Source organism: Pantherophis guttatus, chromosome 3, assembly GCF_059756535.1.
Source record: "Pantherophis guttatus breed Tessera chromosome 3, ASM5975653v1, whole genome shotgun sequence".
Classification (NCBI taxonomy): domain Eukaryota; kingdom Metazoa; phylum Chordata; class Lepidosauria; order Squamata; family Colubridae; genus Pantherophis; species Pantherophis guttatus.
The window spans coordinates 42,630,891-42,919,248 of NC_142065.1; the positions used below are offsets into that span (position 1 = coordinate 42,630,891).

The 288,358-nt window shown below is 35.8% G+C and overlaps 3 long non-coding RNA genes and 1 pseudogene across 4 annotated transcripts; 2 read left to right on the forward strand and 2 right to left on the reverse strand.

Moving 5' to 3' along the window:
- Window positions 1-51,412: 51,412 nt before the first annotated feature.
- Window positions 51,413-52,578, reverse strand: LOC148114560 (uncharacterized; annotated as a pseudogene).
- A 471-nt stretch (window positions 52,579-53,049) lies between these two features.
- LOC117663842 (uncharacterized) lies at window positions 53,050-56,652 on the forward strand. The gene is made up of 3 exons (XR_004590829.2): window positions 53,050-53,140; window positions 55,618-55,669; window positions 56,546-56,652. It is a non-coding gene; the product is annotated as an uncharacterized LOC117663842 (long non-coding RNA).
- A 20,073-nt stretch (window positions 56,653-76,725) lies between these two features.
- LOC117663844 (uncharacterized) lies at window positions 76,726-162,273 on the forward strand. Of its 2 annotated transcripts, XR_015733031.1 has the most exons (6): window positions 76,726-77,269; window positions 78,879-78,974; window positions 90,518-90,562; window positions 152,045-152,151; window positions 154,148-154,225; window positions 159,882-162,273. It is a non-coding gene; the product is annotated as an uncharacterized LOC117663844 (long non-coding RNA). The 2 variants fall into 2 exon arrangements; XR_004590832.3 differs by lacking the exons at window positions 76,726-77,269; window positions 78,879-78,974; window positions 90,518-90,562 and adding an exon at window positions 104,110-104,293.
- LOC148114561 (uncharacterized) lies at window positions 119,554-190,197 on the reverse strand. Its single transcript, XR_015733032.1, has 4 exons — window positions 190,091-190,197; window positions 170,596-170,661; window positions 120,760-120,848; window positions 119,554-119,761 (listed from the first exon to the last, which is right to left on the reverse strand). It is a non-coding gene; the product is annotated as an uncharacterized LOC148114561 (long non-coding RNA).
- Window positions 190,198-288,358: the final 98,161 nt, after the last annotated feature.

Here is a 288,358-nt window from a genome sequence, read left to right on the forward strand (position 1 = left end):
GCAACTAGATTTTCTTGTTTTTTTTTCTTTGAAAACATTTTGCTTCTCAACCAAAAAGCTTCTTCAGTTCTTTTTGACAGTCAGTTAGAACTGAAGAAGCTTTTTGGATGAGAAGCAAAATGTTTTCAAAGAATAATAAAAAAAAGAAAATCCAATTGAGTCTTGGAAAAAGCACCTTTGAGATAATCTGGGAGAAATGAAGCACTGAAGTTTAACGGTAGGTGGATAAATAATGAGTCTCAGAAAATAAAGTTACCATATTTTTCGGAGTATAAGACACACCGGAGTATAAGACCACCTTAGTTTTTGGGGAGAAAAATAAGAAAAAAGCTGATGGCAGGTGAATCAGCCTCCCGGAATACCCCCAATCAGTTGTTCCCAGAGATGAATATGAGCAAAAGGTTTCTGAGCTGAGCTGTGAGCTCTGTGCCTTGCTCTTTTTTTTTTTGTTTGCTTTTTTTTTCTGCCTCTGAAACTTCTGAAACTCGGTTTCAGAAAAAACTTTTTTTCCTGCCTCTGTAAGGTTCAGAAACAGAGCTTCAGAAAAAAAGCCTCTGAAGCTCTGTTTGGGGCTTCTTTTCTGAAGCTTCTTTTCTGATGCTTTTTTTGAGCCTCTGAAACCTCCGTTTGAGAAGCTGGGAGGGGCTACATTCGGAGTATAAGATGCATCCAGATTTTCACTCTCTTTTTTGAGGGAAAAAGGTGCGTCTTATACTCTGAAAAATATGGTACTTATAGTTTTCCTTTTGCTTCCTTGCCAACAGTACTTATTACACATTCCTTCCATGTCACCTCAGCTTTGCACTGAACACTAAGGCAGTTCTTTAGTAGCTCTAACATCATTTGGTCTTGATGGATTGTTTCCTTGTCACCTTCTGGCAATTCTTATCTCTGGTGGGGCATCTAGGCCTGCTCCGGTGGCTTCCTTATTTTTCATCATCCTCTCTGTGTCCAGATTTTTCCTTGGTTTCAATTTCTATTCTGTTCCTCTATATCTTGCAGTATTTGGTTTCTTGTAACAGTTCAAGATATCATTCTGCTGTAAGAGTATATTCATGAAGGGTTCAGTTTATTGAGGATGAAGTAAGTTCTAGGTCTCTATTTATTTAATTATTGAATTTGCTTATATTTATTTCATGTTTTCATTGTGAAAGCAGATAATCTATCCTGACACTTAACTTTGCAAATTGCTACAAATCACGTCCACCTTATGATTCATATTATGGTAATATTCCAATCTGGAGAACAGGAAAGTACAACAGTAATGGATGCACTGTTTGATGATCCCAAGTTGTGGATAGCTCATCCTGGAGAAAGTCAATAGCAATGTAACAACATTGGCTGGGAAACTATCACTGAACATTGGAAATGAAGATCATGTGACTGCAGCGACAACCAGTAGCATTGAAGCAGCCACAACTTCTCCAAATTTCATTCTCCTGGCAGTCATAAATCCCAGATTTTGGATCCATTATGTAAATTAGCCTATTCGAGGTACCTTGGTTCAAAAAATGTTGTCCTGTGATGTATTGTTTCACCCAGTTACAGGTCATGACAATGAAAGTTTTAGCAGCATGTAGTAGGAATTCTATATTATATTGAATAATCCCTTAAGAAAAGAACTAGTATAAACTCAGGTAGATCCTGATGCTCTCAGATTGTTTTAGGTGTTGCCATTAGATATGTTCAGAGTTTAAATTATAATGCATGCATAAAGAGATCATTGTGCAAATGATGAAATTTTCTTTAGACAGCATGATGCACATGTCATTTTGACACCACTGTAGCAGATGTCTATGTTCCCTTAATACCCTGTTACCTGCTCCTGTTTCCTCTCATGAAGCCCCTAATGGGGCCATAAGGTTAATCTTTCTTATCCATTCCTGTGGTGCTGGATCCTGTTTTTAAAATGTTGCCTTTCCTCTCACTGGTTTAATAGTACACTGATTCACTAAGTTTGTAGATGGGAGTCCTTCTTAAGTGGTGAAGGCATTTTCTTCAAGGTTTTGAATTAAGATAACCAATATAAATTGTAACAATGAATATTTAGTTAACCTTGGAATTTTTTTCTTTATAGAATTACTAAATTATTTTACATATTCCATAGCTTAGAAAATGTGGTAATGGTTTTGTGCATATTCAATATTATATTTCAAGGACCATATATTTAAAGCGAAAAGTAGTATATAGGAAAATATTTCAGTCATCTGATATCCTTAGGAAACACTGGAAGGCAAGTTAAATGTATTATCACTGTTCAGAATTTCAAAAAGCAGGTATTTCTATCTCTGGCTGTCATTTATATACGTTGGTCTTATAATATGGGATAGATCCCTAAAATGCCAAACAGCTTGATATTAGAAAGTTGTAGACAGGTACAAGATCAGCATAGGTGGTTTATAATAAACAGTGTTTCTTGTTGATGGTAACTGTAAATTTAGCCCAGTGTTATCCTGACAGCTGCCATCTTGGCTGATACATTTCTAAGTGATGGATGGCCAAGCCTTTATGGATTGATGGCATAAGAAAATTCATTTTATATGTATTCTCTAGAATACTTGCATAGCTCATTCTTCATGTAGGCTTTACCTGTAAAGTGTTGCATGCTTCATTTTTCTTTTCAGAAGTAGACTTGTCTTTGGGGATATTGGACACACACAGTTTTTCCAGGCACATCAGTTAGCACACATGCTTTTTTTTCTTTAATAGCTTTTAATAATTAAGTCTAACAGAGAAGCTTTGATTGCATTATACACTCAGTGGGTTAATTAGAAGCCTCTAAATAAGTTACAAACAGGTTCCTCTGGACTCAGTTCCTTGCTGACTCCCCCGGTGAAAATGTTTCATTCTCAAGAGAGTTCGTGTTTGAGAATTGAGTGGAGGTAATTATTCCTGATAATTAAGACCACTAAGTTAAGTAATTTAATTTTCTCCCTTCCCTTTTCTCAAACTCCCACGAAGCAGGAATGGCTGTATTATACTATCAATAAAAGCCCTTTTAAAAGGTTAAGTTGGCGTAATATTGAAAGTGCTTAGAATCAAGTGAAATCCACTAAAGATGTTTAGTAAAGTAATGAGGTTTCTTGGTGAATGAATACTCCCTCTTTTTCAAAAGTTCTCCCTTTTTTCCCCTTCTGTATAGCATTCATGCAATATTAGTCAATGCATCTAATTTTCTCCTTCTCCAAGAGTTAAACTGATTGCAAGGATGGTTGGAGCTAATTCATTGACAAGACAAAACTTCCTGAATCCATTTAATTACTGAAATCAACGAGGCTCTAGAAAACCTTTTGGTTTGTTCTCTTTAAGAACTAAATATGAGGAAGGTAAGAATCTTAAAACCACTCATAGTTTTCCTGGGCTGCAGATGCTCCAAGATGCATTTCTATTGACCAGCTAAGACAGAGGTCTTCAAACTTGGCAACTTTAAGACTTGTGGATTTCAACTCCCAGAATTGTCCAGCCAGCATAGCTCCAGCATAGCTGGCTGGAGAATTCTGGGAGTTGAAGTCCACAAATCTTAAAGCTGCCAAGTTTGAAGACCTCTGAGCTAAGAGGTGATTGCAGTAGGATTATAAAAAAAATAGTCAAGTTTGTGGACATGGCTACATTATTGAAGGTCTGCACCTTTTCACATGAAAATACATAAAAAGGAGTGGGCTTTCAATCACATGGTGATGTTCACCATCTTGATTATTTTACTTCCCTTTCTCTCAGTAACTCTTACACGGGCTCCTTGCTAGGGCTTGCTTTGGGCCCTGCTGAGATAAGGAAGGGAGTAATTTGGTACCATTATCTGTCAAGTACAGCAGCTTACATACTAGCAACTATTTGTCAAGTTCTCCTATCCAACATGAAACCTGTGAGTTTTAGCCAGTTAACTTGCTGAGAAATTTGAACTGCATGCAAGGCAGTGGTGGTATTCAGCCGATTCTATCCCATTCAGGCAAACCGGTAGTGGTGGCTGCAGGAGGCTTCGCCCACCTGCCCAGACATCATCACGTCCCATTTTTGATACTATGTGCATGCACACGCTCACATTTGCGAACTGGTAGTGAAGGCAAGTGAATACCAACCCTGACGCAAGGCCATGCTTTTCAAAAACCAAGAATGAATATTTTATATCAGCAATCCTTCCACATCCCCATGGAGTTATCAATGGTGCTTTAACATCTTATTAAGCTAGGTAGGCTATAGGGCAGTGATTTGTCCCATTGAGTTCTAAAATGTAATGGTAATGTGAACCTGAGGTGCTAATTTTTGCCAACTGTGAAGGTGCTCTTCATTTGACCTATGTAACTGCTTGCCACTTTGCTGGGTGAAGGAACAAAGAACAAAAGGGAGCCATGGATTATGGAAGAGTGTTCCCCTGTTGATTGTCAATATCATCCACACCATTCTACTTTGCCAGTAGACATCTGAGTTCACTCCTTCATTCTTCCTCTCTGGTCACTGCCATTAACAGAATAAAAGAGTTGGGAGGTCTTGGAAATCTTCTAGTCCAACCCCTGAACAAGCAGAAGACCCTATACCAGGGGTGTCAAATTCATGACGTCATGGCGGTGTCACGGGACGTATCGGGACTTTTTTCCCCTTCGCTAAACCAACGGTGGGCATGGCCAGTACGTGACACATCTGGCCAGGAGGCTGGGAGTTTGAAAGCCCTGCCCTATACCATTCCAGACAAGTGGCTGTCCAATCTTTTCTTAAAAACCCTCCGGTGTTGGAACACCTACAACTTCTGAAGGCAAGGCATTCTACTGGTTAATTGTTCTCACTGTTAGGAAATTTCTCCTTAGTTCTAGGACATTTTAAGAGATTTAAAATTTATTACAAAGTAGCCAATGGTGCTTGCCCAGACAGTATTTGCTACCAATCAATTGGGTGTAGGGGCTAGAAGGAAGTGGGACACACCCATTTCGTCTTCTCTGGTACCTCACAACCTATGGGAGGTTTAGTCAGAAGGTATGGTGGCACTAAAGCAGCCAAACTTTGCCAAATTTCAATCTCACAGGAGTTATGAGTCCTGGATTTTGGATACATTCTATAAATTAGCCTGCCGTTATGCATTGTTTCACCCAATTGAAGATTACAAAGCATCAATCAGATAGAAGAGTTTTAGTAATATATAAATTGCTATCATACATAAACCTTCAATTTTGTTCCTAAAGGTAACTAGTAGTGGAAAGTTTAAATCTTTAAATCAATTTAAATCTTTAAATCAATTACCTAAACATTATTTGGAACCATTTCTCTTCCAACTCACCCAAATTTGCTTTTTTTTTTTTGTATCAACTTTTTAAGCATAACTTTTTGGGGTGGGATAGGGATATGGCATTTTAACCAACAAAAACTTAAAATTGGAAAAGAATATCAAAACTGTTAATCTGTTCATTTTAGAGTTATATGAAATGTTTGGAAGCAAGGTGAGTTAATTTTTTTAAAAATGAAATGCTCCTCTGATGCTTTAATGTTGGGCAGATTTGCATGTCTTTTCCTGTTAAAGAAAAACTGCTTCCAGCTCATGTAACTGAATTTCTAGTTGAGGAAGAGATTGCTTGGAGTGAGAATTATATCATTTTCTGCACAAATGAAGCTTGGATATTGCTGTGTCCTTGGGCATGCCTTGTATAGGCAGATTTCCACATGACTTGTTTAAATTTATAATAGTATAGTTCATGTTCCAGTAAATAACAATTAGACAACTGGTGATCTACATCCTGTTTTGGGATGGAGGAGGAAGAGGAGGAGGAGGAGGAGGAGGAGGAGGAAGGGGGAGGAGGAGGAGGGGGAAGGGGAAGGGGAAGGGGAAGGAGGAGTGGGATGGGAAGGGGGGAGGGGAAGGGGAAGGAGGAGGAGAAAGGGGAAGGAGGAGGAGGAGGAAAGGGAAGGGGAGGGGAGGGGAAGGAGAGGAGAGGAGGGGGAGGAGGGAAGGGGAAGGGAAAGGAGAAGGAGAAGGAGAAGGAGAAGGAGAAGGAGAAGGAGAAGGAGAAGGAAACATGCCACACTTGTATCTAAATTTTAAATCTATTTATGGATGAGGAACCTGTAACCCATGAGCCAGATGTTCATGCAAAAAGATGGAAAGAGTGGCCTCTCCTTTTATCTATTTCTCTCCTTCCCCCCGGTGTTTGGATAGATAAGAAGGATGTTCTTTTTCTGTTGAGATGAAGGCTGGGAATAATCATTCTCAGCCTATGAGCAGAAAAATGACTGGAGGAAAGGGTGAGATTTATGAAATACCACCATTTTAATAAGATACAGATTATGCATATGATTGGCATTTTGTTGAATAAAAGGAGACTAATATTTCTGTGAGAATCCAATTAGTGTCTCTGTGAATCAGCAGTCATTTGAATGTGTCTCCTTACAAGGACTGTTAACATAGCATTTTTAATGCCACAGTGGAGAATCTGAATTTGCTCTAGTTTGTGTGATGTTAATGTTAGAAAAAATATTTTGGCCAAAATCAATATTTCCCTGGCTTGGTAAATATCACCATTAAACCCCTGCTTACATTTGATAAAATCTTCTGAAGTCAGTTTTACTTAGACTGATAAGATCACGGTTCATCCTTTGTTGCATAATAGATCAGAATGAGATGAGGTATTGCCTTATAACTTCACATCTCTGGAACAAAAACATAAGATTCCAAAACTGACTGATCAATCATTGAAATATAACACAGTAAAATCTAATCAGACAATTTAGAGTATGAGTTTGATTAAATATTGCTGGATAGTGGAAATATAATACCCGACATAGGATAATTATTAGTAGGGGCTAAGATAATGCAAATGTGTGTGTGGGCATGATTAGAATGGTGATGAGTTAATATATAGCATGTGTGCCTCAGCAGGGCAGGTGGGGGCTGGAGGTCAGACAGACTAGGGGGAAGGAGAGGGCAAGTATTATCTTCGGTGCTGTGATGGGCAGGGAAAATGTTGGAATCTGAGGGTCTGCTTTACTTGAGGGTGCTGGGGACACCATTTGAGAACATTCCTGCTGTCTGTCCTCAGCATTTACTTCAGTGGTGAAATCCTCCTTGGATTGCCACCTGTTCGCTGTCTGTACATGCACAGTGCATGCCAAAAGCATGCTGTACATGTACGCATGTGCACTGTGCACCAAAAGCATGCTGCACACGCATGCACAATGCATGCCAAATGTGCGCTTCACATGGAAAAATGAGGCTTAACAAGTAGAACAGTGAAGGATGGAACAGCTGTGCCCAGGTGATTTAGATTCACTAGAAAGCAGGAATTCCTGCTTTCTAGCAAATATAAATAGCGCGGCACAGCTGATCGTCGGAAATACCAGTTCGAATGAACCAGTAGCTTTTTTTTACTACCGGTTTGCCTGAACCGGTAGCATTTAACCCCTGATTTACCATTAATCAGATCCTCAGTGGCTATGTATCCTGTTTTCTACTTTTGAATTCAAGTTGGTTTTCAATAAACGTGTCTTCATCCATGATCTTATTGTGGTTGAGGGTGCTGATTTGGCATGCATAACCAAGACTGGAGAAGGGAATGTTTCCTTTTCAGAAGTTGCCCAACCAGGTTTCTGGTTTAGCATCAGCCAGAAACCAATAGGGAAAGGGAGAGGTAGTTCTGCAAATCTACTTATGGAGTCCAATCTCACACTACCCATGCTGGTGTCATCAATACTTGAACTTGATGGTTTTGTCAACATTATGCCCATTCAAAACTTATATCTATGTAAAATCTTTCAATAAAAATATTTAACCTTGTTGTTCCAAAGGCTGCTATAGGGAAATATGTAGTGACTCCATTTCTATTGAAAATGATGTGGAATTTGCGGTAAGGAGCCGAGGATAAATATGTGAGTCTTATAGCAAACCAGAAATAATTAGCCACTTCTAACTTTCTTTGTCTTTGTTTTCTCAAAAGAGAAAACAGTAAATAGTAACAGAATTCTTACTGAAGGTGATTTCTTATAATATGAAGGCAAATTCTGTTTCTTTGTTTTATTTGATCCTAGGCATATTCTGAGAATCATGCCTATATCTTTGAGATGATATATTGATGATTGATATATGTGCCACATTTTTCCCAGTGGACATTTTTCAGGGCCATCATTACTAATGAGACTAGGCTTCCCATTCTCTCCAACTCCAGATGGTGATATGAGCATGACTTATTTTGAAATTAAGTTACTTATTTTGTAAAAAAAATAATAAAACAAAGCAACTCTGGCTGTTCTGTTAATACCAATGTTTCTTCCTTTAAAATATTTTTATTAAAACAGTTTATATAGATAATAAGAAATACATTTAGAGAAAGAGAAATAAATGTGAGAAAAAAGTTTCATCATAATTCCTTCTGCTATCATTTATTCCTTCTAATCATTAAAACCATAAGTCACAAAATCATTTTTTTCCATTTGCAAAAAAAGCCCATAAGATGTTTCCAGTCATTGATGTATCAAAAATGACCTTTCTCTAATCAGTCCATTTGTCCACCTCAGCAAGTTCTGTCAATTTCAGTAATCATTCCTCCATAGAAGGTTACTGTAATGCTGAATCTTTCCCTCTTTGTACACATAGTAATCTCGCTTCAGTAATCATATATTGAAATCATCTTCCACTGTTCTTTTGTAACTGTTTATCCATCAACCACAAAAGGAAAAGTTCTGGCTTTAATTGAATATTTTAGGATAAAAAATATTTAGTTGTTAGTAATATGGAGGCCCAGTAAGATCGACTTTAACTCTACTCTGACTTGGAACAACAACAACAAAAGGATTTATCATATTGCAATGAACATATTATGTATAACATGACATGGGTATGTTCAATTGTTGATAAATATTACTTTTCTCACACTTACATGGGCAAACCTCACTACCTTAAAACAATATCTCCGGTGCTTCCAGCCATCATGTTTATACAGTGAAGAAACAGGTTCTTGGATTTTCCTGGGAACTTGCTGTCATTATTGGATGAAGTAAAAATTCTGAAATCACTCACACCTTTAGCTTAAATGGATTAATACAGTGTTATTGGACTAACACAAAAGAAAACAAATATGAAATGAAGACATCTCCTCTATCGCCTTCAGGAAGCAAAGTGATGCATTTTCCAATAGCTCCCACTGGAGGTCAGTGGAGCATTGTTTACTATTGTTAACAAGAACAAAGGAATTGCAAAACAGTGTCACTTCTAAGATGAATGTTTATCTTTTTCAATGTCTTTGTTACTGCATGTCTATAGATAAGTATCTAAATGCCCAGAATACTTTGTTTTAATGGTCACCAATCAGTGCTTCTTTTGATATTAAATCAATATTGTTTTATTTCCCTAAATATTAGATGCACAAAAATGATGCAAAAGGTGCCTTACTGTAGCTTTTAGATGCCCAAGACATAACTTAATGAAGTGCATGATGATTATATATCATGATTCGGCTGTCTTCTCTCATAGGTAATACCTTCCTGGCTTTTAAGATTAGCACTCTAGAAAATATACAGTACCACTCTAGATTTCACTAAGAGCAGCAAAATAGTTGGAAATTCCTCTCACGAGCATCAAACTAACATTCCACCAAAAATGACTCTAACAAATCGATCAAATTATCATTGTTACATTTTGCTGAGTTGGAATTTTTGGGTGGGGATTGGGTGTATTAAACTCCATTATACACAGTCATAATAGATTCTGTATGTGGAGTTAACTATTTCTGTTAGTATGCCAGCTATCATGGTTATGATGAGGCTATATCCCATGGTTTTATATTCTGATGTGAGCAAGAAAGGATTAGTATTCAATACTGAAGGGCAATCACCATAATTTCTTGGTGGTCACTGGATTTTGCATTATTAGACTCTAGTTCATAGCCAGACAAATCATATTAACAAGATGTTGCATTTTGTGAGGAAAAGATAACGGAACAGCAGAGCTGTTCTCTCTCTAAAGGAGAGCTTCTAAGCTTATAATTCTTGGTTTGTTGCAACTGTTATTAGATTGGCTGGGCTAATAGATATCCACTCCTAACTGTAATGATGCAAAGATAACGAAAGGTGACATCACCCCAAGTACTGAGAAGTAAAGTTTGCATCATGGTGTACATCATGGTGGTATCATGACACATGTTTTATCACTGGCTCCATCACAGAGAGACTGTGGCTGGGCTTCTCCTTCTCACAAAGACTACCAAGGCCAAATGACTCCATGGGAAATAATTTAACAGTGAGGAACTGCCATTTCTGCTTGTTGTTATTATAACAAATCAAACACTCTCTGGTACTATCTCTTTGTTATAGAGACTACCTGCCATGTGAAAAATCACAACAAGCCCATCAACTCAAACAATAATGGTGTTATCTGAGTAGCCTATTTTATCCCTGAGTAGCCTAATTTATTACTAGTAGTTATTACAGGAATGCTAAAATGTTAAGATCTATTCCCTTCCTTTTTTTCCTGTGTCACTTCTTCTAACATTGTGAAGCAGAGCCTCTCATGCAAATGAATCTGGGAGTTCTTCAATGGAAGAGCAATGTATAAGTGCTCCAAGCAACAAGCAAGCAAACAAGCAAATCTTCCTTTCTGGAAGATTATTTATTCCACTGTAGCTTTTCTTCTCTTTCTGATATTTTCTGCAGAGGTAGTTTTATATGCGAAAAAAAATTAAATGGGATCAAGGCATCAAATCCTAGCTGCAATCTCTTGCTAGGAGAGCTAACTTTGAAAGAGCTTGCTGTAGTGGTTAAAGTTATACTAGGATTCTAGCCCACTATGAGCCATAGAAGCTCAGTGGGTGACTTTGGACCAGTTACTCTCTCAGCCTAACCTATGTCATAGGGTTGCTGTTGCAAGGAAATTGTGAGTAGGGAGTTCTTGTAGAAAAAACATGGACTATAAATAAATAAAAGACACCTAATGCAGTGGTGGGTTGCTCCCGGTTCTGTCTGGTTCTATAGAACCGGTAGTAAAACCGGTGGGAGGCTCCGCCCACCCGCCACAACATCATCATGGGTGATCTGCGCATGTGCAGAAGCGTGTGTGCGAGCGATGCGAGTGCGCACCTGCACTCCAGTTCTGAACCGGCAGTAAAGGTAAGTAGAACCCACCCGTGACCTAATGGATCTAGAAAGCTTCCTATGAATGGTAGGAAAAGGCATGGTATAATCTCTTTTTAGTTGCTGAGATGATTTCTTGAATTTTGTAAGTTCTACTCATAACGGCTTGTCCTGTCAATATTACCCATCAGCTCTCACTGGATTCAGGTTCTGCAATGCAAAAAGAGCTATTAACCCAGCTATTACTTTTGGAGAATATTTTTTCAAAGCCTGGAGAAAATGTTGAAGGACATAAACTTACCAGTCTAGCAAACCATCAAAACTTGTTTGGTCCCCATCCCCTATTGAGAGTAACTGGTGGAAGTTTAGTTGCAAGAGAGGGTAACACAGTCAGGGTAATCCCTCAATCTGCATCCTTATTACATCCTCTACAACAGGGGTGTCAAACTCCTGTTTGAAAGCGGCATCACCGTGACATATCAGGACTTTCCCCCCCTTCACTAAACCGGGCATGGGTGTGGCCAGAGTATGACGCATCTGGCCCGTGAGCCGGGAGTTTGACAGCTCTGCTGTACAACATTATTTGATGACATTTGTTTCTGTCATAAAATAGGCTACAGCAATGAAGGCAGCAATTTTATGCTGATATCTGCTGGCTCAGGGATGGGGATAGCAATTTCAATGAACTGTAAGGAAAGCCTTTGGATTTCTCTGTAAGATGCCACAACGCAAAATGTTGTAAAATAAAATGTACTAAATACACAGTCCCCATTCTGTTTCTATATAGGCACTAAAAAGTAAGCAATTTCATGTATGTTAATGAAATGATTTCAAGCTTACATCAGCGTTATCAAGAAAAGCAGATATAATTTTTCAGAAAACGGGTTGAAGGACTTTCTTGTATATGGAATGAGTACCTACTGCATTTTAAAAGAATGCAGACCTTGGGTGTATATTATGGTTGCTGATATGATCTACTGAAGCTTTCTATTATACCCGCTCATTAATTCTCAGCAGAAATTTATCTATGACTCTGAATTATGAGTTCAGATGACTTAGTATTTTTATCAAGTAAAACAAGTTTATTGATGTGAAACAAAGTTTTAATTCTCATTAGATTGTATGTACATACATCGTGGATCATGCTCAGAACTTTCCTTAGCTAGCTTAAGGACATCTGACAGGTCGTCCTAGATAATTATAGCTAATGTATAATACAAGACACTACTCTTCCAATACAAAGTGGCAGAATTAACCGCTATATAGGAATACACATAGTAGACTGTACTAATAAAATTTGCTAGCTGGTCAGGGATCAACCAGTTTCAGTAAAACTGAATAATAACTGGGCGTGTCCAGTCCTTTTAAGTCCTTAAAAGAGATTAGTGATAGGAGATAAGTTGAAAGTAAGGTGAACTTCTTTTGCTGTTGCTTTCTGAAAGGAGAAAAATGCACATTAAAAAAGAAAATCACACAGCCTTTAATTATGTCTAGTATGAATAATTTGGGATCCTTAATGTAGTGAAATACATACAGTTCTAAACTAGAATATACTTTATCTTGATACATTAAGTACATTTTCATTGATGAGAGACTCATCTAAGATATGTTGGGCCGTCTTCTCTAACATGGTTTCTTCCAGAAATATTGGATAACAAACCCCATAATGCTCAGTCGTAGGCCATATAATTTCTTTAAAAAGAGAGTCATAGGCTTACCATCTCTGTCAACAAGTGAAACCCAAAGAGTCTATTGTTAGATAAAAATACAATTTGTTTTAATGTAGCTTTACTTTGTCATGGGAACCATAGGTATACATAAAATAGTTATTTAAAATAATCAAGAATACAATATAATTTTAACTGTGACTTTAAGAATATTCATTAAACTCTTCTGCCATTTGACCAATGAATGTCCATGAGAGAACGCACAATTATAGTTATCTGATCATTTCTATAGAGAAGAAATTTAATTCATCTCTTTCTTTAGCTGCTTTTAAAGTGGGTCATTCTTTCTTTTCTAGCTAGACCTTTTTTATTTCTCTAGTTCTGTTTAAACTACTTTCTGTCCTATAACTACTTCCATTTGAAAATATAAAGAAAAAAAGGAAAAAAAATATAAAATGGATTCTAATTTGATATGCATTTTTCTTTTCAGTATTATGAAGCCATTTGTAATTTGATGTTAAACTGGCATGAAGGTCATTTTGTAACATCTCTGATTTTCTTATGAAAGGCATAGAATGTCATTAAGAATCTAGTTATTCTTCAAATTACTACTGAATATGTGAATATAATATAATATGGATTTTCAGGAATGAACTTTGTATTAACTTGGAAGCTTGAATGGATTAAGTTATTGTTACATATGCTAAACTGTGAACTTCTCTGAACAGAGGTATATTAGAGCCAAGTTACATGATGGACCTGGACATGAGTTGATGCTATAATTGATGAATGCTGGGAGAATCAGAAGTGGGCTCTGGCACCCAACCCATGCTTTCTTACTGATATAAGAAACTTTTATCATTTACATCAGTGGTGGATTGCTACAGGTTTGCACCGGATCGGGCAAACTAGTAGTGGCAGTGGTAGGAGGCAACCCAACCGGAAGCTTCTGGGCATGTGCAGAAGTGCCGCATGCCCGCATGAGCACACGCACACATGCATGAGCAAACCAGTAGCCACAGGATTTGGAACCCGCCTCTGATTTACATGCAATCACCTATAAAACAAGACAAATTCTAAATGGGGGAAAGTTATGATCAGAAGTACAATCCAGAAAATCCCTCCAAGCACAATCAAGTAATTTGCAAGACAAGCTTGGCAAGAGCCTGGTGGCGCAGCAGACTAAAGCACTGTTATTAACAGTTATTAACATCAGCTGCCTGCAATTACTACAAGTTCAAATCTCACCAGGCTCAAGCTTGACTCAGCCTTCCATCCTTTCTAAGGTAGGTAAAATGAGGACCCAGATTGTGGGGACAATAAGCTGACTTTGTATAAAAATATACAAAAGTATGAAGGCTATTGCTTAACGCATTGTAAGCTACCCTGAGTCTCCGGAGAAGGGCGGCATATAAATCAAATTAAAAAAAAAAAGCTGTGATGGGTAGAATTGCAAGCAGTTATCTATGCAGCTAAAAAGATAGGTAATCAATATGCATAGAGAAGTTGAAAAGAGAGAACAGAACTAAAAGAACAGAATGGAGATGCTTTGGATTAAGTCAAGAATAACAGCAAAACAAAATGAAAAGGGTTGTTAAAATCAGTTTGAACCAATCTTCAAACATTTATATATACTCAAAAAATATTGTAGCTCTGTTGAGTAAAATTCTCAAGCCTGACTAAAGTTCTAAGAACAGTTTTAGAATATGCATTTCAGAAAGGACAAATCCAGCCTTGAATTAGAAACAGTATGAGAGAAAATAAACCAATATATGACCAATTTTCTACTAAGCTAAACCTTAAATGTCAATCTTATTCAGTTTAAGTATATTCCTGGGAAAATCTTGAATGTATTACAAGTTTGGTGGCAGTGATTGAAATGTTGGACAATTGTAGATAGGCTGCAAAGTTAGCTTGATTGCAATATTTATTTATACTCTCCTGTAATCAATTCAAATCTGGGTGATTTATTTGGTAGAAAACAAATATAAAACATCCTTGATAAGAAAAAAAGATTAAAAGACAAAATTTCATGACAGTGAAATAAAAACAAAACATAGAATAGAATAGAATAGAATAGAATAGAATAGAATAGAATAGAATAGAATAGAATAGAATAGAATAGAATAGAATAGAATAGAATAGAATAGAATAGAATAGAATTCTTTATTGGCCAAGTGTGAAGGAATTTGTCTTTGGTGTAAATGCTCTCAGTGTATATAAAAAGACAAGATACATTTGTCAAGAATCACAAGGCACAACACCCAGTGACAGTCATACGCTACAATAAGCAATCAAATCATACTAGGAAACAATCAATATAAATATAAATCGCAAGGATACAAGCAAGAAAGTTACAGTCATGCCATCACAAGTGGGAGGAGATGGGTGACAGGAACGATGAGAAGATCAATAGCAATAGTAATGCAGTGTAATGTGAATAGTTTGACAGTGTTGAGGAAATTATTTGTTTAGCAGAGTGATGGCATTCAAGAAAAAACTGTTCTTGTATCCAGTTATCTTGATGTGCAGTGCTCTATAGTGTCGTTTTGAGGGTAGGAGTTGGAACAATTTATGTCCAGGATGCGAGGGGTCTGTAAATATTTTCACAGCCCTCTTTTTGACTCATGCAGTATACAGATCCTCAATGGAAGGCAGGTTGGTAGTAATTGTTTTTTCTGCAGTTCTAATTATCCTCTGAAGTCTGTGTCTGTCTTGTTGGGTTGCAGAACCAAACCAGACAGTTATAGAGGTGCAGATGATATATAACAAAAGATGCCCCAAAAGAGATTGAAATGCAACAGGTTGAATAGCTTTATCCTCCTGAATGCACTCAGGAATGGTGCTAGCCTGATTTCTGTAGGAAATTCTGTACTGCTGCCATCCCAAACCAGCACCTCTTTGCTATACCTTCTTTTATTGCCCATTGGTGAGGCATTAGGAGTATTATTTCTCTAGATGATCCACAATCCAGGCTGTGGTCTATTCAGAATTGGGCTTTACGAATGGCTGGCCAGAGTGTGCACGTACACACAGCTCAACCTGCATGAGCAGTGGGCCGATGGCCACTCTCACATGTGCATGCTGGCCTGCCGCTTACACAAGTCAAACTTCACGCATTCACATCAGCCCACCACTTGTGCAAGGGCTGTATGTGCACACAGATGTATGCCAGCCCACCACTCATGCAGTTTCCCTCTCCCCCCCTCAGCTGGGTTGCCAAGCCGCAAAGATTGGGGACTGCTGATCTAATACACTGATTCAGAATGGAGGAGCTATGTAGGACTTTATAGATTGAAAGTAACATTTTAAATTGCAACTGGTAGCTAGTTAATTAAAGAGTTGTGATCTAAAAATGGTACAAGTGGCAAGAGATAGAAGCAGGAATTTTCAGAAGCAGGAATTCCTAAATTAGGGTTTCCAACCCTATATTCCAATCCTATGCCATGTAGTGGGGAAACACAAGCAAGGGGTTATTGCTACAGTACAGTAGCTGCAAATGGTAGTATCAACCTCTCTCTCTTTTAAGCTCATCTATACATACAATACTACTTTTTCTTTGACTACTTTCTCCCTCTCACTATCTTCCGCCATAGCTAGGCATTCCATGTACATTCCATCTCATATAGAGAATATTTCACATGTATGCTACAGTAGGCATTTCTATGTGTAAATTATAGTTAACTTATTAACCAATAGTTTAAGCATTGTTGTCAAGAGGAAATAAATAGGAACTGGTAATTAACACAAAGTAGCTGAAGGAACAAACTATTTTATACTACTTCTTTGGTAAAGAAAAATGTTGCAGCACTTCCGGCAGCTCCGTAGGACGTTGAGGACGCTCCTTGGGTGAGCGCTAGCCCCACGACTTTGTTAGCCGCTAGAACAGCAAAAAATCAGCTGTCTAGCGGCGAAGAACCTTCCCCCCCGGGAGAAGAGGGGGAAGCGAGCAGCCAGGTGCAGGGTAGAGCTCCATAAGAGCCCTAGAATTAATTCTGGGGCTCAAAAGGTGTGAGCTCCCCAAGAACCTGGGAAAGCTCCAAAGCTGGGATGCCTCTGCCAGAAGGCAGAGCAAAACGCCACGTCCGCCCCTGCTACCAATTGATACAAAGTAAAAATTAAAGCAGGCAGAACAAAGACAGGAGACTACATAATTGCAAGTATTTATACTTTAATTCCTTTGAACATCATTTCTTTTTGAGCCTCTAAGAGAGGAGCTGGAGTGGAAAGAGAGGGGAAGATGGCGCTGGCTCGTTAAGACAAAGAGACGAAAGTGAAAGTTAAGAAGAAAGTTTTTACAGATTTGTTAACTCATTAATGCCTATCAGCTAACAACTCCGCTTAAAACTTTTTGGATTTAACCTTATATCTTGGACTTTGGGAATCAAAATTTAAAGATTTTAAAGATTTTCTGATTTTTCCTCGCTGGCTATAAGAACTTTAAGAACTGTTTCTGAGACTGTGTGATTTTAAAATGGCTTCAAAGCAGACAAAATTGGTGCTGCCTAAAGCAGGGAGTGCGGGAAGCTCCCCAGCTCAAACTAGCAGGTTGCAAACTTTATTGCCTCCAGCAGATACACAAGCTCAATTACAACCACAATCACAACCACAAGCACAAATGTTAACACTTGAGATGTTTCTGGAAGCCATGAAAGAAATTAAAGAAGGTTTTAAAGAGGACATTGCATTTGCATTTAAAGGAGTCTCAGAACAAATGGAAGAAATGAAGGACATAATTAAGACAAGAAATCAACATATAAGGGAAGATATAGTTCTTGTACTCCAGGGACTGGCAAAACATGTTAGTCATGTAGAAGATAGAATTGATGAGGTTGTTCAAGCCAATGAGATTTTAGATGGTAAAGTTGAGGAATCACAAACTAAGATTGACAAAACAGAAGCTGAAATGTTGTTGACACAATACAAGATGATGGAATTTGCTGTGAGAATAAGAGGCTTGAAAGAAAATTCTAAGGAAAATTTGAAAGAGATTTTTGAAGATGCTCTGGCACAGTTTATAGGAGAGCCCAGAGGTGAACTTGAATGGCAAATTGACCGGATCTATCGTGTTAATTCATGGGTAGCTAAACAAAGGAAACTACCAAGAGATGTTGTGATCTACTTTGTCACCAGAAGGATTAGAAATGAGATTTTACAAGCTGCTTATAAAAATAAGTTGCAAGTGGCAGGACAAGAAGTTGCAGTATTTAAAGAAATACCACCCAAAATGCTGAAATCCAAGAAAGAGTATGCTTTTCTGGCAGATGAGCTGAGGAATCGACAGATACAATACAGATGGGAAGTGCCAGTGGGATTATCGGTGGACTATGCAGGAGAGCGATATCGTCTCAATACAACATGCAAAGCAAGAGATTTTTATAGTAACATACTAAAGGCTGGACAACCACCAGTGCCGGGAGTTAAAAAAGCAAGAGAGGCGACAGAGGGAAGGAAAGAGGACCTGCAGAAGCAATTGGAAGGCGGAGCTATGAGTATGCAGGAGGAGGTACTGCAACTTTCAAGTGCTGTCCAAGCATGGGATATAGTTGAAAAACAAGAAGAAGGCAAAGATCAAAGACAAACCAGAGCAGCTACTAAACGTAAAGTTGAAGAGTTAAAAAAGTTACAAGAGCAGGCTTTATCACAAGAAGTGAATACTGGCGCAGAAGCTGTGGGAGGGGCGAGACCCAAAAGAAAATTCCAAGAGGATTATCAAGCGGTTCTCGCCAAGCTTCGAGAGTCTGAGGATGGCTTCTAGGTTTTTAACCTGGAATGTTAATGGTTTAAACTCACCACAAAAAAGGAAGAAAATATTTCACCACTTGAGACAATTTAAAAATGAAATAATATGCCTGCAGGAAACACATATAAGGACAACTGATCAAAAATATTTAATAAATACAAAATTGGGAACACATTTTGTTGCATTAGCCCCAGAAAAAAAGAATGGAATAGTGATCTACTTGAAAAGAGATTTGATGGCTAAATTAGTTGAGGCAGATCAACAAGGAAGATTTCTGGCAATTGAGATGATGATAGAAGGAAAGAAAACACTCTTATTGGGGATATATGCTCCTAACCAACAACAAGAGAAATTTTATAAGTTGATACATACAAAATTACTACATTGGGATTATAATTCATGTATATTGATGGGAGATTGGAATGGAGTGATAGACCCTAGTATTGATAAGAAAAGAATAGTACAATCTACTAAATTGCGATCCAGACTGCCTAAGACTTTTTTTGACATGATGGAGGATATGGAATTAAGAGACATTTGGCATGAACGGAATTATAGAGAACAAGATTTTACATTTTTTTCAGATAGACATCAATCCTTTTCAAGAATCGATTTTATATTAATTACAAATGATTTTTTTCCCAAGGTAAAGAAGATAAAGATTTGTCCCAGAATTTTAACTGATCATAGTCCAGTTTGGATGGAACTGGAGTGTGGGAAAAGATCTAGGAGATCTTGGCGGTTAAATGAAAACCTTTTCAGATATGAGAAAAACGTAATAGAATGTAAAAAACTAATGAAGGAATTTTTTGTTTTTAATATGAACAAGGGAACATCTATGGATATGGTATGGGATGCTAGTAAAGCATACATGAGAGGAGTTTTGATAAATATGAATAATGCATATAGGCATAGACAGGTGGAAAAAACGAGGGAATTAGAAGAAGAGATCAAGAAAAAAGAAAGGGTGTTAATTGATAACCCAGGGGATAAGAAAATCAAAGAAGAGATCAGTCTATTACGTGGGCAATTTAATATGATGCTTTCAGACCAAGTGGCAACCAATCTACAATATGCTAAACATAATACTTTTTGTAATGCAAATAAACTAGGTAGATGGTTGGCATACATGCTGAGGAAAAAACAAAAATCTCATACCATAGAGAAAATAGAGTACAAAGGGAAAGAGGTGTATCACCAAAATATGATTAAAAAGGCATTTTTAGAATTTTATGCAAGACTGTATACTGCAGATAAAATACAAGGTGCAGAGATAGAGACATATCTGGATAGACAGAATATTCCTATAGTTACAGAGGAACAAAGAGAACGGTTAAACCAATTAATAACAGAGGAGGAGATCCTCTCAGCAATTAAACAGTTAAAAACTGGTAAGGCTCCTGACATGGATGGATTAACAGCTGTGTATTATAAATATTTACAATTGGAGATGGTTGTACCTCTTAAAGAATTATTTAATAGAATTCAGTTGGGTGAAGGGGTACCACATTCATGGAAAACAGCTTTTATTTCGTTAATTCCAAAAGAAGATCAAGATTTGACACATCCCAAAAACTATAGACCCATATCATTATTGAATACAGATTATAAAATATTTGCTAAGATATTGGCAAATAGGTTAATGCTAGTAATGCAAAAAATGATTCATGCTGACCAAACTGGTTTTATACAAGGTAGACAAATGAAAAATAATGTAAGACAAACTGTTGACATATTGGAATATTTGGAAAGGAATAACCAAATCCCTACAGTGCTTATATTTTTGGATGCGGAAAAAGCTTTTGATCGATTAGATTGGCAATTTTTATTGAGAGTGGTTAATAGGATGCAATTTGGGAATTGCTTTATGCAGTCCATAAAAGCAATATATCAGGAACAGACAGCTCAGATAATTATTAATGGCAGTTTGACAGAAACTTTTAAAATTGAAAAAGGTACGAGGCAGGGATGTCCCTTATCGCCATTATTATTTATATTAACTTTGGAATTGTTGCTAAACAAAATATGTAATATAGATGAGATAAAGGGAATCAAAGTTAGAGACTATGAATACAAGGTACGGGCATTTGCAGATGATTTGGTTATGACCTTAACTCATCCAGTGGAATCAGCAAAGGTTTTGATGGATATAATAAAACAGTATGGTCAAGTATCTGGGTTTAAGATAAACATTGGAAAAACAAAGATGATAGTTAAAAATATGACAACAAATCAAAAAGAGGAGTTACAAAGGGTAACGGGATGTGAAATAGTTAAAAAAGTTAAATACCTAGGAGTTTATATTGCATCTTCTAATGGTAAATTGTATAAGCATAATTATGAACTGATATGGCATAAAATACAAGCTGAAATGGATAAATGGAAAAAATTACAACTGTCCTTGTTGGGTAGAATAGCAGTTATAAAAATGAATGTTTTACCTAGGTTTTTATTCCTCTTTCAAATGATACCAATACTAAAAAAGGATGCCAACCTGGAAGAATGGCAGAAAGGTATTAATAAGTTCGTATGGCAAGGTAAGAAACCAAGGATAAAACTGAAAATAATGCAGGACATACGAGAAACAGGAGGATTGAAAATGCCAAATTTAAAATTGTACTATGAAGCAGCTGTTTTATCAGCAATTAGTGATTGGATTAATCTAACAAATGGAAGGATATTGAATATTGAAGGGCATGACCTGGTCTATGGTTGGCATGCTTATTTAGTGTATGAAAAAAGGGTGGATAGAGCATTTAAGAGTCATATATTGAGAAATGCTTTATTGCGTGTCTGGAAGAATATCAATACAAGTTAAATGAAAAGATACCTATATGGACAGCACCCAGGCACGCAATAGAGAATACGAGTATAGAAAGTAGACAGGATGTAATTACATATAAAGATATTCTCATTATGGAGGGAGGTATATTAAAATTAAAACCTGTGAATGTGTTGAAAGAGGAGAAAATAATTCAAACTTGGTTTCAATATGTACAATTACAAGCCAGATGGAGAAAAGACCAGAAAACTGGTGTTATACAAAGTGATGAAAATTTAATTAAACAAATTAGAGACCAAAGCCCAATGCACATAAAAAGATTGTATAGTATATTGATAGAGATGGACTCGGAAACAGAGTTAGTTAAGGACTGTATGATAAAATGGGCGCAGAAGTTTGAATAGCCAATAATGATGGAAACTTGGGAAAAAATATGGGTGACAAATGTGAAATTTACTAAAGCGCAAAATTTAAGGGAGAACTTTTATAAAATGTTTTATAGATGGCATCTAGACCCAAAAAAGTTATCTCGTATGTATCCGAATGTACAACCAAAATGTTGGAGATGTAATTGTGAGGATGCCACTTATTTTCACATTTGGTGGACATGTAAAAAGGTTATTTTTACAATGGAAATGGATTTTACAAAATATTCTTAAAAAGAGGTTGAAATTTACACCACAGCTGTTTCTGCTGGGTATAGTTACGGATTGTACAGTTATAGAGACTAAATTGATTTTGAATTTAATAACTGCAGCAAGACTGTTGGTGGCACAATATTGGAAGAAGCAAGATTTACCTACAATCCAAGAGTGGACAATGAAAGTTACAAACCTAGCAGAAATGGCAAAAATTTCAGCGTACTTGAAGAATCATTCAAATGAAAGATATTTAAGAGACTGGAGAAGATGGATAGATTATATTCAAAACAAGTACCAGAATAAGAAATTGCAGATAGGTTATGAATGACTATATAGATATTTGGTGTGTCTTTAAGTAATCAAGTTAGGCGGGTAATTAGGGAATTGAAGGAACAAGAGATGTGAATGTTATAATTATTTAGACTAGGATTGATCATGATTGTTGAAGGTTATACCCTGTAATTTGTTCTGGGAAGAGGAGGGGGAGGGGGGAGGCTGGGGTAGGGAAGGGGGGGATAAATAAACTTTTTGTAAAACTTTTTAATAAAAAAAAAAAAGAAAAATGTTGCAGCAAAGGAACTAGGGAGTAGCTACAAGAGTGCTGATTCAAAAGGAGGCAGAAAAACAATATGACTATTGGAAGTTATAATATTGTAACAGTCCATTCTATTCATGTTTATCAGTTATCCTATAACTTTATGAACATAATTTTTCTTTGTTCTGCTGCAAGAAAGAGCTTGGTGGTGATTCAGCATTCATTGCACTCAACATATACTTAATTTCTCATTTTTATCAATACATTTTCCTATAAGTATTAAGTAATCTTTTTAAAAAGGATCTTTTGAAATATGATACTGAGGAAAGACATACCTGACTCCAGGGATGAATTAACCAGAAGCATCTGCATTTGCTCAGGGGATTGTCAAAAAAACCAAGATAATCACCATAACTGCAAGGTTGTAGCTCTGAATATACAGCCTTTATGGGGTGGTGTTTTATGTACCACCTTGAGTTTTTCACTCCTTTCTTCTCCCTCTCAGCATTTCGACAAACAATTGTATGATAACCTCCATGGGTATTTCTCTGAAGTGGAACTCTAGTCTTAAAAATGCCTTTGAAACTATAAGAAGTATTTTGTGGCAAGAAAACTCATGTTGGGTTTGTAGACCTGAAATAATGATTTATCCCCATATATAGGTGGAACAATAAAAAAAAAAAAATTCAACACTTTCAGATGTCCCCAATGCATATGGCTTCCAGCTGCTCTCCTCCCAATTCTCTCTCTCACCCTCCCCTTTAATTGCTCATATTAATGCCCTGAAGTTGTGGGAGAGAGGATATAGAAACCTTGATTATATTTTCCCAAGGAAGCAATTACAAAACTGGGTTAATATGAAATCAAGTTGTTTGTAAATGCAACTGTTTAAAGTTTGCCTCTGGGGAAATCATGCTAAAATAGGGCATTCTCTACCAGTTGGCTCTTTGCCTGCCAGCCAACCAGTTCCTCCTAGGTTATAAATCAGCTCATCTATTACAAGCTATCTAGAGAACATGGCACATGCATTTAATTAAATACATTTAGCCAGAGAGTTTTTAATAATAAGATATTTCTTGCTTTCAGGGAAAACAATACTGTAGTTTATTTCTGCTGTAAAAAGGAGGATGCAGCAGGGTGTATCTTTTTGTTACAGATGAAGTAGTAACATACATCAAGCAGAACTAAACAAATTCTGAAGGAACTGGATGGATGGATGGTTGGATGCCTGGGACAAAAAGACTGAATAGGCTGTTCTGTTTTATGGACAGAATACATTTCTCAATGGTCTCTACAAGAAACCAGCCCATTGGAAGCCCTCTGTCATATTGGAAGAATATGAGACTCCTTTTTCTATAAATCTTCAAGAAATGACTTTGAAAATAACTCAGATTTAGTATTGCATCCTTTTTGAACTACAAGGTTGTCATTAAAATCTTTCTAGCCTGTTCGAAGGATTTGTAATGAAAATAGCATTTATACTATTACCTTTAATGACAACATCTATTTAGTTATTTCTCTTAATCAAAAACTTTGAGGAAATTAGAAAAATTAAACAACATGCTTCAGTAATTACTCGTGCTATAGATTAGAATTATAGAATGCATGAATTGGAAGAGAATTTATGGATCACCTGGCCTAAGTTTCTGCTTGGTGCAGGAATTAATCCATCTGGCCATTAATCCCCATCAAATGAGACAGATGTTTTATATGCTTAATATGAAAATTTGTCAAGAAATTCCTCCTTAAATTTCCTTTCTACTATAACCTGCTGTTTCTTGTCCTGTCCTCAGTATTATCAGATAATAAGCTTAACTCCCCTTTCGTATAGATAAGAACTTTCCTATCATAAGTGAGTAATTTAATAATAGGACATAATTGTGCATTGTCCCATGGGAATAAAAATTGAAAACTAAAAAGTAAATAGCTTAGTTGGAATATTTTAAATTTTGTCTGAATATGGATGGTATTCCTCACTTATTGAGAGTGGTGATTTTGTGATATCTGTATGATTATGATATTCACTGGTGTGGTGGTGGCACAGAATGATGTATTGCAGGCTAATTTTTGCTGATTGCCAGCAGTTCGATTCTCACCGGTTCAAGGTTGATTCAGGCTTCCATCCTTCTGAGATCAATAAAATGAGGATCCAGATTGTTGGGGACAATATGTTGACTCTGTAAATTGCTTAGACAGGGCTGTAAAGCACTGTGAAGTGGTATATAAATCTAAGTGATATTGCTATTGCTACACACTGGATAATATAAATGAATTGGCTTGAGTATGAGGGATTGTAATATTGCAATCTTCCCCTCTTTTCCAGTGCTATATATGTACCATCAATGACTTCTTCCATTAAATTATGCAGCTACATTTTTGCAACATTAGTAAGTTAAACACATCACAAAAACTCTGAATATAGCAGAACTGTCATTATTCTTTAACTTATTTACAAAAGCCCTTTCATAATGTTTTAAAAAACAGGGACAAAAATGCTTGCAAGTATTAATATATTAATATCTTTAATATAGTAATATAAGCCTGCTGGATGATAACAAATATGCAAACAGAGCAAATAAAATTGATTTAGAATAAGATTTTCTGCACCACATTCCCCTCAGTTTGAATTAGCATTACTTGTCTTCAGTGATCTCATCACATTATCAAATGCGATTATCTACACAGCATTCTGTATTCTGATAGACTGCTTATTTATTCAGTCTATTTTTATGCGCCTTCCTCTGTCCAAGGCGTCTAAAAGTAGTACACATGTTCTTCAATAAAAATAGAAATCATTCATATTTTTGAGAATTAAATGTATGTAAAAATACAATAATTAAATATTTGTTATAAAATATTTAAGTATTTTTGCTTTGACCTATTCTCTCTACTCCTTCTATCTTAGAAAACAATTTTATTTGTTCTTTCTTTAAAAAAAAAAGGCCTTTTAAATTCCATAGAAAAGATTAAAGCAAAATTAGGGATGCAAATTAGGAAACTCAATCAACATTTGTATTTATGTTGGTGCCACAAAATTATAGACTGCTAAATGACATGATTTTCATGTTCATTACATTGTACAAATGTTTTAAGTTCACTGCAATCAATGTGTATATTTAATTCATGAAATACAAAGACTAGAAATGACCAGTCAATTCAAGGATGTTCCTTATGACATTTTAAAACCAAAAGCCTATCATCAAAAGTTGCTTAAATTCAAGTAAATATTTTTAGTAGCAATCAGTTCAGTCTCACTGAAGTGTTAAGCTCTATTCTCAGTGGGTAACAATATATTTCAAAGCTAAGTAGTATGTCAGATCTAGTTAGACTTTTTTCCAGAAATATATTGAAGAAAATTTCATAGCTGCATATAAAGAAATATTGATTGATAGATAGTATTACAAGAGTGAGTAAGGAGAATCTTCAATCTGAACAATATGTAAATAGAATACTTTAAAAGAGAATTTAAAGAATGACTAACATAAATTCAGATATATTGTAAATAATGAAATCATAACCAATTCGATACTTAGTGAATCATCTACAAGACAAAAATATTTTTTGCACAGTGGTGAAATATAACAGGATGAGTTTTTCAAAGAAAGTCATTCTAGCCAGTTCAGGTTAGTTATTCAATCTGTTTAAGTGAAAACTGGTTTCAAGTATAAATAAAAATCACGAAGGACCTGTTAGAAATATCTAATTTAAGAAGTTGGCTTGCAAGAACCAGTCACTAGTCTGTTTCATTGGTGTGTCAGTACTTAGAAGTTAATCAGTGAGTGAACTTTGATATTGTATGAAGACGTATTGCAGAATACAAAGTTCAGTAATAGTTAAGTTGGAAGGCAGAGAGAAAAATCAATATACTGAGGATGGTCAATCTGCAAAATATCCTTCCCCCAGGAGTGGGGAGGGAATGGGGATTTTGCAGTATCCTTCCCCTGGATTGGGGTGGGAATGGAGATTTTGCAGTATCCTTTCCCTGCCATGTCCACCAAGCCACACCTAACAAGCCACATCACGCCCACAGAACCAGTAGTAAAAAAAATTGGATTTCACCACTGCTCTGTACCTCTTTTCTATGAGTGCTTAGGAGAAGGTGGAATATATATGCTTTTACAATAGTTCTTAGAGAAATTGATGTAAACAATAAGATATTTATTCTCGATTTTGTACTTTTGATGCCATCCTCAGCAGAGAAAATTGTTTTTTCACTAAACTACTGAACCTGTTACTCACTCTCCATTTTCTTGCTCCAGATGAGTCTTTGGGGAAGGGAGGATAAGAGAAGTGAGTAGAGGCAAGTGTAAACAGAGTTTAACAAGACATTTTCTTTTATAAGCGTTTCTGTTTCAATTGTTCACAACATCTCTACCAGTGGTGGGTTCCCCCCGGTTCGGACCAGTTCTATAGAACCGGCAGTAAAACTGGCGGGAGGCTCCGCCCACTGACCCTGACGTCATTAGAAGCAATCTGTGTATGCGTAGAAGCTTCTGCGCATGCACAGAAGCAAGGCGCGTGCGTGAGCAAAGTGAGCGCGCGCGTGCAATCCCATTGCAAACCGGTAGTAAAGGTAAGTAAAACCCACCCCTGATCCCTACTATCTGTTCTACCAATAGTAACCAGTTCTACTTATCTGTAGCAAAGCTTTCAGATTGCCTACAATGCAAGGAATATTATTCATTCCTAATACTACAGTTACTTCATAGTTTTCTCTCACACCAAAGTTTAAAAGGATCAGTATCTTTCCGAAACTCTTGAAAGACTAACTTTCACTTTCATAGAGTGCAACAGGAAAAACCATTGCCTGAACAATTTTGATCTTTGTGGGTATATATATATCATGACATCCAAATATATTTTAAGCACTTCATTGTTACCCTATATTGTGCTAGTCTGCAGCGTATTTCTTTAGTAGGTTTTGCACTGAAGTTATATTATCTTGGTAATGTGCCACCTTGGTAACTTTGCTGAAGGAAAGTATAAACATCTTTTTATTCATTTTAAAATGAAACAGGGCCTCTGGAGGGTTTTTTTTTTAAAAAAATTCTGTTTAATAACAGAATTCTAAGAGTATGTTTTTCCTCCATGGCATTCTCATTTCAGTTCATATGATTTAGGCTTTCAGCAAGCTACATCCAGTTTAGCTGAGAATAATAGGATTAGCAAATTGAAAATATTAATCAATATTATGAATTTACCAAGATTTACCAAAGGAAGATGGAAAATAAAAAAGGTAATATTATAGAAGGGCCACAAAGAACTATTACGTGTTGGTATTATATATATTTGAGTTCCAACTTCAGCCAAGAAGCTTTTAGCAAGGAAAAAAAAAGATTTAATCTGGGAAGGAGCAGTTTAATTTTTAATGTTCGCATTACTGGAGATGAAACAAACCTCATTTGTATCTCATTTTCATCACTGTGAACAAGTACTACAAAGCTGGAAAAGGAAGCTGCACAGATATGGCTGTGCCACACTCATCAACAGTATCCATTTATCTAAATAAAGCCCAAAATTCATCGTTTGTTTGTTTGTTAAATTTATTTACGCCCATCTCACCATGGAACTACTCTAGGTGGCTAACAACAATAAAATGAAAAAAAAATGGTAGAAATGGTAAGAAATAACAATAGCAAAGGAGAGAAATAATAAAAATAAACAATGGAAGTACAGTAATATGAAATTAAAAAGATGAGCAGAGGGGGAACAGGAAGCATAAAGGGGAGGTGAGGTCAGCTAGTTAGTCCAGCAACCATCACCAATGAAGTACTTCCCTATTGAATCCCCAGCCCAACTGGCAGAACCAGGTCTTCAGGCTCTTGTGGAAGGAGAGGAGGGTGGGGGCAAGTCTCACTCCTAGGGGTAAAATGTTCCAAAAGGCCAGTGCTACAGCCCAGAAAAGTCTCTTCTCCTGGATCCCATCAGTAAGAGTTCCTTGCCTGATAGCATCAGGAGGCCTCCTCTGCCAGCATGAGTCAGTTGGGATTGTCTTAATGGAATGAAACTGATCACCAAGTAGTCTGGACCTACTGTATTTTTCAGAGTATAAGACACACCTTTTCCCCCCAAAAAAGAGGGTGAAAATCTGGGTACATCTTATACTCCGAATGTAGCCCCGCCCAGTTTCTCAAATGGAGGTTTCAGAAGCTGAAAAAAGCATTAGAAACGAAGCTTCAGAAAAGAAGCCCTCAAACAGAGCCTCAGAAAAACAGCGCTCAAACAGAGTTTCAGAGGCTTTTTTTCTGAAGCTCTGTTTCGGAGCCTTTCAGAGGCAGGAAAAAGTTTTTTCTGAAATGGAGTTTCAGAAGTTTCAGAGACAGCAAAAAAAAAAAAAAAAAAAAAAAAAAAAAAAAAAAAAACAAGGCACAGAGTTCACAACCAAGGAAGCTGTTGCTAAAATTCACCTCTGGGAACAGCTGATTGGGGATATTACGGGAGGCCGATCCACCTGCCAATCAGCTTTTTTCTTATTTTCCTCCCCAAAAACTAAGGTGTGTCTTATACTCCGGTGCGTCTTATACTCCGAAAAATACGGTATGTCATGGAAGGCTTGAAAGGTCATAACCAACACCTTGAACTGCACACCCAGAAGCAAACTGGCAGCCAGTGCAGCTCGTGAAGCAGTGGGCCAACATGGGTAATATTAGCCAAATTTGGCTAATCTTCCATTTTTCCTTAAATAAACATTTCCCTCATTTATGCTTAAGGTTCATGAGCATTATTTTTTTTTATTTACTTATTTATTACCATTTTGATAACTTTATAGTACAATGAGACTCTAAGGAAGACAAACCCCTTCCCCCCATTCATCCAGACCGTCTCTGAAAGATATGCGTTTAGAGTAAAATGACTATAAGAAGCATAATAAATCAAACCAAATGGTCTGACAATTTTGATCAATGGAAACATTACAAGATCATGAATAAATGCCTGCCTTGCCTAGGTTATAATTTGAGATGATGGTGATGATGATGGAACTGAAAGTGAGAAAAACAAAGCAAAATCTGTAGCTGAATCAGAGTAATTTAAAAAAAATTAAAAACTAGGAAAATTGAAATACTGAAACTGGATCTGAAAAAATCATATCCAAACTAAAACCATAGCTAAAGTTCAAGAACTAAAACAGATGACTGTAACATTATATGTTGCATAGACCAATATAAACAAAACATCATTTATAACAAGTCATCCTCAGTTTTATAGAATATAGAGATGGATTCATTTATTGATTAGATGAATAGTCTCCCCAGAAACAATAAAATACAGAATTATATAATCAAAAGAGAATGTGTGGGGAAGAAATCAATAGACATTTAAAAGACCAGAACACACAAGGGATCCATCACCCACTCTGACCCAAGACCTGAGGTCAGAGGCAGGTTTGAAGGGTTCATTTAAATAGGGCCAGGGTGATGTTCCAGACGGTAAATTGGCTCCAAGTACCATCAAAGTGAAATTAATATATTGAAACCTGACAATGAAGAAGTCTTGAACCTTAGAGAATATTGTGATATTACCCAATTGAATCTAACAAGAGGGCAGAATGGATTTATCATACAGAAAATGAATTGAAAAAAGAAAACGATGTGAAGATTAACTACAAGAAAATGGTTCAGAAGCATTTATAGAAAATCAAGAATTAAAATGTATCTCGTACTGAGCTGAATAGATTTTTGATTCAATATCTAACCATACATGGTTGACTGATCAGTTTACTTTTGCACTAAAGTACAAAGACTGTATGACAACTAAAAAATCTTTTTAATAAAGAAAAATGAAAAGGGAGCCATATCATGTTCAAAATGCCTACAAGTATAATAGCAAATTCAATCTGAAGGATAATTCTCTCTATTCAATTCAGCAAAAGGGAAACTGCAAAAATTCACAAAAGAACTAAAGCTTAGTTGATATGGTAAAGCAATGCTAAAAAGTTCAAAATGAGCTAAAGTAATTTTTAAAAGTAACTTGTACTAGCGACGAGAAAACACGTGATTCCCTTCCACATATTGTAGATGGATCATAAAAAATGTGGAAATTTGGGGATCAGTTAAAATATCTGAAGTTTGGTAGAAACATTTAAATCGCCTTTATATACCTCATGATGAGTTATTTTGTTATTTCTCTTAGTATTTGGTGGAATTAATTCAGATTAATTCCTTTCTGAATGTATGAAGCTGAAGCTTCCACCTTATCAGTTTGTGGGAATTGAAGCAGTTTGTGGAATGTAAAAAATGCAAAAATAAGCAGATCAAGCTTATGGAGACCAATAGGCGATTTCAATAGAACAATTAATTTTGAAATACTCTGGTAAGGGAATGAAAGTTCCAAACTTTCCCTTATGAACGTTGTTCTTTCTGAGAACTTTATTTAATGGATTTCTTCTATAGTGTTTCCTCTTGACCTAAAAATTTAGACCGTGCAGCCTCACAGATTTCCATCCTTTACTTGAGCAATACCAAGCATACATCTAGCTATTTAAAATCTATTTTGCTTTCTTTTGAGCAGATGGAACACAGGAGTGTGAGCAAGGATTTGAACATCACAAGGCATTTTATAACAGCTTCTACCAACTCCCAGAGGACAAATCCTACCGCTTCCACAAATCTTCCAGCAGACAGAATTTCATGATGGGAATTCAGAAGAGGAAAGCTATTTAGGTATCCTTATGTAACCTGGCTGAGAGAAAAACCATATTAAATACTTTCCACCCTCAACTACTGTGGGGCTGATAGTTGAATATTTCAAATATTGCATTTTTTTATATGCAGGTTTAGACCCCACTGTGCTTATTCTAAGTCTCTTAAATGCTTATTCTTTAGGAACAGATAGAATCAAAATAGAGCTGGAGCGGACCTTGAAGGTTTTCTACCCAACCCCGTTCTCAAGTAGCAGACTCTATATCATTTCAGATAGATGGCTTAAGTTAAAACCCATCTTAAAAACCTCCAGTGATGAAGCACCCACAACTTCTGAAGGCAAGCTGTTCCACTGGTTAATTGCCTTCACTATTAGGAAGTGTCTCCTTAATTCCTGGTTGCTTCTCTCCTTGATTAGTTTCCATCCATTGTTTCTTGCCTTGCCTTCTGGTGCTTTGGAAAATATGTTGACCCCCTCTTCTTTGTGGCAGTCCCTCAAATAGCGAAATACTGTTATCATGTCACCCCCTTTTTTTTCTCTAGACCGGACATATCCAATTTCTGCAATCATATGTTCTTCTTATGTTTTTGTCTCTAGGCCCTTAATCATCTTAGTTGTTCTTTGCAGTTTTTCCAAACTCTCAATGTCTTTTTTGTAATGTGGTGACCAAAACTGGTTGCAGTATTACAGGTGTGGTCTTACTAAGGATTTATAAAGCGGTACTAATACTTCACATGATTTTGAATCTATGCCTCTATTTATACAACCAAGGATTGTATTAGCTTTTTTGGCTGTTGCCGCACACTATTGGCTCAAGTTTAAGTGACTATCCACTGGGATTCTGAGACATTAAATATGCATGATTCCCAATAATAGAGTTGCATATGCACAAATGATATGATTGGAGAGGATGAACTGGAATATATGGACACATTTTTACTTTTCACACATTCAACAGATATCACTGAAAACAAGAAAACAACAAAATTTCATTTGTAGTTGAAGTGAAATCACTTCAAGTTGAAAATTCACTGGAAAAGAGGATTTCAACAGTGCTGAATGTACTAATGAGTACTGAATACAGTACTTTGGACTGAATCCTTCTCTCCTCCCTTCCTTTCAAGAAAGTACCTGTTTGATTTTTTTAGTTAGCTTAGATAAGGATAGCTGCTGTTCAATTTTTCCTAAATATAATTTGTTGAGGCTGTAGTTACGCATTTAAAGCTAATTCATTTCCATTGTATTTATTCTAACTGAATAAAACCCTTATGACATTGAGATGAAGGATCTGGTTGCAGAACAAACTAATCTTCGCATTTGTGTTCTAAGCAGCTGGAACGAGGAAGGGCATTTGTACAAAAATTGGTTAACAATGCTTTCTCTTTCATATTTGCTTCTAACAAGCAGCTCCAAGTTCCACTACATTATTGGTGTTTCTAGCCAGCAATATTTCTCAAGGGAAGCTGGTGTGTGTTGCTACATTTCAATTCTTAGTCGTTGAAGTAACAATGATACTTAAAACATGCGGGGTGACATCCAGCTTTGCTATCAGTTCTGCAGAGTATAACAAGGTCTAACTTCACAAATGAGGTTAATTAAATAGTCTCTTTTGTTTTAAAATTCATTGAATACAAATCCCATATTTAGCATTCCTATTCAATTTATTCAGATATTCTTGTTAATCCTTGGCAAGGACTTTGTCCAGTAATCTGAATATTTGAAAAAACATAGTTCATATGTAAATTGGAGAAGCTATATTACTGAATGGAAACACTGCTGATTAGATATTTTTTCCCAATCGTGTTTTTTCCAACCAGTGCTTATTCTTGCAAGTCACTCAATAACATCAACAAGCTTCCAGAACTTGATTAAATTGTAACTACAAAATATTTAAGAGAAAAGACAGAAATAATTTGTTCATAACATCTTTATTGAACTCCACTGTCAATTGCTTAACTGATATCAAACTGAAATGAATTTCCATCATATGATAACAAATGAATGGGATAAAATGGAGGTGTCACCATGTGAATTGATCATTGAACATTTTTGGGAGGAGAGATTATTTCATGTTGTGAAATTATTTCCTACTTATTGGACAATTGAAGTCTTTTGGGGAAAATAAATATTTATCTTGGAGAGTAAAATATTGACTAATAACAAACAGAAAAAGATAGGATCACTCTCTATAATACACTCAAGTTACAACGTTAGTTGAAAAGAAAACTTGCGAAGCAGCAATAATAAGCATGGAATCAATGCAAATGATTTTGATGGTTAATAACCTTTCACCATTTCTTCCTCACCAATTCAACAGATAGAGCTAAAGTAAAGCTAAAGATTTCCTCTAGTTTTGTTCTATTATTCTTCCACTACTTAGTCTTCCATTCTATCTTCCAATTTCTTAGCTAATGTTTGAAATCTGGAACATCTCCCATTTGCTTCCAGTTGTTCATCCAATTTATCTGTGAACAATTATGCGTACTATGCATAAATTGCAACAAATGGAATTTATTTTAATTTTTTAAAAATGAATTCTCATGTACAATTTTTTTAAAAAATGGAACAGTATACATTCCAATACCTTAATACTAATTAAATATGGGAAAGGATGAGGAGTAGAATGTATTTCTATCTGTGTTTTCCATTATTCAAATAAAAAAAATTCACCCATCAGAAAATTCTACAGTTGCACTGCATTTAGGGACTTGTGGGCTACCTGATAACTCATGTGTCTTAAAGCCAAAGTCATTGGCATATCCCAGGAGTCTGCAACCTTAAGCACTCAGAGCCATTTGGACCTGTTACCCACAGAAAACATTGGGAGCCACAAAACCTGGGTGGGAGTGGCCAAGTTGATGTCACTGACTTCCACCAGACACATGACCCCCTAGCAACGCCTACCCAGCTGATCATTAGGGGAGAGAACCAGTTGTTAAAAAACACTGGGAACCACAAAACGCTTTTGACATCTCTGTCTCTCCCCTCCTGTCAGCCCCTCTGGAACCACCTGTGCTTCGCCGGACAAACACCACACACACGCACATTCATGTCGAGGGGTTGTCTGACACTTGACACCTCCTCCCTCCCTCCTCTCTCTCTCTCCCTCTCTCTCTGTATCTCTCTATGTCTTTCTCACCCTCTCTCTGTATCTCTCTGTCTCTGCCCCAACCATTTCTCCATCCCCTGCTGTTGCCCTTACTTTTTCAGGCCAGGCGAGGAGTGACTGGGAGGGGAGGGCAAGGGGCGGGATCAGCCAGTGGTGGGATCACCCAACAGGGAGCCACAGCAGAGGGCCCAAAGAGCCACATGTGGCTCCGGAGCCACAGGTTGCTGACCCCTGGCGTATCCTAATGAAACCCTGGAGGAAACGAGTGGATTTAGGGGCCAATTGAATTAGAAGATTTTTTTATTGTTGTAGGCTAGACAATGTTAGCTGCAGGTCTTCAGAGAAGTAAGAATGTTAATAAACAGATTGTTTGATTGGACTACTAGATCCTCTGCCCCAAAGCCCTGGATGAAGTGAAGCTAGAAAAGTAATGATAAAATTATTAAGCACTTACATCAGGGTTTGCTATTTCTTCTTCTTTTGCTCAAGGTCTCTATAGTTCAATCTTTAGCTACAGGTATTCTCTTATATTGGTAAAACTACTTAAGTCTGATGACCATGTACTGTATAAAAGGAAAATTGGATCCATCTATTTAAAAGGTTTTTTTCCTCTTTCAAATAGAGTAGTGTAGAGGAATCTTGTGTTTTGGCATCCAGATTCCAAATTAATGGGAGTGACAGAAATCCAAGTAAGACATTGGACACAGGTGAGCTCATGGAAGAATCTACCAGGCTTATGTTGGTATTCATGAAAAGTAGACAGAATCACCCTCTTGCTATGGATGTAGAAAAAGATGTTCAATTTTGAAATTCCAACCACATAATTAATTGCTGACAATGAAAATAGAAAAGAAAGCTTCAAAAGAAACCTACCTCTTCATTAAGAAAAAAAAGAAAAGTAATTTTTATTTTGGCAATTAGATAATCAGAGAGGAATAACTAAAGTTGAAAATCTGTCCTCCTTCTTTCTTGAGGAGATGGTAATGTTAGAAGTATTTCTAGTAGTAAAATTTTAAGATTTTAAGAACGTCATTGGATATATAGTTTTAAGGTTAATAGTTTGGTTTTTTTAAAAATGAATTCTCATGTACTAAAAGACTTACTATAAGATTTCAAAATATGTAAAAGAAACATGGGAATCTTAAGCATGTGTACCTACAAAACAAAAGAAAGAAAGAAAAAGGAGCAATATTTTATGCCATTACAGAAGTTAAAATGTAAAAAGATTGGATAATTAATTCCAATAATGTAGAAATGTATGCACAATAGTTTTACAAAGTTTGGAAATATAATTCAAAATAATGTTAATAGATGCATTGGAGGTATTCCATGTTTTTCAATAGAAAAGCTGTGTGTGTGTGTGTGTGTGTGTGTGTGTATTTGTGTATAAAATTTACAAAAGGAAAGGTATGGATAATAGCAGGATGAAATGTTCTAGGGGGATGAAAAGGAAATTATTGGTTGGATTTATTTAGCTACCATATACCCAAAGTATTATTAAGAAATTTCCAATCATTTGATCCATTAATATTAAGCCAAGCAACTAAATTCTATGGCTTCTGTATTTGCTTTCCATAGTTTGCAATTTAAAAATGTTGTGAAGGGTTTTTTTCTTTTTAAATTTCATTTGTTTCTGTACCCACCTTTTTCTTTAAAAGAAAGAGGGAGGACATGTAGTTGCAAATTCTCTTTCAATGCAAATCTGTTGTTGTAATTGCAGTTTAGCAATTGTCTCAGCCTTCAGTTCTGCAGTGATGAAAGACTAATGGGTGTGAATTATTAGCTGTGTCATTTACCTTGAAAATGCTTCTAACATTGTTGTGAGAGTTGAATGTGTTTATTTTTGGAAATCTCCTTTTGTTCTGTTGTGAATCTCATTATTCTGAATTGTTGAGAATGTTACAGTTAATAGGAGAGAGTATAAATATCTACCTTTTATGAGCAGAGAAGTTTAAATTTCTAAAGGTTTGCTTCTCTGCTTTATTTCACACTACCGTTTCATTGCTTTTTTTGATGGGATTCCTCAGTTTAGTGATTCCAATAGCTCTGTGTTCTAGAAACATATCTCTAAATGTCCTAAAGCAATTCAGATGTGGAAGAGATAACAAGTCTATTGCATATTTTCTCTCATAATAGGTTTGAGTGTAAATTTATCAAAGGTATTAGAGATGTTATCAAAACCAACAATTAATTAATTGCTAATCCAAATATAATGTAGATACTTTTCAACATTTTGTAGTTTAGCTCTCCAATTAAAATGTGTACAATATGTATTTGGGAAATATGTGCACCAAGAGTACAGAGAATTGCTTGAAGAAACATTTGTATTAAGCAAATTTGTCTGCTTAGAAGATGAAGAACATAAAGCTATTAGAACGTGATAGTGTGCCATCAAGTCAGTGTCAGCTCTTAGTGACCACATAGATTTTTTCCCCCATGAAAATCTGTCCCTGACTATTCTTCCAATGGTATACATTACTACTGTACAGGTAGTGCTCGACTTATAATTCATGTAGTGACTATCCAGTTACAATGGCACAGATAAAAATGATTTATGACGGTTTTCCACACTTACAACCATTGCAGCATCCTCATAGCACATGATCAAAATGTAGATATTCTGTAACTGTCATTTATTTATGATGGTTACATAATCATGGGGTCATGTGATTCCCTTTTGTGACCTTCTGACAAGCAAAGTCAATGGGAAAGGCAGATCCATCTTTTGGCATAGCAATTTGAGGTTGGAACCACCATCTGAGTTCAGATTCAGATGTGGAAGAGATAACAAGTCTATTACATATTTTCCTCTCATGATAGGTTTGAGTGTAAATGTATCAAGAGTATTAGAGATGTTATCAAAACCTACAACCAAATTGTTAATTCTAATTTCAATGTAAATACTTTTCAACATTTCAAAGTTGAAAGACTGTCCTAGTTTTCCATGTCTGTTTCCATCTTCAGTGTCTTTAGAGATGTTGTTGTAATACTGTAGGTAGTCCTCCACTTACGACCACAATTGAGTCCAAAATTTCTGTTAAGTGAGACATTTGTTAAATGAGTTTTGCCCCATTTTACGACCTTTATTGCTACAGTTGTTAAGCGAGTCACTGCAGTTGATAAATTAGTAACCTAGATGTTAAGTGAATTTGGCTTCCACATTGACTTTGCTTGTAAGAAGGTCACAAAAGCTGATCACATGATCTTGGGACACAGCAACAGTCATAAATATGAGTCAGTTGCCAAGCATCTGAATTTTGATCATGGGGATCATGGGGATGCTGCAAAGGTCGTAACTATGAAACATGTTCATAAGTCACTTTTTTTCAGTGCCATTGCAATTTTGAACAATTGCTAAGTGAACTATTATAAGTCAAGGACTATCTGTACTTCTTATTTCTTCTAATAAGTCTCTGGAACTCTGTTAAGTTCCTTTTTTATTTTTTGTCTTTGTTTTCTTTTCTTGGTAATTTCTACAGTTTGTTCCGACATCCAGTTTGCTTTCTTCCGTCAGTCAGTTTTTGGCAGTCTTTTTTTCACACTAACCATTAACAACTTCAATTATCTCATTAATTTCTCTGGTTTCCTATTATTGAGGTTCCTGCCTTTAACATATTCCTTATGTTCTCCTTGAAAATGGTGGGTATTTGTTTGTTTGTTTGCTTGTCATATTTATGTAGTGTGTACTGGAGGGGTTGACCCTTTGAAAGCTGTATGCAATGAAATTTCATTTTAATGTATGCCAATTAGTCTACATTTAAAGTGACAATAAAGTTATTCTATTGTTCTATTAACAGGGACATGGTGGCTCAGTGGCTAAGACGCTGAGCTTGTCGATCGAAAGATCGGCAGTTCAGCAGTTCGAATCCCTAGTGCCGTGTAATGGGGTAAGCTCCCGTTACTTGTCCCAGCTTCTGCCAACCTAGCAGTTCGAAAGCATGTAAAAAATGCAAGTAGAAAAATAGGGACCCCCTTTGGTGGGAAGGTAACAGTGTTCCGTGTGCCTTTGGCATTTAGTTATGCCGGCCACATGACCATGGAGACGTCTTCGGACAGTGCTGGCTCTTCGGCTTTGAAACAGAGATGACCATCACCCCCTAGAGTCAGGAATGACTAGCACATATGTGCAAGGGGAACCTTTACCTATTGTTCTGTTCTGTTCACACAAAAAATAAATATTCATTGTTTCTACATGGATAAAATTCATCCAAAGGGCCTATGGTATGTCCTTTAATCGGTAGGAATCAAATGAGTTTCCCAGAGCTGAACTCAGTTTTGCCTATTCATCCAACAAGATAGTGCACAAAGAAGTAAGTTCACCACATGACCAGAAGTTCAACAAAAATGACCAAGTTATCTGAGAGTACAGTGTAATACATAGTTCCTGGAAATGATTTCATTTGAATTCAGACAGGCTGTGTTTCCACATTGCACTAAATTATGGTTTATATTTATTGAGTAGACTATAGTTCAGTGGGTTCACATAACATGCCGAGCCATTAAGTGTGATTTACCACTGCCCAGGCTTGGGCCACTAACCAAATCTTCTGGCTTAGTGTAGTGTATGAAACCGGACATGCAATTAGTGGTAGCTTTATTGTCTCAGCTGGATTTCTACCTGGAACCCACTTTTATTGAAAGAAAATCTCAGTAAAGTAGTATCTCTGGTATAAGCCAGTGCAGAGCTGACAATCATAGAACAGAGAATTTAAAGGAAAACAATCTGAAAAGGATAAAGCCTGAATGCTAATATGAACAACATCAGACATGGGAACCCTTAGTATTCTCCTTACAGAGATAGATTACAGAAAAATATGTTAAGGTGCTACCTGTAGCAAAGAGAAACACAACAGAATTAAACCTTGATTTATGGACACATGGGGCTGGTTAATAGAGGGTCCTGGGCTTTAAACAATATTAATGAGTTTAAATTGCTCAAAAGAAAAGTATTATGGATCTTGACAAGGAACAATATCCATCGTATACTATGGTTTAAACCACCACCATTCTCACAAAGGAGTCTTTCAGGGTTCTATTGAAATTAACATGGGATTTATAGCAAAACAGTTTGGGAGATAGACTTTGGGATGCAAGTATAGGAAACCAATGTGATACGATATGTAACAGTGTTAATTTTAAGTTCTTGCAAAGTTCCTTATGTGGTATGGTTTACAGATAGTATAATCGATGGCTGTGTTTATCTGCCAAAATTAAGATACAGCAACTCAAGATGACTACATTTCCACTCTTTTTAGCGGGTAATTTATCACCCTACTTCCTAATGGATCAGGCATCTGCTAACAGTGGATAATTGCTCAAATGTGGAGCCTAGTTTCCTTGATGAGTGGGATTTATGACATGTCAGGCTCCAGATATAAACAATATCATCATATTATGCTAATTCTCATCATGTGCATATGTATGATGTGACTCAACATAATACAAAATGACTGCCTAGCATTTAGAAGAAAAAATGAAGGGTTGCCCTCACCACTAATTTTTAGTGGCAACATCAGCTACATCTTTAAAGGTTAATAACTGGGTGATTAGGGAAGTGGCCAGATTGCAGATACCAGGAATTCAGCACAAATATTCATTTTGGACTAATATATTCTCTTGCAATGTGCTCCCTTTATTCCATTAAGTGATTTCTATTTCGGGTTCTGATCATTTTTGTCATGAGCCCTATTCAGTTTAATGGGGCTTATTTTAATTAAAGAACTAGTTGGTGAAGGAAAAGTGTGCTGGAAACAAAGGATCAAAAATATGGTTTCACTTCCTGCTCCTAAGGAGCACAATGGCTCGCATGGTTAGAACACTGGATTAACAAGCAGCAAGTTCATGTTGAAGACCCAATTACTGCTGTGAAGTGGGGTGAGCTCCTATCCTTCATTCCAGCTTCCATGCCAGAGGCATGAAAGGAGTCCCCAATAGGCATCTCCGGGGCAATGGTGATGTCACTGGCTAATCCTTTTGATTCGGAAGTGCCTTGGTGCTTCTGACACAAGCCCCTCCCTCCCTCCCTTCTGATTTTAGTAGTAGTCAGGGATATATACATAGGATGTAGTAAAAAAGACTTTTTGACCACCTATTGATTAAAAGCATCAAAACCAAAATATTTCATGTTGTCAAGGAATGTCATTACAAAATTTTGCTGATATTCTCTGTCTGATTTCATACCCCAGTTGTCCCACACAGGTATCTACATTTTTGAATCCTTAGTGTATGACAAAACAGCTGCCAGAAATAATCCCTTCTAAAATGATTCTCTTGGAAGGAGGTGACATGCATGACACCCTTGTAAATCACCTCAGAACCATGGAGACCCATGTCCTATAAAAACATGTATATGACAATTGGTGATCTCTTAAGTTTCCTTGCATATGAATCCAACTCTTTAGTAGTGCATATCATCTATGCCACTTTATGACTGGACACGAATGCCTTTATTGTTTGCCTTTCAGATTAAGAATTTCTCAACTTCAAGAAAATGGCAACATTCATATTTTCAGATGTGAAACAAGCCACAGATTAGGACAAGTACTGAAGTATTAAGGATTGGTATTTTTAATACAAGAATCTTATGTCTGAAAAAAAAAAAAAGAAGAGACCCAAGACTCTATAATAGCAAAGCAGAAATAACACAATGAGTGAAGACTGATGATAAGAAACCAATGGGGGCAGTTTACTAAAGTTATTCTTTATTTACACTGTAGAAGGAAGCTCTCTTAGTCTATGTTACTGTAATAAAAAAAATAAGGAGTCTAGTAGATCTTTTTAGACCAACAAAATGCATTAAAAATGGAAGCTTTCCATGCACCTGAAGATGTGAGCTGCATCTCTTGAAAGCTTGTGCATTTTAATAAAATGTGTTAGTCTGAGAAGGAGCCTATCAGACTCCTTTTCCTTGCTTATTAGCTTACAAAATGAGGGCTGATCTTGATTAGTCACAGGCTGACCGTGGAAATCAAGATTTCAAGATGTTACTAGGTGTACCCTGCAGTAATCCAGATGAGAACTAGATGGCAGGCAAGAAAGATATTCTCAAAAGTCTTTTAACATTTTTTCTGCCATCTATTAGCTGTCCAGATCTGGTCACAAAATGAATGATAAAGAAAAAGGTTGGGAGAATCATCTCCATACCAGACCTTGAGTTCAATAGTCTAGGCTTGTTAATAGTATCATTAAAAAATAGAAATATGTTGTGCAAGTTATAAAGGCAGAGGCATTAAACTTTATACAATAAAAAATAATAGGCCACATCTTTCATGGGTTACAACAACTGGCTCCTCTGATTCATCGGAGATGAATATGCTTCTAATTCAGCAAAAGGACAAACATGCAACTAACAAGGACTTGTTCTTCTTAGCTCAAGGAGCATTTTCAGGTCTTCCTCTTTTTGATACTGCATCAATTAGATCTTCAAAAACAAACCAAATCAAATCAAACCAAATGTTCTTGAAAGAGGAAATGCTGCATTGGATTCTTGGGAAGGTTCAAAAGCTCATTTTGGGTTGAAGCATGATGTTTTCCACAAGGGAACTACCAGTCACAATAATTACATTGCTGCCTACTCATAATATGATTTATTTAGATGTTGCCTTATGAATTAATTCCCTCTAATTGCCATGCCTCTTGCTGTAAATCAAGACCTCCTGCTTTCGGTGGAGCAATGAACATGATCCTACACTGCCATAATTAGTCCAATTAGAAAGGAAGGCAGATGTGGCAAGCCAATTACTTGCAGGAGTATGTCTGCTTCAATGTATTCTGAGTGCTATTCGATTGAAAGTTATTAGCAACTTAATAAAACATTGTTTTATTCATAAATCCAAACTCCCTTTGGGTGATTAATTTCTGCAAAGACACTTGTGATGAGTTTTTATATAGCACTCCTTAAAGAGGTAAATCAGGAGTAGCCGATTCATTGAAATAGACAGTCACCATGTTTCTTTTTCTGGCAGAGAAAACAAAGTGTGCTGGGACTAAAGCTCCCAGAAGTCCATATGGCCATCATCCGGGAGCCTGGAATTCTGGGAAATGCACTCCCATTATAACTACAGGACATCAGATTGGGAAAGTCTATTTCAGCTTCTTTAGTCAGTGCAGTTGAGGGAAGCCTTTTCAAATTGTTTATTGCTGCCAGATCTTTTCTAAATATGCCTTCCTCACCAACAGTCTTGTCCTAGGCAAACCCTTACTAAACAAAATATGAAAGTCAATAAACAATCATATCCAATCTGCTAGTAAGTGCTTCTTGAACTTTATGTCATCACACTTATTTTTGATGTCTTTCATTTGCCTACACCAGGAGCTGCGAACCCATCAAAAGCAACATCAGAGATACAGGAACAAAGCAGCCAAAAATTATTCTTCGTACAAGAATTGAGAGATGTAATATATAATAAATAAGACAGTGGTGAAACAGGAAGCACAGATTGTCATTTTGTAGTTAAAGCTATGCCCATAAGACCAATTGGTACCTTGGGTGTTACTGGCAAGTTGGCTTCTTATATTTACTGAATCCAGGCAGCTGATACAGACAGTCCCTCAATGAAATCTAAGCAAGCAAAAAGACTAATATTTCCAAATGGGAATAAGGCAGGGAATTGTTTTACAGGGGACAAGGCACAAATTATTTAAATTCTGCAAATGCATAATAAAGCTTGTGGTGAAGGTTGTGGTGTAAATATATATATATATATATATATATATATATATATATATATATATATATATATATATATATATATATATATTCATGCAAAATTTATGCTGCTTAGATTATTTATTAGATTAATTTATTAAATCACTGTTTACAAATTTCTCTCATGAAACAGGAAGTGCAGCATGCTGGTAATGGGTATAACTTAACATTATTCCTATATTTAATATTAATTAAGCTCTTTGTTTATCATCTTTTCTGCTACCTTATCTCACCCGGCACTCTGGAAATGTGTTGGGGTATCAACTTCTATAATTTCTACAGAGAATTCTGAGTGTTACAGTTATGAAACATCTGCAAACCCCTGTATTCAGAAATGTCATCATTAATCCTATAGAAAATGAAAAGTGGAACAGAGTTTGCTGTCATTTTAGTTGCGGTACCTTTTATAACTCAACTCCATCACTTCCATTTCAGTAAATTGGATTGCCAATACTGAAGTAAATAACTTGAAAGCTTTCTCTTCTACTTTTTTTATATTGCTGGCAGATTGATCAAGGTTATCAGATACAAAAATAAAACTTTTTTAAAAAAATAATATATTTGCAGGAAGACTACTGCTCCAAGATTGTTGTTATTTTAAAATGAAATTTAATACTTTGCTTTTTGTTTTAGTGTCTTGTGCTAAGATAGATGATTTAATTATTCATTGTCTTATTCATTGTTTTATTTAACCGTTTTATTGAAGATTATTTGTTATTTTTGTAGATGTTTCTCAATTCCTCCAGATGGAAGAGCAACATGAAAAGAAAAACCAGTTGTTGTGATTAACACAATCATGTTAATTGTGGTGAGGGTGGTCTAAAAGCACATTTCTCCTTCTTGCCTTTACATTCAAGAAAATTAGAAAGAGTAAAATCTGATGTGTTTTCTCAGATTACATCCTCCTTTGGATTCAGATTTCTCTTATCTGACTGTAATCTTGGTTGCAGCTCTTCTTTCTGTTCCTCAAGGTCATACTCACAGCCCATTACACAAAACTCTATTGTGAAAATACTTAGCAAACTTAAAATTATCCAGATTCCTGAACTAAATAGACCTAAGTAACAAAACTATGCAAAGAGACTTGGAAACTGATATTTGGGGTAATCTTTTCTTCTCAACCAAAATTATCATCCATAAGCAAATATGTTGTGGTAAGTTTTCATACTAGAAAGAGAGAGTCAGAAAGAGTTGCTATATCATGCATGCAAGGAGAATCTCTTCTGAGACAGATCCTTATAAGCACAACAACATGCCTATGGCAAGAATACAGATGAGGTCCACCTGATGAGATAGATGATAGCTAGATGGAGAGTTAGCTAGATGATGTTATCCATTCAGTTGGGTCCAACTCTTGATGTTTCTATGGGCCAGGTGACTCCACATCTTCCAATCTTACACTACTTCTTGGAGTTGTTCTATGTCCTGACTGGTGTCAGCTTTGATGGTCTCCAACTATCCTGTTTTCTTTTTACCATTAATTCTCCCAAACATAATTCTTTCATTTTTTTTTAAAAAAAATTGATTTATATGCCGCCCTTCTCCGAAGACTCAGGGTGGCTTACAATGTGTTAAGCAATAGCCTTCATCCTTTTGTATATTTATACAAAGTCAGCTTATTGCCCCCACAATCTGGGTCCTCATTTTACCTACCTTAGAAAGGATGAAAGGCTGAGTCAACCTGGTGAGAATTGAACTTGCAGTAATTGCAGGCAGCTGATGTTAATAACAGTGCTTTAGTCTGCTGCGCCACCAGGGCTCAGACAGCTTTCAGACAGACAGTCAGACAGACAGACAGACATTCACAAATATATACATAGATACAAACTTCTCAATCTAGTTTCTTAGCATCTGATAATGCTTGGAAGTCTTTCGTGCAAGTGTTAATCAGGTCTGACATCCTCTAGCTCTAGTTTTTTCAAGATCTGGCAGGATTTACTAGGTATAGCTAAATTTGGCCTTTTAAGAGGCCTTTTGGTTTTATTTATATATTTATTTAAAAGCCATTATATCCTAGTTTTAGTTGGAAATATTCCCACAGTTAAAATAATATAAATGAAAATAAATGTCGCCCTTAGGTGTATAATCCAATGACAAGTTGACATTGGATGGGGAGGGAAACTATTATTAATATCATTAATTTTAAAAATGACTCCTGGAAATTTCAAGAAACTTAATCAATAACTTCATGACAGTTTTGAAATGGATGGCCATAATTTTCAGTCTAGGTTCTTCGTGTGTGCATGTTTATCTGTGCTTAAATTTTAGGATTAGGGATGCCTGCCTGACTCTATAAGGCTTCTTTATGTGTATTATATGTGTGTGTGTGTCTTTACTGATATATTTTTCCTTCTTCCAGTAAAACAAGATTGTCCAAACAATTAAAAGAGAAACAAGGGGGAGAAAAGCCCAATTCCCTAAAGGTCACCAGAAGTGGCACACAATTGATATGGAATTGATTTTCCTAAACTGAGTAAAATGCGAACCATAGACCTTCCTGTGTCTGTGGAATATCATGACATGACTTATAGATACTCCAAGTACTTTTCTGGCTGAATTAGCTAGCCTGGAATTAAGAAAGATAAAAGAGAAGAACAGAGATTACTACCTGTAAGTGAGCTAACATAAGTATAGCGTTTGCTTTAAATCTAATGTCTCTGTTTTTTGTCCATGAACAATGGGCAATAAAGTATGTAATAAAATGATAAGGACAACAGACCACAGCTCAGAAATTTAATGGCCTTAGCCAGCAAGCTATAAATAAATGAAGTTGAGCTGCATAGCCTGATTCATGCTAGATGGACATCAACTGTTCATTAAGCATAAAACCACAATTTATCAACACATTTCTCTTTGTTACTGCTGGCAAGAACATCAGCAGATAAAGTGTACTTGAACACATTTTATCCATGTTTTATCAAAGACGAAATATGCACATATATCTTCGTGTGGATTTTTTCCTGTTTTTCATTCACAAAGTGATGTGGCTAACAACCAGAATAAATCCCTCCCTAAATCAAAATAATTCTATCTAAAATAGAACAATTGACTGTGGTCATTTATGAATGCTAGGAAGGGAATTTCATTTTATAAAAAAGCTTGAAGTGGATACTGTAGGATAACTACCTAATATCCTACAGTATCCTACAGTATCCAAAATATTGTTTGTGTCAAATATGCAAGTAGATAATCAAATCACAAATTTAGATGAGCTGACCTAGGCCAAAAGGTACCACTTTTTTGCTCATTGTTAGAATCCACAGTGAAAGTATCCACAATAATGGCTATTCAGTCCTTGCTTCAACATCCAATTCAAAGAAGGCCCCTATCTCATGGTAACTGGTTTTATTGCTGAACTGCTCTTGCTGTTAGAACATTTGTATCAATGTTATTTTAGAATATGATTGTGGAATCCTTGATGCTCTCTGAGTTGAACTTTCATTACCTGAGTAAGTAACATCAACAGTACATGTCTGCAAGCAAACAACCAAACCCAGAGAGCACCAAGGTCTCCACAGTTCAACCCTGAGCTTCAAATATTTTCTTCTATTAGAATCTGCCTTACTGAAATTTAAACACTTAGTTACCATGTAATGCATTACAGCATGATAGGAAACAAGTCATAGTTTCCTTTTACATATCATTCCTTCAGTTATCTGAAAAATACATTCAAGGCCATTTTGAATTTTGTTCAGTTATTTCATGCATTTACTTATATATAATAACTACACAAGAACTAATAGTTAAGCAAAAAAAGTTCATATTATCCAAATTAATCCCAAAATAATAGAAACCTCTTAATATCAGCTAACAATATTTTATTTTAAGCCACTACATAGTCATTACTGGTTTTAATTATAACATATTAGGAGATAGCAATGTAGGGTCTAGAAGCATAGATTCCACTTCATCTGGTGTCTGCAGGATCACAAAATTAAATAATCCCATTCATATATCCAAAATCTTATAATGCTGCCACATCACACATTTTGGTCCTTCAGATCAAAATTTTGTGTGTTTTAGGGGAAAAATGGCAAAATATTGTGAAATTTCAAGTGATAGTACCAACATATGACAATATGGCCTGATTTTGTTATTTTTGTTATGTACAGTACCACCATCGTTCCTGGATCCTGTTTTGATCTTGGGAAATCCATCCTAGGATTAGAAGTATTTAGATTATATGTAAAGGACCAGAGCTTTGCAGTCTCTGCATGTTTGTGGATGCAGGATTGCAGAACTGTGAAGATTCAGGCTTAAATATTTTTTTGAAAAGGCCCTTACAGTATAGATAACCAGTTCAGTGTCTTGAGTACAAGAGAATCATCTGTTCTTGCTAGATACAGATAGTGTTGCTTTTACTGTAATTACTACATCCTCAATATTGGCATCTGTCTTTTTCTCACTGAGCATAAATCAAACTGCATCCAAAACTACATTCTGACCTTGACCAAGACTATCTAGAAATTATGTTTTCCATCTTCAGAAACATTTCTGTTATATAGTCAATAGCTTGCAGCTTGGCAAAAAACAGTCCTTTCCTTCCTTTAAAGTCCCATCAGGGCCCCAGCTTGGAAAAGGAATTTATTCAACATCACATTGTTTGTTTACTTTACAAAGTGATCGATAATACATTAAGTGGACAGAAGCAAAAACTCAGCACTTTCTCCTATAATCAATTAAGGCATTCTCAACACAGGGTTTTGCAGGAGAAAGGCATGTCTATGGGAAGAAACAGGGAGAGCTTTCCACTTAGCTTTAATTTGACTAAAGTAGAACTGAAGTGGCCTGTGTTTCATGCTCGATTTCCTTTTCCTATACAAAACCTATATAAGAGGCTTTGTTAAGGACTGGGTGCCTTACTAACCATTTATTATTATGTTTTCCTATTTACTGCCCAGAAGACAAGCACGATCCTAATTGGGCCATTAGGGAAAGTGTTGAAATGTTACTAATTGTCAAAGGCAATTAAATGTAGCAACATGTCACAGGTAAATTAATGAAATCCCAAGTGTTATATGAACAAATTGCATTTATTTGAATGGGAAATAAATACGACCTCCTCTACATATTGACCTCTTTTTTTTTTCTTTTCTTGCAGGAAATTGTATATTAGGCGTAATGCAGGTATTGCTTCCTTCAGCAACAGGACCTAAATTCTGAAAAAGACTAACATTTGCCCTAAACACCTATGTTAGGATAGCTTTGATAAGCACTGATTTAGAAAGTGATCAGGAACTAGTTATGCAGTAGAGAGCTTACTGGGCATGGCACCCAGTTGAGCTATTTTTGTAAATTCTTTGTGAATTGCTATTCATGATGGAAGGGTTGGAATAGAAGCACTAAATTTCATGGGTAGGGTAGGGTAAGGTATGATAGGATAGGATAGAATAGGATAGGACAGGACAGGACAGGACAGGACAACAGAACAGAACAGAACAGAACAGAACAGAACAGAACAGAACAGAACAGAATAGAATAACAGAGTTAGAAGGGACCTTGGAGATCTTCTAATCCAACATCCTACTTAGGCAGGAAACCTATATACCATTTCAGACAAATGTTATCCAATCTCTTATTAAAAACTTAGAGCATTTACATCTTCTGCAGGCAAGTTGTTTCACTGATAAATGTTAATATTTTATTCTATAATCTCCAATTTACCTAACATCCTATTGGATGTTATTTGCGAAATGGGAAGCATATACATTTAATAAATAAATTAAATTAAAAATTGTTCCATTGGAAAACCAGCAATATTTAAAAGTCCCCAGGTTTTCCATGTTATGTTTCTATTACTTTTTTAGAACAGAGAAATATAGTGAAAATGAATACTTACTAGATGTAAAAAACCAGGACACCTGGCTATAAAATTAGAATTGTGTTTCTAAGTCATTGCTAATCAGGTATTAGCAGCTAGTCTTCCATTAGGTTAGGAGATTAAAATATTTGAGGAAGAATGTTGGGGAAAGATAAATATTTTTGAGCATAATATTAATATGTATTGTCAGTTGAATTGCTGAACTTTAAAACATTATCAATTCAAAAATGTTGGGCAAGAGTTTAAAAATGTATATATTTGAACTTATTTGAACCATCATTTTTTCTTGTTTAATGTTTTGCTGATACAAAATATTTGCTAATGCCCAGAAATCTATGACAGGAATTTTAACTTCATTTTCAATAGACAGGTTAAAATACAGTACAATACTGCAATGATGTTTCAGGTATTACCAGCAAAAGCTTGATTCTGAAAAGCTTCAGATTCTGCACTAATTCACCAGCTTATTTGTGCTTGAAAAAAATTCTACGAATCTGACATTATGCTATCTGCTTCTCCTGTATGTTGCTGAGAATATCTTTAAATGTGGTGCCTTTTTTAAAGAGGAAAAAAAAATATATCCCGTACCAAATGGTCAGAATAAGTTAGAATTAAGTTTGTATATACTTTAATTATAAATAATTTACAGAGCAGAGAGGGTATCTGAGCCTATGAGGGAAGATTGTGCAGGTGCTGTGAATGGATTGCTTCTCTTCAAAGGCCCTTATTTCCCATACTTATGAGTCTTGAAGCTATTTTAGAGTCTTTCAGGCTAAAAATTGTCCTGTGTAAACAGGTTATACAGACATCCTACCAGGGGTGGGTTCTACTTACCTTTACTACTAGTTCACAATGGGGTCGTGCACATACACAGAAGCTTCTGTGCAGGAGCAAAAGCATTTTGGTGATGTTGGGGTCGGTGGGCGGGGCCTCCTGCCAGTTTTACTACCGGTTCTATAGAACAGGTGTGAACCGGGGGCAACCCACCATTGCATCCTACCCACAATGTAGTTATGTTTTGGAAGTGCCAGAATTGTTAATAATGGCTAACACAAATTTGGCCTTTTACTGGTTAATGCTCTGTAGCTTCCTAAGAACATAAACTGTTTATGTTGCAAAGATGATATTCAGAGGAATGTTGCAAAGAAAATATTATGATAACTTCTTACCTGACCTTGAATGTCAACAGAAATTTGTACAGAAATGATTCCATTTTCTCTTATGAGCTATTAGCAGGGAGAAAAAATAATTTCATGATGTCTGTGGAGATTCTCAGTTGTCCAGGTCATTGTTGTAATTAGCTGGTTGGAAAAGCACCTTTGGGACAATAACTTCAAGAGTAATCAGAAATATTACAAGTATATTACTAGCTATAATATACCACCACAATTGTGATCAGAATTTCTGTTATAAGCAAGGTGGTTGTTAAGTGAGTCACATCCAATTGTACAATCTTTTTTGCTGTGGTTGCTAAGTGAATCACTAAAGTTAAGTGAATCATTGCTTATCAGGCACCAGCTGGGAAAGGAGCCTGAGTGGCACAGCAGACTAATGCTACTGTTAAAAGTAGTAGTTAGTTTCCAGCTGATGTCCCACCTTGCATCTTTAATTGGCTTTGCATGAATCAGGCTCAATGAAGCCAGTGTTTCTTGGGGTGACAATTAGATGGCCACAATCAACAATTAAAATATCAATAAGAAGAATTTGCAATATGCAGGCTAAATGTCTCACTGAAATTCAAAGATTTTCAAGTTAATGTTTACATTTGTAAAAACTTGGTGCAGAAACTGCTTAATTAGATAGTAGTAGTAACTTCAAAATCATCTACCAGTGGGTGCCATTTCTTATGCTTCTAACCATTGTTCATATTTTAAACCAATTTATTTGATTTTTAGTCCACTATTATGTTTGATAAATTTATGGTGGTTTACCTAGTTAAAGCTTCCCTTCTTATTTCTCCCACAATAACAACCCTGTGTGGTAGGTTGGGTTGAAAGAGAATGTTGTGGCCCTATTCAAATACTATAAAGAAGGTCCCCACAGAAGCAATGAAGATGAGCTCCTCAACTTGCAAATCATGGTGTGACTCTAAAATCCAAAACTGTGCATACAGTACTTTCAGTATTTTTCAGATCCAATGTTATGAAAAAGTGGCAACTGTGCAAAAAGGAATTAGAGGATATCTATTCATTGATTCTCCAAGACTTTTGACAACTAGGCAGGGGTGAAATCTAAAAATTTTCCCAACCGGGTCTGTGGGCGTGGCTTAATTGATGGGCATGGCTTGGTGGTCAGGTGATCTGGTGGGCGTGGTTTGATGGTCAGGTGACCAGATGGGCATGGCCAATAATAATAAAGAATAAAAATAATAAACAAAGTACACAAAACAATAAGAGGTACCAAAAACCAACTTTTACACTTTACACAGACACAACACAACACAACACAACACAACTGACTCACACACAATGTAAAAGCAGCTGCACTTGACCCAAAATGACCCCTGCAACAAGCAGGAACCTCACACAGCCACAAAAAGCTCAAAAACCAGTTTTCACACTTTTTCCACACAAAATGCCACATACAGCTTTGTTAGATTTTGTGTTTGTGTGGTTAGAGTGAAACACTACAGAAACACACCAAATCTCAGAAAGTTGCACAAATATTTTATTTTAGATAAAATATTTTTTTATTTTTATTTTATTATTCATTATTTATTTATTATTCATTTATTATTTATTATTTATTTATTATTTATTATTATTTTTATTTATTTACTAGCTGTACCCGGCCACGCGTTGCTGTGGCCCAGTCTGGTGGTTCCGCTGGGCTAAAAGAGTGAGGCTGAAGTCTCAAACTCTTCAAGGACATTTGGTGGGCGTGGGCAACTCAATGTCACTGACTTTCATCACATGATACCCCCCCAGCCACGCCTATCCAGCTGGTGATGGAGAAAAAATGGTCCTTTTCTGGAGACTGGGGTTGGTGATGTTTATAGGCTGCTTCCCCCCCGCCCCCGAAAGCATATCCAGGGGGTGGGGAGGGTAGTCTAGCTGGTGAATTGCTGGTGAATTGCTGTGGCTCAGTCTGGTTAAATGGAAAAGGAAAGAGAAAGTGCACGTTTCTAATATGTTTAATTGTGGGTATACAATATTTTTTGTTGTTCCATTGTGTGTGTAGATATAGAGATTGTCTGGTTTTCCAACTCTAGAACATGCGACATATAATTGTCCATGTGAGAAACAATCCGTGTGTAGATCTAAACCGCAGACTTCTAAAGATTGGCCCTGAGCTTTGTTGATGGTGATTGCAAAGGCCAATTGAATTGGGAATTGCAATCTCTTAAATTGAAATGGCATATCTGTTGGAATCATAGGAATGTGAGGAATGAGGACATCCTCAACTTTGAAAGGTCCTGTCAAGATTGTTGCTTCTACGATGTTGTTCATTAATTTTTTTACTGCAAGCCGCGTGCCATTGCAAAGCTTTGGCTGGTTGATATTTCGCAACATGATAATTGGCACGCTGATTTTCAATTGCAGTACATGTGGTGGCATCCCTGGGAGATCGAGTGAATTCAAAAATTCTGTCGGATAATTAACTGCTTCATCTGCTTCTACGACACTGTCGACGGACTTGTATGTGACTGCCTCGCTTTGAATGTTAGACTGAATAATATTGTTAATTTCGTAGATGTCTTTGTTCTTGGCCACAAGAATAGCTCGTTCACTCAGTCAACTGTGATTGGTATAATTGGTTTGAATATTGGGAAATACTTTTTCAACCGATTCTTGTTTTGTCGTCACTAAATTGCAGAAGTTATGAGGGAATGATATTCATCCTGAGGTCAGATCAACTGGCACCTTTCCGTTCCCAATTTCCAGCAATTGATGTGAGAATATTGATCATTTTGCAGCTGGACACACATATTTGTAGTTAATTTTAATGTCTTTACGTGTTGCCACAAAGTAGAGTATTTCAGGGAAGCATTTATTTCATCAGCTGGTGTCGGTCGAGGAATTACAGGTAATGTTTGTCTGAAATCTCCTGCAAGCAATATTAATGCATTTCCAAATGGTGTGAGGTTTCCACGCAAATCTTGCAATGATCAATCAAGAGCCTCGAGCGATTTTTTTGTGCACCATTGTGCATTCATCCCAAACAATAAGTTTGCATTTCTGCAATACTTTTCCCATGACGGATGCTTTGGAAATGTTGCATGTGGGAGTTTCAATGAATTGCATGTTCAATGCAATTTCAAAGCGGAATGAGCAGTTCTTCCACCTGGTAGCAATGTTGCAGCAATTCCGGACGACGCAAGAGCTAAGGCTATGTGCTTTTGGGATCGAATTGCTGCTAGAATCAATCTAATTAGGAAAGTTTTACCAGTTCCTCCTGGCGCATCGAAGAAGAAGATTTCTCCAACCCGTTATTGACAGTTTGCAGTATTTGATGGTAAATGCCTTTTTGCTCAAGTGTTAGCATAGGAATATTTGATGCAGATATGACAAAAGATCACCCGTGTTGTAATTTTGTTCACAACGCAATTCTACATCGAATGAAGCATCAGCAGATCGATTTGGTGATGGCATTCCCAATTGATTGAGAACTTTGTTTGCAATTTCTAAGCACAAATCTTCACTCATTAGCAATGCTTCATTGTAGATTTCTGCTGTGAAATCCATGTTCATATTTGAATTCTCCTTGCGTATTTGATGTAAAATATCTTCAGCCGTGTGTGACTTATATTTGTTCCATAACTCTGTTGGAGATGAAGGAGAGCAGGCGGTCAATATGATTGCAAACAATGCACAAATTTGATTAGGATGTGATGTGTTGCACGCATCATTAATGCATACATCCCAGTGTTGGTCTTTCTCCAATAAATTCATAAATCTCAGTAAAAACACAACTGCAGCTGTGGTGTAGTATGTTTCCTCAGAGAACAGAGCAACAATTTTTATAGCATTTTTAAACATGCAAATGTATGTGCTACCTGAGTCTTCTGTATCTGGACTGCTGATATTTTTTTGTTGATATATTTTGGAATTATACCTAGTGAAAAATTTGTGATTTAATTTTCAAAATTCGTGTGGTAAAATGTTGATGTGTTGGTTTTACGTCCAGCAGATGGCGCTGTCTTTCAATGTTTTCCAATGTTTTTCATGTTTTTACCTGTCACAGGTGTGACATGTATATAATATAGGTATATAAAAACACGCCCGTAGTCGAATGCAACGTTGTGTCAAAATTTGAAAGCAATCGGTGAAGAACTTTTGGAGATGTGCGGTTATGTACAAACGGACATTTACATTTTTATTTATATAGACTTATTTTTAGATAAAAGTAGCTAAATTTAAAACTTCCTTAACTTTAAATTGCTATGTCTAAAAAAAAAACCTCCTAAAAAAAATCCCCAATTGACTTTTTTTTTAAAGCTCCCCCCCAAAAAACCCCAGTTTTTGAAATTGAAGTCACAAAGCAGGCAGGCAGGCAGATTGAGTTGCTCACCAATTGGATTGATTGTAGGCAGGCAGATTGAGTTGCTTACTGATGCAATTGATTGCAGCAGCCGAAGCAAGGCAGGAAAAGCAAGTGAGCCTGAAAGAAGCAGCAAGCTGTCAAGTGGGCAAGTGGAGATGGGGCGATTGGGTAGGCATGGGCGGGGGGGGGGGGGGCAGGGATTTTTGCTACCGGTTCTCCGAACTACCTGTCAGCATCGCTACCAGATTGTCCAATCTGGTCCAAACCGGGAGCATTTCCCCCCTGCAACTGGTGAACATTTCTAATTCAAATCAAGTATTTTTTTTATTGTGGTCAAAGTCTTGGGGGGGGTGTATCTGTATAAAATTATCTATATGTGCATAGTTTGCAACTTTCTTTCTACATAGACCTATATTTGGAAAGAAGGTGGGAGGTACTGATGGGTGTATTCAGATAACATTTATTTATTAAATTTATATATTGCTCATCTTGCAGTCTGAGGTAACTCTAGGGAGATCTGGTTAAAATTTGTGAGATTCTGTCAGTGTAACAAGGTTGATGGTGATGAGGAAAAATTTCAGGACAGGATAAAATGGTTTCTGTGGATATGAACACTGAAAATACTAGCAATGAAGATTAGTCTTCAGAAGACTGATGCTGGTCATAGAAGGGCATAATGAATAGGTAGATCCATGCTTTAACATCATACTGTATACTGCAAGTGTACTCAGATATATTTCTACCTGATCTCTAGGTTTGAGAGGGGGAAAAGGTCTTGGAATTACATTGGTTGCTGTTTCCTGGAAGATGTCTTAAAACAAAGAGCAACAGAGAGAGGCATCAAAGCCTTTACGAATCCTTCAGAAAGATTCCCATATAAAATAATGTTACTTTAGTTCTATTTCTGTTTTGAGGCAGGCTGGCAGTCATTTATTTCAATGGCACTTTTTGCTCTTTTTTTCACAAGGCACTTAATGAGATAGTCAAACAGCTGCTCCAAGTTCCCCTAAATGTGAAGAGACAGGAAACTACTTCATAAACACCATGACAATTGCTGTGGTGTGTTTTGTTAATGGAACTTTTCATCTTGTTTCTCAAACCAATCTCATCGTATTTTCTGTCATTTGGTTTTCCTTTGATCGTGGTATTTTATACATTGCAGCTTTTCATTGGAAACATTGGAGGCAGCTTTTCTTCACTGCACCCTGCTTCTTAAAAAGCAAAAACAAAAAACAAAAAAACAACAAAAAAAACCCCCTTTGTTTTCAGGATATGGCCTATTTCTAAAACATGTGTTATAAAATCTGCATTCCTGATGCAGTAGCTAGCTGCCACAGAATTATTTTTGGATTTGAGGGCTATAATAGGAATGAGTTGGTAACCAATTTATAGACAATATATGTGACCTATGCAATGCACTAATATTTCTTCCCCTTGCCTGTTCTTAGATGAGACTACTGGGCCTCCAGAACAGGATAAAAAGAGCTGGGAATATTTTTTGTAAGCATAATTATTTATTCCATGATTTTCCAAGGATTGGTAATTTCTTTACAGAATGATTACTGCAACAAAGCAAGTTATATGAAGAAGTAGCATTGATTTTTCCAGTGTTATTCTTTGGGAGAAAATGGTTTGCTGTACCTTGAAACAGCAATATAATGTTAGAAAATAGAATAAAGTTTTTAATTTATAAAGTCAGTGCTGAAGTTTGAAATTTATTGAATAATGCAGGACTTTCTGGGCTCACAAAACCTCTGAAATTCAGCTCAGTTGAAACCACTGAGAAGCTTGGAAAACAGTTGTTCCAGCCCCCAAACTCAGAATAAAGACTAGAAACAACTGCTAGGAAGAGGGTGTGACAGAGTTCTGGAAGATAGTGTAAAAGTGGGAGTTCAAATATAATGTTAGAAAGTATTGCTTCACAAAAAGAGCTTGGAACTAACTTCCAGTGGATATAGTGGGTCAATCATTAGTAATTTATATTAAACATGCTTGGGATTAACACATGTCCATCATCTGACAAAAATGTTAAAAATAAAATAATTTTAAAAAATCTCTAAGGACTTGAAACTTGCCTGCTTGTAATGGCACCTTCCATAATTAAAAGGAGGCTTTCCATTGATGAAAAGTAGGCCTAAGCAAGTGAAGAAAGATTGTGTATCCACGATGGTACTAATTTTGTGAATTGAATTTATGGTAATATATTTAAACTACTGCTATTTATCCAGAAATGGCTTGTAGCCTTCTGAATCAGTTTAGGTTGCTCCTTCCCCTTTTGCCAAACAAAATGATTTAAAAACAATCCACAGAAAGACTTCATGTCATATGGAGCTATAATTAACACTTTTTGTCTCTTCTCTACTTTTGATCTGTTAGATCCTGTCCCTGCAATGAGAACTGGGATTGTCTGCTTTTGGAGGATGGCAACGGTGAACTCTAATTGTATATTATTAAAATAATATGATTTCCCCCTTTAACAAGCTGCGGGCGATGCACCATGCTTCCTTGAAATTTGGTGCAGCTGGCTTTGACTAGAGCTGTGCAGTGTCTCCTGCAGGTGCTGCCACATAATCTTTTGACACATAGTATCAGTAATTAAGTGCACAATTAAGAGAATTCCTGCAATTAATTCAATCAGACTGTCAATCAGCTGTACATTTTTAAAAGGCTTTTCATCCTTGCCTTTTCCAGAACATTATAAAGTTTCAAATATACTTAAATATTTTTTTTTAAATTTGAGGCTTGAATCAAAGGAACTTTAATCAATTCATTGTGGACAAAAGAAAATGATCTAAGCATTTACAAGAGAGACACAGTACAGAACAGATCTGAGCTGACTTTTAACAGTGAAAATTTGGAAGAATGTGAGCTGTGTTATTGATATTAAAGTTTGATGTTATCCTCTTATGGCTGTCTAGCCTGGAAAATTTTTATAAGATTCTTCCCTTGTTTCCATTAGTTAATCTGTTATTCATGACATTTTATGGATATTGCAGGGACATATATCACTCGCCTCTGAGAGTAAGAACCATGCCCTATGCAGGCACTCAAATAATTACTAAAAGGCAAGAATTTTTTTTTAGAATGAAGGCATGAAAGAAAATTCTGGTCCCAGTTATTCCTCCAACTAATTTAGCCAGTCTTTCTACATGGAATGGAAATATTTAAAAATATTTATAAAATAAGGTTTTTTTAAATTGTTTAAAATCTCCTAATCACTTTTAAATGAATGCAAATACAAGCTGTCTCCAGATTTTATAATTCATAGGAAGTCAGCAAGATAATCCTGGATGGCAGATCTACTTCCTTTAACTCACCTAGCATTTAACAGTAGGTTCTCAAAACCTAGGACTGCCACCAATATAATCAGTGATCCATTTGTTGACAAGTGATTCCAAAGAAAAATTTAATAAAGATATGTCAGAATGACATCTGTAATGATCTGGCTATTGTGCCCCAACATTTCTCCCTCTGCCTGCCTTTCTCCAGCTCTATCATTTCTTGGTGTAGGGTATAATCTCTATCCTTTCTTTGTGTGTGTGTGCCTTTGTCTCCTGAATACTGCCTAGACAAGTCTTTTTGGGATTTTTTGCAAGATCTCAGAAGTGATTTTTCACTGCCTCCTTCCTAGGACTGAGAGAAAGTAGCTGGCCCATGGTCTTTGTACATAAGACAGAATTAGAATTCATAGTCTCCTAGTTTCTAGCCAGATGCCTTAACCAATCTGGTTCTCATATGGATAATCATAAATTTTACAGCCTATTCATAAGGTCCCATGAACCTGTATCCATGAATTATTGAAAAACTTGTGACATTTACAAATGTAAAACATTCTATTCCTATGTTTATTTGAAGATGGAAGCTATCAGCAAATAGTGAAATGGGGTTACTTTATAGGGAACTGCATTTTAACTACTTTTTCAGTTCCTGAGCTGTCTTCATTGGGGGAATAATAAACCAGAGACCAAAGAAACCTACATTAGCGCGCACACACACACACACACACACACACACACACACACACTCCAAGGAATTATGTAACAAGTCTATATTTCAGCAATTATAATAGGATTCCATGAACTATGAAAACATATAGAATCACATTGACCTATTGGCTGGAAGTTTCCTGTCATTATAGGAAGAAATCTCTCTCTCCCCCCACCACTCTCTCTCTGTCCCTCCCTCCCTCTCTCACTCATCCTGTCCCCTTTGTGTGTGTGTGTGTGTGTGTCCATGCATGCGTAAGGAATTCTTATTTAAATATGCAGGTAGGTGCTGATAAAAGAGGTTTGTATCTGCACCCGGCACATGCTGAGTTTCCGATGTGACGTCTTGTTTCTAAAGAATCATACCTTGCTGCAATTTTTATAATAACCATGCTTCAAAAATGACTTGAAAGAAGTACTTCAAAGTGGCCAGCTCTCATTAAAGCAGCCTGGCTTTTTTTTATTTTATTTATGTTTAAAAAAGAAGAGGTGTCTGCTCTGATGATTGCAGAATTTAAATCAGATGAATAGGAAAGAGATAGATGATAGATGATAGATGATAGATAGATAGATAGATAGATAGATAGATAGATAGATAGATAGATAGATAGTCTAGTGCTGATGTAGGCTGCAAACATATGAATAACCAATAATGGGTAACAAAGAGTTACAATTTTCAGTATTTGCGGCTGTTATTGATATTTTTAAAACCCAGATCTGATCACTTTAAAAAAAAGTCTATTATAAAATCTTTAATTGAATGACCTCTGAAAGGACTATCCATTCAAGTTTCCCATCCTTCTGTTTGCACGGTTAATATTCACTCCCTGAAATTAGATGGAAGAATGTTATTAAGCCCCAGAGAGTCAGCAAGCTTTAATAAGTGACTTCTGAGCTCAGCCAGTTCCAAGTATCCAATCTCCTTAGATTGGAATGACAAATTCTGTTTAGTAGCAGGATCTTCTAAAGTAACATTGAGCAGCAGTAGGGACTAATGCTAGATTGCTGTTCCCTGTAATTTTAAGGTTTTCTATGTCCATAATTAAAATAAATGTGGCATTACTAATGAATCTGAAAATGCCAGTATGTTGATTCCCTACACAAAGGAGGGAAGGGAAATTTCATTGAAGCATTCTGGAGTTTAAAATATAGCTCTTTGGAGATTTAACCATAGAAAGAAATAAGTAACAAAGAAATACATAATGCTATGTTAGCTAAGGAGTTTCTTAAGAACTGCATTGAGCTCAGGTGGTCAGTATTTACTTGGATCCCAACTCTTAGATAATCTTGTTTATGAAATCTTTCTTTACCAGATCAGTGGGAGCCAATGCACTTTTGCAATTATTAGAACAATTGCACTAACAGCACAGTGTTTATACTATTCTGTTTTCCAGCCAGATGGCAAATGCCATAGAAGATGCCAAAGCAAAGTAAGGTAAAAAAATATTCCCAGCTGTTTGTTACTTCTCTTCTTGGGTCTATATTAATAAGTCAGCACCTCATGCATCAAAAGTAGTTTCCAATATTGATTAAATCAATGTAAGCTAAAATAAATGAAAAAGACCATTAATTAGGGCAACCACAAATGTGAGATAAATAACAGTAACAGAGTTGGAAGGGACCTTGAAGATCATCTAATCCAACCCCCTGCTCATGCAGAAGACCAATGGATTCAAACTACTGACCTTTCTGATCGACAAGCTCAGTGTCTTAGCTACTGAGCCACCTAGCCAGGCAAACATCCCCTGCAAGAGAACTGCACAAAAACTTCGAACAATGATGTGCATCAGTGCCTCAAGGTAGGCCAGATCAAGAAACAATAACAACTGGGATCCCAGTTATTTATTGTTTTAAGGTATATTCACAAAATTGTGAATGCCACCCCAGAACCTTCATTGACTCTTTTTAAGGGCAACACAATGAAGGCATGACTGTTTTGAATGTCTGTCTTTTACACACTTACTATTTTTCCAGACTGAGAAATCTCTCTCATTTTCTTCTCAAGGTATGGAGAGAAGAATAGCAATAAGATGGCATTCAAATAATGAAACTCATAACTAAATTGGAATATGTGGGTAGGAAGCTGATTTGGAAAAAAATGAAGTTTTTGCCTATCTTTCTATGGTAATATTACCAGATTTATTATGTAAAAATTCTACAGTAAATGGCAGGAGCAAAATGATACAGAAATTATCTTTTTGATTCCATCTAAACCCCATACAGGTGTTTACATTTCTGATAAGGTAATCTTATGCTATAATGATCATAATTTTTACAAAATCTCTCCAATTTCAATATACTTTCAGAGTAATGTGATAAATGTGCTGTCTTATTGGGGGTTTAGGTTGCTGAGAGAGTTGAGCAAGGAATGTTGGAATTGTTTGAATTTATGTGAAAAGTATAAGAGTCATCCAAGGTGTTCAGGCCATCTCAACTGCCTAGATAAAGTAAGCAAGTCTACATTGGGGAACAGGAATATACGTAGGAAGATGCTGAAGGCAATCACTTTAATGCTAATGGCAAAGGCTTAATTTATTCTGCACAGAGAGAGGAAATGGTAAACCATTTGGGAATGTTACCAAAAACCTACAAGGATAGACAATGAAAAATGATTGATGTGCTGGGCGACGGGCCTGTTAGGTCAAAAGGGACCCAACAGTCTATTGCGGAAGAGCTGAGGAAATGGCTCATATAACAAATCAATTCAGAATTCTTGTAAATGACACAAATGGCCAGGATCAAATTATCATATTTTGGCTATATTATTCAATAGCTTGAGAAGTCTATAATGCTGGAAAAGGTAGAGGAAAGAGAAGAAGACAGCAATCATCAGCAAACAGTGGACTTGATTATTAGAAGTGATAGGTACACAAATGGAAGACTTGAAGGACCAGGTTGGGGACATATCATGCTGGAAAATATTTACTAAGAGTTGATTCCAATATAATAGTATTTAACTAGTTGTCAAAAATTAAATGCCTAATCCAGATCATGTCTGCAGTGGGGACTAAAGATATGTAAGATCTGGCACAAAAGTTTATAAAAAATATCAGATGAGGGTTAAATTGTGGCTTTCTTGGTATATCCTGTTCCTCCAGAACTGAGCTGTTGAAAATCCATCACATTTACTAGCCTTTTTTGAAGATGGACCTACAGGAAGGATAGGTCAGGAAAACAAAAGAGAAAACAACAAGAAGTTAGTCAAGCAATGATCAGAGTCTGGAGCTAATGTCTTTTGAAGACCTTTAGTGTAGAAAAAAGTGATAGACATTATAGAAGTATATCTATGTGTGCACTGTGCAGATGTAATAGATAAAATCACTTTCCCCCCTTCTGTTATTATAATATTGGAACAGAAGATTGTCCAATTAAGTTGAATTGTGGAGATTCAGGAAAACTAAAAAAAAAAAAAAAAAAAAAAGGAGCACTGCTTCAAATTATGTTTAGTGACAATATGGAATCTTGTAACATGATATAATAAATTTGGGGATTAGAAAATCATGGAAAATAAAGTATAGATAACTATTATTCATGAATATTGCATTATATCATTATACACCATTATATCCAATATCAATGGTACTGCATTCCTTGAACATCAGTTCTTGGGAAACATGATCCACAAGGGTAATATCGATTTGGTTTGCATATTGCCATAAGTAATGGTTTTGGTTTAAGATTAAAATGTTGTAGAAACCCAGGCAATCCTAGTTTAATCACTAAATCATGATTAATATATGACTACGTGCAATTTGTAAAGCTGGCCATGTTCTGCTTGTGAAATTCCTATTTGGCTATTATCTGAATAGAATGTTATATAGTCTCCTTATGCCAAGTAAAGTGCCAGATAAGTGTTTTAAATTCAGACTCTTTGGGGAAATATTTATTGCAAACTTTGTCTGGAGGAAACATTGATCAAGCTAAATCATTGTTGAGTGGTGTAACATATAGGTTTTACCAATGCAAAACATTACTAAATGAGCTGATTTATTGCCTTTGTCAGCTTTAAAATGAGTCTGGATTCTGAACTGACAACAAATTTAATTTCCCCTCTTTTCTGGTTTTGGAATGTGGAAAGAAAAGATGTTATCTTTAATGTGTCTTAATATTTATATTCTGTGCACAAATTCTTACTTAAATGCTATCTGGTGCTAACTGATGGGAATAGAGATCCAAGACAGAATTACTGGACAGTAATGATAGAATTTGTTATGCTGTACCATTTCTCTGTTTTTGCTTAATTCTCATCTCTTTGTTATTTCAGTAAAATGCATATCAAAAGCCAACACATTGCTATATTATTTTGATTAAACTTTTCATTAATCCTTAACAAAAATCAATTACAAGGTCAATTTGATATAGTTCTATTGCCTGCTTTGTGATGGCATGAAGGAAAACCATGTCCTATGAAATATGTATGTAAAACATAAAAAGGAATATTTGCTTTTGAATGTATTTATGTTTAATTTCTGTGACCTTGGCTGACCTTTAAAAAATCTAAGCAGGGTTGTGGACTATGCTAGGGGGGAGGAGGAGGAGGAGATATTCACTACAATGTTTTTATCGCAAAAAACTAAAGACATGTTCATGTCATCACCAGAATCAAGCTCGATGTGATGGAATACCTTTACATTTTAAAATTCTAAATGTTGGACGAATTTTAATATTAGCTGAGAACTTTAGCCATGTCCTTTTGAAGAACCATGGCATTGAGAAAGTGAATGACATTTAAGACAGACGTATAATTGTTCTCCTATGGCTATATACATGAGATGCAAATTCAATAATGTAGCAATTCATTCAATAAAATAACCAAAATATTTTGATTATCCTAAAACTTGTGTCTGCCAAATGACCAAGTTTTCACAGTTGTTTAGATCCTGAGGAAAGCTGCAGACCTGGAATCATTTGAAATATAAAATCAAGACTTGGCAGGGAGTGAGAGAAAATAAGGTAGGTCTATAACTTTTGGGGATATGGTAGTAAATCTATCACAGCAAATAATTCACACTGACATTGGAAAGGTATTATCTGGAGCAGTTTGAAGTTTCTCAGCCCATGTCTCAGAGAGATGAAAGATATAAAAAGGTAATTACATCTGTCAAATGATTAGAGAATGATGCAACAATTTTAATTGTTAAATATATTTAACTGCATTAACCTCTACTGAATTCACACTGACACCTGGAATGATATGCTTTGAATGTCACCTGAAAACTGTGAGGCATCCTTTAATGTAAAACATATTTAGCTTTTGCTTTATTACAGAATAAATGGGCCTCACATTTGAATGGAGTTTTGCCAGGCAGATGAAGGCACCAAAGCAAGGAGTGAAACAGGTGCCTACTTGCTTGTGGATTGAAAACATGAAGCTGCTTATACAAACTCAGGGTGTGGTGAGAACATGAAAAGAAGCTCAATTATCATGGACAATTTAAAAGAAAATAACTTCAAAATTCAAACTTCCAAAAAACAAAAAACAAAAAACCCCACGATGTAATTTTCTCCTAATAAGGTATTTTAAAGTCTCAGGGAAATAGCTTATACTCTTATATCGATGTTTAAATTGATTTTTTTTACAATAGATTTTTCATATTAGTATATAAGCCAGCTTCTGAAATGGTTCTTTCCAAATAATTTCTATGCACAAGTAGGATATTGAAATGTTCACTGTCATTCTTTTGTCCAGGTTTCTTCTATAAAGTGCTTTTTATTTTTTCCCTCACTGGAATCAGAATGAAGGCTTAGCTGATTCAACTCCATGTCTCATGTACTTCATGCCACTGAAATCTGATTAGGTATGAGACAGACTCCGGTGGAATGAAGGACAACAGAATGCATGGAACATTCTTTAAGCGCGTGGAAAAACTTGTCAACTAGAACATGTCAGGACTATGGAAAAGAAAGCAGATAACAGATGAGAAGTTCAGATGAAAAACATTTAAAAATTTTAAGGAACAATTTTCTAAGAACCTTTCTGAAGGTGCTCAGTATACTTTGGAGTTAGATTTAAAAAAACAACAACAGTGTAAGGTACTCTATTGCTATCTTCTTTATTCAAATCCAAGGTAATCGAGTCTGAATTCCTCCTTTTTCCATAGTTTTATCCTTGCATCACACTGCCATCAGGAACAAGAAATTCTAAAAATACTAACCACGTAATTCTGTATTCAGAAGTCAGTCAGAAATTCACTCTTAAGTAATCTTTTTTTAGGATTGCAGCTGCAAAATGATTTATACACTATTGTTTGTACACTATTTCTATAGTTGAAACTTATAAAGTTATATTTGAGAAATCAAATTAATTTCTTACTCACTGCAACATAATTTTTCTGGACCTTATCCACCAATCCAGGTACCTTCATGATAATTAAAAAATCACAAATGGATTTAAATATTTTTGATATAAAGGTGCTCTACCCCAAATGAATTGGTTCTTTTCAATTGTGCTGGAAATTTTCTTCACAATGAATTCAGATTTTTCTATTTTTCACATTTTATTGTGGCACCTAGAGACCCATATGGCCACTGGTTCATAAAATGATCCAAAGAATAATTAGTACTGTTGCTGTGTTTGAAAAAGCTGCCAAAATATGGGATACAGATATAATTGCACTATTCACACTGTCCCCAAACAATTCAAAACAACTAAAATAGTTTGAACAAAGTTCTGAAGGATATATTGGAAAAAAATTTCAACAAATACCTTATTGTTGTTGGAAGACTAATTTAGTATAACTTGTGGCAGGAAGCTTATTACTTTGAGACATTGGTTGGTTTTATTCTGTGGATTTGTCCAAAGAATGCAATAATGACAGAGTAGCCATTATGCTGAAACAGTTGTCTCCAGTCTTGTGTTTGCCATATGTTTAAATTACAATTCTTATAATTCAGAGAGAGAGCATTGTCATAGGTTGACAAAGGATGTATTAGAGCCTGTAGGAATACAGTTACAAATATGACTATCATCCCCTTAGAAGGAAAAAAAAAATCAGTGACTAGAAATGAGCAGAGGCTTTCAAATAGTTATCACAGGCAGAAATGAAGCATTCATAGTGTAAAGTTGACATAATAATTTCAAAGAAAGCACATCATAATTTTCACCCTTTGTGGAAAAATGAGCTTGCTTTATTTCACAGTGATGACTGGATCGTGGAAACTTTTATTTAACATTCATTCTCAAGTGCTATTCAACATCTCCATCAAGTGACATTGATTTTCTGAGTATCACAAAGCAAAGAATGGGACAAAAGTGCATGAAAAATGAGTTAAGAAAACATCCTACTGAAAAAAATCACAGTGAAAAAGAAAGAATCATTTCTACTTCACATAGCAAGAATGATGTGTATGGATGCTTTAAGTCATCTTTTCAAACTCCCAGTCATTCACTTGTGTGTGCATTTATTTTTACCTCTAAGAAGGTATATCAGTGATTGTATAGAAACATTTATCTGTAGTATGGCTGCAAGTATTGAAGTCTTTTTAAAAAGACCACTTATGGATGGGAAACTGCTGTACAGTTAAGTAAAATATTTCTTCAGGTCGTTATAATTTGATCCAGAACACATATTCTTTCCCCTAAATTTTAAGCAAACTTGTCTTCTTTTTTCATGCTATGCATGCTTCATAGAATCTAATGAGCTTTACTTCCAATTACACAGACAGGACTTTGGAAGAAAGCAATCTTTTTGCACTTCCAAAGAAAGTTCCTTGGAAAGTTAGTATAGTGGCAGCCACAGATTTGAGGCCTTTGAAATACATTCAAATCCAAATTTCTTCTTAAAAGGTGAAATTGCTGCACAAAACAATCCTTAAGGAATCAGTACCTAAACCCTTTTTGAGGAAAAAACAGGATGAAGCATGGATAGAGCTTGATTTAATTTTTTTTAAAAAAAATCACTGCATTTAAATTAATTGGATTGAGAAATTCCTCCACCCTCCCATAGAGCTAGTGAGAGCTTATGTCAAAGCCCGAGTTACTAAACCACACAGATGTAGCTGATACAGGACTTCAAATTGCCGGGAGCCTTTTTCTTTGAATACAAACCTGCTTTTGGGAGGCCTCTCCCTTGGGGATGTCAAGACTTGTCAGGACATTTTTAGGAGCTGCTTGAGAACAAAAGGACTAAGCAGAGAGCTGCCTGTTGAAATTCTTCACTGCTAACATGAATTCTTTGTAATACCTTTTCATTAGACATGTCCTTACTGGTTTTGGGTGCGCTCCTTCCCTTGATTTTCAGTTTTCTTCCCAGGTTATTAACTCTTTCTAAACCCAGATCTCTTAGATGCATGGATCTTGCATATAAAACCACAAGGATGATTTTAAATCTCTCTATTCCAGGCAGAGTCTAGGTGTCATGGGTCAAAAAACAGTACTGCGATAAGGAGCTGAGTCCTTAGGGAGAAGGGCGGCATATAAATTTTTGTAAATAAATAAATAAATAAATATTTAAAAAGTTTTCTTTGAGGGATTACTGAAAACTATACTTAAATATTCGCCACACAGAGTTGCCTCATCTGCAAAATGGGTGATAAAGTTTGATAAGTGAATAAAATGAAATAAATTAACTGACTAACTAGAGTAACTAACTAACTAACTAACTAACTAACTAACTAACTAACTAACTAACTAACTAACCAGCTATTGCTTACAACCAGGTGTTTGTTAAGTTGGCAACTCATTTTCTGGACTAAGTGTATTTTGTAAAGGGAGATTCCAGAACAATTATTTGACAAGCTTTTAACCAATTTTCAAATTCTACGGGATAGGAATTTGTGACTTTAAAAATGTCATTAGAATAAATCACTATATTCTATATAGTGTCTATATTCTATATATAAGTCACAGAATATAAGGATTGAAAGAAATGTTAGAGTTCATCTAATCCTACCTACTGCTTAGTGCAGAAAGCTGCTAGCTCACCATCTCTGATATATGAACACTGATTCAGAGAGAGAGAGAGAGAGAGAGAGAATAAACTGAACATGTAATTAAAGAATTGTTTGATGCCTTATGCTGGCCTAATTTTAGATATTCAATAAGCTCAATACTTCATAAACAGAATATTTTATGGAGAAAGAAACAACTTTTAAAAACATGTTAAAATTTTCAAACAGCATAGCTGGACATTAGTGGAATTGTGTAGAAATGGATTCATAAAAAGGAGTCAAAGCTCCCTGTATTCATTCCATCTCCAGTTTTGAAATGATTAAGTTGGTATCAAAAGTTATCCTATTTTCATAAGCTCAAACATGCATGAACTCTGATGTGCAAATATATTTTTTGCATTTCTAAATCTAGAGATATAGGCCTCTAAGTTAAAAAAAAACTACTTAAAAATATCGAAGTCTGATATTGGGACAGCAGGTAAAGCTACCATGACCTCCTTCCCCTTCATGTCCCCAAATACCAAATACATAAGCTATTAGAATAAAAATGTTCTAATCAACCTGTGACTTAGTTGCTCATGGTTTTTTTTTTGTTGTTGATTTATTTTAATTGTTAAGATGCTTGAGTCAAGTAATGCTCAATATTTGAAATATTTGCTAGTTTGTTTGTTTTTTAAGCAATTAAATGAAAGATCAAGTTCCTAACCTTTTAAATATTTTTCATGGATTTGGGGCAGGTCTCTGTTTTTCTTTTTCATAACAGGTATGGGAATAACGTAGGTGTTACTGTCCCAATATTTCCCATTTATCTGCCCCTGGATTTATCCAAATCCACAACTTGTTTCAATATTCACTTAAAGTAATATCTTTGCAGTATCGAAATTCAAAATACTTTGCAAATCAAATCAAACTGTTATAGGTTCTTTTTAAGGAAGGAACATCAGTAAGTCATCTAATTTGATTTAGGTTTATCACAGTCAATATTATTCTACAGAATCCTTAGTATTAAACAAACAACTTGATTTTAATGTGGTTCTTCAAACAACAGAATTTGCAGAAATCTCCCCCCCCCCCGATAAGATCCTAAATAAACAGAAAGGCTTTACAGAAACTATTTTGTAAGTGCTAATAAAGAAAAATAGAAACTCAACATTGCAGAAATATGATTAATTAGTACTCTATGTTATCTTGATTTTTAGAAACTGATCATCGAATTGCATATCTAGATAGTCACAATAACATTAAACATAAACAACTGTGCAATTTTTCTCCTGAAATATTTTCCCTGTATGTGTTTACTTGGCAAATATCCTTTTAAGATGGATTTCTTTCTAATTAAGTATGTGCTGTAACATAACTCTCAACCCTTTCCTCACTGCTATTAGCAAACTTTGATATCATAGGATAAAAGGCAAGATAACAATGCTATTTACTTACCTGTCTTTCAATCAGTTATACAGAATTCCAGTTTGAAGTACATCAGTTTACTAATAATCAGTTTACCAACAAACACACACATGTATACTGGCACTCATTCATAAAAAAGATAGACATAACATTTTTAAAACTTCAAAATTAAGAACAGAACAAAGAAAAAAAATATTATTCAAGAACTCTTGGTAGAACTGAAGAAAATGAAGAATGAAAATGAAGTATTGAGCTAAAAAAACCTATAAAATTTAAAGGATTATAAACGAATATAACAAGCACAAAGAACTAAATATCTGTCCATTTAAGGTGGTGTCCATCAGTTTCAGTCTTTATTTGTATTATGCATCAGGAAGTTTCCAGTTACCTAAATAAGCCAGCCAATAGGGAATGAAAATGTGCTACTTGGTTCCACCCATCCAAAACCTCACCCTCCAGGTATTAGTGTATCTCTGCAGATGTGTTACCCAGTCTCACTTTTTTCTCTATACTTTATTTCATTCTAAGTAAAATCAAACATACAGAAGAATAGCTCCTGAAGAAAATCCTTTTAAAAATCTGCAAAGGAAGTTTGCAGGTTCCCATCTAATTACAGGAAGGTGCCTTTTCATTAATTCAGATTGAGTTTATGGCTTTATGGGATGAGGTGGGAGAAAATGAATATATCCTAAATTTGTAGTGTTGATGGTTCTTCATTAACTAATCTATGGTGGTATTTATTTTGGACCTGATCTTCTTAATTCAAATACAAAACTGTATATTCATTATCATATAAAATATAATCTTACAAATCTATTACTTGGGTGCACTACTTGAGACTTAGTGGAAGAGTACCAAAGAAGGCACTTAGAGAAAATAGGATGGGATATCAGTGAAAGTAAAGTGAAAGGTCAAATAAAAAATCTGGTTTGGTCACAAACCAATCATCTGGCCTAGGTATGGATGTTTATTGCTGTGATTTGTACTTTGGAGTTAGAAATATTATTTTACCTTTATGTAAGCATACTGAATACATCCTCGTAGCAGCTTCAGTTGATGGAGCAATATTCAAATTACAAAGGGGTGGCAGGAAAGATGAAACATATGAATGGGATGGGCTTGGATAAAACTTGCTGTGTTTAATCCTGAGTGCAATTTTCTGTCTCCTGGGAACCATAGTCATTGATGAGTCACAAAAACGGTCTCTTCTCCAACTTGGAGACTAAATTTCTTTTCTTGGTAATCATCTCCTTTGAAGTATCTTTGATAAATTTTGAGGTGGTGGCGTAGGACAAATTTTACATTGCTATGATGTCTTGTCCAGAGGCTCCATATTGGGATTGATTTGAAGGCCAGGCATCATGGCTTCATACATCTAGCATTTGTTTTATGAGTTCTTGGTTTTCCTGAGCTCCAATTTTTGGTAACATTGCTTGTGATGGAGAATTCTGGAAAGTTCATAACCTGTGCACTCTTTTGTATCACATTGTCTAATGAAGATATTAGCTAGTTATGGATTTTGAATAAAATATCTATAAATAATAAACACAGGTAAATATATCAATACATGGGTGGATTTTTGATTGAACCACTTGACCGCTTAGATCTTAACTGTTTTAAGATTATTTATTTAGGTGCTTATTTATTTATGTATCAACACTTGTCTGTCACCAACTCCTGTGACACTGGAAGACTAGCTAAACAGACACTTTTTACTGTTATAGGGCATCAGGTAAGCCAGACAGCAAACATTCTGCTAAAAGCTGACAAACAAGCTCCTTGAAAGCTTGAGGAGATGAAGGGACCTGATATCACAACACTGTTATTGCAAATTCTACAGTCTTTGCTGATAGAAAGAAGTCAAGAAGGGAACGCTCTTATCCTGCCATCTATCATAAGTACATCCAACAGTTTATCTTTGGCAGAAGTTGACAGGGCCCTGAAGCTTCAGCTCTTATGTGCAGTGAGTGAGGTAACTGTCTATCACTTGAAGGCCATGATGACCAGTAAAAAAATGACCTTTCAACTTGGTATAAAAAGATAATGGTAAAAAGGAGCAGGGAGTACAAAGAAGATACCTTCATTTGCACTTCACTTTTGCTAACTCAAACTTTTGAAAATTAGGCTTTGAGTTAATAATTGATTTTTTTAAAAAATTTGATTTATATGCCGCCCTTCTCCGAAGACTCAGGGCAGCTTACAATGTGCTCAGCAATAGCCTCCATCCTTTTGTATATTTATACAAAGTCAGCTTATTGCCCCCACAAACTGGGTCTTCATTTCACCTACCTTAGAAAGGATGGAAGGCTGAGTCAACCTTGAGCCTTGGCGAGATTCGAACCCTGCAGTAATTGCAGGCAGCTGGTCTTAATAAGCTTAATAACAGGATGCCTTAAACCCCTGTACTACCAAGGCTCTGCCTACTTAATATAGCATCTTTAATCTGCTGTGGACATTGACATACAATACGGGATTCATCAGTATTGCCATCAAAAGTCTCAAATAAGGAAATGGAGTATATTTCTCCAGTACTTTAGGCTGTAGATAAAAAGGCAGGGTCTTCCAAATTCACAGAACAGCCTGATGCTATCAGATGAGAAAAGCTGTAGATGCGTAGTTTCCAGTTTAAATCTAACCTCAGAAATGAGCTCAGTAGTTGGCTTGAGGTAAGTCGTCTGGCTTGAGGTAATTCTGTCAACCTCTATCTTTCATTGTCAATTTAAAAAAAGTAATATGGAGGGCCTTGTAAAATCACAAATATAATATCTATACACTGTTTTGTATATACTAACATATATTATTCATCTTGCCATAGAAAATCAAACATATTTAATGAAACTGCTTCTTCCACAATTTCACTTCAACTGCTAGGTATTTTTGATTTTTTTTCATGATGAGGTATGCTTTAGAGTATGGAAAAATGTAATTAGTTGTATTATTATTGTTATTGTTAATAACATTGAACCTAAACAGTCATGCACAATGGGTATTGCATCCAAGCCTCTGCCCAGTGGATAAATCTTTATACCGTTCTATTGTCAATCTTAATGGTATTAACGGTAGATACTTCTAGACTCAGGCAGCGACATAGGAATAGCATATTTTTCACAATATAAGATGCACTCCCCCCCACAAAAAAAGTGGGTGGAAATGTCTACGTGTCTTATAGAGTGAATATTGTGGTGGGGGAGGGGATTTGGTCACTGCCGCTGCCTGTCACTGCTGCAGCCGTTCTTCACTGGGGAACGCTGAAGCCTTTGCTGCCGAGCAGCTGATTGGCAGTTGGATCTGCCGATCAGCTGTTCTAGGTGGTGGGGATCAACACCAATTGCCATCATTCGCCACCATTCGCTGTCGCCAATCACTGCCAATTGCTGCTGGCGAATGGCGGTTATAGTGGTAGTGGCAATAGGCAGTGGCAAATGGCGAACAGCGCCAGCAGTACTGAACAGTGGCAATAGACAGTGGCAGTGGTGATCCCTGCCACCTAGAACAGCTGATCGGCAGTATTCTGGGAGGCTGATCCAACCACCAATCAGCTGCTCGGCAGTGAAGGCTTCAGTGTTCCCCGGCGGTAGCAGGAGCTCAGCTCACTTGACCGGTGGTGAGAGCAACAGAGCGGAGCCCTGACAAGCCATGCTGTTTGCTGCAAGGACGCTAGCCAGATGAATACCAGATGTATGCTGGAAGGCAGGGGCAGATTTTTTTTCTCTTATTTTCCTCCTCTAAAGCTAATGTGTGTCTTATGGTCCGGTGCATCTTATAGTGTGAAAAATACGTTAGTTTTGCTTAATGGAAAAGGATGAAATTTATCAACAGATAATTCCATATTCAGAAAAGGATTATACAGTACTCTTCATTCTGGATTACACTGTAAATAGTAACCAACAGATAAAACCAACCACAAGGCTGAAATTACAGATTTGTGGCTTGTACTTAAAAATCAGTGGTTTTTAAGGTGAACATATTTTGTTTATCAAATGTTTTGGAATGTAGCACATCAAAGAATATTCCTACAAAGATTTCCTACAAAGGGCTACAGATAGTGGAATCCTACCACTATGAACAAAAGTCAAGTCCTGTAACTTGTATGTTTCATCCCACTGTCCTTTGGTTTCAATATGATTTTGCTTCAATTTGGTCTTCTGAGTAATTATTATGTACCCTCAAGTCATTGTTAACTGTTAATGACCACATAGATTTTCTTCATGACAATCTGTTCCTAAACTGGTATTTCATGTCTTCCAATGATAGAGGCAAAGGTCTTCCAATGGTCTTCTAGATGAGTCGATTCACAGGGTAAAGCATCGAAGAATTTTACCAGCTTACCTGAAGTGCCTCAAGATGCAGTGGATGGTTCTAATAAGCTACCAAATGGAACATTTGAAATATTTGAAGTATCTCATCCCATTGCTACATGTTGCAAAAATCTATGGTTCCTCAAGTGCTAGCTGTTTGGTTAAGCAACAATAACTGAAGTTCCCTTTGCCTGATAGTTTTGTTCAGTAGCAATAAATGAAGTGTCCTTTAAGTTCTGTTATCAAAGGCCTATTTTAAGAACTTTTTGTGTTGTAAAAATACAGCAAGTAAAGAGAAATATGTATTTGTTAGTTGTTTAATTGTTCAATGCAATATACTAAGCCATCCCATATACCTCTAAGGTAATAGAGCATTTGAGCTGATAGTTGTGGTGACTGCATTAAGGGACTCCAAAGGATTCTCAGATGGAGGGAAGATAAATAATTTCCAAGTGAAACAATTAAGGATGGATTGTAATATAATTGTAGAACAATATCCCCAGGCATTAAAGGTGCTTGAATTTTATTCAGTCATTAATTAAAGATAAGGCAAAATGGTCATGTTTAATTATTTAAAGATTCTTTCACCATATATCAGATTCCCACACACCAAAAATGATATTGTTTAAATTTAAAACAAACACATCTCATCTATTCAGGTTACGTTTTTCTGTCTTCTGTAATTTGCTGTGTACTAGCTTTTCTTTCATTATATGGATAAATGTAAAGATAATAGAAATGATAGTAGAGCAGTTTAAAAGTTGCAATTTTATCACACTGTCTCTCCATTCAAGAAGGAAAAAGGGGGAAAGAAATAAACAAAGAGAGTGATGCCATTTTATGTCCTGGTTCTGTCTTTCCCAACCTGCTGACCTCCTTAAGTGTTAGCTTTCAGTATTCATGCATTGCCAGTGTGCTTAACAGTTATGGCAACTGAAATCCAAGCATCTGGAAGACAACAAAACAGGAAAGGCTGCTCCAGGAGCAAAGCTGAAATTTTATGTTGTGTTTTATCATTGTCAACTAAGTGTAATGTACTTTTGGGTAGACATGTTTAGGATTTTGCGGTTTCTGTGGTCTTAGGGAGGTGGTTAATTTGGTTAATTTAAATCAAAGCTAGGAATATTTCTAACTTTGCTGCTTATTTTTCCAGCTTGAAATTGGCCAGTTTGATTTCTTTGTCACTTTGAAGTTGTTTCGGAAAAAAAATGTACACATTCTGTGGCATCTAATAAAGTAGTAAGGAAATAGCCAAAGAGTGAAAGAATGGATACTGATTTAGCATAATGGGTTAGGGTTAGAAAAAGAAGCTTCCTAAATGTAAATCCATTCACTAGTCACTAGACATTTACTTAATAACAGGAGAGTTTGTAGGCTGAACACAACAAGACAACATAATACTTGTGTTTCATTCACGGTCTATATATGACATTTTAATTCTTGACACTTGCCCTGCCCATGTGGCACCTGAAAAATGTATAGCTCTCTAATGATAGTACAATGCAATTATTTAGTTTTTAGGAAGAGGACAAAATCCAGCTTTACTATGGCTACTGATTGCCTGAGGATATAATGGCACTTTTCCTTCACAGTTCCCTTTTCTCCATCATTTGTATAATGCAAATGATGAATAATGTGAATCACAAAGATTGTTCTGAGATGATCAAATGCATATTGTGTTAATGTTTAAAATGGCACCTGTATTAATGCTTTCTCTGTTGCATCTAAGTACCAATTTATCATTCTGACCATGGAAACTAAAGAAAGCTTTTATTTTTCCTTGCATTTTACTGTCTCTCTATAGTAGTCATTTCTTGATTTGCAGCTATTTTGGTTCCTAATCCCCAAACCAGTTGGCGAATATCCAACTATATACAGATCATATTGGAACTATGATGATGTAGTGCTAAGAGAGAATGACTTATATGATTATTTAACTGAGAGCATATGATATTCCTCTACTCTACTCCAAGTAATGGATAAATATAATTTCCTCTTGTTTTCATTTATTTTGCTCTTTTTAAAAGCTTTACTGCAGTTTAAAGATTTCTTTAAAAAAGCTTCTGAAATTTATGTTTTGTTAATTTTTTTATAAGCTCTTTTCCCTAATATAATTTCTTATTAATTTGCTTACATTTTGTATGCATTTTGTATGCATTTTCCACTAATACCCTCCCCATGTGTCCTTGGTTTTAATATCTGATTTAACTTTTTATATTTTAACTGTATATGTAACTGTAAGCCACCCAGAGATGCTCTTTCTCTTTGGCAAAAAATGCTTACACCCTTTAATAAAGGGCAGGAAAAAAATTACAAGGGCCTATATCAAATTCATCATGGTGTAATTATGTCCCTTGTTTTATAATAGATAATTATAGCGAGGGTCAAACATTTAACATTTGACACATTGGAAAGTAAAGTTATCTACTCAGTTTGAAAAAGTGACAGGTTTTTTTTTTTTTTTTTTTGAACCAGGCTGTTTGGTTCTTTTTTAAATGTCTTTCATTTGTTGCCAGAATTTTTAAAAGGTACAGCCATATCTATATGCATATCCCAACACACCTAGTAACTGAGTCATGGAAGAAGGCACTCCCTCTTTCTCCTTGGGCATTCAGGAATCTGCAGTGTTTGCATGTAATATAAACTGCAAGAGTTTGCCCCCTAGCAAATAAACACCTTGCCCCGCCTTTCTCTTACAGAGCCTGCTTTTCTTAGGTGCCATCATGATACACGTTGTAGATAATTAGGAGGAATCTTCAGAAACTTCAAGTCTCCATACCTTCATGACATTTTAAAAGAACAAAACACCAACAACTACGCTGTTTCCAGCAATCGATCAATAAAAGTTTGGATGAGCGTAGAAAACTTACAATTTCCAATCCTTTTCTTACTTCAATGTTTTTAAGCATTTGTTTCTGAATCTTTCTTGAAATAACTTTTGGGGAAAAAAAGTTAAAATATGCATCTTTACCCATGCAGTTCCACTGAAGTTCTTTTGAGTTTAGTGAGACTTAACTTCTGTAAGTACATAAAGGAATACAATCTCTCCAACCCCCAAAATGAGTATTTGTCTTCTCTTCAAGTGATTGATGAAATAAGAAATTAAAACACATCTTAAAGGCTTAGCTTGCTTTCTGGATAAATCACCGTTGTAAAGAAATATTGCTGAAAACATATAGCATACATTTGGCAATTCTCCACTTTCATTACTGATCCAGTTTACACATCTAAGCAATTAGGATTTGCCATGGATAAATACACTTGTATCCAATGATTAGCATACCATTTTTCCAAGATGGCAATTCTAATATATAACATTATTTTTACTAGAGGCATAGAAGATGGGGAAAGAAATATATGCTTTATTGCAAACCCTATTTCATTTTTAAACTCCTCCTTTCTTTCCCCCTTGTCATTCTGAGCAGGACTTGGACAGAAGCCAACATTCCATTAGTCATTTCTTGTATTTCCCACAGTGGTGAATCTTCCTATAACTTTACTTCCTATAATATTTTTAAACATGCTTTGCCATGAATTTTCAGAATTATTCTGAAGAATAATTGGAGAAATATGGATAAACCAAGCCCTTTGCTTTAGAGGCATGAAGAGACATGTTTGGATATCCAAGCTCTAATTCCAATGCCAGCTGAAGCCACACCTTTGGGAATATGCTCTCTCTGAGCTTCTTTCAGCACCGTTTTGTCCCAACATGTTTGGTGAAGCTTCTTGAACAATAACACATATTTGAGCAGAAAGCAAATTCATACATTCATTACATGATAATATACTATGACATACCAAAAGATCTAAAGCTCACAATGGCTTGCAGATTACTTTTACTGAGTTGTAGCTATCTGGGTTTGAAAAGAAATATTGATGCTTCTATTTTGTATACTCTGTTCAAAGGGACTTGCATTCAAGTAGAAGTAGAGTAACTATCTGAAAACAACCAGAGTTGATAATATTGTTTCTTTTTTCAGGACTCTTGTATGTGTTGAGGAAATCTGATAGGACTCAGAAGCTCCACTTGGAATCCAAATGACCTAATGTCCTTTTTGTAGGAAAACACTATTATTTCCTGTATTGGGAGCTACTTCTATTCAAATATATTTTAGCCAATGAGAGATTCTTCACTATGTTTTAGCTTTTTCTCAGAAAAGAATCTGAGCCTTTCCCATGTGATTAGGTTAGATTCAAATTTATGAATTTAGTATTTATTGATTAAAGCTGGATATATATATTTTTTAACAAACTGAAAGGAATATAATGAAGACATTTTTCTGCTTTTTCACCTATCACCTATCACATTCAGAAACGTCAAATTTGCTCCGCTACAATTGCCACAAGCATGCAATTTCTTGACATCTAGTTTTCATTTCATTTCATTCATAATACACTGCATCAGGCCTTCAGACAACAATGCTCCTGGACATTCAAGATAATTTTGCTCCATTGCTTTATTTTTAGGATTTCTCTCTATTAGAAATAACTGGATGGAACTAGTCTGCAAACACTGAAAGGTAAAACCCTCACTTTGCCTCTGTTCACTGTACTAGTTTTCTCCAGCATATTGCACTTCAGTTGTATTATAGGACAACTTCTGAAACTCCCATATGGCAAAAGAATAGGAGAAGGTTTAATGAATGCTTTTCTGCTCTGTTTTCTTCATGCATCTACTTATGAATAGAACATTTGGATTCTTGTCAGGAATGTAAAGACAGCTCACTGCTTATTCTGATACAGATAAAGCTTTTCCTAATGTTGGACTAAGCAGTGCAGATTCCAGAATCTCAGGAATTGTGAATTCTTTTTTTATTTCAACATGACCATTTTATTAAAAAGCCATTCACAAAGTGTTCTTTGCTGCCTCAAATTTGCTCCATGGCTTAATATGGTGTAGAAGAGGGCACTGTTGATTGTGACAGAGGAAGTAGGCACTTCCTTGACTCTAGCAAAGTGTCTTTTTCTGCCAGAGAGTGGAATTATTAGACCATTGTCTTGGTAAAAACAAAAATGATAACAATAACAACAAGTTTGTGTACAACAGAACTATTGAGAACTTTAGGAATTTCTTATATGATTCTTGGAGTGATAATCTGAATCTCACTGACTGATGGCAAAAGAATTTTTTTCAGAGCTTAGTTTTTCCCATGGTCCCTGCCCTTCATCACATGTTCCTGGGATTTAGATTAGAGAAAGAAAGATAGGTGAGCTCATGAAATTGAGAAGAACTCAAGACCTTCAAGGCACACAAACTTTTCAAAGCACAAAATATGTAAACGTACCTGATACCATATATTCTTACTGTTGCTTTTTCTAATAGTGATAGTTTTTATTCACTGACAGTACAAAATGGCAGCAATGTACTCTTAGCAATTAAATGCAGGCAAATGATATTTTAAATTAATTGTAGTACGTTACTTAGGCTTTATATTTGTTTGGCATTGCACAATCTTAGTAACAAGAATGGTAGTTGCAATATAAAGGATGAAATGAGGCTTAAGTTGATGTGCACATCCCTGTATATTTTAAAATGTAAAGAATTTCACTACATGGTTCTCTGCTTTGTGAAAACTTATTTTGCATTCTGTTCATCTGCAATCTTCCTCGGCTTTCTCTTCATAATCAGATTGTTCTTTACAAATTCTTATTGGGTATTCTTCAAAAAATTGAAAACGGTGGCCTATCTTGCCCTTCATGATAGATAAATATATTTCAAGTCATAATGACGCTGATTCCTGGATATGAGGGATTAAAAGCAAAAATAACTATATTCATAACAACAATAGGTTTTCTTAGAACTGATGCTTGAGAGTGCAATTATACGTTCATTGCGATTACTTTTGAGTAAGGTCTATTGAACTCATTTGGCTTTACTTCAGACAGAATGTTTTTAGAATAGGTATGCCTTGAGATCAAGTCTTTGAGGAGACTTCCTTCTGAGTTTTACAAGCAGCAATATGTGTATTAATTCTCATTTCAAAGTTTGACCATTGACGCTTCTTTCCCATTAAATTGCTCAGTTTTTGTCCAGTTGAAAAGTGTTTGTGGTTTACAGTGGCAGACCATCCCTCAATCTTCAAAAAGGAAGAAGGAAAGAAAAACCACTAAATCCCCTTCTTTGTCTAGGTAGCAGACATGAATTAACATGTTTTGCTCAAGTACTGCTATGGAGGAAGCACCAAAGAGAGCCTGGGGTAGCTGACATCACTCACTGTCTCAAAGGTATATTTCATTTCACCATCTCACGCAATCTCTTCTATGTCTGGACTTGCAGAAGCCAGCGGAGTCATAATATTTAAAAGTTTGCATTCCCTCTTATAACAGTTTGACAATGTTCTGTTTCTACCTCTGTCAAAATATTATATATTTAATAGAAATCCATTTCCTTCCTAGAAAAATCATGTGAGAATGTATGGCAAAGAAGAAATCAGACTCATATCTGATTTTGCTAGCATAAAGAAATATTTAGAATTTTTCTGACTTGATTGTTCCTTGCCTCTCTCAATGCTGCTGTTTATTCAGAACAAAACTTTCACAGCCTGCTCCAAACTGATGAAATATAAGGAGGAAAATAAATTTCATTCCAGTATAGTAGAACTAGATTTAGGTTGAAATCCTGAATAGCCATGAAGTTTTTTGGTCTTGATCTATCTCCTAGTTTAAGGTACTGTTGGAAGCCTTCTCCTCCTAGAGAATGAAATATTTTTAAGAATATTAAAAGAGGCAGAATATTATATTTCCCCAAAGGAGAAATGGAGAAACATGCTCTTAAAGGCAGAAAGCAGCCCGCTTCCCACTATAGGAAAACTCAAGCTGCCTCAAGCAGAACCCTGAAGTCTTTAGAGATAGATATTTTATTTCCATTAAGAAATCCAGGCCAGCATATTCATAAACAAAATGCCTTCAGCCCAGCTCCTCCAGACTGGAGTTGATGAGATTAAGAATTTACATCCCTTCCAAAATTCTAAGGACAGGACAGGACCTTTAGGATGTAACAGGATTAACCCACCACCATTGAAATAGTAAAAGACACAAGGCTCATTATGTTGCATCTCAATCACCAAACCCCAGAATCCTATAAAAATTCATCCACTCAATCAACCATTTTGTCAGCCACACCAGAAACATGTTGCTGTCACTGAAGTTTCTGAATACCAAATAAAAAGAGACTTTCTTTCCAACTAGTCAGCCTCCATTTTATTTTCAGTGTCTTTCTTCCTGCTTGGAATCAGAACAGATTTTTCTTCCCACAGTAGTTTCTTGAACAGTCATAGAATAGAGATGAAGATCATACTTGCAAATAACTTTGGAAATTTAATTCTTTATATCAGTTTTCCTTCTTGTGTGATTTGCTAAAACTAATCAGAAGAAAAAATGGAATATCATATGCTGGCTCACATTGTCTTCTAGAGCAGAGGTGAGTGTGATTGTGCAGTTACAATAGTTCTGTAGTTTTGGGAAGCAGAGTGCTCTATAATCCCCTAGTTAGCATATTGAGCAAGAAATATTAGCCCCAGAGGTTTTTCTTTGCATATGTAGGAATGAGATGAGCAAAGCACCAGCCAGGCTTCAGAAGGTTTTTCACATTACTATTCTGCAACAAAGCTAATAAAGTGCTTTATGTGCTATCTTAAACTCTAAACAATATGGGTTTTAGCTGAAACTGATTTCATGGAATGCAGAATTTATGATGCTTAGGTGTGGCATCAAACAGATTTATTTATTTTATACAATTAATAAGCTACCTGACTCCCAACAACTCTATTTAAAAATTTAAGCACAAAGGAATAACAAGTGACCTAAAGACAAATGTGCAAAATGAACCAAAAAATAAATCACCATCTAATAGGAGGTCAGCTATCATAACTGCCCCAGAATCTGAGAGGGTGGCAAAGTTTTTAATGTTTTCCTGAACAACATCAGTGTGTGAGACAACTGGATCTCTTGTATGAGGGGCATCATTCCAGAGGGCAAGAACTATGACAGATCCCTATTTGGTTAAATGTGGCACTATTAATTATTATAATTTCTAGAAAGAATAGTGGAGAAAAAGAGGTAGACAGACAGACAAATAGTCAATATTCATCTTGCTTCAGAGTAAAAAAAAAGTTTCTCCCTAGCTGTTAAATGTTCTTCCTGAAACCAGATGGAGATGGCTGGTCTTTATCTATATTCAGTCTATGTTATTTTCACATATGTTTGTTTCCTTTGTTTGTTTGTTTATTTATGTCCCGTCTTTATTATTTTTACAAATAACTCAAGTTGGCAAACATATCCAACACAACTTTCTGCTGCTATTCAGATCTTATTCAGATGTAAATATGTTCCGTGCCATTACTTATTCAATTTATACTGGGTTTCTCACTCAGCATTTTCAAAACTGGCTAATCCGTTTTTGTTTAAGAACAGAAGGTTAAATATGTGCATTCAAATTAACATTAAAATTAATGAACAATTAGAAACCTAGTGAAAGACATGCTTCTAGCCTTTCCATAGAAGATAGAGAACACATGCAGTTCCCAAGAGAGTGCATTCCCTAGCCTATGGGCTGTGCAGAAGAAGGCTTTCCATCTTGAATGTACGATGAAAGAGCTTCTGACACAGGAATGTCTGCAAATGATATGTTGCTCTTTTCTTTCTAACAAATCATTTCAGTCCATATCTGTTTCAGTATTGAATCTGCCCCCCCAAAAGTGCAAAAAATATGGTCATAGATTGTGCATTTTTCTCCTACTACATCAGTTTATTTTTGTAAGTGGTTTCCCTTGTCCCATAGATATATAGTTGTAGATATTATGCCTGATAAATCTTTGTGCATTTTAATAAAGCTATTGTTGCAAGTGGATTCTAGTTTGCACAGAGATGAGAATGTTGATCAAGTTCATCTAAAGGAACATTTCCCTTCATTTCAAACCCATCTCTATTACTTTTCAAAAATGAGCTAATAATAATGCACTTTGTTTTGACAATAGAGGATTCAGTAAAAAAAACAAAAAAAAAACCTCCATAGAGCTTTTGATTAACAGTTCCTCTATGAAATGGGTGTCAAACTCAATCATGTCACGTGATGTATCATGACATATCGTAACATTTTTTGCCTTTGTGGAGCTGGGGTGGGCGTGGACTGCACATAACACATTCAGTTTGACAGGCCTGCTCTATGAAGTCTTGCAGTTTATTGTAGTTTTCAAACTTGAGTGAGTGACCAGAGGAGAGCAAATGCAGTTTGCTCAGCCTGAGATGTACCATCAAGATTTTAATGCCTTTATATGAGAACCAGTATAGTATAGTATTTAAGTTATTGAGCTAGAACTATAAGGCAAAGGTTCAAGTCCTCCACACAGCTACAGAAGTTTACTGGGTGATTTTCTATCAGTCACCCAAGCTACCTCACACAATCCTTATGGGGGGGAAAATGGAGGAGGGAGGGCCACCGTGAGTTCCTGGAGGAAAGGGTAGTCATAAATCTAATGAATAAACAAATATAAAGAAGGGGAACAGAGAACTGCTATTTTTATAAGTTTCACTGCAGAAATCCAGTCCTTGAAGCAGTAGTCCTTTTGGTTTAGAAGAGCAAAGAAAAAAAAAAACAACTAAGCTTCATATTCATGTGTGCACCTCACTGCTTTTCATTCCAGCATCTTTTCTTGCCAGTGGCTATTCTCTGACAATCACATCATATTCCTGATTAAAAATGTAAAAATCAGTTGTAGTTCCCACCCTGCCTACTTTATTAAAAGGCTCTGTTCTTTCAAGGTGTGATGCTGATAAGATCCAAGTAATGTACTAATGCAACTTCACTTCCTGAGTTTTTTGGGAATTGTTCTTCAAGCAAGGGTGGGTTGGACCACGTAATAATGTGGTGAAAAAGCAAGTTGATTCTATAGAGCTATTAGCAAATTTGTGGAAGATTTATGATGACTGGATAGATGTTGGAGCCAGAAATACACATAGTGTTCATTTTAAAAGTGTGCAAAACTAATAATTTCTAACATGCTTTAAAAAAGTGTTGCAAACAGTACTTTTCAAAAAGGATAACCAATTGTATGTCTTTCTATATTGATAGTCTTCATTGAAGAGGTCTTTCTTTTCTGATATAATTGCCAATCATCCTTTAGACAAGAAGACTCACAGGCACACTTACTGATCACTAATCTTATTATAAACAATGAATTGCATTTCTCTTTCTTTTGTATGAAAACTTTCTATATTTAACTCTATACATCTAAAATTAGCAAGTGTATATTTTATGCACATTCATATGGTATTTTTGATGATAGAAATGTGAGTGGTTAATATTCTATTTGGTTTTTAATTTTCTCAAGAAGTTCACATTAGACATGTTTAAGCAACTCAGTCTTTGCATATATGAAGAGCAAATTATCTGTTTTTGTGCCTTCAAAACTTTACAAAATAATGCACATAAAAATGCAGCACTTTTCTGAATATTCTGATGCAGTGTTTGGCGCAAGAATAAAGTATGTTTAAGTATCAATACTTTGTCATAAAATATGCTTGGACATATATTTCTATATAAGCTATTTGACATTCTTACTTTCATATAATATACCGTGTTTCCCCGAAAATAAAACCCTGTCTTATATTTTTTTGAACCCTGAAATAAGCGCTTGGCCTTATTGCCATGCACTCAAAAGCCCCATTGGGCTTATTATCAGGGAATGTCTTATTTTGAGGGAAATGGTAACAAAACACATTAATGTGGAAACAGGATAGAATGGTCTTACAAATGACACAAACTAGAAATTGCTTGATAGGTACAATATCAGAAAAAGTCTGGTATCATCTTTTCTAATGCTTTTCATTAAAAGGCATAACTTTTCATGGACTGCAGATGATGTCATCCAAATTTAAATCACTTAGCCACTCTATGCATCTGATGAAGTTATTTTTTTATAGCTCATTGTGCCATTTAATAAAATTTGTTACCAGGAAAGGTGTACCAGAGTCCTTCTGATTTTTGGGTATCATAGACTACTTTCTTCCTACAACATGTACAAGAAGAACATCTTTGTATTTCAATCCTATGTTCCAATAGATCAAAAATTCACCTTCTGTAAAAATATTTTTCTGTTGACAGAAAACCCAAATACCTGAGCTGATCAGTGCTCTGCAGAATCAAACATGAAACCAAGGAAGGCAACTTGTATGAATGCACACTGGGATAATAAAATCAAAACTCTTCTTTTGTGTTCACTTTACATTCTATCTTACATTTTTTTTTTTCAGAAAAGGGAGGGATAAGAGTGAGAGCAACTCTTTGTTTGATTATGAGTTTGACAGGTAGGGAGTGGGGAAGAGAGGGAATGTACTGTCTTCTTAAATTACTTACTAAACCAACTCCTGCACTCTTTTGATTTACCATGCATTCCAAAGTTAAGCTAGTCTAGCCTCAGGCAAGATAAAATCTGCTAGCATGCTGCAGAGTCCTGAAATCTTTTACTAGCTTTCATATTTGATGGAGTCAGAGCAATGGTCTTCTAAATCTGTGGAGAGTTGTGACAACAGAAGTAACCTGAGCTCTACACTCAGCATTTATTATTTTCTTTCACAAACTCATTATGATGTGGTTTTTAGATGTCTGGCCCTTTCGCCAATAGCTTTTCTTTGAGCTTTTACAACTGAGATGAAAAGTCCCATTTAGGAAAGTTGAACCAAACTCAGGAAATTGTCTACTGGCTCCTTGAATCCTCTCCTTATCATTATACTCCCCACTCAGACTGGCTCAAAGTGTTATGAGCTGTTGAAAGTTTGTATGTTTTCAGTGGATGCCATAATTACTCTTGTGTTCATGGCTAGTCATGTAGCACCACTATCAACTTGGGTGGAAAGTTCTGTCATGAGGGTGACAGTTATAATAGGCAAGTGGGCTTCTATGTGTCTGGATATGTTGAATTTTTAGACAGAACATGCTATTTTAACAGGTTGAAATTTCTTGCATAAAATAGTTGAATTGAAATAAGAACTTGAACTCTCTCTCTCTCTCTCTCTCCCTCCCTCCCTCCCTCCCTCCCTCCCCCCCTCTCTCTCTCCTTGTGTATATATGCTGCACATTTATTGATTGTCCATTACCCATTATATAGGAAATATTGCAAAGTCTGTACATTGTATTATGTACAGAATACAAACTATATTGATAATAGTAGCATCCTCTTCTTCATCACCCTAGTGTTTTCCTTCAGATGCAGCTCTGCTTTTCAGCTCAACAATCAACTGGATGATTATCTAACTGGATGATCTTCATGTTCACATTAATTGTGTCCAGCCATGTAATTGGTTTTTCATGGAAACATGCATAGGTTAAAAAGAAAGCTGGTAGTGAAAATAAAGAGCCAAGGTAGATAAAATTTAAATGAGAAAAAGCAATGTGGTCAATATGAGAGCACAAGAACTACTAAATGGAGTGGAGAGAGCCATGGTTTTAAATTATGCATTGGTTGCGTTCCATGTTGGCCATTGTGGAAGATGATGCCACATTAAAATAATCAATGAAGCAATACCCAAAACATGTTTAATGAGTTTTCATGCTTAAAAGAGATTTAAATCATTCAGCTGGATTTATGCATGGCAGCATAAACAATGTTCCAATGGCTGTTTAAAAGGGTCACATGTGGGTACTTGGCCATGAATTGCCCATTCCTGAATGAAAGTGAGCTTGGCACATTAATAAATATGAGATCTGACTGGCTGAGGCTTATAATAATGGTTTCATTTATCCTGAGGCTGTTCCCTGCAGTTTATGGGATCATCAGTCCTCCTCATTCATATGAAAGCAGGAAGAGTGTTCTATCAATCAACTGAACACTGGCAGATCCGTTATTCTGTTTATAGGCAGATGGGGTTTACTGATGCTGATGCTACTACCAAAACTGTCAGTAAAAAGTTTCATGCCCAATACAAAACAGTTGCTCCTGGTCACTATCAAAACTAGAATCCTAAACTGGCTGTAAATTAAAGAAGAGGCAAAATAGTTCTGTTTTTCATTGTGGAGTTAATTTTTTTATTGGAATTATTTCAAATATGGAAACAATATAGGCTGAAATAATATATGTAACAAATGAAGTCCAAGCAACTCAGTACCCTGCTTCCATAGAACTTGAATAGTAAGGGTGGGAATCACTCTTTATTTTATATGCAAAAAATTGCATTTGTTTGATTTCTTTTACAAAAAGACGTATAGAAATATGTTCTTTTGAGTCACTTTTTGACTTCTGTTAACTGCCTGAACAAGTCCTTGAAGTTTTCTTGGGAAGGTTTTTTTGGAAATGGTTTGTCATTGTTTCCTTTCTAGGACTGGAGAAAATGACTGGCCCAAGGTCACCTTGAGTAAACTTCATGTCTTACATGAAACTAGAATTCATGATCTTCTGGTTTGTAGCCTGAAACTTAACTACTGTACTAAATTGATTCTCTTGATTCAAAGATAGTTACTGGTGACATTTCCATGTTGGCTTCTTGGCAATAACCTAAAAGTAGTTTGCCATTATTTTCATTCAGGATGTTTTTTTTTTTTTTAAATTCACACTCTAACCCACCCAGGGGGATTTTCTGGTGATTTCCTGCTCATATATTAACCAGGTTCCCTTCTCGTCCCCCCAAAAATCTATTTTTTATATTTCAGATGATCTAGTAGCCCACATTATAATTTTTATGTGGGCTGGGATGACCTTCCTTTGTATTGATGCTATAACCCTGGAGAAAAACTAATTTTGTGTTCTAATGTATCTAACTAAATAAACAATTGCTTCTACTGCATCTTTTCTCTATTCCTTTTTGAATAAAATACTTAGAAGTGAAATACACACTGAAGTATACTTTTTCAGATTTACTTTTGGCTGATTAGGTGATAATAATGCTTGAGTATCTTTTATTTTTAAAAGTTAAAAAATCAGTTTGTACTTCTGTTTCGCAAGCTGCAATCCTAGATAAGGATTTGGTTTACAAATTCCTCTTGAAATTCCCACAATGCCTTGGTTTTAAAACTTTGCAATTGCATCACTTCTGATGACATTTATTTGACCCTTCAGCTGGAGGATTCTTTGACATCTTTAGTATCTGACTGAAGAAAGCTACTCTTTTGCTCTTCAAGGCTTGGTTTATCTTCAATGCACACTATTTTATACTGGAGGGCCATTTGTGCAACTTTTATGAAAAAAATAAGCCTTTTCCACAGGCGGAAATAACAGGACTGTTTTTGAATTTTCTCTCACCTAATAACAATGTTTATGTTTTCAAATTGTCTCTTATAGATAAAGGTAAGGTAATGTATTTCCTCACTTAATGATATTCATTTAGTAATGTTTGAAGTTATGGTGCTCAAAAAAGTGACTTATGACTTGGTCCTTACCCTTGCAGGGTAATTCACATGAACAGAGCTTGGCAACTGCTGCTCATTTACTTCCTCACATTCACACAATCATCATTTGCAATCTATTCAGCCAGCTTCTGACAAGCAAAATCAATGGGCAAGCTGGCAGGAGGGCACAAGTCACAGTCACATGATGTTTGACTTAATGACCACAGGCAAGTCACTTAATGACCACAACTGGGACTGCTGGAATTGCCATTGCTAAGTGGGGCAGTCATGTGATGTTTTGCTTAATGACTGCTTCACTTAGTGATGGAGTTGCCAATCTCAAGTAGGGTTATTAAAGAAGGACGATCTGTATAGAATGTGTATGTACTCCAGCTGCATGAATGACAGTGTTCCTTGCTTAATGATATTGGTGCCTGCCTTTGCATGGCCTCAGCCTATGGCACATTGGGTGGGGGGAATACCAGTGGCAAGAGAAATGAAGAAGATAAATAAAACCCACATTTCTTTACCACCTGCCGTCTAATGATCACTTCCCCTGATAATTCTGTCTTAAGGTGCATTCCAGACATGAAGGGCTTGCCCAGACACCACAAATAGCAGAGGGGAATTTGAAGAAAGCCCAGAGATACTAAAGAAGAGAATAAAATAAGAAGGGAAGCAAATATTTCATTTCTCACCAAATCTTTTCTTAGCGATTTGATTTTAGACAAAAACAACCTTAACTGACAGCTTGCTCTGAAGGGTTAAATTAACAGGAGCTAATGTAAGATAAATCAGATATTGTCAGCCATAAGAAAATTTGAAAGGCATGGTCTTTTCTTTTACAGCAGACCAGACTGTGGAAACCTGATCTGATGGTGAAAGTAATAGAACATTTTTCAGGGGGAGGCAGGAATTTTTGTTCACACTTACTTTCTCCCTTTCCTGAGCCCTAATTAAGAAGCAAAGGAAAAGTAAATTTCAACTGTTGTTAAAAATGGATGGTGTTTATCTGGGAATAACATAATTATTCCTGAGTTTAGTGTACCTATTTCTACTTGTTAGTAAAGAGAAGTTTATAATATATAAAAATTATAATTGGAATCAGAGCCAGAGTTAAAGAAGATGTATGGGTTCGGCTTATTTATGATGCTGGAAGTTGGAGGGAAGTCCAAGGTTCAAGATGAAATGTACTGTTTGATCCCAACATACATTACTTTTCAAGCTAGAAGAGCAGTTCTGCTCTATGGTACCAGAGTCAGAGAGATGGTACTTTTTTCTCCAGTCAATTTGATTAATAGAATAGACTGTGAATACTTGGCAGCCTTGTCCATACATATGGCATTTTTTCCCACTGATATATTGATGCTACATGTGTACATACGATAATTGAAGAGCACTCGGAGGCTCCAACTGGTCTAGAATGCGGCCGTGCGGGTGATTATGGGACCAACACAGCGCACCAATATAACACCTTTCCTGAGCGAGCTGCACTGGCTCCTGGTGGTCTTCCGGGTGCGATTCAAGGTGCTGGTTACCATCTTTAAAGCGCTCCATGGCTTAGGACCTGGGTACCTATGAGATTGCCTTCTGCCACCGATAGCCTCCCACCAGCCAACACGCTCCCACAGAGAGGGACTTCTCAGGGTGCCGTCGGTTAAACAATGTTGACTGGTGACCCCCAGGGGGAGAGCCTTCTCTGTGGGGGCACCTGCCCTCTGGAATGAATTGCCCCCGGAGGTATGTATGATCCCCAACCTACATACCTTTCACCGTGCCCGTAAGACTTTACTGCTCCAACAGGCTGGGCTGGCTTAAATAACGAATTTTAATGGGTGTCTAGTTTTTTAGTTTTTTAATATAAGGGCCAAATTATTTAATATGTTTTAAACTGTTTTTAAATTTTATGGATATATGTTGTTTTATTGTGGCTGTGCACCACCCTGAGTCCCTCCGGAGAAGGGCGGTATAAAAATTTAAATAATAATAAATAATTTAAACAAATAAATAAATAATTCATGTGCGCACAAAGGCAGCCTATATGCGGTGAATTTAAGTAGATTACTTTTCTCCATGCTATAGGTACAAGTAATACAAATAGCACCTACTTATTTAGTTTTGTGAGATTTACTCTCACATAAGTGTGCATAGGATTATATTATTTAATTTATAGCTATTTTAGTGACCCAGGACACTAAATATAGGGATCCTTGGTAGGACCCCTTATTTCAACCCTCAGCTACAAATATTTATTGACACTAATTATTGGTTTGGAAAATGTAGGACTGCCTAATTAAATAGAAATCCTCTCATAAAAGCGTTCACCTTCTTGAATTAATGATAACAATTGCAATTGTGTAGACCTTTTTGTTTGTCCCATTTTAAAAACAAAAGGGTCACCAAAACGTTTATTCAAAAGGAAGTACTTATTTACCATTTGAATTATTTTATGTACCCCATGTCATAAAACACCAACAATTTGAACTTATTCATCAAGAATGTTGAGTAGAAATCTCTGTGCAATCAACCTTTCATATCAATGAGGGAGATGGGGCTGTTTGTATTCTTGCATCAGGAGACTGATACCTGTTTTATAAAATTGTTTGTGCCATAAAGTCAGGATGTTGTCATGCAGAAAGAAATGCCCTAACTCACTGATGTTCAGTGAAAAGATTTCTCAAATACGTAGTAAGATTAGGGGTTTTGGCAGTGGTTTGCTCTCCGAGCTTCTTTCAATTTAGTTTCTCAATGTTTCATTACTAGACTAGGTAACATCATCAGCACAATTTTATTGTCCTATTCCTCTTTAACTTATACATGTCTTGTGTGCCCATGTGGTCAGTTAGTTGTGTGATTGGTTCTTCGTTTGGAGCTATATTTAAATTCTGAGCAGCTGATTGGTTTTCTTTTTGATAGGTCATTCGAATGGTTTGGTTTCTTATGTATTCATATCCTGGATCTAAATCAATATGCTTGTTAATTGCTCCCTTGATAGAATAATAGGCATCAATAAATTCATGTGTATAGTGGGTGTTGGCATGGCCAATGATTTTTGTTCCTTCCCAATCAAACTAGTATTGTTCATTGTCAATGTGGCTCAAGATCAGGGATTTCAAACTGTATTCAGAGGAACCTAGGGAGAAAAATCACTCAGATGCAGCCAGGGACATCCACAGCAACATGTTAAAGGTACAGCAGAAACAATGGGACTTGTCAGATGCCCTATGCCTCCTGGGGTGTTTGTACTCATGATATTCATTCCATGATAGGCAGAATGGGTTCAGTTGAACCTGTGATGCAAATGCACTGGGAATAAAGACTTTCAAAAGCATTTCTGGACTGCTGAACCTAAATAAGAACTTTCAAAGCATATAGAGTAGACTAATATTTGAGAGGACAAAGCAACGAGAGCAGCAGGAGATTACCATTTTTGTCTTTCCTCCTTTTACAGGTAGTCCTTGATTTATGGCCACAATTCAGCCCAAAATTGACGTTGGTAAGTGGAACATTTGTTAAATGAGTTTTGCCCCTTTCTTGCTGCAATTATTAAGTAATCACTACGGTTGTTGAGTTAGTAACATGTTGAATTAGTAACATGGTTGAGTGAATCTGGATTCCCCATTGACTTTGCTTGTCAGAAGGTCACAAAAGCTGATCACATGACCCCAGGACACTGCAACCATCATAAATATGAGCCAGTTGCAAAGCATCTGAATTTTGATCATATGACCGGGGGATGCTGCAATGGTCGTAAGTGCAAAAAATGGTCATAAGTCATATTTTTCAGTACCATTCTAACTTTGAACGGTTACTAAATGAACTGTTGTAAGTCGAGGACTACCTGTATTGGTTTTATTGTAATTTGTTTTGATTATTCTGATTCATCCAGATTTGTTGGAAGTAGGACAGCAACCAACTTTAATACATCATCATCATTATCATTTCAGTAACGGGCAGGCTCATATAGAAGGAAATCATCTTTCAGATATTTTGTTGTTGAGCCATTGTCAAAACCAGGAGCTCAGCTGAAGACATTGCAAACAGATGGAACTGATACATAACATAAATAGAAAAGGAGACACCAAATAGTATCCTGGACATTTTATTTTATATCAGTTGAAACTTACAACACTGATGGGCTGCACACTTTTGTAATTTATGTGACATTATACAATAAAAATGACATAAAAGTGTTATGTGCATTTCATAACTCTGTTTAGCATAGATTATTTCCAGCCTTTCTGGACTGAGGGCATAACCCATAACTTGCAAAGGGTTAATTGTATGTTCAGAACAACACATTTGGGGTTTTAAGTCCTGTGGATCATTGTCAGTGAGAATGGATGCTAAAGATTTTTTTTTTTCACAATGACACAATAAAACATCTTTTAGAAGAATACAAGGTAGGCCTCTCTTTTTGACAGCTACAATATAAAGGATCTAATTTATCTAGATTTGTCCCAGTGAAACAGAAAGCTAGAACAGTCTGTGACTGCTATTACAAAAAATGTTGCAGTGATAAAAAAATAAAATTAGCCCATAAAAACTGTTATAAAGCTCCTAAATTTCAGTTTCTGCTTGCCATGCAAATTCTAGGCAAATGTGATGTTGTCTATGTGATAAAAATTAAGTAGCAGGCAGAGAAGCTCCTTCTTCTTCTGTGACAGCCAGAGCATATCATTCCCAGACTGAATGTTACCTGGAGCCTTAGTCATTTTTATTTCTTCCAAAAGGCAGTTAATTTCAATAAGCACTTTGCTAGAGGTTTCTGCTTTCTTCCTTGCCTTCCCAACTTTTTAAAATACTATCGCTGAGACTATTAACAAGTTCAATTAAAAAAACAAACGTGGAAAGTCATGCAGAATGTCTGCCTACATGAAAAAACTAAACCAGAGGAAAGATTTTCTTTCTTTCTTTCTTTCTTAGTTAGTTTCTGTAGAAGTTTAAATCCTTTTTCTCCCTGTATTCTCTGTGAATGTAAATTTTACAACATCTCTATTTTTAATAACAATAAAAAAAAATCTTATTCCTAAGGACCTAGTTAAGGTTTTGCTACATTGCAGATAGCTGTTAAATATCAATGAACAACAACATAAATATGCAATGTGGTAATAAAAATTGTCAGATTGGAATTGTGAGGCTTTTTCCAGCAGAGCCACTCCTCATAGAATCTAATAATGCATGTTAGGAGAATTGACTATATTCCCAATGCTTCAAGGTTCTTTCAAAAACCATTCCATTCCTTTTAAACTACAAATCATTTCCCCTTTTGTCTACACTGATATTATACATTACATGATTCAGAATCCATCATGATCAGCTGATTCCTTCCCTTCTTAGGGTCTATTTCCAGTTAAGGTTGTATTGCTCAGTTTTTGCCCCAAGAAAGCCAGTATGTTCTCAAAACAGTTGATCAGAATCTATTAACTGGTTCAGTATTTAGGAAAAGTATTCCAATAACTTCTAGTATTTTGTGTGTTTTGTAGGGATGTTCAGTGGAGTCACGTCAGAGATGAATAAATAGAATTTATTGAAATAGAGTTAACTTTCTATTTAAGGCAGAGGTGAAGCAATAAACTACAAGGTGAGCATAATGTGATGAATTCAACTAATTGAGGGCCAACAGAAATCTTGGCCAGTGGCTTTAATGGACTGCTGTACAATATCTACCCTTGGCAGAGCCAAAGCAATTTAGTGAGAGAACCCTGGCATTTGCTTTGGCCTGTTCTTAGCAGATGACTAAAAGATGACTCACATATGTGCTATGAAGATTCATTATTGTCAGTGCCTGAAGACATGGGGAAAATTCAGGAAGAGAAATTTATATTTCTCCTGGGGACTGTACAACACATCTCAATATCCTTGCCTTTAATCAGGTCCAGAATGAGATACTAACAGGAGAAAAGTCTTCTATATCATCAGTCATTCTAGCCAAGGAGGTTAAAGTTATATACAAATAAATCAAGACATCTTAAAACATAATTTAATTCATTATCTTTATGTTTAACACTGTTTTGTTTTCTCCAGCTGAGCTGTCAAATTGAGGACCTAACAATAGAAATTACCATCACAAGGAGAACTTTTGTGGCAAAAGCTCCATGATGTGTGACACTTTAATTTAAAAGAGCAATGTTGTTTTTTTATTAATAGCTAAATCTATGTCTTGCATCTAAATCCCCACAGAGGTCACATCATATTCTCATGAACAAACCTTTCAACCCAACAACAAATCCATCTGCTTCCCTGACTAATCAATTTCTTTACTAGCAACATGTAACTGAATTAAGACCAGGTGTTTACCTCATGTGAACTTCAGATGCCAGTTTGATGCATGTTGAATCTGCATCCCTTTACATTTCTATATAATAGCAATAGCACTTAAACTTATATACTGCTTCATAGTGCTTTTACAACCCTCTCTAAGCAGTTTACAGAATCAGCATATTGTCCCCAACAATCTGGGTCCTCATTTTACCGACCTCATTTTGAATGATAGAAAATGTGTCTTATAATGCTAATGATACCTTGTGAACACAAATGAAAGTAAATTTACATTCGTTTAATATAAATTGTAATATTTATTTAGCATCCACTTAACATTTCTGAAGTCCCAAGCTTATATACATTTTAAAAGAAAACAGCAGCAGTAAAGCACAGAACAAAAAGAATGGAAGCAATTACCAAAGTGAACAGAACACTTAAAAAGCAAATGCATATATACAATTAAAATGTCCTTGTATTAAAAATCTCATTTTTTTCTTATTATTTTTGATAACAAGGTGCCACTGAAAATGGCATAACATTGTACAACATGGTAACACTAATTTGGGAAGGTTGTTGTTGGACTGGAATGTCAATGCTTTTGGCCTTATAGATCTGCTCACTATCTGACTCCTTAAGAGCCATTGATGCTGTAGTTTGCCCACCTCTGAGATCAATAAATATAGGGAACTTCATGAATGAAGTTGCTAGTTGAGAAAATTTTGACCATCATTGCAGGGGTGGGTTCTAAAATATTTAACTACTGGTTCTGAGGATGTGGCTTATTTTGTGGGCATGGCTTGGAGGGTAATATGACTAGGTGGGCGTGGCCAATTTTTTTTTTACTTTTAAAAGCATTTTTTCTACAATTTAAGAGGTTGCAGAAAAAAATGTTTTTAGAAGCCTCTGACAATCAGGCAACTCAGGTGGGATCACCAGAGGCTTTTAAAGGCATTTTTTTTACTACAACCTCTTCGGCTGAAGAGGTTGCAGAAAAAAATGCTTTTAAAAGCCTCTGACGATCCCAGCTAAGCTGCACGATCATCAGAGGCTTTTTTAAAAAAACTTTTAAAAACATTTTTTTGGCCGAAGAGGCTGTAGAAAAAATGCTTTTAAAAGTTAAAAAAAAAAGCCTCTGATGAGGTGGGCAGGGTAAGAGAGCAGCGACCAGGCCAGGGACCGGTTCCGGGACGTGGCCAGCCAATGTTATTACCGGTTCTCTGAACTACTACAAATTTTTAATACCAGTTCTTGAGAACCGGTGCGAACCGGGAACAACCAACCATTGCATCATTGCCATCCAAAAAGAGATGCTATAGGCAAGGCCTTTGAAGAAGATCTCAATAGACATCTTTGAGCATGAAGTAATGGTAACAAAATATTTAAAAACTGAGCACTGTGGGATAGAATGTTCATTTATACCTCCTTTTTCCTCTATTGTGTATTAGTATCATTTTGGGGCCATTGCATCAATAAGGAAAAAGAAATGTGAGGGAAAAAACATTTTTTTAAAAATAATTGGCTAATTATTCAAGTAAATTAATTTTGTTTCCTTGAATGTAAGCTATTTGAGTCACATTCTGAACCATATTGTGTCTCAAATGGTCAGATTTTTAGTTTTAAGTAATTTAGGTTGAGAGAGCCAATCTAGTTGAGTAAGGAATCAGACTAGAAAATGGGGGACCCATTGAGCATGAAACCAGCTGGGTGACTGTGGTCAGCTACTTTCCCTCAGCCTTAAGAAGGAGACAATGGCAAACTACTTCTGGAAATCCTTGCCAAGAAACTGCAGGTATTGCCCAGGCAGTCCCTAAAAGTTAGATATGATTGAATGTGGGGAGGGATTGTTGAAGCAAAAGCTGACTACAAATGATCCAATGTTGACATAGCATGGAAAATTTCTCAGTAAATACCAGGCAAGATCCAGAAGGAAACATAAGGCACAGGATGCAGGAAATTTTCACACTTCTATAAAAACATTCAATAAAAGAGATCTTAATGGAGTATAGGAGTATGGAAAATCATAATGCTCCTACATAATAGTAAGCCAGTGGTGGGTCGCTCTCGGTTCACCCCGGTTTGGACAAACTGGTAGCGGCAGCAACAGGAGGCTCCGCCACCCACCAAGGAATCATCAAAAACTCTCTGTGCTTGCGTGCTACCGATAGCGAACCGGTAGTGCCGGGATTTGAAACCCACTACTGTAGTAAACAATGCTCAAAGAATAACCAGGCTCAATCAATTCATGATGTTGCTATCTACAAAAGTTGCTAAAACTAAGCTTTACAAACTGGTTCATTAGAGGAAAATTTTTGGTAACACTAAACTAGCTCAATTCCCAAGCACTTTGAGTCTGCTAGTTTGTCAATTGGCCTGTAAGTTATCTTACAGTAATAATTGGGAAGCCTGTAGATGAAGCTACTAATGCGGCTTTGTTACATAAATATTCAATGAGGAAAGTAATGAAATTGCAGGATTTGCAACGAGTTAAAATCTCTGTAACCATCTTTCCTCCTGGCACTTCACCTTCAATAATAGATGATCTCTCCATCCAAATAATTTAGTTTAAAATTAAATTCTTCTAAGTTTTCTCCTGCCCCCAAGTGAAAGAACTTTATTTCTGCAATTGACTATAAAATGAAGCAAAATAGCCATCATTCTCAATAATGGCTCTGAATAACTTTTAAGTACATAATTCAGACTCAGTTTACTTCTACATAAATGGCTCCATATAATGCAAATTCCCTTTGAAAACTTTTGTTCCTAAACTTTGGCAAGTTTCTGCCTGTCTCTCATGACAAGCCATCACAAAATCTTATTATCTCAGATTGGATAATTGCCTGGGATGGAAAAAGGCAAAATTAAATGAAAGTAAGTTCCATGGCATTCTTTTAACCACTTTTTTGGGGTGGGTGGAGAGGGGAGAATGCTTTGTGTATACTTATTATATCCATCTATACACGTGCACGTCTATTTCCTATAAAGAATCTCTCCATCTACCACCCCCAGCCAAAGCAGCCATTGCACCAGTTCTCTCCCTCCTTTCTGTGCCATATTTGGACTTTTTAAAGGCCACTGTCTGATGTGTCACACTCCAGCTGCACAATGCAATTCTCAGACTGTATAATAAAGATTTTGAAAGGCTGATGCCCCATAGAAGAATTTCTGAGTCATATTATTGCCCTGCACTGAGAAACTTGTTTAAGGCTAATTTGAAAGTTAAAACAGCTTTTTTCCAGTGGTGGGATTCAATTTTTTTTTTTACTACTGGTGGGCATAGCTTGGTGGGCATGGCATAGCTTGGAAGGCATGGCAGGGGAAGGATATTGTAAAATCTCCATTCCCACCCCACTCCAGGGGAAGGTTACTACAAAATAACCATTTCCTCCCAATCAGCTGGGACACAGGAGGCAGAGAATAGATGGGGATGGGGCCAGTCAGAGGTGGTATTTACCAGTTCTCCGAACTATTCAGAATTTCCACTATCGCTTCTCCAGAATTGGTCAGAACCTGCTGAATACCACCTCTGCTTTTCTCCCTTTATAGATCCCGAACATAGCATCAAAAGAGAATGAAAAAAAGGTTAAATCACAACACTCCTGTGGCTACCTGTCACATTTCACATGGAAAATGCTTGGTGGTTACATTGACCCTACTATTTGGTGGAATGAAGCAGCTCCTTTAGGCAGTAATTGAGACAGACAGCAAATTGGAGCCAAATTCCAGTTATTGTAACCTTGTGATAAATTATCACCCTGAGTATTTCCTATTTGTGAAATTGTTATGTCTTTTTGTTGATTTGAAAAATAAAAAAAAATACATAATGTCATTGTTTTGTTTTTTAATAGAATGAGATGCAAATTGCATTGCTGATTGACCCTTTACAGGACATTAATTTTCTTTATTCAACAGGGTATCTTCAAGTGTTGCACCACACTTTTTCCCCAGCATCTTTTAATGTAGAGCAACCAAGATTTTTTTTAAAAAAAGCCAAGCTATTTCCAAATTATCCAAAAAGAATCCCCCAATGCAAAAAGTGTCCTCCATAATTGAAAAATAAAAAAAAATAATATATTTTCCTACATATTTTTTCAGGAGAATCAAACTTGGCATGAGGCTAAAAAATTACCAGTGACTTTTATTTTTCCTGCATTTTGTTGCTTCTTATTACATCATTGGAGTTGGCAAAATTTCCACCCCTAGAAAGGACCCTCTTTATCAGTGTTTGGACTGAATTGTGACATATGGGCAAGTTACTTTTGGCCTTAATTAATGGGGAAAAGGGGCAGAAACAGGCTAGCACAGTTATATAACATGCCACACATATAGGCAAGATCTAGAACAGGATTGCTAACCTTTTTGCCATCACGTGCCAAAACCATGGGGATAGCGTGGTGGGGGGTGTCATACACAAGTGCCCACAGCCATAATTCTATGCGCTGTCCTCCCACGCATGCATGTGAGACCCCTCCACGCTCCCCCTGCTTTTGGCACGCAATGGCAAAGTGGGCCAGGTAGGCCTGTTTTTGGGAGGGCAAAAATGGCCTCACCCCCTGCCCGAGGCACTCTGGAGGCCGGAAACCACCCATTTGCCGACTTCCAGTGGGCCCAGAAGGCTGGAAAATCAGCTGGCCAGCATGCACATGCGCGTCGGAGCTGAGCTCGTGTGCCCACCGATATGGCTCCGCGTGCCACCTGTGGCACACGTGCCATAGGCTCGCCATCACGGATTCAGAGGCTATAAAGAGGATGACACAGAACAGTTAACATTTGTATCTTATACCCTCTATTCTTAAAAACATTAAATGGTTAGGCCAGCACTTGTAAGAGTTAGCCTAAGCTTCATTCACTATTTGTTCCAATTATGCAGAATAAGAGCTTATGTAAAAATACACACCAGTTTGATCCAAGAATGCATTCCTGTCTGGGATTGGGGACCCAATGGGGGAGTCCTATACTGGAAGTGCCTACCTGGATTAATTAGCCTACCCCATCTACCCCCTGCACTTCCTGACTCCTACACCCATCTTTTAATTCATGGTGCTGTCATTATTTGTTTTTCTTGTTTCATTGTTTTATATTGTTCCATTTATATTTTTATCATTTCTTCCCCATTTTTATTGCTGTAAACTTCCCAGAGTAGCCCCTTGGTGAGATGGGTGGCAAATAAATTTATCAAACAAAACAAATAAAATATTATTCAGCTATCCTTGAGTTAATACAGTGCTAAGAACTGAGCTGAATGCCCTGCTACATTGGAAGATTATTGTGGATTCATAAACACAAGGGATTGCAAAGTTAAGGCTTGTGGCTGGCTGTGTTAAAGAACTGGACACCTGAGAAAAGGAATGAAGTTCACAGTAATATTAGCCTTACCACTTCAAAAGAAGCAGATAATTTAATGAAGCTTGAACACACATTGGCTAGTTGCTCTTGGCCATTGTCAGAGGCTATTGCACAACTTGTTCCCATTAGTATTCTCCACATATAGAACTGAAGGTCCCTTATTGTAGATTATCTATAACAGGTCTACAAGCAGCAACAACAACAAGAAAAAGCCATCAAATCTGCAAAGTGCTTCAAAAGGCAATGCTGTTCTTTTAAGCCCTCTGATTTGATTCTCTTTTTCCAAGCAGGACCCCGTCTTCACACATCTGTTTAGAAGGGATAATCAATTGAAACTTCATTGAGGCATTCCTTTGAGGCTTTACACAGCCTTTTAATACAAAGAAATTCTTCCTATAATTGCTCGATCCAGTTTCCCTTCAATTATATCACCATCCTGCTTTTGGCCTATTTATTCTCTTAGAGAAGAGAAGTAGTATAATTTCAATTTAGTTATTTATCCTCTAATTTCAGAGCATCAGGTTCCTTCCACACTACTGCTGGTTTCACTTTAACCCAAATATGCCTATATAAAAGACATAATCAACTGCAGGGAAATTCAAATAAGGATCAAATAGGAAAAGCTATGTCTACAAATCCTTGAATTGCTGAAGAGAGGGTTTCCCTTCCCCTTTCACTCTTTAGCATTCAACAACAACCAAAAGGAATCAAAGAAGTCAGTTCTTTAGAGCTGACAGTTTAAAACATAATCTATAAAGGTTATATATATTCAAATAAATTCAAAAGAACCTGCAGAACTGATAAAGGCCAGGCAATCTCTTTTAAGCCATTCTTCTAATTCTGTTTTTCTTATCTCCATACATTGTATTGCTTTCTGCCCATTGAGTCAATCTCAACTCAACTCTTGGATGCATCCTATTAATTATCTTGCCCAAAGTAATTCCCTTAGGTGTCCAAATGCAAAGTAATTCTTTGCAAGATAGAAATTGCTTCTTACAAACAAAAATAAGAAAAGCCACTGCAGTGATGTGATCAGATAGAACTTTCAGGCATAGTTTATTCCACAGTATAATTATTTGGTGTATAAATTACATGCTGCAAATAATAGTAACTTTGTTGCTCTTACGATGACCACGTATTCCTTTTATTTGGGACACACTGTCCACACACATTTAAAATACAACATATTTTATTTTGTCTTTTGAATAGTATGACATATTATTCTTTTTATTAGGCTTTGTAGACACCATACTGAAACACACAATTTTGTATGTATTTCTGGTTTCTTCTTTCTATAATTATATGCTTATTTATTTGAAATGAGTATGTGTTGAGGACTAACTTTTAAGTGACAATGTGTAGGGCTTACTAATAAGCATATATTTTATATCAACATGCTTGTTCTATCTTGTTTTTATCTAAAGGGTATTTTATTAACATCTTGTGCCAAAAACAACTTAGTACTAAATGTATCTGCATTATAAAATCATAGAATGTAAGGGCTGTAATAGATTTTGGAAATCATCTAGACAACCACAAAATGGCATTAAAGAGTGCTTTTGTATCTACCTAGTAAGTTGTTCAGAATATATATGATAGACTTATGCTAGCCATTATAAACATCACAATATAACGAATTGGCCTCATGAGAGTGTTGGAAAGAATTGTGCAAATTGGTGGAAGACCACAACTTGTCCCACAAAGGAAAGCAGGGTAGGCTGATATCAACCATACTTCTATTCAAGTTGCAGTCTAACCAAAAAAAAAATGTAAGTGATGGTGATAGTGGGCACTCCAATCCAGATGTTCTTTTTTTTTAATGTCATTGCTGGTAAAAAAGTTTTTCCAGGATTTAACCCTGAATGAAGATGATGAAATGTTATATATTCCAGAGATCTGGCTAAAAAGAGGACAGCTTTTTCAGTTTGATCTGCCAGGGTACTCTATGATCCAGCAGGCTAGTGTTGGAGAGTTGGGAAGTGGTGTGGCTCCATCTAATGGTCTGTCAAAACTCTATGAACATTTGTAGCTACATTTGGGTGGCAGAGACCCTTTCTTTGAGACACCTATAACACCTACTCTGCTCCCCAATTGTCTCTTCATGAGCAAGCTGGGATAATATGTGATGTCGCACTAGATTGTCTTTGATTTCTTTTTGGGTTTTTTTAATGCTCATGCTGAGGTTGCCAATCAGGAGTGACTCAGGATTTCACATCCTATGGGTCTGTCCTAATTACTATCTGGCACCATGCATATAGCATTCACAGTATGCTTCGTTTTTTACTACTAGATGTTCTTACTGAAGGCCTGAAAAGTGGTACTGCTCTCAGGCTAATTAACATTCTGTGGACCCTCATGGTGATTTGAATTTGAAATCAATGATCTACATGGAACCATTAGGGGAGATAATATGCAGCTTTGGAGGGGAATACAATCATTAAGCTGAATACCCCCAGCAATACTGCTTGCTACTATCTAATTCCAAGGAAGGGAATATTGTTTAACCTTCATATGGTTAGGTAAGGCAGAATACACTAAAATTAAATCCAGACGAAATAGGTGAAAGTCAGACTCTAGGACTGAGGTGGTATTTGTTCTGAATGTGTTTGCATTATCTCAGACAGATCAGGTTTACAATATGGGAGCTATCACTAGATTTCCAGGCATGTGGCAAGATGAACATTTGTACAATTAGAAATGATGTACCCAATATGTTCCTTCCAGAGTCAGTCTGACTTTCAACTCTTTGGTTATATTCATCTTAACTACTGTGGTGTACTTTAATGAGTCAATTTTTGAAAAGTGTTGGGAAATTACTGTTGGTGCAAAATGCAGCATCCATGCTGTTGACTGATACAAATAATTTGGATTGTATTATGTCTGTACAGTACAGTACTAAACATTTCCTTCCAGATATAATTTAATGTTTAGGCTTTAAAGTCCTAAATGGTTTAGGTTTAATTATCTGTTTGTCCAACTCTGAATGTGCCCAGTTACTTCTGCTGCAGGAGACAGCTTTCTGAAGATGTCCTTTCTGCCAGAAGCTTGATTATCAGATATGCAAAAATCAAACCTTCTCCCAAATTGCCCCCAGGCTATGGATACATTCCACCAAGAAATATTTGGCTCCTACTTTTCCAGGATTTAGGATTTTTCTTTCAGCAAGCTTTTGTCAATTATTCCAATGACTGGTTTAATTTCATTGTTGATTATATTAAGTTTGCAATCTTTTCTACTTTGTATGTTTTATTGTAAGCCACCTTCAGTGTTGGAACTGACAGAAAGTTGGGATATATACTCTATTAAAAAAATTAAGTACAATAGGCAGGCATGTAAATAACTTTCAGTGCTTGTTGTGTGAGATGAGCTTTAAATATAAGTATTGCTAAGATAACTAGCAGGATTTGTAGATCTCACTCACCAACTTGCTCAGACACTACAAATCTTACTACTGAAAGGAATTAACTAGCTTAAAACAATCATTATTATGTGAGACGGTAATAACACACAGCTAGTTCTAAAAGTATATCTTATTATCTCTGGTGCCAGTTGAGTGGGCATCTGTCTTGAAAATAAAATAATGTTCCATAAATCTGTTCCTATGTTTTGCTTATAGTTACCTGGGGGACCCAGTTATTAGAGAGCTTGGAATGAAGTTTCCTTAACAACAAATGAATACAAAGCGTTTTGCACAAGGAACAGTATTAGTCATACCTACAGATTATTGCTTTGATTTGTATCTTTGGGAAGGTTTGGGTCATCCTCTAGAAGAAAACTTACAAACTCTGTCACTTTTTGTTCTTTGTGTTTTAAAAACATCTTTTCATGTTTGGAAGTGCTAAGGGAGATGTGATTTATTTTTCCAGAAATTTTGCCTGGATTTTGGAAGCCACTGCAAAGTGAACTGAAACTCTTACCAGAAAAGTTTTATAAACTAATATAAGAACAGGCAACAGGAAGAAAACTTGCATAAACTACTTTCTGGTTGTTACCATGCTAGGCTGAAAACAGTGATTCATTGAACTATTATTAGTTTTCTGTCCTGATTTTCTTCTGCAGGCTTGGAGCATTTCATTAATACTAGTTTCCACTTTCTTACCTCATTGAAATGCAGGTATTTTAGCAATACTATGGCCTATGCAGTTTGTTTATTATTTTTTATCTATAATACAAATTGACATTTTGCGGCGATATTTCTAATTCTTTTGTTTATTTAATGAGGGATAGGTAACACAGGATCCTTCTTATGTTGCTGAGCTTCAATTCCTATCAGTTTCTATAAGAGTAGCCATGGATGAAACATGAGATCAGCAAATCAGAAAACTACATTTTCTACACCTTTATCATGAAGACTACAATGGCAAAGAGTTTATAGTTATTCCTCTGTATATATTTATAATCATTAGATCTTGATAGAAAGGTCCACGCTCCCTAGAAACTGTTCTTATGGGATGGAGATAAATTGACACAAGCTCATATCTACAATGAGAAGAATAGATAGGTATGTGCATGACTGTGGCAGACATGTTAACTCTTGTGACAAATATTAATTGTGAGTGGGACCAGTTGATACATGGAAGGTTATATTAACATAAGTCTCTGGACACATTGGCAGTGAGGATGGGTAAACTAGTAATAGAAGTATATGTTGGGACAATAATAGATGGGCAGCTGGAGGGAAGTGTCAATAGGGACAGGCAGCTACATTGACCCGTCAGATGGCATAGATAATTTACCAACTACCTTGGTTAGTGACCAATTGCAAATACAATGATAATAAAAATAATCATCTGATTAATGTCATGTTTATGACCAAATTTCATGCACCTCACAGCAATGCAAGCTAGAGTGAAAATACTGCAGGAGTAACTGTATGAGAGAATTTTATCACAATGAGACAGCTGGAACCAGTAAAATTTGTGCTCACACTCTGTTAGTCACACATTCACTTAGTGACCATCTGATACTATATAGAAATATAGAGAAAATGTAACATTCTTGCCTGTTATTCATGTCTCTGTCTCTCTGTCTCTCCTTTTATCCCATTTTTCTAGTTAATATTTTTCTTTCTTTGCAATGTTTCATAAACAATAATCAAGCTTTTTTTTTTTTTTTGGCTATCTTACATGAATGGCCTGTGTGCTTGTTTTGAATTGGATATAGGGGATTGTGCTTGGTGCAAACTAAACTGAAAATTATCTAATTTTCCATTCCAAGGATATAAACTGGAACTATGATAGATGGAATAAGTATGGAAGTAATACTGCAATTGGTATACAATTAGATTTGATCAAGCATACCTCAAAATTTTGAGGGCAAAGAAATAATAATTCTATCCCACAACTGCATCAGCAAAGTTATATCTCACTGAGTTCCTACAGTTTATGAAATGACTATTGCGCCCAAGGGAGAATCTGAAGGGTGAGGCAACTACAACTTGCTGTAATGGTGGTTTTGCTCAATTTCTTGGCTGGCAAAGTTGCTTAATTCTAGTTAGACTTGCTTACAATATTTTTAACAGAATATGGCCTAGGGATGTCAGGAGACCTCCCTGTTGTAATTTGTTTGGATCAGTTCAGCTGTGGCCTTCTTTTCATCAAAATGTCAAAAGAACTTGGAGGTATGTTTGTATTTTTAGATCTGCTTCCATTCTGGTAGAGGATATTAGTTAAATGGAGGATAGAAACTTTCTAGATGAAAAACAAAGGTTCCTCTTTTATTAAAAGAGACAGTTATTAGGCTGCTTTGGTAAAAATTATATTTAGATAGTCATTATTTATCAGCTTTAGGCACATTCCAAACTTTCCTTTTGTAGGGAAAACAACTAATTGTGTATTAGCAGAGCAAATACACTATATCATTTCTCAAAATTAGCTGGACATACATGGCTTTGTTTTGGGACTAAGTTTTGTTGATCTTGACAAATGATACTTCTTTTGGAAGGAGTGTGTGTGTGAGACAGATGTAAATATGAGACAATGCATAATTATGATAACTCTCCTTGAACACCTGCTGAATCTAGTCCTTCAATGGGTCTGCTGAAGTTTATCAAAGACTATTAAATGGCAATGTTAGTTTGTTGCCTTTGGAAATAGCACTAGATATAATGTTCAATAATCCTTGGCTTTGTCTCTCTCTTATGACATCCATATGAAGCTACTAGGAGATTATCCAGTGTTTTATACGAATAAGCATTTAATTCTATATTCATAGATTAACCATCAGGGGGGAGCTCTCTTGATACTAAATGACTAAGTGGAGATTTAACAGGGTGTAATTTAATTTAATCCAATCCAAACCATATGGAAATAATCTCACAATACTGAATATAAGTCAAATAAGAGCTAAAGGATGTTCCCTGCTTTTTTATTTTTTATTTGTTCTAAATAAAATGTCTATGGAAAGCAGGAGCAGCTCTTACTGACCGATAAAATATTCCCTTTGAGGTGATAAGGAATTTGCAATGAGCTGTACTTTGTGTAATCTGTAATGAGAAATTGCAAGTGAAGACAAATTGGGAGTCTCATGTTGCATCTGAAAATGACTCAGAAGTTCCTGCAAGAAGCTTGCTGCTTTTTTAAATCTGTGGAGACAAAAATATATTATATCTATTTTGTAGGAATTGTATCATTTGGCTATAAGCTTATCTTTAATTACTGTTCTATTGTTTGTTCTTTATTCTCTTCTCAACATTTAGTATTTTACTTTTCATGCATGTTTTACAAATGCTAATATATTTCAAATGTTAAATATATTTGAAACCTAGAGCCTGACATTTTGTCATGTAAAGCTAATCACAAATTTCTGATTTGAAAGTTAAATATTGTTCCATATGATTATACTTTCCTAGATGAGTCCATAACAGCAAAGAACATATTTTGCCATAATTAAATGACATTTGAAATGAGCATCATGGTGATATTGAACTGAGGTATTTTTGAGGATTTCAGATACAATACAACATCCCCTTTCACAAAATTAAAGAATGAATATAGTAGTTTAACAGACTTACTCCTAAGCATAGATTTCTTTGTAATGACTATTATTTATAACATGCATTTTCAACTGAGTCAGGTGGCTATTAGTAATTATTGTTATTTGATAAAAGCTATCTCAGGCCTTAGAGTTACACTAGAATATTTCTCAGTAGATTTGGTTTTCTTCTCCCTTGAAAAATATTTCTGGAAGTAAATTTTTGTCTTACAAGTAGAAAAAAAGTGCTACTATTAAGAATTTTCTCTGAACATTCTACACTGTTTTGGTCATGAATCAAAGAGGCCATCTCTGTCAAAACTGAACAGTCCTCTCTTTACAGAGGGGGAAGGTTCCGACATCATCTCTCTCCAATCTACAACCACAGTCCTTTCAACAGTTCCAAGAAGGCTCCACATTCAATCACACTACTTAGGTGACCCTGACGACACAGATACCTCTAGGTGGCCTCAATAACACTCTAAAACAACAGTCACCAACTGGTGGTCCATGGACCATTGGTGGTCTGTGAGAAAATTTTGGTGGTCCGCAGAAAAATTATTTGCATTTTTTATACTGCACTAAATCAGAGGTCCTCAAACTACGGCCCCTGGGCTGGATACGTGCAATGAATGTTTGTGTTGCTTCAAAGAGTCTTTCCCTTCGGGGTCTTTTTGTGCAGGTTGGAGAAGAGGAAGAAATTCTGACTTGGGTCTGCTTTGGCCACGTGGTACGGGGCTTTGGGAGAAGGCTGGAGGGAAGTGCCTCTGATGGTGAAGAGCCGGAGGATCTTGTTCCAGTGGGACTGCATCATGGCCTGGAACTGGCTGACCATTTCAGCCTGCTAAGCCTCCAGGCACCTGTACCTGGTCTTGCACTCCCACAGGTCTTCCCTCTGCTAGGAAAGCCTATGCTGATAGTCCTCAGTGAGGTGCTTCTACTGAGCCTCCTTCTTGGTCAGATCCAATTTGAACTGAGCAGCTGTTTTGCCAACTCTTTCTCGTGGTGGCTGCTTAGCTCCAACAACTGCTTTCTGTTGGGGCCCTAAGGAGCCCGGGTGGGCAGACGAGGAATGGCTGGGAGGGGAGGGGTGAGTGACGCTAGCGAGGTGCCCCTTGACATGAGTGACATTGAGTTGGCCATGCCCACGCAGTCACATGCCCACCTACCCACACCCACCCAGCTGGTCATTAGACAGATCACATTAGTGATCCACAGGATTTAAAATTATGAATTTTAAATCCCTGAGATCTGAAAGGTTGGTGATCCCTGCTCTAAAAGAAGGCAAATGAGTAGCTATCTGCAAGGAGTATAAATCTTTCCTTTCCCCACCATCCAGTCAGAGCCGAAGAAGCTTCCTGGATGAGAAGTGAAATGTTTTCAAAGAAAAAAAAAACCAGAAAGTCTAGTTGCCTCTTGAAAAAGCACCTTTGGGATGAGTCTCTCCATTGTTCAGGAAATAAACTGTATGGAACATTGTGGAAGATGCAAATCTATAGGGTTAGCAAATTCTCCTTTCCCTTGTGTCTTCCTGCTATTGCAAGTAGCAGCAAGAAAAACAGACTATTTTTCTGCCCCTGGGTAATTGCAAATCTTCTCTTCCATTTCTCTACACTAAAGTAGGGTCAAAAATTTCAAAATGACTTTTGTATTGTGCTCTCAGCAAGATAAATTTCCCTGAAAATTACAGTTACTGAAGTGAGAAAGGTTGTGATGGTTCTATTGTCATATATTAGCTGCTGTGACATTTGGACTACTTTCAAAACCTTCTCCATGGTAAAAGTAGACTCACTCAGTGTTGGGAATAAAAGTTAACAACTGAGATCCCACAGATCTGAAATGCATGTAGATGAAAGCTTGTCAATGTTATACTTCAGTTTATATTTTCTTATTTTATATAGGGAATAGTCTGATGTAGCATATCCACAGTTACATCTAATTGCTATCCAAAATAATTCATGTCCTTGTGATTATTTTTCAGATTTTGCATGGCATGTAATAAAATATCAATATTTACTAGCATAATCTTCAATAATTTAGGCCAAACACTATTTTCTCCAAAAGGCTTGCCTTTGAATAATTTAGTTGAACAGTTTCATATTTCTAAATCAGCCATCTTGGTTGAGCACAGCATATTATAGATCAAAAAGACTATCAAAATATTGACCCGAATAATTGTGACAGTAGCAAAAATTAGGTCTGTCCAATTGTTTCAGCCTGAGATAATTCAGTGGAATGATCCTAGGAATGAGCCTTGAGTTTGAAGCTTTTCAAACTCAGGCCTTTTTTCATGCTCTCTTCTAATGTTTAAGCCTTGGGCAGTTGCAAAAACTATGAACCATTTTTGGGACTTAACAGTTTTATATCTTAAGTTTGATCTTATCTGTCATATTTACAACATATTTAGTACAGCACCAATGAACATTTACAAATATTCTTTTTCCCTTCCCTGATTTGCATTGCCCAGCCCTGTAGGCTTAGGAGGAGTAAGGAGCAAGCCCTTACTCATACACTTTGCTTTGACTTTGATAGTTGGACACAACTAGACAAAAAGGATTATTCACACAACTAGGAGTGTATATAAGTGGGTCTTGACTTGTTCTGAAGATTTGGCTTCAATTCTGAAACATTCATAATTTAATAGTTTCCCACTAGCATAGTTTAAGTCCATTTGAAGATTTTTTTTTTCTCCCAGAGAAAGAAAAACCTGTAGGGCAACAAGGACAAACATCAAAAGAAAAAAGAAATACATTTTAATTACAATTATTGTTTAGGTGATTATTAATTGACTTACCAAAAGGATCTAGAATCTTTTCAGTTACAACTCTTCTCAAAATGGAACTCATAAAAATATATTTTTTCATATTCTATAATCGAGCTTATAACAAAAACAACAACAACCAGAGGGTTGATTGCTTGCCATTTCCTTTTGATTTATCTACATGAATGGAGGAATAGTAAAACAATACTATGATAGAGGCAGCGGATTATTTATGTTGCAATTTCACTTAAAAAATTATGGTCATTGCTTCCTATCAGCACTATTAAACAAAAATCAATATTATAATTATAACAATTGAATACAATAAAAAAAATACTGGTTTTCCTGATGGCCAGGCAAACAACAAAAATAGTGACATAAAGTGTTGGATTCATTTATTAATATTTCTATTGGCCAGCTCAATTGACAGATTGTACAGAATAGCTGATTCAGGAGCAAAAAGCAACTAGTTGTAATAAAAAATTAGCATCCTTTTTCTACTCAGACAAAAATTCCTTCATTGGAAATATTATAAATTATCAGAAAGAAATAATCTACAAATTTGCATATGGTTAATTAAAACTTGCTCTGTTCTTCTTGGAGATGCGTAGATAACTGTGCCAAACTGAAGCTTACATAACCGATAGGGAGGACATATAAGAGCCGTGGTTAGAGTACAGTACTGCAGGGCAAGGGTGGGCTTCAAAAATTTTAGCAAGGGGTTCTCTGCCCGGTTGATGGGTGGGCGTGCCCATGGTGGGCATGGCCTAGTTGGCCTTCTGCACCACAGCAGGAGGTTTGCCCTTCCTGGGCTCCAGAGGCTTTCCTTCTGGAGACCCTCTGGAGGCCTGTTTCCAGCCTTTTCAAACTTCAGGTAGGCCGGTTTTTTGCCCTCCCAAGCCTCCGTGTACACCCTGCACTTACCTGCATCCAAAATGGGCCACGTGGGGACTCCTGGGATGGGGTGGGTGAGGGCAGCCAGGAGTGGGATTTGGGGGTTCTTGAAACTGCACAGAATCTTAGCTAGAGGTTCTCCCAAACTCCTGCGAAACCCCAGCACCCCACCCCTGCTGCAGGCTACTGCTGACTGCTGGCTGACTGCAATTTGGCAGTTCGAATCTCACCCGGCTCAAAGTTGACTCAGCCTTCATCCTTCTGAGGTCTGTAAATTGAGGACCCAGATTGTTGGGGGCACTTGTTTTTTTATGTTGGGAACATAGGAGTCTGCTACACAACATGTTTGTTTGTCTGCGTAATCAATTCATATATACAGTTCACTCAATACTGTTGGCAACAGAATTTTTTCAGTCCTATTTTTCAGAGTTGGAGAATTGAACCAGAATTATTTTTTTTTGGGGGGGGGGAGGAGAAATGCAAGATATGTCTTGTCTCAATGAACTGTAATTCTTCCCTTAAGTTGTATGAACTCAAATTCCAGTGTGAGAAAGTCATAAATATAATTCACTGTAGATTAGCCAATCCAGCAATCATTATTTTTACTACTCTGATATACAGAGTAACATCATTTTTTTTGTTTTCAATTAAAAATAAACCAAATCTGTTACAGTGATCATATTTGCACCATCAAAGATTTATAGAAAATCCTCTATTATGATCTAATGGTGATCTAGACTTTTGAAGCCCAGGTATAGGAGTCTTAGGATACTGCCATGCAACCCTTGGCTTCTAATAGAAACATTTCTTATTCAAGAGAGTTTATCACACAGCAATTGTTCCCTGTTCCAAGCTCTAATAAGCTAACCCACCAATCTGGCACTTAGCCAGTGCTGGTTGGGGATTTGGAGTTCCAGCCCCAACACACCAGTAATGGTGAGAAAGGCTCTTATGATGACTCTATCCAATCACATTCAGATTGTTTTACCCTCTTTTTGGTACAACTGCTCTCTTCTTTTTAAGAACTAAAACTTTTTCTTTAAAATGTCTTCAATAATAGCTGAATTATAAGTGAAGAAGTTTATTTAGAAGATATTAGTTGGAGTAGTTAGAAAGTTTTAACTCAACCAAACTTCTTGACTTGTAAGGCCAGAAGAACACAAAGAACTTTGAGTTTAGCGTTTATTTTCTTTGAGGCTGTGTTATTCTCTTCTATCAGCAATACAAATTTCAACATTTTCTCCCATCATTTTGTTACATGAACATTCAATTTGATAAATCATAATTTCCCCAAAGAATTGGAGAATCTCTGCATGCTTCAATAATAACATTTTAAAGTGTCTTTAGGCCCTAATCATTGCAGTACAAAAGGGCTGTTGCTATAAATGAACAGAAAGTCTACAAGAATCACAGGTAAAGAGGCAAGTTCTGTGGGCGGAAGGAATTTTCTTATGGTTGTACAGGCTTGTCACAGCCACAGGAATGCTAGCAAGATATTACATGCTACTTGTTGCTATTGTCTCCCCTCCTTCCCAAAGCTGAGGCAGCTGCCACTGTAGCTCTGAAACTTTAATGTGACATTTTCTCATTATTATTACTTCTTCCCAGTCAGCCTTTCTACTTGGTACTTTTCACCTCATGTCTTTCCTTGCCATTTCCCCAGAACTCCCTGCCTGTGCAACATATGAATAAACTGCTTTTGTCGCTGAAAAGATAGATAGAAAGAAGAAAAAAAATGTTTCTCAAGGCAAAAGAGTAATAGTGAGCTAAAGTAATTGTGCCTCTGACCCCTTCTTTCCTTTCTTTCTTTTCATCCTAAACATAAGGTACTTGAAAGATTTGGATTTAGCAACAGTCTATGTCTCTAATTTATTTTAATATGTGAAATGTCATGCTGGATTTTCTCTTTTATTACATTAATTGGATATGAGAGTGAACTTGGCTGATCTCTGTGGTGTTACATTCATTGTGACTAGCATAGCAAAGCACCAAATCAGGGATAATGAGCACTATTTTAGAAAATCAATTATTGCTGACAACTCCGCCCCTTACTCTCTAACCTTCCTTCTGTTCATTCTACATGGAAGGTTAAAGAGAGGAACTATAACTTTGCTCTGGGACCTGAAAAAAGTAAACCCCAAACAATGTTAGCAGACTACCTGTTCATGCTAATGCTGAAAGAATTCTTGAAATCATTATCCTTGGTGGTACCTCTTAGATGAACATGTTCCTAACTGCAGAAAATCAAGTTATCTCAGGGTGCATTAGCTCTTTTTGTCCCCTTCGACACTACTATGCTACAACAGAAGAAATGCAACACTTCATTCAGTAGTAATATCAACTTGAATAGGCATCCAATAGAAACCAGGATGATATCACTTTCATAATGACATTTCAAATGGCATCTTCATGTCATTTCTGCAATGTTGTTATGATGTGCAGAACATCATTTGCCCACACCACCGGAGAGGTGCATTTTACAGATATTTAGGATTCAGGAGAAATGTCAGGAAAGAGCTGATAGGATTCCAATCTACAAAGAGAGGACAAAATGGATCCAGGAAATTATAGACTAATCAGCTTGATGTCAATAGTTGAGAAAATCCTGGAAAAGATAATCAAGCAGAGGATTAGTGAAAACCTAGAAATAAACAATGTGAGTCTTAAAAGCCAGCATGGGTTTATTAAAAGTGATTACATTAATGTTGACTCTTCTTTGCTTCGCATAGCATGCTAAAGTATCTACTCTTAGCCTTATTGAACCTATTCCTATTAACTTCCAGTCCCCCAAGAGCCTTACCACAATGCTAAATTATGGATGGCCCTACTCCATCCAATGAGATAATCACAGTTACTAAATTACCACTCATGCCCACTCTCCCCAGGAAATAGATGGATGGATGTATGGATGGATACAAAGAAGGAAGGAAGGAAGGAAGGAAGGAAGGAAGGAAGGAAGGAAGGAAGGAAGGAAGGAAGGAAGGAAGGAAGGAAGATGATCATCCAAATAAAAGAAGTTGAATATCCTGCTTTAATGAATGAAGACAAAATCTGAAGTGGACAGAGTTCACAAGACTGAAGGATTTCATACATTGTGTTACCACACTTTTCTTCTCTCTGCTTTTTCATGTGAAATTTGGTTATGGGCTACATGCAACTGGAATATTCTCTATCCCTAGTCTAGATTTGAATTGATTTGTAACTAATTAGAATATTTTAATAAAACAAGTTAATTTGTAACCTACTAAACTATTGAAAGAGTAGGAAACACCACAGTATCTCTAGAATGCTGAACAGTGCATTACATTATTGTTGACTTTTCCATGGTTCACATAGCATGCTAAAGTATCTATTAGTAAGGAAAAAGATTGCTTTAGAAATATAATGCTGAAAGGCCAAACAGATATTGGTAAATATATTCTCCACTCATTTAGTGACCAAGTCCATTCCAATGACCAAAGGAGTTCTCATTATTCTGGACTTTTTTGCCTTTTGCTTATTAAAGAGTTTTTGCATATTCCTTTCAAAGTCATCTTTACTCTCTACAGTTTGGGAATGCACTACTTTTGTTACCAGCAATTCAAACCAGTTTTTGATATAGAAAATAATACCTTGTCTATTAGTAAATATTAAGCAATATAAGTATTATTGCTTAATAAACCAAGATGTACACAAACTTTCTATTACTTCATGAGCTCTTTTCCCCTACACTACATAGAGAGCAAAATTAAATCCAGAAGTCTAAAATTAACCATAGTTTTCTGGTTTTCTAGGCTGGAAACATTTTTATACATATATAGGAATGGTGACATAGTCAGCTTCCATGGGATATAGTGAGGATTTATAGATCCATCATAAAATTGGGAAATATATTGGGATATATTAATATCACCAAACCCAAGAACTGGAGGGGAGATGAGAACAATGTAGGTGTTCTCAATCATCTGGTATTCATATTTATACTGATCAGACCTAGCTATTGATAGCTTTCTCAATCCTTTTTAAAAGGTAATTTAAATTGGAAGTTTTCACTATATCGTATGGAAGCTGACTATATTTCCATTCCTACATGTGCATCAAAATGCAAACTGACCACAATTGCCTTCTGCAGTATAAACCCTATACAATGCATATAACTGATGAACAGAATGAATGAGAACCAAAGTATTTGTTATAAGAGCCAATGTATTATTTTTACAAAGTTTATTCTATTGTAAAACAATATTCTATTGTAAACTTTTATCTTCTAGCCAAACCCTTTGTTTCTTCCTAAAATGCTAAATGTCTTTTGGATTCAATTATTTGCAATTAGATTGTTTTTAAAAAGGCAACATATAATTAGAATGGAACCTTTTGTGAGGAAGCATAAATCTAGTAATTAAGTTGTTTCTGAAGTTTTAATTCCATTGGGCAATTAAAAAGAAAAATGCCAGGTGCAGTAAAAGAGAACAATACCAGTGAGTGTTGAAGGCCTTAAGTTATCAATGGAGACTTTAGCCAAAAAGATTTTTTTCATCGATTCCCATAGTTTTAAGTGGTAATTCTTTTAGCCAAAAATCATTACTAATAGTTAATGACTTCCCTCATAAGGTAGGATCAATAATAACAGATGACCAGAGGACTTTAATGAGACCTGTCTCATTGCAAGAGGTATTAATATCTCCTGCATGGGTTAATGACTTGCTCTAATTTCCAAAGACAATTATTCCCATTTTCTGATATTAGTTGCTGGTTAAATCATCCTTTTAAAAAAAAAAAAACTTGAGAAGTATCTAGCACTGTTTAGTGAAAGTGCTTTGTGCAACTACACATATGGACTAGGATGCATTCATTTCTTTTCCATATACTTATATCAGGCACATCCAATCCACATATGAAGTGGTCGTTAAGGTATTGTAAATGTTATACATAGTTTGCAAAAACAATTAAATGCCATAAAAGCTTAATATGTGTCAGCTTTAAAATGCAATATGGTTACCAAGGCCTACTAACTTCCCAAGCCAGAAAAGCATGTATATGAAGACACTAGCTGAATACCTGTGCTCCGCTACAAAACTATGTGATCAAGCTTGATAAATCAACACTTAGAATTTGAAAATTAATGAGTAGTTATGATCGGCCTCTCCTCTCCCCTTCTCTCCCTCAGGCTGGCCCCATAGAAGTCTCTCCTCTCTCCTTCCCTCCCTCAGCCTTGCCCACAGAAACATCTCCTATCCTATCCCCTTCTCTCCCTCAGGCTTTCTAGCCCCTTCTCTCCATGAGGCTTATCCCACAGAAGCCTGTCCTATGCTATCCCATTTTCTCCAGTTATTTTCAATTTGGGAGGGGGAATAGAACGTCTAACTAATTAGCATCAGAACGTGTTATAATAATATAGGACATATTAATGCTCTAATAGTCATTTTGAAAAATCCTTTCTTAGTAAGCACCTAGAAGCCAAGAGGAACACACGTGGCAAGTTTCAAGTTTGTAGGCTTTACAGTTCTGGAGATTTTGTGATTAATGCATGCGTGGTTTTCACTTTTATATCTATAGATATATGATGGGAAAAATAAAATATAATTTCATCAATATTGTCTCTCTGAGTGAGCTTTCAAACAGTGAAAAGTAAAAGACTGCCCCCTTTTCAGCACATAATGCCTCTGTGAGTGTGTGGGTGTTATTCCAGATCAGCGTTTCTCAAACTTGATTGTTAAGATATGTAGACTTTAGCTTCCAGAATGGCTGGGCAATTCTGTAGTTGAAGTTTATATATCTTAAAGTTGTAAGGTTGAGAAATATTGATCTAGAGCAGAGTTTCCGGCTTTGTGGGCTGGTGGTGGGGCAGAGGGGATGGTTCCATGCAAATGGCCAGCAAGTGTGTCTACACGCAGCTCCCTTTGTGCGAGTGGCATGCACATGTATCTGCCACTCACACAAATGGAGCACACATGCACATGCTCGCCCGGTGTTTGTGCAAGTGACGGTGTGCACGTGCGTTCGATGGCAGTTTCTGAGGCCCTGTTACAATCCCCTCACAGCCCACTAGTGGGCTACAACCCACAGGTTGGGGATCTCCTAATTTAGATTAAGATAAGAATGGATTTGCTTGGATGTCCAGATTGCTGGAACAAGATATCAATATAGAATACTAATTGATGCAAAAGAAAGTTATCCATTTTACCACCATATTTCTATCATTTTTCAAGATCCACATATTATAACCTGGTAATTACATGTCAGTATTTCTCATAAACTTTTAAAATGTGTGGATTTAAGTTTTGGCATGCAGGCTTGGGTCCAGATATTTTAAAGTTGCTGAAATTAATTCAGAAACATGTTATTGATGATGAGAAACTGCAGGTAGATACCAAATTCATACCCTGAAAAGGGGTAGATGGGCTAATCTCTTGTCACTTGTCCTCAGCTTAGAAATATAAAGAGTGGCTGCCGAAAAGTTAGCGCTCTCAGATGTGTCTGCCTAACCCTAGAAGGTTGATGTTTTTTCTTATTAGCCTAGTAAATGTTACAAATAAATAAATAAATAAATGTTATTTATTAAGTAATAAAGGCTACCATGCAACTGCAATGATTACAAAGTGGCTTCACCAAGGTATTTCCCTCCTTTCTCTAAAGAATTTTCATTCATATCTTGGTGCAACATACTCAACAACATCTTGAAATTCCCTTCATACCGCTGTAGCCCCCCAAAGCAAGGAAATAAATGACCTGGAAAATATAGTCAAGTTGATTCCCTTTTGAAAAGAAGCATATAGGCAATATTTACTGCAGATGATTAGGGAAAATATTTAGTTATTGTTGAATCATGTGCATCTAAGCAATTTACAAATTGTAATGAAGTCAGAGCACATTTTATGAACTCAATTAAGGTAGCTCACCATGAAGTGTGTTTGATGTTATTTAGCATCACACTATAAATATAGTTTAGTAGTTGTATCACTTGGTTAAATCAAGTGCATTAATAAAGCCTTATTATAAAACAAAACAGGTAGAAATCACAATTCATTCTAAGCATTTGAAAAATTCTTTTGCTGTATCAATGACTTTCAGTATAATGTATGGAATTTAAATGAGGTGGTCCAAGCAATAGTTGAAGAGAATTTATATGTTTCTCTCTCTCTCTCTCTCTCTCTCTCTTTTTTTTGTCAGAAGATTCTCAGAACAGAGAAGTTTTGCATTATGATTGTTTATGATTGAATATGATCTGCAGGTGATTAAATTGCAATAATTATAGGTGATACACACACACAAATATATAAAGGTGTGTGTGTGTGTGTGTGTGTGTGTGTGTGTGTGTGTTAAATTTATATTTACTGACAAAGAAATAAAGGGAGACTAGTATAGATCTTTTTCAAGCTATTTAGCTCTCACCAGCTAGCTATTTCACAAAATAGTTTGTTGTGAAAGCGACTGCCTGAGGGGTCCTGGATTGGAGCTGAAAGACAAAAAGGAAGCAGTATGCTCCTTCCCATATTTGGGTAGACCAGGTTGCTTTGATAGAAAACATGTGTGTGTGTGTGTGTGTGTGTGTGTGTGTGTGTGTGTGTGTGTACCACATCACTTGAGTAACCCATTTAATAATCAATGCACAGGTATTAATCCTGGGTTACAAGAATTATAGGCTGTTAGTACTATCATCCATTTATCCCATTACCAAGAGTAAAATAAAGCTTGCAACATGTCTTGAACATGTAGCAGAGAAGGAAATAATTTTTAGCACATATGGATAAAATGATAATATGACCAGTAACAACAAATCAGAGATGTCCAAAAGCTTCAGAATCTTCCAGTCTCAAAATGGCTGTTGTGAACATTTGGAATACAAATCATACTTGGGTTTTTTTGGGAAACACAAGTTTTGTTTCATCTTTGTGAAATGAGTGAAATAAAACCTGGCTGTTTGTTTTGAATATTCCAAACATTTCAAGCTCTGCACTTTGCTTGTAATTTTGTAGCTCTTGATCGAGCGTCAGGGTTTTTCAGCCCTACCCAGTACAACACCAGGGAACAATTAGATCCCTGCTGTTAACTGATTTAGACTGGATCGGCTGATGCAGGAGTGGTGTTGAGAGGAAAGAAACAATTAAGCATATGGTTAGAAAGAAAAGGATGCCTTGCAGCTATAACTATTTCTGCTATAAAAAAACGAACACGACCACAACAATGAGAAAGGCAGAGCATTTAGTTGAATAAATTGGTTGCACTAAGCTCAGACAGCACCAAGGACTCCACTGTGTTTGGTTTTGCAAGCAATTCATAAAAAGATATATAAATATATGTACTCCATACATGTCACCAATGCTCCTCAGATTGTATAATGCAGCTACTAATATAATATTGGTTTAGTTGATTGGCAAACATCAGAATACATGTGATATAACTTGCTTTTTGTTTTGTTTTTTGCACCAGTGGCCACCCTTCTGTACAAACAAAGATACAGGTTGCTTTTGATTAATGTTCACCTTTGTACTGCAGACAGACTTTCAAAGAAAAGAACAAATAATGCCAATAAAAAGTGTTCCCAAGGATAATTTTGTTAGGTTAGTCAAAACATTAAGAAAATCCCACAAGGGAGAGATTCTAAATCTATGAAATGTTAATGAGTTCAGCTGCTTACTCTGTTTTATCTGTTAATTGAGTGACCCAGAGAGGTTATTTAAAGATTATTGTACTACCTGTTTTTTTCTGTTGAGAAGGAGAAATTTTGGTAACAGATTGCTATCTAAACCATTTTATTTCAGTCAGTAAGACTGAAGAGAGATCTGTTCCCAATGTTTTCTATGGGAATTTATTTTTTTAAAAAATTATGATTTGAGCCAAAAATCCTTCCATATGGGTGAAAGGTTGCACTCAGAATGAGCTGTCAAACCACCTAGCCTATTATTTCCATGCAGAACTCTAAAGGGTTCCTTCACCATTCCCATACTTCCATTTCACCCCCATATAATAGCATCACTTTTATTTTTGTAACTATATTCATTCTGCTGGACTTTGTTTGTTTAGCTTTCTTCATCCATCACAAATACATACATACAGTACATACATACAGTACATACATACATACATACATACATACATACATACATACATACATATTCCAGCTCCTGAAGTCAGAAATGTTTAAGGCAGGGGATTTTAATTTCACCTACCCTTGCATCAATGATCCAGACAAAGGTATTAATATTGGAGGCCAGAGTTTGCTCCAATTGGCTAAATATCTGTAGAGATTATCAGTCATCCAGGTCATGGTTGTCTGAAAGGTGCTTTAAAAAAAAAAAAGGCAACTGGACTATATTTTTTCCTTGAAGAAGAAGACATTTTACTTCTCATCCAAGAAGCTTCATGAGATAAACCAGATGTCCAATTGCCTTTTGAAAAAAAAACACCTTTGAAACTCCAACTGGTAATTAAATTTGAGCTTTGGATATTAAACAGATCATCTCTAGGAGACCTTGGTGGATAAATCACTATTTGAGAAGATAGAGGTTCAACAATCCTACGTTTTATACTAATATCATGCAACTACTGGAAAGACTTTAATATAGCCCTCACCTTAATATAGTGATCTTTTTTTAAAATAGTAATAGTATTTTCATTTTATCCTAATAGATGACAATCATGCTTTATAAATTGTGGCTGAACCCTCATCTGAGATGTATCTTTGATCTACACATGAACAAACAAATCCCTATGTGTTGCCATTAATTTTTTAAATGCCTCCAAAGCCCACCATTTAAACGATAGTTAAATGCTGCAAAGGACACACAGGAAATTGTAAATATTTCCAAGAAATTACACAAATTAAGTTTAGTTTCAGTGCTGTCTACAATAATTGTAATAGAATCTTCAAATTCTGGTTTGGCAGAAAAGTAGCAGAGGCAGGGATAGCTATTGCCTCCAGAGTTGTGAGGCTTATGGTAACCAACATTCCTAAGAAACTCCTTGTTCTTGGAAAAAAGTACAAGTCTCTCCTAAAAAGAAGAAAAAAAGGAAATAGATTTACCTCTTAGCAGGCTGGGAATGGCTTCAACATATAGATTACCTTGATTACTGTGCAATCCAACATTTTATTGTCCTCATTCAACCAATTAGGAATATCAATGAATTGACATATACTCAGAATGTTATTTCAACAGATTTTACAGTCCCACATACCCCATTCATCAAAACTCTTTGAACATCAAAGAATCATTCTCTTTATCAACAAGATGTTGAAAAAAATCTAATATATGTTGAAAGTCTCTCTGCAATCATCAATTTTGAACCTGTATTCCCATCAATCTTCCAATATGAAACACCTTCTGCTCAGGTAACAGACGCTTCTAGGTCACTCTGGTCTTCAAGCCATTTAGATGCCATCACTTGAAAAAAAGCAATAACTCAAAATCCTATAAGAGCACAGCTGACTTTTGGAGGTGTGATGGGCTGGGGTCTGGCTGATGCAGAAACAATTTAGCAAATCTGTCAACAAAAGTGAATACTGGAATCACTTTATTTGGAAGTAACTGCAAACAGCACTCCTAAGCACTTTCTATCTTTAATAACCGTGTGAGTCATCTGAACTTTCCAAGGATATGAATTTGTGTAGTTTATGTGTGTAAATGTTAATTTTACATTCAACATATAATGATGAAGTCCACTATTTAGTGGATTCACCCACAATCTAAATGGTACCAATAGAAATCACTAAAAGGGTCTAGAATAGAGAGAACCATAATAATCTATAGACATTGTAATGTTATAATAATCTAGATCTTAATCTAGGGTTTTTTCATACAACTATTTTGCATTGGGAGACCAGACTAATAAATGCTACTTTTAGCAGAACAGCTATAATAACAGAATCTTGCAAATTTGAATGTACTTTCCTCCCCTCCCTTCTATTATCATGTGAATTAGGGAGGGGTCTGAAGCATTCTCTAAAGTTAATTTTGAGGAATGGAATTGAGCAGTGCTTGTCTGATCATTTCTTAAAGTCCGATCTTCCCATTGTCCTTCAAGACCCTTCTTTATGCCCTCTAAATCTTCTTTGTGATTGGTTCTGGATTTGACTGCTCTCATGGTGGGTGGCCTGAAGAGTTGATTCATTTTTAATTATCTCTAGTTTCCTCAAACCCACAACACAATTAGTGCTTGCTGTGACTCTGCAGGAGAATGTGGACCATTACTATATCTCAGTTGCCCCAGTCACAGTTCAGTATTCTGTGTAATGCAACAGAGGAAGGATGACATCTTTTGGTACCTGGAGTTTTGTATTTTTGTTACGATTTTGAAAAAAACCAACAGATACCTACAAGGCATATATACACAAATACATGCACTGAAAAACACGAACAAGGTAGTACAATGAAGATTTGCTTCCTATCTGTGTAGTGTATGGGTAGAAGATCTTTGTTATTTTAGGGCTCATGTAGCTCAGGGGCTGGGCATCATTTAAATTGCTTTATTGTATTGATTACCTGAATGGTAAGCACTGATTGGTTCATAGTGCTTTCTGCATGTTCCTTGTGTTTCAAGGTTTGCAAATTAAAGATGATTTCAGGTCATTCTGCAGAAGAAAGGACATAGGCAAATCTCTTTAAGCCCTGTAACTCCACACAATGTTCACTGGTTGGTTTTATTTAGTTTTTATTACAAGTTACAACAATTAAATATCACAAGGTCACAAGATTTTTTTTCTTGTTCCTTGCAGTAAATTCCCTATCATATTAGCATAAATGAAGCAAAAAAAAAATGTTCTAAGCTTCTACATAGGTTAACCATAAAAATTTCATAGTTGTCACTTCAGCAGTACCATAGCATAGTTCCCAATAGGATACTTCCCTTTTGATAACATCTGTCTTTCAGCAGCACATTTTTAGCTACAGTATATGCACACCTTTGTGCATTGTCCCATAATACACTTGGGATTGCAATTTAGCAAACTAGATCACTTCATTCTAAAGCTTTAAACCTTTATTGAACTTTTATTGACACTTCTATCAGGATTGTGGCCCTCCAATTGCCTCAAGCTATACTATGGATATAGGTTTCTTTTTGGGGGAGCTTGCGCCTCCTCCTGAAGATCTTGCACCTTCTTTAATAACAGAATGGCTTCATTGTGTACTGTGGAATCACCCTACTGAAGACTGAATAATCCATTGGTGCCTATCAAATCTCATGGATGCCAGTAGGCTCCAACTACTTTCAATAGAGAGACTAAAACACCATTACACTGCAACCTCCATCCTCTTTTTGACATGCTTATAATGTCATGATGGATTACAAAAGGGACAGGGTTTGAACTCTAATAGCGCAATGCCATGTAAATCAAAATAACGAAGGCAACATTTCTCCCTTTCAAGTGGATGTTGTTGTATTCTCCTACAAAGATTACTTTGGTGTGCTCTGCAGAATAGCAGAACACCAAATCTGTTCAGCCTGAACATCCATGATGAATATCAGTCTGGTGCAAGAAGATTCCTGTCAGTCTTCTCTCACAGTTCTTGTTGAAAAGGCTCTTCTCAGCTTTCTTTCACAATTCAAACTCTGTGAGAGAAAACTGAGAAGATGTGAAAAGCAGAGTAAGATAAAGGAATACAGACCGTTATGTCTTCGAAATGGAAAGGCTGTATTATTTCATCAAGCAATTTTAAGCATGTTTTGATTGAAATGTAATGAAGTAATCTGATAAGGGGGCAACCACTAATTCCCATGCTAGAAAGGAATGTTAGGTTAACATATCAGCTATGCATTTGAAACTTTGGAAACAGAATACATGCAGCCAGGAACTGCCAGAGTTGCATATCTGGTCAAGAAAAGTTGCATTAATAGACAAAGCTTATATCTATATTGTGGAAAACTGAATATTTTGCACATAAGTCTCCTTCTTAGATAATTAATCCAAAGAAGCTACAAAACATATTTGCAAGAAAATACCCTAAGTACTAAGGTAATAGTACTAAGGTAATACAGGCACTCCTTGTTCAGCAACTACACATGGTTATAACAAGTAACTTTGTGACCTATCTTCAATTTATAACCTTCATGGATCTATAAAGCAAAGGAAAACTTAAATAAAATTATAAGCACGATTTCACTTAGTGACCATTTTGATTAACGAGTGAGTTGCCACTCCCAACTGTGGTTGCTAAACAACTATACAGTTTGTTCTCATTGATCGCAGGCAGGATAGCAGTGTTGCGTATATTCTGGCATTTCTTGCTTTCTCAGTAGCTTCTGATACCATCAATCATGATATCATTCTGTACTAACTTTTAGAATTGGGTTTAGGGCAGGGGTGGGTTCTAAATTTTTTTACTACCGGTTCTGTGGGCGTGGCTTATTTTGTGGGTGTGGCTTGGAGGTCATGTGACTAGGTGGGTGTGGCTAGCTGGTCAGAGTCATTTCTGGAAGGTCCTCGCACTTACGACCAGTCCTCGAACTTATGACCCGACTCATTTGTTTGCTTTTAACACTGATCAGCTGTAGGATGGCCCTTTGAAGCCCCACAGCAAGAGTTTAAACAGTTTTTTTCCCTCTAGTTATCAGCTGGGATTCAGGAGGCAGCAATAGATTGGGGGTGGGACCAAATAAAAGGTAAGAATAATGTGGGTGGGTGGCGGGGTGGGAGGGCGGGGGGGAGAACCAGTTCGGTGACGTCATATCGTCACCGCTACCGGCTTGGCCGGACCAGACCGAACCGGGGGGAACCCACCACTGGTTTAGGGATGGATGGAAAATAGGATTATTGTAATAGTTCTTCTTTCTTTGGGATCACTTCCAATCAGTGTTGGTAGGAGGGGAGAAATCTAGGCATAGATCACTATTCTGTGGGGATCCTTCAGGACTTTACACTCTTTCCAGTCCTATTTAACACCAGCTTTAATCCCATCAACATGGGATAAAATTCAGTATGCCAATTAAACTGTTCTATCAATCTACCGATCCATCTCTCTCTCTCTCTCTCTCTCTCTCTCTCTCTCTCTCTCTCTCTCTCTCTCTCTCTCTCTCTCTCTCTCTCTCTCTCTCTCTCTGCAACTTTTTGTAAAAAGCAAACATTAACAATGATACCATAATAAAATATCAATATAAACTTTTAAAACCTGGAAGAGAGCAGTTTGATACTATGTATAATAGAGCCATTTAACCACTTCTCCATTTCCCTGAAATGCCCAAGTCTGACATAGACATATTTCAAGGGAGTTCCAGAATATTGGCAGAGATAAAGCCAACTTCACTGGGGGGAGGGCATGATTATGTTCACAAGATGGGCACTATGACAAAAAGGGTTAACTCCTGGTTCTATATATCTATAGTCCACCCTACTCCCAAAATTTTAATGTGAAGCATATTTGAGACAGTTAGTGATCAGGAGACAAACTGGAATATTCAATTTACTAGAAGGATTTGCACACCGAATATTCCTGGAAAAAACTACATCCCCTTTACGATAAACAAACTACCTGAGTGGCTGAACAATTAAGCCTGGTGGCTCAGCAGACTAAAAGCATTGTGATTAACACCAGCTGTCTGCAAGTTCGAATCTCACCAGGGTCAAGCCTTCCATCCTTTCTAAGGTGGGTAAAATGAGGACCCAGTTTGTGGGGGCAATAAGCTGACTTTGTATAAATATGTATGACGGCTATTGCTTAACGCATTGTAAGCCGCCCTGAGTTTCCGGAGAAGGGTGGCATATAAATCAAATTTTTTTAAAAAAAGCATCTGTATCTGCTAGCAATTCTGACACTGATTTTATTTATTTATTTATTTGATCAAATTTGTATACCGCCTACTGAAAAGGAGGAAGGCTTTTTTGTGAGGACAGAGATAATTGTATGACTAATGAGAGAGAACCAGAGAATTAGAGAGAGAATCCTGGAATGGGTGGAGTGTCTGAAGAAGTTAAAAAAAAAAAAAGCTGAAAATAAAACCTTTCTGCTGTCTGGTGTTGGGAGGAAAATGAATAGAGAGCTGAAAGATTTCCCGTTCCCTCTAAACAACAACAACAACAAATGCAAATTTCCCCACAGAATTCCCATGACTTCCTTAGAATTCTAATTTTACCTTATGAAAGGTATGCATAAAACATACCTAGATACATCTTTAAGGAATAGCCCTGACCTAGCCTATGCTGTGTCATAAAAAAAAAATGAAGTGGCAAAGGTAAAAGAATACCATTCAGAAACACCGTGTACTTCTAAATGGATGACCAATAGGCATTCAATCCCAAAATATGCTTTGCTTCTATGAAGACAAAGAAGAATATAAAAATAACTCGTAAATAAAAAGCAATAAACATTCCCCCAAAAAGGTAGAGAGTGCCACACATATCATGTTCAGTTCCCATGACAAAGATGAGGTATTAATATAATAAATAAAGCCAATGGTTTTAATTTAATCTCCTTAAATCTACCCAACCATTTTGTTTTTTTGACACAATGCATTATAGACCATGCTGCTGTTAATATGATGAAATACTACATCAATGTAACATTTTATTATTTATTTATTTATGTGTTTGTTTGTTTGTTGCCTGACTTCCAACAATTGGTTGGTTCACAATTTGTTGAGTGTGTCTGTCAAAACTGCAGACACAATTAAGTTAGCACATTATAACTTAATTAACATTATGTGAATAACAAAGACCACCATGCAATAGCTGTAAAGAGAGTTTGTTTATAAATGTTTTCTATTGTTTATAAATGTCTTGTATTGTTATATTGTGTTATAAAAATAATTTAAAAAATTAAAAAGTTAGCACATTATAAAATAGTGATTTCTGAGAAAGCCTTCTTTAAATGTTAATAAAAATGTAACGGCATTACAAACATGACAATTGTGCTGTCTTATCAAAAAAAGGGGCAAAACCCCTCAGTTTCAAAACCCTTGATTTGTAAACCTTCACTGGGACGAATGTCGAAGCCTCTGATAGTGTCTTGTACTCCATTATCATCCAGCAACAAATTGTGTATCGGTATGCCATGGAATATTTCATATAAACAATTCAGTTCTAAAAATGTTTATGGTAATAAATACTTACAGCATTCCAGAACTAAAAATAAAAGTTTATTTATCAGTAGTTTTGTAATGCTTTATGCAATTTACTAACTGCATAATGCTTTATTAAATTAGTTATGATTTGTTTCTCTGTGACATCCGTGTGAAATAAATTTAGTATCATTTCTAGCACTCAAGAAGTTGTTATATTTTTGAACACACACACACATACAAAATAAAATTGGGAAAAAAAAAGGCATACATACAAAATAGAAAGCAAGAGAAGTCACCAAAGCAATGTATATATAAATAGTCCAAAACTGTCAAAAAGTCTACAATTCAGAATGAGCTGAGGTTGTTGAAGGATGCTGAGAATAAGAAGAAATATTTAAAATTGAAAGAAATAAAATAATAATATGCTCATTGAGAGTCGCCGAATACTAATAAATAATAAGATTAAAAGAAATTGGAACTGGAATTAAAATGGCTGAATGATAAGTCAACAACTTCAGATATGTTAATAATATCACTATGATAGCTGAAAGCCAGGAAGGCCCCAAGAAACTCTTGTTTAAGGGAACAGGTTCAGAGCTAATCTGGATCTCTGGATTGATATTCTACAAGGCAGGTGCTGACACAGAGGATGGCATTACCCCTAGGCCTAAGAAGATGACATTTTTGATAAAAAGGATCCATTACATGTCCTCTATGCTATATCTAGTGTGGCAAGCTAAAGCAATGGAAGGAAGAAGGTCCCACAAATAGCCTGGTCCTATGACATGTAAGGCTTTATGGGTGACACCCAGCATCCTGAATCACACCCAGGAGCCTCATGGGAGCTAATGCAGCATATGGAGAAGTTGTGTTATATAACCATAATAAGAAATTCCAATATTTTAGCAAAAATTTATCAATGTGTCATACATATTTCCAAATACAATTGTTATGTATTTTATAAACAACAAGTTGTAAATGGATCACACAATCAAACAGATTGTAAGGTATCCATTTTGTTCAGTGAAGAAAATCAAACATTAAATGCATTAATTTAGAAAGTTCTTCAATAGTTTTATTGTTTATCATGTAAAAAAAAAAAGACAACTTATCAAAATGGTTATCTAGATCACATTTTCTTCAGTCTAAATTTAGAATAGAATAGAATAGAATAGAATAGAATAGAATAGAATAGAATAGAATAGAATAGAATAGAATAGAATAGAATAGAACAGAATAGAATAGAATAGAATAGAATTCTTTATTGGCCAAGTGTGATTGGACACACAAGGAATTTGTCTTTGGTGCATATACTCTCAGTGTACATAAAAAGACTAGATACACTCATCAGGAATCACAAGGCACAACACCCAGTGACAGTCATACGGTACAATAAGCAATCAAATTATACTAGGAAACAATATCAATATAAATTGCAAGGATATTTATTCTTTGGTTGTCTCTTTAGTGGCTCTTCTTGTCAATCTTTTGTCTTCTAAAAATTACTCCTGAACAAATTTGAGCAAAAAAGGGCTATGTTGACACTTAAGAAATTTCTGCCAGAAGGAAAATGGTGCAGAAGAATGAAATGGGTGAAAAGTATAATAAAAAAAGGCAGAAATCAATCATTAACAATAAGAATTTGTAATTGCATCAGTGGCTGACTAAATAGACTATTGCTTAATGAGTTCTTTGGATTTTCACCGCAGATAGGGTCACTCATTTTGCTTATTTGCCAAGGAATTATCTGTTTTACTTTTTTACCACTGAACCTTAGTGCAAAAATGTAGTTAATATTATACCATTTGCCAGTTTCCATGTAACCATACATTAAGTTTCACAAATAAATTAACATTTCATTCCTTTACAAATTTACTAGACAATATAGTGTAATTCTAGGAATGTATGCTGGAAACTGCAGCCCCAGAGTGAATTTATGTGATTAATTTATAATAAAATATTGCCATGAAATTAGTTTTCCAAGACTTGTAATTGTGCTCCATGTGGTAAAGCGTAATTTAAGCAGTGCTTAAAAAGGGACATTTTAAATCATTATTCAGAATTATTACAGATTAGCCTCTATTTATAAAGTATTTTTTAAAATATCCTTGAAATGGTGGCCGTTAAGAATAATGTACTGTCAAACATAAAACCATATAATACAACAATTAGATATATGTATTGCATTAGTAATCAAATCAGAAATGTATATACACACAGCAAGTTAAATGGCAGAGTAAAATAGAAACATGACTATTGTGGAATGCAGTGAAGGCCCTCCAAATTCCACAATAAAATTCCACATAATGAATTCCATAGTCTTGTCTGGGTATCTCTCCTTCTTTTTCTCATCTCTCACTTATCATCTATCCCATTCAGGGACTGTCCATTTCCCTCATAGGAACATGGCAGTGTACAAATAAAAAGTAAAAACATAAAAACTGAATATAAAGTCTGATATTTCCTCAGGTATGTACCCACCATGTATCAAGTCTGATCTTGTTTAGGGTTTTTTTCGATCAGATAAGGTTAGCTAGTACTGCCTGCTATGTTTTAACCTAGAAAGTTTTGTAATATTTAAGGAACAATGGCACATTAGTTTTTCTAGAGAACATTTTTTTTAAAAAAAAAAAATTGAAAAGATGCTTAATTGTAAAGTTTTCCTAAGAAAAAAGTATGTGACAGAAAACAAAAACATTTCATGTACTGAGTTGTATTATAGCAAAGTTATAGTACATTCTCCTTACATAGGACAGGAAAGGGAATTATTAGTTTTGTCTTTTTAAAGGATGTACTATATTCTTCCATCCTGAGCTACAGTAATTTCATATACTGTAAGTTCCAAACAAGTCTGCCTAGAATACAAAATACTGTAGATTCCTTTCCAAGAATGTTGGTTATTGAGCTTTTATACCCAGTCAGGGTATGAACAGTTAAGAAACACAGAATGGATTTTTTTTTTTTTTTAAAGGCAGGCACAACCTTGGTAACAAAAAAAAGACGTTTGAAGACCTCCAAAGTCCCTTTCAACTCTGTTGTTCTGTTCTGTTCTGTTCTGTTCCACTATGTTCCATTCTACTCTATTCCTATTCCTATTCCTATTCCTATTCCTATTCCTATTCCTATTCCTATTCCTATTCCTATTCCTATTTCCATTCCCATTCCCATTCCCATTCCTATTCCTATTCTATTTACTGTGATACCACGGCTCCTAGCATCTCCTTTTAAATCCTGCCCCATGCTCTGTTCTTCGAACCTTAGATTTTGCTGTATTATTTTCAGAGGAATTCAGGTGGCACAATTTTCCTACACTAATTTTTCAAACTGTAACAACATTTCTCTGTCATCTGAGAAATTATACTACAGTATCCACCTCTCTATGACACTGAAGAGATGAATGAAGTAATTAATTGTTCAAATTAGTTGCTTCGAAAATGGGATACTGCTGAGGAGGTCTCATTTATTCTGATGGACATGCGTAACCTACTTCCTAGCCATAATATATGAAAATACCACAAAATTCTGAACCTGAAACTAGCTCACTGAGGCTCATATATATAGAGGAATAATTGATCACAACCATCATAATTTCTCTGTCTCTGACAACATATGTGGACATATTAATCTGTACTTCCCCATTTTCCATGGGTGCCAGGGCACCCCTGGGGACAAAGGCTTTTTCTGGAAAGATGTCAGGCCAGAATAATTCTTTCACTTTGAATACAAGCATTTTTGGCTTGACTGTGGGGAGGCAGATCATATTTGGGGAGCTGACGGCTACTAATTTTTTGAGTAATGGTAAACCAGGACAAAAACCAAAGTTGATTTCATTTGTATGCACATTTCATTTAGAAGAAAACAGCTGATATGATTACTCTCAGTCATGGAGTTAATAGTTTTTCCTTCCAGAATTAATAATGATAAATTTGTAACGGTTTAAAGGGTTCTCTAGGGAATTTTTAACAATCTCGGCATTTGCACTTCTGCTCTACTGGAATGGGCAAAGGCAAACAGGCATTTCCACAAAGTCTGGCCATGGTTTGAAAATTACTTGGAAGAAAAGAGCGCTTCTTTAAAGCAGCTACATTTCTTTTTCCAGCGCATATGGAAACTTTAAAAAGATGCTGCTACAGTAAAAAGATGTTGCTAGTTTACCTCTGTATCTTCTGACCAACTCTTCTGAAATATTTTGAAAATATTTGTAGACTTAAACATAAAGATTTGTTTTTTATGTTTCAACTGGTCTGTTATTTGCCCTCATGTATTGCCTTAGGTATTTCTAAAACAGGCAACAAGTGGACTATAGTTGTTTTTAATGATAGTTATCATTTTAGCCATTGTTTGTCCATAGCAGAATGAAGGCTCTTCTGCATGTTTCCAATCAATATGGTCCTGAGCTTTCTTTTGCCAATTGGGCCCACAATATTTGCTGATGTCACCGATCCATCTTGTTTTAGGTCTGTTTCATGGACATTTTTATCAAGTGGGATCCATTCCATGATTGCCTTGGTGCACCTGCCATCAGTTCTCTTGCTTTGGGACCAGCCCATTTCCATTTCAATTCTTTTACTCTCTTGATGTATTTGTTTGTTTTCTAATCCATGTGCAGGTCTTTCTATCTTATCTTGAGCATGTATCTTTCCATGGCTCTTTGTGCCAGTCGTAGCTTTTGTATCAATTGTTATTTAGTCTCCATGTTTCATTGGTATATATTAGAGCATGTAGCACACACTGATAGAAAACTTTTCTCTTCAGGGGAGGTTGTTCTTGAAAATCAAGCTTAGCTTGCAGAATGTCTGCCAACCACATTTAATATGCCATTCAATTTCCTTTATTGCATTACCTTCCATTGAGATCTATTAGCCAAGGTATATGTAATGGTCTACTATGTCTACTTCTTCTCCAGATATATTTTTTTTCTTTCTTTGATAAATTTATTAAACATAATCTGGCTCTTTTTCAGGTTTATTTTTAAGACAAATGGTTCTCCTACTTTGTGCAGCTCTTGTATCTGTCTTTGTAGCTCTTCTGACTCTTGTTATTAGAGAACAACATCATCTGCAAATTTTAAGCGATTTAAATAGGCGCCATTGATTTTTATTCTATCTTTTGCCCAGTCTAATTTGTGAAATACTTCTTCAAGGCAGGCTGAGAAAGGGATAGGTGATATTGTATTGCCTTGTCTCATACCTTTAACCTCTCATATATTATTGTTGTTGTTGTTTTAAAAAAATAGATTGGTTAAAACAGTTACTTTGGAGGTTAAAAGAATTATTTGTTTATAATGCTCTCTCATTGCCAAAAAAAATTCCTTCTATGTTCTTCAACATATACATGGAAAATATGTTCACACTATTTACAAAATAATAATAATAATAATAATAATAATAATAATAATAATAATAATAATAATAATAATAATACAGGAAATCTGACTGTGAGGTTGTTGTGAACCAGTAAATGTTTAAATGAAAAAAATACATGAATGAAAAAAAAGTTGCACAGGTAAGAAAACTGTATTATAATCATATATATTACGATGAAAAAATATGTAAAGAAAAATGACAGTAAAGTAACATAATTTAAGCATAGTCCCCAAAGACATGTTTGGATCTCAAAAAAGATAAATGATAAAGATTTGATTGATATTCTAAAATCAGTTGTCTAAAAGGTAATACAGTATATCGATAATAACACAGTTGAGGGCAAGGGGAGACATTGGAGAATTTTCATTTCCATACCATCTTTCAGTAGATCCTGGCAAACTGTTTTAGATTAATTTGCTTCCATCAGCTTATCCCAAACATTTCAGTATAATATGATGTTGATCCTGTTTCCATTTGCCCATTATTTGATTTATGAACAGACAGGATCAAAAAACCTAAAAGATTTGGGTGATACCTGAAAAAGGCTTGTCTTGAATACCCACTAGCATATGCAATATATTTATTTTAATTGTAGACTATAACTAAATGACTGGTGGTGTTGCTAACACCTTTCTCCAAGATTATTATAGGGACTTATGGTACTATGCTATTTGAAAATGCTTTGGTGAATCTACTCTGAAACTGTTCGTCCATAGTTACTTGCTCCAAAGACTCACTATGTTCTTTCCAATGAAGATTTTGCCATGAGTCATTTCTCTCCAGAAAACTGTATGGAAGAGTAAGAACTGGTAGGGTCAAGATCACAAAGCCAAAACAGATTTCATGACCAACATTGTGCATAGATTGTTACTAACGCCTTATATAAGGTGCTTCTGCATGGCAGCTTGAATTCTATACACGTGAACATGTCAGAAATGTAGCAATTGTGTGAATTGGCCACTAAGCAAGGAAAAAGTGCAAAGGGGCTAAAATCGAGACAGTATATTCTTCTCAAAGTTAGTTATTAGCTTGACTGGTGATTCATTTTGTTACTGGAATTTGTCATAAAATAGTTGAATTGAAATAAGAACTCAATTTTTTCCCCCTCTCTCTCTCCCTCTCCCTTTCCCTCTCCCTCTCTCTCTCTCACACTTCCTGTGGGTATCTGTGTGTGATTCATGCATCAGGGTAGTTACTCTGAACACACCTTTTACTACTACTACTACTACTACTACTACTACTATTATTATTATTATTATTATTATTATTATTATTATTTTATCTCTTTTATTCATTAAGCATGAAACTCAGTCAACTGAACATTTAAAAATGTGTCACAAATACGTTTGACTGGTGCTAATGGTTGATATGAGTTGCTGCCAGCATTCTAGGTATCAATCAAGTATCTTCTTAAAGAATATGTTCCAAGTAGCACAGTTTTTTGCAGTTCCGCTGGTGTTATTGCAGGAAGCTGCAATTTCTTGATGTTTATTATTATTATTATTATTATTATTATTATTATTATTATTATTATTATTATTATTGGCTATGGTTTTTCAAGATTATGCCTACTGTTGTCCTAAATATCTAGAAAAATATGACCAATTAATAATAATAATAATAATAATAATAATAATAATAATAATAATAATAATAATAATAATAATAATAATAATAATAATTTTATTTCTATACCGCCCTTCTTCCGGATGACTCAGGGCAGTGTACAGCCTATTAAAAGCACAAAGACAACCATCAATTAAAAATAATTAAAATTATTAAATAGTTTTGGCTCAAATTTAAAACCCCAAAAATTTAAAACACCTAATTTAAAATCATTACATTGATAGCCCGGCCTGGCGGAACAGCAGGGTCTTGAGAGCACAGCGAAATACATGGAGGTCGGAGATCTTACGCATTTCTGGGGGCAGTTCATTCCACAGGTTTATGTTCATTCCACATAAAACAGTTTGTGACTAGAAATAAATATATCATTAACATACAATCATGCTGATCCATCATGAGAATGCTGATGGTGTTTATATATCAAGCTTAATGTACTTTAAGCCACCCAACTTTTTGTGAATGCAAATGAAATCTCAAAACCATGATATGCAGTAATAATAAATGCTGTTCCTTCTTATGCTTCTTTTTTTCAGCTCTGCCACCAATAGAGCATTGAGTCTGTCACAGCTGAATAAACATTATAATTATCCACAATATGCCAAGCAATGCTATCTGGAACAGCACTTTTCAATTTTAGAGGTGTACAAGATTTTATTGTGCTACTGCTATTTATTTCCTTGATCTATTTAGGGTCCCCCCCCATATCCTCCATTTCCTCTTTCTATCCATTTAATTATTCATTAATGCAATCTGAATTGTTCTACCTGCATCATTGAAAGCACATTTGTTTTGTTATTCTTATTTATATATGCACATTTTACCATACTATTTGCTTTAATTGTTAGCTTTCGCAAGGATGTGATAAAAGGGCATCTGATACACATATGCACACACTCATGCAGTACAAATAAACCATCTTCATTCCTTCATCCAGTAGCTGACCCCATTTTTAGAATGATGTCTGTGATTTTTCCTCCTATGGTATTCCACAATGATGTCTTAGGAACACATGGGAGGAAAAAGAGAGACAAACTGCAAATAACAATGACTAGAATCCACTCTTCTATAGCAGCCATTATTGTTGTGTAAATTCTGATTTCAAATGGTATGGATGGGAGTCCCGATTAGGAATTTCATTCACATCCATTCACATAATTTCACATTTTTTAAAAAAATCATTCATTTGAAACTAAAAGCTCTTCTGCTAATTCTGTGATCAGTCATTTTGAGTAATTCTATTTTTCTTTGGAGTTACTCTCAAATTTATTTGTGTTCATCCAACCCATTACCAGCTCCTGGCAATCATTTAAGGAAGATCCAGCATGGCCACAATTACAACTCCCAGGCAGAATTAAAATTCCAAGCTCAGCACAGTGTCATCTGAGTTGCCATAGCAATTCCAGGAAATATATTTTGTGGCCAATAGTTATTTCTTTGTGCTAATGAAATGACCATTTTTCTTCAGTGAATTGAATCACAACTAATTGAGTAGTAATCAGTGCAGGCCCCAAAGTTCAGATAAATGTTGTCTTCTTAATGCTTTGTAGAAATGTAGAATCCATTAACTATCTTCAAATGAGTTTTTTTTTTAATTAGTCGAATCTTCGCAAACAATTACAGCCGGCATTAACACTATCCTACCAAACTTTCCCATTTGTTTAGTGTTGGGAAAGGAAAATTTATTTTCACTTAATTGAAGTGCTGATTGTGTTTATGCTTTGCTTTCTGTTCTAAAAAGAAATACATAAATTTGATGAGCGAATGACCCTGTCTTCTTTTTTGAAGCACTTCCTAATTTTCTTTTCCAGATGTTTTTTCAGAGTCAATGAATGCCTACACAGATGTTAAGTGCACAATTTTCTCTCTGTCTTTCTGAAAGCAAGCCATACTATTTATTCTATTCTAACCTCTGTAATCTTTCAAAGGAGCATCCTTCTACCTTCAGCTGGAACATACACATACATACACACAAACAAACACATACACATACACACACCACACACATATACATATTGTTTTCCTGATATTTAATCCATTCACCAGTCTCCACAATTAGTGCAGCATTCAGTGATCCTGATTTTGATATTGAGCATCAGCTCCTCCTGCTGTGCATGACTGCAACAACAAAACCTTGATCTTAGACTTCTGATGCTATTATTGTTGCTACTTCTATTACTATTTCCTTTATTTACCATATTTATATCTCCTACTCTTCTGTCAATAATCTCAAAACAAATACAGATTATTTTTCCATTTTATTCTCTTATCTATTCCCATTCGATACTCTGAAGTATCTAATGTGGTTGTGAAGATCCAGTGGGCCATGCTTTCTTTTTGAGCTGTTGGAAGAAATATCCATCTGGTTCAGTTCCAAGTGGGGAGAAAGACACTGGAAACATGGAGGCTGTTTGGAAAGATGGTTTACGGGTGAACAGGACCACATAGGTTGAGGTCCTGGGCAGCTGAACTCATGGAGTGGGGAGTGAGAGGTATTTATACCCTCTCTGGGCTTCCTGTTCCTGTAGTAAGAGCATGTATGCTATTGGTTGCCGTCATGGGGCTATGCAGGGGTCATAGCAGTGGTGCAATCCTCCACTGGTTGTCACCTGTTTACTGCCCGCGCATGCACGCTGCATGCAGGATGCCTGCTGTGCACGTGCATGTGCAGGGCAGTGCATGCCGGGTGTGCACTGTGTGCACACGCTTCAGGTGCATGCACACTGCACACCAAATGCATGCTTTTGGATTTCCTGCTTTTTTTTTAATTATTATTTTTTAAAGCATTTTTAACTACCGGTTCCAGAGAAAAAATGCTTAAAAAGTTTTTTAAAAAAAGTTCTGAAGATCAGCGTCACTCAGCTGATCTTTGGAACTTTTTTTTTTTTTTACTTTTCAAGCATTTTTTTTTTACTACCGGTTCAGGGGAACAGGCCCGAACTGGTAACATTTCACCTTTGGGTCATAGCTGAAGTTGTCTGAATTAAGTTTGTTTGAAAGTTGGAGGGTGATGATGTAATGAAGAGGCTTGTGTTCTGTGGGCAATTCCTATTGTGTCTTAATGGCTTTGTCCTGGTTTGGATCTTGAGTGAGGGCTAATCCCATCACCCTGAGGCCGAAGGTCTTTTGTTTGTAGATAGGCTGTCCCAGTCTTTCTTAATCAGCACCAAATATCTGCTGGGGCTGAGTTTCTGTCTCCCTTAAGATTTCTATTTCTCTTTTAGGGGAAATATTTTATCCTGCCTTTTTAATATTTCCTAAAATATTTCAGTCTTCTAGGAGGGGTGGGTGTAACTTTCTACAGAGTCATGCTGCCTAAAGTCTTGCCACATGACTTCTTAAAGTCATGTGGCTTCAAAGTTCTATAAACAAACAAACAAACAAGATATAAGATATTGAATACTATTGAATGGATATTATATCCTATATTTACTCTTGGGTGTTTCTCTACTTATTAGTTGCAAGCATTCCAACGTTTTCTTCATCTTTGGAAAACAAATTCCTTCCTACACTTTGGTATTGGATCAAATTATTACTTTAGGCCCATTTTAAAATAATTATTTCCTTTCTTAATTTTAAATTTTTATTTGTTCCTTTTATTAACTGCTATTCTGCTCTTAGTCTGTAGAGGATTACAGTAAATAAATAAAAAATAAAAAGCAGAGACAAAATTAAACCACAAATTTAAAAATTTTACAGGTTAATTTCATTCTCAAGGTTTGTCTTTAAAATTGAGAAAATGGGAACAAAGATAACAGCTTTCAGTCAATTGTTTTAATGATCTATAATGGTTTTGAAAAGTCAGCTCGGCACTCCACAGAAATGTCTTCACTTTGAAATTGGTTTAGAAATATATATAAGTCATTGATGACAGAATCTTACAATAATTTTGGCTACATATCTGATAAAATGTATGTCTTTTTGAAGGCGTCTTTGACCTTCAAAACAAAACCACGGGTCTGGTTCTACTTTCTTCTTTTTCAGATGTTGTAGTAATGGAGAATATATGAGTAGCTCTCCTATATTCCCATTTTTTGAAGTTGTTCCCTCAACTCAAAAGCCACCTACTTGTTAAAAAATTCCACTGTGGAGTTAATTCTTCTCCGGCCAAATGCAGTAGGTTGCACATTATAGTATCCAAGGACATGATCATGATGTGGAAACCGGCTGTAATGTCTTAGGCGGTGAAAGTACTCAGTGACGGGGGGGGGGGGAGAGATTTTTTTATATATAAATTCTGATTGCCTACATGCCTGGTAAATAAATTGAATAGTTGAGCCCCAGGGCACTCTGTTTGGTACTATTCAGCAGCACTAAATTCACTTTGAAGAGAGAGAGAGAAAAAAGCCCTTCTCTTTGTAATTCTTCCATCTTCCAACCCGGATGATTCATGTTAGCATTTCCTTAAGGTAACATTAAATTGCAGAGCCTTAGAATGTATGCCAACAAAGGAGTACCTTCCCTGCCTTCCCTGAAAGGCATTTAGATTTTTCAATCCAATCACAATCCAGCAACACAGATGCCAAAGGAGACATATAAAATCATCTCCATGGCAACTTCAGTGAGTGCAAAGAGTACCTAAATGTGAAGGGGTGGGGGCAGGAGTCTCTAGTATGAAATAAACAAACTAATGCAGGGATATATTATAGGGGAAGGATTTATGGGTTCTGACATTCCTAAAATATCTTTATTTAATAACGAAAACTTCATTATCCAGTTCTGTTCTCAAGTGTTGCTATGGGTCTCCTGCAATTCCCTTTGGAAGGTCTTTCATCTTGACAGAAGTTCTAAATTACAGCATTAGTACTCAAAACAGGGAGAAGTTACATCGTATTTTACTTGTCCAGGGAAATGAGACACACACAGTACTGAGTTAGTTATTGAAATCTAATGACTTAGAATATTAAAAATGGAATATGAAAAAATTATGGGTGTGCTGGGGGATAAATTAAGTAATATACCTTGAACGTTTACTACAGTTTCTCTCTCTCTCTCTCTCTCTCTCTCTCTCTCTCTCTCTCTCTCTCTCTCTCTCTCTCTCTCCCTCCCTCCCTCCCTCCCTCCCTCCCCCCCCTCTCTCTCATAAGGCTATTATACTTGCTACAAGTAAGACATCAACTCTACTCATGGAAAGATTTATACATTTTTCCATGAGCAGAATAACTATAACTTTTCTGACAGATGCTTGGAAGTCCAAAAGTGAGTGACCTAGCTAGAACATACCAATTGTAATAGTTCAGTAAAATTATAATAAAACCAATGTTTGCTCTTGCTAAAAACCAAAATTTCTATCATATTATTATTATGTTGAATTTCATACATTTTCTCTTTCTGTTATTGAAGAACATTGCTATTTTCTCTTAGTTCAGTAGCAATTTGAAGGACATTCATTATTGATTTCACTTCTGCTGATTTTAGAAGAGCAAAATTCATTGCCCAAGTCCAAAGTGGTTTTAGGTCCTGAAGGAGTAGCAACAATAAAAACTGCAATCCTTAGATTTTTTAAGAATACAAGTGTTTTACACTATATAGGTGGGAACTGCTGGTGATTCTCTTACTTGACCAAGAGGTAATGTGTGTGTGTGTGGCAAGAATTCCTTCCAATGTGAAAATACAAACAAACAAACAAACACACACACACACAGGGACAAATATATAAAAAAAATAGTTTTTCTTTGTTTTGTTACTGCAGCTGAAGCAGAAAGAAATGTCTCTGTAACAGTGTTGTGATTATGATAACACAGTGGTCCAGACTGTTTCCACACCAGCTCAGAATTCTCATATAGAAATGACATTCTTCATAACTGTTTTCACAAGTAATCTTGAACAACGTCCAATATACACATTGGTTACATGGGTAACATCCATTTCATAGTCCAGATCTGCTTTGGATAGTGAGATGGATGGCATATGCATGTAATATATACACACACACTCAGTTACATTGAACAGCAATCCTGGTGGCAACACATTATAATTTTCATCCTCTTCAGATGCAGGTAGCTAAATGTTATTCTGTGGGGTTCAAGTCATGGACTTTTGAACTTTATATCATTATATGAAATTCATTAGCTTTAGAACCTATCCAGGTTCTGGTATTCAGTGAATGCAGCAGGGGTGGGTTCTACTTACCTTTACTACCAGTTCACAATGGGGCCGCACATGCACAGAAGCTTCCTGATGACGTTGGGGTTGTTGGGCGGAGCCTCCCGCCAGTTTTACTCCCGGTTCTATAGAACCGGTCCGAACCGGGTGCAACTCACCACTGGAATGCAGGAATAAATAACTAGAAATTCTCAGAATGTTCATGCAATCTATGTTCAGTTAAGTTCTCAGAGCAGAAAGATGCAGATGTTATATTATGTCATGGCCCCTTTACCCCACCCTCTTGGACTGGGGAAAATCACTCTAATATTACCAAGATATATTCCATGTGATGTTTTTCAGATACATTGACCAATTTTAAAAAAGTAAAGGACTCATTGAAAATTTTATTCTGCTAGTTGTTGCTAACTATAGGGGTGATGCTCATCTCTGTGTCAAGGCCATTGAGCCAGCTGTCCCAAGACATTTCCTCAGTCATGTGGCTAGCATGAGTCACAGAGTGCCATAGTGGTACCTATTTATCTACTCACATTTGCATGCTTTTGAACTGCTAGGTTGTCAGGAGCTGGGTTGAGGACAGGAGCTCACCCTTTCAGGTGGTACTTGGATCTTGAACCAGGCTGCTGATTTTCCAGCTGACAAGCCCAGCATTTTTACTGCTGAGCAATCATACATCCAATTGACCAATAGGAAATATAAAACTATAGCTATAAAATATCCTCCTCCTAATAAAATACCCTCCTCCTGTGCTAGATTGTGTTTGTTAGAGCTTAGAATGTGTTGAATTTACTAAAACTCTATGGAGTTTAGTCTGATTCAATGGGCAGATTAGGGGAAAAAGCAGTCTCTCAGATAACCTGATCTGTAGTTATCTAGATACATAGGGGCTTTAAGGTGACAACAGGACCTCAAGCCACATCCCAAAGCTAACAGGTAACAAAAACTGCTCCGGAAATAATGGCACCATCCAAGGATGTCAAAGTATACCCATTATTACCCAGGTTGCCACATTATATTATTATCATTAGATAATCTTTAAAGATTTTTATTTTATTTTATTTGTAATAGGGACTTCAGAAAAGGATGGAAATCAACAAAGAAATAAATCTGTTATTTTAACCTAAAAGTTAATATTTTACTACAAAACTATGCCTGGGTCTGTTTCACAGTTTACTTCAGGGAAACCCAGCTAGCTCTAAAACAGAAGATAATTTAATAAAGGAGGTTAATTAGTTCCAGTTCATTAGAAGGAAGGGATGATATTATCCTACAGCTGGAAAAAATATTTCAGCTAGTGGTGTGTGACAATTGGAATTTTAAACAATTTATTTTGGCTATGTTATTCCTTGTACTGAGCTTATTTCTAGTAGTTATTCTTCTAGTCAAGTGAAAACACAAAGTGAAGTAGAGGAAATTCTTAGCTGTAGCCAAGGCTCTTAGAAGGGCTATCCCTGAAACTAATTTCCCATCTATAGGTGAGGAACAATTTAAAAAAATGCTTGGAAGTTGTGCAACTTTCTCGGTTCTTGGTACCTGATAGCATTCTATTCTATTCTACATGTTTTGCTTTCCACAATAGTCAACCAGATGCATATGAAAAGCAGGGTATGAGAATAATTGCTCTACAGCATTATCATGATAAAATTATTTATTTATTTATTTATTTATTTATTTATTTTTAAATTTATATACCGCCCTTCTCCCTAAGGACTCAGGGCGGTATACAGCCAGAATTAAAAAACATGAAATACAAATATTAAAAACAATTAAAATATATATAAATTTGGCCCAAAATTAAAAATACAAACCAATTAAAACATTTAAAATTTCTTCTTAAGCCAGCCCGGCTTGCTGGAAAAAGTGGGTTTTAAGGGCACGGCGGAAGGCACTAAGGTCTTGGATTCTCCTTATCTCTGGGGGCAACTGATTCCACAGGGTAGGTGCCCCCACAGAGAAGGCCCTCCCCCTGGGGGTCACCAGCCTACATTGATTGGCTGATGGCACCCTGAGGAGGCCCTCTCTGTGGGAGCGCACGGGACGATGGGAGGTCATCGGTAGCAGCAGGCGGTCTCGAAGATAGCTAGGCCCGATGCCATGGAGCACTTTAAAGGTGATAACCAACACCTTGAAGCGCACCTGGAAGACCACTGGGAGCCAGTGCAGCTCGCACTTTTATTATGTGTTTTGCATGATTACATGTATCCAGAAAAAAGGCTTAATGTATTAACTTTTTGTTACCTGCATTTCTTATACCCAGTATATGTCATATTACTTCAAGACATATACCTTCGTATCTTTTGTGGTATCAAAATGTTACATAATGAATTTTAACTGATTTCTTCCAGAACGAGGCAACCAGTAACCTGTCTACAATATTTTACACAATATACAGTTGTCTCAATTCAGTTCATTCCCTCTATTTCTATTTCTACCTGATGGCCATGTATAGATTTAGCTTCAAATAATATTTCTGAATAAGTTAATATAATTATAGCAATAACATTTAGAGTTATATACTGCTTCACAGTGCTTTACAGCCCTTTCTAAGTGGTTTACAGGATCAGCATATTGTCCCCAACAATCTGGGCCCTCATTTTACCGATATCAGAATGATGGAAGGCTGAGTCAACCTTGAGCTGCTCAGAATTGAACTGGAGTGAGCAGTGAGTTAGCCCTGCAGTACCGCATTCTAACCACTGTGGAACCATAGCTCTTTTTATACCACTATTCCCTCTTTATAATTACTTTCATTGTATATATAGTAATGTGGTCAATGAAATGGCTGACCATCTTTTTTTCTATTAATGTAGGCTGCATTATTTGAAAAGAAGCAACCTAAATTAAAATGAATTTGGTTGTGCCTACAGAGAGGCAATTGCATTATTATCCTTGCATCAACATCTGTATAATTCTTTCATTTTAGTCAAGATGTCATTCACAATTAGCATGGTTCTTCCAGACCAAAAAGTCGAAAATGGGCTAAGCTAGATGACCACTTCTCAAAGGATTACTATAATTAAATAGCATGTGCATTTATTTTCAGACATGGTTCTTGGCTGATGATGTCATTGAGTAATGTGTGAAATGCCTGATAATCTTTCTTCTAGCATTTAATATACGGAATAAATATTTTAATTAGTTCTCTTATATTTTAATAGAGTTTGTGCCCCTATTATGACTTTTATCAGTATAGGATAGGCTCTGATAAATTACCTATTTGCAATTACTGTGTCTGACTAAGATGTCTTGAGTTATAGTAATTATCTAATTCCAGGAGAAGCAAAGAAAAAAAGCATAAGGGAAATTCTGTAATCTGGGGTGTTATTTATTTATAATCTTCACCATAGCAATTGGTGAGCTCCATTAGATTATTTGAGAAATATTTCCATTTAATTGGAGATAGTCAGAAATTATTCAGGTCACATTCAAGACCTAGTCAATGATAGAATGGAGTTTGTGCTCACCTACCCTATTCCATGCTCCAAGCTCCTGCACACTCATAATTCATATACAAAATAATGCTTGCTTTCAGCATCTTTATTAGGGGCACTGAAAACCAGAACAACTAGACACAAGGACAGTTTTTTCCCGAATACCATCACTCTGCTAAACAACTAATTCTCACAACATTGCCAAACTATTTACTAAGACTGTATTACTATTCTTCTTCTCATCCTTCCTATTACCTAACTTCTCCCATTTACAACTATAACCATGTTGCTTGTATTTTTACAATTTATATTGTTCTGTTTGTTTCCTAATATGATTTGATTGCTTATTAGTAACCTATGACTATCACTAAGTGTTGTATCTTATGATTCTTGATGAATGTATTTTTCTTCTTTTTTCCTTTTATGTACACCGAGAGCATATGCACGAAACACAAATTCCTATTTCTATTCCTATTTCTGTGAAAAATACACTGAGTATGATCTAGTATTCTCAAAACCCAGTGTGAGTTTCTATTGATTTTCTTCCAGATAGAATTTTTATACCATTGTTTAAAGTTGCTCTGTATATAAAGAGGGAATCCTAGAAATTGCTTAATGAAATTAACCAAAGAAAAATGTATCCCCAGGAAATCTGAGGTTGTATTTTAAGGTTATTACTATTACATCCCATAAAATGTCCATAAAGAGATCAATGAAAAATTACAAAATGCACTAAAGAAAGAACAAAGAAGAAGGAATCGCCTTAGCTAGATACTTTTAACAGAACTGGTTATGAGACCTCTACAATAAAGCTAAAGTGCAATAAAGAGAATATACTATTTCTGGCATCTGGCTGATCGATGGTTTGTGAAGAGATAGGGGTTATAAAGTGCCTCGCCAGCATTAATTTTATGAGATATGTTTATAGTATTAGATCATTTTAAAATAATTTTAACTGAACTGCTCTAAATTAATAACAGTTCTGTACCCATTGAGTTTCAGCAAATGAACTAAAGGCCTTGGGAAATGCAGGAACATATTGATATTAGATATATAAAATGAAACTAATCTCACTGATTGTGTATTGTGGGCTGAATAATGTGCGTATTAGTTCATGGATGTTTTCATTTGCTGCATATGTCTTGATGATATGGTGGGTCCATTTGTAAGGATAAATGTTTGAACAGAGTTTTGCAACAGTTTTTAGTTTAAAGAAGAAGCCAAAAAGAAAAAAGAAAGCCAGCTTGCTACTGACCATGGGATTTCTGAAATGAGACGTTAAAAAAAAAAGAGTGGAAGTGACTGAAACAATAGCAGTTACAGCAGCGGTTTCCCAAATCTGTTATTAAAGTAATCTTCTAATAGCATGTTGTCAGATTTATCCTATAGTACAGAATGAAAAAAAAACATTTAAAAAGCTTTTAAAACTATCAAATAGCTGCAATCTGGGGACCCGTGTAATTTAATATTACAATAGAAAATAACAATAGCCATGCTGGCTATGAGGAGGAAAATCCCAAATCCTTAATTAGTCAGTCTATCATATGTTTGACTATGATAAAATATCTCTCTCTCTCCCCCTTTCCCTCTCCCTCTCCCCAGATCTCTCTCTCCATACAACACATGCACACGGACCCCCTAAAAAAAAAAAGCTTCGTTCAAATATTCTGGTGATAGTGGGGAAGCCAATGAAAGAAAATTCAAGTTCTGTTCATTTCCATTTGCCACACATGCATTCTCTAATCAATTTAGATTACCTGGAAATACTGGTATGCTTATGTTGTCTTACCTCCCTCTATTTCTTGCCATGACAAATATAATTTTAATGATATTAGGAACATTTCTAGACTACTCTGCCAACATATTTCCTACTGAGTTTAATGGAACGTGATTCAAGTTAAGTAAGCATGGGACCTGTAACATGTTTAGGATATTAATTAACTCAATATAGATGTCTGGACTTCCCCGTTAATTTGTAATTTATATTGAGTAAAGAGTGCAATGTACAACCTTTTGTTGCTGTAGAGAAGATGGGATAGAAATCTAAGAAAAAAAACTAAATAGATTGTGCCACTCTTTTATAGTTTCCTCACAATTGTAGATTAATTTAATATTAATTCCGGATTTTGCATATAAAACAAAATCCTTAAATACTTCCTCAGTTCTAAAACCCAGATTAATGGTTTTATCTAAATAGTTTCCCCTAATCATTAAAAAAAAAAAACTGCTATCAGACATATGGATGTTAGTTTTTAAAACTGTTGTCCTATATATATTTAGCAGGTCACATTGAGCAGAAGTTTCCTAATAAATATGTATTAGATGTTATGTGTGCTCATGACTTTTCTTCAGCTGTTTTTAAGGAATAATCCTATGTTTTCTGAGCCTTAGTTCCTATTGTTATCTCCACCATATAGAAATAAAGTATAAACTAACTAGAATTGACTACAGAAAACTCCCCAGTGACTTTTGGTTATGTTCCTTCACTAATGAATGGAGGAAAACCTAAATCTTATGGATATATTGTACATAAAACACCTCGGAAATAAAATTGGAGCCTGTCATGAAGCTGTTTGCTCCTGTCTAAGAGTTACATGGAATTTATCCTTGTCTCAGCATCTTTTCTTTTTCCCCTGTCTTATGCTTGCCCCACAATTATGCTTCCCCCTCCCCTTAATTCATCTAATACTTTGTCATTATTGTCTTCCTGTTTTCATTTGCAGGTGGCTCTTGACTGGCTTCAGGCCAAATTTGTCTAGATCTTTTTCTGCCTTTTCTTGTATTGTTATTCCCAAATCCTTGTGTGCTACTGTTGATGTTTTCCACTTGCTAGTGCCTGGAAAACAACAATAATAGAAACCCTGATATTTAGCCACACATCTGACTGAAATCTCTTACCCAAAGTCTCCATGTTCCTATTCACAGACTGCTCTTTCATCTTTTCAGGCACTCTCTATTGTGGTGTAATTGTGATATCCAAATTTTGGCACATCCAATCACTATAATTGTTTCTGCCTCATGATATATAGACTGGCTTTTGCAGCTGTCTGATTGATGGATTAATATTCAAATAGTGGTTTTATGACTTTTGCAAATAACTGTTCAATGGTTTGGCTCTTTTTTTTTTTTTTGCACCTGCAAATGCATCAATCATTTTCCTCAAAAACAATCACTACCATGCTTTCCAACACAATGTTAAATTATTAAATTGTCCCTAGAAACCGTTGTGGCATTTAGTTGATCTGCATGTTCCATAATACATCCTCCCTCCCTCCCTCCCTCCCTCTGTGTGTGTCTGTGTCTGTGTCTGTGTCTGTGTCTGTATGTCTGTGTGTGTAAAAAGAGCTTTTGGTAGAAAAGCTACAGGACTCGCTTTACCATGAGATAAAATGAGGCTATGACCTTAGGCAGAAGATTGTAAGAGGAAGCAGAAAAGTTGGAACATGAGGGTAGTACATGCCAAGGTCTATGTACCTGGACAAGATCAAAGAAACAAGAACCAGATAGATTTTGGTAAGATATCTTTAATGCTAGTTTGGAATTTATACTTGTCTTTCAAAATCTACACTGCCGATCTGTCAAGTTTGCAGTTTGCTGCTTGATTCTCCTTGACTAGCTATATTAATTTAATTCTAATTTTAGTTAAAGACCAACCCGTATCACACATATGACATCTCTTTTCCTCCTGTGGATTTATTAGAACAAATATAACAATTTTAAAGTCTTACATGTTTATTTTATATACAGAAAAATATAGGAGGGCGTGATCTAGCTGATATACAAGAAAATGACTCAATATGCCTACCCCTTAAGCATTAGACCATACATTAATTCTAAACATACTTTTATAAAAGATATAGAGAAAGAGAAATTAGTATTTATGAAGTGAAAAATGATACTTGAGAAATACTTTAGGGGACCATTCAGAGCTAGGGAACTAGAAAATGAAAATGGGAAGAGCAGGAATAAAATTAATATTTCTTCATATATCCAATATATTGTCAGACTCTGGACTGATTAATTCATAAATTTCCTAATGAGTTTAACAGTAGTGTAATCACAGACTTATCTCTTTAACTTGTTTCACACAGGATGTGCACCTCTACTGAATTCACTCAAACATACTGTGAATCTTACAATATAATATTTTGTTCCTGGCATTGCCATCAGCTTACTGACCACAGAATTTCTCTATTTACAATAAAATGTAAATATCATCTTAAATGTGTTAGATAGCTTTTAGAACCTCACAATATATTCTTGCTTTGCAAATCATTGACTTTATCAGCCTTTGTTCCTATTACTTCCTGTAGAAATCAAATTACAATGTCATCGGGAAGAGAAATTTAGGTAGACATCTTATTCGTCATTGGACTGAGATCAAAGGCAAAAGGCCACTAGAGGATAAATTGTGACTATAGGTGAATTGCTACTGTTCTACTTTGAAAAATGTCTCTAAAAATGAACTCAAAATTTAGCCTTTTTGTTGCTGAGATTTGAGATCTCTGTCCCTCTCTCCCTATCTATCTATCATCTGTCTGTCTGTCTGTCTGTCTGTCTGTCTGTCTGTCTGTCTGCACACACACACACACACACACACACACACACACACACACACACATACACCTTATATCAAACTTTGGTAGCTCTCAAATCCTGGGAAGCAGAAAATTGTATGCAAGACAAAGTTTGGCAACACATGGCTTAATTTAATCAACTTATATCTATATTTTTAGTAGAATAGTAGAACCATTCATTAGTCTAAATTGAAACACAATTTATTTGGATTCCAGTTTAAAAGAATCTTCCCACTTTTCCATTTTACTACATTAATTATTTCTTAGAAAAACATTGATCATTGATAATGTAGCCAGAATATGATCTTTCAGCACGGTGACTGGCCATGCATTTTATAGATATCTTACACTCTCAGTTCTATTATAGCTTTGATTAATATTGGCATATTCTTTAATATAGACTCCATGCAGAAAAGCTACTTTTGCTTTTCAGCTGACATGCAAAAATTCAATGAAATTACGCAGGTAGGAAGCAAAATGATTTCAGGGAGAGAGAGTAAGTATTCAATGTGACATCAAATATTAATGCTAATGGGGAAACTGAATGGTTGTGATTTATCTTTGTATTGGAATACATTATTATATTTCAAAGCTCAATATTTAAAAATAATCTTCTTGTTTAATTTGAAAATATATGGCTCTGTAATATTGCCTACTACAGCAAAATAAAACTCCTTGTGTGCCTATAGGCATTTCTATTACTTTCCTGGTATTGGCAATAGGAAGACTGTGTGCATATGTGCTTGAGGATGGCAATCTTTCATATGCGGTAAATACAGAAATTAGATCTAACAGCCTGGTGATAAGATTTCTTCTACATGTATTGATTCTTGTGGATGAATTGCAGTAAGCACCTGATGTTGGCATTGTGTTGGTATTCCCAGAAACAAGTACCATGAAGTTACAAGGGAAAGTTGTCCCAGCTACAATATAATTTGGAAATTAGTGGGCATTAGGTTTAGGAGAACATCTAGCATTATTCATTCTAAAAAATGTCCTAATGTTCCACTATTCTAAAATACTATGGACATACCATACTCAGATATGTCAATGGACACCTTGTTAACCACCTCTTGTTTGTATAAAGTTTTCTTCTCTGCAGTCTTCATGTCCTGTAATTAACAAAGTTTGTAGATGATGTATCATGAGGAAAAGCTTCAGGAATGAATAAATTTCCTCTCAGGTTCTGTCAGATTTGAAACATAGTCCAGACAAGAAGTTCATACCCAGATGAACTAATCCTACTTTATTGTAAGTTTATATTAATAGAATCTTGCAAGACCAAAAGTATTTCTTTTCCACTTACTTTTTAGCCTCCAGAAAACTAGGGAAGGTTCCTTCTGAAGTGTTTCCCTTGGTTTCCCCCTACCTGCAGACTATGCTGCTCTTTTTAGACTGCTTCCTAACTATCTCCCAAGGTCATTCCCATATACTATTACATTGTCTTATTTTGAGAAAGTTCAGAATATCCCAGAGTGAAGGCTATTGAAATCATGGCAACAATCACAGGTGATGGATGCACACTTTCTTTTGGTTCACTTGGGAACATCTTCAGATAGCCATAGGAGCATGGATGAAAAAGTGATTGTGGAAAATACATGTAACAATCATTATTTCTATTTATTTGTTTGTTTGTTTGTTTGTTTGTTTATCACATTTATCACATTTATGAACCTCCCATCTCCCTCAAAGAGAGACTCTAGATGGTGTACAATAAAGCATGAGTGTATAAAACAGTGTATAAAAATTAGAACATTAGAGTTAAAGTATTAGTTCTATGTAATAGTAGGAATATTTCCCCTGACAAGGGCAAATTCTGCTGGAGATAATATGCTACTTTTTTCTCTCTCTTCCCACTTTTCTTTCTTTCTCTGTCTCCCACCCCTTTTTCTTCTATTCTTCCCACGTCCACCATAATCCACCCTTCTCAGTCAACTAAAATGAAAGAAACAAATCACTCTACTCAAAAGTATATAAAATGCAGAGGGAGTTGAGCAAACGGCCAAGGGTGCATGAAATTAGGTTGAGAGCTACAACTTCAACATGTTTCTAGTTTACTACAGAAAACACTATTCTAATTGGAAAGATTGAAGTATAGCAATGATCAGGGGGCAAAAGTGGAATTCTGAGTAATGTCCATATTTGCCTTCATATACATAGATTGCAAAATCCATGTGATTCTGTATATAGTATGAGGAACTGCCCAGTAAGTTGTTACAGATATAAGTCCAGGCAGTAGATGCAAAGGAGGAAAATGCTTCAACTATTTTTGAATTATCTAGATCAGTTCAGGTTTTGGTAGGTAAGAGAACAGGACTTAAAGTAAAAATAAAATGAGGCACCTTTGAATGAGATTCCTGTTAGAAGTAAATGAGATGGTGGTCAAAACAAAACAAAAAAAAAAAACTGCTTCAACAAAACTTGACACTGGTGTTAATACAAGGGAGGAACTAAAGCAAAGAGATCACTCCAGTCTGGGAGCTTTCAAATGCTTAATCAAAAATGACTTCCACTATTGCAGCTCAGAAAGCAATGTTTTCAGCCTTCCGTTAATTTCCATATAAAAACCATCTAATGGGAAACTGCTAGAGAGATGATGGAGATCAATCTGCTCTAATGACACACTGGAGACTAGAATGGGAAATGCAAACTTGGAGCAATTTCATGGCAGGTGCAATCTTAGAAAGAATAGCCATTTATTGGAGTTAATTTATTCCCTTGACATACTTAAAATCCATATTTGTACTTTAAGGCTTTAAAATGTAGGCTGATTAAAAACATAGCCAGATATTTTAAAGCATTTTAGTCACATCCAATGATATAACAACTCCCTAGTGATAAGACATCTGTTTTTTTTTTTTTTTTAAATCTCACAATGCTGACAGACAAAGCAAGATTGTTTATTCTCCCTTTTGGTTTCCTTCTATTCATTTCTTTGCATCTAAAAGTTATTTCTGGAAAAATTGATTATGAGCATCAGGGGAAAGAGTAATGAAATAACAACAGCAAAGTTGTTAAGAGGAATGCAAATGATTCTGTTATAGATTAATTTGTATTTGTGTGCCTAAATCACAGTGTACATGCATTACACATATGTCCCAACATATGAGATACATCAAAACTCAAATGATGTTCCTTAGATTTGCAAGCTCCATATGTAATATGGGTGATCCTAGTTCAGTTTAAAATTATAGACCAATCTTTTTGTGCTGTGTTACATGCAAAGTTATGGGATCAATTATAACCTAATACATTGTTCAGTACTTAGAGACAAACAACTTGCTATCCAACAAACAGTTTGGCTTTAGGAAAAACTCGTCCTGTAATTTACAACTTTTGCACTGTAAAAACATCTGGACTATATGTCATGATCAAGATAAAGCTGTAGATGCAATTTACATAGGTTTTTGTAAGGCTTTTGATGCAGTAGTACATGATAAACTGCTGTTGAAATTAAACTCTTATGGCATTTCTGGATCTTTGCACAAGTGGATTGCTGCTTTCCTGTCTAATAGATTGCAGAAAGTCAAAATAAGGACCTCACTGTCTAATCCTGCATCAGTTAACAGTGGTGTTGTGCAAAGCAGTGTTTTAGGTACCACACTTTTCTTGCTCTATATAAATGATTTATGTGATCAACTTAAAAGCAACTGCGTTATTTTTGCCGATGATGGAAAATTATTCAATAATACAGATAATTCTGTTGTTTTGCAAAGTGATCTCGACTATGTGTCTGAATAGTCATCTATTTGGCAATTTCAAATTTCGATAAATAAATGTTCCGTCTTACGTATTGGTAAACATAATCAGAATGTCAAGTATAAGCTAGGTGGCATTAATCTAGCAGATGACCCTCACTTTGTCAAGAACCTAGGTGTACTTATCTCTGAAGACCAACCGTATTTTTTGGTGTATAAGACGCACCTTTTTACCCCCCAAAAGGGGGTGAAAATCTGGGTGCATCTTATATGCTGAATGTAGCCCTGCCCACCCACCAGACCCCACCCATCGGCCATTTTCGGGCTTTAAAGCACTTTCAGGTGGCAGGAAACCAAAGGGAACAGGTGCCTGCCTGTTGTAGGCTGGCAAAGGCCTTCATGTTGAGTCCCAATGCAGACCGGCCCCCAGCCCCAACCCCTCCAGTGCTCAGCTGGGCTTTGCTTCGGCACAAGCCAGGCTCCCTGGGTGCCTTCGGGCAACGCAGAGCTCATCTTCGGCCTTGGAGCTTCAGCCTCAGCAGCTCGAGCAAGCCAAGGAGCCAGACGGGTCAAGGATCCGGGGGAGGACGGCTCCTGGGCCCTGCCGGGGCACTCCTTTCCTGGCAGCGGCACCCTGCGAGGCTCCGGGCAGAGCCGCCTCGCCCGCGCTTCGCCTTGAAGGAGCGCCGCCTGCCCGCCGCAGCCAGAGCGGAGCACCCAGCATTTGGAAGGCGGCCTGGATCAAGAGCCCCAGGTAGGGCAGGGCAGAGGGCGGCCTCCAATCCGGGCATGTGTCGCCCAGCACTGCCACTCCCAAAGAGCCCCGCAGCTTGGTTCAGCGCTGCCCGCTTGGCCCAGAGAAGCCCGTGCGGCGGGGCACTTGCCTTCCGGGTGGGTGGCAGGAGGGCCGGCCAGCCGGTGGGGAGAGCTGCCTGAGGTCGGGCCGGATCTGCTCAGCACATCTGTCGCTGTGAAGGACCCACCGGGCAGGGGTCCCAGTTTCCTGGGGGTGGCCGTGCAGGCGCGAAGCCAGGTGGGGGGATTGAATGATGCAAGAGCCGCACGTCCCCTCCCCTGAGGACCAGAGATGCCCCCCCCGGTGCCTGGGATGGGGGGCAGCAGGGCCCAGGAACTTCTCCGTAAAGCGCCTGCTAAACTTTCTGCAAAACGCTGGGGGGGGGGCAACTCTGCCCTGCCTCCCCAAGACTTTCGGGCGTGGCGGCCGGACCGGTCTGGCCTGCGAGATGTTCTCTCGATTCCGCCCCCCAGACCGTCCCAAAGAGGGTTGTTCCTCAGGGTGTGCTCTGTTCCTCGCCCCAGAGCATGCGAGGGGTCTCTTTGGGGGAAAGTGAGTAGTCCCTGCACCTCTCGCTTGCAGGAGGAGGAGGAGGGCGGCACCACCTTAAATGCTGGTAGGCAGAGGTAGAATACTTTTTTCCTTGTTTTCCTCCCCCAAAATTAAGGTGCGTCTTATACTCTAGTGCGTCTTATATACCGAAAAATATGGTATATCCCAAAGTTCACTGTAACAGCATTGCTAAAAAAGCATTAAGAATTGTAAATTTAATATGGCAAAGCTTTTTTTCTGGAAACATTGTATTGCTAATTAGAGTTTATAAAACTTATCCTAGACCAATCTTAGAGTATTGTTCAACTGTTTTGAATCCCCCCATATATCTGACATCAGTACAATCGAGCGGGTTCAGAAGTATTTCACGAAAAATGTTTTGCACTCTTCTGTACATAATAGAATTCTCTATGCTACTAGGCTCGAAATTCTCGGTTTGGATAACTTGGAACTGCATCACTTGCAGTCAGACCTAGGTATTGCATACAAAATTATACATAGTAATGCTTTATCTGTAAATCACTTTTTCTGTTTTAATCGCAATAATACATGCATGAACAACTGCTTTAAACTCAATGTAAATTGTTCTAAGCTTGACTGTAAAAAATATGATTTCTGTAATAGAGTTGTCAAAGTCTGGAATGCCCTATCTGATCCAGTTATCTCAACTACAAATTTTCACAGTTTCAGTCACAAATTGACTTCCATGGACCTTACTTCATACTTAAGTGGTAAGTAGAGAGGGCGTGCATAAGTGCACTATTGTGCCTATCGTTCCTGTCATTGCATTTTTTCTTTTCTTTTTGTTCTTGTTTTTGTTTGACAAATTCTAATAAATAAATAAATAAAATAAATAAATAATAAATATTCCTTTAAATGTCCTACTTTTTGAAAAAAATTAACAGCACTCCTAATTTCTAAATCCCACATTAACAAGCTATTTTGAATAACATTTCTGAATCTTATTTTCTAGACTGCTCAGATAAGCATCATGATAATATATCATGTATCATTGTATCATCATGTATCACTGAAAAAAGGATGGGCCTCTGAGTAATAGTCACAATTCTTCTTTACATAAACTCAGTGGTGTGAATAATGTAGATAAGGGAGTCAAAATAATGTCTTCTTAGTCATTTTATTTTTAAAGGAAAATATGAAACTTTATCCCAACCCATCTTCTCAAACAAAGATATCTTATTTATTAGACTTCTTACCCAATCTTGTGCTGTGTCCTAGTATAGTCACTAATCCCTTGGAGAATATTTATCTATTTGTACTTCATATTTATGTTATATATGTCTGTTCTACGTATGAGTTGTTTATTCCATATCAGTATGTATCCAAGGCTGGTTTTTCATTTATTGTATTATCTGGGCCTCTGCTGTGGCTACTGGAAAATATCAAGTGCCAATTTCAAAAGGACAGTTCAAGCTTTTCCCATGGAAAACATTAATTGTAGCATAAGATAGAAGATCCAAGTACAACTTTCTATCCAAAATAATACGATATGATATCATTATATTATTATTATTATTATTATTATTATTATTATTATTATTATTATTATTATTATTATTAATAATAATAATAATAATAATAATAATAATACATCAAGAAATTGCAGATTCATGCACCAGCGGAACTTCAAAAAACTGTGTTACTTGGAACATCATACATTTTACGAAGATACTTGGTCGATACCTAGGATGATGGCAGCAACCCGTATCAACCATCAGTGCCAGTCAATAATATTTGTGATACATCTTTAAATGTTCAGTTGGCTGAGTTTCATGTTTAATGAATAAGAGATAATTAATTCTGAAAGCTCTGGACTGTATTAGTTGGAAACATGCAGAAGAAAGATGCCTTGGATGCTGCAATTTAGTCCTGAATAAGATGGATAGGGGCATTCAGCTGCTGTAAAATAATCTATCAGTTATTGGCAGTAGGAAGCCACACAGTTGCACTTTTATCCATTGCTTCAAAAATCCAACACTGGAAAACTCTGTTATGTCTCATCTGACTCTAGTGATACTGCTTCATCAAATTTCCCCAACTAAAGGACACAAATGCCTTGCACTATGGACTTATATAATGAAACAGTGGTTCTTTCAAACACATTTCTCTTTCATAAAATTTTCTAACTGATATATTGTAAATACATGTATTAAGAATAAGGGCCAAGTCTAGAATATTCTAGTTTACACAAACCATGAAAACCTTCAACTCCATCTTTCATTGCCTCCTGGCCAACAACTTTCCTCTCTTTATAAGTAAACAATGTGACAATTTATACTCAGATTTCACCCTTTTTTCTTCTTTTGTGAAGAAAGATATAGTAGTGGATTGACTCTTTTTTTCCCTAACCACTAAAGCAGGAAAGGAAAGGATGTCCTTTGTTCCTCTTGCATGTGCAATTCTGTTGCTACAATTGATGGGCCAACCTTCCTCATCATAGTCCTGGAAAACGTTATTTAGCTCTTGGTTCCAACCCACTGCTCTGTACAGGAATCCAAATTAAAGCATCTCTGATAGATAGTTTTCTAGTCTCTGTTTGAACACAGGAAGGAAAGCCTACCCTCTCCCTTAGTAATAGTTCATTTGGCAATCTGTTTTTACTTTTAAAGGTTTTCTTAAAGCTCAGTTGGAAGCAGTTAGTATATGATCTGTGGTTTGGGATGATAGAGAACATATTTCAACTTTCTTTGTGTTATATCCTTTCAGGCACCTGAAGAGTGCTGTCAAATGCTAACATATTAATTGTTGGAACAGAACCATCTGATAGCAATTGCAGTTCAGATGGTAAGTAGTCATATAATAAAAAAATAGAAAAACAATTTTGTAGTGATTCATTAAATCTACCTCTATACATTCATTATGAATAAAAGTGTTGTTTTGTTTTAAGCTGGTTAAAGCATCTCAGATAAGTACTTTGATTTGTGTAATATATATGTTTATTTTGATGAACAAGATTTATCCACTCTGCCTGATCATGTTCTACAACAAGGACACTAGCAAAATGTGCAGATGATGGGGATAGTCTTCTGGCTTCCAACATTTACCCCCACTTGATCAAAAAAATCAAATTGAACGTCTTGTTAATTAATTTGTTAGATTCATTTGAGTCAGATCTCATCTCTGTTCTCAGTTGTTTAGTATTTTACAGGTAAATCAGCATTAATAGAAGGCAGTTTCATTTTGCAAGCTCACTTTAATTTTTTTTAAAATCTGTTTATTAAGTAAAGAGAAAAGTATCTAAGCCAAATTTGCAATTTGCAATTGCAAATTTCCAATTGTCATTGGAACAATCTCATTTTTTATACAGTGAATACATTCTACAAAATTTATTTCATAGTTTTCCCAATGATAAGAATTGTAGAATGACACTCAATTTTTCATCATCAAATGGCATTTGTCTGCTTTTACCTTACCCTTTTATAAAAGTACTAACTCTTTGTGATCAAACAAAGAAGCAAAATGGATTTAACACAGTCTTTAGCATCCAAGGATACAATACTGCACATACATCTGAACTACTGAAGGTTTGTAATGCATACAATACAGCCTACTTATAAATGAACTTTAAATCAAGGTTTTTTTCTCTTCCCCCTCTCATTTATTTTAATTTGTCTAGATTTCAACATGTTTAAGCTAAAATTTCAAAATCTCTGATCTTTACATCCCTCCCGTTGCTCCAATTGAAAATACCTGTAATATTGGCAGAATCAAAAAATTATTTGATGAAGGCACAGCTTGAGAAAAATACTGTTCTAGATATATGAATTTTGTCCCATGTGTTGGATTCCACATATTTTATTAAAGTACCTTAGCTTTTTTAGAAGGTTTAATGGTTATGTTACAATTAAGCGGATCCTGCCATAGTTCAGGAACAGCACTAGGAAGGAGAAGAATGATTATGTTACAATTAAAATGTTTTTTTCTCTTTCATTAATTGTGCTGTTGGTAAAGAATACAACTAGAACTGAAGGACAAAATGCTGCAGTTTAGAATGTTCTGTTACTTTTTGAATTCAGCAAGCTAGCAGAACATCCTTTTCTCTTTCCAGAATCATGGTATTTCATCACAGTCCCTGCTTGTGCCATTACCTGTTTGCCATCACTCAACATTATGCGGCCAAAATTTACTTCTCACTTTCACAGCCTGAAATCCCCCCACCCACCCAAAAGGATGTTATTTGTTTTATACAAGCCTGGAATTTACTATTAGTACATATGATATTGACACATACACGTGGGCATATATCAAGGAGATATTTTTTCAGGAAAAAAGATTAAGCATCTGTACATTTTCTTTTTCAAGATAATTGATTCAAATTCATTTTATAATTAAATATTGCATTCTGAAATCTAAATATTTGAACATTGTGTAAAAATAATTTCTCAAATATTAAACAAATAAACAAACAATTTGCCTAGGAGCCACAAAAGGCTGCTTTGTCTGATATCAATAGCAGCAAATAGGAAAACCACTTTCATAAATCCACTGCAAATGAACAAAGAAAGGAATTTATTTTCCTTCAGTGTGGTAGAAGAAGAATTGCTCAGAACAGTTTTGAGAACAAATGCCAGTTGCTATTTTTGTGCCTTCTATCATGGCACTGTCAGCTCACCTATCAAGTATAAAAAGAAAACACCTTGATTTATCCAGGCGCCATCTGTTTGTTCAATGTGTTCACTTGATCTATGCAGTAGATATAGCCGTAACAACCATCCTGGGTGCACTATATCAGAGACACTTAGGTCATAATGAGCTAAAGTGGATATATGGGCAAGCTTGGAAGTTGGGCCAGAATGGGAACAAAATTTCAGAGTCTCCAAGCCTGTTCTGTACAATAGTCATCACAGTGGAAGTCACTGTGCATTTAGCTGGTGATAAAATAGACTCCAAAGAGCAAGAAATTTATCCTGTATTCTTGTTACAGTCTTGTAAACCAGTTCAACATTTTCCCAGGGGGATAATTTATGGGGTGGAAAGCAACCAAAATAATGAAATACATTTCAGGGATAGAACAAAGGATAGTCTGCATTCTTGATTTTAGGCTTTCTCCTTCCATATTAAAGGTGATATGGCAGCTGTTACCTTTTCTTGCCATCTAAAATGATTGTTGTATGTGAAGCGATTACAACAAACTGGGTATATCCAATTGGATGGCATTGCTTGTCTCATTCCCAGCAGTTTCCAATTTAGTACAAAGGGCCAACTCAATCAGATCTAGGCTGATTGCACATCCGTGACTATTATACATATTCTAGCGTTGGCCTTAAGCATTTGAGGCAATGATTTTGGGGGTGGGAGAAGCAAAACACAACTCCCAGAAGCAATCTTTTCAGAGAAGCTATTCAGTTAGACCAGCAATTCTGGGCTATTCGGCAGTTCTCTCTTTTGAAAAACAAGAATCTCATTTACCTCATATTTAAAGATAAAGCAACTTAGTCCTTCCTTTCTTCCCTTTCTGAGATGAATTTCTCATGAAGTGAGGATATTAAACCTGAGTTTAATATGTGCAGGCCTTTTTTTCTAGCACTGTTAATTGTACAACAAAATATCTTGCTGTGGTACTGACTGGCTACATCCACTTTATGTTTCCCAGCCAGTGAAAAATGAGGATTGCACACTTCTTGTATAAATAGGTTCCTGTTATAAACACTTTGAATGCAGATTTCCATTGAAAATTTCCTAGGTAATTTTTATTTCTCTACATAAGCTATTAGTTTCTGAATTGTAGAATCATAGATATAGAAGAGGCCATAGGTCACCAAATCCAACTTCCTGCTCAGTTCCAGAATCCAAAGTAAAGCATTCCAGAAACATGGCCATCCAAATTTGTTTGAATACATCAATCACATTTATACCAGGACTCTGATTAGATAATTAATGTCATTTCATCTAAAACTAATTTGTTTTAGGTGAAATTTTAAATGACATCCCTGTTAAGAATCCTTTTGTTGAAATAAAGGAAGACTTTTTTGCAGCTTACCAGTGACAGTGCCTTGACACATGGAAGCCATAATTTTAATAGCAATCCCCATATTAGAGTGGATGCTAGGAGAAAGGCATTTTCATTCATATATGGTGTATCCATTCCAAACTGTCATCCTTTCAATAATTTTTTTACTAAACTCTTTCAGAAGTAATATAACAGATTATTCATATTTGTAATGTTTGTAGACATCCAACCCTGAAATTCTTTATAATGATTTTATTTGTGTTAACTACAGCTAGTGCAGAAATATTGAGAGCTTGAAAAATGGCAGCAAGCAACAGAGTGGTAGATAGTTCTCAAGAGCAGAAAGGATTTGAAAAATAGTTACCCACCCCGTTAGATTAATTGGATGAACAATAAAGCAGGATTGCTCAATTTCTCTCATAATAATACCCATCATGAACATATTTCTGCCAACAACTTAAAGCCTTAAGGTTTATTTACCAACATGAATTGATACTGTTCTGTATTGTTATCCTGATAATTAGATACATGAATACTATTGCAATCCAGAAAATATGCGGTGTAAAATTTTAAAATTATTTGTTAAGCCTTTCTAACATTTATATTTATTGATTTGCCTATTTTAAAATAAATAAAGTTGGGGTGGGTGGAGAAAGAAAACCTGACATAAAGGAATTTTGTGACCTGATCCGAGGCCTGAGGAGGCAGTGAGTGTTAATTAACTATAAATTGAAATAATTTGGTTTTCTTAAAAACATCTCCTGATTTGCTTCATAAATAATTTTCATCAATGAATATGCATGAAGCCATGCTATTTAATGGCCAGCTGGAGTTCCCACACCACAAAAGACTCTGCTGCATTTTATCTTTTGTGTGATATCCTTTTCAAAGCCTATACGTGGACAGGGAGGCTGAGGATGGAGCAAAATAATCAAAGAGAGGAAAGTTGTTCTACTGCAAAAAGAGGAAAGAAAGCACCAGGAACTGAAAATGGGAGCTTTTGTATCTTGTGTTTTGATACATATATTGCTCAAATGAATTGTTTATTTAAAACAGTGCCCAGAAGAAGTCAATGACAACCCACTGTACTGCTGCCAAGGAAATTCCATGCACAGTTCCATGAAGTAACCATGGATTGAGCCTTATTTATAAATTTACCTCTTTCTTTCTTTCTTTTTCTTTCTTTCTTTCTTTCTTTCTTTCTTTCTTTCTTTCTTTCTTTCTTTCTTTCTTTCTTTCTTTCTCTTTCCTTCCTTCTTCCCTCCTTCCCTCCCCTCCTTTCTTTCTTTCTTTCTTTCTTTCTTTCTTTCTTTCTTTCTTTTTTCCCCTTTCTCTCTGAGTAAAAAAGGTTGGAATGCTCTGGTTGTCATTTTAAACTGAATGAGAGCTTGTTTGTATAAAAAGTAGAAGTGATCATTTGGAATATGGATCAGCTTCTGCCAAGAATGTTCACACATATTCAATTGGAGATAGTTTCACTCAGCCCAAAGTGACTTTATTGTCAGGTAAGTATACTAAGGCTGTCAGTCATAGAAACAGCAAAACTAACATTCCTATATTTTATCCTTCTGTTAGTTACATCTTTTTCTGGGGCTGTTTAATAGTGCTATGAATATAGCAAGGGCAAGGGAACAAAAGAATGTTTCTCAATGTAGCCAAAGTAAAGATAGGAACCTGATTTGAATCTAGAGCAAGGGGATCAAACTGGCAGCCCGTGGGCCAGATGCACAGGCTACACTTATCCTGGCTCCACAAAGACAAAAAAAGTCATGATACATCATGATACGTCACGTGATGCAATCGAGTTTGACACCCATGGTCTAGAGTTATTCTGGGCCTTTGAGTCACATGCAGGAGGCCTTACTCCTAAAAGGATATAAGATTTGGTTAATCTGGCAGGGCTAAAGTAAAATCTACATTTGTCTTAATTTAATTCACTTGGATATTCAACAGCATCCCATTAAATATAAAGATTCCATGAGATGTTTTATTTACATTGTAAAAGACGTATAATGCTTGAATGGGTTATTCAAGCTAGCTAATTCAATTACCCATTCTGTGTTTCAGCACATTAAAAATTGGAATTTATAGTAACTTTTTTTTAAAGAGAATTGTAACAAAATGGAAAAAGGAAGACTGTGTGAAGCCCCAAGGATACATGTTATACATTTCTTCTGTAAGGATGAAAACCATTTATCATTTTTTGGCCATCTCCACCTCACTCCCCACCCTGACCAAACACTAACTATAACCAAATACTTTGAATAATCCTTGAAATGTGATATTCTGATAAGAGATGAAAAGGACAAAAAGCCATGACTGGCAATAACAGAAGAAGAAAGTGAAAAAGTGGTCCAAGAAACAGTTAAAGGGTAAAACAATAAAGAGTAAGATGAACTAAAGATAACTGGAAAATTAAATCTAAGGATTTCCTGGAAAGCAATTTATTTTTTATTTAGCAAATTTCTTTGCATCCATCTTGTGGTTTAGGTGACTCTGAGCAATGGTCGACTGAAGAGGACTCTGAAAGACCATTGTAGACCACCATGCCAAAAAGAGATGATATACTGACTACTCAGAACTCCTTTCTAAATCAAGGAAAGGACAGTGATCACCACAGCTTGTTCTAGTCAGAAACTCCCTGTGAAGAGAACGTAAAATGGCAATTTCCAGCTGGTTTGGGAGCTCTGGTAGCCAGAGCAGGAAACATCCAGTCTAAGTTTTGGTTTGGCACCTTCAAAAGGATACTGGGTTTGTCTGCTCTTCTATCTACAAATTGCTTGTTAATGAGTGTTTCTAGATGTTAAGAACCTTTGGCAAAACAAGCTGTATTGGGAGATTCACCTTTTACCCAGATAAAAGTTAGTTTAAGGATTAACAAGGAAAGCTTTAATCTTTGGAAAACAGCAAAAGGGAGATTAGACTGTTGATTTTGGAAAGTTAAGGGTTAGAAGAACTTGAAAGGATATACCTGTAAGGTGTTAAAATTTTTACAAAAAATATATAATGACTTTGAAATTAACTGTACGTAAATCTCCTATGGGAATTTTTTTTGATTTGGAAAATAAACAAAAGATAAAAGGAGATTTGAAGGTTGACTAAAGGGACAAGAGAGAACAAACAAATATGATTAAAAGAGAAATGACCCATTAATACAATGGTCAATACTATTTGACTAAAGAAGAAAGGCTGTTTGGGAACTATGTCCTCAGAAATTACTTACAAGATTGTGTGATACTATAATGAAGGGTATAGTAGAACAACAGATATTATTAGATAAACAGATATTGAGTCTGATGTGAATGTGAATTTGGATTTATTTATTTTTTTTAAATTCTGGTTTACAAAAGTAATATGAAAAAAGATGCTGAAGATTTGAAAATGTATTTAAAAATGTCAGACTGTAAATGTGATATAGAAAAAGATGCTAAAATGGATTTACAAATGAAACCAGTTGATGTCTTAATAATTAAAGGTACCAAACAAAGAATAAAGCGCAACTTGGAAAGCCCTCTCATCTTGGATTTACAAAAGAAAGGTGTTAAACTAATGAAGTTGTTCCTGAGAGAAGAAAAAGAGATATTATTGAAGTTGTTCCTTCAAGGAGGCAAAGAGAAAATGATAAGATATTAACTTGTGGGGCATTATTTGATTGATTAAAGATCAAGCTGTTTAAAATAAAACAGAAGATTTATAAAGTGAATTTATTTCATAAACAAGTTGTGGTTTCTGGTAGATATCAATGGGATTTCTTTTTGACTAGGACTGAGTGATAAGACTTTAAAGATTGGTGTGGAAAAATTAATTTTCTTTATTTTTTAGAGAAAGCAATATAGATATATTTGATTAAGACTAAAATATACCATATTTTTCGGAGTATAAGATACACCTTTTTCCCCCCAAAAAGAGGGTGAAAATCTGGGTGCGTCTTATAGTCCGAATGTAGCCCCACCCAGGTTCTCAAACGGAGGTTTCAGAAGCTGAAAAAAGCACCAGAAATGAAGCTTCAGAAAAGGAGCCCCCAAACAGAGCTTCAGAAAAAAAGCCTCCAAACAGAGCTTCAGGAAAAAAAAAAAGCCCCCAAAGAGAGCTTCAGAAAAGAAGCCCCCAAACAGAGCTTCAGAGGCTTTTTTTCTAAAGTTCTGTTTCATAGGCTTTCAGAGGCAGGAAAAGTTTTTTTCTGAAATGGGGTTTCAGAAGTTCAGAGGCAGAAAAAAAAGCCAAAAAAAAAAAAAAAAAAAGCAAGCCACAGAGTTCACAACCAAGAAACCTTTTGCTAAAATTCACATCTGGGAACAACTGATTCGGGGTATTCCAGGAGGCCGATCCACCTGCCAATTAGCTTTTTTCTTATTTTCCTTCCCAAAAACTAAGGTGCGTCTTATACTCTGGTGCGTCTTATACTCCGAAAAATACAGTATGTTATGATTTCTGACAATCCTTAATAAACTTTTGCTGATTAGAACTGATAATTTTTTTGTAATTTTATTATTGATAAGGAATGAGATATTTTTATTATTGAAATGATAGAGATATTAATTTACTGAAATAGTTTATATTTGTCTAGAAGAGAAGTAGTCATTTTTTATATAGCTTCTTTTCATTTTTAAAATCTTTTTGTATTTATTTTTTCTTTATTTTTATTATTTTCTGTAGTTTGTATTTTTTATCTTTATACTTGTAAACTTCAATAAAATTATTACAAAAAAAAAAAAGGAAAGTTAAACTAAATATCTCAAGCACTCTCTGGGGTAATTTAAAGTATAATTCCAGTTGGTTATGTGCATACATATGCATATATGAACATGTAATTCTGAAACTTGAATTAACAGATTAATGGAGAAGGTGTGTCCATTAAAGCAGAATATCTGTTAAACCTGAATGGGATTGTTAGATATATTTACATCGTATATAATGGAATTTGATGCATACTTACTTTAAGTATGAACAAAATCGCAAATCATTTTTATAATTTTTGAATATATACCACACTGTATAATAATCTATAGATTATTACAACTAGATAAAAGAAATCCTGGGCTTTCTGTATTCTTTCCTTGTGTATTTTGGCTGGAAAAGCTTTCCCATCAAAGGCCATAGCCAAAACTTTAATCCACCAGGTGGCAGAAATAATTAAAACAGCCTTCCTCCATGAAAGGAAGACGGCATAGGAATCTTATTATGCCTTCTCATTATCAAATGCCTCAATGGCTACTTTGGAGTACCTTTCACTGCTTGACCTTCATTCTAGGGTGAAGAATTATTTGAAAAGTGAGCCAGCTTGCAGGAATGCAGAAGAAATTGAATGGAAATGTCACTCACAATAAATAGGCTAAGACCTCCTGAGCTACTTTCTAGAGTCCTAGGTGTAGGGCTACCAGACCAGGGCTGTAAAAAAGCTATAGAACCACTAGATGGTGGCAGAGATTTAGAGACTTTCAGGCAAAGATGTAAATTCATCATTGGAACTAATTGACTTCCCCCAAATTTCCATGATGCTGCCATTACATAAGATCATCTGTACCAGAGAAGGAGAATATATGAGAGGCTGATTAACCTAAAGACTTTCCTCCTTGGGCTAAATCATTTATTTATTTGTCAAAATAAATACTGCTCTTCTCACAGAGTGACTTTGGGCAGTGTATAGTTAAAAAAGCCTAAAAACATCTAAAAATATAACACATCAATAACAAGAACCAGATAAAAACAAAAGTAGAATAAATTAAGAGACTGTCAAGACACTAGCCACCTTCAGGTTTGCATGCTGCTCAGTGATCTCCATTTGAATTTCATTTCTAATCCAGCACTTTAACCACAATGGCACCATCTCAGTTTCATAGGCACATACAAAAGCTTCAATTATGGTCCACTTGCGGATCCAACCTAGGATTTACTCAGTACTGAATTAATTTTTTTTAATCCAGCCTTGAATCCCAGAAAACTGTATCAACATGAATTTGCTGTCCTCATTGCTGTCCCTTATTCAGCCTCTTTTCCCTCTGTTTCAAATCATTGCAGTCACCTAAATGACTCCCAAGGTAACAGGGTATAACAGCTCTCATAAATTTTGAGAGTAACCTTGGACAAATTGGAATAAATAATAGCCTTGTTGCATCTATTCACAGGATCAGCTTAAAAATAAAGAGCCAATTGTCTATTTAATTTTGGTAGCAAAATTAATCATTGCACAATTTTGGAAATTTCTTGACAATCAAACAATAAATTTGTTTTGAAAAAGCTTTCTCAACTGCTTTATAAAAAAGCAGTATTTTATTACTGACAGATTTAGAAAAATGGACTTTCATTTTCATTTTCATTTATTCGAATTTCTATACCGCCCTTCTCCTTTCGGACTCAGGGCGGTGAACAGCCAGATAAAAAACATCTATACAAACATCACAGTTAAAAAATAAAGTTAAAATAATTTATAAATTTGGCCCATAATTTAAAACTTGTCAATTAAAATAAATATTAAAATTTTAAAACTAACCCTAAAATCAGGACAGACCGGCTAGCTGAAAAAAATAAGTTTTTAGGGCCCGACGAAAAATCCGGAGGTCGGAGATCACTCATATCTCTGGGGGTAGATTGTTCCATAGGGTAGGTGCCACCACAGAGAAGGCTCTCCTCCTGGGGGTCGTCAGCCGGCATTGTCTGGCCGATGGCACCCTGAGGAGGCCCTCTCTGTGGGAGCGAACCGGCTGGTGGGAGGCTATTGGTGGCAGAAGGCGATCCCGTAAGTACCCTGGCCCTAAGCCATGGAGCGCTTTAAAGGTGATCACCAACACCTTGAAGCGCACCCAGAAGTCCACCGGAAGCCAATGCAGCTCGCGCAGGAGAGGAGTCACATGGGAGCGCCCCGTCGCTCCCATAATCCCCTGCGCAGCCTCATTCTGCACCAGTTGGAGCCTCCGGGTGTACCCCAAGGGGAGTCCCATGTAGAGAGCGTTACAATAGTCCAGACGAGAAGTGACGAGTGCTTGAGTGACCGTGCGTAGGGAGTCCCAGTCCAGAAAGGGGCGCAACTGGCATATCAGGCGAACCTGACAAAAAGCCCCCCTGGCCACGGCTGTCATATGCCCTTCTAAAGACAGCCGCGCATCCAGGAGGACACCCAAGTTGTGGGCCCTCTCCGTGGGGGCCAATGATTCGCCCCCAATAACCAGCGATGGCATCAGCTGGCTATACCGGGACGCCGGCAGCCACAGCCACTCGGTCTTGGAAGGGTTGAGTCGAAGCCTGTTTCTCCCCATCCAGACCCGCACGGCCTCCAGGCACTGGGATATCACTTCCAAGGCATCATTGGGATGGTCTGGGGTGGAAATGTACAGCTGAGTATCATCAGCGTAATGATGGAACTCCACCCCAAAACCATGGATGATCTCACCCAGCGGCTTTCAGAAGCAAGTGTCCTATATTGGGTCAATCATATCCATTATATTAGTAAAAAACAGTTGTAATCTTATCATCATTCATGATATATAGAAATTATGAATAACTTTCAGAGTTTTTATGACAGTTGTACCTTTCTATTTTGTATTTATTCATATCATTTGTATGTATCACTCCTTCTAGCACTGCACACTTAGTTTTTTTCTCTTTATAGAAACAATTGTTTATACAATAAATTAATTATTCAGTCAATTTAGAAATAAAAAGTTTTTTTTTAAAAAAAAAAACCTGTAGATAACTTAAGGCTGTCTCACTTGTAGGCCTAGGGATCAGGTGAAGGCAATATCATGGCCACATAGCTGAAACCAGATGCCAGAAGGAAACATGATAGCGGTGTTCCAATATTTGAGAGGAGGGGGTCAAACTGTTTTCCAAAGCACTTGAAGGCCAGACAAGGAATAATGGATGGAAACTAACCAAGGAGAGATTCAACCTAGAAATGAGGAGGAACTTTCTGACAGTGAGAACAAGCAACCAATGGAACAGCTTGCCTTTGGAAGTTGTGGGAGCTTCATCACTTGAGACTTTCAAGAAAAGATTGGACTGCCATTTGTCAGAAATGGTATAGGGTCTCCTGCTTGACCGTGTGTGTGTGTGTGTGTTGGACTAGATGACCTATAAGGTCCCTTCCAACTCTGTTAATCTGTTAAATGTTTGTGTCACAGGTATTACCATAAGTGAAGAAAGGCCTTTAATAGAGAACAAGAATAAATAGTATATTTCTGTTAACCACTATGTATTTATTTATTTACATTTTCTAATCAAAAGACTAGTTCATATTTCTGTAGAAATAAGCTATAGGTCAAATAAATGAATAAATTGCAGTCTGACCAAGACACAGAGGGAAAATCAAGCAAGCAAAGTCTTAATGAGCCTATTTGTGGCAAGGCACACAGAAGCCATAATTGCCAAGATATTCCCCTTAAACTTTTTTTTTTTTTTTTTTTGCAATGTTGATAAAGTCTTGACAGGGAATGACATCATGAAGAGTTATTAGAGCAGTTTGTGTGGCAAATATAGTGATGCTGATTTATTCTTGAATTGCTCTTCTTCTTCTTCTTCTTCTTCTTCTTCTTCTTCTTCTTCTTCTTCTTCTTCTGCTTCTGCTTCTGCTTCTGCTTCTGCTTCTGCTTCTTCTGCTTCTCTTTCTTCTTCTTCCTCTTCTTCCTCTTGCTTTTTCTCTAGCACTGCCAGCTTCAGTTGGCTTTTACATAACTGGTCGTCTAAACTTTTATATCCTGCCAATGTACTACCAGGTACCTCCTCCAAGTCTGTTCCTATTTGTCTATCCATCTGTATTTGCAATGGTTTTTGAAGTTTTAAATTTATAGTTTTTCAGCCCATTTGTTTGCGCTACATATATAATTATTTAGCCTATCTACTATATTTAAAGATAGAAGGTAGAACACAGAGATATTCTTCTGCATTTCACTGAATTTAAGTTGGCAGTAATCAGTAAAGCTAACCCTCCCCAGTCTCATGCCTAAATTAATGTAGCTTCATCTCGTTTCAGTTGTAGTCAAATCACACACACGTAAAATGTGCACGTACTCATAGCATACAATTAGAAATAATAACATCATCAAATGATAACATTATCAACTAGGGCTGCCCCAATGACTCTTAATTACTACAAATACTTTTTTACCTTTAGACAGGTTGAACATATACATAACAACCAGTCATTCAGGTGGTAAAGAATCTATCTTTTTTTGGTAATATATCTGGCTGATATTGGTTGAGTTTGGAAGCTAATCAGTGCTGTTCTTGGTTAGCACTTAGCTAAGACCATTTGGAAACTTAGATGCTGGTATTAGACCCAGAAATTGAAAACAGAAGTCCCAGAAGAAGGTAAGATAAAACAATTTCCCTTGACTGAAAAGAAATACTTTTACTGAAAAGTAAAAAATAAATAGATACTGCTGTTCTCTGGCTTCCATATACTTTTATCTTGACATGGAATTATATATGTGTATGAGTTTTTCTATGCAAGAAATAGCACATTGTGTGCAATTATCCATATTACCAATGAGCTGTAATTGCCATTTTGTGATAAGTATATGTTTTTTTTATATCTTTTCTCCCCAAAAAAGCTAACAAAGGCATTATATTGAATTCAACTAAAAGCTGCTCTAGCATTCTGCAAGCAGGCTAAATGGGTATACAGCTGAAAGACACCTCATTTTTTAACTTAATAAATTTCTAAAGGCAGATATGAAATACAAAACTTTGTTATTCCAGATCCACGAAATACTGTTTAATCTCCCTTTAATTTCTTTCCCTGAAGAAATTAAAAATTGCTGAGAAACCACAACTGTAGAAGGAGTTGCATCCTAGAGTTTAAAATATATATTGCAAAATTGAAGTGGAAAAAAATTAATAATTGAAGTGGCAGATGAGTGTGACGGCCTTGACTGAAAACATGTTGTCTCTAAACACAGTATCATATTCAATACACAGCAAGACATTGTGCAGATGCCTTTAAAATTTTATAATGCATGATTTCCAGAGGAACAAAAATTTTATACAGACAAATTTGTGAACCATGTATCAGTTGGACTGTGATCTTGGTGTTAATTTTTTTTTGGCTGGTGGAATATAATTACCAACCAATACTAGAAAAAAGAAGAATAGTATTCCTTTGTATGTTTTCCTCAATAAAATTAATTTGTGGAAACCAGGAAATCATTGCTTAAAAATGCCAATATTTTAGAACTGCTTTAAACATATTGCCATTTAGTTGCCATCAGTATTGAACACTTTAGAGTCCCTTTAACACATTGATCTTCAGGCAATTTATAGTAAGGCATTCTTTTCTCAAACTCACATTCTATCAAGAAGTATAAACATTTTCATCCCTCATAAGGGATGAAAGGGATAGTTTTTCTACATGATCCTCATGCTCTGATGTTGTTGTTTTTTTCATCACATGTCACTACCTCATTTCCAGAGATCCCATGTCAGGACCAGAGGTTTATTTAAATTAGCTAAATTTGAGTTAGCTAAAATTTTACTCATATGCAAGTGAGATGGGGGGCTGTATAATTTCAATTAACTAACTATCTAACTAAATATTAATATCTTTTAATCATCTACACATAGCAGCTGTGTTTAACTTTTAACAGAAGCAGGCATAGAGGTCAGGAATAATATCAAATAAGGAATATATTGGAATCTAAATGCCTGCCATTATAAACTCTTAAATTGACATTTCTTAATTGTCTATACTGAACCTTTCAGCAACATAAGTATTAACTTTAAATGGAACTATTTCTGTACTAAAAATTCCCAAATGCTGTATGGCAGAACTTTGAGGAACAGTGAAAAGAAATAGATATTATGGCAGGGAGAATGTGTATGAACCACAGGGCAAAGAAATAAATGAGGTGAAGATGTCTTGCCAGAAACTGAACTTAAATACAGAGATATATTACACATCTGATCAAAGTACTGATTTGAGTTAGTGAAAGAAATCAGGGAGGCATACAAAAGAGGAATTGTTGGAATAAATGTTATATACAGTGGTCTTCAAAGCTGCCAAAGTGATAATAACCATACTAAGTATGATTACCAAAGTTGCAATCATAGTAATACAATTATGTGCAGTACTTCTTTCAGGATTCATGTCATTTGTGCAATCATCACACATAAGTATGTCATTTGTCTCCTTTGGATTCTGTCCCCACCTCCAGATAAGTCTGGATTTATTCATGCTCAGGTATGATAAAGAAACCATGTTCCAGACCAGGGGTATCAAACTCGCGATGACGTGTTGTCGTCACGTGACATATCACAACTTCCCCCCCTTCACTAAAATGAGAACGTATGTGGCCAGCGTGTGATGCATCCAGCCCATTGGCAGCAAGTTTTACTCCCCTGTTCTAGACCTAATACATCTTAAAGATGGAAGTAACCAGAAGGGAAGTAATTGTAGACTTAATTCCATATTAATTCCAAATGGGGACCATAATCTAATGTAAGAAAGAAGTGTAAGAAACCAATATAACATAGTGAACATAATATTAGTATTATCAGCATTCTTGTTGAAGATTGCCAGCAAGGTCCAACACAGTAGCATTTATTTACCAAAAGCTTCTAGAAATCAGAAGACTGTATAAAAGAGTGAAAGGAAAATCAAGCAATTTAAATTACTTCACAACACCTGGAAATTAGATAAAAGCATGATTATCTATGCTCTACTAGAATGTGTTTATAAGAAATGGTCAGTAAAAGGATCTCATAACTTTCTGATAGTAGCTAGAAAGCTGTGAAAGATTGTTTATATCTAAATTTACATGACTTCCCACTCAACTGTGGGTGGCTACAGGCAATTGAATTACTAAGGAAGCGATGTACCAATTTCAGTAGAAAGTACAAATTACAACTTATTGAACAAAAACAATAGGTTCAAAACATCATTTTCTAATAAAAAGTAGTGCATGAATGATACCAAAGCAAGAAAACAAATAAAGGCATAGTTGTTTAGTAGAACCATTTCTTTCATTTTAAAAACAATGTTAATAAATATTTTGGGCATATTTAAATTAAAACAATCTTAACTACATTTGTCTATGCATGAAAGAAAGAATTATTTTGTTTTTCAGTTGCATTATAAGAATTGGTACATCCAATAATTATTGGGGCATGGATGATGTTGAAATAGAATTGATCAAGAGTCCAGGCCTGAAACTAAAAAGACACAAAAATGTTTAATAGCATGTAAAGGGAAAAAAAAACTGGGTAGTGAATTGCACAATTATTTCCCTAGGCTAGAAAAGCTGTCCCTGAATATTCTTAGCATACATTTCTGTTAGAGCTCTGCATTGGCCAAAAGAAGAACATATAAAAGATTCCTGGTCAGTGAGGTTGAAATAAATTCTATTAGAAATCCTGGAGAACATGATGCATACAGTAGAAAGGAACATAACGATGGAAAGACTTTCCCATATTAGAGGATATAGCCCCATGATGGCAAACCAATGGCACATGTGCCACAGCTGGCACGCAGAACCCTCTCTGTGGGTATGCAAACCGTCGCTCAGTTCAGCTCCACTGTGCATGTGCGCACACCTCCCGCCAGCCAGCTGATTTTTGGGATATGCAGGGGGCGGGAGACGCACATGCATGCATGAGGGGGTTTGCGTGCACATGCACAGGGAACAGGGGAAAGTGTGGAAGGTGTGGTGCACACGTTCCAGATCTGCAGAAATAGCCTCCGGAGCCCAGGGGAGGGCATTTTTGCCCACTCAGAGGCTCAAGGAAAACCTCCGGAGCCTAGGAAGGGCAAAAACGATCCCTCTGCCCTGTTGTAGTGCAGGTTTTGAATCCCAACCTTAGCGTGCATGTGGAGGGGTGGGGGTGGGGGTCACATGGTGGGAGTCGCATGGGGAGTGCAGGGAGTCATGTGCGCATGCACGGGGGCACATATTGCATTATGGGTGCCGGCACACACGGGCGCTTTTGGCACACGAAGAGAAAAAGGTTAGCCATCACTGATATAGCCTTAAATAAACGATGTGACCATAATTTAATACTCCCATTTATTCCATCTATTTTTAGAATGAATTTATTCTTAGTTTGAGGAAATGGTCAATATTTTTGCCATGCATTCTTCTTCTGACATTTAAATATCCATCCTATATTTATCTCTCGTTCTAACAGACATCCTCAATACATATCAGAACATATCCATGTTCTGTCCTAGAAGGCATTTGAATCCAATCATGAGTGTAGGGTGTTCAAAGGAGACTACCTTTAGCTTTTTGACCATACCAAAGTCTGCCATCCATTCTAAAGAAGTGTCCCCAGTGGCTTCTCTCTGCAATAAACAAACAAACAAATAAATAAGAGTTGCTCAGTTTCTTTAGGGAGAAGAGAACAATGGGCGCTGGACCATTTTCATTTTCCAAGCAATATCTTATTTGGCAGCAATAAATGAGCAACTTTCAAACCTCAGAAGTGATTAATTTCTTGCCAGAGCTGTCAGCAGAGTTGTCACAGTGTGGCAATCCTGACATAAGTGTCATTTATAATGTCACAAGTCTATTACACCGAAATGTCATTACACAATTAAACTGGGGAAAAGAGGGATTCCTTTTCTATCAAAGCTGGTATCAATTAAGAGCCTTAATGCTATTGTTTCATTGTCTCCTTCATACAATTATATCATATTAGATATATTTGTTATCCCAAAATTACTACTTATTCCTATCAACCGTGTGATAGGTGTGCAGGTAGACGTGTGTATTATTGCTAAAATGTTGGCACTGTGCGCTATGAGTGATAATAAAGCCAAGATCATAGCATAACAAAAATCTGAGAGTTTTCCTTCTGTGTCTCTTTCTTTGAATGTATCAGCATTTGGGCAAGACCATTAATCTTTAAATAAAAAAAAAATGACTGAGTTTAACAAGGTTGATTTTTTTTTTTGTACAGCTGCCAAAAAAGGAGAAAAAGCCTCTGCATTAGGAAGATGAAATAATAGTAGCAAAGTCCCCATTGTGTCTTCTCTATTATTCTTCCAAAATGGCACAAGAACACTCATCTTCCATTTAGTTCTAATATGCCTTTATTCTTTTGGGGGTGGGAGTGGAGGTGGGGGTTAGGATGTAAACAAGCTTGCCTGTGCTGGCTTCATTTGAACATATTATCACAGAAGTTATTCTTTTTCTGCACTGGCTATCTCTTTTGAAGACAAAAGGCACTTTGGGGGGAAAAGAATGGGGACAACAGTAGTTGAACCCAAGATTGTACTACAACCACTCACTGCCTATCCCTAAATGAACTTCAAAACTTTTAGGGACCCTCCTCCTCTCTCAGTCAACTAAAAAGTCCAATTAAGTGTCTTTCAAATCAAAATGCTATTGTAACATTAAAGTACACTGAATGTTAATGATTGCTCTAGAACTTTAGAATTTTTTGGAGCCGTGTACTGACTTTGCTTGCATATGTCATGCTTAAATCTGCCTCAAGGAAGATCAAAATATGGATGTCCCATCTATTTGCATCACCACTTGCTCAGATCATTAAATATTATGCATATTTTCAAATGGCTATGATTTACTATGGTTAGTTGTAAATATTTCATCATAAAAACTTCACCTCTAGTGAATGCCTCTAGTTTGCTAGCTGGATGGAAACTCTGAACCCAGATAGAGCAGAAACAGAACATAAATCAGGAATGACTGGAAGAAATGCTTTGCCGTAACAAACGAAGTCTAAGAGTGCTCTGCATCTTGTTTTGCTTGGCTATAAATTCCATACATTACAATAGTCCTTGTTCACAATGAATGCCATTAAGATTAGATTTATGGTCCATCTTTATATTGAGAGGTAAGATAAACTTCTGGTATTTGATTTGTATTAATAAGTCCAGAAAATAAGTTTATAATTCTGCAAGTAAATAGGTAAGCTGCATAATTGCAGGGAAACCTTTCACCCTACTTTTCTCATGTGACAAATCACATTTTTCTTTTTCCAGATTTAAAAGTCTGGATGACAGTTTTAGAATGATTTCACCAAGACAGATTCAGAATAATTGAAATTATTTTTTAAAAGGTTTAAGGTCACAGGGGCAGTCTGGGATGGGACTGTGGCTATTACTCTTTTTTCTCTATTGGTGTTCCTGTTGGCAACCTCTCTAGGTAGTGTCTGAGATGAGCCCAAAGGAATGTGCCACTTGTAATGGCACATAGACTTAGAACTTCTCTTCAGATGAAATCCTAATTAATCCTCTTAAGACACCCATGAATACACATCTTTGAACAGAAAGTTGACCATGCATTGCTTATAAAATCAAAGACGTGTACTGTTTTTATTAAGTCCTCCGAAAGAGAATTTCCTTTAAAATTAATTGCAAAGAAAATAATATTTTAATGAAATTCTTACAGCATGCTGTTGCACTCATCTAATTACCAGGTGGCCAAGAAGATATATGAATAGCTTATATTTTTACTGTGTGTACAAAGTTAATATCTATTTTTTCTACCTTCTTACACTTCAGGAAAGAATTCTTCATATAGATTTTTTTTTTTTTGAATCGGATGAATGGGTAGCCAAGAAGTCTGTAATATGATGGAAAGATGCTTAGTAATAGTACTACTACTACTACTAGTAGTAGTAGTAGTAAAAGTAGCAGCAGCAATAGTTGTACCACCTTCTACTATTTGCAGAATAAAATAAGCTCATAATGTCACCAAGGTAAATTTGAAAGAAATTATCAAGTACCACAGAATATTAAGGAAAAGCCAAAACCTCTTTCACAGAAGAAGGAAAAGTTTTAGAAATTATAAATCAGATTGTGGCAGTATTAATTTATATATATATTGCTTCTCTATATTATGGGGGTTTTTTTTAGTTTCTGGTGCCATGTTAGCACTTATACCAAATAAAGGATAAACTTTTTTTTAACTTTAGCTATCTGAACAGATATACATTATGCAATGAAAGCATTAAGTCCTGCACATACATATATACAAAGCACACGCCAATTTGTTTTTATAGAAGAATGTGCTTTCTACCTCCCAGCAGTTGCAAAGTGGGTCCCAGGTGCTTTGGGAAAATTGAAGTGATTTTGTGTTGATATTTGGACTAATACCAGAAAATGCTAAATTACATTTTAAAAGGAATCCATCCTTTTATCTTTTAACCTTCTGCCTCCCTCAGTCGTGTAGAAAAATCAATCTTGACTAATCCACTGACCAAGAAAAAGTGAAAAGCAAAAATGGAAACCTGAATAAATGCCTACTTGATTTTCTTTAAAAGGTTTTCACAGGAAATATGATCAAAGCAACCCAAAGCTTCAATTGAAGCCATGGGATTGAACTCGGAAGCAATGGGAGACTGTCTTTTACAACATTTCATTTGTGAGATTTACCCAGGGGAGCTGGGTCGACATACATGCCGACATAAAGCATGCTGAGTGTTGGATATATCCAACAGAATGGCTACAGGAGCAAAATTGCATGACAGACCTTGGTAGTATTTTTTTGCAGCCCTCAGGCAATACATTTTCAATAACCAGTTTAATCTAGAATAAGTTGGGCAAGCAAATGAAAAGCCAGCTCACACTGTCTTACAGAAACTCTGCCACCAATTTGAAGCAGTAATTTTCAAAACGATGTTCTGGAGACTGCAAAACAGGAAGTCAGGAACAACATGCAGCTCTCAGATTACAGGTTGCCCAATCCTATCATTGTGTTTGAGTTTAATCAGTTTCTGATAGTGACAAATAAGGTTGAAAAAGTTGCCTGAATGAGCAAAATAGAACTCTTTAACTAAGCTTATAAACTCTTATCACCACTCTGATGAGTCCATCCATTTTGCTGTGTCCTCCTGCTCCCCCTCCTAGCATTATAGTCTTTTCTACAGAGCTAAGTCTCCACATAATGTGTCCAAATTAGTATTATTAACTTGTGCCTCGAATGGGAACTCTGGGTTGATTTACTCATTGATCCATTTATTTGTTATCTTGGATATATATGGTATTCTCAAAAGTCTTTTCCAACACTAAAGTCAAAAGTATTAATATTCTTGTCATTTGACTTCATCCAACTTCCACTTCCCTGAAGGCTCACAGGAAAGGGTACTGCTCGTATGTTTTTTTTTTAATCCTTGTAGCTATAGACACATCCCAGCATCTGAATATATTTTCCATGGTCTTCATAGCTGCTCTACAAATGCTAATTTGTGGTGTATTTCTTGACTGCTAGTTGCTTTATTTTTAATTGATAATTCTAAAAGTTAGGAGCATATATTCATTGTCAAAACCTAGTATTAGTATTAATAAAATATTAGAAATAATATGTCAGTGGAAATATCCTTCCATATAAAGGACCACCTCATCCCTTCTCTTTGTTAGAAATGCAGAGGATACCTTGTGGTATGAATATTAATATATACTGGAAATATTCATGCAATAAAAATGGCCTTAAAGAACATTCAGTAGAGGTATGAAATTATCTGTGTTAACTGGTAATCCCTGTGAAAAGATTGCACATAAGCTTCAGCTGGTGAAAGGAGGTTGTGAACACTCTGTGCTAATGTACCATATGTTCTTTTGGGGTACTTATTCTTTGCAAGTGAAAAGCCAAGCAAAGAAGTCTTTTTTTAAGAAAGATGGACAAGACATAATCTGTTACTAAGCAGATCAGCTCAGTGTCTGTATAACAAAATAAGGAGCTGATAATGTAGGAATTAGTTGGAGGGAAATGAATTCTTTAAAAATGATATAAAAATCATCTAGGCATTGCACTGGCATATAACAAGATGTTGCAGAAATATTGGAGCAAGAGAGAAGATTATTTAGAGTTAATTCTTATTTTAGCTGATAATTTCTAATTAACTTGCTGTAGTTATCTTGTTAAATGTCAATTAAATCTCAACGCATTCCTTACAGATTTCCTGTATTCATGGACTGTAATTACGCATCTGTTTCTTTAGCAGTTTTTATTGCTCCTATTATCTATAGCTAAATATGAAATAATGATGTTGTTATATGTACTTATGAAATACTTTAAAAATAATCAATAATTCATTTCTCAAAATAAGAATAATATCATGAAATATATTGCCCCCCAAGGAGGTTTCATGTCTGTGTCCATATCTAAAAATGGTAATAATTATTATTAAAATAAATGTATTAAAACAAATGATGAAATGTATGTATGTTTATTCAGATGTAGGCCTGCTTTCCCTGATAGGTGTGACTAGAATTATAGTCTAATTTATCTGATTAGAAGTGGTCTGGAGGCTTAAACTAAAGGAAGATCAATCAGTAAGGAAATCACTAAGACCAGTCTTGATAGGAACAGCTGTTGCAGTGAGCAGTTTGCCAAGGGAGAAAGGCATTGTTAACACCTATAGCTGCTTCTGAACTGTACTACTCATCTATTTTGAGAGAGGATAATCTGCTACATCTGAACAAGCTTCCCTCAACACACAGGGAGATTGATTCCATTTTGTTCAATAGCTATGTAGTAAGATCATTCTTGTTCCTGGGTCACATTGCCTGAATATCTATAGGGCAGTTGTTTCTCAAATGCAAACAGTAATGTTCAAATCTTTTAATATTTAGAAATTGGACATTTCTTATTGGATTCTCCAAAAGGGAGAATTAGCAGTGTTGGATTGCTACTAGCTACTACATGCTTATTGTAGATTCTGTAGTTTAAGGCATTCAACATTTCCAGTGTCTTTGTGCTTGTAGTTCTAAGGGTAGAGGAGAGAGAGAGAGAGAGAGAGAGAGAGAGAGAGAGAGAGAGAGAGAGAGAGAGAGAGAGAGAGAGAGAGAGAGAATATGTGCATAATTTTATAGCATAATACTTAGGGGATGACATATGTTACCATGATGTTGCTTGCAGCCATATCACATTTGTGTACTGTGCCAAGGAATTTACAAATGGCCTGTAATTTATAAAAGTACCATTCCCCCCTGTGAAATGACCTTACAACTTAACCATATATCAGAATTGTCTGCAACATACAGGGCTTCAGTGTGAGAGGTGTACTGGTGTTTTGGTGTATTGAAATCAATATACAAAAAAAAAAAAAAAGAAAAATGATAAAAAACCACTGTCTAATACACTGTAGGAATTTCTTTTTCTGCTTAGCCTTGCTTTCAAACTTTTCCAAGAGTCCTTAGAGATGCATATGGATTTATAGAATGAAGAAAGAATAATGTTCCTTTCAAAGTATTATTTAATGCAAAGCTTGATCTAGCCAAAATAAAGTACATGTGGAGGCAGTAACAGATAGCTGAAATCTTTCAGTCTCGGTGGCAGCACCTGAGTTACTTTTTCCCTTGTCTGGATTAAGAAACTAAGTAGTGTTAAATTTGATTAGGTTTATTTATTTATTTATTTATTTATTTATTTATTTATTTATTTATTTATTTATTTATTTATTTATTCAAATTTCTATACTGCCCTTCTCTTTCCGGACTCAGGGCGATGAACAGCCAAATATAAAACATTCGTACACAAAAGTTAAAATAGATTTAAAATAATTAAATAAAATTTGGCCCATAATTTAAAACATTTCAATTAAAATCAATATCAAATTTTAAAACCAACCATAAAATCAGGACAGCCCGGCTAACTGAAAAAAGTAGGTTTTAAGGGCCCGACGAAAAGTCCGGAGGTCTGGACTCCTCTATTTAGGAGGTTTAATAGGGATCTAGTTTAGTTTAGTTTAGTTTACTTTACTGTCATTGCACATGGTACAACAAAATTAAATGCTGTCTTCAGTGTACATTATAACTTTATATTATAAAGTTTATAATATACTTTATAACATTAAATAATAATAATAATAATAATAATAATAATAATAATAATAATAATAATAATAATAATAATAAATAATTTTATTTCTATACCGCCCTTCTCCCGTAGGACTCAGGGCGGTGTACAGCCAATTTAAAAACACAGGACACAACAATGATTAAAAATTAAAATAATTAAATAGATTTGGCCGATTTAAAACCCCAAAAATTAAAATACCCCAATTTAAAATTATTATGTTGATAGCCCTGCCTGGCGGAACAACAGGGTCTTCAGTGCGCAGCGAAACACCCGGAGGTCGGAGATCTTACGTACTTCCGGGGGCAGTTCATTCCACAGGGCTGGGGCTCCCACAGAGAAGGCCCTCCCCCTGGGTGTCGCCAGCCAACATAACTTGGCTGATGGCACCCTGAGGAGACCCTCTCTGTGGGAATGGACTGGTCGGTGGGAGGCTATTGGTGGCAGAAGATGGTCTCGAAGGTACCCGGGTACTATGCCATGGAACGCTTTAAAGGTGGTAACCAACACCTTGAATCGCACCCAGAAGACCACTGGCAGCCAGTGCAGCTCGCACAGGAGGGGTGTCACGCGGGCACAATGAGTTGCGCCCATAACCACCCGCGCTGCCGCATTCTGGACCAGTTGGAGCCTCTGAGTGCTCTTCAAGGGGAGCCCCATGTAGAGAGCATTACAATAGTCCAGCCGGGAGGTGACAAGGGCATGAGTGACCGTGCGCAAGGTGTCTCGGTCCAGAAAGGGCTGCAACTGGCGGATCAGGCGAACCTGATAAAAGGCCCCCCTGGCCATGGCCATCATATGCTCTTCTAAAGACAGCTGTGCGTCCAGGAGGACACCCAGATTGCAAGCCCTCTCTGTGGGGGCAAAGATTCACCCCCAATAGTCAGCGATGGAACCTGCTGACTATATCGGGACGCCGGCAGCCACAGCCACTCGGTCTTGGATAGGTTGAGTCTGAGCCTGTTCCTCCCCATCCAGACCCGCACAGCCTCCAGGCAGCGAGACATCATATCAAGGGCATCGTTGGGGTGGTCTGGGGTGGAGATGTACAGCTGAGTATCATCAGCGTACAGATGACACTTCACCCCAAAACCACGGATGATCTCACCCAGCGGCTTCACATAAAAGTTGAACAGAAGAGGCAAGAGGACCGACCCCTGTGGCACTCCCCATGCGAGACGCCTCGAGGTCGACCTCTGCCCCCCTGCCAACACGAACTGCGAGCGGCCGGAGAGGAAGGAGGAGAACCACCACAGAACGGTGCCCCCTATTCCTAACCCTCTCAACCGCTGCAGCATGATACCATGGTCGATGGTATCAAAAGCCACTGAGAGATCTAATAGGACTAGGACAGAGGAGCAACCCCTGTCCCGAACCCTCCAGAGATCATCCACCAATGCGACCAATGCCGTTTCTGCACTGTGCCCCTGCCTGAAGCCCGACTGGTACGGGTCTAGATAGATAGCTTCATCCAGGTGCCTGGGCAGTTGTCGTGCCACCACACTCTCAACAACCTTCGCCACAAAACGAAGGTTGGAGACCGGACGGTAGTTAGCTAATTCAGCCGGGTTCAGGGAAGGCTTCTTGAGGAGGGGCCTCACCACCGCCTCTTTCAAGGCGGCGGGAAAGGCACCCTCACTCAAAGAAGCAGTTATAATCCCTTGGAGCCAGCCTCGTGTAACCTCCCGGGAGGCCAGTACCAACCAGGAGGGACACAGGTCCAATAAACATGTGGCGGCACTAATCCTACCCAGAACCCTGTCCACATCCTCGGGAGCCACAGGATCAAACTCCTCCCAGGTAATATTCTCAAGACCTACCCTTGTCTCCTCCCCCGGACTCACCCAGTCGGAGTCCAAGCCTTCCCGAATCCGAGCGACTTTATCGTGCAGGAATTGCACAAAATCCTCAGCTCGACCCTGCAAGGGATCGTCCTGCACTCCCCCCGAAGAAGGGAGTGGGTCACCCTAAACAGGGCGGCTGGGCGGTTCTCTGCAGATGCGATAAGAGTGGAAAAATGGTTAGATTTCGCCGCTTTTATCGCCACTAGGTAGGTCTTGATATAAGACCTCACCTGTGTCCGGTCGGAATCAGAATGACTAGTCCTCCAAATGCTCTCTAGGCGTCTTTTCTGCCTATATATCTATAGGAAATATCAGAGCTGTATGCTAGACTGGGATTATTGATTTTGATTTTTGTTTTTTGGTAAATTATATATGATTTTGGTCATTGGTTTTTTGGTATCATATATGTTACAAACGAAAATAAAGGTAAAAACTGGAATTTTGAAGTAATGATGCAAAGCAGTGAGAGTGTGTATCTGGAATTCCTTCCAACTCCTTAAAATAGCTCTGTTCTAAATCACATGATATGAAAAAGAGAAGAGCAGATTTAGAATGCAAGAGTCAGCAGCATTTTGAGCCATTGCCCAACTGCTTCTCTTGTACTATATGTATACATTGGGAGAGTCATAGCATGCCTCTATGATAAGGCTGTCAAATTCCCGGCCCATGGGCCGGATGCATCACATGCTAGCCACACCCATGCCTAGTTTAGCAAAGGGGAAAAAAAGTCCTGATATGTCACATGATGTCAACATGATGGCATGAGTTTGATACCCCTGCTCTACAGCCTTAGCTAAATCAGGTCGATTTTGAACTTGAAATTTCAGTTGTTGCCTTCTCCTGCCACACTTCATTCATTCCCATTTTGTTATACTTTCAGAAAGTAATCTTGCTGATGTATTTGGGGATGAATAAGATCATGCTACTCTAAAATGCTGGTACATCAGATTGACTGATTATAATTATATTAATTGATTTTTGTTTTTAATCTTATTGCATTAATACTGTAAATTGCTTAGTCTCTGAAGAGTCTTTGTAACATACAAAAAAAAAAAGCAATAAAGGGCTGTTTGCCCCTCCTCCCCTCCTCCTCCTCCTTTATACATCTTCTATTGGGTTGGGAAGAATAAAAACATGAAGAGGTTAATAAAAAAATCATTTCTGCATTGCTATCAAGAAACCTGAGTGAAAGTGCCCATGAAGATACTAGGAGACTTTAAAACCAATCAAGTACAAGAGTTCATGTGCAAAGCCTCAGGAATATGTAGCTTACATGACAATTAACTTAGTGCATTCAATTTCTGCATTAACTTTTTCTTCCCAAAGAAAACTCTCCCCTTGTTTTGATTGTCATTTATTTATTCCATAATCTTTATTAGATTAGTAGTTTGCTTTCTGTCTGTTGTCATTTCTGCTTTTAAGAGGACCTTAACCTATAGCTGATCCTTCAGGGTTTACTTCATTTCTTCTGATGGTCATTGATCTCATCTACTCAATTATTCCATTGTATGTTGGGGGCCCTAGATTAGAGTCCTAAGGACCTTTCTACACACAAAGAATAATTAGCTATGTTTTGTTCTCTGATATCTCAAACAAAAGGATAGACTCATGATTTTCAGTGTATTTACACATTTGGCCCTGATTTTGTCTAGGACTTGTGGCAGCAAAGTTGCCATTCTGAGGATATTTATGGTACATCATGTTTCAGATCATTTCAGAGAAACAATTGTATAGTATCTAAGCATCTAAAATTATTTTTTCTTTAAGACAGGATGAAGCAAGATTCTCATTCAGATTAGTCTACTGACCTTACTAGCCTCAATTATTTCCTATGAGGCATCAGAGAAAATCTTATTTTTCTTTATATTTTAATGTTTCAACTTTTTGTTCCAGTAGTTCTGCTTCTTTTGACAATCAAAGTACTATCACTTTCCTGCCCAAGAGAATACTTGTGAAAACAGTCTCTTTCTTCTATGTTATTATTGAATAGGTTCTTACTTTCCCCCCATATCTTTGTATTAGGCAAATACAGGCAAGTACTATACCCCACCCTGTTAATCAATTTCTCTCAGGCAAGATTTCAGCTCAATGAACCTCCTTTTCTCCTGTGTTGTCCTTGTTCTCATGAGAACACAGCTCTCTTCCCAACACATACACACTTCTTTTTCTCTTTTTTAATACTGTTTTTACTTAAATTTGGGACACTATAGTTTGCTTCCCTTTAAAACAGATAAATAAAGAGGAAAGTTTTGGAACAAGCCTTCTTTTGGCTATTTGAAAACTAAATTTAGGATCAAGTAATCCCTCGATCCTGTAAGAGGCGGAAATCTCCTTTTTTCAATGTATTGTTTTAAAAAAATGCACTTTCCAATAGGAATGTTTCAACATTCCAGAAAGGAAATTCTGATCTCTGCTTTAAAGATCAGTTAGGTTTTCTTTTCTTAGGTCTTCCTCCATCATTTTCTACTGTAAGTAATATTTTTCTTATTTTCTCAAATGTTTCTTCCTCTTTATATCTCAAAATACTGATTCAGTCCATGTTATTCTTATCTTCTTCCACTCATTTGTAAATTGAAGCCTGAGCATTTTCCAGATTCGACCAGAAACCTCTTCAGTGCAAAACTTTGAAGGACTGGTTCAGTCTTTTGTTATTTTGAGAAAATTTGGGAGGCTCTTTGTGGACCAACTGTGCACTTCTAAAAGTTAAGGGATGTGGTCATTTTATTTTCTTTGCTAACTCAAGCTTCCAAGAACTTCTAAATCTAAATTAGATTACTTTCTATTGGAACTAAATCACTTGCTTTTGGAACTGCTACTAAAGACTTCCAGTTGATGCAATGGGAAATCTCATTGTACCTTCATCTCGTAAAGTAAAATTACAATACTTTCACTCACTGAGACAAAGTACAGGCACACTAAAGGAACATTCTTCCCTGCAGTAAGAAGGAGCAGGGATTGGATCAGGAGGCTGTGGCTGTCTTCTTGACATTTTTGACACCCAGTCCATTCCCCCCATCCCTAACTCCCCAGCAACAACTCCTCCTCCTTCTTCCTGGGTAAGGTTTTAGGAGATTAGTCAAATAATATCATTATAAAATTAAATGGAAGAGATGTTGCCATCAAATCCAGCTTCCTACTCAATATAAGAATCCAATGAAATACATCTTAGATAAATAATGGCCTTTATATGGCCGTTATTCTAGATCCATCAACAATTTGTTCTATTTTTCCATGGATTTAAAATATGCAACCATTCATATTATATGCAATAAATAAATATGCAACCATTCATTCTCCTTTCCCATCTCCCCCCCCTCTATCCCTCTCTCCCTCTCTCTTGCTGTCCTTCTCTCTTGCTGTTGCTCTTGCTCTCCCTCTCTCTTGCCGTTGTAGGGAAAAGTCTATGGCATAATTATTAGTGTATGTATGAAAGAGATACATTCTGTACAAAATACACAGAGAAAAGTAAAAAAACAGTAAAAGTACAGGTGACTACTGAAACATGTGTTTAAAATTAAATAAGAGTGAAATAGTATGCATAGCTTTTATGTCAAATTATATTATTAGTGCAAGAAAAAAGTGTCACAATTCAAAATCCTCCTGTCTGCCTGATAAGAGATGAAGCAGTCTTAAATGACATTAAAAAAAGCAATGCTATAATCAAGCACAGTTCGTTTAGCAGTCCCTGGTTCTGCCAAAGAGGATCCACATGGAGAGAAATAATTGGTTTCTTCTGAAGGAGGGAGGAAGGAGTGGCATATTTTACTGACAAAATTTACCAGATTGTCAGCCCTAGAAACTGGAGATCCTTTATGAATAGGTTCAAAGAATGAGACACTGAAAATTGTAGTCACCATTATTATTTGTTTTTGTTATTTAGGACAAACAAAGCTAGTCTAAGATATTGAAATTTTCATGAATATCTTTCATGCACCATCCTTGAGATACATAGCGTTGGAATATATTACTTTGCTGGTGGAGGCAAAAAAAAATTAGCACCAACTGCTCTCACTACCTATGTGAGACCAAACTTATGGCAATAAGGTAACAGCTTAGAATGGTGTGGTATAATTGTAAACAACTGTAAAGGTGAGAGAGCAGACATGTAATTTCAGCCTTTCAAGATTCTGTTTATATATTCTTTTAAAAAAAGTTTGAGCTAATACTTCTGGATGTCTGGACAACCTTGCAAGGCTGATATCAATCTTGAAAATCTCAAGTACATCTCTCCCACCTTGTCTTTATAGTATAAGAAACTAGGGAAGAGCAGAGACCTGCTTCTGTGGACTCAACTTCCACTTGTCTGATTGCAGGTCTTCCATTTGTCTCCCAAGGTCATTCCCTTATCTCATTATACAAATGAAATTCATTAGAAAAGTGTCATTTCAGAAAATTCCAAATCTGCTGCCTTGATAGCAAAATCTACTTCCCATGACATGATAGATTTGCAGACAGACACTACTTAGCATGCCACCCATCTCCACCAGAATACTATTCTTCAATTTTATATACTCCTGTGCATGTGTCTCTATGTGCATATTGTCCATAGGATTACTCCTATAATTTCTATGCACTGATTGGGTATAATGCAGAGTAGCAAATGGGAGCCAGGAAGTCAGAAACCTACCACTGCAGTTTATAACCCAGCAGAAGAAATAGCAGAAGAGAAGAGGAAAGGATGCCAACTCAAGTTCTAAAGTTTTGTTTTAAAAATGACCCTGAGTTTTCATTAGACATGGATGGCAGCTCTTGTCCAAGTGATACATATGTAGTAGTTCTTTACTTAAATGCAAAAAGGCAAAAACAAAAAGGCACAATTTGGAATGATTGCATAAAAATAAAGTGTACAGTGCTTCTTCCTTTCAAATGAGCTGATCTAGAATTCATGTCACAGCAGATTATATATTTAATGTGTCACATATTGCTGATTTCCCTTAGTTACATCCTAAGAAAGCAGTAATGGTAATGAACATTAAGAACATCTGGAAACGTTTTGCTGGCACTGAAAGGTCAAAGTAATTCATTAAATATTGAGAGCCTAGTTGTGAATTCCTTCAAGATAAATGTTCAGAAAGAAACTGTCAATTTCCTTACTTATGGGATGGAAAACTATGAGACTAAATGAAGAGGGAAACAAGAGATTACTTGCCCGCACAAAAAATATTTTCTTTATCTCTAAGAAAAGGAGAACATTAAAGAAGCAGTGCTGTGGAATTTTGAATGATGGTCTTTTGAGTGAGCTGATTCACTAGAAAAGTCAATCATGCTGATCAGCAGAAAAAGGAGAAGGGACTGCTCTAGTACCTGGGCACTATAAAGGATGACACTAGGATGACTATGGTGCATCTGAAGGTGGTGTGCAAGACAGAAGGGCATGGAGAGTACTGATCCATAGAGTGGCCAAGGGTTGGACATGACTGAATCATGGCTGATGACAACAACAAGAACTTGTGAATTAGCTTGCTTATTCAATTTTGATGCCACCTGCCTTAAACCAACTTTGGGCATTGGTATGGTAGTCCTTAGAAATACAGAGCTATATATATATTAAATCATGGATAATGATGGTGGTGGTGGTGGGTTATATATTAGAAATGTATTTATTGGGTTCTTAGAATCATGAACAAACTTTTAAATATTCATATTTATTTCTATGTACAGTTCCCACAGCATCTAGCGTGTTTCTATATACCTTCCCCTGATATTAATTTGAATGGATATATAGTTAGTGTGAATTCCCCATGCAATCTTGTTTTGCTTTTTTTAAAAAAAAATAAGGCTGATGCCATACTTCTTTAAAAAAAAAACATACATAGAAAAGGTCAGACTCATAGCACACTTTTTGAAACTCCATCTATTGCACACAGAAACAGTTTGGATAGATCTTGCATATCTATTTTAATAGAAATTTCTAATGGATTTATTTTACTTCTTTACCATACAGGAATAACCTATTTAATGGAATAAGGAGGAAAGATGTGATACATAAGGATACCAAATAGACAAAATATATGCATATTCAGTAGGGTTAGGCTAAAATAGCTCCGAGTAGTTCTCTTTTATTTCTTTTTCTTTTCTCTTTTCTTTTAGGAAGGCAATAATGTTTGTCATTTCCTATTGAATTGTTACTGAATTTCAGATTCCCCATGGAAATCTTTAGCAACTGCTTTTCTCAGTTTCATCATCTGGAGGAAAAAAAAAAACTTTAGGTCCAACTCTCTAGGACTAAATCTATTTTAATATAATTGGAAAAAGCAATATGCTAGATTCTGTGTCCTTCCAGGGTTTTGTCCTCTTAACCCATTGCTCCCTTAAATTCAACAAGATGAATGAAAATATAATTATATTCAATTTTAATCCAAATGATTAAATTATTGTTGAAAGTTTTTTTCCCTTCTGAACTAAAAGCAGGAAAAGCTAATAGTTTCTCTCCATTACCTGATTTTATTTACTCCAAATATGCAAAACAGATTTCCATATGCTATATAAAAAACAAAAGATCTATCTAGCTTTTCTTTTATGTACACTGAGAGCATATGCAACAAGACAAATTCCTTGTGTGTCCAATCACACTTGGCCAATAAAAAAATCTATTCTATTCTATTCTAACTTTGTCTGAGCGTATCATTTTTTTCCTTATTATGGACTGAAGGCAGCAACTCATTCTATCAGGAAGAATTTATTGACCAAGCAATAGTATCAAAATCCACTGAGAACTCCAGAACAGTCAGGATGAATACACCATCCACCATCCCAAGCCCTCAAAAGGTCATTCATAAGGGCAACCAATGCTGTCTCATTATTCTAGCCTGGCCATTCTAAGTACTCAAATTAACTCAAAAACTCAATTTAATTTTAACTTAAAACAAGTTTAGTTTCTGACCTGGTCCTTCCTATTTCAACCAACTTCTTCTTATCCTATTCTTCCATGATATAAAAAACCATATATATCCCTTGGTTAAAAAACAACAACAAAAAACACCTAGATATAATTGCTGTAGCCTTTGGGAGAAATGGGTTTCAGAAACCTTTATTGATTCATTGAAAATTGTACCTGAAGATCAGCAACCATATATGCAAGATCTTTCATTCAACTTCTTTTTTTGAACTATTGGATCATTGGCATCAAAACTGTCTGTTTCAACTGGATGAAAGTGCTGCAAGTGAATATGGCAGAGAAATAATCCTAAATCACTTTTCTCTCTCCTTGAGAAATAGAAGGATTAGCCTTGGGGAAGCGCTTCTATAGACACAGAGATTTGAGAGGCTCTTTGGAGTTGGGCGGCATAGAAATGCGACAAAATAAATAAATAATTAAATAGCAGTGATAGCAGTGTTTCAATATCTCAGGGGCTGCCACAAAGAAGAAGGAGTCAAGCTATTTTCCAAAGCACCTGAGGGTAGAACAAGAAGCAATAGGTGGGTAAAAGGCGAAAGATTTATACGATCTGAAGAGAAACCAGAGTATTGGACCAGTAAATATTGGAAAAATGAAGCTCTACCCACTATTGAAGAATGGACTTTGAAGATGGCCAGTTTTGCGGAGATGGTGAAGATTTCAGCATATTTAAAAGACCACTCACAAGAGACTTATGTATGGGGATGGAAAAAATGGATAGATTATGTGCAGAATAAATATCAGGTTAGGAAGTATCAAATAGCTTTTCACTGAAAGTATTATATAAAAATAGAAATGTATGAATGTATGAATTGTGAAGAGAAAAAATTATAAGGGGGTTTGAGGGGTTCAAGTTTTATAAAAAAGGGATTTTGATGGGATTATATTCAGTGGAAGTCAGGAGGGGAGGGTTAGGGGGGGTTTGGGGGGGTTAGGGTGGGGAGTGAGGGGTGGGTTGGGGGGGAAAAGTGGGGTAAAAATGTAATTGTAAAACTTTTGCAATAAAAAAAAAAGAAGAAGAAGCAATAGGTGGGAACTAATCAAGGAGAGAAGCAATTTAGAACTAAGGAGAAATTTCCTGACAGTTAGAACAATTAATAAGTGGAACAACTTGCCTGCAGAAGTTGTGAATGCCCCAACACTGGAAATTTTTAAGAAGATGTTGGATAACCATTTGTCTGAAGTGGTGTAGGGTTTCCAGCTTGGGCAGGGGGTTGGACTAGAAGACCTCCAAGGTTCCTTCCAATTCTGTTATTCTATTCTATTCTATTCTATTCTATTCTATTCTATTCTATTCTATTCTATTCTATTCTATTCTATTCTATTCTATTCTATTCTGGCATAGGAGGAATGGCTGTAAGAAATAATCCTGCCAGATATTAAGTTGTGGCAAAAAGCGAGAAGAAATCTGAGCAGGATATATATTCATCTGCCATCTTCTCCTTTTATATATCATAAATGCTATTGCATTCTTGTTGCACTTTGACAATCTAGTTAGATAGTTACTGGTTGTAATATTTCACATTACTTTATTCTGCTCTAGAATATCACAGAACATGTAATCAAGTTTCTGCATATTAAATACTAACTTTATTATACTTCTGAAATTGTATGCATGTACACATATTCTTTAACAACTCCCTTCTACAATATCTTAATCTAGGACTCATATCCCCACTCTCCCTTACGCTTACCTAGCTGCATAATAAAATGTCCATAAGCAAACAACCAAGTTCAGAGAACACCAAGAACCCAACAGTTCAGCCATAAATTAAATCTTTTGAATTGGATATTCCTTTCCTTTCATCTTCTTCACCTTTGGTGAAGGACTGCACTTTAAAATGAGACAGCAGTGACTGGCTGTTTAATATCTAAAATTAAAGGATAATTCTCCTACATCCCTGTTATTTGGAACTCAATATATATGGCTTCCTGTAGTTTTCACTGTCAACTTTTCTTACCTTTCTGAGTTTGCTTCAAGTAGTAGGTACTATAGGCATCTAATGGCCACAGTACAGACAGTTTTCATTTGCTCTCTAAAGTTTCACTGCATCATACAAAATCATCAGTTTAGTATTATTAGTAATTTGTTAATCTCTCCAATTTTTATAACCAATATCTGCCTTGCAGTTAAGAAAATGACCAGAATCTCAGGCTTTTCTTTGTGAGGCAATTCTTCCCAGATTCTATTTCCAAACATCCCTCTGAACTCAAGGCTAGTCTCTATAATAGAGCAGGAGAAGGGAAATGATTTGCCAGCTCTTTGCAAACAGAAGGTTCCAATTGGTTGAAACTCTTATTATATGCTCTAATGGTTCTTAGAACAACAAGAGAAGATGTGACTTGATGAAAAGGTAAGCAAGCAAACAAACAAATCTCATAGGTGTTCTACTTAACAAATTTATTTTTCTTGCTCCATTTGTCTGCTAGAGATGGTCACACAGGAAACTGTTGCTGATGATGCATTCTGCCAATTATAGATCCATGGCTCTTGCCAGAATTGATATTAGCCTTGTTCCCAACAGACATGGCTCTCATAACAAAGACAGAAAGCATGGAAGTTTTTGAGACCTTCCTTTGACAGTAAAATAAGTGAACAGAGTAGCACAGACCTTCAATGAAGATAACTAATGTAATCTCTTGTTAGGAGCTTAAGTGTCCTGGAAATACTTTTGTGACACTTTCTGGGGTAAAAAATAAATAAATTCATTGATCACTTATTCCAATATAAAGTCAAAACAAAATGTAAACCAGCTTTTCTTTAAAAATTGGGGATTCTACCACTTGAAACCATAACTAAAATAAATGAAATAAAATAAAAATTGCAACAGAAATGGTAAACAGCATTGAATAAGTGCAGTAAGCACAATGGCAACAACCCTCAGGCTCCAACTGCCTTCCCCCTGAAAAAAAAAAAATAAAAAAAAAATATTGGCCTTCCAATTTCTGGAAGTATTAACCTGACCTTTACAGAAAGACTATTTCACAGAATAGAGCAGGGGTCTTCAACATTGGCAACCTTAAGCCAAAGCTGGCTGAGGAATTCTGGGAGTTGAAGTTCAAAAGTCTTAAAGTTGCCAAGGTTGGAGACTCCTGGAATAGAGAATACAACTCAATAACATTACTTGAAGGCCTCTGACCCTTCACCTCACAAATCACCTGAAGTTGGGCATTATTTTCACCAGCCTATGTAGCTGTAGCTGTGAGTCCAGAAGGACTTTTAAGTATCCTGCTTTTTCAAGGGGGAACATCATCTTATGGAAAATTATTACCTGAGCTAATCAAGAGCCCTTTACACAAACAGGATTTCTGATTTGCTTCACTTTAGCTTCAGTGGTTTTCGTACATCCATTCTTTAACAGCCTTCAAATGTTAAGTCAAGAATTCAGTGCAGGGGTGAAATCCATCAGGTTCTGACAGGTTCTGGAGAACCGGTAGTGGAAATTTTGAGTAGTTCGGAGAACTGGCAAATACCCCCTCTGGCTGGCCCCAGAGTAGGGTGGGAATGGAGATTTTGCAGTATCCTTCCCCTGGAGTGGGATGGGAATGAAAATTTTGCAGTTTCCTTCCCCTGCCACACGACCATACCATGCCCACCAAGCCACACCACGCCCACCAAGCCACAGCCACAGAACCGATAGTAAAAAAATTTGGATTTCCCCACTGATTCAGTGGCATTTCTAGATTTGCCTGAGGGGAAATGTAAAAACGTGTACCATCATTGTCCTAATATTATCTCACCCCCAAACTGATGGATGATCTCTCTCAAAGCATTTATAAAATAGAATAGAATTCTTTATTGGCTAAGTGTGATTGGACACATGAGGAATTTGTCTCTGGTACATAAGCTCTAAGCAACAAGTGATAAATCATGATCATCATAATAAAATACAATCATCATAAATCATATGATACAAACTCAGTGATAGTCATAGGATACTAAACAAGCAAACAACACAAATCACAATAGGATACTAAATAAAGGCAATCAACAGAAATCATGAGAAAGAAATAACAAAGTTATAGTTGTAAGAAGCTAAGGAAAAGGTAATAGATGAGATGAAAAGAAGAGAAGGATAACAGGTTATACAGCCCTATTACGTGGTTTGACTTTTTATATGGTTCTTAAGCAATAGCAGAGAGAAGATCAAATTAAGGAACCTAAAAACGTTAGTCTACTAGACTGACCCCTCTTTCCCCACTCACATGAATAGTTTTTATTGGAAGATGTTGCTCCAGGCATCATAATAGAATCCGTCCATGAAGAGTCAAAACGTTATATAATAAGTCATAATGACCAGCACCTTTTCCTGCCTGTCCTTCCCTAGTAAGTAAGGTTTAAACATTAAATCACCATTGAAAAATTGAACTAAGTTATTTACTATACTTTCCACTATCTGTCTGTCTGATCTGTCTGACTCCTTCTGTGATTTATAGCTAGAGATGATATAAAGATGTATTTTTGGCATTTTGCTTTATTAAATATTGTTCCTTACATATAATATTCATACAGCAATAATAATAGAATTAGCAATATTTTTCAGTTTGCACTGTGTTACTGTGGGCATCCATTCAAAACACATTACTGCAAATAGGAATTAAAGGAAAATTTCACCTACAATTCAAAACCTCCGAGGTTATATTTGACTAATGGATTGTTAGAAGAGTTGTAATAAATTACTATTCCATAAGGTTTGCACGCGCACGCGCGCGCACACACACACACACACACAATGTACAAACCTACGTAAGTGCCCATGTATTAATGAATTGCTTCCTTGTGAATACAGGTCTGATTTAAAAGGTAAATCCATCTTGCTTGTGGAAGTTAACTTGGCAATGACAGCTTGAATTTTTTCTAGCAGAATTTGGCAGAACGGTCTTGTTATCTTGCCCAGCACCTAATAATTAATTGACCTCAGCTTTGGAATCAATTGGTATGATTGGGTAACTGGAAACTTATCTCTCTGGAATTGGTCTATTATAGGCTCATGGAAAGGTAGCTTTTGATATTGCTCACTTTTTTATGGTTCCGTATGTGGCTGCTTCACAGAGGAGATAAATATCACATTATTATAAGAAAATTGCAACATATCAAAAGATGCATATTTATGATATGGCTTTTTGCTTTGTTTTGATTGGCATAAGGATGATACAGAGACAAAAGTGATATTTGTTTGTTCCTCCCATTTCTTTCCTTATTTTGTTATGAGAAAATGGGGATTACTGCCAAACTGTAATTAAACTAAAGGACCTGGAAAATGGGGCACGTTATTTAGGCATTCAGACTTAAAAGGAAGAAAACAGAAGTTTCTTGCCAAACTGGAAACTAGAAATATGGAAGTAAAATGCTGACAGAATTAGGAATAAAGGAAACAGAGAGTTTATATTTAAAACCCATTCCACTGTTAATAGGGGAACTCAACTATCAGAAAAGACATTTTGAATGACATTTACAGAAGTGTAATAGAAAAGGTGTTGTATTCACTGTTTACAAGCAGTGAAAAGAATGAAGAGGCAACTGAAGCAATAGCATCTGCAGTGATTGGGGAACAGTTCAAGAAAGGCAAGATGGAGGAAGCAGTTTCAGGATATAAGTCCTGCCCCTTTTGTACTTGTACCATATATGCAGGTGCTACTTGGGCCATCTTGCCTTTTGTGACCACTTCCATCCATGCCAGGTGTTACTGATCTAAAATATATACTTCACAAGAAGCTAGGATTACCAGTAGTCTGCAGATCCAAGACTCATTTATTTGTTGCTTTAAATTGGATTAAAGGCAGAACAAATCTACCTCAGGCTACCTGTTTTAGAGATGAAATCATTAACTAGGCCAGCAAAAAACAAATAATAACAACACTGACTTCAGCAGAAGGCCCTTTCCTTTTCAGTGCTCAAGTAAATTAGCAGCAATGTATTTAGTGCTATTTTCTAACACTAGATTTAATGCATATAAACTTATTCCCATTCCATACAAAAGAAACACAAAAGGATAAATTCATGAGGACAAACTCATGAACAAAACGTTTTGATGCAAAAGAGTGCCTATTTTTAAAAAACCTGAACAAGCTCCAATATATTTAGGAAGTGATATTTGACTTGGATCACCAAGATTGCATAATGAAGATGAATCTTGGGGAGGAAGGAGGATGGAGGATGAAGGAGGGCATTGGAGGAAAAATCCTCTAGTAATTCAGATTATGTTAAAACACAGTAATGATATCCCATGCTAAATTTGATTGGCATAATCTGTAATAATAGTTTAGTTTCAGACGGTGGCAGCATCCAATGAAATTCAGAAACTAAGCAGGGTAGATTTGTTTGTTTGTTTGTTTGTCCATTTGTTCGTTCGTTGATTCATTCATTCATCTCATTTTGCCCTGCCCATCTCACTCAAGTGACTATGGTTAGTACTTTTATGGATCATTGTCAGGGAATAATAAGGCTGTGGGTTACACTGAAATTTAGATCATGCTAGAAAAAAGCAGTTGCTGATCTCTTCTGCCAACAAAAGTTGTATCACTACCCTGTTTTCCCCAAAATAAGACATCCCCTGATAATAAGCCCAATCGAGCTTTTGAGCGCATGGCAATAAGGCCAAGCGCTTATTTCAGGATTCAAAAAAATATAAGACAGGATCTTATTTTCGGGGAAACACGGTATGTCTCTGAGGTTACCAGGAAATTGTACTGACTGGAAAAAGCCTCTCTCTGTTTAATGGCAGCCAAATCCAACAGACTACAGGTATTGGGCACATATTTTGGGGTATTTATTCTATTTAGCTAAACTGGGAAAATTTCCTTTTCAATTTTCCTCTCTCAGATGAAGGGAGTATAAAAGTATCATGTTAAATGTTAGGTCAGTGCCCCCAAATGACTTGTGGTCCATGGGGTTAAATCTTGTTAATAATCCTGTAAATTCTTTTATTCAACTCACAGATTCTGTTAGATTATTTTTATGAATAAATTGTATCAATTGTTGCAGTAGTGGGTTTCAATTTAGTTTGCTACAAATTCACAGAAGCGTCCGGGTGGGTGGGCAGAGGCTCCCGCCACCACCGCTACCAGTTCGCCTGATCCGGGGTGAACTGGTAGCAACCCACCACTGAATTGTTGCAGTATAAAGTTAATATTGCCAGAAAAACAGAGACATTTGGCATTTTTCAAGCAAAAAGTCATTATTTCTCCTGAATTCTATGCTTCTGCTCTAAGGAGAAGGCTTCCTAGATTCTGCATTTCTGTCCTAAAGAGAGAAAATTGCCAAAGATCACTGAACATTATAAACAATATCATAGTATATTTATTTCAACAAACTGTTACCAAAGGACTGAAATAGAATTACCTTAGTAAAACCATTATATTATGATTAAAGGTAGATTTCTCAGCCACAAAATTACATTCACTTTCCTGAATATAGAGAGTTTGGCAAAAAAATAACCATTTTTGAAGGTGTACTATATTTTTAATCTTAAGATTATGAAAAATGCTCCAGGAACATTCAAGTTCAATTTAATATGCATCAATTAACATCATTTGGCTGATCCTATCTTTTTACAAAGAAATCCAATTCACTTCAGGGTTTAGAAATTAGTCAAATCCAATCACATTCCTATTATGGGCAATTCATATTCATGAACATTTTATGAGAACCTATATCCCAAACAGGTGAAGAAAAGGAAAAGAAATAATCACTGAAGCAATCAAATCTAACCTGTGCATATAAGAGGCTCTATTAAAAAGTGACTTCTGACGCAGACTGGGGATTTTTTTTTGGTGTGTGTGTGTGTGTGGGAGATCCAGCTTTATAGTTCACCCATATGTAGGTCATTCCATTGAAATGTCAAATGCTGAAGCTCAGATTGGGGTGGGGGGGGTCAGTTTATAACATGATAATAGGAAGAGACACTAAAATGGTTTCAAACAAACACAATAGGAAAGAATTAACCTAGAATAAATACTGATCAATATACATCAAATGGGGATCATATCAAGACCATTTTCATGATTCTCTATGACAGTTATATCAGCAAATTCATTCTCATACAGTGATCTATAATAAAAATAAGGGAATGTTCTCCATACCATAGAGTCCATGGGGAAAATGTCTTGTTCTTCTAGTTAATATCATATTAGTATCCATTAAATAGTTGCAGTACAGTTATTTTTTCCTTTTCTTAGAATAGGGAAATATTTGTGCTTTGCGCACATTTGTTTTTATGAAAGAAACAAGAAACAAATGTTAAATGTGAAAAAAAAAAGATATATCTAATTATCAAGGAAACCAGGAGAAATATAACATGGAAGTTGGAATAAAATCTTATGATCAGCATTAATAACTTACGATATCTAAACTTTATTTTTCATTTAATAGCAACACATATGTTTGTCTTTCAGCACATGAGCAGTTTCATTGACCTCAACTTAGCCACTTATATGAATCTAAATTAAGCATATGTAGAAATGTCGATAAGGCTGGATTTTAAATTATCGCTATTATAGCCTTCATAGCAGGGAACAAATGAACAGTGACCTAGAACAGGGAAGTGGATTCTTTTATCTCTGTATGTGCCACATAAAATCTATAAAACAAGGAAGGGAAGGCACAGGAGTTTATTAATGGTATTGATTCAATGTATTTTTCATTAAAATAAAAATGAGAAATACCGCATTTTGGTTTTCATTTTATTTTTTCTGCTCCATTTCCTTAGAATACTTCATGATCTAATCATATCATAACTTTCAGCATCTAAAATAATTCTTTGTTCAAATTCATGTGCATGAATCAGTATGCATTTTTTCAAGTCTGTACCTTCCATCAAATAAACATAACGATAGTCAGCCATGTATTTTCCAAAATATGCACACATGTGTTCAGATATATATGTTAACCTACATGCTTTTATGTTAACCTACATGCTTTTTTCTTTCTTTTATTAAAACAGATGTCAAATATACACTTTCTTTCCTTAAAAAAAGCAATATCTAAACGAAATGTTCAAGTTTCAGTTTTCTTATAAACTTGGCTTCAATTTTAAAAATTAATTTGTATCAGACATTTTAGTCAGTATGGTTGTATCATGCCTTTTCTGTTTCATGAGACACCTTTAAATCACTTATCCCATTTAACAGTTTTATGCATGCATGAGTAAATGGTTGGGCTACACATATTACAAAAATGATTTGGAAGAAATGCTCCAGACCTTGTGTGATCATGAGTACATCATCTCTTTGCTATTTATTAAAGCAGCACATCATATCTGACACTTTCAATGAGCCTGAAGAAAGATGGGGATGCTATCAGAACAAATATGAATGAGCACTACATAGCAGAAAAAGAGTCACACTTTTTTTCCGCAGCACAGTTCTGGTAGTTCTGAATGAACACCTATCTTAATGCCAGACTTTCATAGAAAATTAAAATACTTCATCATAGAACCTTGTTTGGAAGTGTTCACACATTCTGGGGGGAAAAAGAGAAATGATAGGAATCATCCTCAGATTTTATGAATGTGTAAACTCTCACCAAGGCAGCCATTTTTTTGAACATTCTGGTCTGCTTTAATTGGTAACCAGTAGAATCGTACCAGTAGAATCGTCCTATTGAAACTGCAACATCCAAATAACCATAAGATCATCTAATGCAGTATTTCTGAAAGAATAGTCGTAGGAACCTTAGGATTCCCCCAAGACACTCTCAGGATTTCACAAAATCAAAATGATTTGCCAGCCAATATTAAAATTCCATCAAACAACCATGAAAAACAACGTTGGCAGTGAATGCATCCATTTTAATTTTTAATATGGTAAATATTGATAAATATAACCCATACCAACAAAATATTTGGGGCCCTCCTTAATTTTTAAAAATGGGAAGAGATCCTGAGAAAAGAAAGTCCTCATTGATCTTATCATATTTAATTGTCTTCTGGATTATTGCAATCCAAATATAGAAGTCCTACTTCAAGTTAAATTATCAGAAATAAGAATGTATACACTCTGACTGTTTAAATGGTAACAGGATAGATAAAGCTGGGTAGTGAATACGGTATATAAAACAGATATAACATTAGTCAGAAACGATAAAGAGGCAAATAGCAGATATGTTGGACTCTTCCAACATAATGAGATAATGAACCATAGTGGCACAGTGGTTAGAATTCAGTTCAATTCTCACCAGTTCAAGGTTGACTCAGCCTTCCATCCTTCCAAGGTTGTAAAATGAGGACCCAGATTGTTGGGGGACAATATGCTGACTTTGTAAACTGCTTAGAGAGGCCTGTAAAGCACTGTGAAGTGGTATATAAGTCTAAGTGCTATTACTATTGTAATAAGTGGTATTACTAGATGTGATCAAAGAAGTTACACATTCCATATTTTTCTGATTGTCCTAAATCTATTTTAAGTGAAGCAAAACTGTTTTATCATTTGATTTTACAGAAATCTCACTTGATGCCTGCTGCTCGAGCTGATGGAACTATTATACTTAGCAGATGTTCTGGTGATATTGAGCATCCTGTTCTAAAATATTTAATTTATCTCAATGTTTTTCCATTTTTGATATGAATTGCATTCTAAATTGGATCAGTCATAACCACCCAGTTTAATCTACCTGAATGTAATACAAGTGGAATGTGATGGAAGTAAAGTTAGCATAAGAATAAATGGAATGCCTAATGGAGAGCTTAACATTGAACAGGGAGTAGCACAAGGAGGTTTTATGTCCCCTTCAATTTTTAATGTATTCATGGATAAATATGAAATATGAAGAGAGAGGCAATTTAGTTAAAGGTGTAATGCCTACCTCATTTTGAATGCAAGATAGTGCCATGTTGTTGGTTGAAAGATTTATGGAAAAAGTTAAATAGATTGTATAATGCAACAAAATGTATAAATCTGAAAATTAATGGGTATGCAGGTGTGTAATCTAATTCTTAGGTTTATATCTTAAGAAATACATGTAATAAAACAAATAAATAATGGAAATTATGAAAAAGTACAGAATTATTAAGCCAACACACTGTGCTTTGTTTATCAGAATTATGGGTTTGTTCAGTGAAATTTGGTCCACTTGAAAGTTAATTACAGCTGGCTGCGTTTTAATATTAAGATTGGGAACACTGTTATTTTCCCCAGTTTTTGCTGATCAGATTTCAGCATACACTGAAGACATTTGCCAATTTTCTTGAAGGATTCATTTTCAGTATATTTCTGTGCACATGAATCAAAGATTCAGAGAGCAATGACAAATGAAACCTGAGTACTAATCTTCTGCAGCACCTATGTTGCTTCTATCCTTCTTCACTAGCAATGATTGTAAACAAAGCACTGAAGGGAAATAATCAGAACAGTTGGAAGTGGGATAAATATATTCATCTTGACAGTTTAACTATAAGGTGACCATTAGCACAAAAGGTCCAGATGGCTTATAAAAAGTAAAAATACTGGAGCACACACTAGAGGGTGCTGTTAGATAGGTTAGCAATTAGCAGCTGAAAAAAGAAACTGTTTTTGCTATTGTCAAGAGTGCAGGTCTGTGTGTCAATATGTGATTCATGTCTTAGAGCCATTCTGTAAATGGCTTTTATAACAAACTTAAAACTTGGTCTTAAACAAACTTAAAGTTAAAGATCTCACATTTTACGCTTGGATTACATATCTGATGGGGGGAAAATCTATTTTCTTTTGCACAAAGTTCTGTACACATCACTTGACTGCAGAAGTTCCATGGATTTTACTATAGTAGATCCAAACGTCACTAGTCAAGTATGTAAAAAAATAGGAGGGTTATGTGTAAGCAAACTCAAATATTATCTAGGCAGTGTCAGATACAGTACAGAATTATCAATGAAGATATGATTACTAGCACTCTATATAGATCTCTCATCATAGCCTGTATTGAATGGTTTGATTAATGGCTTATATAAATATATGCATCATAGATTAACCATCAGTGAAATAGTATTTCTGCTTAGCAAAATAAAGCAGCTAATAAACTGTTACACACCATTTTAGAAGAGGAGGGAGGGGGAGAGAGAGAGAGGGAGGGAGGGAGTAAGGATGGATGGCACATCCAATCCAATGGGCATTTGGGGCTGTATTGTTTCCCTCAGGAATAAAAAGACAAACTGGGATGGGCTCCTGTTTCTTCCATAATTATACAGTGGCCTGTTGGGGAAGGTAAGCCTTCAAAGGAAGAAAGACTCCAGAATCCAACTTGGAAAAGTTTGGTGCTTGTAGGTACTTCCATTATTGTGGGTCCTGAGAATTTCTCTTTAAAATGCCAGTAAAAATGAGCCATTGCTACATCATTGCTACATCAATACACTCACCTCAGTGGTGAAGATATGATAGTTATGATGAGAAACAATACAGAACCCAATAAAGACAACCAGAGATTGGAGATTTTACAGTATCCTTCCCCTGGAGTGGGGTGGGAATGGAGATTTTACAGTATCCTTTTCATGCCACGCCCACCATGCCCCTCCCATCAAGCCATGCCACACCCACCAAGCCACACCCACAGAACCGGTAGTAAAAATTTTTGAAACCCACCACTGCCACAGATCATAAAATAAACGGAATTATGGAATTTTCCATACTACTTCACCAATAAGACTAGGGCCTTGTGACACAGTTTAGCAGTCTGACTTATAAATTCTGTTACAATATGCAGTATGAACTATTTCTATCTCAAAAAATTTAAGCAGATATTTGGCAAAGAAACAAGCTCAGAAAAAGCTAGTTATCATTCTGTTCATTCCCAGGTTTGGAAAAAATCTGACATGAGAAATTAATTTAACATCTTGATAATGACATCCTGCTTTGCCTATATGAGGAAGTTCATTTCTAAGCAAAACTGTCACCATTGCAGCTGGTTGTGGCAAAATCTCAAGAAAAGGATTACAGTCAGGGGTGGGTTCTACTTACCTTTACTACCAGTTCTCAACGAGAGCACACACACTTCTGAGCATGCGCAGAAGCTTCTGCACATGTGCAGATTGTCAATTATGACATCTGGGTGGGTGGGCGGAGCCTCCCGCCGCTTTTACTACTGGTTCTAAAGAACCGGACAGAACCGGGAGCAACCCACTACTGATTACAGTACAATTTGAATAAGCACCAGGAAGTTTGGTTTCGTGTATATATAATGTTGTGACAATTGATTCGCTTGCAGTACCTGACAAATTGCTAGAGCCAAGAAAAAGTTTTCTTGCTAGAGCCAAGAAAAAGTTTCTGATTATGTGACTTACCTACAAAGAGCTTTAGGAGATGATCCCACCAATAATGTAGTCCTGACTGGAAGTAGAGATTCAATGTTGTGAAAAGCAGGTTTGTAAGACTTGTAGTATTACTTAGCAAAAAGTAACACAGAAAAATCAATTTCCTTATGACATGGGTAAGCAATAACTACATTTAATGTAGATTTTCTTTTCTTTTCTTTTTTTGGAGGGGGGAGGTGAAAGCATGGATTGTGCTGTGAATGGTAATGTCAAGATTTTCTGGGATTGTTTCTAGATTTGGGAGTGGATAGTTGTGTGGGGAGATTTTCTTTGCTTTTTAAAAAAATCCATACTTTTAATCCTATTTGGCACATGCTACAATTTTTGTGTCTTTCTGCCTTAAAATGGTAGGGAAATGGAAAGTGACAATACAGCTGAAAAGACTCTGTGGCCTACAAATATCATTTTGGAGATGCCAATGAGATGAATGTCCTACTTTTTTTCTTTCTGTCTAATAGAGTAGAAGGATTGTTGTTAAACACAAATAACAAGAGAGCACTGGGCTGGTAGCAGAACCAGTATAAGAAAGCTAACCAACAATTTGTCTGATCTATAGATAATCACAACTGAGGTTACCACTTCTCAAATGACTAGAGATACAGCTGAATAAATTATCAAATGATACCTGAACAGAACACTGGAGAACAGAATAGGCAACAATATTTGCTTAGAACTAAATTGTGAGAAACGTAAGAAAGCTGACAGGCATTATGTCTTCATGAGGAATGAGTTCATGAATCTATATTGTTAGCCACCCAGAGTCATTGGACACAAGATGGGCAGCAAATACATGTTATAAATAATAAATAAATAAAATGAGGAACTCCAAAAGTTAAAACTTGCTCTAAAAACAATTTAGGCTAGGCTTGAGTCAGAAACATCTGTTCTGAGGAACTTTCTATTATCCAAACAACAAAGAATATGAAGCCGTAAACTGAAGGAAGCTGGGAAGCTTATGGGAAGAAAGCCAGCAGCTAGAGTTCAGAGTTTCAGTTTTAGATTCTTCACCACCACAATTAGAGTTGATTATCCATTTAGTAACCTCACCTGAAGTGAAAAATAAAAGATATTTTAGAGAATTTTGCTTAGGCAAAACATCTGAAGAATTCTAAGGAAAGCTAGTGATTCCATTAAGATCTAATGTTTTAGTTCAACAAAACTTAGGAACAATATTTCCTCTGAAACATGACTTGGCTTCCAAAAAACCTATACAAGCCTCATATCATGTTATTTAATTCAATTGTGTGCCTACCCTGGGCAACTTATAAATGGAAAAAAAATGACACATAATCAAGAAAAGGACACAGTCTATCAGAAGATTAACTCCATATCAAAACTGTAGGGACTTGATTATCATCCTATTCAGTGGTGGGATTCAAGTAATTTAACAACCGGTTCTCTGCCCTAATGATTTCTTCCAACAACCAGTTTGCCAAACTGCTCAGAAAGTTAACAACCAGTTCTCCTGGAGTGTTGCGAACTGGCTGAATCCCACCACTGATCCTATCCCAAGAATTAAGAGAACAATTCAATTTTTAACAGTTTACAGAAAGTCATTAAGGTGGGAGCAGTAGGAATATCTGGAGGGATATCATTCCAGATGCCCCTTGGAACCCTGATGACCTAGTCTTCAGATTACCATAGCCCATGCATGTAGAAAGGGGCTAAGATCTTTTCACTCTTGCAAAACTAAAGCCATGATTGATCTGAGTCTGGAAACCAATATTTCATGTTTTATACAGTAGAGCTATTGCAAGTATATTGTTTTCATTCAAGTAATGTGGCTTTTTCATTTTGCAGCACTATAAATATTTCAATCTATGAGGTGATGTAATTGTATAGTCTGGTTCCTCAGATCATAACAGGGTAGATCAAAAGTATATATTCCCTTGGAACATTATTAAATTAAGTGATGTTATGCTTTATGGAAATTTTTTATTTTTAATTTCTATAGGAAGGAAAAATATGCTAGATTCAGGTTAATATCAGGGTTCCAAGTAACACCCCAACGAAAGAAAACTCTGAGGCTTGAGTTTCCTCAAAGTTACATTTTATTAGAGATGTCATATTGGCACATCTGGGAAAACCCGAATCTGGAAGTTTCCAGGTTTTCCCTATCCAAAGAAAAGTTCAAGTCCCTACCCAACACCCAGAAGTCCATCACATTGTCCAATCAAACATCGTCCCAACTGGAGCTGCCTCCCAGTTCCAGCCTTCCAGATGCAGGGCAAGTTGTCCTTGACTTTCTGAGAAAGAAATGTTATTATGGCTATATAATAACCATAATGCTCCATACAATCCCCCCTCCCAGTTTCCCACAGTAGTAAACATGGCAGTCTGAAGGCCTAATGCAAAAGATGGCTTCCAGGCCTGACAAAATATATATTTCAGATCTTTTCCAAATTGTAGAAAATGATACATCACATTACCTCTCATTTACTGCTGACGAACTTTGTTTCACACACAAATTCTGCACACCCTTGACTCTCTGACAACTTCGACTTATTGCTGAAAAGAGATTCAAATAATAAAGGTTGTATGAAATATAACTACAGAGTATGTATAATGGGTGTTAAAAACTAGGATAAGTGAGGGAAGGAAATGAATAAGTTTATGGAGTCCTGGTGGCACAGTGATTAGAATGCAATACTGCAGGCAAAGAACTACAGCCTGGAGTTCAATTCTGATGGTGCTCGCAGTTCTCAGCCTTCTAACCTTCTGAGGTTGGTAAAATGAGGACCCAGATTATTGGGGACTATATCAGTGGTGGGTTCCTCCCGGTTCGGCCCGGTTCCATCAATCCGGTAGTGGTGACGATATGATGTTACCGAACTGGTTCTGCCCCCCGCCCCCTCACTCCCCGCGTTATTCTTACCTTTTATTTGGCCCCACTCCCAATCTATTTCTGCCTCCTGAGTCCCAGCTGATGGCTAGAGGGGAAAAAACTGTTTAAACTCTTGCCACGGGGCTTCAAAGGGCCGCCCTATAGCTGATCAGTATTAAAAGAAAACAAATGAGTAGATCAGTGCCTGCAAAAATAAATGGGTAGACCAGTGCCTGCAAAAATACATGAGTAGATCAATGCCTGCAAAAATAAATGGGTAGACCATTGCCTGCAAAAATACATGAGTAGATCAGTGCCTACAAAAATAAATGGATAGACCAGTGCCTGCAAAAATAAATGGGTAGATCGGTACAGCTCTGCAAGCAGTTAAAAGCCTGGTAGACCAGTACCTCTGCTAAATCCTAAATAATTGTCACATGACCATCAAGCCACGCCCACAAAATAAGCCATGCCCACAGAACCAGTAGTAAAAAAAATTAGAACCCACCCCTATATGCTACATTGTAAACCACCCAGAGAGTGCTGTAAAGCACTATGGGGCAGTATATAAGTCTAAGTGCTATTGCAATTGCAATTATGAATGGAAACATTCATTTAACATTCTCCCAGTTAATGATGGTACTTCCGATCATGTATGCCTCTTAAATAAGAGAGATGTAGACAAAAAATATCAGGGGAGTCTTTAAATCCTACTTTCAGTCTTTAGATATGTACTAACTTACATTTTCGGTCATGTAACCAGCAGTAAAAATGGTTCAACTGCAACATTGTTTAGCAGCCTTATCCTTAACTTTGCATGAATAACATCAGCGTTATACATTCTTCATTTTCATGAGTACTAAAACGAACTCTAAATTTCCTTTAGGAAAAAAAAAGAAAGAAAAGCTTTTATCCCTGACTGATAATAAAGCATGTGCAAGATGTAAATATATGCAAGTGTCAAAAGCTTTCAGAATAAGAAGCTAGCAACTTGTGTGCTTATTTTTATTATAAGAAAGCAAGAGCTATTTCTTTCAACTAGATAGATACAGCAATGGAAGTGTTATTTTGACAGTCAGTGTAACTCTAATGACTAATATATTTTTATAAACTAAACATTTTTATGCTCATTTCAAACAGGTAACTCATAATTTGTATCCCAATATAAAGGAGTTATGCACTGGTGGAACACTTCATTTCATAAATTCCTGCTTGTATCAACAAAATCACAGATTAAAAAAGGGGTCTTTTTTGTTTTTTTTCAGAAAACTGATATAACAATTGTAATTTTCTGCCAAGCTTGTAAATTATGAATTTTGGGAAGTTCAAACAGCACTGTTTTGCCTTTTGATAAATAGGAGATTCTGGATGCTAATAAATCCCTCAGAGATTCGACTTTTCTATTCTTGAAGACTCCATAGGGATATATCTCTTCCTTTTAAATTATATTGTCTAGAAACAGTGACTGGATTACTAAGAAACTTAGGTTCTGGCTTTTACAGTATTTATCTGGTTTATTTTATTTATTTGTATCCTGCCTTTATTATTTTTACAAATAATTCAAGGCAGCAAAAATATTTATTTATTAAATGTATTTGCTGCATATCATAGCTTTCTCCTCCTATTTTCCCCATAACAAAAACCCTGTGAGATGGGTAGGGCTAATAGTGACTGGCCCAAAGTTATTCAGCTAGTTTTCAGGTCTAAGGTGGGACTAGAACTTTCAATCTCCTGGCTTTCAGGCAGCACCTTAACCATTACAGCAAACTGGCTCATTAATTGACTTAACTATCTTATTAAGGTAGTGTCTAGGAATACAAGCGGTTCCAAACAAGATGGGTATTTTATTTAAAATTTTCTTTAACCACCTTGGGTATATTGTATTTGCCACAAGCTAGAGTTCTTACAAATACCAATAATAGAGTTAAACAAATACCAATATATTATGAAAATAATTATGTTTTATGTTTCAGTATTTTGCATATAATTTTATAATCTTCCATTAAGTGGAATTTCACAAAATAATAATTTAATATGATTGGTAAAACTAGTACTACTACTACATTCTGTCGGAAGGACCTACCAGGGTGTTTCTGAGTTGAAAATATAAGCTGGTGACATCACTGTTGTCCACAATATCCTAAAAGTAAGGGATGCTCAAGAGGGCTTCTTTCATATCCCTGGTATTTTCCCACCAAAGTGGTACCTATTTATATACTTGCATTTGCATGTTTTTGAACTGCTAGGTTGGCAGGAGTTAGAACAAATTGACAGGAGCGCATTCTGTCACGCAACTTACACTTTTGGGTTTTAAACTGCTAAGCTGCCAACCTCTCAATGGTCTTCTGGTGTTCCAATGATGTGCCAACCATGTGAACCACCATGGCCCTTGTAAAAGCTAGTAGAGAACTGATTAGCTGTGACATTCCATTCCTGTCTTTTGTTGCCTTTCTTTGCCTGGAGGAATACGTATGTCCCATAATGGCATTAATAGAGCTCGACTTTATTTGTTGCAGTTTATGATACCTAAGACAGGAGTTGACTGCTGAGTATGCAAATAATGGAATCTTTTTTATTTCACATTTATGGATGTTGGCTTTATTACCTGACTAATGGATATCTACATGCAGTTGACTTCCCAAAATATGGAAGTGGTTTATCATTGTTTCCTCCCCTGCTCTTCCTCCCTCTTCTTGACTTCCAGTCTAGTCTTTTCTATTAGTAGAAATAAAAATATCCCATAAAAGAAACTATCCTAAAAAGCTAAAGGTTAGAGATTTCCCAACATAGCAAGAACATTTTAAACTTTTCCTCAGGACTTGGGACCAGGATGATTGATGACCCTGTCTCCTGAGAGACATAGTGTATTATGATTGGTGAAGCCTCCTCTGTATTGTTCATATGTTGGTGTATGGCTTTCATCTTACTTTTAGAATATTGTATGTTTTTATTTGCAATTTTATTTTGGGATTAATTTATACTACTGAGAGTCACAATTATTTACATAAATCTTCAAAATAAATAATAAATAAAAACATGTTTTTTTCTCTTTTATTCTGAGCTTTCTTTGGAAGAGACATTGGAGTAATCGTTTGGAAGACGGAAAATGAGCCCCTCCAGTTTCATCTGCCGAAACTGCTTCAAAACCTTGTCATTTCAGTTCTACCAGGAAAGAAAGTAAGGGTAATGATGATGATGATTACCTATCACTTTCATATTGTTTCCAATAGGAAAGATTTATAATGCCAAGTTATGATTCTGCAAATTATGGGAATACTTTTCTAGAATGATTTGAGATCACCTGTACTCACACATTTATCGGTAATAGATAGCAGTGAGAGTTATTCCCACCAGTATGCTTTCAAATAAATATGTTTAGAAAAAAAATCTTGATTATAAAAATATCACACTTCATTTTTTTCCTGACATTATTGCCTGAGGTCTCAATATGTATTTGAGTTTCATGGATTGCAGAATATATATTACAAGAGTACTTTGATTTTTATAGATCTGTTTTCTAACCTTTAAAAATAATAGGTTAGAAGTTTATGCTGTTCCCAGTTTAATACTGTTTCAAAAGTTATAATTGTGAAAAGAAATGGTGGACAAAAATAAAATGAAAATATAATTCCATGGTGACAGACATGTCCTAGATCAAACTGGGAAAACAATGGAACTATAACAATACATAAGTTATCCTATTTTATGTTATATCATGTGTTTGCCTATAGCAAATTCTGAAAGGCCATATAAACTGTTCCAAATGAAGAGATTAAAATTTAATGCCATTACAGGCAGATGTTTAGTGAGATAATCAATAGGATTGCATTGTTTTCTTATCTTTCAACAAAAAAGCCTTTGCTTTTTAAATTAAATCCTGATTATTTTAATCAGGAGGAAGAAGGAGGTATTTTAAGTAGCTCTTCTGAGATCTAAGAGCGGATGTGGATCACAAGGGCAGTGTATATTAAAATACTTGCATCAGAAGCTGCAGATGGGAACACCATCTGTCATTGCTGGTGTAGTAAGGAAATCTTCCAACTGATGTTTTTATTGGTTGACAAATTTTTATCTTTCTCTGATTGATTGAGTTGGCCTTGAGCTTGTATATACAGTCAGTCACAAGAATACAAAAATGAATCCTCTAGCGTATGATAAGCTTCCTTTAAATTGGTAAAGCATTTCTTTTTACTAACAATAACTTTGATGAAACACAGAGAAAAATCAGATCTATAACAATTATGTAAGCAATCAATTTCCCTAGTATCCAGTCTGCTCCATGACATTGGTTCTGAGTCGAAGATTATGTGGATAATCACATTTATTATTCCCTAAATCTGTGGCAGCAAGGACATAAAAAGGATTTCCCTTCCTAGACAGATTTCTTTTATCTAAAGCATGGATGTCCTTTGTAGATGCAGTCTACCCATAGTTCTGAAAGCCTTAAGTGAGGCACTTGAACTCCTATCAGTTTATTGTTCCATTAAAATGTATGAACTCTGTGGGCAATGTTAATTTTGTCTACATATTAATTGAATTAAAAATGTTCACTGTCCTTGTCCAAATTTTGTGACTTCAGAAGGCTAGCTACCTCTCATACTGAAAAGGGTTGGATGTCCCGGATTTACAGTTTTCTTGACTGTCAACTGTCTGGCATTCTGTGTTTTTGTTTATATTCAAGTATTGATTCCACTGGAGAATGGAGTTTTCCTTTATATATGCCAAATTCCTATAAAAATTGGTAAATTAGTAATTCCAATTGTGTGATCCAGAGTTCATTGATAGCACATAAAGGTCCTATTGTATCATTATAGTATGGAACCAATATTTTCCTATAATTGTTCCAAATTACCAAATTGTTTGAAATTTGGCCTCTGGAAATCTTGTAAGAATGTTACATTTTATATTACAATACATAATCTGTACTGTGGGAGTGACATGATAGGAGCACACTCCAAACTTTGAGCAGGGACAAAATAAAATCTAAATATGATGTAATTTAATTCAACCACATAAACAAAAGCAGTATCGCTGTTCCCAATGTAGTTAATACCTTTATGACAAGGCTGTCACAAGATTTGGTTCATTTACTTTGTGTTTAATTTTGCTGTCCCACTGCTATCATCTGGAAAAATTCATTGATATCTTGGTGATCATCACTGTGACAGAGTTGTGCAATCTTATGCAATCTGTATCTTATGTAAGATTCCTCAAGTTGTTGTTTCTTTTTCTTTAAATTGTAATTTTTTGTAAATGTAACTACAATGTCTTTTATAATCATTGCTCAAATTCACTTTAACTGGTTCACTTTTTTCACCAAGACAGACAAAAGAAAGGGGGTTTACACAATGAAATAATCCCACTATATGCATAAATTCTAACAACAAGGAGCGTAACCACTGAACTAAAGGCTCTCCAGTTATTTCATTGAAGCTTTGCAAACACACATACACATAGAGAGCATTTACAAATGAAGGCAAATATATGTATCCCAGGATAATATTGCTGAATCCAATAATAATAATAATAATAATAATAATAATAATAATAATAATAACAACAACAACAACAACAACAACAACAACAACAACAACAACAACAACAACAACTTTATTGTCATTGTACGTGTATACACAATATACCCATACAATGAAATTCACTTAAAACCCAAAGACCAGGTCCAACACACATAACAATCTCCAAACACACTCCCACCCACCACAATTCCACACCCCTAAACCACCCAAACATCCACACAACAGACCAAGTAATACTGTCCAACAGCTCACTGATGGTGTCCTTTTAGTTCATTGTTGAGTGCAATTATAGCTCTGGGATAAAAACTATTCAGAAAATGTGTGGTCTGAGTTTTAATTGTTCTGTATCTTATGCCAGAAGGCAACTGACTGACCCAATCTGGGTCAGTCACTGGGATCAGAGGTTTAGTCTTCCGAGCTTTCAGATTCGTGCTGGAGCTCATCCTCAGGAAAATTCTCTCTAGCAGAGGGTGTGCTTTTTAGTTGTTGATTGGAGTTTTTATGGCCAGTTATTAAGTCACTAGCTGTTGTTTCCTTGTGCTGCCAAGCCCTCACTTTCAAAGTACTTGATAAATGGGTGGTAAATCAGCACTCCTGTTGACTGATGAGGGACCCATTTCCCAGGCTTCAATCACTTTCCTGGCTGTTTTTGTACCTGCTTATCCAAAAATCTTAGTAGATGAAAAATTGAATTTACTGTATGTCCTTGTTCATTGTTCATTGCAATGTGAGGCTACCAATGAGTTTGGGTCTCCTCGTGTGATTGCTCTGCGTCCTTGCAATCTGGTAGTTAGCTTCCTCCCCTTCTGTCCTACAAAGTTCCAGGGGCAGTCCAGCTCTTCTTTGCAGACACATTTGTGTACATAAAATGAAAGCACAATAAATTAAACTTTAATTTGGATAGTATGAATTATTGTGTCTTGTACTTTTTTACCGGCAATAATAGGGATCAGTTCTTTTCAGTGGAAATTCTGTAGAAGTAATTTAAACAGTAACTCTAATTTTTATTTCCCACTTACTTGACAAAAATCTTTGCATGGTAAGTTATTAAGTCGTTGCTACTGAGCCTGACAAATGAGGTGTCAAAAACAAGAATCAAATGATCAAGACTTATGAAACCTTCATTTTGTTTTGCTGTCTCATCATATTACAAGGAAATAGCTCTTGTCCCATCCCTGGGTTCATTTTTCAAACATACTTGTTAGCTTGGCACTGGCACTCAGAAAATCAAGAAACAATTCACTCCACCAATATTCTGCTCTGGCATCTTTGATTTTCAGTTTATATTTATTACTTTTGTGAAATAGAACCAGTATCTGATGTGATTCTTCAAAACTTCCTTATCACAATTATTTTCAGAAGAAACAACAACAATAGCAGCAATAAACAAGATGCATTGAACAATACTCTGGCTCATTTGAAAGAGTTTGAGAGTAGTTTGAATATATAGCTCCCTTCACCTAGTTATATACATTTCAAATAAAATTGCATAATTAAATTCCATAAGTATCCATTGACCAATATTAAAAATGTGCAAATTCACAAAAGTTCATTCCAAGTTCGCTTTTGTACAAATAGCTGTATTACAGTAGTTTTCTCAGATCGCTCTGGTACTCTCTGTCCTAGCATCAACTGCACAAAAAACACAAACCTCTGCAAAATTAAGAACATCCATTCACCCATTAAATCATCAGCTAAACAAACAAACAAGCAAGCATACTTGTAGGAGAAAACAACTGTAAATGCAGATACTTGTTAACAATAGAACAAATTACAATGAAACAGTAATCACACACTTAGATTAATGGAAATATAGTTGATCTTGGTAGAAGATCATGTAAATCTTGGGCTTGAATGTACACTGAACATTGTGGACAGCCTGTCTGCATAAGGTCTCCTACACTTATTTGACAACTTGAATTTTTGGATATATGCAGGGCAGTGCCCCCCAACCTTGGGCACCAGGGACCAATTCTGTGAAGAGAAGTTTTTCAGCGGACCGGAGAGGCATGGTTTTGTGTGCTGCCCGCATCCTGTGGATGGGAATTTGCTTGTTTGCAAGGCCTGGTTTCTGGCATGCCAATGACCAATGCCGGTCCACAGACCAGAGATTGGGGTCCCCTGATGTAAGGGATTGATTTTTGGACATGGCAGTCTTATCCTGCAGGGGTATTTGGTCTTCCTTGAATTTGGTTATTTGCTTGCAGATGTTTCATTAGCCAACTAGGTAACATTATTGCTACAAGCAAGTGTGGGATTTGCTCCCTGCTTATATACAGTATCTTGCACTGCCAGTTTTAGTGGGAATGTAGTTTTCTCTTTGATACTGTAGTTCCTTGATTTAGGGTATTGTATTCTATTTGATTGTTTACATGTGTCAATCCATGCTTGTCTGGCTACAGGCTACTAGAGAAGATTGATCTTTTATTTCCTTCTTAGCTTTTTAGTATCTCTTTTGAATAGTGTGTAAATATAGTTCATCTCTATGTGCATATTGATGGCTAATTTCAAGCTTCCAGAAAATCCTAAGCATTTTTGGATTTAGTTTAGTCTAGGATGCTCAAGTTGAAAGTATGGTTAAATTTGCATGAGAGTATGGAATTTTCATTGTGTTTTCTGATATGCTCTGCTAGTCTTCTGCTATTTGGCTTACACAGTAGTTGTTACAGTCCTTACTTACACTTAATGTTGCAGACCTTGGATGTCTTGATTTACTTAAAATGTTTTGGAGGGCATTAATTGGTTGATATGCTACAGCAATGCCATATGGTTGTAATAATCTGATGGTTGTTTCTGGGATGTTTTTGATGTATGACAGTGTTATTCTTTTGTAGCTTGAGTTGGTTGTGCTGTAGTGGGTTGATGGCCAGGCACTTTTTAAAAAAAGTTTTTTATTTTTATTTTTAAACAAGCCATCAGTGTGTATATATATATTTAGGAGCCTGAGTGGCGTAGGAGGTTAATGCCTCCTAAGGCAGCATTTAACATCCAGCTGCCTGCAATTACTGCGAGTTCAATTCTCACCAGGCCCAAAGTCGAATCAGCCTTCCATCCTTTCTAAGGTGGGTAAATTGAGGACCCAGTTTGTGGGGGCAATAAACTGACTTTGTTTAAATATACAAAAGTATGAAGGCTATTGCTTAACACATTGTAAGCCGCCCTGAATCTCTGGAGAAGGGCAGCATATAAATCAAATTAAAATAAAATAAAAATTATTTTATTTTATCATCTTCAGGCTGGTGTTTTCGGCTTCATGCTTCTAGGAGCAATATCTATCTATCTATCTATCTATCTATCTATCTATCTACACACATACACACACACACACACACACACACACACACACACACACACACACACACACACACACATATATATATATATATATATATATATATATATATATATATATATATATATATATATATATATATATGTTTTCTCAGGTTTTCGCGGGTGTTTGTATGTAGGTCTTTGGTTATTCGGGTCTTCTCCCACGTAAAATTGGAAGTGTCTTGGCGACGTTTCGACGAAGTCTCATTCGTCATCTTCAGGCTGGTGTTCTCGGCTTCATGCTTCCAGGAGCAATATATATATAAAAGGCAGTCAATTTCTTTTTTCTGGTGTTTTGGTTTATGTTTGTGTAAAATTATTCATTTGAATAATATTCTTACACTGTTCCTGTTGTGGGATGTTGGATTGTTATTTTGATAACAGTTAGTTTGGTTAGTGTTGGTTGCTTTTTGATAGATTTGTGTTTCTAATTTGTTGTCATTTCTTCTACTGATGAGGATATCCAGGAAGAGTAGTATGGTATTGTTTTCTTCCTCTATTATGAATTTTATTTCTTTGAAAATATTGTTTCATGTCTTGCCTTGCTTTTCTTCATTCACTCACTCACTCACTCGCTCATTCAATTTCTATAGTTGCGCAACTTAACCAAGTGGCTCTGGGTGGCTTACAAAATTAAAACTATTAAACAATTAAAAACAATAATATGGTGAAAACATCCAGAAAATAAATACAGCAGCCAAGGTAATTAACCAACTAACAACCAACTATATTCAAGAAACAGGATGTTAAACATATTCCAAGTCCCAGTCCTGGGTACATAGCCACATTTTAAAAGCTTGCAAAAGGCTAACAGGGTTTATCTCCAAGAGAAGAATATTCCATAAAACAGGGCCCATAGCAGAGAAGATCCATCTTATAGTTCCCATCAGTTGGCATTCTTCAGCTGACAGGATCTGCGGCATGTCCAATCTGCTGGATCAAATTGGATAGGTAGAGACTTTTGGAAAAAAGATGATCCCTCAGGTAATTATATATTTTTTGCTTAATGAAGGTGTCATTTACATACAGGATTCATACTTTGGGTTGTATGTGTGTGGAAGTACTATAGTTTCTAGACATTGTATTATAGTCTCTGCTATGAATCTGAAAGTAGTGGTCTGATTGGTTCCTCTGATTAAACCAGAAACTTTCTTATCCCTGGTACCTACCTAAATGATGTTTAGGACATTTTAATGTAGATTGTCATTAATTTGTGATATAGGAATGATCTAAGGAGCCATCAAATAGTATAGAAGAACTGATACTGGATCATTCATTACTGTCTCTCATGTTTATATGCATGCATATGAATATCCCTTCTATTGCAATCAGTGGGCTACCTTTGTCTGACTATTGAATGGAAAGTTGAGGATTAGAAAGAATAATTCAGATGCATAATCCCTCCCACTCCCATAACAGCCCATTTTTGCACAATTACCACCACAGTCTTTTTCAGAAAATAGCCTCAGAAGGCAATAATTAAAAATTAAAATTATCACTAATTAGGCTTTGTCAGACAAACAGGTAACATCACATATTTTTATTTTGCTTTAGTACACTTAAGCAGCAAATTGATTTTCTTGCTTTCCACCACTCATTTGGATGCACTCAGACATGAACTGAATTATTTTCAAAACAAGTAGGAAATAACTCACCTGAGTCTTATAAAATATCCTACTTGCAAAGCAGTCAATATTTTTAACTGTTGCTTTGCTTTGATATATCCATTAGGAAAAAAGAAAGATGTCACGGTTTTTCTGCCAGTTCTGCCTATATTTCAACCATTAACATTGTCATCAACAACAAAGCAGGATAACAACAAAAGCAATGTATTATAGCTATAATATAATGATGTCCCCGCGCCCCCCCCAGTTTCTATAATAGAATGGAAAATATGAAATCTTAAGAAAATACTTTACTTATTTAGTCTGGAAAATGAATAGAGAATTAAGCCTTATCAAGACCCCAGTCTTGAATATTGTTACTACTATTATTAACTATTATTTAAACGATGTCTTTTGGGGCAAGCAAGATTCATGTTTTTCTTTTATTTCACAAAGACCAATTTATTTCTAAGGTTATTCAGCATTATTTAGAAATATATTTGTAAGAAATATATCTAGGTGAGATGAATAGCAAACAAGAGAGATAGAAAAGAGAGGGAAGGAGGGAGAGAAGGAGAGAGAGAGAGAGAGAGAGAGAGAGAGAGAGAGAGAGAGAGAGAGAGAGACACTTAGTAAAAAGACTTAGTAAAAAGAGACTAATGAAATAATCATTATACAGTATAATTAAGCCACAGAGAAAGATCTTTATTGCTTTACCTCTTTAAAGAGAAGCAACTTACTGAAGTTGTGTTTTGCTGGTTTGATTCCCAGAAGGTGCTTCAAAGTGCACACTCAATCATAGCACTTCCCTGAAACTCCTTAAAGCCATTGCATTTGTTTCCTGAAAACACAAGCTGCTCTTTCTCTTGCTTTCACTAAATGCACATCAGATATCAGTAGGACACACAACAGAACTTCAATAAATTTCTAAGGACATGATTTCTTCTAAAAAACACAAAAGCATCATTAACAATTGACCCAACTCTTTGAATGTGAAGGAATTAATGCTGGTCGTATAAACTCTTTATAAAAGAGCACATTTTGTGCAGTGGCTTCCATCACTGGATGCAAATTGTAGTGTGCTTGAATGAAGAAAAATGGGGGGTTGCTTGTGATCCAAGGTGTATCATTTTTCTGGATATGGCAAATGCCCAACACTTTCAAGTACAGTGGCTTCCTAGCATCTGCAGCTCTTTTTTAATAATTACTGATTAAACATCGGCTCCAAGTGAACTTGATTTCAAATAGTCCATGGATCTATGACAATTAATGTGTAAGGTCTGAAAGAAGCAGCTGTGCATAGTGATCGCCCTGAAGTTTCCATGTCAAGAGAATTGTGTTAAATGTAAATCAATCGGCCTGCTATACTTTCAACAAACAGTTTGGAAATGGATGCTATAAATCCAGATTTTGTTATACAAGTCATTTTATAATAAATAAATCTAATAATCTTTGCTTTAATTGAGTTCCAGGCAACCTAAATATAAGAACATTCTATCACAAAATAAGGTATTTAGAGTGCAATATGTTGTTTATCTTTAATGTTTGATATTTTATGTTGCCTGAATAATTCCATTCAGCTGTCATGACTGAATCCTTAAAATGTTTCTCATAAATTTGTAATATTTTTTAAAAAAATGCAAGTGTGCAGTTGTCTAAATCCCAACATGTGCAACTGATTTACAGAAACCTATTTGAATTACTGCCATAGGAGCATACATCAGGAGGATCTCTTGACAGTGCATTTACTTTAAATTTCCTGCATTCAGAGCTTTTCAAGTTTTATTAGATATCCTAATGGCTCCCTTGTGAATGTAACTAATTTTATATGTTAATTTTGTTCTGGAGGTCAGCAACTTTTGAGAATTCTTATGTTTTTTAAAGCTATTTCTACTGCTTTGGATAATCAAAATGGATCTGGTACAGTTTCAAATTAAAATTGATATCGCAAGACTGGAGGAGCACTCACATTCTGGTAATTCTTCAGCAATCTGAAGAATTTATCTCTTTCTATTTGAACAAACATTTTACTACTAGGAGACCCATATTGTATGGAGGATTAAATAGTAATATGGATGGCAGAATACTAATAATTTAATTCAAAGACATCATTTTATATATTACACTACTTTGTTTCATATGTGAGTTTCTTTCATCACTCTCTTTCTTACTTACTTCTCCTTGTCCTTTTCCATCCTCTTCCCCTTCCCCTTCTCACAGTGTGTGTGTGTGTGTGTGTGTGTGTGTGTGTGTGTAAAACAATCTTACTAAATATAATGAAGTATTTACTATTCACCGTCCTGAATCTAAATTTTCTTAATACCTAATAAACAATGCCAGGTTTTTAGTTCTCTCCATGTAAGCATAGCTCACTTATATTTTGCTTCAACACCCAAATATGGACACAGTGTCAACATTTAAAAAATCCCAACTTTTCTTAAATTTTTCTCACTTTTGGTCATCTGAATCCTAATCCTAATCCATTTTAACTAACAGTTTAACATTAAACTAAATCAAGTTTAATTTTCAATTAATTATGGGAAAATGAGTGCAAACTAAGGGTGGACTAAGACCTGCATACACACACTAGTCCACTATGTCCACTAGTTATACTGGGGCCACAGTGGTCCATATGGTTAGGCCGCTAAGTCAGAAGGCCATTGAAAGGGTGACAGTTCAGCAGTTCTAAACCTGAGTGCATGAGCTGCATGACATTATAGCTCCATCAATTTGTCTTAACTCCGGCCAGCCTAGCAGTTCAAAGCATGCAAATGTGAGTGCATAAATAGATACCATTTCAGTGGGAAAATACCGGTGACATGAAGGGAGCCACCTCGGGCATCCCCTGAGCAACAGTGATGTCATCAACTAATCCTTTCAACCCAGAAGTGCCTTGGTAGGTGCTTCTGACATGAAGGTAGTAGTATAATTATATCAGTTTGGGGGGTTATGCTAAGTGTTAACTATTAATTTAAGTAATAGGTATTGCTTCAGTTCAGCTGCTGCCCCAAATAGTCAAACATGGGTAAATTAAGATTGGTTACACAAATAATGAAACATTTTGGCTACAACTGTATACATATCATTTCCTGGGAATAATTTCCATTGAATTCAATGTGACTGGCTTCTGACTAGATGTGTATACAATTCAGCTATAAAAGTGCTGGAGACTGTAGAAACAAATGTGAAAGGAGAAGTTTAATTAAACTGTTGGGTACCCTTACACTGTTTTGATTATATCATTCATGAAATATTTCATCAGGGCCAGTACTTGAGTGAATTGTTATTCAAGTGTATTAGCTTATAATGTGCATTTCAGTTTTGTGCTGCATTGGCTGAGACTTGAGTTGGCATTTTAATTCTTCTCCCTAAATAGCTCAGTTTGTGCTTTCCTTCACAGTAAATGGGTCCAACAACACTATTTGCTGATGTCTCTGGAGAAATCAGCAAGACTGTATCTACACATTTTAATACCTGCCAGATCCAGTTCATAAACCTCTCCTAGCAGATTGAACAGAGCAGTGCTGCGGTTAAAATAAGTAAATAAAAGTAGAGCTAACATACGGGTAAAGATAAAAGAAAAGAATAGTGCCCAATAATGCTATGCCTTTGATGTGCAAATTGTGAATCTGAATGACACCCTGCCAGCTACAGATGCCCTAATTTGATTTCATGCCACAGAATCAACTATTCCCTTGCACTAAAAGGCATATTAGCCTCCATCTGTCAGAGGCTATCGGCTTTCCTTTCAAAACTTCGGATACTTACTCTATCACTGCATGAAATAAGACAGACAAGATTGAAAACCCTTCCCTTTGTATGTCAAGAATTAGGAAAAACTAATACTAGTTATCATTATCTATCTTTTTGTTCTATTCTTTCTGTTTCTTCTGTGAACTTTGACGCACACAGCACTATTATGGGCATTGCTGTGTTATCCACAATTCTTTTCCTTCTTTTTAAATGCAAAGCAGCCTATGGCGGAGGACTATTCAGGAAGGAAAGCAATGTTATGAAGAGAGTCTGCTCTCTCTCCATCCCAACGTCTTTACAGCTCAAAATCAACTTTTCTAAACTGCTCTTTCAGCTGTATAGAAAAATGTACAATGAATACAGGAAGCAACTTGTTAATCGAAACAGAAAGAAAAGGGTAAAGCAATCTCTTTTCCATTCTCTTCTATTCAAATGCATTCTTTTCCTGTTAAAGAAAATAAAGAAGAAAAAGCATTAGAGAAGTATGCCCAACATTTCATTTAAGCCTGAATCTTTCTGAAGATAACCTTACAAGATTATTAACCAATAGAATGTAGAATCTGAGATTATAAATTATAATCCTTGTAAACTAAAGCTCTTATTACAGAACAAAGGTGACATTAAAACTCAATTGAGATATATATGTCTATGTAAGTTTTCACGGGTATATATGTGTGTACAGTTAATATCTCAGGTTTCTTCCCGTGTAATTGTATACATATCCTTAAAAGGGTAGTAGCGACGTTTCAACGAAATCGCATTCATCATCATCTGGCTGATGTTCTCGGTTTGGTGCTTATGGGCAAACTGTGTGATCGTAACTGACGTTTTTCTATGAAAAGAGGCAAAAGTGTATTCTGATTGGTCGACAGTGTTGTTGTATTCTGATTGGCTGATGACGTAGCTGTATTTTGATTGGGTGGAAGTGGTGTTGCTTGATTGTGGGTCAGTGGATAAATTATGCTGGAACTGGTGGCAACACAGGCATTTTGATGAACCTTTGATCTATGGTTTATATTTTGTGTTAAGATTCGTCTGTCTATGACAGAAGGTTTCCAAATAGTAGGCAGACGGGAAGTGTCATCACGTTTATTCATACAATATGGTCTTTTCTCTATTTCAATGGCCTCTCTGATTATTCTGCCATTGAGATGTTCTATTTTTGCAACTGTTTTTGTGTTATTAAAATTAATATTATGTCCTGTGGCATTTATGTGTTGTACTAATGATGATGTGTGTTCTTTCTTTTGTACTGAGTTTTTATGTTCCTCGATGCCCACACTCATTCTTCTGTTGGTCTGTCCAATATATGTTGAGGGGCAGGAAGCACACGGATTTTGTGTATGCATATACTGTACACACCCACCCACCCACACCCACACACACACACACACACACACACACACATATGTGTGTATATATGTGTATGTATATATATTCTTACTTCTTTGTAGGATTTATGTGTGTTTTTCCTCTAGCCAGGTTTCTCCTACATAACCAGTAGGAGTCTCTCACCTGGCAGCTGGAACTTGCTGGCTGCCAGAAAAGAAAAAAAGCCCAGAATTGAGTGGATGTGATTCTACTGAGCTAGGGCTGCAGAAAAACCTTGGTTATGTAGGAGAAACCTGGCTAGAGGAAACACACACACACACACACACACACACACACACACACACACACACACATATATGCCCTTGAAGTGATGTCCCAGTGCCTGGAGGCCGTGCGGGCCTGGATGGGGAGAAACAGGCTCCGACTCAACCCTTCCAAGACCGAGTGGCTGTGGCTTCTGGCGTCCCGATATAGCCAGCTGGTGCCATCGCTGGCTATTGGGGGCAAATCATTGGTCCCCACGGAGAGGGCTCGCAACTTAGGCATCCTCCTGGATCCACGGCTGTCTTTAGAAGAGCACATGATGGCCATGGCCAGGGGGGCCTTTTATCAGATTCGCCTGATACGCCAGTTGCACCCCTTTCTGGATCGGGACTCCCTACGCACGGTCACTCAAGCACTCGTCACTTCCCACCTGGGCTACTGCAATGCTCTCTACATGGGGCTCCCCTTGGGGTGCACCCGGAGGCTACAGTTAGTCCAGAATGCGGCCGTGCAGGGGATTATGGGAGCGACGGGGTGCTCACATATAACACCTCTCCTGCGCGAGCTGCACTGGCTTCCTGTGGTCTTCCGGGTGTGCTTCAAGGTGTTGATGACCACCTTTAAAGTGCTTCATGGCTTAGGGCCGGGTTATCTGCGAGACCGCCTTCTGCTGCCAATAGCCTCCCACCGACCGGTTCGCTTGCACAGAGAGGGCCTCCTCAGGGTGCCATCGGCCAGACAGTGTCGGCTGGCGATCCCCAGGGGGAGAGCCTTCTCTGTGGCAGCACCCACCCTCTGGAATGACCTACCCCCTGAGATACGCATGATATCAGACCTCCGGACTTTTCGTCGGGCCCTAAAACCACACCTATTCCATCTAGCTGGGCTGGCTTGATCCCATCCTCTCAGTTTTAATTGAATTTGGTTTTAATTGGGTTGTTTTTAATATCTTGGGCCGAAATTATTTAATTGTTTTTTAAATTGTTTTTAAATTTTATATGCAATGTTTTATCTTGGCTGTACACCGCCCTGAGTCCCTCAGGAGAAGGGCGGTATAGAAATAAAATAATAATAATAATAATAATAATAATAATAATAATAATAATAATAATAATAATAATAATAATAATATGGGAGTACCATCTTATTTGTCTCTTGAGAAACCTATATGCGGGTCAAGAAGCAACAGTGAGAACTGGACATGGAACCACTGATTGGTTCAAAATTGGGAAAGGAGTCCAGCAAGGCTGTATACTGTCACCCTGCCTATTTAACTTATATGCAGAACACATAATGAGAAAGGTGGAGCTAGATGAATCAAAAGTTGGAATTAAGATTGCCAGGAGAAATATCAACAACCTCAGATATGCAGATGATACCACTCTAATGGCAGAAAGCGAAGAGGAACTAAAGAGCCTCTTGATGCTGGTGAAGAAGAAGAGTGCAAAAATTGGCTTGAAACTCAATATTAAGAAAACTAAGATCATGGCATCTGGCCCTCTCAATTACTGGCAAATAGATGGGGAAGAAATGGAGGTAGTGACAGATTTTATTTTCCTGGGCTCCAAGGTCACTGCAGATGGGGAATCTGACAACAGCCAATAGAATATTAAAGGACATGTTCTTGCACAGGAACAGGAAGCTCAAATACAAAGCTCAAATTCAAAGCCCAAAGAAGGTATAAAAAAAACCCCACTCTCAATTCTATTTTGTCAGCTGCCCAGAACCACAAACCCATGTGCTTCTGCTTCATCAATAAACCATCTTTCCAATCAGCCTCCATGTTTCCAGTGTCTTTCTCCTGGCTTGGAACTGAACCAGATGGATTTTTCTTCCCACAGGGGTGAGAAGGACAGATAATGTTATTTAAAAGATCAAAAATAGAGATGCAAGAAGTAAGATATAGTAGTCTATAAAATATATATTATAAAAAGAAGTCATCAGTAGAATATTTTTCCTTCCTTTCATTTTTTCTTTTTTAACAAACACTAACTACTGCTTAAGTGTTTATACTTTGTTTTAAACTTTATTGGTTTTTGCTTATATCTTTTTGAGTAATTGTTGCTGTTTAATTGATTTCTACCCACCCCAAAATAACTCATATTCCAAATGTTTTAGCTTGCCTTTCTATGTGATACATTGTGTGGAAGGGAACCATTCCTGCTTGAATTTAGCTGCACTTCATTCTGTAATGAATATATATAGTCAATTTCTCCACTGCTGCATATTCTCCAATTTTGATCTCCCAACCTTGTATTGCCAGCAAGGTTTCTCTTTTTTAATGTTATGCCAAGTTAATTCTTGCCACTGTCAGCATGTATCTCAATAAATTGTGATATTCTCAATTTCATGGTAGAATGTTTCTTCTTTGTTATGACATTTTCAGCATTTATTGTTATATGATTTGTGCATTGATTGATATGTCTTCTGTACCATCTATAACACATTTTATACAAATTTCCCTTAAATTCTAGATTGGAGTAAATTTTATATGTTTCTTCCATAACGTCATTGATCCACTTTGATTATTTCCTTAAAATTTGTCATCCATTTTATCATGCAATTTTTAATTTGTTTTGTGTCTGTATTGTACTTCAGAAACAATTTATAGATATGACCTAATAAATGATTGTGTTTTAAATAAGTACTTCAAATTCTATTATCTTTCTCAGTGTCTCTCCTTTTTATCTTTCTACTTGTTTGCAAATATATTAACTGTGATAGGTTTTTTTTCCTTCATGGAGCAATTCTTGTTGTGTTGCTCATTGGTTTCCTGAATTCAACTATATTATATTGGCATATCTGATTAAAATTTTCTTATTATGGTTATCTTTAGAATAAAAAAGTATTTGATGAGGATGTGAGAGATTGCCAGACTTATCTTTGCTTTAAATGACTCCCACTTTTAATAAACTTTGTCATACAATATATCATTACAGACTCTATTCTTCTTTTGCTTTCTTCTGCAAAGATACTGCACTTATGAAATCAAGTAGCTAGAGCTGCCCCTTTTATATGTAATATTCTACTATTTGGAAATTTTATTCATTCTGCTATCTAAATATGTATTAATGTTTGATACTTTTTTAAAATAGAAGCTGTCTGTCTTTGATGTCTATTAAATAGTTGATGAAATACTTTCCAAGGGCTTCTTTCTTGCATTTCAAAACTGATACTAAAATAAACTGGGGATAGTTTTTGAGCCTAATGACCCATTAAAATATGGTTGTCATAAAAAATCCATTTTAGATGAGGTATGAAATTCCACCTTGACCTTACTGTTAGTGATGGAAAATACAATGGAACGGAAAATAGGTTTTAATAATAATATTTTCATGAAAAGAAGACTGCAACAAGACTTGATAGTTGAAATAAAAAAAATCATCTACTACTCTTTATATCTTGAGTTCTAAGTTTTCAAAGATTGCTTGGAGGTGGGAGATACTTCCAATGTAATCTACCTGATCCCCTTGAATGGTATATAAGTCTACATATTGCTATTGCTATATATTTATGTTTATTTTTAGAAAGTGTTTTAATTTTGACTTCCAGTAATTTCAGTAATTTCCTACAGCCACCGAAAAAGAATTAACCAATGTATATCAATGTGCTAATTTTACTTTCAGTAAATTCCATAAATTTCATTGGTGAAATCTAGAAATCAGATTAATAAAGAACTGCAACGTTGATGGATCTGCATCAGAATATTGATGGATATTTTTGCTATTGTGGATTATATTGTAATGACTTTCCACTAATTGTAATGGAATATCTAAAAAACCACGGGGATATTAAAGAAGAAGCAGAGATATTATGGAAAAGATAACTGAGTTTGTAGGAGCAGGGAAATGTGAGAAAGAAATTCATAGCAATTCTTCTTCATTTAGGAATAAATGGAACTGAAGAATCTTTTTGGCAGGCTTTCAAGATTTTGTTGCAATACCCTTCTAGCAATAAAGTAATGATTCTTGTTTCCTGAGTTTTTTTGCCCTATAGTGCTTGACACAAACTCACTGATGCAACTAATTTACACAACTAAGCCAGAGGTGATGTAGTCCCACTATAACTCAATGAATATCCAAAGAAAGCATTATCTTAGCTAATGTTGATTTTGAAAGATATTCAAGGGGAAAAGCAAGAAGTTGGGGAGAAAAGCAATTGAAAGGAGAGTGTGATCTTCATTTCTTGTCTGAAAAATTCCCCATGAGAAACCAAGTACTGTAACAGGAATGCAGAATGACAGAGAAAATCCAGGTGTGAAAGAGAAAAAAAATTCTATTTTCATGATTCAATGTTTGTCCAGAAAATTGATGGCAATCTTTCTGTAGATTGTGGGCATTAGAACTAGTCCTTTCAGAGCACTGAGAAGTAAACAATGCAGTGGCAGTTCTTATGATAAGGATTTTTTTCTTAATGTTTCTGATTACTCTCCTGTCATTTTCAAAAATAAAATAAAAAAACTTTTGTTTTCCCCTTTAAATGTTCATAAACACATGGCACAACATATAACAAACTCATCAGGACAAGATTCAGCAGTCCATCTGCATTTAAAAGACAAAGGACAGTCTTTTGAAGACAGCAAAGTCCACATTTTGGACAGTGAGAAGCACTGGTTTGAAAGAGGAGTCAAAGGGACCATCTATATTAACATTGAACAGCCCTGTCTCAACAGTGAGGGAGAGTATGGTATCTTCTATCTTCAGTCTACAACATAGTCCTTTCAGAAGTTCCAAGAAGGCTCCACACCCATTTGCTCTATTCAAGTGACCCTGAGGACACAAATAAGCTTTTAAGTGACTTTCAGGACTGTCTAAAAGAATGCAAATGACCAGCTATCAGCAAGGAATATAAATCCTTTCATTCTCCACCATTCAGTCAGTGCTGAAGAAGCTCCTTGCATGAGAAGTGAAATGTCTTCAAAGAAAAACAAGAAAGTCCAGTTGCCTTTTGACAAATGCAACTTTGAGACAGCCATGACCTGGATGACTGACAATCTCCATAGACATTTAGCACTGTAGATAGATTTTTTTTAAAAAATGGAGAGAATATTTCTGTTTTCTAGTTCCATTCCTGGTACATTTCCACGTGTGGAAAAACAAAACAAAAACTGTTTACTATAAATTTTCTCTTCATTTTTGTTCTCTATAGAGATGTAATAATTTGTTCATTCAGTTTCTAATTAAATTTCATTTTGCATGGGAATGCATTGTTTAAAACTAATCTTTCTTCATTCCTTCTCCCCACAACCGGAAAGGCCATCAAAATTGCTGCACTAAGGGCATTAATTTGTATTTTTAAAAATCACTTTTCTCCGAACACCATCCCTCAGATATCAGCTTCTCAGAAAATATTCTGAAATGCAAATATATTATTGTGAATGCATAATGTGATATCCTTGAATGGTACCTATTGATGAGCTTAAACTATGCACAGCTGGTGGTCATCTAGGAATATTCTGATTATTTGAGGTTTTCACAACCTCTAAATTCATAAAAATATAGGAAGAGTTACAGTATGTTGATATTTCTATGAATTTCAATATATATTCCAAGAATAAAACAAAAGTATTCTAAATGTATTCAAATGTGATTAAAAAGACTTTCAAAACGGATAGCTAATTGTTTAGAAAAATTTCTAAATCATAGTTACAACATGTTAGTTTGTGAATATCTATTACCTTCAGGAACATTTTTTAAAATGAGTTTTTTAATGGCTAATATATTTATGAAATGATTTTCTTCTCCACTTGGTAAATGGCCACTATTGCTGATTCTGCAGCTTTAAAATCTGTCTAACATCAACAATAAAACTAAGATTCTGTATATTTATTTATACAGTTAAAATAAAAATATTGTATATTACAAAGCCAGTGTGATCAACAATGTGATGAACTTCAGGAAATTGTTGAAGGTCAGAAGATTAATTCCTATGTTCAATTATTGCTCCTTAGGCCACTAGCTAAAATAGTTCAGCTATTTCCTATCTCCAATCATTTCCATTGTGAGAGGACTTTACAATGATATAAACCAGCAAAACTGGTGGGACTTGGCTAGCATCAGATCTCCAGGCTGACTTGAAAATGTAACAATAATTCATTCTGAATGGAAATAGGAAGCGAAATGTAATCCATCATATCTGTTATATGTCATTATAAAGGTGAGATACAAGTAAGGGCAAGTTGTTAATGAACTGGTGGATAAAGTTATTTTGTCAATCTCTCACAAGAGTCAGGGGCAAAACAGAGCAAGGCTAATATTATATGCAGTAGTTTTAAATCTCTAATAAAAATGTGTTTTGGAAAGCAAAACACTTTCTAGCATATACGATTTTCCTCCATACTAAATAAAAGGCCCCAGTGGATTTTAGAAACTTTGCATGTTTCTCTTCCTCATGTTACATGAGGAGGAAGAACTGGAATTAGGGCTGACTTTATATTTTCAGTGGGTACCAAGGAAGTAGCTAATCTCAATGTTTCATTCCAGGCTACTTATTAAATCTGGAAAGAAAAATTCCTTCAATGCCTGAAATGACAACATATTGGAGTAAAGGAAGGAAGGAAGGAAGGAAGGAAGGAAGGAAGGAAGGAAGGAAGGAAGGAAGGAGGGAGGGAGGGAGGGAGGGAGGGAGGGAGAAAGGATTGTGCAGAAATGAAAAAAAAAAGATTTCCAGGCTTGCAATAATAATTAGGCATTTATGTCTTTGTTTGTTGAATTGATATTAGATATGCTCACACCTATGAAAATAGCTGAGAGGAAAAAAATCAGGCATCAGTACAAATGAGATCTAGTCAGCATCAGCACAAATAGCACTTTCTGGAATGTTTTAGCCAAGAATATATTTGAATACAGATAATCAGTCTAAGTTACAAAGAATTATAATTTATTATATTTGTGAGCCAGAATCAAACCGCCCTACAGATTTTGACTGCCTAGATATGGTGGCCCTGTTTTTTTTTTTTAGAATGGTAATACTAAAATAAGCTGTATATTCTGATGCAGAAATTGTGGGACATTATATCCCCCGAGGCCTCCCAAAATCAGTTTCTTATGAAAAATGTGAATTATATGTGAATCTGTCAATAGAAGAATGTAATATAAAATGTGGTGGTGTGGAAAGTATATCCAGATGATTAGTAGCCTGTCATAGTAAGAGAGAATACAGTTTCTTTGTAGTCTATTTGGGACAGTGTGCAAACATACATTCAGTTCTTAACATGTATTAAATAAAAACAAATAACAAACAAAACATTATTTCTAGCCTTTAATTTATTATTTTGTTTTTCTAGACCTGAAGTTTTTGGCCCCTCCTTTTTATTACAAACACCCAACCTCAAAATTCTTGGGGCAATCCTATAATATTTTAGTATATGTGAGAGTATTTTATACTAAAAAGTGTAACAAATGGTGTAACAATTGCTTTGGTTCACAATTGTACATAATCGCAAAAATTTTTAAATTATTTTGGCTTTTCACATTGAGGTAAATGAAATAATGATACCATTTGGAAAACATAAGTAGAGGGGCTATATAAAATCATAGGCAAAAGAATATTGTTGCTTTTTGTAATTTAGAGATATTCTTTTGAATCTTTCTTTTGCAGTCAGATATACAAATATTCTACTGAATATTCTCCTGAAGCAAATCAGTTTATTATGACTTTAATTATTCCATTGGAATTTTTTTTCTGTTACTATGAAGAAAAGGTATCTGCACTGAATTAAAAAGAACAATCATTTCACTCAATTTATGTTCCTGAAAGTAATATCATAAGATTTATGCCTTTGTATTATTCAGACCAGTGGTCATGCTCATTCTTCTATGGAAGTATGTAAGCCATGATTGGTTTTTTGAAATGCATCTGCTTTGAGATATACGATGGTAGAACTTTTCTATATAGTGATTATTCACAGGTATTGGTTCACCATGAGTTCCTGATATATGAAAACCATTACCTTACACGAAGAATCAATGGGATGTATAATCTCTGTTGACATTCTTTCTTGGTCTCTTACAACCAGAACTCTCTCTATATTTTTGTCTAGTGGATGTTGCTTGCAATAGATTCAAGAGATCTTATTACATCCTGGAGCCAAATGGCTAAACCAATGTGATAGTAGTTTGTCTACAAAAATAAACCAGCAAGATATATCTTTTAAAATTGCTTGGTATTATAACCTAAGTTAATAGTATATTAGTAATTTTTTTTAGGTTGAGAAAAGTATTATGATTTTGCAAGTTTTGGAACCTAAAACCTGTGTATTAGGGTGGTATATTTGCAACAATGGATATATCACTATAAATAAATATTGCATTATATTATTCTTGGCATATAGTAAATACTGGGATCCTTTAGACAGCTAACACCTGCATCATATATACACACACACACACATACACACACAAATCTAAAGAATTATACTTTCCAAATGTTCTTGGACTGCAGCAACATACACCAATAAAAGTGTCAATAGCATTATTTCTGCAATTTTTGTGGCTTTCTGTTCTTGCTATTGATTAGTTTCTTTTTCAAATACCATAAAAAATTGTACTGGGAAAAGAAGTTGTAATTTAGACAATAATATGCCATTTGAAATATGCATCAAATAAAATCTATAAAATGTTTATAGTGTAAAAAGTTGTTTTAAAAAAACAAAATACAATGATGTGAAATAAATGGACCAACAGTTCTTGTTTTTACCTGTTCTCTACCATTTCTTTATTGTAGAACTTTCAATCATTCAGTCCAAATTTATTTGAGACAATGTTGTTGGAAGACATTGATCTTATATTTCCAGGTCTCATTGGCATAGATGACAGTTGGTAAGACAATGGCATTAAAAAAACTGAACAGACAAAAAGAATAGATTCGTCATATAAATGTGTAAAAACACAAAGGCATACATATTAAGTAACAATACAGTGGAGCCCTTAATCCTAAATAATCAGCTTAATATTTATTGTACAACAAATACTTTGATGCAATCTGTAGCAGTTTTAATATTGTATTTAGTTCTGAATGAAAGAACTAAATAAATATATGCTCATTAACACTGACATTTTAAATATTAATTAATACTGATATAATAATTTTCTTTTTTTATGTTCAATGGTCTACATTATCTAAGCGTTATGTAAACTTTAGCTCATACTGTACAAATATCATTGTATCAAATAATATATATTGTATGTTTCACAATAATCTAATGAAAAGGAGAAAAAAGGTTTAAAATTCCTGAGAAGTTTAGATAGTTCAAATAACTTGTGTTTTAGTCTAATCTGTAGATTGGATCACTACTTTAATTTAAAAGCTTTAGGTTTTTGAGTATTTTCCTGCTAACAAAAGTAACAAACCATCAGCATTTTCTTCAGAATAAACCTGAAAAATATCTTTTTTTCTGTGGGGAATAGTACTTAGGCAAAGATTTCATGAGTTATCCCTAAGAGATGATTTATTCTGAACATGATTCATAGTTCACAATGAACAGAGATTTGAGAAGATGATGGTATAATAGTTCATATCCATGGCATATAAAGAATTCTACTTTCAGCTGGCTGTCATCTTGATATCTATTTCAATTTTTATAATCATTTTTTTTTTGTCTGTGTATATTTGGTAAAGAGAGAGAAATAATATGTATATGTATGAACCAAAGCAACTGGAGCTTAACTGAACTCTGGCATATGACAGGGACAAGAACAGTGGTGATGAACTGAAGCTGTTGTCAGCATACCTAGGAATATCATGATTATAAAAGCAGAGCTGCAAACAGTTGAGGGGTGCAAGCACTTCACTTATTTTTATAAAGCCCATAAATTTCATGCGTATTGGAACCAGTATTTGGATTTCAAATTTTTCGAAGATATGCACACAGCATATGCTACCTTTAAAGGTCATAAGTGTGCATTATCATCATTTAAATTTCTATCAATAGGCACTTTGCAACTGTTTTAAAGGAAAACCAACCAATGTGTGCTCTCCATGGTGCTGAAAGACCAACTTGCATCTCACCACCAAGAGGCATTAATGAAGTTAATTGAAGATGTTATTAGGAAAACATGTTTGTTATCAGAGGTTACTTATAGCTTTATTACTCACAGTTACACTTCATTAATATCCATTTTTCATGGCTCTGATTTGCCATTAATTGGTTCCATGACCTTTTGTCATTGGAAGAAATGTCACTGGCAACAGAGGAAAGAACACATGTTAATAAAATTATGACTTTTCATTATACTGGCTTATCTGTTTGCATTTTAAACTGTTTCTGTTACTAGAGAATATGTATTGTGGTTAAAAAAAAAACCCAAACAATTCATTCTAAGTTATAAATCTGATAAACATGTTCCCTACATTGAAAACATTTTAGTCAATGTTTTACTTTTTCATCCTGTAAAATTCCTTCATAAATGTCTATGATTGTAAAACATTCTAAGATGTGATACCTGAAAGCATCAACAGGAACAATTTTTCAAAACATTTTAAACTTTTTTTTCAATTCTGAAATATCTGAAATAATAGTTATCTCTATTAAACTCCTGGGTAGTGGAAACATACATTTTCATTTTTTAAGTGCCTTAAAGCCCACACAAAAGCATATTTTATCTTCAGAAATTGTGATAAATATATACTTATACTTAAATGTCATTTAAGACATTCTAGCTGTGTATAATAAGAAAAGGCATAACAAATGGCTGTGGTGCTGAAAAACTGCCTTGTACTGTATTTATCTACATATTTTATTATTTGACTTTCCCTTCTCTCATTTTAAATGCCCAAATATAAAACTGGAACATGATTAGCACTTATATTACCTGATTCAAGGGAAGAAATTTCAATAGATTCTTGACAAATGTTTAAAAACTGATGTTGGAAAAATAATTATAAAATATATAAACATGATATATTTTAAACCAATAATTCACAGCAAGGTTATCAAACATTCAGGGATGCATGTGTCAAATGGTTGAGGATCTAGAAAATAATAATACGGGATTTGCTTGCCAGAATCAGACCATTCATCCAGAAACTCTGATAACTATTGCTTGACAGCTGACAAGTGTTTATGGTTCAGTAGAAGGAAATAATTCTAGGGATTTATTTGAAATGGACAAATACTTCAAATGTAAGTCATTATTATGATGCATAGCCACAAGCATGTGTTATTATTATTTTATTTTTGTAATATTGGCAGGTTGGTTAATGATCTTATTTTCAGTAGTGAGTTTTTTCACAGGTTATGTAATACTTCCAAGCAATTTACTGGCACTGTAAAATCAAATGAAGAACGAAGGAAGAAAGAAATGAAATGAAGGACTCCAAGGGCTCAAATGTAATTTTACAAATTTGCTATGGATGTTCAGGCTCACACTATTATTTTTAACTATTGACCAGACTACAGCGTATTTAGTTTTAATTTGATAAAAACTCATCCAGTGATATAACTATTTGAGGGAAAATCATGCTTAAGGGCATTAAGAAATGCGTTAGCAGGGACACATCAATATACCTCTATATTTGTCTAAAGCCAGATGTCTAAAATATTTGTCCCAAGCAATTAGATTTTAGCACACCAGATACCAAGTAACCCATTTTTAAGGAGTTTCAGCACATTTTGAAAGAGTTTCAAATGGATATTAAATTGTCATCATTCCTCTAATTAATTTTTAGCAGACTAGAGTAAACTCAGTCCATTTCATAATCAGCTTTTAGGGGGAAAAGTACCAGTCTGGAAAATTTCTGTTCCTTTCTTCTAAAAATTAAAACAGAAATTTCCCAGGTTGATCTCAGTGTTAGATGAACAGGGAATATTTTACTTTATGACTCTATAAATTGCCTTCTCAATTTTATTTATTTGAAGAAAGCACTACTTCCACTACTCGGACTGCCATGTCATTCTCAGGGAGTGTAAAGTCACATAAGAATTCCTATTTCTCCAGTCTGTTCCTTACCTATAGAGAGTTTGGCATGTCTAAGGATACTCGGGTTTATAAATTTTATGGTAAAAATATAATGAAATTGTTTGGTCATTTTATAAAGCTTAGATAACAAGTACATTCACAATGGATTTTAAATTATTTTCTGAAAAAGAGTGGATTAATAAATGGAATTTATTCTGGCTAGCTTCCATCCCTTAATGGAATGAATAGAGGGAAAATACCAATATTTGATTCCCCCCACCTCCACCACACCCATGATTCAGGCAGAATTTGTTTTTCAGCTTCAGTAATATTAAATGAACTCTTCAGTTGACTAGTTTATGTAAACCTGGTATGTTTTTGTACATATTAAAGAGAATGTCAAATATTAATTGTGGAAATCTGAACGCTCATTAACTCTATGTGTACTAGGGACCAATTGATAAAAAAATGTATGAATTCCACGAGTATTCTAAGTACTATTTTTAAATTTAATTGTAGCCATTTTACTCTAGTGGTTAAGGCATCAGGTTAGAAAGTGGGAGACCATGAGTTCAAATCCCATTTTAACTATGGAAGCCAGTTGGGTTCTTTGAGCCAATCACTCTCTCTCAGCCCAATCCATCTCATAGGGTTATTGTAGAGAAAATAGGAGAAAGAATGTGTGTTGGATATGTTCACTGCCTTGAGTTATTTGTAAAAATAATAAAATCAGGATACAAATAAATAAATAAAATTTTTAAATGTTGTCCTGCTTTTTCAAATGGCATAGCCTATTTTATTTCTATAATAACCCTTTTTTAAAATAAAGGTTGGGTTCAAAGATAGTAGCTGATTCAAAGCTCTAAGTGTACTCTATGAACTCCATCTATCTGGAAGTTCTTTATATTATTGCATTGAATACATTGAATATGAACCATCATTGCCTTTCCTTCTCAACAAAAGCTTATTATGAGAGAATTGTTCTTCTACAGGCTGGAACTTGTTTCTCTGTTTGGGCTGTCTTCACTGCTTAGGACAATAACCTCAGCCAATTACTTCCTGAATAGCAAAAAGCTCCAAAGCTTTGGAGAGCCATTTTTATTTTAATATACTGCATTTCAACAAACCATTGTGATGCATAGCATCTGATAGCAACCACTGATTGCATCTTCAATATGTGGGATTCAGGAACTATAGGTCTTCTCTGACTTTTGAAAATATTGTTTCCCCACTTCTATATAATTTGATGTATTTTTAGTCTAGTGACAGAGAAATAGAAACATTTTTTTCTTCTTCTTCTCAGTGTTGTAATCATACATGCTGTGCTATTGGAAGGAAGGAAACGGGGGAAAAGGAATAATTGTGGGAAATAGGAAATTAGAGGGGAAATACAAAAGGATGGAAATGGGAATTCTAGAAGTTTTAGTCACCTGAAATTTGATCCATGTTTTCCATTGGAAACAAACTTTGAAACAGAAAGCTCTCTCTGATGTATCTAAGGATACTTGGAAGTAATATTCTTGACAACAATATAAATAGCATAAAACAAGACTGACTTTATGAAGACACCCAAGAATAGACTCAACTATAGAGCCTATTGAAATTTGTGCACTTCTACTTAAAAATAACTGGATTGTTTCCTCAAAAGAAAAATGTATTTTATAAATGAACAAAATAAACTAACTCCAAACACATAATTCATAATTGTAGCTTCTTAAAAGCGGTGGGAGATGATCCTACAGCAATTGCATTTCTTTTATATAATCTTTTTATATAGCACTCTCAATTCCAAACTGCTCCAGCTTTTCTTATAATAGTAAGATATTTACCTTAGGCGTGTAATTTTTGTATGAAATGCATATTGGCATCAGTTCTCAATCTGCTGGAGTTATTGCTTAAGGATGGATATTAATCAGCTGAAATTTTAGTTTAATGGAGTCATTTGAGATTAATGAACATAATGGCCTAATTTAGAGAGATCACAGATATGTAGTACTTATTGTGCTTTTCTTCTTTTTACTCTGCATAAATTTATAAAAATGGAAGACAGAAATGGAAGATATTATACAATAATATTATACATCATGAATGTGTATTATTTTCTTCTAAGGAATAGCAAAATGCATATTCCAATTCATCTTGAAATTTGCTTTATATGGATATAGTTGTTTTAAGAGATCAGATATTTAAAAATCATTTGTAGGTCATATACATAAGTCAGCATTCATTTATCCAAATGAACAAATAAAATAATTAGATCTCATAAATATGTGTGAATAATATCTCATCCAAATATAAACAGCCAGACCTGTGAAGCTACAATATCCCTCCACCCACTTTTTAAATGTTGAATGTGATATCCCTGATGAATTTTATTTTGTTGTATCTTTAAAAGCTGAATGCTGTTTTGAAGAATTTCTCAAGAGAGAAATTTAATTTTCAATTGGGTTGTTATTCATAAATTCATGATTGAATGGGATTTTTGCAAATATTTTATTTTATTGGACAAAGGAGCAGGAGTATCCTTTGGATTAAGTGATCATTGTGTATATACAGAAGATTGTTCAGGGATTTTTGCAAAGACTTTGGTGAACCTCCCTTTCTGCCCCTAATCAATAGTTTGCTTCTGCGCCTGAATAAAAAAGGCAAGTTATCAAGACTGCCATTTTTCCAGATAGTTTTTGAAGTTAGCGTATAATTATAACAGTGTCAACTTCTGCAACCTAGAATCAAAGTAATATACACATAGTCCTCAAATTACAAGCACTTGTTCAGTGACCATTAAAAATTATGATGGCACTGAATGAGGGGATTTATGTTTGCGCCTCAAAGTTGCAGCCATTTCAATACTCCCAGGGTCATGTGATCACGATCACTTTGCAATTACAATATTTCAATGAGCTACAGTCATATGATTGCATCCTTGAACACCAACTAGGAATCAGAAGACACAATGAAAATTTAATCTCACAACACATAGACAAACTCAACCAAAGTCAACCATGGACAAATTGGGAAGCTGTGAACATCCTTGTTCCAGCTAAATTCAAAATTGCTAGGGAATTCCTAAAACAATTCTGTTTCAAACTCAATCTTACAATGTTCAAAATAGTAATTATTTTGTCCATATTAAGTCTTTCTAATAACTGTAAATGAAAAACCATTGACAACTGTCACCAGTTTATCTCTTGATTTTTAAATATTTTAAAACTTTAAATACAGTTGTTTTTTTTATTTTTTGGTATGGCTAAAAGAATAATAATGTTTTGCAAAAGAGTGTGCCAAAACTCTGTTATCTACAAACTATTGTAAATGAACTGTCCCAGTACAGATGTAATAGAGGGAAAAACACTATATAATTAATGACTCAGTCTGAATTAGAAAAATCCAGTATTTTTTTCTTTAATTTTGATTTATATTTTGCATGTGATGGAAAAGTATTAGCAATTATATTCTGCAACTAAATGATTCCCAGCATAAAATGAGTCAAAAATGAAAAAAAAAAAATTTTTTTTTTGCAATGCATAATTTAAGACCAGTGACAAATATGAAATGCCAGAGCTACACAGTAAATCACAGCTATGTTTCCATTTTTAACTAACTATTCTAGTCAGTGTGACATAGCAGGATTATTTGTCCACTGTGGTTTGAGGAGACAATAAACTGTAATTTTATTCTCATTTCAGTTTTTCCCCTAAAATGCAAAAGAAACAAATTTCTTGAGTTGAGAACAAAGTAATGATTTGACCTTAGGCACTTATCTGAAAAAATGTGGCAATTTGATTATCCTTTTGCATAACGCTGAATTTAGAAGTACTGGAAATGTTATATATAATAATAGTACATAGCAGGAAATGGAGAAAATAATGGAATTTCGGGTTATTAATGGTTTTTTCTGGCTATAACAGCATTGTATTAGCATATGGTTTTAATTTGTCATACAGTAACCATATCTTTTGCTAAAAAGCATAAACATACACACACACACACACACACACACAGAGAGAGAGAGAGAGAGAGAGAGAAAGAGAGAGGGAGGGGGAGAGAGAGAGAGAGTGCAGGATTATTTCTATATAAAAAAGGAGCTCTGTTTCTAATCAGATGCCCTATGGTTTATGAATTTTAATACATGTTGAAAACATTGAAGTTGCAGTTCATTTTTCTTCTGATGTGATATTTTGGAAAATAAACTCTAATGGATATAGAATCAGACTTCGATTTACAAAGTATAGACTCAATCCAAGTTTGCTATGAATCTGTGCTGAATTCAATGGTCTTGCATTTTAAGGTTGCACTACATATTTTTTTAACTTCATTTGGAAAATGGAATACATAATACATTGCTCTGTATGGAGTATTATTGTATTTTAAATGTTATGTAATAATGAAAGCTATTGCTACTTGAAGGCAATGAAGTCATCACATCACAGCAAGAATCAATGTCAACCATCTGAGCAAGCTTGATGATCCTTCTATGTGTTCAGGTGATATTAATGTTCTTATATTTACTTAAAACAATCTATATTTTCCAACCTCTCTGCTCAGACCTCAATTTTACTAATGAACAGGTTTAGCACCTTTTCTAACATGTTAAGTCATGCTTGTCATCTTTTTTATAGCATGATGGAAAAATAAATTTTCTTTTAAGAATAAAAGATTTGGATGGGGAAGAAAAGGCGTTAGATATTATGACTTCTCTACTATAAACATCTCAAAATGAGTTATATTGTTAGCTTAACTATGGATGTTTTTTATAGGTTGTTCCAAAGTTTTCTGAAAGGAAAAAAGTTTAAGGATTGTACATTATGGAATTTTTGCAAACCTTTTTTTTTTCAATTTCTCTTTTTTTTCATTTTCTCTAATGAATGCATATCTGTGTGCGCGCGCACGTTTGTGGTGTGTGTTTTCTTAATTGAAAATCACGTAGTAAAATTTTTAAATGTATTATTTTGGCATTTGTAAACAGTGCCAAATTTGGAATACTTAAGTATTCAACAAATCTAAAACTGGTAGAGACTTCAAAAGAAGTCTCTTTCTTTTTTCATTCATGGATGTGTTTCTTATCCACTTGACCTACGGGCAGGCAAGTCCTTATATTGTTAATTAATGCAGAACCAGCAGAGTGGTAGAAAGTATTCCTGAAATGCATAGTACTCTATGCATCTTTGTATCTGTATTAGAATAGTATATATTCTATACATATATTATATGTTTCTATATTTTATTTGCTTAATCATAGCAGCGATCTTCATATATTCTTTGTTCCAATTACAGCTGGATAAATTGCAGTTGAAATTAGAGATTTATATTAATGGTGAAAGTAATTTAGCAACAATAACTTAATAATGAACATATCTTGATGAACATATCTTTTATCTTTTCTTTTATGTACCCTGCGAGCATATGCACCAAGACAAATTCCTTGTGTGTCCAATCACACTTGGCCAATAAAAAATTCTCTTCTCTTCTCTTCTCTTCTCTTCTCTTCTCTTCTCTTCTATTCTATTCTCTTCTCTTCTATTCTATTCTATTCTATTCTATTCTATTCTATTCTATTCTATACTAATAGTAGTAGTAGTAGTAGTAGTAGTAATAATAATGATAATGATAATAATAATGATAATAATAATAATAATAATAATAATAATAATAATAATAATAATAATAATAAAAAATTTCACCGTCTTCGGTCTGACCTAAGCATAGTACATAAAATCATCTGTTACAATGCCCTACCAGCCAATGAATACTTCAGCTTCAACCAAAACAATACAAGAGCACACAATAGATACAAACTCATGGTAAACTGATCCAAACTAGACTGCAGAAAATACGACTTCAGTAACAGAGTTGTCAGTGCCTGGAATGCACTACCTGACTCTGTGGTTTCTTTCCCAAACCCCCAAAATTTTAATCTAAATAATTTAGAAGAGTGATGGGCTCTCCCTTATTGGATTTTTCAAAACTGAAATTTGCAACTACGACTATGAGATAGTCTTAACTATTAATTTTCTACATCAGACATGGAAGATGAACCTTTTTCAGTTTTACAAAGCTTACAGATAGCTTTATGAAGATAACTGGGCCAGAATTTCTATTACTAAGTGATACAGTTGTAAAGCACGACATTACTTGACTGCATCATTTAGTGATAACAGCAGTCCCTGTTCCTATTGCCACCAATTGTTAGATGAATCCAAGACATTCCTGGCTTGATGCTTCCCAGCCTTGTGCCTCAGTAAGGTAAAAGACTGGCTCCTCTGGAACTTCCACCTATCTCCCACCCATCTCTGCCCATTTGACCATCCTGCACTCTTGGCATTTCTCAGTGGTGGTTGTGGTGACAGGATTGGGGTTAAAGTAGAGGTTCAGATGACACTGACCCTTTATTTCAGCCTCTGTGCCATGAGACTCCATTTTTTTTTAAATTTGATTTATATGCCTCCCTTCTCCGGAGACTCAGGGCGGCTTACAATGCGTTAAGCAATAGCCTTCATTCTTTTGTATATTTTATACAAAGTCAGCTTATTGCCCCCACAAACTGGGTCCTCATTTCACCTACCTTAGAAAGGATGGAAGGCTGAGTCAACCTTGAGCCTTGGAGAGATTCGAACCAGCAGAAATTGCAGGCAGCTGTGTTAATAACAGGGTGCATTAAACCACTGTACCATCAAGGCTCTTCATTTGAGGCCTCTGTGGAGTGCTGCTTCACACCATGCCATGGCCAGCCATCCAGGGATGGGTTCTACTTACCTTTACTACCGATTTGTAATGGGGCCACGCGCACGCACTTGCTTTGCTTGTACACATGCTCTTCTGCGCAGAAGCATTTTGATGACGTTGGGTCGGTGGGTGGAGCCTCCCGCTGGTTTTACTACCAGTTCTATAGAACCGGTGCGAACCAGGGGCAACCCACCACTGCAGTCACCCCAATATTACAGTTTCCTCCACCATCCTGGCTGTGCAAGCTCTGCTAACCCAGCCAACCTTCATGTTTCTCCTGCTGCTAATGAGGTGGACCTAGCCTAACCTTATGCAAGGCAACTGCTGACCAAGCCAGGATTTCTTCCTGGGGCTGTCCTTATCTTTCTCCAAATTGCATGTGCACATCTCCAACACCCTGTTTAATTATGTATTACTTCTGTACTATGACATTTGTTCAGCAACTGTTGGAATTTAAGGTGGTGCTGAATAAATGATACTAGATCCCTGAAATTACAGCTGTTGCAGAACCCTGCAATCAAATGATCAAATTTGGGTGCATGTGTTTATATTCTTTCATAAAGAAGTTTCAAAGGGTTGCACTGCATGTAACTTTGTTGAAATGAAGTATTTTGGATTCCTTGGTGCTATCTGAGCTTGGTTGTTTTCTTGCAGATATTTCATTATGCAAGTAGGTAACATCATTGGTAGGAGGGAGTGGGATTTGCTCTCTTGTTATCTATTTGCCCTGTCAGTGTTGGTGGGAGTGGAATTGGTGGTTCCTTGATTGGGCTGTTGTTTATGGTTTGATTGTTTGTCTGAGTTGATAGTACCTTGTCTGAGGTATTGTTTACTGCTTGATTGCTGGCTAGTGTTAACTTTGGTCTTATTTTGCTTATCTGGATTTTGTTGCTGGTAAGAAGATGTTTTGGTCTTTGAAGTATTTTTTTGCAGCCTTATATATTATGTACTACACATTAAAAGCAATACAAGACAAGAGTGGGTTGAACTTATTCTATTTCCATTCCTTTTAACTAACAGCGACTTTTGCATATCCACTATGCATGCATCAATCCCTAAATCTCACGAACTCCAAAAGGTTTGGAGATTAGTTATAACTGTATAGTATAGAACAGTGTCATAAAGTGTATGTGATTAAGGGACAATATGGGGAACTAAAGTGGAATGGTCATAGAAGAAATCATACACAAATAAACAGATTCTCTACCATGCAAATCTGGTGTGTAATTATGGCAGAATTAATCAACGTTGGTTTTATCCATTTGAATATGCCTCAGAACTGTGGCTTGTTCATTTCTTTTGAGGGATGTATAATAATTTAAAAATTATAACTATAAAGAGGCAAAATAGAACAGGTCATAAGCAGTGGCTTTATTATGGAACATTTGGAGATGAAAAAAACCTGAATTATCCTATAACTATGCTCAGCTGGGGAAGAATCTGTCAACCAATTTCACTCTTTAATTTCTCTCCTCATTAAGTCTTCACTTCTAAGATGTGGAAGTGGAAATGACTTCAGGCTGGAAAGAAACTGCTAAGAAAGTCATGTTATAAGGGAAATACTTTCCCCAGAAGAGATACTATAACACAAAACAGAATTACTTGAAGATTAGTTCCATTGTTGGCTGATGATTATTCAAGTGTTTCAGTTATTATAAGCTTTAAAAAGAAAGATCTAGTGACTGTTAGTTATAGGACACACAAAAGACTCAGACCTCACTTGTAATCAGGATAAGTCTTATTCATAACTACAAATGATCTTATCACTGGAATTAAGTAAAAACCAGTGAATTTTAGCAGACTAAAATGACAGAATCGTAAGTAGTTTAGGGCAGGGAAAAAAAACATTTTAAGTAAAAAAATAGAGGACCAATGAACCCAAGAATTGTATGCATATATCATTTTAAGGACATACAGTAGTTGTATAATGGAAAGAAATTGTACCGTATCAAAATGTTACTTATTAATGCATTATTATTAATGCATTATTAAATTAATGCAGGGGTGGTTAATTGTGGCCCTTTTACAACCTGTGGACTTCAAGTCCCAGAATTCCTGAGACAGCTTGGCTGTTTCAGAAATTCTGGGAGTTGAAGTCCACAGGTTGTAAAAGGGCCACAATTGCCCACCCCTCCCTAATTTTGCTACACCTTCCTCAGTTCTCTGGGATATTTATTTGCTTGTTCAGAGTACACATGTTTATTTGTGAGTATATGTCTTGTTTATCAGCTTAAATCCAGACACCATTGGAGGAGTTTTATTTTTCTACGGGAGATTACTCCAGAAAATGAATGAATGTACACACATATAGACACAGCAGATAATGTTAGTGTATCGATAATATTGATCAGCATGTTTTATTAAAATAATTTGAAATAGAATCAAAACAATTATTAAAAGAAATCAATCATTTGCCTTTCAGCAGAGAAAATAAATTATAATTATTATAATATATAATAATAATTTCAACTATTTCATTTTAGGTCAGTCTTAAAATATGGCACAAATATTATTAATTCATAATAAAGAGTTTCCTTATTACTTATATAAAAATATAGCTAATTTCCACCCATTTAACAGTGAAAAACAAAAGTACACAATACTTTGTAGCAAGGAAATGGATATAAAGTTTGCTTTAGTTGAACATTCAGAAACTGATTAGGTACATTATTGAATTTGTCCAAATAGGAAAACATTAATGATATTCTTGTCTGAATTCTGAAGTGTTTATATAATTCTGTGGACATTGATTTAGTTGGCAATGATATGAGTGTTATACTTTTGCTGAAAAAGTCAGCTATAATCTCGATGTTTATAGCAATGCATTATTAATTATACAGATGTCCGTAAGAGTCCTGATTGCAATGAAATGGTACAAAGTGACAATAATCTTTAAATTCAATCTCCTTAAATATACATGGGCATAATTAAATGTAAATTTCAGATGGAACCATTATAGTTTTCATGATTTCTAGATAATGGTAATGTTCAGTCACCTTATATAACTCTTCCCAGGGGTGGCACTGTGGTTTGTAAAAAGGAGAGTATTGATTTTATGCATCTGTTCAATTACATAAAACAATGTGCCACATTCATATAAGGAAGTTGCTGCCTTTATGTTAGGGATTAAAGTTATACCGTTGGCAAGATGTAAATTAATTCATTTTGAGATGCACAGAGCAATTAGCTTTCATTTCCTAAGGGTTTTTTTTTGAAAAAAAATAAAATTAACTGAGATTTTAGAACTTTGATTACCTGAACCTTGTTTGATGTAATGCAATATTTGGTTTGTCTCTATAGGTATAATTCTGCAATGCAGGTATGTCTGGCTTGGAGTCTTTGAGAACTGAAAGTCAACCTTTGTATGCTGATTGATTTTAGCCACAAACTTCTTTAGTTCACAACTACAGTATAAAATAAAACTTATTATTCCAAATATAAGTGTCACTACACCTAATAGATAGCTATGCATATAATTTATTTTCACAATAGTCTAGGAAACATAGAAAATTTGCCTTTTCTATATTATGCCCCAAAAACATTCACATTTAAATGAATCATAAATTCCCACTTATAGTTTCCCCTAACTCTTTTCTTAGTTTAACATATTCTTCTCCAATTTGATATTCTCCAGATGAATTTTAAGAAAAATGCAGTTGGTGTAATCACACAGAAATAGACACATGCAGATGTTTAAATACCATTTCATTCTGTTATTTGAATTTGGAGTTTTCTTATTTTTTAATCCACATAAATCTTCTCCAAATCTCTCAAGGGTGGGCATGTATTGGGCTTATTATTTTTTAAAAAAATGTATGAATAGGACAGTTTTAGTCAACATTTATAAATCCCAGCTAAAATGCATATAGCTATAATGGGCCTTCTGCTGTCAGGTCTTCCCTTTCTAATGCTATGAAGATGTCTTACCTCTCTTGTCTCTGAGAGCTGAAAGCAATGCAATGCTTTGTAATAGCATTCAGCAATTAGCACTGTTTAAATAAAAGCAGAACACAAGAATATTGAGGACCAGTGAAGTGGCTCAATGGTAAAAATGCTGGGCTTGTCACAGTGGTAAAATCCTGTGTGGTTTGCCACTGGTTCATTGCCCGCGCATGCGCAGTGTGTGCCAAACACACCCTGTGTGTGCATGTGTGATGCATGCCAAACGCGTGCTTTGCTTAGTAAAAGGACGCTTAACAAGGTAAGTAGAACAGTGAAGGGGGAACAGCTCTGCCGCACGATCTAGATTCACTAGAAAGCAGTATTTCCTGATTTCTAGTGAATATAAATTGCACGGCACAGCTGATAATTGGAAGTACCAGTTCGGACGAACCAGTAGCTTTTTTTTTTTACTACTAGTTCACCTGAACTGGTAGCTTTTATCACTACCAGTTCCCCCGAACCAGTGCGAACCAGTAGGATTTCACCACTGGCTTCTCAGCTGGAAAGCCAGCAGCTCAGGTTTGAGATCCAAGTGTGATGGAGTGAACTCCTTTTTCTTGTCCCAGTTTTTGCAACCTAGCAGTTCAATAATATGTAAATGTGAGTAGATAAGTAGGTATCACTTCAGTGGAAAGGTAACAGCACTCTGATGTCATGTTGGCCACATGACCATAGAAATGTCTTCGGACAGCACTAGCTCAATGGCTTTGAAACAGAGATGAGCAACTCCCGTTTAGTTGGCAATGACTAGCAGAGTAAAATCTGCACGGACTCTTTTACCTTTACAAAAACATTAGAACTAGAATATATGGAATATAAAGAAGGCAGCCGAAATCTGCCATAGTTTGAAATGCGTACTTAGAGATTTGGGAGCTGCAAGCCTTGAATATGAATTCTAGAGACATCCAAAAATGGTTACAAATCATTGTTTCTAATGTGATGGAAGGGGGGATTTTAAAGTCATTATTGAAGATATAAAATATTAAAAAAATGACATCTAATTTTCTTTTTTGTCCTGATTTTGGTCTAAAATACACTATTCAAAGATTAGGTTTAAGTCTCGGTTCAAAAGACCTGTGTATTGCTGCCTTAGAGGAAATGATTCCCAATTTTATGATTGGAGACTGGCAAGAGGTCATGATTGGCTTTTCCCATGTATATCTAATTGCTTCCTCTCTTTAAATCACCATAATGATTTTCTGTTCTTCAAGACCTGCTCTGCCCCACAGTTTCTCTATTAGATCCTTGTACATTTAAAAAATATGTTCATGGAAGTTCTTCCTCTTTATTTATTTATTTATTTTATTTTATTTATTTTATTATTGCGATTTATATGCCGCCTTTCTCCCGACGGACTCAAGGCGGCTTACAAAATAACAATTTCCAATACAAATCACAATAAAATTAAATTAAAATCAACACCCCAATTAAAACAGTTTAAAATTATAACAGTGGACACCCAAATGGATCAGTTGAGTTGACGGAAGAGCCACGTCTTCAGCTCGTGATGGAAGGAAAGGAGGTCGGGGGCTGTCCTGAGCTCGGTGGGCAATCCATTCCAGAGGGTCAGGGCTCCCACAGAGAATGCTCTGGGGGCTGTCAGCCGATATTGTTTGGCCGACGGCACCCTGAGGAGGCCCACTCTGTGAGAGCGCACAGGATGGGAGAGTGGCAGGAGATGGTCCTGCAAGTACCCCGGGCCTAAGCCATGAAGGGCTTTATAGGTAAGCACCAGCATCTTGAAACAAATCTGGCACACCACCGGCAGCCAGTGCAGCTCACGCAGGAGAGGTGTTACATGGGAGTATCGAGAAGTCCCCGTAATTACCCGCGCGGCTGCATTCTGGACTAGCTGGAGCCTCCGGACACATCCCAAGGGCAGCCCCATGTAGAGGGTGTTACAGTAGTCCAACCTAGAGGTAACGAGGGCATGAGTGACTGTGGCGAGGGCATCCTGGTCTAAAAAAGGGTGCAACTGGCGCACAAGACGCACCTGTGCGAAGGCCCCCCTGGTTACAACCGTCAGATGGTCATCCAAGGACAGCCGAGAATCCAGGAGGACACCCAAGTTGCCATTGTCATTGTCATTGACAGCCACACTCCAGAGGATTTCAGGGAACTTTAAGTAATACAACAAATGCCTGAAACTTTGTGCAAGATATCTATTTTGTTAGTTGAAATTTCCTACTGCCCCACTCCCACCCCTGTAATAAAAGCTACCAATTTATTAATAGGCAGAGTAGGTTATACTTTTTGCACCCCTTCCTTAAAAAAAATGTTCATTATCATCGGCAGAGCTTTCTTTTTAAGGAACTAGAAGCCAAATTTTTATTCTTGATATAGATAAAAAGCTGAGGCAAAATGGTAGGATCATGCACATAAGATTTCAAATATTCAGAACAATATCCCCATATCTTGCCTATCATTTCTAATCCTGCCTGTTATAAGAATTTAAATTAATTTAAAATAAGAAATTATATATGCATTTCTTAAACATATACTTGCAATGGAAGAATTGGGATGGGAGTGGGACGTCAGGTTCCAGATATTTCTACAGGGATGCTAGCATTTTGGTGGGAGTAAGAGGGGGTGGGAGGATTTCTTGGGAAGATTGGAGAGGCAAGACCTTACACCTGATTTATACAGTAAATCAGGTGCAGGTTTCACTGCAGGAATGTTTCTTTCTGTTAGATCTCCCTCCCCACATATACACACATGAAAAATCATTTAGAAAAAAGTCATACTGAAGGTTATTTCTAGCCTGTGTATATAAAAAAAGTATAGCTTGAATTGACATTATTATGGAGAAATATTGTAGTCAATCTGATGATAACCATAAGGAAAACTGAGAAATGAAGCAAAATTGTAAATTAGAAATCATAAAAAGACCATTCTGGATAAGTGCTATAGTGCTATAAAGCAGCGTTGAGATTGTTTTGAATGTTACATAAGTGCAGGATAGAAACACAATTGTGTTGACTGCTATAGACAACAAAATGTGGAAATGGTTATTTCTTAAGAATTAATTGTTCATTTACCCAGTTGTACTAGAGTAATGCACTGTGAAATTGTGTTATTCTCCAAAAAAAAATTCTATAAAGTTTAACATTCCATGACATTCCATCTATTGTAGCTAGTTAAAAATAGAAGAAAGACCTTAACATACATAATGAGCATAAAGTACAGTGAAAACAACACTGTTCCCAGATGTGTGTGTGTGTGCGTATGTTGGATAGCATGACAGTTCCCATTACTTCAGAAGAATCCATAAAACACTGATATCAGTAACTGAAAAACCTGAAAGATACATTAGTCTTGCTGCATTTTACTGGTATTCACACTGGGATAATGAGATTATTGGGATTTTTTTTTCTAATGAGAGGAAGACAGAATACCTTGGTCTCTAAAAGATTTAGTCACAGAGGAAAGCCATTAGTCTCTACTTGATTGCTGTCAAAGAGTAGAAAATTGGAATATTATCCTGATATTTGTCATGATGGACTATATTTCTCCTCCTTGTTCAGTGTCAAGTGAGACGGGGGGAAAATTTGTTTAAGGCACATGATTTTTGCTGTAAAGAAAACAGATATGCACCCAGGATTTGCTGATAGAGATTAGTGAGAGATAATTGGAAAACTGCCAAGCTCCTGCCATTTTTATAAAATCGAGCGGGAAAGAGAAAAGGGAAGGATGGGGCAAGGAGAGAAATGTTGTTTGCTTATTTACTTGACAAGGAGGCACCACTGCTGTTGACTAATTAGATTCCATTTAAATTCAGAGTGTTACACAGTTTGAAGGTAAACTATTGTGTTTTTAAACAATGTTATTGAGAGGAAACATATGTTTGCCTTCACATTATTGCAGCATTGCAGCTATGACTTCTTAAATATCAGGACATTATTTGATTCATACCAAACATCTATTTTTCTTTTAAACTGTTCAGAGCTAATGCTGTGTGAATGAAACTTTTTCATGCTTCTATGCTTCCAGATGTCATTTTATCCTTTGGGACTAGCTACTACCATGGGGGGAATATAATGCAAACTGGCATGGTTTGCATCCAAATTGTGTTACAATATTTATTCTTCAAAATATTGTCTCTTCCAGGGTTGTTTTAATTTTAGTTTTGCTCAACAGTGATGTTCATGTCCAAGCAACTATAACTTAAATGGGAAAATCTATACTTAAACTAGCTGGAAGCGTTATTTATTCTAAAATGAGCAACAAGGGAAGTATCTCATACTTTTCCTAGAAAACAAATAGGGAATACTTTATGAATGAAGATATTTAGATCATATAGTATGATCAACCAGATGAGGATTCATCAGGTGTTGAAACTATGTCATATTGAATGGAGTTGATAAGAATTATAGTAGACCATTATTGCTAGACCAATTCTTGAATACAACTCATCTGTCTGGAACCAGCACTGCATATTGGACATTGATACAATTGAACGAGTTCAGAGATATTTCACAAAAAGAGTCCTCCACTCCTCTGCTCGCAACATAACACCTTACTCCACCAGGCTTGAATTTGTGGGCTTAGACAATTTAGAACTATGCTGCCTTCGGTCTGACCTAAGTGTAGTACACAAAATTATCTGCTACAATGTCCTATCTGTCAAAGACTACTTCAGCTTCAACTGCAACAATACATGAGCACACGATAGATACAAACTTAAGGTAAACCGTTCCAAACTGTTGCAGAAAATAGGACTTCAGCAACAGAGTGGTCAATGCCTGGAATGCACTACATGACTCTGTGGTTTCATCCCCAAACCTCCATATCTTTAACCTAAGATTGTCTACTGATGACCTCACCTCATCCCTACAAGGTCTGTAAGGGGCATGCATAAGCGCACCAATGTGCCTATCGTCCCTGTCCTACTGTCCCCATTTATTTGTATCCATTTCATGTATTCATAATCATGTTTATACTTATATCTGTTATACATTCTTGACAAAATAAATAAAAAATTAATAAAACAATAACATGTTTTCAGGGCCTAATGTAGAGAATGATCATTCAAAACAAATAATGCACATTTTTGTCTCAAGTTAAGGGAACATTTAAAATTGTTCATGTTTGGGGGAGCAAGACAAAAAATAAAGTTTAATTACTTAGATTTGAATGTAATATAAGTGGAATCCCATTTTGATGACAAAGTAATCTTAGATTTCATAAGGTTTATCTATGACTCACACTAACTTTTAGGTTTTGGACAGTTACACCAAGCCCTGCATACAACAAATATGTACATTGCTTAATCATTTGGAAAGATTTGCCCTGAAGAAACTCATTGTAAGAATAGCCCTGTTTTCCTTCCGCCATTAGCTTTCCATTTGATGATTTTTTCCCCCTTCCATTAGCACCTACAAAGTAGGACATGGCAGTGAAATTCTTGGAGCTGGAATATAGTGTTCATATCTCCTGCCTTCCATCATACAATCACTTTCCCACTGGTTTGCAAATGCCTTGATTCTCCATGTTTTAATTAAATCCCAGTGGATGACACAGAGGTGACTTCTCCTAGAGCACTTTCCCAGTTCAGAAATAAGAGAAGTTGGAGAGAAAGTAACTATTTTTTAAAACCAAAAATAAATAAAAAATCCTTTCCTTCAAATAGTAACAGCTCACTTTTACCATCTTGCAATAGACCAAAAAAAAAAAAAAAAAAGCTGAAGAAAGACTAAAGACATTCTAAAACATCCTGAAATGAACAAAATACAAGCCTTTGTCAGACAGGAAGAAAACTTTTTGAAATGGAGAAGTAATTTCAGCATAATGTTAGTTTACTTATCTTTTATTTAAAGATGAATATGATATACAGAGACTATCATACAATTCTACTGGGATGATATGGGTCCAGAATGCAAATATGTAATAGTAAACTTTGTTTGAATGCATTACCGGGAATGTATTGATTAATTCAATGCTGGGAAGACATTCATATAAAAGATTCTGTACCTTAACTGTAAAGTGTTACAAAAGATTACACTGCATACATTTTCCAAATACGGAGATCAGCTATAATTCTATGGTTCAGCTCATTTCCTAATGTTACTCATCTCTTCTTATAGTTCTGTTCTTCCTAATGTTCAAACCGCATTTATGCCTTTCAAAATGCATTATTTGTTGTATTTTTTCTTTACCCAGTGAGAATAATTTTTCCAAAGATTTCATCAACCTTGATTGAATATCAATGATATTTGAATGTTAAGTACCAAGTAAATAATTCATATTGGTACTGACATTAGCCTTCTTGAATTTCTATGTATAAAATTATTGCTCTCTAACATCCCCAATATCTATAGAAAATATACTTTTTTAGAAATCTTTTCCCTAAAGAGGAAGAGAGAAATGCCAATTATTCTTGGTATGATGTATTATATTCCCTGCCCAACCCAATTTGAATTTCAAATACTGTACATACAAGTTTCAATTTCTCCTTTTATAAGCACCTTCCCATCTTCATGAGTCAGGATAAAAGTAGAGATGGACAAATTGGTCTGTTTCAGCATCCAGGATTATAATTGTTCCAATCTTAAATTTCATTCATATAGTTTCTTATCATGGAGAGATTTCTTTCTAAAATATATTCTAGAATATAGAATATAGATAGTTTGTATATCCACCATATGGATATACAGTATTGATGCCATTGCCATTTTTTAACTGACTTCATAAATATAGATGCAATGTACAGAAGCATTTGGGGGCAGCTTTTTATACATTTACATGGGAATAAAATCTTTTAATGAAAAGTCATAAGCTCATTTATGTAACAAAAGCTATTTCCAAGGAGACACATATTTGTCATTTGATTTTTGAGTTCTCCCTCTTGATGCCCTGAAAGGATGACCTATCCCAGAATCCTTCTGGCTTCAGCAGCAAAGAAAAAGTCTACTGCTGTCACTATGGAAACCATGAAGAAAAAGCAAGCCATTTCTCACTTGTGCTGAAAGAACATTACAAAAAGTTAGAGTTATTTGATTCACTTCTTGCTTCTCTCACCTCTTTTTAGAGTGCCTGAAAAAGCACATCAGCAAAATTAAAGCAAAAATAAAGCAAACTACTAAAGAAAGGTACTAGCAGAAATAGTCAGCTCAGAATATATTTTAGGGAAATAAATTAATCTTTGTTTGATATAAACAGTTAATAAAACACAGTAGCACCATATAAGTTTCTGAACATTCCAGAGTAAGAATACCATTCTGAGGAGCATATAAAATTGATTACTATTTAATGTTGTAGTTTGGAAAACAATAGAATTAATATTAGGGATGGGCAACCATTCGGAAGCCATATTTGAATATTTAAAAATGATAATAACTAGGATCTATCATAAAATTGGCCACATTGTCAGCTCACTGGAATTGGCAAGGCTAGGAAAAATGTCAAAAAGTTAAAGTGTATGCATATATTCATGGACTTTCCTAATTATATCAATCAAATTCCCTAACATTCCCTAATTCCATTCCATATTGCACATTATTTTATTTATTGTTACTTACTTATTTGCACTTTTTCTTAATGTGAATTATATAGATATAGATATAAATGATATAGATATAGACTTAGATATAGTTATAGATGATATAGATATAGACAATATAGATATAGATGACATAATATAGATATAGTTTACATCCCTGGAGTTTTCTTGGCAACAATATGGAAATGGTTTTCCATTGCCTTCTAGGAAACTTTTAAAATTTCTCAGGCTAACCTCCAGTGCAAAAGGTTTGAATACAAATGCTTCAAACATTCTTTTCTTGAAATAAATTAGCAATATCTTGAGCGCTTATTTCTAGAATGGACACAGTGCATAGTGTTTTGTTCTGAACTTGGAAGACATTTTTTCCACTTTGAATGACTATGTTCCAAGCAGTTCTGGATGTTTTGAACATGACCTTGTCATTGGACAGTGCATTGAAAAAAAATGTACAACAATTATGTCAAAATGACAACAATCAGGATGACGTCTTTGTGCAAATACCACTTTATATTTGATCCTAATGCAAAGTTCAACTTACATTCCATTTCACCAGGATATAATTTGCCCTCTTTGTACCCAATTCAGATGGACAAGCAATAATCATAATGATGATGATGATGATGATGATGATGATGATGATGATGATGATGTGATGATCAATAATTATAATAATAGAGTTAGGCCTATGCTACCTTGGGCTTAGGTTGGGCAAGTTCCTTGTGCGAATCATTTTAGATTAGCTATTTCTGCTGGAGCCAATGAAAGTATATCTGTCCATCTTCTTACAAAGGAATAACTCTCACCCTTAGCCAACAGGGCCACTCTATGCAAAGTTGGGGATTATTTAAATAAATCATATATCATAGGAATAGAAATGCAAATGCAGGTGATACTGGTAAGGAATGTTTAAAGTAGATGTTAACCTCTGACTTAAAAATATTGTTGAGCTGTCCAGTTTCTGTTTTCATCTGCACCAATTCAAGGCTCAGGTTTGGGAAGTTATAGGAAGGGCAACTTTGATGGCTTCTAAGGGTATTCTTGGAACACACTGCCCCAGCTTAAAATTTCTTTCCAAAACTTTGAGTTAACAATATTGTGACAGCTCAAAGCTCAGCTGTTTTAAGTGTCCCTTATGCCACTGGAACAAAACTCAGTGTTCTGATGATCTTTGCTTCCCCAAATATTATTAATAGCCTCTATTCTTACCTTTTAAAAAAATTTAGTCCTCTGTTTCTCCACTTGGTTGTTACTCCATCATTATGATAATCTATTGCTGAGAAGCTCTGTTTGTTGTTAACTGCATCTGTACTATTATGTCTATGACAATAAGAAAATAACTTTTTTTTAAAAAAATGGCAGAATCTGACTTACATGATTCCATGATTCCCTTTAATTTTCTAACATAGCAAAAATCCATTATTACAATTTAGCAAGGACAATCAAAATCAAAATTTTAATTATAATGGGCCACTTTTAAGTAACTGCCATCTCTATAGTAGGAACTGTATGTCCTCTAGTAACAACAGATTGGAGTGGATCGATTCCGTTTAAATTTATGTCCTTCATTCTGCAGGTAATTCTCTTGTGAACCATGAGATGTACAATAATTTGAACACTCAAATTACGAAGGAGAAAAAACTAACTATGCACACAAAGAGACATACTTACATTCTATGCATACAATAAAATAGCTCAGTGTGGGAAAACATGTGGGACCCACTTGGGGATTAATGATTTTTTTTCCAGGAGCTATCAATTACCTGCCTTAACTGGGGAGCGCACATTATAAAGAGGGATATAATTACTGGCAAATGCTGTGAGATATATAAAGACAAATAGGGGCAAGGGATGAATAGGAGCTCATGCGTTTCACTAAGAACTATATATTTGGATGTAGTAATTTACTAACTGGGGTCTCTCAAAGTGATTATCAAAGATATATAGCATATGCAGAACTGGGAAAGAGATTGCTTGCTATGCTGAAAAAAAAAGGGGGTTATTGATTCACAAAGAAAAATCAGCAGGCTTTAAAATTGGAAAAAATGAACTGAGCTTTTCATAGATATCTCACTGAAACACTATCCCTAGCCCCATTCTTTGCAATGCTTATAATTTTTGGCAAGGCACCTTCTGGGAAACAAAAAGAAAACAAAAAGACAATTGGGTTCCATGAGCTTTTGTACAGCAGCTGGCTTTCTTTGCTCACTGCCTATTTTCCAGATGGAGGATTGACTTAGAAGTGAAATTGACAGTGAGAACAATGCTGCATCACTGGAAGTTTTAAAGAAGAAATTGTCCAGAATGGTATAGGATTTCCTGCTTGTGTAGAGAATTAGACTAGATGACCTTGAAGATCTATTCCAACTCCATTATATTGTTATTTGATAGTGTATTTATTTAGTTTCTGTTCCAGAGCAATGCAGGTTGTTATTTCCCAGGTTTTTTTTGGAAAAGTGGTAATCTATTAAACTATCAATATATTTCTGAATGTGTGGCCTAAACAAGCATTTGAGATTGTCACATACACATGCTTAATACCTGGCACATGCTGGATTATAATCCTATCATTCATTGACTTTTCTAGTTAGGGCTATATTGCTTTATGCATGTTGGTTCATCCTTCTGGTGCTGTGCCAGAGATAAAAAACATTGAAAAGATAAATTGTTAGGAATGATAGATATGATAGGATAGATAGGATAGGATAGATAGATATGCCTATTTTAGTTTCTGTGCCCCTTCCACTCTGGATATTTTGATAAAAGAAGACTTATAAGCAGGTTGACATTACATCTGGATGTAATGTTGTTGTTGTTTAGTGCTTGCTAGTTCTGACCTTTTAGATGGATTCCCAATTGACTTTGGTTTGTGTATATCTGACATGGTTGGATTTAATTGGCTTAAATTTACTGACAATGGCTGCTGGTGAACCACCAGCAGCTACCACGGCTGCTGGTGGTTCAGTACAACAATGATAATGAATCTTAGAAGCTAGGTTTCATCTAGACAAAAGTGGAACAAATCTCAGTTTTGGTTGGAGCAATGATAGAAAGCTTTATAAGATCAAGGTGTGAATTTCTTGAATCTGAAAACAGGAAGCTATGAAAGCTAATGTGGAATTTGAAGGGGAAAAGTAACTTCAGATGAAGAACTGTCTCTAAGTATAGATGTCCAGTAGAAATCACAATTATGTCCCGAAGTGCATAATGTCACTTGTCCCTTTATCTCTCTCCCCTGAGGTTACTTATATATCCAAATTCAGGGTGTTCAAAATATGTAGCCACTTTAGTTTAAAGTGATCCTTAAAGTGGAACATAATTTAGAATTAAAGCAAGTGTAAACACAATCAGCTATACAAATTGTAAAATAGAAATAAAAATCAGTAGAAATTGAAGATTCATTGAAGCAAAATAGTCACCTTTTATTTCTTTAAGCACAAAAGGGACAGTATTGGATTATATTACAAATAGGGCAGCAGTAGAATCTGATCATAGGGACATGGTGGCTCAGTGGCTAAAATGCTGAATTGTCAATCAGAAGGTCGGCAGTTCAGCAGTTTGAATCCCTACCGCCGCATAATGGAGTGAGCTCCCATTACTTGTCCCAGTATTGTATTGTATTGACATACAATAAAATTAGAACGACTCATGGGGTGTGTGCGGACTCCTTGTATAAATGGGGAAAGACACCTTCAGCACAATGTGATTGCGGGCCCTCCCGACAGACTATCCAACATATAGTGAGGGAATGCTCTAACAGAAGGTATTCAGGAGATTTTAGGGACTTCCTCTGTGTAACAACGACAGCTTCTGACTGGATCTTCAAACTCGACATTAAACTCTGAAATGTTATTTCTGTTTTCCTCTTAGGTTTCTTACTGCTTTTTTAAAAAAATGTTTTAACTGTTTTAACCTGTAAAAATGAAGTGTTTTAATATTGTGTGTGACCAGCCATATGCTAAATAAATAAATTTGTCCCAGTTTCTGCCAACCTAGCACATAAAAATGCAAGTAGAAAAATAGGGACCACTTTGGTGGGAAGGTAACAGCATTCTGTGCACCTTTGGCGTTGAGACATACCAGCCACTTGACCACGGAGACGTCTTCGGAACAGCACTGGCTCTTCGGCTTAGAAACAGAGATGAGCACCACCCCTAGAGCAGGAAATGACTAGCACGCATGTATGGGGGAACCTTTACCTTTACCTTACAATCTGATCATTCTAGATATTCACCAAATGTACTTAACAGTTGGGATTGTGAATCAATTAAATCCAATCAAAGTTGTTATTGAAAGAAGTGCTTTAATCCTCTTGAGATCTCCAAAATATATGAATATAATTCATATTTTATATAATTTTGAGTAATATGTTAATACACACTTTTTCATGTTGTTTCCTAATAAGTGCTTAGCCCTTTTATTGATTGATTATCTGCCATGAAGTCATTGAGAACACAAATTTTCACCAGATTGATCGGTTCCCAACCTTGGCTAACCAGGAGTCTTCTCTAATCCCAAATTTCAAAAGCATTAATAGTTTTTCTATTCTGCTTTGAAAGTCCAACTTCCTGTCCAGGAACAATCACAGGGAAAACCATTGCATGCATGATCCCAATCTTTGTATAGACACACACTGGCATTTGAGCACCTTTTCCAAGGCCTTCATGGCTAGTATACCAAATGGTAGTGTGGCATATATATTTACTTCTGGTTCCTTTACTTTTGACAGGGTGAAAACAATATCTACTACTTCAAAATATTCACAGTCAGTTCTAAGGCTAGGTTGCTATACCTATTATCTTTAGTCAGTCTTTTTATAGTCCCATTTTTTTTTCACTATAGCCCTTGACTTTTCATCATTTGTGGGTACAGTTTATTTGCAATTTTGGTTGTCAGAGTGGTGTTATCAGCATAGCACAGGTTATTGATGTTTCTCCATCCAATTTTAAAACTGTGCTCATCTTCTTCCAATTCAGTTTCCTCAATATACATTCCTCAATTTTTTTAGGACCTAGATAATCTTAAGCATTATTTTGCTAACATGTGAAATAAACAATATTGCAATATAATTTCCACATTATGTTACATCTCCTTTTTTGGCATTGATTTTAAACTGATCTCTTCCACTCTGTTGGCCACTGTGCTGCAAAGCTTGATAAGAACTATGACTGATTTTTCTTCAGTGATTTGCCATTTTCCTACATATTCCTTTAGTTCCTGAAGTCTTCTGACTTCATAATAACCAAATGCTGATTTAACTTCAATGCATTTGTTTGTTCAATTTAAATGGCCACCCATCTTCAATACATAATTCTAGACAACTAATTATATAACAAATATGATACCATAGATAGCCAAGTTTGGGAACCAATCATCCTGGGTTTTTCATTTTTTTAATATTAGTTTGTGTGTAGGGAATTTGAAGAGTTCAATTGTTTTGAAGCTGGATTGTTATGTTGATGTTTTTACAATGTACATCATCCAGAGTCATTTTGCGAATGCAATACAGAAAATTTGTTAAATAAATATTTAACTGTGTGTTGTGGTAATGCCAATAGTGTCTTAACATTAGAAGGATGTACCATTGATCCCAACTCCTTATTTCTTGCAGGGATAAAAATTAAAGGATTAGGCAAAAGGGAGCTGTACCTAGGTCAGTTGTCAAATTGCTCCTACAGTTAAGAGGCCCTTTCTGTAATTCAACCTGAATCCCTTTCCAGTAATTTAAAAACAAAATCTATGTTCTTATCTAATCTGTACTCTGGAACAGTTTGTGACCCTTTTCAGTATATTGCTTCTTCAATTACCTGAAAAGTGCTATCATATTTCTTAGTCTTGTCTATTGATATATCCTAAAATTATTTTTCTTTTTTTGTAGCAACATATTTTTGTCTTAAATTCATGTTTGATAAACTACAATTCTAAGATTCTTTACACACAACTTGCCACTAAGCCAAGTACCACCACATATACATATATATTTAAGTCCTCAATCATCTCAATCTGGGACAACTGCAAAGTCCAGTCCCACTATGGATGGAAATGGCTGTAGCAGGGTATATTGTGTTAGTATAAATTACTTTATTTGGATTTCAGTTTTAAAATTCAGAGCATTATTTGGATTTATTTACTCATTACATTCATGCATTATTAACCTGCATAGCTAATGTACTTGCATATACAAAGTATTTCTCTCTTAAGTCTATAAAAATATGTGTGGCACTAAAAAGCCAAGTTATAGGTTAGGAACTTGTCCAAATATCTAAAATTCAAGTCCATTCTTCTACTTATGAAATTGCATTGCAGTACTATCTTGCCCATTTAAGGAATAATTTGACATTCAACTATCATTTATAAAATGTTTTCATATTTTGGAGTCATATCTTCAAAAAGCAATATTTATGATAAAATAATGACCTCCAGGATGTAATCCATTTTAAAACTCATCTGATGTTCCCCAATCTTTCAATCTAATTAGATTCACATCAGCATATTATTACAGAATGCAATCATTCCTTTTCTCTAATAGCATTCATGGATAATTTTATTTCTTGTTCTTCAACTCCTACTCCTGTAGTGTAATTAGTGTCTTTGGCACCTTACGATGCTCTGAATGAGTTGCAGCTGCTAATTGCTAATTGAAAAATTAGAAACTCAGTTCGAAGAAGGATCTAATTAAAATAAAATTAGATAAAATCCTTCTGAATTGGCATCTCCCTTTTTGTGTCTTTTCCCCTTGTTTTGTGATCACAAAGCCATTAGACCTGACATCTATTTGTTAAGTCTAAATTCATTTTTCTTCTTACAATAACCTATTGTAAGAACCTATTGCAAACCTATTATTTGCACTTGTCAAGAAGTTTCTGAAATCTCTCTGCTAATCAATTTCATCTCATTTTATTTTTTATATATATTTTTGCTTAAAAAGAATGTTGAGAAGCATGATACCCATGATCCATTTTCATATTGGGGGGGGGCACCTCAAAAAGCAACTCAGTAAGTAAAAATGATCTGCTGAATATTGAATATCAGAACAGATGTTGCATAAGTACATGGCAGAAGACACAAAGCTGCAGAAAAATTTGCTGCTGCAAGACTGCAGCACTTTAAAGGGGCTTCATTTTAATGTAGATTTATAGGAAAAATCTCTTCAAAGTTGATTTGCAAAACAACATGTCTTCTGTTTCCCAAGGTAGAGCAACACTTCTTTTTTACTTTTCCTTTGTGTCATTCCAAAGCCTTATAATTACATTTCACGTACATACAGTATTTCTCTGTAAGTGCTGGAAGAGGCTTAATCATTTGGGAGCACGGAAACATTGTTGAAATGCGAGATAAAGTTCCAAAATGAAGCAAATGAGATATTCTTCCTGATCTTCCTATGGGAGTACTGTCCTATGTTGACAAAGGAAATAATACTATAGCTTTCTGAGGCAAATCTTACATGTGGCGAAAATTGTTTCAATAAAACCTAACTGCTTTGTACTGAACTGTTCTGTTCTGCCTAACAACATATCCTATATTCAGTAGGTGTAGTCTTGGATGTTGGATATAAACATTGGATATATTTTTGAGGCTGCCACAGGTAAGATGTATCTATGATGCACTGAATGTATCTTTTCATTTCATTGATTTCTCATGAATAAAGACCAATAAGAATACGGTTGCTATGGATTACTTTTTTCAAGGAATTAGAAGTGAATCAATGGTATCAAGAAATCAGAAAGACCAAAAGGATTTATTGCACTAATGTTAATTTAATTTGTTTGATTTCCCCTATTGCCAACTATGAAGTTTTTATTTGTTTTTTGTTCAACACTAATCTATTCCAAAATAGTGCTACTAGTAATAAATCCCCTTTGTTATGGACTAGTAAAACTCAGCTCAGATGGTTGCTTTAATAGGTTCATCTGGGAATCAAACCTTTAACATAATTAATGCATATACATGTGGGCTTATTTGTTGATGATCTTCTCCATCTGTTAGAATGGCCCAGCGATTGCATGCAAACAAAAATAGTCTAGCCAGATACCACAGCACAAAGATTACAAATAGAAAAATGGCAAGCAAACATTAATACCCATCTCCAGCCTTTAAAAATGGAATTTGAAATTGTAGAAAGAAAGCTGAACAGTTTTTATTGTATTTTTCAGTTCATTTTATAAATTCATAGAGAGAGGCATGGATGCATAGCAATGGTACATTTAAAAAGAGGCCTCAACATATATAATAAAAATGCACATTTGTATTATTGAAGGCTAGTTCTGAGCCTTTCATTATTAAGTAATCATGCTTCTAACAACCCTTCCAAGGGGAAAAAAAGAGAAAGGTTAATCCTCGAATTGTAACTCAGTTTTCACTATTTCCCCAGCAATGATTTAGTACACAACAGCCTTGAGAATATGATTTCCTTTTTTTTCTGATGAAACAGTTCCAGTTCTGATCTCCAAGCTGAACCCATTCCTCACTGCCCCACCTCAATCCAATGTTATAGTCACCAAATGTACAGCCTTTGGGGAAAGTTATAGACCAGAAGTGGATGCAGGAATCAACAGATACTCAGTATTACAATTTGTTCCAAACAGTTGTATCTGTAGGAGGGTGACAACATTTGCAAGATAGCAGATGGTGCATCATGATGCAATCATCTTCCCTTTTTGAAAACAGGTTGACTTTGCACACACATTCAAAAAGTGTAGGGCCTGAGTTGCGACAGACCAATCATCTTGCCAATGTTGACACACACACACACACACATGCACACTACAGATGCCATTGTTTTGTGACATGAGAACTTGCCAGTTGTTAGCCTCTCATCCTCAGTTGTTATGTAACAGTTTTTTCCCGAGTTTCATTATTGAGATAATGTGGCCAATAAACCAATTTATTTAATGTAAAGATGGACAAATCAATTCTTCATACCACCCTTCATTCATTCAAAGAAAGACACTATTATTTCCTATTAATATTCTTTTTATCCTGTTCTTTACCTGTTTAATTTGGTTCAAATTTTTCTGTTGGTCTATACTCACACAAATATCCTAGTCCTCAAAAAACAAAATTATGGGGGGGGGGATTTCTTCTTCAAGATATACTATATTTTAGAAAAAAACATACTTTGAAAATCCCAGGACCGATTTCTTTAGTATCATTGAACCTTCAAAGAGTTCTTTCCCACAAATGTTACAGTGATTTATGTTTTTTCATGTTATAAGAACAAAATATATTATTTTTAATCTAACTCTCAGTCTGGACTTCAGATAGACTTGGACTCCAGATCAGATCAGATCAGGAGATTTCCCAAACTATAGATTTGTCTGTTTCCAAAGCTCTGAATCAATCTTCCAAGACTAGCCAGTTTCTCTCTGTTCAATTTCAGTACCAAATCTCAAATAGATGTGATTTAATAGATCTTCAATTTATGATTTAAAAGAAATGTGTTGAAGCCTTCAAACCACAGGCTTTGTAATATGTGTAAATATAAATTGGGAGCATTGCCTTATTATTCCAAAAGATATTCATTTCCTCCTTAATTAACTGACATTTCAAGCAACAGATATATCTCTGACCTAGGAAAGACATTTATGATTTTTAAAAATATGTTAATATTAAGAATTGATTGGATTTAGACATGGCCCTTGGCAATTCTACAGACAGAACTGCTGAACTGTAGATTTGAAATCATGACAAACTTATTCACATTTGACCTCAAAGAATCTGGCCAACATAGAATTATATAGAAGTTTCAGTAGTTCACTGTGATTTGTTGACCAGATTGTAGTTGGACCACTTCCCAAAACCTTTTGCTAGTTAGCACTCAGGTGGCATAATGTTTTTCTGCTTCCACTATTGCCACAAAATACATACAGTAATGAGGTTGCACATTGTCTGGTCAAATTTAAGTTTTCTTTTATTTCCATTTTTGGAAATATCTGACTTGCTTCCCTGTTCTCATCTGAGATGTAAACCAGGAAGCTGCACAATGAGAAAAGATGGTCAGGATTGATTGTATCACTTGCCTTGGCCACTTCTATATTCTACAGAGCATCCAATTCTTTGACAAAAGTGCTACCCATCGTAGTTGAGAAGTCCCTCAAATACATCTAAATATATGGTCTGTTTAGGATGAGGGAATAAATAAAATTCCCTAAATGTCATATTATTTGCTTTTTCAGAAAAAAAACCCCCAAATCTAAATGTGATCTGTCATATGACTCAGTAATGGAACCATAAATATCCTGATCAATCCCAATCAAGAAAGTCCCAGGATGAATGTTGAAGTCTCTTCGAATTAATATTTTAAGAGTCCTCAAAATAAATTTGAGACTATCCCTGTCAACTCATGTTGGCAGATTATTGGCATCAAGGTGGGCATTAAACTGGCAGAACCTCAGTCTGGCCCAAGTTGCTAACAGAATGTATAAAAATTTTGAAAATTGAATGGACAAGATGTACAGACAACTGTAACTCCTTCTCCCTGATTTGTCCCTCCTTCATGACCTATCCTGGTGTTATTTTCACAGTGAAGATTACCATAAGCTAAAATAGTGTTCAATACAATCATTAAGCAAACTACGTAAGTTAAGGTTGTATGCTTGCAGATATTACAGTAATTAACCAACTGGAAACATCAGTGCAAGTGAGTATGGGGCTTTCTGTCTCTTTATATGTCATAAGTTGCTCTGCCAGTTTTGGGGAAGGTGTAGTTTCCTCCTTGGTAGTTCCTTGATTAGAGTATTTTTATTCTTTGGCCCAAATCCAGAAATGCAGAGAATTCCTAGAAACGTGGCATTCAGATAAATCAGCCATTAATTGACACATAGAGATAAACCATATTTCTACACTATTCAAAAGGGACAATAAAAAATGAAGAAGGAAACAAAAAGCATAGAATGCATCCCCTAGAGCAGCCAACATACAGACAAGCAGAGATCAGCACCAGACAAAAAATAAGGCAGAAAACAATACCAACAATACAATACTGGTTCCAGGATAAGATGTCCAAGACACCGGTTAATTTGCCAGAAGTGGAGATATATAATTGACTATCATCATCATACTGATGATACCTCACCCCACAGTGACAGTTGAACTCACCCAGTGTTCTCATGTAGATATTAAATTGAAAAGGGTATAGCACCACACCCTGTGGCATCCCATATAATAGGGGCCAAGGCAGAATATCTCCTCCCAATCACCATCTTGTGGAATTAACACCTTAACAAAAGAAGTGAAACAGCAAAACACTGTGCCATCCTAATGCCAATCCTCTGAGCCAATCAAGAAGGATATCATTGTTGATGGTATCAAAAACTGCAGGGAGAGGAAGAATGTCCAAGTGTCATCTTGTCCTTGCCAGAGATGATCTGAAAGAATGGCCAATGGATTCCATTCACCCAACCTCCCTGGGGCTGCTTTAATAAGCTAGGAAGGCCATGGAACTAAAGATCAGATAGCTGAGATCACAGTCCCAAGGACTGTGTCAACTTCCTCAGGTTCTTTATTTATTCCTTTATTCAATGTTTTAAAACTGTTTGTGAATAACAACCCTGCTATTAAATTTTTCATCAGTGACAAACAAGATGTAATGTTGTTTTTTCTCCAAAATCAGGGCAAAGGAATGGCCTAAAATAGTCCCATGATAAAGAGAAGGGACAGAGAAAAATGCTTTAATCTCTGTCTCCAGCCATGGTCCTGGTGGCTACTCTTCTTCTCTTCACATCTTTTTTTTTTAATTTGATTTAAATCAAATTAAATCAATTTTTTTTAATTTGATTTAAGTCTTCTCCGGAGACTCAGGGCGGCTTACAATGCACTAAGCAATAGCCTTCATTCTTTTGTATATTTGTACAAAGTCATCTTATTGCCCCCACAACTGGGTCCTCAATTTACCTACCTTAGAAAGGATGGAAGGCTGAGTCAACCTTGAGCCTTGGCGAGATTCAAACCTGCAGTAATTGCAGGCAGCTGGTCTTAATAACCAGCTTAATAACAGGGTGCCTCAGACCACTGTACTACCAAGGCTCCTACATCTCTTATTTTCAGAGATCAGAAGTCTGATTTTCTCCAATTTTTGCCCACCAAAAAAAAAAAAAAAAAAGCAGTTACAACTTTTCTACAGACATCCATTTCCTAATCTAGCGTTCCCTCCCATTCTCCCCTTCCCTGCACCTGTGACTGTTTGTCAAAGAAAAAAAAATCATGCTCAAGGGCAAACCATTATTCAAAGAATGTCACTTGTATAGTTTGATCCTCAGAACAATGTCCCTGAAGAAAAATAGCCCTGGCAGTTCTGCCAGGCCAAGGATTATCTTGGACACAAAAAGCATTAGCTAAATGCAGGGTACATCTCTTCTGAACCACAGTAATAAGCATTTGTTATGTTCAAAGTCACAGCAGTTTGTGAGTGTGTGTATGTTTAAATATATATTTGGCACCTGGCAAAAATTTGATCATGATAGTCATAAATAGAATCAGTGGAAGAAATATCTCCTTGTCTGAAACATGTTGACACACTATTTGGTGCATTGACCATATCTCTTCAGTTCACTTGCCTGTAAATTCTCTGACTTTTTCATTATTTTTTTCACTTATCTTATTTTCTTGTTTCAGTTGTAGCATGGTTTAGAAAAGCATTTAAGTGGCTTTCCTAATCCAGTTAATGCACTTCCCAGAATGTTAGAGCTTCCTTTCTCAAAAGTTAATCTCTATAGTGACACAAAATGTCATTATACATTAAATAAGTTAGGAGTCAGAGCAATAATGGGATCTGCCCTATAACTGTTTTTTCCTTAAATTCACTGAAATGATGAGTGCCAGAGAGTGTCTGTCCAAAAAGTTCATGGCTAGAATTTTAAATATTATAACAGTTTCTATAACTTTCCGAACAAAGAAGTCCTACAAAGAGAGGAAAAAAGAATAGTATAGGTAGTCCTCCACTTACTACAGTTCACTTCAAAGCCATTCGAAGTTACAACAGCAGTGAAAAAAGTGACTTATGACCATTTTTCACACTTATGATCATGGCATGAAGCCCTTTTATAAAAATCTTTTTTATACCATGGCAACCAAAACTGGATGAAATATTCCAAGTGTGGTTTTATCAAGGCTTTATAAAATAATAAACTTATCTTGATCACGTGATCTTGATTCTACCCCACTGTTAATACAGCCTAAGACTGTGTTGGCTTTTTTGGCAGCTGGAGAACACTGCTGGATCATATTTAGTTATTCTAGAACTCCAAGATACTCTTACAGCTACCACTACTGACCCACCTATTTTATACATTTGATGAGCATTTGGTTTTTCTTTCCTAAATGTAGAACATTACTTTTCTCACTATTCAATTTCAGTTTGGTATCATTGACAAATTTGATGAGTTCCCCTTATATACCCTTGTCTAAATCATTGATGAAGATATTGAAGAGTACTGGGCCTAAGACAGATCCTTTGGGTACCCCACTGCATACTTCATGTAGATGCAGTTCCATTAAGGATTATACATTGAGTGTCGTTTGTCAACTAGTTATGAATCCATCCAATGGTGGATTTCAAAAACTTTTACTACCGGTTTTGTGGGTGTGGCTTGGTGGGTGTGGCATGGCTTGGTGGGTGTGGCTTGGTGGGAGTGGCAGGGGAAGGATACCGTAAAATCTCCATTCCCACCCCACTCCAGGGGAAGGTTACTGCAAAATCCCCATTTCCTCCCTATTACCTGCAACTTGGGAGGCAGAGAATAGATGGGGATGGGGCCAATCAGAATTTTTACTACTGGTTCTTCGAACTACTCAAAATTTCCACTATAGGTTCTCCAGAATTGGTCAGAACCTGCTGAAACCCGCCTCTGAATCCATCTGGTGGTGATGCTGTCTAACTGTATTTTTCTACCTTACTAAGAAGTAGGTTGTGGTCTACTTGTCAAATGCTTTACTGGTGATGTAAGCCATCATCATTTCAATTCAGGTTCTACAAGCCTATTTCAAGGCTGGATCACACAGAGTAGATAAGGGCTCAAAGTGCTTTGTGGATGTCTAGCAATAAGTCACCCCAACTCATTCCAGATCCAATAAAAATGATGGAACTCTGCCATTAATATTTAAAAAACCCCTTACAGGATTTCAGATAGAGCCAGGTGATTTGGGTGATGGATATCACTGTTTAATACAAATAGTCCTTGCTTGTGAACAGCTGCTTAGTGACCATTTGAAGTTATGACTGTATTACTTCAAATTAGATATCTATTCAAAATTAGGTATCTACTTTAAAAAGGTATCTATTACTTGGTACCAATGGGGGTTCCAATGACCCCGACAGTCACACATTTTGGATGCTTGGCAATGAGAATCATTTGCAGCACCCAAGGTCACATGACAATGATTTTAAGTGTTTTTTGCTGGATTCCAGTATTTGTATTCAGTTTCTGTCAAAAAACACCCATTGGATAAAATGGATTAATTTAACAGTCATGGCATTTGCATAACGACCACAGTACTCATTTAATGACTCTGCATGTGCTTAAAACCACCCCAATATTTGCCTAATCTGTAATGTTTTCTTAACAATCACTGCAACAAATAGGTAATCTAATCTGATTCCCAGTCTAATGCAAGAATTCACTACTACAGCATTCTGAAACATTGGCCATCCAGCCTCAGTTTAAGCAGAGTCAACAAAGTATCCACAACCTTCCAAGATAGTCTGTTGAATTACTGAATGGCTTTTTCTTGAAGTTCCACTGAATTATATTTAATTTTAAATCCATTGTTTCTTGTTCTGTCTTCTGGAACAGTTTTGAACAATTCTGCCACATCTTCTGTCTCAGCTCTTCAGATTCATGGACACAATTTCATGTCTCCTTTCAGATTTCTTTTCTTTAACTTTTCTTTTCTTCTTTCAATACTTCTAACTGTTTTTCCTATTTTTTTTCTTTTCCAGCCCTTTATCAATTTAACTCCTCTCTAGGCTGTCAATGTTTTTCCTATATTGTAGTACATAAGCACATTAGTATGGATAATATAAGAAAGTAGATATTATTTTCATGAATATATAAGGTAGATAAATATAATCATATACAAATGTTTGCAAAAATGTTTAAATGGCAAAATAGAATTAAAGTACTCAAGAGTGAGAGAGGGAGAAGAATATGTTATAAAATAAAGGGAGAAAGCAATAGGAAAGGAAAGGAAAGGAAAATTGAATAACAGAAGATTTAGTAAGAGTGAGTGAACCATTGAATTAGAATTATGATGAATTTATTATTGTTGTTGTTGTTTATTACCTTTAAAGCCATCAAAGATCAACATCTGCCTATTCCAGGTCCTTGGGAAGGACTCAATATATGGATAAAAATGCCAAATCCAGCCTGAACATCTGCCTGACTATGCAACAAATCATATACCATAATAAAACCAATGTGATCATTTGAAGAAATTATAATGCATACAACAACTGACTAAATATCAGTGAGATGTTATTACAGTGCAATGGTTAGAGTGCACCAAACATTATTTTATTTTTATTTTTACTTATTTTCCCTTTTCCCCATAATCTTTCACTCATTCAAGAGATAGAATTGAAGTCCTCTGTTTCAGTTAGTTCTATTTTGCCTCCCTACCAAAACATTATTTGAGCCCCTATTTGGTGCACACCATTGTTCCTTTATCTAATTTATTGATCTTCTGTAAAATATATTTGAGAGATGCATGGAATTAAAATCAGAGATAGAACCCTCCAAACTCAAATCTGTGAAATAACCAGTCCATATTGCATTGGGTTCTGCCATCATTTTGAAATGATACAATGCCCAAGCGTGAGAATCCCACAATAATGAATCTATGGTTTCTTGTGGTATATGTTCTAATATTATCAAATGGGCTTTATGGATTAAATTTAAATATTTAAATTTGGATGTCTTAAATAATTAATTATTATGACTTTTTACAGTTTAATAGAAGTTTGGTTTTAAAATATATGGCTCCCCATATCTTTGGCTGTCATCGATAAGGCTTGGTGTTAGAATATTTGGATTCTTCTTTTCTTTTTTGGCTAGTAGGAAATAAATATTACTTGAACAGAATTTAAAGGTGAAAAATAAATAAAAAAGTGATGATTATTCCTATGCAGGCAGACAAATTGGAAACCTAGATCCAATAATCTCAGGCTGCATTTTGACTTAAAGAATTCATCATCACTAATTCTCACATATCCCACTGGTGATATGAAATAATGCTAGCACATTTCAGGATGCATATTTAGTAACTTTTCAGTCAATATAAGTAAAACATAAATATTAATTCTGTATCTAATCTTCTCCCTTGCATTTTGGGAGAGAACTTGTCCTACATTTTTATATTCAAGAATGACTACATTCTGTATTAGTTTCTTCCCCTTAAATAATTGTTTTTCCCTTTCCCTGGGTAATATCATCCTTTTTGCAGCTACAGTTCATACAATGATTAAGTGTAGTTATGGACACCTCCTGTTTACCCTTCAAATTTGTTTTTTTCCCTTTTTAATTTTGTCCTTCCCCTATGTGAATTAGTTAAGTGTGATCAAGTTGGGTTTGACTTAAATGTCTACATGGGCAAATGCTCCCCGTCTAATCCTGGGTCTAAGAATAATCTCTTGCTTGTATAGGGACAGTCCTGTAATTTATCTACCCTATTAATTTGTTGTCTAATTAAGCCAAACATAATTGTCTTTTCTAATCTTTCTTCTGCTTGTATTATCTGCCCATCATAGATCATTTTCTGATACTTACAGTTGGTCTTTGATCCAGGATTGATTGGCTGATTTTTCATACAGTCTATGTAGTTTTAGGACTTGGCTCTATAGCATTTGTCTTGTTACTCTTGCTCTTTTTCAGTATCCAGTTTTTTCAAGCACATATTAGCATTGAAAAAATGCTTATTGTAACTGTTCTGACCTTTGTTGTCGAAAGACCATGTGAAATTTTAAAGGAATGATTCATTATGACAAAACATCAAATTGAAATTTCTTTGAGACAAATTTTGTGACAAAATTAAAATGAAATCATATGTTTTGTTTGTCTTTGCTCTTTTAGAGCCCCCTTTAGCTTCTCCCATAAAGAGTATGAAAACCTGAGAAAGCTTTCTGCAGTCCTGGCTGAGGGATCCCCTAGGCTTGATGCCTTCAGTATGTGCTGGGCAGTATTCCATAGTGTATTCTGAAATTGACCATCCAGAAGGCCCCTTTCACAGTTCCCAGAACCTTGGCTAGCAGATCTAGGAAAATATAGACTAGATAGGTCACATTTCTCTGTGGTACTGGCTGTCCATAAATTCCTGGCCACAGTATCCTTCTGCTGTTTTCCTCACTCGCAATTTGTTGACTAAGACTTTTGGCCATTTAGTGCTGTAGAGAAATGATGGGCCAAGTCACTTCATCACCCAGGTTTACTGGGTAAGAATGCTAGCCAGCAGACACAGAGAAGGTGGCCAGTTGGTAAGTCCCCCCCCACATTTCCCATTCTGTTTGCAACCACTTGCACCCATTTGCTGATTTTATTCTAGAAAGAATTATTTAAATGACTGCTTTGACTGCTTTGAATTGCCTGTAGCAGACAGAACAAAGCTGGTTAGCATAAATATCACTTGTATATGCCAAACATATTTCAAGATACCCATATATGGTGCATGCTTCAAGCAACTCTCTGGTTATTGTTTTTTCCTTTTAAAGGATGAAATTAAAATTTAAGACAAAAACCTGGTACATATGGAATAAGAAGAAAATGTCAGGACTGATTATATACTGAAGAAAATTACAAGAAATTATACATTATAAGAAATTTATTTTATATTTCCATATAACTAGATTAATTGGATGACTCCCCAAAATGGGATATTCCAATTCTTTTTTCTAGAGGTAATCCTGTAATTCTGTAATTCTGAGTGACAGAAGCTTGCTGTGAAAGAACCATTCTTCTATAACCTTAATCAGTTTGAAGTAAACTGAATCACTTTGTTCAGATGAATTGGGTAGTGTCTTTGGTAAAGTGAATTAGATTGTCTCCAGTGGCCCAAACCACTTCATCAAAGTGAAACAGACTGGGTTCACATAGGTTTAATACGAATATCCTTATCTTCATCTTTTTAATCTAAGTTTCTTGTTACCTTCCTCCATAGGATTAATCTTTTCTTCACTTCTCTAGCAGAATTTCCATTTTTATCTAGCCTACAGCCAAATAATAGAAAACTTTTTACCAACTTTACTTTTTTTGTTATCAATGGCAATTTTTAAAAACACACACATTGTATCTGTCTTTTTTCACTTATACTCTTCCTATATATCATCCAGGTCAATTCTTGTTGACACACCTAGTTACTTTAATGGTCTATGTTTAACCCAAGTATTTGATATCAGTAGTGCATAGTCTGCTCAACAACTTTCACCTGAAAATGAACTGGGCAAATGGTTTGCATTTCTCCAATTTCCAGTTCCTATTGTGTAGTGGATTTGATTCTGATATTATCCATCTGTTAACGTCTGTGTGTAGAGTATATTGCTTGAAGCAGGTGGTGAAAACGAATGAAGAATTCTGTTTGTAAACATTGATTAATCTGTCTCCTTCATTATTTCATTTTCCCAATCCAAATGGTTCTATAATTCCAAATTTTCCAGCTTTTTCACTAAAGTCACTCATTAACAGCACCATGATCTTACCTTATCATTTAGCACTTTGCACACTTTGCTGGGGCACACATATTCTCCAATTTTACCCCACAGCTCTTTTAACTATACATGTATGATATGGAAGTGGAAATAAATATTGAAATTCATTTCCATTGAAGACATCAATTCAATTTATATTTAATTAGACTGTTTGATGCCATTCTTCATAAAACTTGTAAATCAAAATCATTTCTTCTTCATAGTATGAAATTATGAGGTAATGACACTTTACCCAAAGACCAATTCCTATGAGAAATTATACTTTGTGCATCATATACAGCAGTTATGATTCTCCTTTTTGGCTGCCAATAATGTGCAGGGCACTTTTACCTACTAGGAATTGTGGTGCTGAACTGGAATTATGGTATGTCCCATTGGGTATCCTTCTGATGGAAGGAGAATGGATAGGGCAGGAAAGGGTGCAGTGGAATGGAAGTGTAATTTCAATTCCATTCTTCAGGGAATTGATACAGATTCAAATTAGGTCTGCCATATTTTGAATAAAGGTTCCAGTTTTGCATACATATAATCATTTACATAATTCTGAATGTGCTACAGCTATACAGTATATTCTTCTATTAGATTGCAGTTGCTTGTTTCGTGGTCGGAGGTAAATCCTGCTAAATCCAGTGGGACTTATTTATAAATAAGTTTGCTTTGGGTGAAGCTGTTAGTTTTTAAGAAATACATTTGATTCTGTGGAGTCAATAGGGTTTGATTAATGTTACAAAACACACTGAGTGTGCCTTAAAATTTGCTGAACCATATTTATTTTTGCACCAAAAGAACAGGACAGGGTGTTAGCCAAACAAAACAACAGGAAAACATTACTTTGTTGTCCTATTGTGCTTGACCAGGTGTGCACTTAGCTCCCCCCTCCCCTGATGAGATGGAAAACCATCTACATTTATCCTGACAGCTTGAAATACAGTAGCATGCTGCAGAACAATTACAGAGAAATTGGAAGGATTTTAGTCTGTTTAAATGGTAAGACTGCAGTTGCTATTCCAAACGTCACTAGCTTATACTATGCTTTCCACTTTAGGGAATTCTTTTTTCTTTCTGATTTTTATTCTCCAGTCTTCAGTGGTGGGATAAGATAAAAATGTTGCATTGCAACTCCAGCCCTGCAGCAAATTTTCTCAGGTAGCCTTCCATCTATATATAGATAAGCACATCCTTTGACTTTTGATTGTATAGCATATCATTAGGTTGCCTTAGTTGTAGATTAAAATAAGTATTTCACTTTCTTACATGTAGAGATCTGGGCCAATGGCCTATCACTATTGTCAAATCTCAGTAGTTGCTTTTGGATTTAATTCAGCATTATCAATGACTGCTACTTAGCTTCTTTCTGACTTCTGCTGAAGCTTTGCTCTCAGTAATAATGAGTCTGATAAGTGCTGCAGTCATTTGCAGTATTTCAACAAATGCATTTGACAAAATACTTATTTGTTCAGACCAAGGCCATTTTCAGCACAGGATTGGCCAGCATAAGTTCTCCCAAGTTTGCTATTTCTTTTCCCATATAACACAGACAAAAAGCAGACAGACCTTTGATTATACCATTGTGTTGCTGTCTTAACTTTTTTGGTCATGTTCTGCAAATATACCTACCTAGGTAATTCCCAACTTGAGGACAAAATGTATGATGCCTGTTGCCATTTCCCACCTCTCTTTACTTTTTTTGTTTTCCAAAATGAGAGTAACATAACCGGAGAGGCTTTTTGTCTGTCTCAGTATGCTGAAAGGCTTAAAACATTCCTAAAAGCCAATGCCAAAAACTCAACTGATTTTTTTTTACAAACTCAAAATTTTGACAAGCAGTTGGATCTGAAAACAATATCAATATGAACCTCCTTCCAATAGCCCCTCTCCTTCTTCTTTTTGTTTAATTTCTGAAGAGCATCTCTCTATCAATTTATTCTCCTTTTTATCACTTTCAAAACTGATTTGGGAACTAAACATAAGGAATTTGGCCTTTCCTAGTCATTGTAACATTTAGGTGTATCTTTTTTGTTTTATGGCTGTGTTCTTTTAGCACAACAGATGACCTTTGGACTTTGATGAAGCAAATCTACTGCCACACCAGCTCAGTAAAGCAGAACAGTCCAGAGTCAATTAAAAAGTCCATTTGTTGTGTAATATTAATATCTGTCTTCAAATGGTGATTTCCCTGGAGTTTGGTGAGAGTTCCCATTTCGTTTTGAATTAAGTTAAGCTAAGATCGTTTCTGGCATATTGCTGAATTAAGGTCACATACTTGAATGCCAGAGAATTTCTCATTTGCTGATATCCCTGTGACTACAATGCATTTTATTGTAAATATATTGGCAAGTAGCAAGGCTTATATAATGCTGATGTCTGTAGTGATTGGGTTGCAGTTGGCAATGTAATGTAGAACTCATGCTTAGGTTCCCACAATATGGCATAGCTATGACACATAGAGTTGTTTTAAGGCTCTGTTTCTTGTGCGTCACTCACACAAATCAACACCTAAAATCCTCTATGGAAACCACCAAAGCAGAACAGTGTTTCCAGCAATGAGCCTGAAAATAACACTAGAGTTAGAGGAAGGAAGTGGCTGGGGATAGAGTGGGATGGGTGAATGGGGATCTGTTTCCCCTTTTAAATTTATATTTATCTCTTCATCTCTTCCTACACTCATTGCACAGACACAGTCATTATTTTTCCTTTCTGTCATAAGATTCCTGAAGCTGCTCAGATCCCTATTTGTTCCCAAGTCATTTGATCTTTTTCTGCTTCTTTGACAGTTAATTCAAATCAATTTCTTCCCAGGAGATTGAACATGCTACATCTATGAGATGTCCAAGGGTGGTCAATAGAAATATGGCATTCAGTTTTGAATTGGAAAAAGAGGAAGCATATATTGTGCCACAGAAATGGAGAGGTAAAAAACAGACAGTCTTCTTCAAGACCCCCAAAGGGCTTAGAGACATTTCTGCCAACAGGCATAATAATCTAAAAGCAGCAGTGAGACAAGGCTAGTAAACAAAATATACAAAATAAAAAAGCAGTCCCTGGTGCTGTGATCTTAACAAATGGCTGGTTCTTGTGCCAGATATCTGTCACTATATTTGAAAGTATGTACATTTCCATATACAGAAAAGAGTAGTACTAAATACTTTATACATTAGTATAAGAAGCTGGATCCCTCAGGAACTGATAAAGGACATTATCTTTGGAGCAATGTTTCAATCTGTGAGAAATCTGAATATAGCATTATTAATATTTTCAGTAATCTGCAGGAGCAGCTACATTCAAATGACACTAGCTGGAGAACTGTAAGGTTTTAGAGAAAATCTTATGTTCTACCATCTCCTGAAATTATGCCGGCATCAGAAGTACTACCATTATAGTAGACAATGGGCAAAAGCATTTAGCCAGTTTGTTTTCAGCAAATTGTTTTCAGCAATTTTAAGCAGGTAATGAAAAATCATCCCTGATCCTTTGTAGTCTTGACAGGTTGGCAGCAATGTCTGGCATTTTTCCAGGGAGACCTACCAGGATAAATACAAAGCAGTGAGCAGCTGCAGACTATCTTCCTTTGTACCATTGAAATAAGCTATAATGCTGATTTAAGAAGTGGTGAAGCTACAGTGAAGAACAACAGTGTGTCAATATTCTTCTTGGAGAATGGCCTAATGGGAATGATATTGCATCACCAAAATATTGCATCCACCAAAGGGTATATGCAAGGAGAATGGCAAAGCCATCCCTTAGTACATTCATGGATAATGGAGAATTTGGGATCAGATTGTAACAGGGCCTTGTCATTTGCCAGAAGAAGGGAAATCTGTGGATTTGGCACAAGGCAGGAGATAAGTAGAGCACATGGAAGAGATCCAGAAATTATCAAAAGAGAACTCAAAAGAGAGAGCATGGAGCTTTCCACATCAGAGGGATCACATTTCATTATATAAGCCTCTTTCTAACAAAGTTTATTAAGATGGTTTTGCTATGTTGTTTGTGTCTATCCTTCCATCAATGTGTTTAATCCCATAAACAAGTGAACATTTATTAGTAGTCTATGCCTGTTAAAATATAAACAAATTGGAATCCTTGTGTGCAGGAATTCCTAGAAGTTATTTGCTCTTAGGTACCTTCATCATATGAAGGGATGCGGTGGCTCAGTGGCTAAGATGCTGAGTTTGTCAATCAAAAGGTCGGCAGTTCAGCAGTTCAAATCTCTAGTGCCGCATAATGGGGTGAGCTCCCGTTACTTGTCCCAGCTTCTGCCAACCTAGAAATTCGTAAGCATGTAAAAAATGCAAGTAGAAAAACAGGGACCACCTTTGGTGGGAAGGTAACAGCATTCCGTGCACCTTTGGCATTTAGCCATGCCGGCCACAGGACCATGGAGACATCTTCGGACAGTGCTGGCTCTTCGGCTTTGAAATGGAGATGAGCACCGCCCCCTAGAGTCAGGAACGACTAGCACATATGTGTGAGGGGAATCTTTACCTTTACCTTTATCATAATGGGTTATATACTGCAGATATTGTCATATTTTCTCTCTGAGGGACAGTATGTAAAAATATGCTAAACTGAGTGATGTGCTTGTTCACTAAATTCACCTCAGCAAAACATACCTGAGTCACTTCTGTTGACATGGATTCTAGGTTACCTGCTGTTGGGATTGTTGAATTCTCTGATGTTTGTATGTCTGATGTTCCCATATTTGTTTCCTAGAATGCAAAGGAAGCTAACAACTGACAATTAATTTAATGTTTTCTGTAAGTCATCAGAGTTTATGCAACTTCTAACTGAACCTTGTTGCCACTTGATCATATTCTAAATACCATCATTTTATTGATGTTCCTCTCATTTAAAGTTCTGATGCTTCATAGAAATGCAAGTACTGCAGCCAGACTTCAGTTTTTAATGTTGTTTGTGGAAAGTAAACCAGAAAATATTATTAGTGAATTCCTGAAGAAAGCATTAGCCAATTATAGTACAGAATTTTCTATTCCCTCACAGTCCCTGAACTGATATTAGGGCTATTTCAGCTTCCAAAAGAGATTCAGAAGCAATGTTTTGGACTTCATGCCATTATCACACAGAGGTACCTTTGCAAAATCTTGCACAAAAGCTGCTACTGTTTTAAGAAAGCTTCAATGATCAACCTTGTAAAACAGTAGTATTGTTTCTTTCTCGCTCATGTAGAAATTGCTTTCATGAATAGAATAAAGCAATTGTACTTATGCTTGTCCAGTTTGGCTTGAACAACTCTTTCACTTGTTGGGAAGATCAGGTAAATTCTTGAACATTCAATATCCTGATCTTATTTTATTTATGAAACTTTTATATTATGACTGGTTTTGTCCTAACATTTTATTATTTACATTAACTTGCAGAGCATCTGCTATGTGTGTTATGCACATAAACCCACACACACTATAATCACTGATTTTGCTCAAAGAAATATTATTAGAACTCATTGTACTGCATATATATTAAATCCTTATTTTATATTGCAAAAATACACAGACACTATTCTCAAATGTATATTTAATAAAGGCTGGCGAGACATTATGATTTTTCTTGGTCAAAATATCAAAATCAATAAATTATGCTTTAATAATATGGACAGAAACTTCCCACCACACCAAATGAACTGTATTAGCATAACCCAAACTTCTTTTCCATGGGTCTGAGGCAAAATATTTTATAACTCACTGAATATTTCTACCCGTTTTCTAAGCTGTGACAGAAAATGACAATTTTATGCAAGGAAGTTTGATTGTGCTTACATCTCCAATTCCCAAATAAATCTTTACATTTCATCTACTGCTGAACACAAGAGAAATATTTTATAGTTACTGAAATTCTATATGTATTATTGTACAAGGAATGTTATCCAAATCTAATTTGTAAAGTTATGTGTGAAAAGTCTTGTGATACCTATTACAATTGCTTTGTAACTGAAAGCATCTACCAGACGATATTGCTAGCAAAAACATATAGCCAGTTGAAATTATTGTGATGTTGATCTTGATACCATGCTTGTTAAAGCCAAAATAGTTATTCATTATGTTAACATCCTACAAAGTGTATTATACATGAACAAATGTACTCAGAATATATGTTATCAAAACATGCATGATTGATTTTAGTATTAGACAAAAATAAACATTTTGTTTATAAACAAACATTCTTTCCTGTGTATGACAACAAATGTGGTGCTTTGTTGATCACAGTAAGGCCAATGTGCTTGTGGTTTAAGTTTTCTAATACCTGTACCACATGTTCTCAAATGCCACAATGAGAAACTGTAAGTGATGATCATCTTATTATTTGTCCTCAGTATTAAATATCCACAATTCAATATTATAATTCTACTCAGAAGTTACACTTTTCCATTCTATCGTGATTCTCTTTACTAGGGCTTAGCAGTGGCATTGAGGTCTAGATTCAGAATCTTGTGAGTAGTGTAAGAGAAATAACTTTTTATAATTTTTAAAAAAGGAGGTGGAAATCAATATGGTTGAGATGTACACCTCATTGGTCCATGTTATGTTCTTAGAGATTAGCAGAATTTTAAATCATGATTTAAATCATGAATTTGAAAATACAAATTTCAATTGTTAAAAGTGACACTTGTTGCCTCCCAAAGTAGGATAAAGACTCTTTGATTGGAAGAAAGAAATCAATCGGGCACTCTTTGCATTTACAACAATAATCATATTTAAGGTTACAAGCCTGAAAATATGAAATTCCTATCCTTGACACTCTATGCTTGAAGTTAAGGTAAAGGTAAAGGTAAAGGTCCTCTCGCACATACGGGCTAGTCGTTCCCGACTCTAGGGTGTGGGGCTCATCTCCGTTTCAAACCCAAAGAGCCAGCACTGTCCAAAGACATCTCTGTGGTCATGTGGCCGGTATGACTCAATGCCAAAGGCGCACTGAGCACTGTTACCTTCCCACCAAAGGTGGTCCCTATTTGTCTACTTGCATTTTTTACATGCTTTCAAACTGCTAGGTTGGCAGAAGCTGGAACAAGTAACCCCGTTATGCGGTACTAGGGATTCGAACCGCAGAACTGCCTACCTTTCGATTGACAAGTTCAGCATCTTAGCCACTGAGCCACTGCATCCTGAGTTAAGTTAAATTTACCTTATTGTCATTGCAACTCGTACAACAAAATTAAATCTTCAATGTACATTATAACTATAAAAATAAAACACAAACACAAATCCTTCATATTCTATACAACTGAATTGAAAACCCGATATTGCATTAGTATTGCACTATACCGTAGAATTCAATATAATTACTGCTCTGGGATAGAAGCTGTTTCTCTGCCTATTTGTCCTTGTTTTTTATTATCCTGTACCATCTGCCAGATGGTAAAAGTTCAAAAAGAGGGTGCCTAGGATGAGATGAATCTTTAAGAATATTTTGAACTTTCTTAAGGCAGCGGCAGCTATAAAGCTCTTCCAAAGAGGGAAGAGGGCAACCATTGATCCTCTGGGCAATTGAAGAAAGGGCAGAAAACTGATGACATCTAGTTGTAGAACAGAGAGTCCAAATCACACTTGTTTATGACACAAACCCAGTCTCATAAGCAAAACCGCACTGGGAAAGGCATGAGGCGCTAAAGAAGGTCATTCGGTGGTTAGACTGTCTCTCTGTGGAGCTGAACTCTAAAGTCCTTGTTTAGCAATCTACGTCCTCAAATTCTGGCCTTGTTGGAAAATTACCTGCTGTCTCTTCCAGCAGGTTGAACCTGCTTGGCTCTGCTTAGCTCCAAATAGTGAGCTAGCTATACAAAGCAAAGTGAAAATACATTATTTGCTCATTGAAAAGGCACATATTGCCACAAAGAGAATAAGGATAACTTTTCTTCTGAAACTAATATCACTGATTCATACTAGTACATACTGCCTCAGTAACTCAAATTCACCAAATTCAAATCCTCCCAATATGAAATTGATACCTCAAAATTTACTAAGGAAAGATAACAAATTTCCCACATAAAACTTCCCCTTAAGGAAGAATCTATCTTATTTGCACTTTGCAGAATCAATAAATCTCATTCTTTTTATTATCTCCTTATTTATGAAATATTGAAAGAATTCAGATATATGGAAACACTGAGCATATTAAACAAATCAAGCTATTGAACTGACTCCAGATTATAATCACCAAAGGTTTACGACAATTTTTAACCCTCCTTTATTTTAAGAGGCTTGATCAGAGAACAAATCTTATTAGTCTATCATTCACATTTATATAATTAAATGGAATTTCTGACTGGCCCTCTAATAAGTCATTACTTAAAAGTTTATCAGTGCATGTCAAGAGTACATTTGCTAGCATATCTAGCTTTTAGTTCCCTTTCTTTAGTTTTATCAATGCTAAAAGGCCGGGTGGGAAAGAAGTGAGTTTGTAAACTTATACAGTTTCAAAATGTTTTATTAATGCCTCTCCACCCTCCTAAAAAAAATTCTATGTATTGTTCTGACTTAGATCACTAATTTTTGAAGTCATTTTTTGAAACCATCGAACAAATGGATAATATATTTTTATAAAGTGTTTTTTTTTTCAGGCTGTAACTTAAACAGTTTTGTTTGCACCATCTAAAGATAAATTCTGACAGGAGATCAACTTCATAAGGAAGTGTTTTCTTGAAAGATGACAGAGAGAAATTATTTGAGTCTTTATTTTGTAGAAGACTGAGTGAATCATAGTTAAATTATTTGTTGGCAGAGATGGGCAGTAAAGCAGCAGCAGCTAATTTGTCATCCGCTACTTTATTTTCCTGCTGGGTAAATCACAACTTGTACAAGATATTGCTGTACACAAACTGCAAAATAACAAAGCATATTTAGGTTGATGTTGTATTTGATTGATTTCACCACCCAGTTACTTTGTCCATAGGCCTGACAGCATGTCCAAAATCGTTGCTTTAATAATTTTCACTTTATCCTTATGTTGTGTGGTGTGGGAAATAGATATCTTGCTAGATCCTGTCATTTCTAAAAAGGCTGCAGTATGTTTTGAGACCAAGTATTTATGCAATGAGGTGTTTGTTTTACAGGAGAGATTAGAGAGAAGAGGAAATTGAGAAATGTGCAAGAATAGATTCTGACATATGAAAGAAATGCATGATAATTTATTTTATTCATCCAGATGTTACTGGGAACATCATGTGGTTTGAGCATGAAAAAAGATTTGACTGTTACGATCTATCTCCCTGCCTCCTGTAATGTATTATAACGCAAGCATCAAGTATACGTTTCCTGTTTTTCATGCACATACAAATCATCAGTGGCTTGTGCAGAGCATCTGAAACGTATGAGTATCTGGTTTTCTTTTCTTTTTTCTTTTTACTGTGTGTTTTGACTGTTTTAAGCTCAATGAGATGTGCCCATAAGGTCCTTCCTATACCAGTGAGGTAGTTCAAATGCAGTTTGTTTTAAAGCATTCTATTGCTAAATAGGTTGTGTCAGTCGACTGTATTCCCAATGAATGGGCTATTAATTTATTAGTTATTCTTATGCATCATTTATCTGATGAATTGCTGATTCTGATTTGCTCCAATAAATAAGATCTTTTAGAAATATAAATGTTGCTGATGGGACTTGGCTTTTGGAAAATGCCTGAATGCTGAAAATCAATGCTAATCCTTTTTCTCTTTTAAGGTTTTTGTGAGCCAGGCATATTCAGATGATGACGTTGCTTGAGTCTCCCAGAAATCTATAAATTAGATTGGTCTGGCCAGTAAGATGCGACTCTGGGTAGAATGTTTGCTAGTTGTAAGTGTGCCTTAATAATTTGTATTGGGTCACTGCAACATTAAAAGGTCACATTTGATTCAAAATGGGGCTTTTGTGAAATGTCACCTTGCAGCACCCTTGTTGAGATAACAATTTGCTGGCTCATTTACTTTTCTGCTATCATTTTTCTTGAACTTTAGAGTAAAAAGAAATACCCCTTCCAGTACAATATGCACCATGTGGTTTTGAAAATGCCCGAAAAGATTATTCCCAGGGCTGCTGCCAACAAATGTGCCAGTTTAATAGTTTGCCTGTTGCGGGAAGCATCATGTGGCAAATATACCAGGCACAAAGAAATTACTTGTGCTGATGGAGATTGTAAGAAGGAAACAACTGCCCAGCATGGATCTCAAGAAGACAGACAATTTAGAGATCTGATTTTGAGACCAAAAAATACTGACTGATTAACATATTCTGGTGACAGATTTCTGGCTGATACACCAGAGTTTTCCTATTGATAGACACAATTTCATTTAAATGAGCTACCATTCATGCCTTCTTCTCACTGATTACATATTGTCCACTCCATTTTGCATACTCAAAAGCAGCCCATACTGGGAAAATTTTATTCCTATACTCGGAATATTCTAGTCTATTATTGGCTACCTAAATTTTTTCTTCCAGCACATTGACACAGTAGGGCAGGATAAAATTTCCTGGAACTTATGCTTATTTATTCCCATGGGATCTTGCATGGGACAACAGAGTAGATTGCCGGACCCAGGCCTCTGGAAAGTGAAAATCAGGATATGTACACACATGATATGATCACCACAAACTAATTATGTGCCAGAAGGTTACTTCCCATTCATGAGAATTCTTCTGAAGTCCTCTTTCATCAAAATAATTGACAAATAGTGAAAAAAAGATGCGGGAGAACTTTCATGTCCAGCATTAATACAAAGGGCTTGAGGCTGTTAGCATTGGGTATAAAAGCTTTTATGACATTACAAACCAGCAGTAGTGCATCTTGTGGACTGATCGCCTATCTTTACTGAGAGGTACTATCTAAAATATGTATTTCAGATGGTGTCCATTTCCATTACCTTTCTCTGTAAAGTCCAACAAAAGATTTGAATGACACAAGAGGATTGTGTTTAGGGACATATAGAGTGACTGTTTTACTTCCAGTTTCTTAATTAATTAACTCAATTTTGGTTAATTTACACAATAAATTAAATTCCAAACAGATTCATCGTTTTACATCACCACCGTAAGCAACACCAACAAAATCAAACAATATATTCGTTAAAACTAAGCAATTGTATTCATGCAGCTACTAGAAATTAAACAGGTTCATTGTGCTATATGGATATATAACCAATATATAAAGGGAATATATAGAGCTTGTGGTTGAATTGAATTGTGGAGTCCTTGAAGCTTTCTGAACTTGGTTGTTTGTCTGCAGACATTTTATTAGTCAACTAAATAATATTATCAGTGCTAGTGTGTGTTGGGTTTGCTTCCCTTTTTATATACAGTAGCTTGCCCTTCTAGTATTGGAGATGTGATTTTCTCCTTGAGAGTTCCTTGGTTAGGATATTGTTTCCTGCTTTATTTTTTGCCTGATGTTAAACCATGCTTATCTGGGTTTTGGCTGTTGGAGAAGATGTGTTCTGATCTGTTAAATCATCACTCTTGAATGGTGAGCAAATGTGGTTTAAGGATTTCAAACCTTAACAGACAATATATTTACAACAATTTCCTCAAATAAATTCTGGAATGTTATGTTAATACCATTTCATTTTGGTTCTACAATTTGCAGACATACTGGATCAACCTACAGGAAAAGAGAGAGAGAGAGAGAGAGAGAGAGAGAGGAGGGAGGGAGGGAGGGAGGGAGAGAGAGAGAGAGAGAGAGAAAGAGAGAGAGAGAGAGAAAGAAAGAAAGAAAGAAAGAAAGAAAGAAAGAAAGAAAGAAAGAAAGAAAGAAAGAAAGAAAGAATTTAAGGATTTTTTGAGATGAATTTCTGTTGACTGTGCATCAATCCTATTCTTCACTTACATTTTTTTCCATCTTTGTATTTTCTTAATTTTCTCTGCAGCTGCTCATGAGTCACACTGAAATTTACCAGAATTAAATTTGGGCTGTGAGCAGTTTACACAAAAAAAAGCACTAACATTGATGGATTCTGTAATATATCTCACTAATAGATCAAGTAATATGCCAAATTTGCAAATCCAAATAATGTGATGCAATATTGCTGTGAAGCACATATATAACAATTTCAGCTGCTCCCTCTTCTTTTAATATTCTTCCATCAAAAATCCAAACGATGCTCCATAGAAATAAATTGTAAAATGAAATTTGCTCGAATGTACCTTATTTATAATTCATTTTTTCTTATTTGGAACAAAGATTGCTATGGAGAAAAAGTTTTAGTACTCATATTTTGTGATTTTTGTTAATAAATTATGAATCTTTTAAAACACAATCCCCCTCTATTATCCTTCTTCTTCTTCTTCTTCTTCTTCTTCTTCTTCTTCTTCTTCTTCTTCTTCTTCTTCTTCTTCTTCTTCTTCTTCTTCTTCTTCTTCTTCTTCTTCTTCTTCATCATCATCATCATCATCATCTGTATGATATGGATTCTTCCCATATTATCCATGATGGAGATATTGTTATACATTGTAAACCACGTAGAAGGAGCCTTTTATATTTTTTAAAATAAAAATCCCACTACCATCAAGACACGTAAATGGATATAAACATTTAAAAACAGATCTCTTATCAGCAATGCAATATTTTTTTTTATTTTTTTTTAAAAGCCATGCCTTTGGAAGAAGAATAAACCTGAGAAGAAGGATTAAATCACTCCTGTCCATGCATCATGGTCCCTTATTTGGATCAGTCCACTAGATGCTTATATTTAGCTCAAAATATAATTAGAAAGCCTGCAGTACAGAAAGCATTTCACAGACCATATAGTTTGTTCCTTACTAGACTCATGTTCATGAGCTTTTGCTCCTGGGAGATTCTTAGGAAAGAGAGTTCTCTTGCAAAAGTATCACTGCTGGTCCCTCAGGGGTGTTGACAAAAGTTGAATCACATAGTCAGCACAAGGGAAACTTACTCCCAAGAAGTTGCAGAGATTTCAGAATGAAAAGAGCACTGGAAGAGAGAGGCATCCAAACTTACTCAAACCTGATTGTAAGGTATAATAGAAGATTGTGAGACACTAATCTTAATTGCTCATCAGTTGCCTTCTGCTATCTAAGGCTGCAAATATATTGGTGTGGGCTGGGGACACATTCCAAATTACAAATTAAACTTGCATATCTTGTACTCAGTACAAACACTTGACCATTTAGAGTTGCACTGCTTTGAGTGTTCTATTTTATTTATTTTATTTTATTATTCATATTTCTATGCCGCCCACTCTCTGAGGACTCTGGGCAGCTTACACCAAAGACAGTATACTAAATAGCATATTGCCCCCAACAATTTGGGTCCTCATTTTACCCACCTCGGAAGGATGGAAGGCTGAGTCAACCCTGAGGTGGTGAGATTTGATCCGCTGATCTGCTGAACTAGCAGTCAGCTGAAGTAGCTGCAGTACTGCACCCTAACCACTGCGCCACCTCGGCTCTAGGTGTTTTGAAGGCAGAAATTAGACATTTATTTTGTGATTTTTATTTTTTTTTCCAATCCAACCACTCCAATACAATGAAAGGGATTGGTTTTTTAGCTTAGACTGCATGGATGAACACTCTCACATAAGTACGATTACCAAACTATAACTTCTTGATTATATGGTGATATTTTACCCCTTGGAATTTTTCATGTTCTGAGACTTGAAATAACATTGGACTACAGGTGAGTATTTGCATTGATAAGAACAGATTTGCCATTTTCCAATATCTCAGTCAATTAACATGGTGATCCAGAATTATAGATTTGTCAGCAAATGTATTAAACTAATTAATGCCAGGAGTGATGTTGGTAAGAGATGAACCAGGTTTTCTCAAGCCAGATAGAACTATAATGCCAGTCCTCAGAAGGTGCCTGTCAATCAGAAGGGCATGAAGAAAATGCCCAAGTTGCTAATGGTCTAAAAAGGCCTAAAATTTAAATCTTGGAATGAATTAATCAATGTGACTAGGGTTTTGTGTATAAATTCTATATTCTGCAGTTGGCATATATATGACTTCATATATGTGACTTCAGAAGTAAAATAGCTAATCTATATGTGAGAAAGATTTCTGAATAAGATGTTAAATATATGGAGAATTCAGAATTATAGCTATGTCCAACCCAAGGCCTGGCAATTAATTCAATAATAAAATGTGCAAATGTTGTGCTTTGTAGTTTACACTTATAAAGAGGGTAAGATCTAACAAGGAATTATAGATTATAAAAAAAGGCAGATTTATCAGTTTTTCTCCTTTAAACATCTTCTCACTCTGGCATTGTTCAAATATGGAGTGAGGAATAGAAAATGTGCAATATTTGCAAATACAGATCCTTTTTGTTCAGCCCTACAAAATGCCAAATCAGTCAAACATTTGGAAAGAATTGTACCTGACCTTCAAGAGTCACAGTATTTCTTTAAAATGGCCTGATTTGATTTGGGGTTTAGATAAATACATTCTTTATCCAACTTCAGACAAAACTGGTATTCCTCTCACCCATTCCATTTTCTAATCTACAATTAATTTCAGAGAGGAATCATCTATTGATCCATTATCACAATCTCTTCAGTGCACATGTGACTGAGCTGAAATGATTTGAATACAAAGCGTAATGCTTTAAAACAATGGACTGGCAGAAGCTGACATGATCACATTGCATAAAAGATGATCAACCAAGTTGTAAACACTCTGAAACATCTTTTCTCCCGACTAATGAAATCCCTTTTTCTTTCCAGTGGATCAGTAACCTCTAACAAAAGAACTGTCTTTTAAAATTATGTTTAAATCATGTTCCTTCTTCTAGTTCTATTCTCTTTATTTATATGTATAATCATGTTGCATTTGCTGATCCTATCATAGAAGTCTTAAGGCTCAAGGAAAGTCTTTTTTAGCATGATTATAGATTTCTCTCTCTTTTTTAAAAAAATTGCCATTCTGAAAACTGTCCTAATGAAGTGTAAGGACAACCAAATGCCATTAATACAAGTATATGCCCTCTATTTATCTGTTTTTATCTGTAGGATGATCATTTGTTCATGATGTTATTATTTCAGTAAGGAATTCCACTAAGTACCATACATTTAACTTTCAGAAATTATAAACAACAAACAAACAAAAACAAGAATACATTTTCAAGCTCTCCTAAACACTTGCAAGAAGGAGCCTGATCAATAAAGTATGTTAATATACACAACAATATATATCTAATGAGAATCAACTATAAGCAAATGTGGCTGCATCACTGGAAACTAAGAATCAAAGAAGGAATTTAGTTTATATATAAGAAGATTAAATGTGCATTGGGGCAATGCATAGTACACATGAGAGCTACATATATTAAGCATGAAGGTCTTAGGAGATATTTAAGTTATATTTGGCTGAAATTATTTACAAATTTTTCCAGAAGGAAAACAATGATCCTAGCTTCATTTTTTGCTGGGATCATTTTAACCCTTTCATGTGAAAAGCCTTGCCTGCTTTGCCTGCATTGCTCCCTGCATTTTTTCAAATTTTACATGCTGAACTTGTAGGATGCTACAATAAATGCTGGTCTCAATAGGTGGTAAAATTGGGGAACAAATTCTGGAAAGCAAACCTGTCTCCCTGTTTGATCACAGATTATTCGTACCAGAAACAGAATCACAATGGCTATGCTCACACAACATGCTAAACTAGTTTGAAACAATGTATTGGATTCATATTTTATACAAGAAGTCAAGCAACTGATCTACATTTTCACAAATAAATCACGAGAAATTGAACCAAAGTTAACATTAACCAAATTTAGTATCTTATGTAAAGTGATGCTACTACATCTTCAATCAACTTGATGGAATATAATGTATGAACAAATCAGAGTGTGCCTTTTCAGTCTTTGATGCTCACTGTGCCAAAATCAGAAACTGACTGACTGAATGACTAACTGACTGACTGAGGTCAGACATGCTTGGGACCATATGATGTGAGGATTTTTCTATAGTAATACCTCCATATTGGTGTAGGGAATGTAAAACCAGTAGCATCGTAGTTAGCTACAATAATAACACAATATTGATATCTCTTTAATAACATCATATAAATGCTGGCCTTACACAGCTGCATCCTGACATCTACTGCAAGTTTATTAATTGCAGCATTGGTGTGATGATGTTTTCATGCACAATTTTCTACAAGCTATTCAGATATTCTGAATTATTATTCTCTTAGTCCTTGATCACTAGTTTGGCTATGAATGTGTTGGATGGAAATTGAGTGAAAATATCTGTGAGGCACCAAGTTGACTCATCTCCCATGCATGCTCTTGCCTTGTTGATAAGGCTTTGCATTAAACAAAAGAAAAAGTCTTAGCAAGCCATTTTTTTTCTTCTCCTACCCATCAACATACCTTGGTTTAAGGTGGAACTAATATTTAGATTTCCAACAAAATTTAATAAAACAAACAAACAAATAACAAACAAACAAACAACAATTTGCAGAAAGCAGTGGATTTGCCGAAATAAGATATTCCCCCCTATCTGTCCCATCAATCAAGAAAGCCCACCTCACATTAGAAGGACTGATGGAATTCCATATAGTTTTGTGGGGTAGGAATCTCAGAGTAGCTACTCATTCAACAAGCAGAAGCCTTTACCATAATATTCCATTTCTTGCTTGCTATGGAGTATGGAGGGCTGCTATCTCTGCTGACACAGCTACACTGTTATAAAATACAGTGAAAAAAATGTTCCTATATTTCAAAAATATCCCAGTTTAGGTGAAAATAAATTGGAGAACACTTGTTTTATTTCAGAGAAGTCGATTTATTCAAATCAACCCATTTCTATTAGGGGACTCAGGATCCAAATTCAGCACATTTAAGGTTTTTAACAGATGTGCTTCCACATTATATGCAGTACGTATGACTCATACACCCTTGGTTTTCAGTGTATTCATGAAAAATCTCTATGCTTATTGAACACTGAAATATTTGTCCAAAGAACATCTGTAGCACTGGCACATGATTCTTTGTTCTGTGGATACTTATTCTGCTTATATTATAGCCGTGTTCAGCCTGGTTCAGGAAAACACTCAGATATGTCATTTCCCATTAAAATGTAGCTTTGTGAATAGGTCTTCTGGCTATTTAACTCTTAGTTAGAATGAATATGTAATCAGACTTACCACATTAACTGTGTAATTCTAAGCACTCAGAGAGAGGAGGAAAAAATGGCAACAGAATATGCTTGATCATGCAAACCACTGTTTTCACATTCCAACAAAAATTAAAATATCATAACATGAAAGCTGCAAGAGGACCCCTGCAATGGAAGCCTCTTTGTCTAATGACCTTTCTCATTCTTTGATGGCAAGCACAATAGCCACAGCTCATAAATCATGGTGCAGGAAAGCATCCAGAGAGTATCCTTTGACACTCTTTGCATATTTAAATGTCATCATTCTCATAAAAGAAACACAAAATCTTTCTTCTTCTTTTCTCTCTCTCAAAAATGTCAACCCAGACTGGATTAGGAAAGATAATACAGAAGTATTTCCAGAGAGTAATTGCCATTGTCACCTACCTGCAATGTACATAACAAATGAGAAAAAGGATTTTATTATTAGGAGAAATTATGATTATTAGAGTAATTAATCAGCCTCTTCTGACAGCTTCTTGGAGAAAATAATCACCAAAGGCCAAGAAACTTAGCAGGCTATTTTGTTGATAAAGCACCACAAGTACAGAATATTTTCCCACTCATGTGTGTGCTTGTTTGAGCAGATTTAGTTAATTTTCCGAGAAACAATGAAACCATTGCATTTTATAAGGCAAAATAACAATGCTATTATTTCTTATGATTAAACAAACAAAAATGCTTGCCTGCTACCTGTTTTATTTAACGTGGCCCCAGACAAATCTAAAATTAAATTATATAAAAGAGAGAGGGCTAGGGTGAGAGTACAATTTAATTCTAGCTTTGTATATTCCTAGTATGAGAAATCATTTGTAATTTGTGTTTGCACTCAACTTTTAGTGTTTCTATTTCCAGCTTGGTTGAATGCAGATTAAAATAAAATATTTATTTTGGAATAAAAGGAACTAAATTATAATATTCAACATGTAAAAATGTGAAACATTCAACTTCTCATTTTGTATCTGATACTAAAACTTAAATATTTGAAATATAAATGCTTTAGTTTTGTTGGCACTGCTTTTTTCTGGCAGCTATGTATGAAGATGATGCTTCATCTGGCACAGGGGCGTCAAACTGGTGGACCACAGGCCGGTAGGCCACACCTGCCTCAGCTCCGTGAAGGGGGAAAAAGTCACGATATGTCACATGACAGCAACATGATGCTGCAAGTTTGACACCCGTGATATATCATATTATTGTTCCTTTTATCAGGAACAATAACTGATATTTAACTGATATTTGAATCAGTTAGAATAATGGGCAACAAAGATTACACTGCAACAAATCCATTGTTACTGTCCACTGTTAGTTGGTCAACATTCTAAGTCCAGCCAGAGTTACTTCAACAGTGAGATGGGTGCAGTGGTGAAATCCTCCGCTCGTCGCCACCGGTTCACTGCCCACGCATGTGCGGTGCACATCTGATGTGCGCTGCATGCACACATGTGTAGTGCATGCTAGATGCACGCTGCACGCATGTGCATGCACAGCATACACCAAACACGTGCTTTTGGATTTCCTGCTTTTTTTTTTTTTTTTTTTTGCTTTTTAAAGGATTTTTATTGGTTCCGGAGAACCAGTAGTAAAAAAAATGCTTAAAAAGTAAAAAAACAAGCAAACTTCCAAAGATCACCTGAGCAACGTGCAATCATCGGAACTTTTTTTTTTTTTTACTTTTTAAAGCATTTTTTACTACTGGTTTGGTGAACCGGTAGCATTTTTTACTATGAGATTGGGAGAACTGGCCCGAATCATAGCATTTCACCTGTGGATAGGTGGCATAAAAATTTAATAAATAAATAAAATAAAATAAATACTTCATTCTTCATGGTGGTAAGAAGCTATGAAACTTATGACATTTCTGGTATCTTCTTTGCTTTGAACACGCTGATAAGCATGCAATATATAGTAATTAGACCATAATATGTCATTCCCTTAGTGCTGAAAAAACTCTATGTGCCTTTTTCTTCCTCTTTTTCTCAACTAGTCAACCAAGTTCAAGAAAGCTGCTTTAAATACAGCTGTTGGTGAAAAGCAGCCATAAACCCAGTTAAGTATGATGATTTCGTCCTACGGCTCTGCTGGGACCATGTACACTTCTTTCAACTAAAACGAGTGTGTGTTCACAGCAGACTAACAGTTGCAGAGGGGAATGCACAAGTAGAGTGCTGCTGTAGGCAACAGCTGAGAAATGTATTATTTACATATTTATTAGAAACCCAGGGCTTCCTTGAAAAGCAAGCCACTTCAATTCCAATAAGTAAACAATCCATTGGGAAAATCAGAGAAAAACACTGAGGCAGTTTTCTCAGAGAAAATACAGTAAAGCAGGATGTCCTTAACACAAAGAGTTTGTAACAAGGAAGGGAGAAAAGACCTTTCTCTGACACACCTTCTTTTGTTAAACAGACAAAAATAGAAAGTAATTTAATTATCCTTGCAATTGGATGCTACACAAGCTTCTGGAATGCCAATTAGTTTCCCTTTGTTGGTCTTGAATTGGGATTTGTTTCAATTGCCCCTCAGAAACAGGCATACCTCATACCTGACGTTTCTTTTGTCAGTTTTCTTGTCTATTTTTTTCTTTGTTCTGGTCTGTGAGAAAATACCCACTCCAGGGTATTATATAACTGATTTTGTTTATGATAAATCAGTTCTCCAAAGAAATGATATCATCAGTCCTACACTGTAGTTCTTTAGTGTACAAAGCCAATGTCTGCAAAATAAACCTGGTTGACCAGGCAATTATAGGTGAAAGGTGAAAGGTTTTTACTCAGTAAAAATGTGATATCTGCTAGGCTGCTCCAATTTGCCTCCAGTTTACAAGTACTTTATTATGCAGAGGAATACTGAGGTCCCATCAATTCTTGGAATGATTCTACCATCTTAATCTGCTGTATATGAAAACTAGGATAATGGCCACCAGATACATTGAACACATCATCTCATGTTCAAATACCCTGCTGGCTGAATAAATGTGAATTATGGGTGCTAAAAATTGAGGGAGGCCCTCCACTGACATTGAATATAGAGCACCACATCACCCAATAAGGAAGCCATTTTTTCTCTCCCTAACCTCTGACTTGGTTATCTAATCTAATCTCCTCCTCTCTCATCTTTAGTTATGCACCACAGCAAGGGAAACAGAAGAACATTTTACAAGAATAGAAGACTTAAAAATGAGCAATAATTATCTACTTCTGAGCTGAGCCACAACCAAGCCTAGACTCAATCTAGTCATATAAATATTTTCATTGATTGAAGCAGATGATCAAGGAAGATTTATAGCAATTGAACTTTTAATAAAAGGAGAAAAAATACTTTTAATTGGAGTCTACGCACCGAACCAACAACAAGAAAAATTTTATAAGCTTTTACATTCCAAGTTACTACAATGGGATTATAAATCATGTATTTTATTGGGTGATTGGAATGGAGTTTTGGACACTAAAAAAGATAAGAAGGGGCTCTTGCAGAACATTTCAACGCATGCCAGATTGCCAAAATCGTTTTTTGAAATGATGGAGGATATGGAGCTGAGAGATATCTGGCGAGAGAGAAACCCCGAAGAAAAAGACTTTACCTTTTTCTCTGATAGACATAAATCTTTCTCCAGGATTGATTTTATATTAATTACAAATGATCTCTTTTCCAGGGTGAAGAAGACGAAAATTTGTCCAAGAGTTTTAACGGATCATAGTCCAGTTTGGATGGAATTAGAGTATGGAAGGAGATCTAAGAGATCTTGGAGGTTAAATGAAAATCTGTTTACATATGAGGAAAATGTAAAAGAATGGAAAAAATTTATGAAAGAATTCTTTATCATAAATATGCATAACGGTACATCTATGGAAATGGTTTGGGATGCAAGTAAAGCATATATGAGAGGCATTTTGATATATTTGAATAATAAATATAGACACAAACAGGAAAAAAAGGAAGGATTTAGAAAAGGAAATTAGAAAAAAAGAACAAGCTTTGATATTGAATCCAGCAGATAAGAAAATAAAAGAGGCAATTAATTTATTGCGAGGGCAATTTAATATGTTAACGGCAGATCAGGTCGCAACTAATTTGCAATATGCTAAACATAATATTTTTTGTAATGCTAATAAACCAGGGAGGTGGTTAGCATATTTGTTAAGGAAAAAACAAAAGTCACGGACTTTAGAGAAAATAGAATATAAAGGTAAAGAGGTTTATCAGCAAAATATGATTAAAAAAGCATTTTTAGAATTTTATACGAGGTTGTATGCTAGTGATAAAATTCAAGGTACAGATATAGATAGATATTTACAGAAAGAGAATATTCCTACAATTACAAAAGAGCAAAGGGAGGGTTTAAATCAACCAATAACCACTGAGGAGATTATGTTTGCAATTAAGCAGTTGAAAGTGGGTAAAGCTCCTGGGACGGATGGCTTGACAGCTGCTTATTATAAACATTTGCAGTTAGAAATGGTGGGACCACTCAAAGTATTATTTACTAATATACAATCTGGAGGAGATGTACCCCCATCTTGGAGGACAGCTTATGTTTCTCTGATTCCAAAGGAGGAGCAAGACCACACCCAGCCAAAAAATTATAGGCCCATATCACTCTTAAATACAGATTATAAGATTTTTGCTAAAATATTAGCAAATAGGTTAATGTCAGTCATGCAACAAATGATTCATAATGATCAAACTGGT